Source organism: Echiichthys vipera, assembly GCF_963691815.1.
Source record: "Echiichthys vipera genome assembly, chromosome: 6".
Classification (NCBI taxonomy): Eukaryota; Metazoa; Chordata; class Actinopteri; order Perciformes; family Trachinidae; genus Echiichthys; species Echiichthys vipera.
In genome coordinates this window covers 6,696,141-6,984,498 of record NC_139831.1, presented here as the reverse complement: position 1 = coordinate 6,984,498, position 288,358 = coordinate 6,696,141, and the positions used below count along the sequence as shown (strand labels likewise).

Here is a 288,358-nt window from a genome sequence, read left to right as displayed (position 1 = left end):
CCACCGACTCAGCCTCCTCTTTGTGTGTTGAACCAATTTGTAGTTGTTGACTTTGCTGACATGTGATGTTTATAGGTCTACAGCTGTGTATCTCTAAATCTTGTAATATAATACACATTAAAACAAACATAATGGAAGGGTATTATACAAATCTGGAGACTCTATTGTCTGTGACTGAAACTGACATGACCAGGAACTGACGGTAAGCAGGTATTAAAATGTCACCTGAGAAGACATGATAATGTTAGAAATGTTGTATTTCCCCTTTAAGTTTCAGTCAGCCACTGTTTATCATTCATTACAGCAGCTTTTGAAACACAAACTAAGAATCTTCCTGTTGAACATTTTCTTGTGATGCCAGTGAGGCCGGAGACTAATGGGCATGACCACTCGACTGAACCCGACGCACCCCGAGGCTGATCTCAGTCATTTCCTTTCTGGTCTGATTTGTGTGCCTGCACAGCCTTGACCAGGCTGTTCCTGTTTGGATTCCTGCAGGAATGGGTAACATGCACCATGGAAGATTTTGTTTGGCGTGTTGCCTCAGCCGAGGTAGTGACAAATTCTTTCCTCCTCCTTACTCATGCAGGCTGAACGGACTCATTTGAAGTTGGAGACGGTATTTCGGATAAGAAGCAAAACATGATGATGAAAATGTATTCCATCATATTTTTTAAAAGCTTTCCTCTGATCTGTGAATCCCATACGATAACTGCATGCTTTTATTGTATGTTATATGATTGACCTGAAGGGCTATATAATAGAGTTTGAAAGGCTTAAAGAGTTGACTGAAATCTTTATAAAGGAAACATAAAGTAAGTGGACCTTTTTATATAAGAGGATTTGTATTTCAGGTCAAGAGTGACCCTTTAAACTCGTTCTGCATTAGTCCACTATAAAATAAGGTTATTTAATGAGTAATTTGAATGTAATAGAGGCATTTTCACAGAAACGGCTGCATTTGTTTTAGAATAAAGTTTTCCACCCACTAGATTAACATTAGAGCTATAGTTTCAGTCAAGTAATCAACTCTATCGTACAATACGTTTCACTGAAGAGTACCCGCTTTCATCCAGTTGGCAGGATCAAAGACACAGTGACATTAGGTATAGAAGTAATAATGTTTATTTTTTTCCTCTCAGACTAGTCTTAATTAACTTCTTTGAAAGCAGCCAAAACTGTGAAAAATACCTTCTGAACTCTGTCACTTTCCTTCTGTAATAACTTAACTACAAAGTGTTAAGAAGTTTTTCTTTGGAAGCAGTCGAGTTGAGTCGCACAAAACTCTAATAGAGTTTGGCAAGTTTAGATGAGAGAGAGAGCCGTGCTCTGACCAAAGCCAAGGTTTCCCAGTGCTTATTTAATGCACAGGGCTCCTCTCCTCTATGCAGCCAGAATAGCATCTTCAGAGAGACTGGCATGACAGGACTAACTTTATTGCTGAAGCTGTTGTCTTGGAGAAAAAAGTCACGGCTGGACAATAAATCAACCGCATTCGGAGCACTCGGTATATTAAAGAAATAAGTGGCAAAGTTTTTCCACATACATAAATGGGATTTTCTTACTCTATGATTTATTGGATACTTATCACATCTTAATAAAGGTTTATGGGAAACGTTTCCTGCACTGGAAGTAGTTTACGTTTGATAAACAATATAGTTGGGTTCATTTTGAAAAAAAAAAGATGATAGATGGAAGAAGACCTAGGAGCAGCAGTCTGCTTTTAACCTAGGGCTGCATTGCATTATTGACCAGCGACCACAATATATCAGGCACAATTATCAATGCAAAATAACACAACATATAAGATTCAGATTTTCACCATTATTGCAGCAGTTAGATGAACATCTAATATCATTTAGACCTGCTGTTTATAAATGCACAGATTTAAAGCAGGGTGGGCAGTCCTAACTGACAGACAACCAGAGTTTTTTTTAAAGAAAATCAGCCAAAGAGAAGAATGTAGTCCATGGTATACCCTGCTGTTTTTGAAAACCTACATAGATAGCCCTGTGCCTCTTAGGCATGCCTTGATTTCCTATCCCTGGTATAGAATATACAGTAAATGCCTCCTCCATGAGGATCTTTGTATAGCTCATGACTGAGGCCCAGCCAAGTTCTGAATACTGCTGCTGGGACAGTTTTGACCTCAGACAGATGAGTCAGGAATGGGGTAGGTGAGGAATGTTTGGTGCCTCGCTCTTCTTCAGGCAGTTCACATCTTCAGTCCATGACTGCACATGCATGTGTCAGTTTAATAGAGGACTCTCAGTCGGCAGAATAACAAAGCGGCTTGTGTTGGTTCTTTTTTGCCTCTGGGTCTTCGATATTTTCGACTAGCGGCGACTTATGGACGGTCAGTTACATCCGCAAAATGGGACTCTATTCTATATCAAACTATATACGCAACAGCACATGTCCAGAAGCTCTAAGGCATGTGTATTTAGTGTTATTATGAGCTTGTTCTAATTGTAAGTTTCTATTCCGACCAAAAACTATTTTCAGATCATTTCAAGAGGGATTACTAAGAAGCAAAATCATCTGCTGTCCTCTTTGGGTGGGCATAAATCATATATGCACATAACTGTAAATCTAAACATTTCTGTTTTAGAAACAACTGTTAAGATAAGTGGTAGTTGACTTTAATCTGGTGACCTGTTATTTTGGTTTGCAATGAAGGCTTTGTCTGCCAGTTGCAGATACTTTAGAAAAGTGGACATCACATGCTAATGAAAGGCTGCCAAGTAGAGCAGAGCTCTTCCCCCACCAGGGAAATGTGTTGCAGCATTCTAACAGCAATCATCATTCTGTACATGGACTCTGGAAATCATTCACTGTGCACCAGAAAATATGTTTCAATCATTAACAGCTATGGGATTATATATTAACATTGGCAGTTAATGTCTTAAATCATATCAGCGATCATCCTCAATGGTCTGTTTTAGAGTCTGCTGCATTCTCCACATGGCACACCTCTCTCATCACACGACCTCTAAATATAGAATGTGATATATTCAGCCCACAACTGTTTGATTGCCCCATATTTCCCCGGGAGCAGATGTTTGAGATGCCAGTCCATGGAGATGCCTCACCCCGGTGTCCTCATCTCTTTAATCTAGCACCATGACTTTAGATCTCTCAAAGGTTTTTCTATGACCACAATCTGTAAAACCTGCAATGATATGTTATGTATGTCATCTTGAATGCTTTTTATGTAATTGCTTAAGTTTTCTTCTGTTTTTGACAAAAGTAACAGTAAATGTGGTCATTCACCTTGTCAGAAAGAGTAGCGACCGAGAAGAATTTCATCACTATGAGTTTAAATGGAGAGACTTAGTCATCCAGTTGTCTAGATTGGTTCCCATAAGAGTGTCATTTAAGGGGGATATGAATTTGTCTAGTATTTTGGAATGAATAATGTTAAACTTAAGAGATACTAAAGGCAGAAAATAGGAAGATATTGATCACTTAAGCCAGGAAAGGTTTTATGGTTCCTTTAAAAATGATTTTCTGTCAAACATTAGTCTATGCAGTGTCCAATGCATGTCTCTTTAACAGAAATCAAATATATTGACAAAGTTTCCTTTCTGTACATCCAGCGATCCTCAACGAGCAGCGGGGCTGCTGCTGTAAGCCCCTTCCCAGTCCCAAAGCACTCACAGGCGTGCACTGTCTCGCTACTTACGACCAATTCAGCCACTTATTCGATCATCAGGGAAAATATATGGTCAGCCTAATTCATTCACATGCAGTCAGAGCACAGTTCCCTCTCATCTCGCAGCAGCACTGTTGTTGTTGTTATGTGACGCCGCGGGGGGTTAGAGGTCTGAGGTGGGGAGATGACGGCAAAGTATGCGGTTTCGCTGGGGGCGTTCTCAAATATTCACACTCTGGGACCTGGTTACAAAAAGTAACAGACAGTTTTCAGGCTTCGATAATGCCGGCTACGTGTGGATGGTCTGCCTAACCGATACTAAAAATGTGTGGTTACAGGAAAACGTGTCCCCGTGTGGATGGGCCCTAAACAGTCAGCTAATTGTGGGCGGGTCACCACTCAAACTCTCTAACCTATCAGGAATCTCCTCGTTGTCCTCAGCCAATCAGGCTGTAGCTGTAAAGGGTTTAAAAGTGCTGTCTGTGCTGTCAGCTGTTATTCCGGGCATCAGGCGATGGCAAACACCCACCTCCACTCCATTTACCTCCATTCAGCAGCATCTCCATCATCAGGACTCCTTCTCCGCTGCAGAGATCTCAGTCATCTCCTCTTCACCACCACCAGTGTCTAGACTCCATCTTGCTCTAACCTTGGCTTCACTACCCCTTTATAATGATGTCTCGATGGAGCCTTATCGCCAAAGACTCTCAATCAATCATTTGTCATGCATTGTTAAATTAAGTCCATAAAACGAATTACCAGTCATAATACATAACCATACCCAGAGAGTGAACTCACCTGTTGCAGTCAACATAACAATAAAGGGTTTCAGTGCAAAAGGTCAGAATAAAGGCATGCCAACTTATTATAGCAGAAGTAGCTTACAAATCACAGTCAATGGATGTATACTAGATCAGAGGTTTTCAAAGTCAGAGGTCAGTTTCCCCAGGGCGGCTCCAACCTACTTAGGGGAGAATCGGTGAATATATCAAAATAATTTTGATTTAGTTATTGCAGTAATTATAAAAAAGACCATAACAATAGCTTAAATGTGTGTGATTTAGTTAAGAGAACAGTGGGTTTTTTGGGGGGATTTTATCATGTTTCCAACTTCCCCAGATTACACACTAATAAATGTCTTATAGGGCAGACCCTTTTCAAGGAATTTGGCAGTCAGAAGTTAAGATGGCAATATTAGGCTATCTTGTCTTAATGATAAAATAGCATACTCATTACCCAATAGGCATAAGCAGGTAAACTAAGATTTGTCTGAGGAGGCCCACTGGGTCAGACTTTTGAAAACGTCTGATCTTGACCAATACTGAGTGCTTCATGTCGGAGGTGAAGGTCAAGACTTTTAGCTACGACTGAATGAAGTAAACTGACAGAACTGAGGTGCTGGTGCAGTAAAAACTTGTTTTCCTCTCAGGGTAAGCTGTTAACAGCTGTAGATGTTGACAAGGAAATGATTTCCGTCAACATTACCATTGCAGTTGATAAATGAAAGCAGGGGAGAGGAGCGGTTGGAGAGGCTGACACTTGAATTGATGCCCTATGACCGGCTCACGTGACTGTCCTTAAGCAATAAACCAAATTTGAACCAGCTGCAAGGGAAATGCTCTGCTACTGACCGCACTTCTGACCTGCAGACCTCCTCCAGAAGATGGAAAGTAAATATGAAGCACAGAGCTGAATGTGCTTGGATGTGATTAAAATGCAGCTTACTGCACGAAAGGAAGTTGCTCACCAGCCTCCTTCTTTGTCCATCACAAATGAGCCCGAAGCCATTAACCTCCATATCTTCACGTTATTTCACATACGGATTTTCATTTTGCTGTTTTAAAATCAAATTCCTCCAAATGAAAGCTGAGTGTTTTACTATTTCAGTGCATGGCTCCAGTTGTTTCTTGACCTACCGTTTTAATTAAATCAGCTTCAAAAGTTTTTTCACATAAAGTGTCCGTGCACTGCCTCTGGCAAAGATATTTCATGTGGTTGCATTCTTACCTGACAGAAAGCCTTCTACTTCAGTAGGCTGCCATCTGAGCTGCAGCTTTTGTTTCATTTGAGCTTTTGGTCAAATAATATACAGCAGCGTATTTACTCGTGACTTTCATTTTTAAAGAATCCGCTGACCAGGAACACAAGAACCGTGACAGAAGGATTACATTTGTCATCTATCAGAATTTCAAAAAATGTATGGAAACCATCAAAGCTGTATGGTTTAATAGCTGAAGCTCTGAATTCGACATGGGCTTTAAAAATGAATAAAAACCAGAGGGAAACAAAACTGTCTTCTCATTCTGTAAAAGGATATTTCAGGAAGGGAATAAAGAGCAAACTTATATTGAGGAGATGACAAGTGATGAAATATTGAAACACTTGAAGAGTGAGAGGCAAGATTTGAAGGCTGATATTTTGAGTCAGGACAGCTGAGTTAAATCTCCTCAGGCTTTCTTTCACAAAGATGGGATAAAGGATCCTGGTAGTGTGCCAGGCCTGCAAAAAAAACGTTTCTACATGCAGCTAAAGTCATCAATTATACATTGTGTGTCCTGGTTCCATAAATCTTCAATCAAAGAATTATGTGACTTTTTAATGAAACAAGCAAGCTTTGACATGACATGTTGACATTCCTTCCTTCAGTATCTCCTCTTAAGTCCTTATCAGCGTGAAGATGACTTCTTCCAAAGAGACAATGTGGCTATGTGGCAGGACATTCTGTTGTGTCTGGTAGGTTTTGTGTTAAAGAAAGACAAAAGCTAATCATTTTGGTGCTGTTTTTCTGTCTGTATCTTCCCATGTAATCTAGAGTGTTGTGACAATGACCACCCAGGTGCTGTGTTGTTGAAACTCTTTTCAGTGAAAGGCCGTGTAATGTTTCAGATTCTTCCAAGAATAAATGGTCCTAAAATTGGGAAGGCTTTTCAGAAAACAGTGAGACCTGATAGCTTCTAAGAAATAATAAAGCTGCTCTGGTCGGAAAGCCAAACATGTCAGAAATTTTCTTTTCTTTTTAAGAAATATAGTTCTTACGTTACGTATGGGTGTTACTCCACCCACAGGAGCAGACACATTTTAAAGGACTAGTTTGACATTTTGGGATATATGCACCTTCGTTTTCTTGCCGAAAATCAGATGCTGAGGTTGATATTTCTCTCATTCCTGTCCATTGAGAGCCAGAAGCCAGCTTAGCTTAGCATTTATGAAACAGCTAGCCAGACACATGGTCCTACATTTAACCAAAAATACTGTAGTAAGCTTTACAGCAGCTCAAAGGTGGATTTTGTTACCTTTGGAGAGGGCAGGTTGTGTCCAGTCTTAATGATAAGCTGAGCTAACTGGCTGCTGGTTGTCATTTAATTACTGTGTACAAATATGAGAGTGGTATCAATCATCTCATCTAACTCTTGGCATAAAAAGTGTATAACCAAATGTCAAATTTGACTGTAGCATAAAGTGTGTCCAAAGAGCAATGAGCAAACGCCCTGAACGTGTTATGGATCATCTGTACTGTGTATGTCTGTACTGACATTCTGTTACTGCATCCCCTGGAGTTGAAAACATTTCAAGATGTTGCTAATGACTGAAGTTCTTTGTGCGGCTACAAACAGAACACGTAATAGAGCAAACAAATCTAAAGCGTAAAGGAGTAAATGTCATAATAAATACATTTCTTTGACCGAAAATGCCAGCAGGCTCATGTTTTTTGGCGGAGTTCAATGAAGGTCAGTGGCAAATTCTAGAGGGCAGGGAATGGGAAAAGTGACATCATGGTAAACCAGAGTTATTATCAGCACTCAGCAAGTTACAGGAATAAAGAGCTGCTCTGTTTGGATGCTGTTTGGAGTCTCACATGGCAGCCAGCAGCTGGGCACAGCTGAGTGAAACTGCACCAAATAATTCTCATTCACTGCATGAAAGACCAAAATCTTCTCTATGTCTTTACTACCCTGGAAACAAGAAGCACAGCAAAATGTCAAACCTAACTTAGGGTCAGAAGAGGAGGTGAAGGAGAAAAAAACAGGCTGAGACACTGTACGAGCAAAATGCTTATTATCAGTGTAATCTGGACTGAACATGTCAGGACTGTCATAGAAAAAAAGACAAGTAATAAGAGTAATTCTATACATTTCACAAACCATTCCTGAGGCTAAACCATGTGAAGTTTCTTGAAAATGTTTGCAAAGATGATCAAATCCACCAGCTTATTTCCCAGTGTGCAAGCCAAAACCTGCAGTACAAATCCCACTCCCTCTTCAAGGTACTTAAATTTGAATGACTTCCCGGAGGACATACAATTTGCAAACACTGCATTTTCCTTTAAGGTACATAGACTATGATTAAATGTTCATATAGATTTAACTAATTAATGTGTTTGTTTAGGATCAAATACAGTTTATGTGTTTCGCTAAATGGGCTGATACCTTAATGGAATCAATAATGCACATCCAAAGTGTTGCGTAAATGTAGCTATGATAATGAGCATACACAGGGTTGTTCTATGTCACTGTATTGAGGCAAAGTCTTATATGTATGCTACAAAGGCAAGTAACTTCCTGGCATCTCCACTGGTTGCCTGGCAACTGGTCCACGACGAGAAAGAGTCTGACACAAAACCACATAGGTCATAATGTGGGCTAGACCTATCTATATGGAACATGCCCTGAGATAACGTTATGATTTGGTACTGTTCAAAAAAACCACTTCTGATATTTGTATTTTGTTACCATTGGACTTGAACAGAACCAGGCTAATTCTTTCCCCGTTTCCAGTCTTTATGCTAAGCTAAGCTAACAAGCTACTGGCTACAGCTACACCAGCGACATCAACCTTCTCATCTTTTAGCAGATTTCGTGCTCTTGATGCCCTGCCATCATAGTAGTTTCAACATCTCCCTAGAAAAATGTGGGAAGAGATTAAATGCATTTGATAGATTTGGTTTTGGATTTTAGATTGTATGCACCAATAATGTATCACCCTGAAAATGGGCTGCTCTTTGGGATGAGTTTTCTTCTTTTTTTTCTTCTAAAAACATCCAGTTCATTTTTCTGCTGTTATTTAATAAAACTGCACATTATTGCTTTTACCTTGTTCATATGTAATATGGTAGAAGAAGGAATTTTCATGCTGAGTGCACTTGTGAGTGACTCTGAGTGCAGCACTGGAAATTACTAAAATGTCAAAGTTAATACCGATGTCCAGGTAAATACTTGATACCATTTTTGGTACTACAGGGAGAAAATTACAAAAAAACTATGGCAGGATTTTTAAAATAAAGATGAGAGCAATACAACACACTTTTAGAATAGTTGTCTGACCTAGTGAAAAGAAAGAAGAAAACGCGTAACTGTAGGGTGTATATAGGACAAATATGTTCAAATTCCCTTATTTTATTCCATCTGTTGGTTTTATTCTGTTGTAAAGCTCAGGGATTTCTGTGGACATTAAATGATTCCATGAAGGAGGTCAAACCTTGGATTCAGTTGGTGAATAAGATGTTGTTAGTCAGGTTTCTCCACAGTGTAAACAGGGATCTGGTCCATGCTAATGTACTCATCTACAGTCCTGTTAATCTTCTGGTGACTTGGCACCATATTATCGCTGCTGATTAAATAGAGTTGGTATAGCAGCTGCCATTGTTTCTGTCTCGATGCTGGTTGACTTTTCAGACACATATTTGTGTTGTCCTGTTAAATGAACGTCTCTTAACGTTAGACGGGCAGGACTGATGATGGTAGTTGCTTAACTTTGCCCTTAATGTTACTGTTTATTATTAGTCACTAGCCACTTGTTTACATCCTTGGCCTTTCCCTGGTCGTTAGCCTCGTATGCTAAATACTCACAAAGGCACTTTTGCTTTATTCATTTTCTACTAAAACCAGTCTCACTGGTCCTCTAGCAGTAGCGCGAGCTGTGTTCAGTCAGCTCAGTGTTGTTAACATGATGAACCAGTGATCATGTGCTCAGAGACAGCTGTAGCTTCTGTCTGCAGTACTGCTGGCTGACATTATGCTTCACCTAGAGGGGTCAGAGACGGCACTGTTGACGGGGAAAGCATACTTTTGCAAGTTAGAATGTAATCCAACACTAATTCTTAGTAATGTTTATTGACTGTTGGACAACCCTACTACACACTGTTTTTACAGTGGTCTAATTTCAATGAATGGGACTGAATGTGGTGACATGATAGTGCAACTGTCAGGGAAGTTCCAGGTCCCAATGCTTGTCCATTTGTCTGTGCGTGTCTTTACATATATTGTTGCATAACAGTCAAAAGTCACCTTTTGTCTGCGTGTGTTATTGTGTGAGAGTATGTAAGTAAGTTCCGCTGCAGACCACTCTGGGAACTAGAGGGGTCTTTCTAACACAAACACACAGAGGCATGGACCCCACGGACGCACTAATGCGGGTGCAGAGGGGTTAAAACAACAGCCAAGTGAATGCCCGGCACGGACACGAGAAAATAACCCACAAAGCCCTGTTGACTCCAACTCTCAGAGCCCAAAGCACTCTGTTTACGACAGCATGAAAAATAGACACCGCGCTCTGGCTCAGATTTCAGAGCCACAGACTATTTCTGACCAAGCTTTGAGCCGTCATGAGAAAAATGTTATTGAGATTGTATATACAATAGACAATATAAGCGCCAAATGGTTAATGCAGTCACAGTAAAGTAAAAGCAAATGGAAATTTACCCGTCTGTGACTGACAAATTATCTAAAATCTGTTGTCATATTTCAAGCAAAAATTCAATAAAGCTAGGTTAAAACGAAAAATCCAAACTCGTAATCAATAACTGAAAATTGTGCTTATTACCCGCTTAAAGCTGTAATATTTGACAAATATATGATTTTATTGACCATCCGATGCTCAAACATCTTCATCAATTACAGAAGAAAGTACAAAAATAAATAAATAAGGTGAAAACATTTGCAGCTAAATGTGAAAATAAGAGTGCATATAAAAGGGAGAAACACCATCTGACTTCTCGTTTTAAAATGATCCAGTTTATAAAGAACATAACTGTAAAACTTTTTGAAAGCTTTGTGAAACTAAAATGACAAATAATATTTTAAGGCTGTTAACAAGCTTAAATAACTCATTAGAATGGAAATCTTTGAAGTGGATCTGGGTGGTTGCTTGTTAGCTATTCTAATAAGAGGCTTCATCAACATCTGAACTCAGAGAAGAAAAGGCTATTACCAAAGGCTATGATTGCTGCGAAGCCTCAGGAGGAGCAAAAGTAATCACTGCACCATATCCTGTACATAATGATGGCAGTGTATTCGCCCCTTGTGTGAAAAGATATGAAGACTCAAAAGAAGTAAAAGTTAGGCTAATTTCAAATTTTAAATTAAGTTAAATTAAAGCCTCTTTCAGTATTTTATGCAAATGACACATTCCTTCACCCCAAATGGGTTAAATGGCTTTCAATCACAGTTTTCAACCGTACAACTTGCTATATTCAAAGCATAGTGGGTTATTTATAACATGTCCTTCATTATCAAATGACGATAATTGCGTTGTTGTATAGAATATATAAAGAAAAAAATCTATAATTTCTAAAATGATATGGTCGTGACAGTTAGAGCCGGTTTTCCTTGCCATCGTTATGCTGTTGTGACCGAAGTTGATATTAAAGAACGATAAAGCTCCAGTGTCTTGTGAGGACATTCTGAAGGGGCACCGGGAATTCACAGAGAGCAAGAAGTTTATATACTTTATCTGTGTCTCAGTAATTTGGCCACTTGACTGGTGTGACTCTCATCAGGCATTCATTGTGATGACTTTGATCCCATGAGCATTGATGTAAGTAAGGAGGACCTTGGCCCGCCTCTCAATTACATCAATCAGCTTGTCAATGCCCTGACGACCGCCCTGGCTCTCCCAGTATGTCTGGTCCAGGAACAGAGACTGGAGGAGCTTCTCCCTCAGCCTCTTGCTCTTCAGCACTGACACAGCCTGCTCCGGAAGCCTGCAAAGACAGAAAGACAGACGTAAAATCCTGTTTAAGCTTCGGGTACCTGTCTCAGAGGCAGAGCGGCCCTTGGCTTGGAGTAAGAAATAATCAGATACATGTTCAATGGGTGAAGCTATAGGCCTGCCCTGTTTTTATGGAAAAAGGTGATATACCAACATGCTAAATGTAAAACAGATAAACATGGTATTCAATGTCTGTGAAACTCTATCTTGGTTGTTTCTTTAAATCATACCCATTGCAATATTATTGCGCAGAAAAAAATAAAAGCAGTAGGGCCGTAGCCTGCACATTAGAGAGGGTGTGGAGCCACACGATTTAATCACAGGTCAATTACAGCTGCTAATTGTAATGTTTCAACCTATTTTATAGCATCAAATAACTAAATGACATTATAACTAACCTTCAGTTTCTACGGAACTGTGCCTGCTCCGGGCAATAATTCAATGTAATAATTTATCATGTTTCGTTTTGATATTCAAGCAGCTCAGATTTTCCCAAAAACTGTATTATTGTATTTTGTACAGTTTGTAATGTGCCTGGAATAAAATGTCAAACTAGCTTTTTGAGAAGTCAAAGAGATACAGAATTCAAGATCAAAACAGAGTAGGTGTTGATACTGTCCTGTCATCGTGCAGCTTACATCGTGCAGCCTACATTGGACAAAAGTTGCCTTAATATCTCATTTAAATGCCAGAATAGAAGCTACAGTTTTAATGAGGATCGCTAGGATCAATGTTTGGGAGAAGAGTGACAAAGTGTCCTTGCCTAACCACAGTTTCTCTTCCGTCTCACCTATGACTCACTGATTTAATGACCAAAAGATAAATGCATTGAAAGCTCAAGTACAGATCTGCACAGATTGTGGAGGGAGGGGAGTAAACAGAAAGAAACACATTATTATAACCCTTCCTTTAAAACCTAAATACAAGTTTACAGAGCAGGATCTGAATATGTCTTGATTTTTTTTGTAACACTGTGAGGAAGAATAAAGACTTACAAGTCTAATTTTAATATTTATACAATGGTTTAAAATGATGAAAGCAGGATTTGTTATTATCACTTCTTGCCTGGGTTTTGCACATTACTGTGTTTAAAAATGTAATTTCAGAGTTGCTGAACAGGCCTGACAGAGTTTCAACACACTTTGCTTTTTTAGATTTAAATGCTAGAATTGTTCAACCATGTTATAAAGGGAGTGATTCTGATTCTGATTCTGATTCTGAAAATCACATACTCTGGCAAACAGGTACTGTATTTTTCGGATTATAAGTCGCAGTTTTTATCATAGTTTGGCCGGGGTGCGACTTATACTCTGTAGCGACTTATGTGTGAAATTATTAACACATTACCGTAAAATATCAAATAATAGCCCAGGCTATTATTTACGTCAGTCACGTAAGAGACTAGGCGTATATCAGCAATCGTCACACACGCGTCAACCAATCAAAATGCGGCGGGGGCGGGACATGGCAGAAGTGCATTGTGAAAAAAAAGATGATAGCTGCTACTTCCGTACCGTTGAGTTGGCAGAGTTGTTCAGAAGTGACACCGAGAAAGAAGAGTTCATTCGATTTAGTGATTAGTAGTGACAGAGTGTTTGGTAAACGTAGAGCATGTTCTATATGTTATAGTTCTGTGTGATTAGTGACAGAGTGTTTGGTAAACGTAGAGCATGTTCTATATGTTATAGTTCTGTGTGATCAGTGACAGAGTGTTTGGTAAACGTAGAGCATGTTCTATATGTTATAGTTCTGTGTGATTAGGAGACAGAGTGTTTGGTAAACGTAGAGCATGTTCTATATGTTATAGTTATGTGAATGACTCTTACCGTAATATGTTACATTAACATACCAGGCACGTTCTCAGTTCGTTGTTTATGCGTCATATAACGTACACTTATTCAGCCTGTTGTTCTCTGTTCTATTTTTATTTTAAATTGCCTTTCAAGATGAAATGTCGTTTCTTGGTGTTGGATTTTATCAAATAAATTTCCCAAAAAAATGCGACTTATACTCAACTTATATGTTTTTTTCCTTCTTTATTATGCATTTTCGGCTGGTGAGACTTTTACTCCGGAGCGACTTTTAATCCCAAAAATACGGTACTTAAAACAACAGAGACAGTGCATTAATCACTTGTGCTCCAACAAAATACAAATATTTTGGAAATAGGAAAACACTGATGATTCCGACAAATGTTCTTATTTTGATCAAATCTGGGTGTACAAACTCTCATTGATGAAACTACACGTTGCTGTTGTCTTTTTCACATCTCAGTACAACAAACAACATCTGAGTAAAATTGTATTCAATATATTAATTTTACCAAGCGATTAAAACCTAAAACACTAACATCGTCAGCATGTTTGGGATCCAAACTTACTCTTTGATTCCTTCCAGGAGCCTGAAGTCCAAATTGTCTTCATTGCGGTCGAAGTACCCCTTGTTGTTGCTGAAGACCAGGTGTCTGGGGTCGTGACCTCTGTGGATGATGTTTGTCAGTTGTATGTGGTTTTGATCCCCACATTCAGTGTGGTGGCCGAGCTCCACACACTCATCCTCCTGCCTGGGCCTGAATCCACAGCATGTCGGATCCAGACGGTTGTGAATCTGAAAGAAAGTTCATATACCTTTCTTAGTTGATGTATTGAGAATACAATCATAGTCATTATTGTTTTTCAGATCAGTGTTTATGGAGTTTTCACCCATGTATTTGATGATTTTCTTGCTCTGAACAAGGTTACTTTGCAAAAATATCATGCACACTTTTACATTATTCAGCATACGTTGACATTTATTATAGGATAAAATCATTAAAAAATGGTTTAGCAGAGAAAAAACTTAACACATCCATCCAGCAGGTTTTTGTAGAGCCTCTTTGGCATGAGCTCTGCTTGCTTATTCATTAGAGATCAACATAAATTAGACCAACATCCGAGTGGCATGACCGCACAGGGGACTTTCTTATCAGACAGTACACACTTCCTCTCATACTCATGCTTCCTCCACAAGGACTAACAACCAACAATCCCAACTTTGGCTTCAACCCTTCCATTACTCTCTGAATGCAGCATTATTTAATTGGTAGAGGTTTTAGATGATGCTACTAAAGACTAAGTAAAACCAAGGATACAGAAACTGAGATGTCAAACTCTAGCTTTCAGATGGGACTTTTGAAATTGGGAATAGGCGACTGACACACATCTTTTTCAGAACCCTGGGGGCCGACTTGGGTCAATGAGCATCCACCGAGGCATGAAGTGTGGTGAATACCTCCAGGACACCTGTCAATTACATGAACAAGCCCCTAAAAATACCTTTCTGTAAGCCACAATACTAAAACTTTGAACCCCACCAACCCCAGTGACCATTGCAATGGTCTTCATTTGACTTTAGCCTAGTACACAAGGGAACTCTAACTAACCAGTTAATGTCACATCAGTGGTGTTTCTAGACCATTTTGGGACGGGTGGGGGGGGGCGATGTTACCAAATACGGGGTACCAAATGGCTACTATGGGGACTAGCATCATAACACATAATTAAAATTGGGCTCCTTGAAACAGCAAGAGCTTCAACTTTCCAGTCATGCCCAATATGCAAATCCAAATCTGTTTAGCATGCAGAAATATTCAAATACATCATTTAAGAATATGCAGAAATAAGACATTTATGCTGCACGAGAAAAACTGCATGTTTTTTCCCAAAACTGCTCTTAATTGGCATAAACCGGGCATGTCTGCAAAGGGGTATTAATAGAAGTTATCGCAAATGTATTTTCATCAATTATCATTTAATTCATAAAACACACAAAACTCATAACAAGATGTAAAGTTATCCATAGAGACCCGAACTTAAAAAAAAATACTGATATTATATATTTTTTTGAAAGACGTTGTTGGTTTGTTCAGTATTCAGCCTGTAAGGGTCGGTTCAAGACAAGGAAGTATCTTCCTACGATATAACTGGATGTGATTTGTTATTTTCTTATTCAGTATCTAACAACTACTATTCACTATATTCAGTTCACTTGTGTCCTTCAAAAGATGTTTTATTAGCTCATCTATTTGGAATCTAGTTCACTTAACTGTTCAATAGGAGTTTCTCATTAGTTATTTACAACTTTACTTATAAGGAACTTGAAAAAGATAAATGGCCAAAGATGTGGCACTATGACCTCAACGGTGTATTTAGTAGTTCTAAAGGTATGCAGGTATATATTTTCAATTTCCTCATTCCGCTATGTTTGCTCCTTCATGGTCATGGGATGAATTTTAAACAATACTCAAGACACGACATGTATCCTCAGTGCCAAAATCTGATGAGAGATCCAGGGCTTCCACACAGGAAACAAAAAAAATCTATTTAGCCAAAAAGAACAGAAGCTCTGAGGATATTTAACCTCCTCCTGAGCAAGGACAGCTGTCAGAGCATTTTGCTGATGTCAAACAAAAAAGATCTTTGCAAAAGTGATTTGTGAAGCATTTTTGGAATTCCAGAAAGCCTGAACAGAATGTGTTTTCTTCACATTCAGAGAAATGTGGTATTTGTTCAATCTTATTTTCACAGTATGTGTTACCTGTAGCAAGAAGTCAAACAGGGCCAGTTTACTCCATTCATAGTGATGAACGGTGGAGCAGCTGGAGTCAGGCTTTGGGCTGATGTTTTTATGCCAACACCTCTCTTTCAGGGAGCTCTGGTACTTCCCCCATGTTAACCTCACAGTGGACCAGCCTACAGCAAGGCCTTCTGGGTAGAGAGATGCATCCCATGACACCACTGGGCAGGGCTGGCGATCTAAAGAGGGAGGATAAAATGATTATACGGTCAGGTTTCAGCCACCGTCTGGTCAGTCTCAGTGAGTTTTTGACCCTATTTTTATCCAGGAAAGACAGATCAAAGCTGGACGACGAGTTTATGGTGTTATATTATATATAATATATATAATATATATATTATCTCATCTTCTCATTTAATTTTGCAAAGAATTCTCTTTAAATCAGTGTTTCATGAAACCACTAACCAATCAGACTCAGAAACATGATATTGTGTCATCTGAGGCAAAATGGAAAAAACTATTTTTTCCTTGTCAAAGTCAAAACAAACAGATTGTGGGATAATGGAGACGTAGGGCTGAAAGGAAAGAGGACAGGCTTCCTGAATTTACAGGTCACCTGATCTGTAAATTCCCTCTGAAGAATTCATTACTGAGTGCCATGCCAGTCTTTTAACAGTAGTTTTCTGCTTTAAAAACATGTGGACATTGTTTATTTATGTGTCTCCTTGTTAGGTAGATTGGATTAGTTTAGGATTTGTTTCTGTATTTGTTGCTGTTAATATTTTATGTTTGTCATGGGGCTTGATGTGATTTGACGCCTGCTGCAAATCACATTTCCTTCAGGATAATAAAGTGGAAAATTGATGTTGAAGTTATTGCCAATTTTAGTCTCTAATATGCTGGACTCGCTCTGATCTCGGTTCTCTGCGGAACTCATGGTCTTGACAACAGTTCTGCTGACACTCAGAACAATGTGCAGGTAAAGTTTTAATGAGTGGCTTTTGGATGCAGCACCCATCCCTCCCACCAGTGGTGCACAGCTTCCTAGTGCCTGATTTAAGGAATTCTTTATTTAACTCCTGCATAATATTCAGTCACTCACGGGTTACAAAAACAAGTTAAAGCATGACTGATTAGTCTGTATTGTAATGGCTTTACCTCCAAAGCCCCTAAATCTACCACAAAGCTGCATATATTCACTTAATCAGGGTAGTAGTATGGATATGATGTTTCTCCATATACTGATTACAGTGTGATGTTGATGCAACCTACAATTTGGAGCCTGAGTTGTTAACATAGAAGGTAGTTCAGCTCTGAAGAAACCAACCAATGAAGTTTGAAAATAAACATAAATCCTTGTGTCTTGACATACCGTGTAAAAGGTTGAACTTTCTGCTTACAGCTGGTAATGTCCTATTGAGCCCGAGCACCCTGTCCAGATGGAAAGCAAAGACCTCAGTGGTGTCCACGGGGCTGCTGATTACGCCACACTGCCCTCCACATACAGGGCTCCGTTGTGTGTGTTTTTGGTTGGCCATTGAAACGCTCGTCTCGCCATCAAATATTAGAAGTGACGGAGAGTGTCCAAGGGAAAATTCTTTGATGCGTAAAACTTTGGCATCCGCAAGAAAGCGCATGGCTTTCACGTCCTGTGGGCTGAGCCATGGCGGTGCCCTCTGGCTGTAAATTCTGATAGAACTAATGTCAGAGTCTGCCTGCTCATCTGTGTGAGATGTGTGGCTTCTATCCAAAGATGTATAATAAACATCCCCGGTTTCTCCCAACGAAGATTTAGCTGCAAAGGCGCGCTTAATATGGCCCGCGTCCCATTCCGATGTGCCAAACTTGTTGTGCCTATAATCTGAGTTAGCCTCCGTGTTCCTTCTCACTTTTCTCCTCAGTTTTGGTCTGATAGTGCCCCGAATATGTGCTGGTTTCAGGCGCTTAGACTTAAGCGTGATGTACACTACGTTGGACCGTGTCGGGGCCACAAAGCTTGCACCGGTCGGCAAATCCACAGAGTCTGACACTTCATCACTAATATCCAAATAATACAATCCACGGGCGTGTCGATGTTTGTCTTTATCAATCCTCCGGTCCCGGTGCCGCTGCGAGTATACAACTTGTGAAACCACCACCAACAAATAGACAATTACGCTCGCAATTATCAGTCTCCTTTTTGAAAGAGGGCACCTCCGAAAGCTGCCGGTCAGTCTTAGGAAAGGGAAGCACAGCCAGTGAAAGCGAGACTTCCCCATTAGAACGTATGTTATTATCATAGTTGGGTGTCTTTTTTAACCAAAGTCAAAGGGAGGAGCGCACAACCTCTGAAACGCATTTTGAAAGGGAGGATTTGTGTTGTGGCCACATAGCGCACGGAGACAACTAGGGGATGGACACGCTGGGAAACCACCCTCCAACCCTAGTTCATGAGAATTGAACTTTGTTGTCCTTTCTTCTTACAGATATAATCACATTTGGCAAAGCACATAAGAAGCGCTAGGGACAACATCCAAGCCATTCTCACAACGTTGTAGGTGATATTATTTGATCAAAATAAAACAGAGAGGTTAAAGATGATGGGGATTAAAGTTGAAGTAATTGATCATTATACATCCAAGTGTTTTAGGCGACATCTGCTGGTCAATTTCCTTAATTCTGTATTGACTGAGTGCAGACTTTTAATTTATTGGAATAGAATAGAATAACATAGAGTAAAGTAGAATAGAAAATGTGAAATAGGGAAGCAGTCAGCAGGAAACAAAAAGGCTACATCCCCCTAAAAGCAGACTGAACGTAGCAGTGGTGAAGTACAGGATTTCCTGGTGTGAACAAAAACAGGTTTAAATATAGCACTATTGTGTTAGGACTACTGATTTCCACATAAGTGCTGGCTTCCTAAGCAACACAGGCGAATGACGTAAAAGAAATACCAGTGCAGATAAATGTCATGCATTCATCTTTTTTACATAAGCATCGCATTATCTTTGAAGTATCAAAAGTGGTCATTATCACCATAATCATTGGGTTATAATGATGGATGCATTAGTGTGTCCACTTTATTACTGAAGATGGTAAAAGGGGAGCTTGTTTTAATTTATTTATATACTTCATCTGTTGGGTAGCTTGTGAATTTCCACTCAGGGATCAATACAGTTGTATCTTAAGCTTTTAAATCATGGATTACATTTCGTTGTATTAATCTTTATCAAAGTGACTAAAGCTTTACATTATTGTATTGGAGTAAAACACACAATATTTGCCTTTGAAATATAGTGGAGGAGAAGTATAAAGTAGCAGAAAATTGAAATACAGTATGGCTACCTAAAACCTGTACTTGGTTACTTCTACCACTGTAAAACCAAGCAACCACATTGAGTTTTCTTGTTTGTTTATTCATTGATGTGTGATGTTTTGAATTTTATAGAAATGCAGCACATCAGACATTTTACCCATGGGTCCAAACATGAGAGTAGAACTGATTTTTTTTTTTTATCAATACCCTATTAAGAGATGAAAAATAGATCAACACAAAGAGAAAAATCTCTGCCTGTTCTATTTGTATCCTCATGGTCATGTATTCACTGCAGCCATTTTGTGTTAGATTGAGTGATTACATGATTGATTGCACCTGGCTGAATGTTGCCTCACCACTGCAGACACACACACACACACACACACACACACGCTCTCTGGCTGTTTTTAACTTCTTTGCACCAGCTACATCATTTACTTCAAATATTTAGTTTAACATGCTTGAAGCAAAATATCCACCGCTGCTTTTATTTGTTGCCACATTGTTGATGGTGAGCTCTCATAGCACTGAACATGCTGCTGAACAAGGTAGGAGAAGCAACATTTTCTCTGTGTTGACTCTGCATGTGAGGAAGCCTGAGGCTGGTGTGTTGTCAGATATCAACACTCTTGTTTGTTTGTTTGTTTCGCTGTTAAAAAAATATTCCAGTTGTGAAAGATGGAGAAAATGCTGGAGCTGGCTACTTGATAACATCAGAGTTCACCTATAACTCAACCAATATGACACATTTTGCGTATGGAATTGCTGCAAATGTGTTTGCTGTGCTATTGTATGGAACCAATTTCGTTCCTGTCAAAAAATTAGAGATGGGAGATGGTAAGCATACCGTACTTGCTTTTATTTATACATTTTCATGTCAAAGTTGTTTCATCCAAGTCTGTTCTTGTGGGAGTGAGTGTTGTAGGCTTTTGTGTTATGTGTTATGCCCTACCTGTGTTCTGTTTACAGGTATGTTTTTCCAGTGGGTATACTGTGCAGGGATTTGGGTTGTATCTATGGTTGGAGATGTGATGCTTGAGTCGCCCAAATTCCACCCTTTTGCGATGCTTGGAGGTGTCATCTGGGCTACAGGTATTTCCTAACGAAGCAAGACTTCAAACTGCACTCATTCTTCATGTTTTTCATGTGGTATAATACAGACTGGTCTCACTGGAACAAGTCTCCCCCAAGTGTGAATGGGGTGGGCGGCAGCAGATGGACTTAAAGAGACTCCATCTGCTGCAGTCCATTTTAAAATGATGATGATCCTGTGTGAAAAACTTGGAGTAAATCCAAACCAGTAGTTTTGTTTCAAAATCTAGGCAAGTAGCGTCCTGACCAAGCTAATGGGGACAGTTACCATGTGGATAGATAACAGTCTTCTGAAGCTAATGGTAGGTGTAGCAGGCCCCTTCTAACCCACATCTTCGACTGATAACTAGTGATCTCTGCTATTCAATGGAGTGGTATAATATTCACACTGGATAATCTTAAAGGTCCCATATTATGCTTATTTTCTAGTTCGCACTTGTATTTTGGGTTTCTACTAGGACATGTGGAAATGCTTTAAAGTTCTAAAAACACATTTTTTCAGCATATACCTGTATTCACCCTTTCTGAAATGCTCTCTTTAAGCCCCCCTCCTGATGGAGTCCAGTCTGCTCTGATCGGTCAGCCTTTCCATGTCTTTCCCATCTGTGCTCTCTGCATCACTGTCATTGCGGCCGGCGAATGACTGGAGCGGCACTTTCTACCTATATTGAGTTTCTTAATAATAATAATTCATTTTAATTTATAAAGCTTTCAGTCACCCGAAGATGCTAACAATGACATGAAAAGAAAACATGAAAGGGTTTGATCTCCACCCCCCCACCCCCACATGTCCAAATGTCCTTGGGCAAGACACTGAACCCTGAATTTCTCCCAGTGCTGCACATGGGTGTGTAATTGTGGTGTGAATGGTTACATTAGATTAGATGGTATGTACATGTCCACTGCCATCAGTGTGAATGTCTGTGTGAATGGGTGAATGTGACAAACGCTGTGAAAGCGCCTTGAGTAGTCAGAAGACTAGAAAGGCGCTGTACAAGTACAAGTCAATTTACCATGATACTTTCACAGTATTTATATAGCACCTTGACTTGCTTTATAGTAAAACAATCTTCTTTGTTTACAGTTTGGAATTTCCAAAAGACCTATTTGTCACCAGTATCACCCACAGGAAAAAAACACACCTATCTATAAGACATGCATGTTGCTAACTTTTTCTCCCATGTCACCTACAGGTAATGTAGCAGCAGTTCCAATTGTTAAAGCCATTGGCCTCGGTCTTGGGAGTGTAATTTGGGGCTCCTCTAGTTTGTTGATGGGCTGGGCTAGTTCAAGGTGAGTTGGATTAATGTATGCCCCTCCACCACCACCAGTGGGAAATTAATTTCCTTTTTTATTTTGATGACTTTGATAGTTACTGTAACTTTCTGGGCTAGTTAAATGTGGATGGAATTGTTGGGTCGTGCTATAGAGATGTCACACCATGGTTCTTTTGAATCTAAGTATTGACTGTCTTTCACAGGTTTGGCTGGTTTGGGATTACTGCTCAGGATATTTCCAGGCCCATAATGAATTATTGTGGAGCTGGGCTGTGTCTGCTCAGGTAAACGTTACATCTGGAAGTAAAGTCTTCCACTTTCTTGCTAGTGCAATAGTTTAAAAACTGAGACCAGAACAAAAAAAGTGGTCCTATCTCGTTTTGTTTTGGATGACAGAGATGACTTTTGTGTTTGTTCCAGTGGCGTGATCTTCTTCTTTGTGAAAACGGATGTGGGACTGCATCCCGACTCTGAATCGATTCCATTATTACTTGACAGGGTGAGTACATTGATTGGATGTGAGTTTACTTTTCTCCCCTCTCACTGAGCATTTCTGAAATCATGCTCAAACAAATATAGATTTACCAATAGTCTTTCAAGAATAATCTGAAGGACGATCGATTTCTGTCACTTGGTTTCTCAAACTGAGTTTTGATGATTGTGTGTGTATGTTCTGATTGAGAGTTCATATTAGGATGCTGTTCCTTTCTGCAGAGAAATAACTCAAGCAGCTATGCTCCAAGTTCCTCAGAGTTCTGGATAGATGTCATCCGACCAAAGACCAGGCGGTTCATGTGAGCTCAACTCAGTTAGTGAGCCGTTTCAGGCTGTGTGCAAAAATGTGCTAGGACGTGTGTTTTGTTTTTGAGGTGATGCAGGATGTGATTGCTCTACACAGTAAGCCTCTCTTTCCATCATGACAAGTTTACAGAGACACTTTAACACTTGGGAACACTGGGAAAATGGGTTGCAACACAAAAGGAATACTGTAATCAAGCAGAAATGTAAGCACTCGATACAATGGCGCATAAAACAGCAACACATATTAAATAATTTAATACTTTAATCACAGCGATGGACTTGGTACAGTTAAGTGTCATTGGTGTCAGTCATTTTTAAATTGTTTGCTAAAAATGTAATGTTTCGAATTCATCCATCATGCAGTTTCTGAGTCTTGCTTTTTCATTAGTGGCTGCCTACTTGCTTTTTTATCGGGGCTTCTGTATGGATCCTCCTTTACACCCGTCCTCTATATTAAGACCCATTCATCACGCCATGACAGCATGTTCCATGGAGCCAGTGTATATGGTATGGTTTCAGTGTTTCATTACTGCCTTCACTTTTACCTTTTTAAAAGCTACTATAAATGTATCTTACTTGAAGAAAACTGGAAAAAATATTAAAGCATCCTCTGTTGTAAGACTTCTGGGCATTAAATAACGCTGGATCCTCTAGGGTTTAATATCAAGTTTCCTGAGAAAGTCACTGTTACCGGGATATCTCAAGGACTAAAAGTCCTCCTTATTTGTGTCCTTTACTCTTAACTTTGATATTGTTTTATTGACTGAGCTCTAAGAATGAATGTATTTTAGCTCCATTGGTACAGACCTTCAGGAATAAACACAACTTATGTATCCTTGCTTCATCTTCTTTGCAGACATCGACTATGTTCATGCGCAGTGCTCTGGCATTTTTGTTGCAAGCACAGTGTACTTTGTCATATACTGCGCTGCGATGAAGAACAGGCCGAGGATCTATTCCCGAGTCATCCTGCCAGGTAACACACACTTCTATCATTATCTCAATTAAGTATTCCCAAGATCAGTCTGAGGGGTCACTAGATCACTGCAAAAACGTTATTTTTTCAAGGAGTACATTATCGAACTTGAATAATCACTCTTGTTGTCTTAGGAAAAGGAAGTGGAATATCCGCCAGTGCAGTGAGAATATTTCTTCTTTCTAGACCAGACTGAACGAATGAACGTCTCTTACTTCTTCTTTTTTTTCGTGTTTTCAAGAACCCAAAATCTTGAAATGCATACATTGATTTCTGTTGGAGAAAATATTCAAACTGTAATGAACTAAGGCAGTTAGGTTTGGGAATGTGTGTACAGACTTGAAAAAATAAGGTTGTTGCCAGTAATGATCAGAAAAAAATATGAAATAAAACACTAACTATGCAAATTTCTCCATTAATGAAACTATTTTTAAAAAAAAGAAAAAAACATAACAGCTCCATCCACAAACCTGGACTGTAACTTGTGATGAGGAGTTGCAAGGCGTGAGCTGAAAAAAGGTTAGGAACCATGTGACGCAGGGTGATGTAGCCACAGGTTTCCATGTGTCTACACAAACCATGAGCTGCTTTCTTGGAGTTGTCACTGGTTTCTCACCCGCGTAGCCACATTTTCCTCCTGCTGATTTATTTATGTGAGCCATTAAGCTGTCATGCACCGAGGCCCACCGGAGTGTCTCATTCCAGCTTGACTCCAACCAAGAAGGGAAGAATGTGATGCAGCAGCGACTTTGTCAAGCTGCATGTGCAAACACATCCGCTCAAGGGATGGTTGAACATGTTAACTCGAGGAAAACTACCTGGGGCAAACATGCCCGCTGTGCCCAAAGCTGGCATGCAGTATGCTTGTGAGTTAAGATGTGTCCTCGGGTTTGTAGCTTGATGGGTGAGCCACAGACTGGACTTTAATTTAATGGTACAATAGGACGTTGAGCACCATTGCCACATATTCACTGAAAATTTAACACAACAATTTGCCACCCAGCTACCAATACCTGAAGCTCTTAAATTGTGTGCCTATAAGAGTTAATTAATGCCAACAATTTTCCCTGGCTGCTCATCTTATCTTGATTCATTCTATTTGAAAACCTCCTGTTGTTTCAACCCTTTTGATAATCTGTGTATTTAAGCTATATTTGACTCAAGCAAGTACACTCTCTTGTCTGCTTTTGTTCTAAAGGTCTATTGTCTGGATTAATGTGGGCATTGGCCACATACGGCTGGTTCCTGGCCAATAACTACCTGAGTGCAGTCATTACCTATCCTATTGTTACCGCAGTAAGTATATCATGTCCTGCTGAGTGGGCCGAGTTATCAAAATGCTGTGTACAGACTTTGTTCTTTGGTTCAAAAGTGCCATCCTGAATCTCATATCCCCTCATACTGTTATGTTTACATGAATGCTTTTTCATGTATTGAAAGGCCTAGACAATATACAACTTGTCCACAGTTTGGTTTAGACCAGCACTTTTCATGTAAGTGTAATGAACATTGCTGCGTCTATAGGCTGCTAACAGAGCTTTAGATGTTTGTAATGTTATTCTAATCCCTCTAAAAACGGTGCAAGTAAAGATGTGTTAAAACTGGCAAAATTGTTATTCATCCATCCGATGTTGTTAAAAGAATAATAGAAAAAAGACAGTCCATAGCCAATGGTATGTTAATTATTAGTGGACGCACACTCGCAAAACTGTCAAAAATGTAAATAGATCAAAAGTAAATAATTGACTCTTTGGTTTGTGCTCAAACCGTTTGTTGTGTGATTTCTCTGTTGTAGGGATACGGTCTTGTTTCAGCACTTTGGGGATCCTTGGTGTTCAGAGAGATTAAGGTAAAGAACACAACACTGATCACAGTTGTCCCAATATGACTTCATCCATAAGGATGTTCTCTGGTGAAGCTACTGTCTAGCTGAATTTGAAATGATGATGCTTTGTTGATTACGCTCCACTGAAAAGAATACAGCATAAACCAACCTTTTGAGCAGAGCTGATGTTAAACACCTGTTTTCCTCTCAGGGGTTAGTCAACTGCTTGATCTTCTCCTTGGCCTCCTGTGTTGTGCTGACTGGCTCTTTGCTGACTGCCATCTCAAAGCTCTAACAAATGAACATATTTACTCCACTTCTCCAACTAACTCAGAAAATAATGCCCTTGGTTTTATGAAACTCTTTGAACCCCCATTAAAATGAACCAAAAATAAACGTGGTGGCATGGGTGACCCTCTTGCTTTTTGGTTGGTTCAAAGAGGATGTTTGCTGTTGAACTTTATATTTGTTGTTGAAAATAAGTTGACACCCTTTTATGCTTTATTGCAACTCACAGAATACCCATTTACTATGTATAACACTTCACTCACAAGCCAGTGGTTGTTTTAGAGAAACTGTTATACTAAGATACTGCACATTTCAATTTATTACTGACATGGTGGTTGTTTGTGTGTCACTGTTTTGCTTTCTGTACAGTGTGCCATAATGGGTCACATTGCTTCACACATCCTACCATTAAACCATATATTATACTGACACGGCTGTGGCTGTATACTTGTGCTGCTGCAATTAAAATGTAATATTAATTTGCTTCATGCAGATATCCGGCATGCAGAATTGACACTCCTGCCACCTCGTTTTTTTTTTTTTATCGCAACTCATTGCCTCATGCCTGTCTTCTCCATATATAGAGGTCAGTTTGTGTGCTGTAATGTAAAAATTAAAGCAGTGTGCTTTTGATTAATTTGGAAAATGCATATGAGAGGAGGCTGATGTTACATGCCACACGTACTTAGTTAAAAGTGACTGACGTGTTGTTGTTTGGGCTGCATGACAGCTAAAGGTGAGATGTATCTTTTATTTCCTTGAAAACCAGAGCTTTGGCCTCAGTTCTGACAAGGCAGACTGAATTATTAAGACATAGCACTGCAGTTGTTTGCATAACCCAGTTTCATAAAATGCACCTTTACTGATCACCAGAGGAGAAATAAGGTTGGTGGTGGTGCAGCAGCAGTACAACAAAAACAACACATAGAAACATGAGCATAAAAGCTAGCATAGATAAGATAGAGAATATAGAGACTTTAGACTATACAAGCGTATTTTGAGACAAAATGACATGGTAACGTTATAGAGATGTGATTAATAAGCAGAGTCAGCAGGTTTTACTGTGTACACCAGATTACTATGATATAATTAAGTTAAGGTATATTGTTTATAGAATAGAATTACTTTAATGATCCCAGACTGGGAAATTATTTTGTAACCGCAGTAGTGGGTCAGCAATTTATCACACATATATATATTGTCACATATTATCCATGTTAATATAATATATGTGTATGCAAGGGCTTGTTAAACCCCTGCCCGGCTGTTATTTTAGTGGGTGGGTTGGTAAATACTCCAGATACCCAAATGTATGTGCACAAGCACTGAAAAAGGGAGGTTTTTTTTATATGTTGGCTCTGACTGACATATCTAACTGTGTACTCTCTATACTCTAACACAATGAATGATCAATATATTTAGGAAAGGAAAGGTTACGTGGGACAGTTGATGGTTCACCTCTGCTTATAAGGTGCATTCAGCTTTAAACCCATTTTCTGCTCTTCCTCTGCAGAGTGCAGGCATGAAATCGAAACAGACTTTTGACACACTGACTTTATAGTGGAAGAGCTTTAGGTTGAAAAAAAAGTCCTAATTGTGCAAATCCTGTTCAAGAGGACAACACCAAAGAGAAGCCTATCTGTTTAGTGATGTAAATCTTGGATACACATTCGCAATTAAATGCTTTCTCAGCTTAAGGAACCTTAATTCCCACAAAACCATTAAAGTGTGCAGTGTGTGTACGCATGATGCAACAAGATCACCAGACGTTTCTAAATTGGGCACTGCACAGTAAAGGTTTGTTAACTCAGTACAAACAAGACAAGATATTTGATGTTTTAAAACAGTTTGGGACTACTTAAAACAAAATCATACCTACTAAACTGCACTGCCTGTGCAAAGTGCATGGTCTATTAAGACAACGTTGAGACACGTTTGTACATATTTTATGTTTGGATACATATTAAACATATTTAGAATAAACACATCCATGTGAAATAAGCTCTCTTTTCTTGCTGAAAGTTTGGTAAAACGATAGATACCACTCATATGCCTATCTAGTAAATATGAAACAGTCTGTTAGCTTAGCTTATCTTAGCTCAATGACTGGAAACAGGGTGAAACATCTGACTCCCAATGTAACAAGATCCACCTACCAGCAACTCCAAATCTTAATGAACACAATATCTTGTTTTTTTTAATTTGAACAAAAAAAACTGTTAAAAAAAAAGAAAAAAAAAAGTCTGGGGATTTAAAGGGAGTTAATATTATTATTGCTTTGTGCAGTAACTTCCTTCTGGTGACTGCTTTACACTTTGATTTATGTACAGATTAAACAAACAAGATATAATGTGTTCCTAAGCAAGATTTGTTGAACTATTCCACACAAACATTCTCTAAATGGAAGAAGTATGCCACAACTGCTAACCTACCAATACATGGCTGTCCACTTAAACTGACAGACCGAGTGAGGAGAGCACTGGTGAGAGAAGCTGCCAAGAGGCCCATGGTCACTCTGGAGGGGTTGCAGAAATCCACAGCTCAGGTGGGAAAATCTTTCCACAGGAAAACTATAAATTGTGTACTCCATGAATCTGGCCTTTATGGAGGAATAGCAGGAAGAAAGCCATTGTTGAAATAAAGACATAAGAAGTCCTGTTTGCAATTTGCCACAAGCCATGTTGGGGACACAGCTAACATGTGGAAGAAGGTGCTCTGGTAAGATGAGCCCAAAGTTGAACTTTGAACTGGCCTGAATGCAAAGCGCTATAAGTGGCTGAAAATTGTGTGCTCATCACCCTGAACACACCATCCCCACTGTGAAACATGGTGGTGGCAGCCTCATTCTGTGGGGATGCTTTTCTTCAGCAGGGACAGGGAAGCTGGTCAGAGTTGATGGGAGAATGGATGGCGCTAAATACAGGGAAATCCTGGAAGAAAACCTGTTGGAGGCTGCAAAAGACTTGAGACTGGGAAGGAGATTCACCTTCCATTAAGACAATGACCCTGAACATACAGCCAGAGCTACAATGAAATGGTTTAGATCAAAGAATATTTATTTGTTGGCCCAGTCAAAGTCCAGACCTAAATCCCATTGAGCATCCGTGGCAAGACTTGAAAGTTTCTGTTCACAGACTCTCCATCCAATCTGGCTGAGCTTGTGCAAAGCTGGTAGAGACATACCCCAAAAGACTTGCTGCTGTAATTGCAGTGAAAGGTGGCTCTACAAAGTATTGAAACAGAGGGGCTGAATACAAATGCACAGCACACTTTTCAGAATTATACTTGCTTAAAGTTTAGTAAACCATGTATCATTTTCTTTCCACTTCACAATTATGTGTTAGACAGCAATGTACGTTGCTACAATGCATCCAACAAAACTCAATTCAGGTGAAATTAGTTGTTAGAACTACAAAATATTTAATATTTTATGTAACCTTGAATCAAAGAAGAGACAAAATCCCTGCTGCACCGCTCATTACCTAAGGCTTTTTTAGCGTTTATGAAAACTAATATTTTTATAAACCACTTACTAAGGTGTCAATAGGTGTTTAAATATTAAATATTTGTTTTTACATCACTGGCTTGGGTTATGATCATATAGGCATCATTCATTAAAACAGCAATGCACTGAGTGCCGTGCAGAAGCAGTTTTACTTATGTAAAGACAATTTACAAACCGCTTCTATTTTCCACTGCCAACATGTTTATTGACATTCTTCCATCACACTTTCTTCTTCCACTCCTCTTGAGTCAACCTCAAAACTGTGATTTGTTAGACTTCTTACCCACAGCCTCTTGCTGGGTATAAGGTAGAAATGCTTCGCTGTGTGAACTTGTGAATTTATCCATCATGTAGGGCCAGTTCTGTGCCACGCTGTGTAAATAACACATCACAGTGAGCTTGCAAATAGTCTTCTGTGGGCAAGTTTCAAAAAGTTGTAGTTTACATAAGCAATCACGCTATGTCTTGTCTATGTGTATGTCTTTAGAAGAGCACTTTTCATGCCCCAGTATTACCTAATAGCTTTTAATATACCCTTATTAGTATGAATATTACTGTAATTTTACACGGATGGCACAACTTTACTCTCCATTTATTTCATGGGAAACCATAGTCATTCATAGTCCCCATGGGACTTAAAGCTGTTGCTAAATCTGCTACTGAGGGTGTCTCAGTGGAAACAGCTTCTGTACCTAGGATAAAAAGCATACAAATTGTTGTGGTTATATATTTCTCTCCTCTCATTTCATGCTCTTTTCCTTCAATTCTCAGATATCACTAGACACTTCCTGTGCTCCTGCAGAGGATGTAAATAAATTAGGCCCCTCGGGGTAGAAGGCTGAAGCTGTTGTTGTATATGATTGTGAATCAATGTAGACCCATATTTGTAAAGGCAATGGTCATATTTATCTGAAGTATACTATAAGGTGGATGTTTTTGCATAGAGTGACTTGTTAGGATCGGACACAAATGAGAATTAAGAACTTAAAATAACTGCATCCCTACATTGAAATTAGATGCTGATTCAAATGCAACACTTTTTGCATTGTGCTTTATGGCAGTGAAGCAAAATCTGATAGAAAATAGGCCTTGGTTGAGTTGGTGACAGATAGGGAGTGTGTTCCAGTCAGAGAATCATGGAAGTCAGATACAAAGTTCAGGCCCTTTAATCTCTATCCGCTGTTATCTTGCCTGCTTGGCTACTCACTTATTCAGTTTCTCAAAATGCAAAAAGAGGAAAAAGGTCAACACTTCTCTCCACTTTCTGTGTGATGCCATTCACTCACAGCAGCTACAGCAGGTGAAACATGACATTATGGCACTGAAGTTTGCATTACAGAGGGTTTTTTTCACATGCAGTGTATTACAGTGTGTTCTTTTGGCCAGGCAGTAAATATTGAAGTTGATGAAATGAAGCCAAGAAACCAGAGTAAGTACTATTGACTAGATGCCCGAGGTCAAAACCACCTTGAAAGCAAGCATTACATAGAGATTCTCTGTTTGAGAAAAGCAGCAGGAATGGTGGACCTGCAGAAAGACTGTGTAACATTGTTCTGTGCAGTAATTGGATAGTGAAGTGCAGTATACTGATTTAATAAAATAAAATAACCCACACACAATATCAAGAACAGACCTTATCTATCCCCAGGTTTAAGGGAAATGCTCTCGGCATGACTACATTAGACTAAAGAGAAAGAGCAGAGGAAGTTTGCTCTGTTTCCAGGGGATGGTAATCACTCAAGTTTTCATTCTTTTCTGAGGACTATAATGTTGTTTTGTCCATGTTGGATAAAAAGGTCCAAGGTTTGTTCTTGGGGCTAGAAAAGTCTCACCACAAGGTACGGTTAGCTGTTCAAGAGCTTATCACGTGATCTCCATTTGCAGCATAACATAGGTCAACACAATTTGCTCAGGAAAAAAAATGTTTTTATTTATTTAAGATTCAAGATTCAGTCTTTTCCAGGGTCTTGACCAGGTTCCTCTCAATGGCCAGCAGAGCTAGGCTGCTTAATTGGCCTTGGCCCAGCTTGAGCTGCGGCACAAGCTACTGTGAAGTGTGACTGCCTGTTAGGGTGAGGGATCGTGACGGGGGAAAGAAACCGTAGAGTGACAGAACAAAGTCGGCAAACACAACACTAGTTGTTTTTAACAAAGACAAAGACAAGACAAGACTTGGGATCAGTTAAGTCTCTGGATCAGTTCAGAACAACGGAATGAAAAACTTGGAAAATGCTCCACTGGATGTTTATTCTTCAAGATCGCTGATTCGCTCATTTAGCTGTCAATCAAAAAAGGATTCCGCATCAGACAGCTCAGTCAATCATCATGCAGAAGCAGAGCATCCGTGCCAGCCCACTGTCCCACAGACCCCCAGAGACGCTGAGTGTCCGATGGGCAGGACAAAGCCCAGCAATTATCCAATAAGCGTCTAGTTTCACTGCAGTGGAACAACCCGCTCTACGCTTCCCCATTGAAGTCAGTAGAAAATGAGCGTCTGACTGTATTAAGCAGCTGTGACGCTGTGGAGGAAGGAGAAGGAAGTTGCGCCGGTTACCTGTGATAAGTAGCTGATTCTGAACAAAAGATGAAGGCTTTCTAGCGCATATTTAGTCAATGAAATGTACACACAGCAGCACATATTTCACCACTCTTTTTTTTTTTTTGGTGTCATTTTAAGGGAAGCTGAGCTTAGAACAATCGCAACTGGCCAATCTAGCTAACGTATACTAAATTAGCAACATTAGCTAGACCACGAGGAGCTAGCACAGGCAGCCAGCATTTGTGATCTTTGATTTAAACTGATAGTCACCACAATACCATGCCCATTGACTGTAAAACAACAATCCTGGTTCTTTCTCCAATTTTCTCAAAAGAAACAGCGAGTAACACCACTACACGAAATGACCACAGTCGAGGTCAAGATGACGAAGTTAGCATGTTAATCGTGACAACTAGCCTACAAGAGGCCACGCCCCGGATTACTCATACATTTAATCTCCAATGAAATAAAATCTAGCCTGGTACAAAAAAATCCCACCTCCTCAGTGTTGTCATGGACATATGACCTAAACATACTGAGTAGAATGTTACATACCAGGCCTAAATATGCTGTGAAAACTGCCGATTTAACATGAGGGTCATTGAAAATCGAAAGCTGCATTTTTTAAAACTTTCACACTGAACTTTGATGAACCTAAAAATAGCTGTGTCGGGGTAACATGATCAAAACCTCCAGAACAGCTGCTAAATTGGCAGCAGTGGTCATTCTCAACTGATGTTTTCAATGTCAAGAATGTACTTTGGATGTAGGTGTAGAAGTTGTAGCCCTTTTTATACATAATAATCCAATGCTAAAAAATGCAACTGGATGGATTTTTGACCTGCATGTCGAAAATCGCTCCCAAAGGCTGTGCCATTAGTGTGTGAGTGTGCGTCTGATCCTGATGAGCAGATGGCACATTGCACGGCAGCCTCATCCATCAGTGTTTGAATGTGTGTGTGAATAAGAGAATATGTAAAAGTTTGTTTGAAAAGTAGTCAACAGTCCAATGTGACAGATCTGCAGTGGTTTAACTTTATTCCGACCATCAAACAAGGCAATATTTTGTACAGTATGTCCTTTTCTTGTGACTTCTCTACTCACAACATTGCAGTCAGATTTTCATTTGTGTATTTGCTCTTCTGAATTGACTGCACGAGTGCACGACTGTTTTCTATTGAGGGTGTAATAACCTGAGAGGAAATCAGTTCAACAATGGTTGCTCATCCCACCCTCAACCCTTCCTGTGGCATGTTCTGTGCACATACTTTTGAAATGAAATTGTTATGTTCAGAGTACAGTATGAGCTAATGGATTCTGTCTGTGTGTGTGTGTGTGTGTGTGTGTGTGTGTGTGTGTGTGTGTGTGTGTGTGTGTGTGTGTGTGTGTGTGTGTGTGTGTGTGTGTGTGTGTGTGTGTGTGTGTGTGTGTGTGTGTGTGTGTGTGTGTGTGTGTGTGTGTGTGTGTGTGTGTGTGTGTGTGCGCGTGTGTGTGTGAAATGTGATCATGTGATTGTAAATTAAATATCTTTAGACTCTTGGTTTTCCTAAAATTGAAATTTATGAAACTAATGATAATTTCTATTACTAATTATTTTGCCAATTCATTTCTTAATAAATTTATTCCACATTAATCGATTTATTGAGAAAGGAATTGGTAAAAAAATTAATGATGAAAATAATCATTAGTTGGATCCCTACTCTTATTATTGGAATGAGCAGTTATGTGGTTATCACTACATCAGAACAGCTTTTTAGCCTTCACCAGACTACAAAGTTATAATGATTTGTGCTGCTGGAACATTACCTCGTCTTAATGAACTCAGTATTTTACCACAAACTTATAATCTTCACAGTGTGCCATTTTCTTTTGAGAAAAATGTTTTTTTTCAGCAGCAGTGCCCTAATAACCAGACTTACCCTCTGTGACACCTTACGCTGGGGGACTGAGTCTTTAATAATAGACCAACGCAGTTAAGAATGGCTGAAATAGGTTTTTTAGCTGTTGCCTTTTTTGTATCTACTAAGAAGACTTTCTTTATTAAACTGAAATTGGATTTTTTTCACCCTATTATTATTCATGGTTCACACACACACCCGAAATACACACACACACATGCAAAAACAGAACCTATATACATGCAATCAATGGAGAGATGTCAGGGCGAGGGAGATGCCAGTGGATCAGCGCTCCGAGCAGTTTAGGGATTTGGGGCCTTGCTCAACAGCACCTTGGCAGTGCCCAGGAGATGAACTGGCACCTCTCCAGCCACCAGTCCACTCCATTCGCGGTCCACACAGGGCTTCCACCGGCAACCCTCCGGTTCCAAGCCAGGTCACCTATGGAATGAGCTACTGCCGCCCAAATTTTATCCAGAATTTCATATGGGATGATGGGTTGCCATTGTCATGATTATCAAACCTTTGGCAAGCTCCACCTGCTTGACAAAGAGCAGATCATTAGAATCAGGTGTTTTGGAGCAGAGAGAAACCTAAAACATGCAGGACAGTAGCTCTCCGGGGGAACAGGGTTGGCTACCCCTGCTGTGGACACTCCCCTTTCATATGGGTGGGTAACTTTGATGTCATTGAAATTTCTCATCTATTCATTTATTCATAGCTTGTTCCTCTCCATCTTGTCTGATGTTTTGACTCCCTTGAGAAAACACTATAGACACCATCTCTGGGCCTGCCTGCATACATACGTACTATAGAGCCACAATTTTCCACTTCAAGGCTAAACATTGGATCGTCATACTGTTTCAAAGGAGATAGAGTATTTGTCCAGAATTAATGACACAACTATCTATCCCAAGAAAAGGGAGGATTTGCTATTTCAACAAAGAACAAATCACCCGAGACAGCCTTAAGAATCATTTGATCGTGCATTCTGCATCGTTGCGGTGCGGCTGGATTGTATTTAAATATGTTTCCAATCATAAGATAAAAGAAACATCTGTGAGTATAAAATAATACAATTTAACAGCACTACAAAATGACAGCCTCCAAAACGGCCATGAAGCTGAAATAACACCAAGGCATATTCAACAAATCTTAACAGCACTTTCAATGAGGGTAGGATATTATTGCAGGAGTGTTGTATCATACTACATTACTTTTATCAGAGCGTACCTAATGAACTGACTACTGAGAATATATTTACGTAGTTAAGAAACTTTCAGTATCAGTGTAAAAATGCAGTAGAGCAGTACTGAGATTGTTTTTTAAATTTCACCTTGTTATCCCTGTCCTCCTGCACATAAGCTGTTCCATCTTGAGTCTGAACACTTGTTATTTATCTTGATGAGCTGTCTGCTTTAAAACACCATAAAACTTGAGGGTGAGACAAGCAGGAGCTGAAATGGCAGACGGTGCATGTAGGGGATTTGACATTGATGTTATGCAGCAGTGTTTGGAATAAGTCTCATCTGTTTCATGTCTTTTGCTGTCTTCCCACTATCGCTGTTGCCAAGGAGCCACTGTACAGATAAAGCTACCTGTGCATCTGTGCTGAGGCCGTGGCATGTGGTTATTTGAATATAAAACACCCAATGCATTTTAGCTTTACTGGGTAATTTCACAGGTTGGTGGCATCAGAAGACAGAAAGTAGGAAACTTTTGAATTTTCAGGACGGGATTTACTAGAAATGGATCTAAAATTGCCTGCTGTTGGGGATGGAGTTGGTGAGAAACACCTTACACGCTGCTGTGAGTTTTCTATTTCACTCTCAAGATGGTTTCCCATCAACCACCACACCCAAATAAAACATAGTGAAAGGCATTTGACATGAAGCAGGCTAATCACTTAAGATGGAATTCAGAGCACACTGTGTATGGCACATTTTTTCCTTTCATTTAACACCAAGATGCCGATTGATGTGACAGAGTGGCTTATTCCCATGCATATAGTGTAGATAGTGTGGGTATTATTTTGCACGGCCAGTTTTCGCTTTCATTGAAATTTCAGAAGTGATTCTAACCCTCTCCCCCAACTGGTCCAGGCAGATGGCCAGCTTAGAGCCTAGGGTCTGTCTGACTTTCTTGCCTGTTAAATGGAAGATTTTCAACTCTACAAATGCAGTTGTTGTTGCTTTTGCTCAGGGGGAATTGTTGTCTCTGTAAATCATAGTGTGTTCTAAACCATGCTGTGGCAAAACGTTCACGGCAAAGTTTGATTGACTTATTCAACTAACATTTCTACCATCAAAAATGTTTTGCTGCTTTTGTACAGTAGTCTCAGCTTTATCGGGTTGGCAGCTATTTGCTGCTTCTGTCCATCAGTACAGTATTGCAATAGGCACTTCTTCACTTTGACACGCGGCAAATTATTACCTGACACATGATTCAGTTCTATTGACAGTTAAAAGGCAATTTACTCTTCAATGTCAGGGACAGAAAATATTAGTACTATTCAGACCCACTCAATCAAGGTCTTTTGACTCCTCAGCTCTGGTGAAGGACTTACGATAGGATGAATTTTAGTCAATCTGAAAACTAAAAATACAGAAGAGACAAAAGGAAAAAGGAGAATGAATTGAAAGAAAGAAGGAACTGCTTTATTATTCCCACAAGGGGGAATTCAGCTTTTTCATTCTGTTATCGTATTACACAAATACACACACACACACAAACACACACACACACACACATACACGTACACACACACAGGCTCGAAATTAGCACGTACACAAACAGGCCCTATATACATGCAATACATGTAAAAATGTCAGAGCAAGGGGGCTGCCAAGTGCCCTGGAGGTTAACTGGCACCTCTCCAGCTACCAGTCCATGCTCCGTACTTGATCCGTACAGGGACTTGAATTTGGGACTGAGCAGCTGCTGCCCCCGAGTAACACAAACACTGTTGAGAATAATAAAAATAAAACACCATTAATATTTTCATAACATGCTCATATCTCATTTAAAATTCTAGAAATTAAAATTTTATAAAATACTGCAGTTACCCTGACTTGTACTTGAATTTTGTGAATGAATTAAACATCTGTTTAGTTTTTTCACCTCTCAATGTCACATTACATAACTCAATGTCACATTACAAAACTCAATGTCACATTACATAACTCAATGTCACATTACATAACTCAATGTCACATTACATAGCTCAATGTCACATTACATAACTCAATGTCACATTACATAACTCAATGTCACATTACATAACTCAATGTCACATTACATAACTCAATGTCACATTACATAGCTCAATGTCACATTACATAGCTCAATGTCACATTACATAACTCAATGTCACATGATATAACCATACTATAATTTCTTCTCTGGAAGACAGTTACACAAAGGTCCATCAAAGGCTACACAACTTAATACAATATCAGAAAATGTTTGCAGTGGATAACTGAATGTTATGTAAATCATATGTCTCCAGTACAAGGAGTTTAAATATTACCAGTTATGCATCACAAACGCATAACATTCAAATACTGACCTAGTTTAATGTTAATAAAAAGCTTGTTTACACATGACAACATGTTCACTTTGTCTAAAAACACAAGTACTCAAACCAGTAATAACATTCATTTTTTTGCCCCACCATCGAATTAAACTTCATATTCCCTGTATCAGGGGGGTTAAACGCGTATTAAGCCAGGGACCCCTTAGCTGAGAGAGAGAGACGAAGCAGGGACCCCCTACTACAAATATTGTTCTGAGTTGCGTATTAAACAGCTAGGGTAGTATAAAGCCTAACCACACAGCTTTTTACGGTGCATACAATACTGAGGTATTACAATGATCATTATTGACATATTCATAGATTTATACATCATTTGTTAATGTTAACATACATCTGGAAGACACATTGAGTCCTTTAGCTCAGTCGAATCTGTGTATGTCTACCTTAGTAAGCCAGTAAGCCTATCATCAAGGTTGTGTAAATGTATTTTTTTTCCCCAAATGTATGTTTTCTTAAAATACATTGCATTCATGTTAATGCGTAATTTCAGACATACGCTGAAACCTGCAAGAAAGCAAGAACATTTTATTGTATAGCTCTATTCAAAATAGAAGTAACAGTGTGCTTTATACAGGAAAAAGCAGGGAAGAGTGAGAAACTGCAGAAACGACCTTTCTAACCTTGACAGGAAGGTGAGGAGCTGAATCAGCTACATATGAGCCGAGGGAACGGGAAAAACAAAACAAAAGCAGTATAGGGTAAGAGTAAGAGTGGCTAAAGAAGGAGATAAATAAAAGTTTTAATCCATTTTTTTGAACATCTTTCCTCAAAATATGGCCGTTGTCAATACAGCTGGCTCTGTTCGACGTTCCTGTCTGATAAAGGGAAGGTTTTCGTCGCCACTGTGTGCACAGGATTGCTGTTTCTACTCATGGGGGAATTGTTGGGTCTATGTAAATCATAAATAAGTCATAGAGTGTGGTCTTTACCTACTCTATATGTAAAGTGGCTTGAGATAACTTTTGTTATGATTTGGCACTGTAACTAAAATTCAATTGAATTGAATAGAGTGATAAAGGGCATAGGACGATGCTATCAGGACCACATCATCTGCAGAAAGCAGTGATGCAATCCCTAGCCCACCGAACTGCAACCCCTCCCCACCATGACTCCTCGATATCCTGTCCATGAATATCAAAAACAGGATTAGTGACAAAGAGCAGCCCTGGCGATGCAAACCCCCATTGGGAATGAATCCGACTTACTGCCGAGCACCCAGGGACAGCTTTCACTTTGAGTGTACAGAGATTGGATGGCCCTGAGAAGTGACCCCCTCACCTATGCTGGAAACATGAAAAGGTTCCATGTCAGCGAGAAGAGTATAGTGATTAGGAATTCCACGAGTCATGTCACAAAGAAAAAAGGTTGATAGTACCGTATTTTCTGCACTATAAAGCGCACCTAAAAACCTTCAAATTTCTCAAAAGCCGACAGTGCGCCCTATAATCCGGTGCGCCTTATATATGGACCAATATTGAGCCACAACAGGTCTCACAACTACGGTAAGCAGCCGCCGACTCTATTTTCCCCCATAGAAGAAGTAACGCGCGGTGCATGTTGAGATATATGACTGCGCAAAGCGTGCCGTTAAATTTCCATTTGTGTGTGTGTGTAAAGAGCCCAAAATGGCTCCTATTAAGAGACACGCTTACAATGCAGAGTTTAAACTCAAGGCCATTAGTCACGCAGTAGAACACGGGAATAGAGCAGCAGCCAGAGAGTTTAACATGAACCAATCAATGGTGTGGAAGTGGAGGAAGCAACAACCATCTGACTGTTTTGGTGACATTCCCTTTAGCGCAGCTCTATCTGATGGATGCATAATGTAACCCTAGCCTCGACTGTAGCGTCTATTATATGCGCCTTATAATGCGGTGCACCTTATATATGAAAAAAGTTTCAAAATAAGCCATTCATTGAAGGTGCGCCTTATAATGTGGTGCGCTTATAGTGCGGAAAATACGGTATATGTTTTATTGAAAGAAGTTTAAAAAATAATTCCTTAAGTGTCTATGGGTATCAGTCTTTATCTGCATGGCCTACAAACACTACAGTAAAACAGAACCGCTGCTTGTATCATTTTGTGATTACACTTTTACTGTAAGGCCATCCCTGCTTTTGAAACAGCCACCCACTCACCATTCTAACATCACACTGTCCTCCACTAACCTCAGTGTCTCCAATGTTTATTTCACACATTTCTCCCCATTTTGAGTCCTTGAACCTTGATCCTCAACAAAGAGACAGCAAGTTCCGCTTTCTCTCAAAATTCAGCGCAGCTCCCATGAGTGAAACAAGGTTTCCTCATCTTGAACAGACAAAGTCAGCGAGGGAGCACATAAAGTGCTGTATGAGAGAGATGGACAACCTGTCCAAAATAGCTAATCACACAGCCGGCTGGAAAATCTTAAAAGGATGGGCTTTGATACAAGTTGGAGAAAGATCTTTCCCCTTCAGTCTTGATAAATTGAAACCAACTGCTGCCAGCCCGTTCAAGGCTCAAAGGAGTTAGATTTACATATTTGGTAATGATCATATAAAATGAGAGAAGGAGGAAAAATATAGACTGCTGATCAGATATGAATGTAGCACATGTTTGATACATCTCATTTATAATACAACAAACTGAATGATATGGCTAAGCACAGTGAGTTTACAGTCATCATGAATTATGCAACAATGTTTACATTATACCAGTGGTTAATGAATGAATCCACATCCACTAATGGACACATCTGCTTTGACAGACACAAAGTTCAACACCTTGATCCTTTGCCGGCTGATAGATGTGACAGTCACCACTCCGAGCAATTCTTTTGTTTAATTTACTCGAGAGTCTTTAACAGTGAACAGTGAACACCAGCATGACAGAGAGATGATAAGAGGAAGCATAACTAACTCAGATTTAAAAAACATGTTCTCTAAATGTGTCCCAGCAAGTCAATTGCAAGTTCTTATTTTAACTGATACCTGGCAACACAAGTTCAATGCACATGAAACCTGAAATGAGCCAAAAGCTAATGCTCAGAACACACGCACACACACACACACACACACACACACACACACACACACACACACACATTGCATTATCACATTCAAATATAATCAGTGCTTAAGATAGTTTTTAAATTGATTGAAGCGTGTTGGTTTTTATCAATGAAAACAGCAAAACCTATACAAGCAACCCGGCTAAATTAAGCTTCAAATTGAAATCAGATCAATAAAAATGACATCAAATGAAATCACATCTAGTTGCGACTGGGAGACGCAGGGCTCCCCGGTGCACTTACCTGGATTGTCAAACAGCAGTATGCGATGAGTTGGAATGAGAATGGGTTGTCTCAAAGCAAAGACCAGCTTGGCCAACATCAGAAAAAATGCATTTATTTTCATGAAATAAAGTCTCAGGAGACAGAATGTATGCAGTATGTCATTAAAAAGCTTGGCAAATTTCAAAGAGAGAGAGAAATGATGAGAGTATTAGAATATTTATAACAATTCAAGCAACCGCGGAATATTGATTCTTTTTTAAAGTCTGTGGACTAATTTGTACAAGAGTGTTCTTGTGTGAATTGTGTATTGATTTATATTAAAGTTTCACTCTCTCATGTCCACCTCTAACACCACAACCACAACAACCATTTTTAGTTTTCAAAATGTTGCTGTGCTGTAGGTTAAAACAGACTTAAGTGAAAACTATCTCTCCCTTTATATGCAATGCAATTAGAAATTGGCCATGCAGACACAGCGCTGCTCCACTGTCCCTTGTATTGTCAGCCATCTTTTGGGACGTCTTTCATCATCTCAGCACAGAATCTTATGTTAGCGTATGAGCTGCAATTTGAGATTTGTTGGGCTTTCTCTTCCTGTTTAAGTCCCCTGCCAGATGGAACCAAGCAGATGTTATAGTAGAAAAAAAGATTACAAACACCACTGTCTCATTTGGCACGACTAATTTACCTTGTCAGGTCCTCAGTTCCAAATGTGCACTCTCTGTGAATATTATAAGCTCAAGCAAATTGCAATCTGCTATGTTTTATTATCACTGCAACCCACACTGAAATCACTTTAAAAGGATGAGTCTTTTTGGATCCAACTCCTCCAACCTATTCATAGGTTGCTCGTTCCAAACCTTCAGGTGGCAGGAGATTATCATGACCACCTACAAACACAACAACATTGACTACGTGTTAGGTTCAAGCAACAAAACTACTTGGTTAGGTTTTGGAAAAGACAATGGTTTCGGTTAAAACCTCTATTTTTGATAGTTGGCACATAATCAAGCATAACATAGTTATGTACATAACCTACGAGTTATCTCACGAATGAACAATACTTTGACTTTTGGTTTTACACAGGATATAAACACAAGTTTCCTGGGTGAAAGTCACGCCTTTGTTTTACTTATCCTTCCTTTCATCCACCCCAATCTCCTCCATTAAAACGTTTAATGGCTGACCTCCAGTTTTTTAGGTGTTTAAAGTCGGTATCAGATGTGGATGTACAGTATTCTCCCTCAAATTAAAACTGAAGGCCATCACTTTATTCTTATAGTCAACTTTGTCTCAAATCTATATGGATACTTATTCTATTCGGTTTATATTACATGTCCATACTTACTGTCTGTTTTAGCTGTTTTGTATAAATTGGTGAAGTGTGTGCATACTAAAAGGAAGATATAAGATACCAGATACATTTAAGACTTGGTTCTTGGTTAATAACAGTGCATGCACTTCATAGAATACTGTATATTATATATCTGGGTGTTGCTCATGACATTTTTATCATAAGAAAGCAGTGTAATTGCATACAGTGTGAAGTTGTGCATTCTTTATTCCTCCTTTGCCATTGGTCAAAGCTTTTAAAGCCTGGCATCACCAGATATGACTTTAGCAGATTCGTCTGGTTTCCAGGCTAGAGCTTTTTTGTACTATACAAAAAATAGGTCAGACAATGTTTTATCACAAGGTCCCCATAAGAGTCTCCTGAATTAAATTTCAGTATTTCCTCTACAACTGCAGAAATTGCCGAGATACTGTCAACACATTCATCTTCTACTTGTGCTATGCTCCAGTGTAAAACATTGACTATAGTCATACATTAATGCGTGCAAAGGAGCATCGATTATGAAATTGTGGGCATAAACTGGCCAATGAAAAATATCACATACCGGAAGGTATAGGAGTACAACTACCCAGGTTACATATTTTAGTGGTGGTGGTTTAGCATATCTCTTCCTGTGCGCAGATCATTGACCTGTGATTGATGACCTGCTTTCATAAAGCTCTTTTAAAGACTGAGAAATTAAGATGTGTTTTGGTTGGCCCATAAAATCAGCCCAGCCTTCTGCTTCTTGACTGCGTCATCAGGCGGACAAGAGTTATTAATCCCTGCCTCCACAGGGCTTTGTGACCTCAATGTTGCTTTTGGGCATTTGGTGAAAGAATATACGCTGTTGTTTTTCCAAACGTAAACCCCTGGAGATTACTACATTTAGGAAACATAATGTATAGTTGACACCGATGTCAACAGGCAGACAAGCTGCAGAGGCATGGTAACGGACAATGTGGCAAACTACTTTCTATTTTTAAAAGACATGGAACAACAAGCCCCTTGCTGTGGCGGTTAAAATGGAAAGAGCTGTGGGAGAAAAATAATGAACATCTTTATAAACTGAATGCCTTATAACAATGGTGTGCAAGATGTTCAGAATTACCAGTGCTTTTTCTATATTTTTCTCTTTTTTCAGACATAGTACCATGTGCTTGGTGAGTTAACATCACACAGCACCTTAGAAAATAGTATTTGAGGTTGTTTTGCTTGTTTTTGGCAGGTAATGAACTGTAATTTGCGTTTAATCCAACATAGAGAGTTGTGTTGGGGTGGGAGATGGGTCCCAAAACACATGACTTTCAACCAGTAGGCCTAATAAAGCCAAACCAGGGCCTTCTTCTTATTCTCAAAGTAGTGTCGGTGCCATAACCTAACCTTTGCTGTCCACTTAAGGTCAACGTTTCATGGTATTAAATAGAACTGTATATTTGGTAACATGTCAAACAAGTGTTGACGATACTCTTTCATAAGCTATCATATGAACTTGTTGATGAGAAAGATCGACAGGGTGAGAGCTGGGCATGTGGCATGACGATCTGACAGAGGGTGAATGAGAATGGGTTGCAAATGAATGGGAGACTGGATGGAAGGCTGATGAGGACCAGGGGAAGGGAATGGGGTGATTGTAGGGTAGCGGAGGGTGGCAAAATCTGCATTGACAGGAGAGTTCACAGATGAACTGATATTATAGACAGAGGCAGAGATATTATATTCAGGATATGACGATTTATATGATGTGGGCAGCTGTCGGTCGAGTAGGTCGTCCTTGACTTTCTGAAGATTGGCAGCTTGATTGGATTGGCTCCTCCAGTCTGCATGTTAAAAAGTCCTCGGGCATGACACTGAACCCAAAATGGCTCCCTGTTCTGCACATGGGTGTGTGAATTTGTTTTGAATTAGATTAGATAACAGGCAGACAGCTTCTGCCATCAGTATATGAATGTATATGTGAATTTAACATTGAAATTGAAATAAAAGTAGTGTAAAAGTACCTTGAGTTGTCAGAAGACTAAAAAGGTGCTGTTTAGGTACAAGCCAATTTACAATTTGCTATTTAAATGATAAACGCTTTTACATACAGCTTTTTATATAACAGCAGCACAAAGTTTCACCCCAACACAGTAGACGTTTAAAGCTTAAAGCATGTAGGTTATGTTGAAGGTTGCATTGCCTTACAGTATACAGGTGTTTCTGCTTTAATGCCTTGAACTGCAAATGTTATCACTCTCAACCCCTTTGAGCACATTGATGATTGGTATGGACAGCTACGTGTGTAGTCACATACCAATACTGTCCTCTTCATGATTTAGAAATGGGATGGACAGGTCTTTTCTGCATGTTGTTCTGAGAGGGAATCGGAGCAGCGGGGGTGGTGTTGCAGTCGCTCTACCGCAACATTGTGACGAAAAGAGAGCTGAGCTGGAAGGCAAAGTTCTCGATCCTCCAGTCAATCTTCACTCCTACCCTCACCACTGGTCATGAAAGCTGGGTCATGACCGAAAGAACGAGGTCGCAGGTCCATTCACTTGAATGGAAAAGCATGTCCAAACCTTTGACTGGTACTGTATGTCCGTGCACAAAACAATTATGCACGCAGCTGGTAACTGGCTGTGAGCAGCTTACTTCACTACATTAATAGTTAAGGTTTAATTGCACTTACTGTAAAGGCTATATTTTAACATTAGAACCTATGTAGGAGATAATTAACTCCTACGTAGGAGTTAATTATCTCCTACATAGGAGATAGACTTAGGTTTTGGCCAACAATGCCTGAAACAAAAAGCACCTGGTCCTTACACTGCACATTCATATTTATGGTTTTCCTGCCTGGAAACCGGAGAAGGACAGGGTCAGAATTAAAAAAGCATGAGTCATGTTTATTTTTTTCCCCAGTTCATTTCCTTCTCTTTGCATCAGCGAATAACTCATCTTTATGAGAACCTGTGTTTCTTTATAAAGTTTCATCATCTCACCTGCAGTAGAATGCCACTGTGTTACTTTCCCATGTTGTCCTCATTCACTGCCCGTACATTTACCTATACGTAATACCTACATGTACCATCTCACAGCGTTAAATAGAATATCATGTTTCTTATGGTTTTGATACAAATTGTTGTGCATTCTCTTTTCTAAGACATCATAGCCAACTTATGAATGTTAGCCAAATATTCACTTTTGTGTTTGCTTTGTTTCGTGTGCCACAAACATCTCTTTAGCTCCTAAACATTCCACTTTGTGTGCCTGTCTTCTCTTGGGTGCTGGGCAGGTAACGTACATTTTTATTATTTTTTTTAGAGCTTTTGTGCTGAAAAACAGCTCCCTGTGTCCGAAAAGGATGCCAATGAGAGCTGTGAGACTGAACCAGGCTGTAAATCCAAAACAATGAGCAAAAAGAGGCTGAGAGTTAAGGATGAGGAAATGATTGGAATTAATAATTATTTTACTTTACATACTTGTTTGATCCATAGTTCATATAAAAAAAGAATTCATCGTAACTTGAACATTTTACAGATTTGAACAATATAATACTCTGCTGCTTGTCAAGGGCTCTAGTGTCAAAATGACAGCTTCTGTAGGGAACAGCATGTGATGACCTTATTCAGTCAAGATTGTTGCATTCAAGTTCCCTGCAGTTTCACAAAAGGTGACCTCGAGAGATGAATTGGCCTACATGCGGACAATTTAAAGTGCAATGTCAGCAGCGTTCATTCCAGTGATTTGTGTCTTTCTATTATCTAAATGATTTCCTTTTCATTATCCCTGTTCCATGTTAAGAACCAGTCAGAAATATATCTCATCATTTTTTTGCCAAAGTTTCTGATTCCCACAAATTACACCTGTCCCAGATACATCTATTATAGACAGCTCTCTACAGCTCCACGTATATTTTTCTTGGGGATGTGCTCCTTCCACGCTGTATCCATCCATCCCACTATTTTCAACAGCTTGTCCCTATCTGGGTCGCGGGGGGGCTGGAGCCGATCCCAGCTCACACCCTGGACAGGACGCCAGTCTATCACAGGGCACACAGAGACAAACAACCATTCACACTCACACGTCAGGTGTATGCTATTTTGATCTTGGCTAGAATTGGGAAGTAATTGCACATCACACTTTAATATGGTCGAACAGTGTCCATGGTCAGATTTTTGTTCAGGTTATAACCTGAGATGCAGGACTGTAATACAAAAATAAAATAAGAATCAGAGAAAAAGTTGACATGCACTGCAGCAACCTAATTACTGAAAGATTCATCTTAAAATGTATCTGGACTGTAATAAATTATGTGTTTCTTAAAGGGCATTTTGTTATTGTTCAACCTGATTCCTCAATGTATTTCTATGTAAGACTAATGGCAACAACTGTTGGTCCAGTAGTGAGCAACCCTAGCTTATCAATCAAACAGGCACCTGCACACCAGCATGTCAATAAAAGTATTTGTTTTTGCCACTGACTCAGCTCCTTATTGAGTGTCTGAGTAGACTGTCGAGAGATGAAGAAGTATCCTGCCATGCTTTGGTAACATCCTAAAGGTTTTCAGAACAGGAATTCAGAACATCTTTCCATAATACGGTCAGATACTTATAACAATCCAAGCCTTTATGTGGCAAAAACAAGCATGCAGTACTCTGCTTCACAGTGAACTCGGCATAATTGTGTTTTTGTTGTCACTCTCTCCCCAAGCATGTCGAAACACAATGAGTAAAGTGCAGCTCTTCATTGCAACAGGTTACTGTACAAATGTGTGATATCGGTTGCTCAGAATAAAAGCAGCTGTGTTTGTATCTAACTGGGATCTAAATACAGAATGGAAAGCCAGCAGAAATCTATGTTTTTCATTGGACCGAGCTCATTTTTTTACCCCTACCTTCAGAAAAGGACAAATTGGCCTTGGCACAAAACCTACACCAAGATTATGGACTCACTCATGACAACAAGGTTGGATTTTCTGTTTGGATGTTTTTCCAAATTGGAGAAACATCTGGATAACTATAATATTTTCAGCACAATTAATCAATGAAAGGCTAAAGACTTAACCCACCACACAACAAGCTGGCTGTATCTACATGACCTACAAAACAGTTGGTCTTACAGCTTCAGCTCGATGCAGTGAGACAGCCTGCTAGTCATGAATCCATGAGACATAAAGTAGCAAATTATCTGGATAATGCAATGGCTCCCAGAAACTGACTTGAAAAAGGTAAAAAGTATAGTAGAATTTTCCAAGTAGTAGAGTTTTCGAAAAAGGTGCCAACAAAAAAGGACTTTTGAAATGATTGCTTTGTGAGGATGAAGGAAATAAACAGGACAATAATGGATTTACACCAAGAAGGACATAAAATAAGACCTTATTGGAACTGTTATAATAATAATTATAATGGTATAGAAGGGTCACATATACAATTTGTAAAAAAATGTAATATACTGTAGACAATTGTGTGTGTGTGTTGGGGGGGGGGGGGGTTGACAGATAGATATGGTTTCAGCAATCATACCAAATCCACACATGTACAGCATGTTCAGGGGGTAAAACACCTTGCCTGGGAAATCACGGTGCAATGCTGGGGAAAACCAAAATAAAGCTCTGTACTTACTTCTGCAATATATGTTGTGACAGAGAAAATAGGAAGCGGAGAGGAAAGTGATAGAAAAACAGGGAAGAAAAGAGAGGTTTGCACATCAAAGACCCCATTAGATATTAGGTATAAATATCTTGACATGCGGACTACTCTGGGGGTATTAGTGGAATACGTATGACATGATATTTCGAGAGCTTAAATAAATAAATAAAGCCTCCATTCATTTCCAAGATGAGCAGGCCGCTTTTAAGATGTGAGATGTAAAGATGTAAACAACCTGCCTTCTGCGGAAAGTAGAAAAAGCCCATTTACAACTATGATGTGCTGTGATTTGTCCGCTAGACACTGTGAGAATGTTTAAAAGTATCTCATTAAAAATGACTCACTGACTGAAATAATTGAAATGTCGAGCCCACACCGATCTACGATATGATCCCATTTCTGATATACGAGGTCCAGTCGCGGTGTAGTAATATTCATAATAAAATATTTCTTCTTGAGCTCAACAGAGAAGAAAGAGAAGTAGTAGTAGAAGTATAGCATGACTTGTTACTGAGATTCAACAGGTTTGTATGATATCTTGTAAAAAGTTATATCGATTAGTTATATATAAGTTATATATGTTACAATATATGCCATTTTATTTAACACTACATGGCAGGTTTCAATGATATCTTCAGAAATATGACATTGTATTTAATGCTGTGAAGTGGTGACCAGAGGTTCATTCATTCATCATCTTCAACCGCTTGTCCCTGTCGGGGTCGCGGGAGGCTGGAGCTGATCCGACCAGGAGTGGAAAACCAAAATCCCTGTTATGTGAATTGTTAAGTTAAAGGGAACATAAAAGGACAGTTTGGGTTTTAGACATCAGTCAAATCGGCCCTGATATACTGTACGTAGTTGAATACTGTATGTAGTCGAAGATCAGAAGTGTATTTTTGCCCCAAACCTGTCAGTTCTTTATAAATCAACATTAGTATTGTGAAATCAACTCTTTGACAGACAGAAGGCCAGTGTAAAGTCTTTAGAACTGGGACTCATGTGATCCACTATCTTCGTCTGGTGAGGACTCAAACATAAGCGTTTTGAATCTGCTGCAGCTGTCCAATTGATGTTTTAGGGAGACTTGTAGAGACACAGTTGCAGCAGTCAAGTCTTCTGAAGATTCATTCATGGACAAGTTTTTTTTCAAATCCTGCTCAGACTTAAAGTAGGTCCTTTAGTCCTTGATATATTCTTAGACCAGAGCTGAAGGAAGCATTATATTCTCTATCTGCTTGGTGCATAACGAATAAACCAAACTACAGGTGTCCTTAAACTTTCTGGAGTGCCAGAAGAAGAAGAAGAAGAAGAAGAAGAAGAAGAAGAAGAAGAAGAAGAAGAAGAAGAAGAAGAAGAAGAAGAAGAAGAAGAAGAAGAAGAAGAAGAAGAAGAAGAAGAAGAAGAAGAAGAAGAAGAAGAAGAAGAAGAAGAAGAAGAAGAAGAAGAAGAAGAAGAAGAAGAAGAAGAAGAAGAAGAGGAGGAAGAAGAAGAAGAAGAAGAAGAAGAAGAAGAAGAAGAATTCCTTTTTATTTATCCCGTAAGGGAAATTCAATTTTTTCACTCTGTTATTATTATTATTCATGTTACACACAGGCCCGAAATACACACACACACATGCACAAACAGGAACTATGTACATGCAATTAAGGGAGAAATGTTAGAGCGAGGGGCTGACAATGGCTCAGCGCCCCGAGTAGTTGGGGGTAGTAGTAATTGTGGTTGGTTTCACAATCACACTCAGTCCATGAGGATAATCCTGCAAAACTATCAACAGGCTGCTGCTGTCGCTGCATAAAAGATACATAAATATTATGTAGCTGCTGGTTTCTATAATTATCCTCAGATAATCACATAATAACTATTTTACAGATAATCAATCCTTAGGTAAACTGGTTTATCAGATTCCTGATTTACAACAAAAGCCAATTGTTACATTATTGCATGCATGTAGACATTTATTATAGGAATTATATATATATTGTTATTATTATATTTATTGTAGGAATTATATATTTAGTATTTTGTGAGAGCTTTTTGTTTTGGCAATGCAGTTTGAGTGATGCATTATTATTATTATTATCCCTGAGGGTAAATTCCATCTCTGCCTGCTGCAGAAGAACAATCATAAACCAATATAAATATAATTAAAGTCAAGTCTGTTCCGAGTAGTTAGGATGTGCCTTCTGAAGCTGTTAAACGCTGAGCGCGGTTTCAGATGAAGTGCAAGTGTCGGTTTTGTAATTCATGAGATTGATCCAGTTAAATAATCTGCCTCTCCATTTCTTGCACACTAATATTTCCATTCCTCAATTTATATAAATTAGGCAAAGAGCGCTAAAGTGTTCTGCCAAGAATAATTTCAGACACACTTTTGCAGAGCTTGCATAGATTAGCAGATAAGCATCTAGAGCTTTATACCATGTGCCAGTCAGAAGGCAGACTATATATCCCCGAATTCACACATGTTCTCTTCTCTCTTTTGGGAGACCTTCATTGTAAGTATCTATATCTGTACATAGGTGGCCTCTGGAAATCAAAACCCAAAGTGTGGGTAGTGCTTGTGTCATTATTGATCCATGCTAGGCCAGTGATGTTTTGTACCAGCCTTGAGAGGGATTTTATTTATTCTGCACACACATGCACGCACGCACGCTCGCTCACCCACTCACTTACTCACTCACTCGCTCAATCAATGAATCAATTTTGTCAGCACTAAAATAATTTGTTGTGAATTTGGTCTATTGGCTAGCAGTATCAACACACTGTGTATTTCTTTTTCCTTTTTTTCACTGACGCTTTGTATTCTGCGCTCTGGTATTTTACCTTGCTACCTGTTCTGTTTGTTCTGTCATGCTTATGTTGTTGTTCTTTATCTTGTTTATTTGTTTTTACATTGATGCCAGGGGACTACAGAAAGAAAATAAGCCTTTTGGCTAATTCCGGCATTTTTTAACCCATGTATGATCATGTGTTTTATTAATTTGCACTGTCTCTTGCTCTCATCTCTTATCTTCAACCGCTTATCAGGGGTTGGGTCGCGGGGGCAGCAGCTCTAGCAGGGTACCCCAAACTTCCCTTTCCCGGGCCACATTAACCAGCTCTAACTGGGGGATCCTGAGGCGTTCCCAGGCTAGTGTGGAGATATAATCTCTCCACCTGGTCCTGGGTCTTCCCCGAGGCCTCCTCCTAGCTGGACATGCCTGGAACACCTCCCTAAGGAGGCGCCCAGGGGGCATTCTTCTTAAATAAACTGAATTGAATTGATCATTTTTCTAATTAGGGAGTTCTCAGGGTGCTTTAACACAAAATGTATAATTTATGAGCAAGACTGACAACTTGATCCAGTCATGCATGCTGGAGGGTTTTGAGAATGATTCCCTCTCAAATTCAATTTCAGGCCTGAAAGGAGAAAGTCCTGCAGTATATACAGTACATATGCAGCGAACTGGAAAAGCCACTTCACTAACTTAATTCACAGCAAGAATGACAACTTCAGCCTGCTAAATAACTGCTCAGCACAAAAACACCAATAGTTCCAATTCTGTAGTAGACATTTTAAAGTCATGATACTTGTGTAGGAGTATTCTAATGTTATCTTTAGAGTTGTACTCCGTAAGATTTAATTGTCTATTTAATTGTCTTTTATGTTACTATCTATTAAAGAGTCAGTAAGAACAAAGGTGATTTATCATATGACCCATGAATGAAAACACTTGTTGCCTTTTGCAGAGTATTCCAATCGGTGGGTCTCTGGTGTCATTCCTTCTCTAGATGCAATATGTTAGTGACGCTGCTGTCACAGTTTAGTCATCCAGCCCTCAGTAGTTTTCCATTGATCCTGCCTCTGCCCCACTCAGCCTGTCAGCCACACCCACCTCGGCAGTTCACTCTACTCACCTGTCCACACAGCTGCCTCTCATCACATGCAATCAGCGCAGCATATAATCACCTGCTCCACACTCACTCCTTTGCCAGATTGTTCTAGGCCATGCGAGACTTTCCAGCATTCTTCTGCCTGTCTTCCCGGGACTGACCTCGCCTGTCCCTGATTCCCTGCTTCGTCTGCATCCTGGTAAATTGACCAAGCCTTCTGTCCCTGACCAAGAGTTAAGCCTATCCTCACCTGATTCCTGTTTGCCGTTTTCTGAATAGTTTGCCTGTCTGCCTGAGTCTGAGTAAACCGTTGAACTTTTACCACTGTTTCTGAGTTCTTTGTCCTGCAATTGGGTCCATACACCACCAGTTACAGCTGCTGACAGTGGTTGGTCTGTCAGCCAAGATTGTCAGGGTTATCGATTTAATAGTGTATATAGGGGACGGACCGGAAGTACAGAGGTGAATGTGTGTCAATGTGTGTTTTTTGTCAACTTTACAAGGGCAAAAAAAAAAAGATACACATAGCGACTGAACGTGAGAAGATGGAGGGCTCTGAAAGGACAGGCTCACCTTCCTGCCAAAGAGGCCGCTATAAAAAAATGTATCCCAAATTTTAATTTTCATATTTATTTCTAATCAATACATTGGGAAAGTCAAGCAATACTTTTTTTCAAGCGAAACTCTTTATAGCTAATATGATGACATACCTTTCCATGGAAAATATATTATTACCAGGGCTGTAGGAATACTGAGCTCACAATGTCAGGAATACAATTCAGGTGAGAAAAGTGTCCTTTATGGAGCTGGGTATCTTACCGAAATACTTTTTAAAGTACTGACCAGAACATGTGTAGCAAAGCATCAAAGAGCATGAAGTTCTTCAACAAAATGCATACCTTTTGTAATCACTTTACAATGACACATATGGTGATTTCAGACCTGGTACCCCCAAAAAAGTCTGTTTATCCAATGTATTCTCATCAACAGGTTCTCGTGCCGTTCTCATTCCCAGGGCATCAAATTCTGCTGGGAGGCTTATGCTTCAGTGCCAATCACAATGGGCTTTAAACAGTAAAACATTAGCGTAAGAGCAAGTGCTCCAGGATCAGCACCAAACTGCTTGAGAGGGCAGGTTGGGATGGTGGATGGGTCAAACAAACATCAACATCGTTAGTGTCCCGTTCATGTCCTGTGTGTGTAGTTGCATTACTAACAAACTTATTTTAACCCCACCAACAATCTTGCCCTTACACTAACCAAAGGGTTTTGTTGTTAAAAAAAGAGGTTGTGGAAGTCGCGTGGAAGTTGCGTGGAAGTCATCCATCCCATTCTTTCTTTTTACTGCGTGAGGGTTAAAGGTCTGAGAATTGGGTTTGAGCGGTTCTGGTGAGTTTGGTTACATGTATGATGATCCTTGAGAGTTTTTTCTTGCTTTTTTACCAGGATGCAAGGTTGAATGTGAGGAATGACTCGACGGGCAACGCTACCCGCTCTCATCCCAACTCGTCATATACAACAACGACCCCTTGCTGTCACTTGTCAAAACAATGGGTACATACATGGGTGCATACTGTAACACTCCACTACCGCCGCACGTGGTTATTGTTGTGAATTCAAACAAAACTGTGATTGGGCTTTAGAAAAAGGAAACACCTTGCTCGGGTTAGGAAAAGATTTTGGACGGTGTTAAATAAGTGTCTTTGTAATGTAACAACAGCAACACATGAAACACAAACTGCAGTCTCCTGGTTGATAATATGGTGTTTGTTTGACCCATCCACCGCTCCAAACTATGCCCTTTTGCAGTGTTTAGAGTTCTTTATCCTGGAACACTTAATCTGAGCATCTAAATGGGCAGAGTCACCATGCAGTAAAAAAAAGCAGTTCTCACATTGGAAAAAGCATTGCTTGTGAACAAAATCACATCCAACCAGTATTGGGGTTGAAGCATAATCATATTTTAAAAAAATAGTAAGGATTTATTTATCGCTGGCACTGTCATAATTCCTAGAAGAATACAGAGGACCTGGCCCGGTGTTCTTAACTGGAGCCATAGCCCCCATTATAACACAGCGTCTGGTACACATTTAAGTAGGCAGGAGCTTCTTGAGGCTTAAGTTAAGCCAAATGAAGCTGAAATTAATTGGGAAAAAATTAATAATCACTCCACGTCAAATCTCAGAGAAACTATGTATGTCTCGCCCCACAATGCATGGTCCTTTCTCCTTATTTATCCCTCTCAATTTGAATCTGTAAAATCAGAACAACTGAGGGACACTACTAAAGCATCCAAGCCCCAAACATAAATATGTAATTCCCCTTTTACAAGAACAGAGAAAAGATTTAGAGATGTGTTGGATGGTGATTTTAGTGGCGTAATTATAGTTGCCAAGCACCCACAGGCCTTGTTTGTATCTAACGATTTGACAATCTGAGGCTTCTCAGCGACTTTGTCTGAATCAAAGAAAACAAACACATTAAATGTTTTGACAGCCGTGTTTTAGTATTTCCCACCTCAAAAAAGCTCTTCAAATGTTTCAACCTAAATTTCAGGTAATGCCCTAAGGTCCATCACTGTCCTTGTTGCTTTTTTTCAAATAATACAGTGATGTATATGTTACAACAATGTGGAACATATTATTCCATCCCTTGGCATTTTTTTTTGCTGAAAAATTTCACCAAAAAGATTTTGAAAAGGAAAGATAATGCCCAAATTGCCACTGCAGGAATTAGACGCAACTGTGTGGCTTTTCATTTTCTGCTTTTTTGTTATTTTGGTGCAGGAAATATTTTGGGACAACTTCAGCTCTTAGGGATGCTGAGAGCCTGTGAGTTGAAAAATGCAGTTCACTGCATAGATGCTACATAAAAGTATGTTAAGTATGCATGTACATTGCAGTGATTCTATACAAAGCATGCTAATTGTCAGACAGTCTGATTCCCCGAGCCTCATATACAGTCCCTTTGTGCATCTATACATTCACTGTGTACAAGACAAATCCCTCCTTAAACAAAGCCAATGCTCAAGCCATTAGATTGCTACGTTCAAACATAACACACCGTCACCATGGAAGCAGCAATAGTTTTCCCCCATTATTTCAGCCTCTTAAAGGAAATGTAACAAGATGTAAAGACATCATTGACAATAAACAGACCTTTATAATGTTGCTGTGTTTAACATGTTAGCAAGCTTTTTGCACATGGAGCAACATTAGCAATTACCTAGAGTCGTGTCTCTGGCTAACTGTCAAGTGTGAGTTCAGCTGCTAGATGGTTCATTAAGTTCACCAACACTGTCTGTGTACTGTTTGGTGCTGGGGGGGAAGCATGCTGCTTTTTTGTTAAAAAAAAAGCATCTGCCTGCTGAGTCTGGAAACAACATGAAAGTGAACCAAGGCAGTCGATATATGTAAAACCAAAACAACGATCTGAAAAGACAAAAATGTTCCAAAGAGTGATCATTTGATCTAACATATAAAGATATTGATTGATGCAGCTTTACGCCTTTACTGTAGATAAGAACATATAATGGACTGCACGTCATTCATAAGATCAAGCCGTTGAACAGGTTTAATAACAGCAATGCAGCCGCTCATTCCATTGCCTTCAGTTGGCAGTTTTATTCTCACTTTAACCAGAATGAACAAACACCTTCAAGTGTAACAAGAGGCCCAAGACTGTACCAAGATTATTAGATTATACACAAATTGTCCTCATGTTTGTTAACCAGATGTTAAAATAATTGCTCTGGATATTAATTTTGGTGGTGTCAAAAGAAAAGATTTAGCCCAATAAATTAGCAAATGTGAGAATATGATGATTTGCAGTAAACCCGAAGAAAGATGCAATCATATCCGCCACAGTAGACATGAGACGCGGCTTGAAAATCATCGGTAAGTATGTTTTGCGAATCAGACGTGAGAGGCTGAGCACAGCTGCTGTTAGTTTGACGGCTCCCACTGATGATGCTACCCGGGGCGGCTGCAAGAGTCTGGCCCTGGATGTCAACACTGAAATTTATACACTGAATTTTGCAGCCGAGTTTGGCCTGTTTAATTGTTTAATGTTGAATTTTTTAACTTTGAATTCATAACATTGAATTGTATACATTTTATTTTGCTTCTAAATTTGGTATATTGAACTTTTGTTTTTATAGAATTTTATTTTATTCATTTCTGTGGGCAATTTAGAGTCATGGTTGTCTCTCTGTTCGTCTCTATGTGCCCAGTGATAGACTTGTGTCCTGTTCAGGGTGTACCCCGCCTCACGCCCGATGCCCCCCCCCCCCCCCCCCCCCCCCGCGACCCCGACAGGGACAAGCAGTTGAAGATGAAGATGAATTTCTGTGGGTATCATAGATTGTTGTTTAATGCTTCCTTCAGTACTTATAATTGACCACACAGATCCACTCCCACCCCTCCCAATCTCAATGCTCGTCCACATTTGAGACTGGTTACACCCACACATACACACACACACACACACACACACGCACACGCACAGCCCTACACACACACACACACGCGCGCACACGTACATCCACACACACACCCACACATACACACACACACACACACACACACACACACACACACAAAGGGAGAAAAGGAAACAAAAAGGGGGTTCTAAGGACGTGCTCTAAAGGGCATTATAAATGTGGCTCTATTGGCTATGAAATTGTTTATTTTTATTTTTATCCTCCAACATTTCACAAGTAGTTCTTCATCAAGGCCTTCCAATTCTCCAATGAAGGTGCTTCCTTATCCTTCCTGCTTTTGGAAAAAGAGTGTCTGCCAACTAGTCGGATATCTCATCCCCTCTATATCTTGAAAAACACACTTTCTTGGAAAGAATATTATATTCATGTTAGTATATTTGCAGAGCCAACTCTCTATGCCTTCCCATATCTTTTAAAGCCCAATTCTTAATATAATTCAATTTCCTTGCAGGAGTCCTCCCAAAGGGATCAATAAACAGAAGTCTTAGTCTAAGTCTACCCTTGCAATACCAAAAGGCGTGCATGAGACAGTCACCATATAGGTAGCATTTTAAACATTTATCTGACACAGTTATCAAACTTGCTTATTTTATCTCCAGTAAAGTATACTCTTGACATAAATATATATATATATATATGGGTTATAGACATTTTTAACCTAGAGTTTTGTAGCCTGGAATTATTTAACCTTGAACTTATGGGTGTTGAAAAATAAAGTTAAATTCAGAGTCAAAACACATTTCATCTTCATCTTCTATTGATTTCTAAATGTGATGACACAGATTTAATTCCTTAGTTTAATTGTTTTACATATTAGATGAACACAGCAAATACAAATTAACAGATTGTGTTTGTTTCCAATTGAATGAATCGTTGACTGATACACATGTTGTGTCCTACACGTTTTCCCGCGCTGCTATTTGTTGCCACTCCGCACCAGTCTCTTGGGTAACTTGGGTAGCCTAACCAGTCACACATTATGGATGTGTGAGTGGGGAAAGATAACAGGAGCATCACACTGGCATCACAATGCCTGTCAGAGCGAAGCCCCTGGCTGTCAGCAAGTTGTATATGAACACATAGAGCCTTGCAACATCCTCTGGACTTACTCTGCTGCTGATTACTTCGAAGATGTTACACTGGTGGAGAATCTCTCTCGCGTAATTACGCCAGGATTGTTGTGTTTTCATGAAAAATAAAACCTAAAAGCTGTTTCGGGCTTTCGGCAATCTGTGGGATTGTTTGCGATGCTCTTAAAGGCATCAGTCCTCGGATTCTGAAACAAAAAAAGGACACAGTGGGGGGGTGATTATTTTAATCTGCAGGGTTGACACTGCACCTGGAGAGTTTTCCGCCGACAAGAGACAATTCATGAATGCAAATCAGCAGAGCTTTTGTTGAACTGCAGTTTTAACAAGTTTTCTTTAGTGCATGGATTTCGTTCTTCTGCAGTCTCTCTCTCTCTCTCTCTCTCTCTCTCTCTCTCTCTCTCTCTCTCTCTCTCCCTCTATCCCTCCCTCTCCCACAGCGCTGCACCTGTGCTGCTGCTCGTGCGTCAGACGATGGCAACTGATTCATTCATTAAGACCTTCCTCTCCGACGGACTGGGTGCAGACCGAGTCGACATTTCGAAGCAGCCAAAGGTTCTCCTGCAGCTGTTCCACCTGCGCGTCGTATCTGCACGCCGTAGCGCGCAAACAAACTTCTGCTGTGATTTTTACGCACAGGTCCAGATTTGGACAAGCAGACAATAAATATTGCTGCTCCCTCTCCAACACCGACTACGCGATTTTCACACAACAAAAAAACTTCCAAGAGGAGACCATGCAAGTTTATGTGGCTGTGATATTCGCTTATGGAGTCTCGGGTGAGTTCATCAACTTGTCTTTTTTCGTAGTCGTTGAAGCTTCAGTCTTTGGCTTTTAAAGATATCGCGCACATGTGCCCTCTTGTCAATCAAATCTGCTCTACACACAATGTATTTAACTTAACTATTGTTGTTTATTAAAGAAGTAGCGACTTTATCTGAAATCTGCACAGATGTCTAAAAGCCTACTTTCCGAATTATTTTAAGATTTTTTTGTTGTTGTTTGTTGAAGACCATATCACTGTATCAGCAGGAATGCTCTACGTGATATGTTTGGTTTTTGTTCCTTGTATTGGGTCTGAAACACTGAGGAGCTGTATTCATATTATCTAAGGCAGTGTGCCACCCAATATGCCTGGATATTAAATAAATAATATGAATTATCTGATGTGGAATAGATGGAAATTAGCAGAAGGCACTTCACAGGCAGTATGCTTAGTAATTCTGATATGATATATCATCAGTTACAATCTCTGTGGATTTCAACTAGCAGCAGCATTCCTGTTGCACACTAATGTGGAGCAATATCCTCTGTACATGGTGGTTTGTGTGCGCTTGCTAAGTCGTGCTTTGGATATCCACATGTCAGTAGTTTTTTGCCTTCTTGAAGGCTTTTGCGGAGCTATTGAATTGCATGAGTAGTGCATCTATCCCTAGTGTAATAGTAGTAAGCTGTTATCAGTCACTGTGGCATCCTGCACCACTGTGTGACGCCCTGGGGACTTATGGTATCCACACACTGAATTCAAACTGACAGCAATTCTTCGGGTCAGAATGCCTTGTCAAGAGCCCTGTGAGGTGAAAATATTAGTTTTATTGTGCTTTAATCCAGTGTGTGTATTTGTCCTCGTACTGTCAATCAAGCTTTGGCATTTTAGCTGCTAAACAACTCAGCAACAACAGAAGCTGTGAATTATTTAGTTTCAACTGGACAAAGAAGAGGAGTCACAATGAACTAGACATTTTTTGGGTCATTTGAGCCTGATTCGTACTTCAGACATCTACTTTAGTTTGGCTGTGGTTTAGCTTTTTGGCATTGAGGTTCCTGCTGTTTATGCACTCATGACACTGTAAGGCACTGGTCAAGTCAGGAATCTGTTGCATAACTGCTTGCATGCACAATGTATCTTGCAATGCGCCCTGTGGAGAAAAAAACAAACCATTCAAACTTGCTCCTCTGTGTACCTTGTGTAAAATGGATCTCCTGCGGGAAAAAGCAACCAACTGAGATAATATATATTTTATGTTGTCACAGTCAACAGATGATACAGAATGCTACTATCCAAAAGCTTAAAGAATCCTGCCCTACTTGGACCCTGATTCACAGCCAATCTGCCATCAAGTGCTGTTGAGTCGGGGGTTTTTGTGATGTACCTGTCGCTATACTGACTCTGTGGCAGAGGCTGTCAGTGAGGGCAAGCTGTCCAGTCTATCAAACCATTGTTTCCACCCGTTAGTGTGGAAAATGGAAGAAACCTCAGGAGGAGCAACTGAAGAGAGATCTCTGAACATCGCTGGATGTTCATACACAATAGATGTGTGAAGAGAATAACCAACATAATAAAATTATAGGATGACAAAATCATACACAAAATGTAACAAGAGACTATCTTGCAGTGGGATTACATCATCCCTTGATGCCAAGTCAAAGTCAAAGTGGTGGGGCGATGGCCCCTTCTGCTCTATTTCAGCCTTCATTCTGATCTTGACTAAAAAATCTGTAAAGTTTTGTGACTGCATCTTGCACAATTGTGACGCTTTCACCAAATTGGGCCAAGGGTGTAAAGTGAGGAGGCCAAGGCCCCCTACTCTGCCTTCATTTTGATCTTATCATTTCAAAACATTTTGGTTGATGCAGTCCGCGTCTTTTGAGGCTACACGGTGGTGTGGTGGTTAGCACTGTCGCCTCACAGCTAGAAGGTTCCTTCTGTGTGGAGTTCACATGGTCTCCCCGTGTTTGCGTGGGTTTTCTCTGGGTACTCCGGTTTCTTCTTACCATCCAAAAACATACACGTTAGGTTATTGATGACTCTAAAATTGCCCGTAGGTGTGAATGGTTGTCTGTCTCTGTTCGTCTCTATGTGCCCTGCGATAGACTGGCGTCCTGTCCAGGGTGGACCCCGCCTCGCGCCCGATGTCAGCTGGGATTGGCTCCAGCCCCCCGCGACCCCGACAGGGACAAGCGGTTGAAGATGAATGAATGAATGAATGAGTCTGCGTCTTTTGCTCTCCACGCATAATATTTACCTGTATGTAACCAAAACATGCTCAAATTAGTCAATAGTACTCAGACTTCAAACGTTATCCCAAATAGTGTCCTGTTGCCAACAGATTATTTTTTCCAATGCAAAATCTCTTAGAGAGATTAAACACAGAACACCTTATTAAAAGCATCAGTTTGAGTCATTTATCAGAAAGATTCTAATTTCCTTTTCCAAGCATGATAGGTAATTAGTGGAGTAAACATGTTGAGTATTTATCACTGATCTTCAGTCCAAGAAAGTTTCTCCACAATGACAGCGAAGTGCACTAAGTGCAATGGTTGTTTTCGTTTGTGGTTCATGATATTCTTTCAATTATAAATCCAGTTAATAAGTAGATATTTCCTCTTACACATGCACACAACTTGCATCCGTGTCAGCCGTTTTGCAGTGCAACTTTTAACTGAATATGCAAATCATTTAATAAGATGTCTTTTTCAAATTTGCACTTGACCTTATTATAATAATCCCAGGGAGATCTGCACACTGATGCAGAAGAAAAGAAATATAGACAAGATAAGCTGTGATGATGTGGTGTGTTTATTTTAATATTTCATCACTACTGCATCTTTAGTATTTGTTCAATTGGTCATATTCTTTCTTTAGCATAGTGTGAAGCAGGAATAGTTAAATGTCAACTTCTGCACATCCTGCTGACATCCTTTTTGAATTTCTAGTCTGATAGCTATATAGTGTCTTCTGCCTGCCCTAACTCTAAAAATGTGCATTTGCTGGTTGAGACTTTACATCTTCGTCTGAAAAGGTTACACTTTGACTGACAAGCTTTATGAGCACCAACCGACTTTCTGACCCACAGTTTTAGAGACAAGGCTTCATATTTTTGTCGTAGCTGTGGTTTTTTGCTACTTTTCTTCACTGAAAAATTTAGCTTGCTGATGTAGCGGTAGGCATCATGCATCCCACACTCCTTTTTAGAAATTCGTATTTGTCAGTATATTAAGTTAAACATACATTTATAAATGGAATGGCGATTCATTTGCCATTTGTTTTTGAAAACACACATATTAAAACATCGTTTCCATCTAGCTTAAAAACAAAGTTGGCGTGGTGTGATCCATCGATATGCTTCCTGTCTGGTGGTGGCACTTAACTGTAACTTCACCATTGTATAAATATGATTCAAGACTAAGCTAAGCTAAGCCAACAATGGATATCTCATCTCATCTTCAACCGCTAATCTCTCCACCTAGTCCTGGGTCTTCCCCGAGGCCTCCTCCCAGCTGGACGTGCCTGGAACACCTCCCTAGGGAGGCGCCCAGGGGGCATCCTTACTAGATGCCCGAAACACCTCAACTGGCTCCTTTCAACGCAAAGGAGCAGCGGCTCTACTCCAAGTTCCTCCTGAGAAAACCCATTTTGTCCGCTTGTACCCTCAACCTCGTTCTTTCTGTCATGACCCAGCTTTCATGACCATAGATGAGGGTAGGAACAAAGATTGACCGGTAGATCGAGAGCTTTGCCTTCCTCAGCTCTTTTGGTCACAACGGTGCGTTAGAGCGATTGCAACACCGCCCCCGGCCAAACTCATTCTCCTACTCGTGAACATGATCGCAAGGTACTTGAACTCCTTCACTTGGGGTAAGGACTCATTCCCTACCTGGAGTAAGCAATCGACCGGTTTCCACCGGTTTCCTCCATTCGACAATGGATATCTTGTGCTTCAATTTGTATATGGAGCAAAATAAAAGCATATCATCAGAACTGTCTTGGATGTATTAATTTACGGGTAAATGCTGAGTTTGTGACAAAGGTTTATCACCTTTTAACCCATCTTCACATTTTTCTAATGACTTTTTCTGCTTCAGTTAGTGATTTCCCATAATGTCTCTTAATAAATGTGGTTGTAAAATTATAACATTTAGTTAGTTGTTCTTCTTGCCTAAAGCTCTGATTCGCATGTAGTCTGACAGCGTTGCCAACACGTGCAAAAAATATATCAAAACGTGCATAATGATCAGGAATGGTGTGTTTTGTCTTTTGTTAAAGATTTGCATAGCTGTTTTCACAAAAATTTGCAAAAGCGGCACTAGATTTTCCCAGACACAACAATGGGAAACCAAGCTCAAATCACCCCTTTTTGTGGCCATACTGATTCACCACCCTTTATCTAAGAAAACCGAGATTTGCAACTCCTTGGAGTTGAATGGGCATTTTGATATCAAGCACAGTTTTCATGAAATCTCAATTTTGGTTTCATTACATTTTCAGGCCCTTTAAGATTTTATCATGGTTGTGTATGTGGTGGAATGTTACGACCTAGTGTGTCACATGACAGCTAGAGTGTGTCCCACAATTTTTACCTTTATTACATCAATTTAAGTTAAAACAAAGGAAAATGTGTGCTTGTCACAGAAGTGTTATTATGGGATTAAACAGGCATGCACATTTGACCCTATGAGCCTCCAAGCAACAGGAGTGCCAGCCAGTTGCCCATTGGCTGCAATACAAACTGAGACAAGAATAGTCAAAATTACTGCAGAGACAGACTGTTTTCAACCTGCTCTGTTTTTCACATATTTGACCCCATAAATATCAAAATGATATCAAAGCGTTCAGCAGAGTCTCTTCTCTCTAGTGATAATTTTAATAAAAAGATGTTGTTTGAGAGCTGTAAACTCCGTTAAATGAACTTTCTGACCTGTTTACAGTAAGTTGCTGTCTGCCTGCCACCATGGAATCCAGGGCTGTGAAAGTTGACTATGATTGATGGAGACAGTGACTAAATGACTTAGAAATTGCTGGGAAAACGGCAGACAGGACAGATATAATTCGACATTTCCGATAGATCTCTGATTGGCCCTTTGTATTTTTGCTTTGACTTTATATTGTATCAGGCTGATGTAAACATTAAATGTCAGCATCTTCAGTAAAGCCTCCTCTAATTGGCAGTAAAATAGGTTTTTCAATACAACTTTTGGATTTTGAGCCAAGAGAGTATTGCGGATGATGCTTAAGTGCCACAGATGCTATCATATCCTGTGTCTGGACAGATTTCTTAACCGTCTATTACAGGTGGTGTCCAATCCTGCTCCTACATCTGCTGTAAAACACCTGAGTCTAATGTTCTGCTTGTTATCAAGCAGCCGAAGCTTGTCAAAATTTTGATTATTGTTAGACTCAAGTGTTGGAGCAGGGAGAGACCTAACACTGGACACAGGACAGTAGCTCTCCAGGAGCAGGATTGGTCACCTCTGGTCTATCATACACTACTACAACCCTTTTTACTAGTACTACTAGTAAAAGTAGTACTAGCCAACTTCTGCTATTACTACGTTTGAGCTTTGCATTGGGATGTGCACCACATATCAGAATGGGTAGACGTCAGGCCCACAGTTCAAATGCCTTGTAGAAAACACATTTCCCCAAATATACAAAATTATGCTAGGGCCACTCCACTTTTTAAGCATAGTCGAAGACATAACAATAGTTTTCACTTGAGCTGCCGGTCAAAGAGGGCCAGCAGCCATCTCTTCATGAAAAATGTAACATATTCCCATAATGTAGCTGCAGTGGCAGTTTTTAAATATGTATGAGAGACTCAGATCTGTTGCTTGCACTTTTTTGCAAGCTTGTAATTTATTTTGGAATCATACACTGCCACTTACTTTAGACTGACAGTAAATGAAGGTCAGTATTGCCTGAACTTATCGACACAGCTTTCCTCTGTCTCCACTTTGTGATCTATTGGTCTTTGAGGCATGTATTATCACGCTGAGTCTCTGTTATGTGACATTGTATGTTATTACTCTGTGCTGATGATCTATGATGGTTTTCTCTTCATATGATCGTTTCTGTGATGCAGTGGGTTGAACAAATATTCCGTGGTTCTTGCTGCCTCCAAAATTCAAGGTTTCTGACACCAAAATATCTGTCGAGTGGTTTAAGTTGTTGACCATGAACTGCAACATCCCCAGTGTGAGTCCAGTCAGGGAGCTTTGTTGTATCACATTTCCTGTCATCTAGCTACATCTTTCTGATAAGTGCATGGAATTCTCCAGACAATTACTCTGTGATGCTGCTGAAAGTCTATCAACCTGGTGTTAACAGAGGTTTGACCTGTTATTATCAGTAACATGGACTGGCAGGCTTTTGAAATAGAGATGGTAGATGTGAATATCTTTCATGATGGAAGTGCCGAGTGGTTGCCTTGAAATCTGTGATTTTATTGGACGGAATCGAATCTATACCCCCAAGAGCAAGATGTGTTAGGACCTGTAACTGGAGAGGCAAGTAAACACCACAGTATTCCTATTTATGATTTAATGGGACCCTGAATTCTTCAGTCTGCAGCAGGATTTTACTTCAACTTCACTGGAAATAGCTGGAAGAGTTTAAATGTTTCAACTCAGAAGCACTTCATATAGTCTCTGAGGGCCCATCAGGATGATAAATGATTATCATCTTTAAATAAATGTTGTATAAAAAGCATTTACAGTATATTTATTATTACTATCCAACACTTCTTGTGTTTCAGTGTGGACAGAATATGAAACCATTCTAATTTAAAGACGGATACTCTGAGATTGTATATTCAATTTCCCATGCAATGTTATCAACTCAAAAATATGTCATTAAGCATCCCAAGCTGGTTTGAGCACTTCTTGATACATCTTCTTTATGTTTCAAAGACCAAACGTATGTGGAGTGAAATGATATTAGTTCAGTAGCTCACAAAATAATTGTGGAAATGTACTCATATTAAACACGCAGTATAAAACTATGGTTTAAAATATGAAAAATACATTTTAAAAACGAGGAATGACGACATAAGGCACCTTAGTTCCTAATTAAAGAAAAAAGGTCAAATACACAATGCAGCGTTAAACCAGGCTGCTTAGTGCCTTTAAGAAAATGAGGGGAATCATAAATTGTATTCTGTTCTTAATTCGGTTCAGTGTACGGATGACATAAGGGTCTAATGTGCAATATGCAGCTGGCTTTTCATTGGCCTATCTACTGTATTTTGAACCAGGGGAAAGACAACACAGACTCACTATGGCATAGGAATAAGAAGTGTTAACAATCAAGACAGGGTGAGGTGGGGTAATGAATAATTTCCTCCACAAGCTGTCATTGCATATTTATTTTACAATTGCAGAATTTGTCAGTCTGTACTGCTTGTGCTATGTCTCTGAATAATTTAGACTCTGAAGTAAGTACACTGGAGATCAAAATTAGAGAACACGTTATTTATACTTGATTTATTCTCTGTTGTTATGTTGTTGTCATAAAAGTTGTTGTTATAAAGGTTGTTCAGAATTTGATAGAATATCAGCTCTGGCTATCCAGCAGCTGTACTAGTATGTTTTTTTTCTAAATAACCCAGACACTTACAGTATTTCAAAATAAATAAAATATTTATAATTTGTAGTCTACAGACATATGTGACCATTGATTACAGAAACACATCAACTTATAATGGACTAAACATAGAAGAGCTCTGAGGAGCCCTGAGTCTCTGATGAAGCCCTTTCAGGAATGCATACAAAAGCTTTCTTAATAAGAGGCACAAACACAACATGTTAAATAAAACCTTTAACAAGTGCTCTCAATATGTCAGACATTTTCTATTCATAATCATTTTCTGCTTTGTTTATAGCACTAAATATCTCAGAGGAGAAGACGACGTGCCCCCTTGGATATTTCCCCTGTGGCAACTTGACTGTGTGCCTCCCTCAGCTCCTGCACTGTAATGGCATCGATGACTGTGGAAATCAAGCCGATGAGGAAAACTGCGGTAATTCATTGTTTCTACAAACAAATGTTAATATGACTGTGTGCTGTTTCACCTCTTGTCTTCATCAGCTATTGACCAGCTCTGTGGGGCACATAAATAATAGGTGATTCACTGAAAGTCAAATTTTCAGATGGACCCTTTTCGTTTTTAAATAGTAGCTTTTACTCTACTGTACACTGTGCTGGTGCTTGGTTTTGACTCAAGTTAGGCGCAAACTTTCTGGTTTTAAAGCTATACGGTACATTAAATATGTTTGTGAACACACTTAATGTGAGAAACAGTAATGAATATTGATTTGTATTTGATCATTGTTGCCTAGTTTTACAGTTTGATTGGTCTTACGATAACCGCAGGCTTGAAGGTGAGGTCAGGTGTCTGGGTTTTAATGCATATATTTATTAGTGAAGCATGCATGTTCAAACTAAAAGAGGGGTGAAGTTGCTCTTTACGTTTAGTTCAGTACCACAAAATGTATTCATTCCCATTAAGGCAATGTGTCCCAGCAGACATACAAACATCTGATACACTACTAATGTGGATATATAGTGTAACTCCAGTACTATTGCCTCTGAGTCTGGTTTTGCAACTTCTACCCATAATTTAATAGTCTCAGAGCTGGTTGATGACATAAGCACTATGGTGGCAACAATGGTGTCTGACTCTGTCTTAACAGGAGTTCCACAGGACATGTTTTTATCCACTTTTTATACAAATTCTATTCTGCTGACTATAGGCATAGTCAAATTGTCAAATCCAAATGTTTTCAAATAGGACTGCCCTAGTTGGTCTACTTAACCAATGACCTCACCTAAAGAGGTCAAATAATTTGTCAGCTTGTGATGCATTTTTTATTGAGTGCAGGGAAGGCAAAATAGTTAATTATTGATTTTGGAGGGAAGGAAGAAGGAGCAGGTCTTCCCAGTGATAATTAAGGGTCAGTGGATAGAAATTGGCTAGTCTTATAAATACATTGGTGTTTGCCTGGTAAATCAAACTGGACAAAGAGCACCAATGTTGTTTTCAAGAGAACTCTGTCAGGACTATATTTCTTGAAGGAGCTAAGATCCTTTGATATCCCACAACTTGTGGCTACCCCAGCTGGACCTGCGTGAAAATGGCAGCTGCCTCCAGAAAGAAAACCAAAGTGGTTGAGAAAGAAAAAAGAAAACAAGAGAAACAACATAGTCATAGAAACTCAGGAGGATCTTTAACAAACACTGCATCCATGTGTATTTCAAACCCAGTAACACACTCAGACAAAGACTAGTACATCCCAAAGGACAGAACCCACACACCCAAAAAAGCAATCTGGTTAATACTGTCCAATGCAACGCAGAATGCAAAGATCTCTACATTGGAGAAACAAAACAACCACTGCATAAATGCATGGCCCAACACAGGAGAGCTAACTCCTCAGGCCTGGACTCTGCTGTCCACTTAGGTCGCACTCACACTGTCCTTCCGTACCGTGCCCTCTAGTTCGTTTAACCAGTGTGAGTTAACGGCCCGTTTGGGAGAGGTGGGCTTTTTAAAGCAAATTTGCACATATACAATCACGAGCATGCGCACGTGTACGAGCTATGGCGGTTCTGACGTCATTTTATGTGCGCCTTTTCGGACATGGAAAAAAAGAAAGACGGATCTTGCGCGGACATTTAAAACAATGGCGGCGAAAGTTTCACGTTGGTTTGATGCAGAGTTGGAGTGTTTACTGCAGATTTGGTTGGACGAAAATATTCAAAAACAGTCGACAAGATGCGCAAAAACTCTGAGGTCTATGGAAAGATTTGTAAACAAAGCGACGCATCACGATGACTTCAATCAATGCGTGATACGTGTAACGCCGTGATGACGTATAGGCAGGCAAGAAGCATTCTGCTGAGGCCCAGGTAGTGTGAGTACAAACAGGCCTGGCTCGAGGGTGGAGAGGGAGGGGGGGACAAGTACCCTTAAGCACGGGGCACGATACGGATATACAGTGTGAGTGCGCCCTTACATCTCAAGGAGAAAGCCCACTCCTTTGATGACAACAATGTCCACATCCTGGACAAAGAGGACAGATGGTTGGACACAGGAGTAAAAGAAGCCATCTATGCAAAAGTAGAGAAACCATCGCTAAACAGAGGAGGAGGATTGATACACCACTTATCTCCAAATTACAATGCAGCCCTTTCATCCCTTGCCAGGAGATTCAACAATCTAACCTCAAATAACAACTGTTCACAACTGGCCTCCTGTGACTCCAACGACTGTCGTTAAGACTCAATAGAGTACTAATAAAGTCGAAACCTACTTACCACCAACGACTGTTACTCTAACGATGGCATTTGGTGCTCAAAGGGTTCCAGTTACATCATCGGCCTTGTGAGAGGTTAAATACCTGGATCTCCACACCAGGTAGTTGGACCAGTCCCAGCCTGGTCAGATGCGCACATGAACTGATTAAGCCTCTTGGATGAGAGGATAAACGTCTTCCTAGACAAATAACCAGTCCAGTTGCTTTTGACTGAAATTGCTTTGGGGATAACGATGACCTGGACAAATAAGAACATTCACAGGCTTTCCCATTGGGGTTTAATAAAGTTTTGTAATCTAACAGTGCATCAGGGTACTGTGAGGGTGAACAACAGCTTGGTCAAATAAGCACATAAGATCGTCGATACCTTCATCACTTATGCCCGGGCACCAAGAGGGAACAACAGCTGTACTTTTCTGTATCCTGATGAGTCATTATAAAAGCTTTTCAAGTACGTTGGTAAAGACAAGTATGAAATACTGCTATTCCTTTTAGTATTCCCCTCTAGTCTAGTGTACCCCTGGACCGAAATAACTTATTCAGTATGGATACACAAATATTGATGAAGTCTCCTCACCTCTGCTGAGCTCCAGTTTATGAAAACAGGCTCATGCACGACTCATTTCCTGAATTTATCTTGAGAATACGATAATCAATCATGACTTATGTGTTGAAACACTAGTGCGATATAGAGTATTACAGCTGTCAAATTTGAATAACAGTCATAAATTCCTCTGAAGTTCATTCCCTATTCTTAATTTTGTCATCCTGTAGAAAGGATTCTTATCTGATGTCAACTTTGTGTCCAGTATGTGCTGGTGATTTATGTAGCCTTATAAATGTTTGAACCTTTTTAGTGCCTTTTTATATTAACAAAAAATGCTAATAATACTAGTTTTGTTGGCTTTCAGCTGCCAGTTTAATGATTAAAACACAGTAATTTACTTGGTAGTCACCTCTTGATCTATTTAGGGGTGTAACTCCAGGAGACGCCAAAGCTGGAATGATGCTCTCATCCTGAGGGAACATAAGCTAACAATAAATGTAGTCCTTTAATCTCCCATTGATCTAACTATAACCTGCATCATGAATCTAAGCCCTTTTAACACTCTCCTAGACAAACTCCATACTGTCCTAAAAATAACCTTGCCAGTGACAGAATAAAGGCAGAATTATGCATATTTTTAATCCGTCATGCGATAAAGATTGTTACGCACAGAAACCATGCACACTGAGTATGCTGCCAAGTTCGATTTGTTTACAATAATGAGACTCAATGCTATCTCTCAGTTCTTCTCTTTTATTTCCTCCCTTACTTCCCTCTAATGGAGGTACCCAACTGTCACCAGTCTGCTTGTGTCTTGCATTTCAATCAGGAGTTGAGACTTATTTAGAGTGAAGAATAAATTAATTACATGGTGTACAGTAAAGTGTCTTTAGCGATTAGACACCATCATGATAGGGGGTAGTGATGATACTGTATAATTAGTTAAAGAAAATTCCCCCCTGGGGTCAGGACACTAGTGGCGGTGGTGCAGAGAGTTAGCTGAAGAGCTGGATGATGTGATGTGTAGCAGGACTGGTCACTGGATGTGATGACAGCAGATTTAGTTTGGCAGCAACAATATGGCTTAAAAAGACCATGCAAAAGCTGGTTGGTTTAGCATGAGTGAACATGAGAGCGATAGATTTTGAATGAATGAGAGGCACTGAAGGGGCTAAGCTTTCCTCCCTCTACATCTATGCTGTCACTCTCCCTCTCTTTCTGTGCGCCATCCTCATCCTCTATTTCATCCTCATCCTCGCCATCACCATCCACCTGAATATTACTGTCTGACTGATTAAAAGTATAGGCTGTCTGAGAAATTATACTTTTAATACTGCATCTCTGTATTATGTCAATCAGTCAGTTTATCAGATGGTTTGAATGATGGCATCATATTTGGGTCGGTGTGATAACATTGAAACAACATTGGGCTGTTTTTTTTTTTTTGACATGCAACAATTTTCGACAAAATACAGACTTGGTGTGCAAAGGTCTCCACACTGAATACCAGCAACTCCCTAGTATCAAATAATGAGGGGGAAAGAATGAATCAGTGAATGGTGGAAGCAAATCAGGATGCAGCAGCGGTAGCAGAACAGTCAGCTGACAGGAATTGTGAATGTGATAGACAACACCTTTATGAATAAGACATGGAAAGTAAAATAAAGTACAGCAGTTGTATAGCCACAGCGGATAGTTTATCACATTCTGAACAATAAAAATTAATTTATATACTTATATATTTCAGAATAAATCAAGTAATAATAATTTGTTCTCCAATTTTGAACTCCATTGTACACCAGGATTAAATGGCTCGAGTTTGTTTTTCTTCCATTGAGCAACCTCTAGTTCTTCTGAATAGGTAGCGCTTCATGGCTGGATATGCAGTCCTCTCCAGGAACCCACACTGACATATGCAGTAAGCATATGTCAGTGTGGGTTCCTGGTCTCTAGTTTCATTTCAGCTCTCAATTTTGAGATGTGGTTGGTGTCTGGAAGCAGGTTAACAATGAGAAAGTAAAGTTTGTTTCATGTGTCAAGACTTGGTCACACTGACAGAAATGTTCAGGGCTTTGTGAATCCTCCCACCACTGTATTCAGTGCCTTGAATTCATAAAGCCTTCGTTGTGCACTTTGACTCAAAGAGTAGGATTAGTAGTTTTGTGACTTAAAGATCTGTCCAACTATAGTGAAAATAGGCTTTTATGTGAGAGATTTATTTGACCCTAACCTCCATCTCGTTAAGAGGAAGTCAGAGTATTTCCAACATAATGCAACTCAGTGCAGTGACCCTGAAAAAACTCTTTGTGGAGCTTGTAAATGTTAAAGCTTTATAGCTTTATTTGCAAGGTATTGGTTGGATCTGACCTGTTTAGACCTGGTTAGAAGCCTCTCTGTTATTTTTTTATCTATTCATTTTGACAGATTTCTGTTTAGCTGTATATTAAGAAAGTCCCTGACCCGGCTGCCATGTTGAAAACAGTCAAGCCAAAGCTTTCTGAGTTGATGGATCTCCACCAGATCGAATCAGATTTCTGTCCAGATATCATCAATGTTATTATATTTAAATTCTCTGCATGGGTTGCAACATAGGCGTCAGTTAATATACATTGGAGATCAAATTAGAGAACAACTAATAAATACTGGATTTATCCTTTAATACTGTTATTTTTTATTCATCATAATTGTATAGAATATCCGCTGTGGCTATACCACTGCCGTCCGAGCATGTTTTTAAAAAAAAAAAACAGGCACTTTAACTAAAACATCCATGACGTTTATGGGTGAGAGAAGACACAGGTACGTTCACAGGAATCTGGTGCACACGCTCTGAGGAGAACTCAATTGTACAGCGTGGAGGTGCTTATGGTAGAGGGGGAGGGGCGTGAGAGTTGTAAACATTTAAAATTTGACTTAGTCAACTTGATCTGCCAGACTTGCTGACTGCAGCTTTAAGTAAATTGTCAACAGGTCCTAGATTAACACCAATAACTGGGAGATATCTGAAAGTGTTCTCTTATTTTGCTCACAGCTTTTTTCACAAATTGAATGTTTTAGTTGAAGTGCCTTGGTTATTTCAAAAACATGGTACTACAGCAGTGGTATAGCCTCAGCAGACATTCTATCAAATTATGAACAATAAAAATAAGAGTATTTTAGAATAAATCAAGTATGTATTAGCTGTTCTCTAATTTTGATCTCCACCGGTTAGCTAGAGTCTTCCCAACCCCCCGGAACCCTGGGATGAGTGGTTACAGGTAATGGATGGATGGATGAACTTTGACTTCATCATTACCAATCTCTGGTTCACCTCATCATATGCATTAAAAGAGAAGCAGATGTCATAGATCACAGCGGTGGCAGATCTAATGGACCCTAGGTGTAATTCTGTTGCCAGGGGTTTCAGCATGTATGCACAGCATGCTTCAATTGAAGCGTATATAGCTACATTATATACACCAACAGAGTTCTAGAGTTTAGATTCTTTGCCTGAGACCAAGCCCGAGCTCGACCCAACCCGACCAGTGGGCCTTGTCGAACCCATATTTCCCACCACTAACCCTTGGGCCTAGTTGCGCTGGGCTCTTAATCATGAAATTTTTTTTTGTTTGTTTTTTTAAGCAAATTATTTGATCGATCCAATCCAACCTCTGATTGGCTTACCATGAAATTTGACTCTACATCAGCCAATCAACATAATTTATGGGGCTGTCTCATCCCCCTCACCAAGGAAGAACAGTGTTTGCCGCCCGGCTTAGAGTCTAGTTGGTCTGATGATTATTGGGCTCAACCTCGTGTTTATATGCATTTTTTTTTTTAATAAGACTTAAAAATAAAGACTAAAATGCATGAATAAATGATTGGGGTAAATGGGGTAAAAGGTCTCTTTTACCCCCATGAATCACAAGCCTGACAGAGCCGGTGCAGACGCCTGTATAGATTTAAATGAAAGTGTACCTGTTGCGTGAGATAAGCAAGTGAAATAGCGCGTGAGATGTCTATAGTCTAGATACCAGATTAGTACAAATTGCTGTACAGTCTCACGGAGTCTTGTTTGGCTCTGGTTCTGCAGGTGTTCTTTCTCCTGAGTTCATCCTTTGTGTAGGAAAATCATAATAGCATGGAACACAAGTCAATATGTCATGCTGTCAACCACGAAAGTCCTTGTCAATATCTGCCACTAGAACATGTCTAGTCCTGTACATCCTCCCCATCAGGTGTGGAAGCACAATACAGGATGTGACTGCCTTTTGCTTTCCCCTTTTCCTCTCTGCCCTGTCTGACTGACCATCTGCCCACACAGTAACAACCCATTATTTGCCTTTCTGTCAGTATGGCTTGCACTGCACTGACAGCGATAAGAGACACTCACAGAAATACATTGGTGTTGAATGCTCATGCTCAGACGGTCTGAGTTTCCATCTCCTTTTTCTGTCTTTCTAACAAGTGGATGTTTTTCTCAAGATGCTTGTTAGTGAGTTGAGGTAAAGAGAGGTGAAATAGATGTCTCTGGTTCCATTTTTGCTTCTTCCTGTATAAGGCTTCATCAAACAGCAGCAATCTCATGTGTCTTGGTGGCAGTATATTAATGTGATCTGTCAACCAAAACTAATGATCAAGTTGAAGTTTGTGTTGTGCGTTCTGCTCCCCCTAAAGTGTCAAAAATCAATCACAAAGCAGGATTGGTTATTCTCCCAGTATTGTTCATTTGTTGTCCTCATGGACTTACCCCTTCACTGCTTAACTCCACCATCAGTTCCTCATTCCACTTGCATTGGCACAGTTGGTCTAAAAAGATAAGACGCCGTTACGGATATTACAGACTCCTCAACCCCTGAGGGTAGCAGAAATAGGACAGAGAGGATGAATTGTCAAAACGATATCAACTGAAATGGATCATCTTACAGAATACTGTGGGACTGCAGGGCGAGAGAGGAACCTTTACAGACTAACACATTAGACGTCTACCATTTTTTAAAATGGGTTAGCCTAGTTGTTGGCTTTGAGCAGGCCAGCTGATATAGAAAGTGTTTTCTTCTTTTTTGATATTTATTGAATTGCACAATTTCTTCAGATCAAATGCTTTAATACTATCTAAAAGACTCTCTCAAATGCTTTGAATTAGTCACAATACCTTGTCATTTTCTCTGACATTTAAGATCTATAAGGTATTGATCTTTGCCCACTTTAAAAAAAGATAATTATATATGCAATTATATATAAGATCACACATTTTCAAATACACACCTTTTAACCGTCCTTCATGTGGTCTATACACTGTCGAGCATAATCACTACACTGTATGTTCTCCTTAAAAGCCCTGTAGATAGCAGTTGCCATTGTTACTGGTTTAATTCCTCAGTAAGCTGTATGTACTCCGTGTGACAGCGGCGTAAGCTTGTTTGTGCCAGAGCTTTCTCCAAATAGCAAACATAAAGACAATGACTAGGTTTACATGCACACTCATATTCTACTATTATTCTGAATGACAATTTCTCAAGTGTGAGAAATTGGACAAACAACTAAAAGCTCAACATTCAGGGCTGTCACCAAGTTCTGAGATTTCCTTAAAAAAAAAACTAATTGTATGCACAGTCACTTAAATATACTAGGAATCGAACCTGGATCCACTCTATAGTGATCATTTTCCAAAATATTCTTCTGTATTCCATTAATGTTAGCTGTGAGTGTGTTTGGATTATTATGAGATATTTATTTCCAAGACATATTACAAAATCATCAATCATAATGAAATCAATAGCAATGTAGGCCCCAAACAAATTGCCTCAGGAAAAGTTATTAAGGTTTTAGAAAACATGAATCAATCTTACAAGCATTGAAAAACACTGAATGACAGTGACATTTACGAAGTGGTCATGTCCAGGCATGTGGGTTTACATGACATTTAGCTTCATTCCCTGCTCCAATGTGCTCAGAGTTTTCTCCTTGCTATGTAAAAATCATTTTGTTAATGTTACTGTCAGAAACCTAGATTCTTGTTCACATTTTATTTGCATGGCTTATTTTATGGCTGACTGCTCTCAATTTCCATTTTGGCTCAGGATTCAAGGGCTGTCTGTCAGATGGAAAAACATCACAGCCAAAAGATTCAGAAATCGGAAAGATGAAATGTTGTTTTTACCCAGGGAATGGTTGAGCAAAGAATACTTCACATGAGCTCAAAGTGAGGAGGATATAACAAGTGTATTGTTGATGCGTTTTCCCAGAGAGGGAGGCATTGTTGAAAGAGAGAGTTTGGAGGATGATGTCATAGTCAAAAGAAAACATCTCCTCCCCAAAAGGCTCCATGTTTGATCCCAGCTAACACGAGTGTCCCTGAGAAAGATGAAAAAAGATATTGAACTCCTACTTGTCTCCAATATCAGGAAAACACAATGGGGAAAATTCACAAACGAATGCATTTCCGCCAGTGATAGCACCATGAGTTGCGTATCACTTGATTCACAAAAAATAGTGCGTTTTAATATTTCAGTGCAAACACGCCCATAAAATTCTGCAGCTGAATGCAATTTGACATTGTTTGCATCTGATGTGTCAAAGTAGAAAGAGAGAGAGAGATGTGACAAAGAAAATTTGTATTTGGAATTGAACATCCCAGTCTGTCATGTCTGTGTTGATATTGCTGCTGTCAAAGAAGATGGTATGATTTGAAACAGATGACGCCCTATTTAAATCTACTCCATCACCACCAACTCTCTCAAGACGCACATAAGTTCACTAACTGCGTGCGACCATGAGCGCTGATCTTTGTGATTTGAACTCTTTTTGCAACAAGGTTAATCTGCATAGAAACAAGACAATTTTGCACCGCATTTACTTAATCTACTTTATACCGCATTTCATCTTTTGCAGGTGCTTTTTATGCAAATTTAACAACCCCAGTGTGTATATATAATAGAGCATGTGTCCTCGTAGCAGAGCACTTAATCCTAGTGTTTTTTTTAATGAAGCTATTAACTTTGTAATGGCATATCATACAGACATGACCAGAACAAGCTCCCTTTTTTATTTTGTCGGTTACCAGGGTAATGTATTCTGCTTGAGTGCCTGAAAAGGATCAACATTGACGACACCAGCTATACGCTCTCTCCTCATTGGGAATAATTGAAAAAAGACACTGGGGCTCGGAAATTGTGTGGAGATACGCTAAGTCTCAGTATCATTTACTTGTTTCATTTTAGAACCACAGTTGCACTCATTCGCAGTGTAAAACAGGCTTAAATAATATTGTGTTTTAGTGAAAGTCACTTCTGTTGTTGCTTTATTAAGTTTGCTTTCACTGTAATGTTGTAAAACGATGAAAAGCCAATGATGCAAACACTGCCTCTGAATTTGGTACATGGTCATTACCCCATGTTAATAGAGTGTGCAGTCTTGATGGACCCTTGCACAGTGAGTCTCTAAATAATGATTGGCTCAGTGTGATCTGTTGTGTGGATATGAGATGTTATTGTGCCAAATGAAAGAGTACTGATTGATAAATAATGAAATGTTTAATTATGAAATTCAACATCATGATGTTTAGTCTGTATAATATTTGTTGTTTGTATATCTGGAGTTTTGTAACAAAAATAATTTCCTCCCAGGGATTATTAAAGTATTTCTGATTCTGTAAAGGAAATAAAACCCCACATGTTATATTCTGCCATCACACACAGTGTAACCATGGGTTCCTGTGACTACTGTGAGGCTTTTCTTTTTCTTCTTTTTTCCTAAGTTATGTCAATATGAGAAAGGAAACCAACGTTGGATGCTATCACACTCCATTTAATAGCCGTCAGCCCCATAGATGTGGGTTAGAAGGTGTCTGCTACACCTACCATTCGGTTCAGAAGGCCGTAATGATCTGTTCACATGGTAACAGTCGTCGTTGGTGTCACTCTTCTTGTGAATTCCAACAGAAGGGACGTTACTTGGTTGGGTTTAGGCAACAAAACTACATGATTAGGTTTAGGCAATCAAACTTTGAATTTAAGTTGAGGAAAAGATTGTGGTTCGGGTTAAAATGCTAAAAAACGTAATGTAAGAAAGTTAACTATAAAAGTGGTTTTACGTGGGAACTTCACACCACGTTTCAGCAGTTTAGAGCAATGTTTTTGCATGATCCAGCTCACCATTACAATAGATAACAGGCCTACTAAGGCACCTAGCAGGTATAGTAGGTCCATACCACCATAAGCAATAGATAACGCCCATTAAATCCTCTGACAATGGTCAAATCAGCTGGAAAAGGCCTAAGGTGTAAAAACCTGATCTATTTAAGTACATGCATACATGCAAACACCTGGTATTTATTCCACAAAGCCCTCTTTCATGTGAATCCTTTATGCCTGTGGTTCTGTTTTCTGGTGTGACACTGGTCTGTTGTTAATCCTCTGAGAGAAGATCTGTTTCAGTGAAGAATGAGAATCAACCTTCTCAGGTCCTATTGAACACAGTTGCATCATTTCCAACCCATCAGTCATGGCAATCATTTTGAAATAAACATCAAAGGACTGAAAGTGGGTGAGGTGATTTCTGAGAACTGATTCATCCAAATGTTTCGGGCTACTTTGTTCCAATGTAAGATTCACAAATGCTTTCTCCTGCAAAAATTACCATTTACATGTAAAAGAATAGAGCATGGAGAAGCAAAAGCTGGTACTGGATAAGGTTGAAAGTGGTTAACAAAGATGTAGGTGCTCCAACCCGCCCCTGGCAGACAAAAGTTATTCAATTCCCCTACACTGCCCAATTAAACTTGAAATATTTCTTGCCCTGGTCCCCGGGATACACATTGTAGTACAGCTGCTCTTCTGTCTTGCCAGCTATCTAATTACATTGACTTGGCCTCCAAGGTAGATCCTGATTAGATGTCTACAATGAAAACAGGAAGGGACTACATGAGATCGAAGTCATGGAGAGTCACCACCTTACTATGTAATTGTAATTCACTGCCGATGTCTGTAAAGGATGCTGCCAGGAGCAATGTAGGTCATACAATTGTTTGAGATCATATTTCTGTAGTCGGTTCATTTTAAACACATTTACTACAGTGTCGCAGCAACAGAACAGCGTGAAGCCTAAGATGGTTGAAAGGGAGTTTTTATCAGAAATAAATAAATCATTTCTCAAAGTCTTGTCTGTGTGTCTGAAGATGTGCCATGTATCTCTTTCAGTTCAACTTCAAAAAGGCACAAAAAGCCCCCCCCCATCCCCTTTTTTGTATCACTAGGGCTGTTGATGTCTGAACTGCGATGATGATGCATCGGTTTTTCAATTATTGGTTTGATTGAGCATCAGTCTGTTTGTGCTGTTTAACTTATGTCTGTATCATCGCGGTGATTTAACGACAAATGAATCTGCCTTTGAAGCCAAACTTCAAAATGACTGTGAAACTGAGTTATCAAACCAATCTATGGTTTTCTTCCCCTCTGATTGATTGTTGACTGAAAATAATATAAACTGAATATAATTACAGTGCACGGGGTGTCTGAAAAAGTATAAAATGCTAGATTTTCTGTGTAGGGTCTTAACAATGCATGGTAATGTAAACCGAGATAGCGTTACTTTTACCAAACACATCAGTGCTCAACCAAAAAAACTTTTCTTTTGTAACATTAAAGAGAAAACATACCATTTGAAAAATACTAACTAGCCCTACACTTCAATACAACAGCAATGCTATTTGTGCCACTGTTATAGTTAGCATGTCAACGGTCCATTTTAAGCTTCCTGATTAAGTTATGTGCAGAATAATATGGTCTGTGTGCTTTTGCAGCATTTCTACTAGAGGCTTTTGCTGTGCACTTGTAGGACCATTGATCTTAAGAAACAGAGACACAAGACCCAAGCCAGCTCGAGCTCAGGGCAATAGTCTCATTGAATTAGAAACTATTTTTGTGGGGATTGTCCGTAGGTCTTCAGGGTGGGTGATTCTGTCTTAGTGAATTGCTGGGTTTCTAGAACACTGTTGCTCCAGTGTATTGTGTTACCCACTTTGACCTACTGTGAGCTTTTGACCTTTCCTTGAAATGTTGCTCTATTAATCTTTTGCCAAAGAGTTCATTGGCACAATCTTCTGATTGTCAAGAGTTCCAGTAGCCTTCAGCTTATTTACCAGTGACTGTGTGACTCATTTTACTGTAAATAACATAAGCTTCCATTCCAATTGTCAAGTGTCAATGCTTTGTCTTGTGTAGACTTGATGTTGTCTGCTGTTGAACTGGACTTTTCTCAGCTTGAGGAAGTTTTACAAATTGAAATACTCCATTGATTATAATGTCATAGAAAGAGTCATAATCAACCTTGTTTGCAGTTGGAGGTATCGTGTCAAGGTATCGTGTCAATACTCCATTGATTATAATGTCATAGAAAGAGTCATAATCAACCTCATTTGCGGTTGGAGGAATCCTGTCAACAGCTTACTACATGTCTTTAGAATCAGATTGAAGCGTATGGATGGTATGGAGAGTCACCACCTTACTTTGTAATTGTAATTCACTGCTCATGTCTGTAAAGGATGCTGCCAGGAGCAATGTAGGTCATACAATTGTTTGAGATCATATTTCTAAGCTCGAGGAAGTGTTACAAATATAAATACTTCATTTATCATAGCATTTTCTATCACAGCTTTCACTAATACAACTTAATATTCGAGATGCGAGATGCACTTATTAGTCAGTTCCAGGAGCACAGTCTCATAGCTGCTTTTATTACAGCTGATTTAGTACAGTATTCAGAACACCTTTGCTTTGTAAGTTTTGTATTTCACCCACCCACACACACTGCTGTGTTTTTGAATTACTGATATTCACCCAATTGTGAAATGCTGCAACGTAAATGGCTGTGTGCGTGTGCATGTGCGTGCACGTGCGTGTACGTGTCCTAGTCCAATTATGTGTACACGGCCTAAACACAAACATTTTATATAGTTTTGCATGTTAGCATGTCGTAACTTTGCAACCAGAGTCTGTGCAGCAGTGATTGGGCGTCGATTACGGCTGTCATGACATTCGTGACTTTGATGCAATATCATTGCAGATAAGACTATGGATGATGACACATTAGATTGTGCCAAAGGCTTTCTGATGAAACTGGAGGATTTTGAGTTTGTGTTCATATTTTTTATTGTTTATTTATTTTCATTTATTTCAGGCAGCATTAATTACAATAACATTTGCACAAAAAACGGCAACATTTGAATGCAATTTGTGCCTGAAAAGGAGTGGGAAGAAGAAAAAAGATGCTGTACATATATGAACAAATCTTCTCCGAGACTGATGTGGTGTTTGACAATGTCCAGCAGAGATCTATGGATGTTCTGTACTACAAGAAAAGAATTGGGTCTCTTCTTGCTTATGTCAAAGATAAGAGGTCAAACTGAGCCCCTGAGAAAGCACCGTCTGTCACAACTGCAGGATTCCAAGGAGCGCTACAGAAATCGGTACATGGCCATCCTAGACAATCTTTCAGCGCAGATACTGCGTTTTGCAAATTTGAAAAGCATGCGCTTCTTAGAATTAGTCAGTCCAGGGAAATGTGATGAGTTGAGACAAGTGTTTCCAGAGGAGGCGTTTCAGAGTGTCCTGAAAAGTAATGGCCTGTTCTTTGATAAGGGAGACTGAGGTCTGAACTTCAGGTCCTTTATTCAAACCAGGACTTGCAGGGCAACAGGGGAAAGCTATGTGATTTCTTGCTGTTTCTGAAAGACATGGAGTTGGGCAGTGCAATGCCTCAGCTGTACAAACTGTTGTCATTAGCAGCAACAGTTTGAGCTTGCAGGTGTAGACAGGAGCTTCTCCTGTTTAAAGTCTTACACCCGCAACACAATGGGCCAAGCTGCGTTTAAGCAGCCTAGCTCTGCTGGCCATTGTACAACAAGGTCACAGATCATATTGTTGAAAAGGAACAAAGGGTAGAATTTACATATAAATAAACAAACACATTTAAGATGTAGGCCGTAAAAATGAGCTTCCCCTCCTTGAAAGACCAGCAGCCGCCACTGACTTATATTATATGCAAAGTCAATCCCAATATATTTATAATTGTATATACATACTGTATAACCATCATAAAGCAACAGAATGACCTTCATGTTTCCCACAGCAACACATAGGCAAGCTCTGTCACAAAGGAGCGAGGAGAGGAACAGTGTACTGTCTGACAGAGTGAAACATCAGAACATCAAATTACACATAATGAAGGATTGGTTTTGAAAGGGCAAATGATTGGTTGTAATCAATGTCTTTATCTGTGTTATTTTCTTTTCCAGGGGATAATAATGGATGGCCCCATCTTTTCGACAAGTATTTTGGAATGCCCAGCTATGACGCTGGGACCAAGTCCAATATATGCTGTAAGTACTGGTTTCTAAACCAAATATTTACTATATGCAACAGCAACGCTGGTATTGTTGTGTGTGTGCGTGTGCGTGTGCGTGTGCGTGTGCGTGTGCGTGTATTAAACTTCTGCCCTTACTACAAGCTAGAGTCAAGTTGGAATCAGAATTATCGGTTATCGGATTTCCGATAACAAGTGAACATAGCATAACCGTTAGTGACGATCTGGGCCGGCAGACCAACTGTTGTCAGCAGCGTCACTAATATGGCGGCTTATTTACATCTAGGGAGGGAGTGTCACCACAGACACACAGATTGGAATACTCAGCAAAAGGCAACAAGTGCTTTCAATAGTGGGTCATATGATCAATCACCACTGTTTTAATTCCCTCTTTGATAGATAGAAACTTAACAGACGATTAAATAGATAAAGATCTTACAGAGTAAAACTTTAAATGATTTAATCAGTTGAATGGATCAAGTTCTGATATTAATACACAATTTCTTTGAGATGCTCAAAAAAAAATTATCCATGTATTTTAAGATGTCTCTTTAGCCATTTAAGTCATTTGGGGAAAGTATTTTTTGGCCCAGTGGCATTGTGTGATAGTTGCAGAAGTTGTAACTGGCTTCATAGCCTGGTGCACTTTCTGGCATTTTGAGAGCTGTGAATTGATTTGGCCAGGGATCTATGTAAAGATGAATTGCATTCAAGGCCTAATTGTTGACATAATTACAGTTTTAATTCCATCTGCGCTAAATCACAAAGTGAAAACCCCAAGCAAATCAGAGGAAATCAAATTGTCAGGTTTAGTTTTTAGCTGTGGCATCAAATTTAGGAATTTTATGCCTAAAGGGAACTGTTTAAAATGATCTTCTCAGTGAGCGCCTCTCTCTGCTCATGCTTCTCGACTCTCTTCTAATGTGACAGCAGTTTCAAAGCTATCACCCAAGCTGCATTCACTGGAAATCCATACCATCCTCCGAATGTGTACGATAAAACAATGTGCCTACCTTTGTTCTTGTTTTACATAGATTGTATAATACTATATAAATGAGCTTAGTTGGCATTTTTTTGTCTGCTCCATTTCCAGTTTTGTCTCTATATTTCTGGTTAAATAATATACATTTATGGAATGTGGAATGTGAAATTTCATTTCCCAATAGACTGATAACAGAGTGAAGAATCCATCTCTCAAGGCAATCCCTTCCCCTGGTACCCGACTTGCAATGCACCAGATTCCTACATCGATCCTTGTAGGTGGTGAGGCCACATGGTGGAAGCCCCATGTCAAGTTATTGGTGAAGGTGGAAGTTATTCAGTCTCAACACAACAGTCTGAAACTAGTTGTAAAACAGGCTTTGGGGAAAAGATCACATCAACCATAATCTGTAAGATATGGCTAATTAAATCCGCCATTGATGTTTCGCTATCGTTTGATATAATTCATAACACTTTTTGATTTCTTGCATTATAATCCTTTGATAGACTTCCGCATGCAGGCAGATCACTCAGTCGGTAGTGCTTCCCGATCGATCCATTGTCAGCACGACGCTCAGACTGTGATCAAAACATCCGGATTTAATGGAGATTTATGAAAGTAACATTGATTTCATGGAGGAGAGGCTTGTGGCTTTTACATTTTTTTTTTCTCAAGTCTCAGTTTGTTGTTGGAGAACTGAAAACAGCACGAGACAATGGACAAATTCTTCATAGAACCTCATGATATAGCAAGAATCCAGCAAGGTACGTCATTTATGTGGAAGTAATTTTTTATTCCTGTGTATAAGACTTTCGGTTTTCTTTATTCAACAACTTCCTGTTGAAGCTCAGACTTTTCCAACCTATGTGTATACTGTTTACAAAGTCTTTTCCCTTATATGAGATGTTGAATTGCCCCGTCTTTTTTAATCAGCTTTTTTGATGTGGGGGGTTTTGATATGCAGAAAGAATTTCCCCGTGGTACCCAGTGTTTTGCTCTTTTGTAATGGAAAGGAGGTTCAGTATGCACCTTAATCAAAGGCTGTACTTTATGTATTCAGAACACATTCGCAATGATCACCGTTTCCACAAAGGGTGAGAACAATGTTAAAGTCACCCTTTATGTATGTTGATAACCAGGTTGATGTGAGAATCATATAGGTATTAGGGGAGACAATCTAATGACTATTCTACATTTGTTTGTTTTCCTTTTCTCCCTGTTTATCAGCCTCTATCAGCACGTGTCACATACTGTACACACACATTTCTATGGCAATATGATTTAGTAAGGTCTGTACAAACACATGTTGTCCTTTTCTTACCTTCACATGCTTTCCCTAGGTTTTTATTATATGCAGAGCTGAAGTAGATATGCAACAACATGGCAGCACCATGTTTGTCAACTAGTGTTTAGGAAAGCCAAAGAACAAGATTAATTTGCAGCACTTCAAATAACATAAAACACTGACACTGCAACATCAATGACATGACATCCATTCAGCTGATGCTTTTATCCAAAGCGACTTACAATAAGTGCATTCAGCCATGAGAACATCACCCAAAAACTAGTACTTAAAACGATTAAAATAGAAAAAAACAAAACATTTAAAGCACTTAAGAAAAGTTTTACTAGTTATCTTCTTATTGATTCATGTACTAAGGTTCATTGCGAACAGGTGACTTTCCAGTCTCCTTCTCAGAAAGTCTGTTGTGAAATATTTTGAGGGACTATTGAGGGAAGTTGTCAAGTATTTAATTCGCACAATAGATTACAAAAATAGGCTTTACCATTTGGATAGATCTTATGGACTATTTATTTATTGACTTACAGAAAACCATGTGTATATATCGTTATGGAGATATGAAACGACAAAATCGGGACAGAAGATTTTCTCCATATTGCCCACTAGTCTTGATGTGGGATGAGAAGAGCCTATAGCTTCGCAATAGACGTACCCTCCTGATGTTGGGGGGGCATCATTAAGCTGGAGCAGGTCATTCGCAGCAATGTTGGCTTCGAAGGATAAGTGTTTATCAGGTTGTCCATTTTTCTATTGCTATATCCAGGAACTCTCATATTATTGTGTTGAATGATATTGTACTGTAAACTCATGGTGCTATGTGCTTATTTTTTATTTTGCAAAGCTGGGGTAGATGTGCATTGATATTATAGCACAATGCTTGACGACTGTACAAAACTCAAAGAATAAGATAAATTCCTCTTATTTCAAAAGACCTCAAACGGACACTGCAGCATTATCACAAGGACATCCACTTCTATTATTATTTTCCTCTCAAACTGAATGCTGATGTTGGAGCTATTGTATTGTACATTAAAACTGGCAGAAAGCATTCATGTCCACTGAAGTACTGCCAAAATGATTTTTTCTTTTCATACACTCTTTCACAATAAGTGAGTTTCCATTAGGGACAAATACCCGGAATAAAGAGGGTCTCCATTGGCAAAACTCCCCTGCTGTCCTTTGCTGAATGCTCTCTCTCTTTCTCTTTCTCTCTCTCTCTTCCTCTCTCCCATTTTCACACACCACACACACACACACACAGTACTGAGCTACTTCGGATTAGATATACGCTTTATGTCCTCTAGTCTGAACTGCTACAAGCCAGTCTGTCAGCACACACTTTTACAGCACCTGGAATTTCTAAGATGGAGTGTTTTCTTTCATGTTACTTGTACATAAGTTGAGAATCATCTGGGCTATCTAATATCAAACGTTTCTGTATTTCTCACTTGGAGAACCAACGGAGCGCTGACGACAATCAAAACCCACTCAGAGACATACGTCACCTCCGGTGTCTCATTAATCTTTCTGGGGCATTTTTTTGTAATGGAAACACAGCAAGTGAGAGGACTTTTAGAGGGCGTGCACTGCAACTTTCCCAGCAGCCAAAGCTTAGCCCAATGGACACGTTCCTTTTTAGTGCTTGACCTTTTCTTCTTGATGACATCTGACCCCCTTACGTAAATGCCATTTCTCTTAGAAGCATCATTTGCTAAATCGGTTGGTGAGATTTATTAAGATGTTATTTCATAATGAGCAACTCAAAGGACAGTCTGGTACTTTACAGCACTTTAGAGTTGTGGTGCCAAATTATGAAATCATGATTGTCTGAAACCGATGGATTATTTTTCTTTCCTCTGGTTCTGCAGTTTACCCATTTATAGTTTGTAATGTCTTGGGCTTTATACAAATACCTGAACCTTTCCTGTTGTGTAGACTGTCTCAGGACATTCTGACTTATAACATGCTATTCTTTAAGCTTGGCATAATATTAGTTTGGAACCTCTTAGTTAATTTTCGATTTCCAGGTGGTGTTAATAACTGGCGCACCCAAAACGCCTGTTGACACAACAACAATCTACATACCATAAACCATAGTGCTAACTAAAGCATGCAAGTTGGGTTGATGCTTGGTCTGTGATACAATGAGAAATACGACTGATAATGTTTTTTGGCTACAAATTTTATAATTTATAAAACTAGTGATAATATATATGAATAATAGTAATAATAGCAGCAGGAAATGTCCAGCAGGACCACGGCAGCAGGCACCACCACGATCAGCAGAGACCTGCGAGACGACAAAGCACAAATGACTCCAGGGAGAGAAGTTGCATTAATAACATGCATTAATGAGATATGAATGATACAGACAGAGAGGAGAGAAGCTCAAAGTATCAGGAACAGGATTATCCCCCCGCAGACGAGGTCTATAGCAGCATAATTAACTATCTAACTATGAGGAAAGAGGAAATGTTTTGAGTTTACTTTTGAATTTGGGGACGGCGTCTGCCTTCAGAACAACACTTGGGAGTTAATTCAGAAGAGGAGGTTAGCAGCTGAAGGCTCTGCATCCCATTCTACTTTTGGAGACTCTAAGAACGACAAGTAGCCCTGCATTCTCAGAGCGCAGCGATCTAGTCAGGTGATATGTTACTATGAGCTCTTTAAGATACGACAGAGCCTGACCAATAGGAGCTTTGTAGATAAGAAGAAGGATTTTAATTACTATAGATTTTACAGGTAGCCAATGCAGAGAGGCTAATACAGGAGACATATGTTCTCTTCGATTGGTTTTAGTCAATACTCGAGCTGCAGCATTTTGGACCAATTGGGGACTCTTAACAGACTTATTGGAGCAGCCTGATAATAAGGAGTTGCAGTCCAGCCTAGAAGTAACAAATGTATTGACTAGTTTTTCTGCACCTTTCTGAGACACAACGTGTTTAATTTTCGCAATATTACGCAGGTAAAAACATGCAGTCCTTTTCGTTAGTTTTACGTGGGAATCGAAGGACATATTCTGATCAAAACGCCCAGATTCTTTACTGTGGTGCTGGAGGACAACATAACATCATCCAGAGTAACAATATCTTTAGATATTGAGTTTCGGAGGCCTTCTGGGCAAAGTACAATAACTTGAGTTTTATCTGAGTTTAACATCAGAAAATTTCAGCTCATCCAGATTTGTATTTCCTTAATGCAATTCTGTGGGACTCTGTGACTAACTTTAGTGTACATGGAGGTCATGTACAAACTGAGATAGATCTGATTAATAAGACTTAAACCAGCTTAATGCAGTTCCTTTAATGGCAATTCTCTGTAACAGGATGCAATGGACAATAGCTTCGAAAGCAGCACTAAGATCTAGTAAAGCAAAAACAGAGACAAGTCCTTTGTCTGAAGCAGTGCTGTCTCAGTGCTATGATTCATTCTAAATACTGACTGGAAGTCCTCAAATAACTCATTATCTTAAGTGTCGCAGCTGATTGGCAACTTACTTCTGGAGGATTTTAGAGAGAAAAGGAAGGTTAGAGATAGGTCTATAGTTGGCTAGAACTTCTGGATCTATTCTGGGCATTTTCAGAAGAATCTTGAATCTTGATTCACGTTTGATCACTGCATAGCTTGACAGTTTAATCTGAGTTTCATGAGCCCGGTGCATTGCAATGAATGGACCTGAAGTCTGGATGGAATTGGATAGAATTACAACCAATCAGAGAAGCAAAACATGTGACGTGTGACTTTCCAAATAGGAACTGGTGATGCTTCGCTGACCGTTAAGGTTTTTCGGCGACTGACAATGTCTGAGTCTGAGGGGGTCCAGATGCATCTGACAGACCAAATAACACATGAGCTCGGCAGATTTGTCAGGTTTCAAGGCTAGATGTAACAGTGAGTTAACTGTGATATGAGTAAAACACTTCTCAAATACCTAATTACCTCCAACAATGGAAATAAGTTTGCAGATCAAAGGGGGAGCCTTTCATTAACTTCCCTTTTGGCAAATTCACATGTGTCCTCAAGCATAATTGCTTTCATCTGCGCCAGAAAAGCCTGGAGAACAATCTGCTCAATATATACCCATCTTGCATACAACTTTGGATTTAATAAAAGATAATCAAAGTTGGCTTAAGTGTCCAATAAGCAATCTTGAGAAAGTAGTTATTTTATTAAGTATTGCCAACCTGTGTTTATCCCAAAAGTCACTCATCAAATATTTTCTTTTCTGCTTTAATCACAGGACTTACATTCTCTTTCGGAAGTTGCCATTCTCCCAGACAGCTCAAGTCTTGGCACGATCGCACTGCATGACTAGCTGATTGACATATCCTCTGATGATCCTTCTCTCTCTTGTCAATCTCTCCAGTGCTGGGTGTCGTTCCGGAGCTCTGCCAGTGCCTAGACCTGGAGCTGGATTGTGACGGTGCACAACTTCGAGACATCCCAGAGGTGGCAATGAATGTCACCATGATGTGAGTATTAAATAACCCCTTTTATTTGTATTATCTTAAAGCTCAATCAATCCTCAGAAAGCTTCCACCCCTGGCTGTGGCAGTCACAGCTGTAACAAACCAGACTTACAGATGAATCTCTGGTGGTGGTTTAATAGTGACTAATGCAACCTCCTTACATTCAGCTCATGACAAGAAGCAAATTGAAAGTCTTAACATAAGGACTAGTTCGGAATCAGAATCAAGTTACAATAAAAATCTAATTTATTTTTGTACAAGAAGAGATCACATAGTACACTTCAACACCAGTTAATTAAACAGGCTCTGAGGGCACTTCTCCTGAATCAAGTCATTTAACATGAAATTGAACAGTAACGGTTATGGTGATATATCTGGAAAACAAAAGTAGTTATCTCTAGGGTTGACAAAAAAACCCGCAGTCTCACCAACTGTCCTGCCGACTCTCCTTCAACATGCACTGTGAGAAAAGTGCCTCTTTTCTCTCATTGGAACACAAAACAATGAATGCAGCCAGAGCTCACACATTATAATATTTGAGTGTTCTGAATTTTTCTATCAAGTAAAAAATTATTTGAATATGTACTACACAAGGACATATAACCTTGTAGTTAAGTTTAGTCAATGTTTGATGAAAGTACTTTACCCTTTTGCAGTCTTTGTGTCAATTTAGGATAATTCTATTCTGTTTTTATGTAGCCCGGAGTATTAAGGCGATCTCCAGGCAGATTGTCCTACCCTCATTATCTCTGTAAAAAAAGTGTCCGCTTTATCATTGGCACGGCATCTTGTACTTTATGGCATATTTGGGTTGTATAATATTTTGTAGTCAGCTCACTTTTTCTCCCCTCTGAACCCCTCACTGCCTAGACATTTCCATCATACTAGGTTTGAAATGCAACCGACCAAAGCAAGACCATTTTGTTATGCATCTAAATTTCAATTTAGACCAAAAGGGCACTCAGTTAATGGACTGCATGGTCTGCATTTATATAGCACATTTCTACCTTACTGGATGAAGCACTTTTCTCATTCACCAATTGACACAAATATGATATTGTCAGAGCTGCCATGCATGGCTCTGGCCTGCCCTTAGGGAGTATCTTGGGATTCAGTGTCTTGGTCAATGACACATCGACATATAGACAGGAGGAGCTGGGGATTGAACTGCCGAACTGCCAAAGGACGACTTGCTCTACCACCTGAGCCACTTTCGCTTAAAGTTACTTGTTACTTTCAAAGGCAAGATGGCTCTGGGTAGATGACAAAATAGCTGGATAAAAGTATCCAATTTGTGGCCTTATGGTGGTACAGAAGGAGTGGTCATGGGTCATTTTTCGACCGGCAAATGTCAGATCAAGTTATTGGCCAAGGGAGATGACATTTGAAAGTTTGCCCTGATCGTGGTCCAGTGTGAAAGATCACAGTCACCAATATTATATGGGTTTCTTCCTCTTGGAAATATGAATGTCCACACTTAATTTCATGCAAGTCCTCTTGGCTGCAGACTCTTAGTCTTATTTAGACATTTCAATCACTGACAGAGATCACATAACATACTGTACAAAGAAACAGAGATAACACACATAAAAAGCAGGTAGTATTGGACACATACAAACACATTTTTTACTTCATTAGTGAAATTAGATAGCGAAAGTTATGATATTGTAAGCCTATCCCCACACCAAATTGGAAGCATTCATATTTCCCAGCTGTTTCAATGTCTTCGAAGTTTGGATGCCGAACAACCAATAAAACTTTTCACACTCAATAGATTTCCTCGGACATCAATGTCATAATAAGGTTCATACCTCCACGCAACAATATGGATATTGATCAATTGCTCCATTTGGTCTCACAAAATAGTCCTCCCTGTCCCAATTTGAAATAAAAATTATAAAGACAACAAACAAAGAATACATTTGGGGAAATATATAATTCAACTTGATTGAGAAGGTGAGTAGTGTAGCCTACAAAAGATACTTTGTTGGCAAGTAAGATATAGACTAGAGAACCAATCATTTCCAAATGCATTAGGTGGCGTTGCTGTGGATTTTTTCATTTATTATTATTATTATTATATTTGGAGAACAAAAAAATCCAATTAAAATGTGTCTCGATTTGTATGATCCATTGTCGATTCATAAAATCCAGTCTTTCAGGTGCTGTAGCAGGCTCCATTTTGTCCATGGACTAATCAAATCATTTGCTGATAATTGCATTTCTAATGCTAATGATCAAATCAAACAAAGGTGCACCTCAGGTGACATTCATCAGGCGGAAACAAGCCATTTTCGACAACTTTATGCAGTCTAGAGAGTTCAGGGAATAACTTGTCTGAACAAACCTCAAAAAAAACAAAGACAGATTAGGATAAGTGAAAAAGGATAAATGCATTTTGGTAAGAAAACATGTTTGTTTACAAATACTCTTTGGAGCAGTAAGTGTTTCCACAGAAATTGACCAGTGTCAGACAAGACGTAGTGTTTGAGAACAGCGAGCCCAAGGAGACCGAATTAACAGTAAGAGTTAAGTACCAAACCTGACCTCATCCAGTGCTTCGGCATGACACTGTGTGGGTGGATGAGTCTTTAATCAGCCTTTAATCTGTTAAAAGCTTAGGACACAACAGTTGAATCAACAACGGAGTCACTTTGAAATAATAAGCTGGATAATACTTTGCCATTTCATTTTGATTTCCTGGTGATTGTTTGAATATGAATGCAAAATGTGAATAAACAACTGTGTCATAAAAAGGGGTTTCTTTTGGATCAATGAGGGATTTTCTTTTTGCAACTCGGTCTAAGGAAATGTTATTACAAGTGAAAAAGTACAGATTGTTGGTATTTTAAACATTTGAAAACAAAGGAAACAAGGAACCCCAGTCACAAATGTAACGTGAGAAAGTGAGATTGAATGAATGCAATATATCATCTGATTTTAGTTTTCTTGGAGACGCAGTGTACCCAAATACATAGTTTAAAGATTGCCTTCACTCAAAAATGTGTCCTCATATGAGACTGGGTGTGACTGTTGCCGGGTTCAGGACAGTGAAACCATCGTTACAGATCTTGAGCAGGTCGTTGAGTTACTGCCGCTTCCCAGTGCTTCACAGTGCCTCACAGCCTTCTGCCTCCTGTCTGAATCCAGTGTGAGGTTGAAAAACAGGTATGTTTCCAGTCTTCTTGAGGCGCACTGCTCTTTCACCAGTCAACCTAGCACAGGCAGCAGCAGTGGGTGAGCCACGAAGCTAAATAAAGAAAATAACATCAATCTGAGCAGAGTATTGCATACTTTAAAGCTTTTCTTGAGGGGGGTTTAAAATTAAGATAATATTCCATGTGTTTAAATAAGTACCTTGACAATCTGGATGCATGAGCTTGGCAGCTGTTCAAACACAGCAGTGTTGAATCATGATGCCTGTTATTTAACCACCGTCTATCCTTCAGGTCCCTACAAAGGAATGGTCTTCAGAAACTGAAAGCATACACATTCTTTAAGTACCGGAGCCTACGAAAACTGTGAGTTATGTATATATACTTTATTCTAATTTTATTTTACATGATGATATGTTGTTTTGCTCTTTTTTATTTATTTGTCCATTCCTTTTTTGTCCTTTCCTTCTTTCTTGTTCCGAAAAGCACCATCATAAATAAGTATTATTCATTTAAGGTGATTTTATATTTAGCAGGCAGCATTTGTTAAGGCCTCGCCAAGTTAACTAAGGCTCAAACAAAGAGACCAAACATATGAAGGCCACAAGAACGTGGACACATGAAGTAACCAAAGTTTTATTTTCAAAGTTCAAATAAACAAACAAAAGGGGTTGGAGATCTTCGCCGAAAAGAACAAAAGATGGGGAGGTCGCAGGGCCAACAACGCATTGGGCCGTCAGACACAGCTTATCCCCAAGCTAATCCTATATAAGAAAAAAGACTTTCAGCCCCATGTACAGAGACTGAAAGGCCTCGCCGCAGCAGTCCGACTCCGACATGCAGCAAAGGGCTGCAGGTCGGAGTCGGACTGCTGCGGCGAGGACTCCTGCCTGTTCCTTTCTATCTGTAGCTGTGCTATAAGGCAAAAAAAGAACAGAGACAAAGAACTCACCAAATTAAAACAATAGCAGTGATCTCCAACCCATACAGAAATAGCAAAACCCAGCCATCTAAACTCATGCTGGGGGAAAATGAGAAAGTGCTGTACTGTTGCTGCTGGGTCTCCTCCGGTCTCTGACCCCCTGTTTAATTTCAGGTCTGCTAAGAGAGAGGGAGAGGGAGAGGGAGAGAATTTACATCGGGCCACACATGTGATGCCAAAGAGCTAAGATAATGACCAGCCTATAGATTATCAAAAAAAATTATAAGAGTGCTCGTTAAAGTGCCTCCATGCTCAAAAATATGTGGAAACTAGGTATTGAGGGGATATGATGATATATAAACATGTTTTACAGAGGGTCGTATTCGGACGGGACTAGTTTTACCTGAAGGATTTTTTTCCAGGCCATTTTACAGAAGGCGAAAATCGGCGTAACATTTTTCCTGACTTTCTCCGGAATAATTACTGACATGGCACATTCAGACAGGACTAAAACCTCTGGTAAAAATGACCTTACCTCACATCCTCATATTAGATTAATCCCGTCCAAAAAGGGCTTTTAAGTGACAAATGCAAAAGAATTGCTTCGCAACTACAAAGCTGATATGTGTGTTAAGCTACAAAGACAGCGGGGAACGCTGACAGAAGCCTTCTCCATACAAATTAATTCGTTGCCAACTTAGCTTGTTTATCAACCTCATACAGTATCCCTGGCTGTGACAGCAGGAGAATATGTAGGTCTGATCCTCCACCTGGAACCACATGGTTATTTTGGATCTCAACTTCCCGGAGATATGCATAAATACACACCAAATAAATAAGACAAGAATAAGCTGTCGGTGGAGGTTTGCAGAGCTCACAATATGTGCGATAAATAATTATTCCAGGTGTTAAACAGATGTGTTTGTCGGATATCATTTACTTATTTCCACCAGCTGGGCCAAATCCCCAATTAAGAATAATTATTTATGAAAACAAAGTTCTATTTCTCACTCAAACAACCACATCAAAGCATTTTTTCTCTCTCCCTTCAACAGGCTCAGGTGTTATTAATTCGGAATTCTAATAATTCACAAACTGTTTTGTGCTTTTTTATATATAGATATCTCCAGCACAATAGAATTCAAGATGTGAGTCATGACGCATTCAGAGGGCTGTACAATCTAACAAGACTGTAAGTTTGTTCATTTTTGTTCATTTTCTGTGATAAAGCACTTGTATAGTCCGTATTTATCTGTATTTATCTGTATTTATTACAATATATAATATATGTACAAAATGGTGGTTCAGGCTACGGCATTTGTTGGCATCAGCTGTTTGATTCATGCTTCACAATCTACCTTTTTCCTGGAGGACTTTCTGACTTGTCACTTTAGGAAAAGCACACATGCAAATAACAAACTGAATGATGGTGTGAATTCCATTTAGCTCAGTCACACTTCACTGTGACGGCATGCTTCAAACAACCATCCGTCTTTGTTGTGTGCAGAATGATGAGCGGGTGTCTCGCCGTAAACCCATTTGTTATCTGTACAAGAACAGTTGGCTCACTAAAGGCGGATCACACACGGCACAATCAGGCGGCTCATAGCAGCAGATTACAAAAGAGCAGCATTTAGTACAGAAGCTAGCTAGCCACCTTAGGGAATGCATTATTATGCTGTTATTTGAACATTTTAGCAATTTAAAAGTACAGCAACCCACTTGTAACTCTTCTTATTAACATTTCCATAAAGCACAGTGCACATACGGTATGTACATACGATGGACATACAGACATTGATACACATTATGTACACAGTGCTGTGCTCAGCAACAAACCTCGGGCATGCCTCTCATCAGCTGGCACATTTCAAAACTGCCAGTGGAATTTATCTAGTACCTCCAGAAAGAGGGCACCATATACAGTATATCTCAAATAATGGCAACTATCAAGTGGAATTATATAGTACACAAACCATAGACTTCATTTAAAGATTGACGGCTTGATGTCTCCCCAAAAGTGAAGCCAAAACATCTTGATCGCCCCCTGTTGGCAACATTTTTTTAGAACATGTCTTTAATCCTGCCCTCTCCATCTTAGCGGTCGGACATGAGAAAAACTAGAAAGTCGAAGTACATGTCAAATAATGTTTTCCCAAAGCTGATTACTGTCATTTTAGGTAGTTTTGATCACACTTATGTTTGATGATTAAGTGTTTTCTGAAGTTTGGTTTGAATTTGTTATTTGATGCTGTAAAAACGTGATCGACTCCGGATTGGTTAGGCGGGTGTATGCCAGGCCTTAGATGACTTGGCTCTATCTAGCCATTACCCAGAGAGGCTGTGTGCGACAACACAAATGTCCGATTCAGTCAGACCGAGCATCAGAGTTTACTCAACCAGCTCCCTCATACAAAAGACCATTGTGGCCTTGGGACCTTTTGTTAATCGGATCCTCCCACGAAAATAATCATAGAAAAGATAAGATGAGAGACCACAACGGGAGTGTGAAGGCTGATGATTACTAGCTAAATCCAGGACATGATTAAACCTTACACCCCAGCCCACCCTCTCCGTTCTCTATCGGCAAATCGGCTTGCCACTCCCTCACTGAGAGGAGCACAGAGCCACTCAACTAAGTCACGACTGTTTGCCGTCGTGGCTCCAAAATGGCGGAACGCTCGACATTTAGAAGGCAGAAAATTTACACATCTTCCGCTACAGGCTTAAAACGCATCTCCTTTGACTGCTCCTTGGCTAAGAAGAGGATTTTTATTTTAAAAAGCACTTATATGTAGTACACATAGATCGGCGTATTTGAAGCTACCGCAATTACTTAATAACTTGCTCTTCTGGTTTGTACTCTAATTGTTGAATGCACTTATTGGAAGTCACTTTGGACAAAAGCGTCAGCTAAATGAAATGTAATGTGCATTTAAATGTAATTTCCAGTAGAGTTTCATAATGCAAGATTGCCAGTTATGACATCTGTTTTAGTACTAAGAAGAAGCCCGGTTATATGCACATACATTGTAAGAGTGTATATGGTGAAAAAACAAAAACTTGAAAATTACAATTAAAGACAAAGGTGTCACCGTTTCCTATTAGTCCTCTTCAGGTAATCTTCCACTCTTGTCTTTCCTTTCTTTAGATATCTGAGCTATAACAAGATATCTGTCCTGATGCCCGGTGTGTTCCAGGACTTGCACAAGCTGGAGTGGTTGTATGTTTATTCTCTTCTGCAAGAAAGTTCTGCAGCAAAAGAAATGCTACAGTATATAGAAAATGTTGCATGCATAACGAATTAGCATATTTTACTATCTGTGAGAATTAGTTTGCCCTTGGCAGAGAAGTCCGTTTTGTGATTGATATTTCCTACTAAGAAAGCAGATTTTGTTCTCTTATATATTTTAGTTTTTATTGTATACAGGTCATCAACATCAACCTGAGATATATCTATTCATGCTGTTTCTCAATTACCTGACTCTCGCCAGATGAATTTCGTTCCGCCTTGCTTCCGTCTTAATTCCGCCTAGCTCCACTCCACCATCTTGATTCACTCCATAGGAAAGTGATTTCAGGGTCAGCAAAAAAATGGTTAGGCTAATCGGGTCCGCCGGGCTGAGTTTTATAGATGTGACGTAGCAGAGAAACGACTGTTGTGATTCAAACAACGTTGGCGGCTCGCATCGAGGAAGCAGGCGTCAACATCGATGCTGCTATTTCATCCGTGTCCAATCTAGCAGATATTTATTTTTTAAAAGAACACAATAGAACAGCCCTGAAGGCTTTTGTTGGTGGAAACGATGTCGGCTGTTCTGTTAGGCTTTTCCCTGCGTCACTCATCAGTGTCACGGATTGGTTTCGATGTGAGTGGTTGAAGTTGAAGAGGCCCAGCCGTCTGAAATCACTCCCCAGTCGAGAGATCCCAGATGGATGAGGGAAGCGAGGCGGAACGAAATTCATCTGGCGAGAGTCCGGTTAGTTTCTCAATACATTGGCTGAAACTTTGTCCTTTCTGTTGTAGGATTCTAGAAAATAACAATATCCATCAAATATCTTCGATGACCTTCTCGGGACTGAACTCCCTTGTTTTACTGTGAGTTTTTCTTTAATAATTTTATCAATTCAATTCTATTTATAGTGCCAAATCATAACAAAAGTTATCTCAAGACACTTTACATATAGAGTAGGTTGAGGCCACACTCTATGACTTAATACTTTTTGTATATTCTGCTTTACTGTGATGTTTTCTCAAGTCTTTGTTGATCTGTTAAGATTGGATGAGTGGTCCACCTTGGAATGCTGCACTTCACCTTAGATTGTGTCTCACTGATTGACAGGGTTTTGTTGAACAACTCTTTGACAAAACTGGATGACATCTGTCGGGAAATGCCAATATTGAACTGGCTGTAAGTAGGATGTCAACCAATTAGAAGCTTTCTTCTCATAAAGGTGAACTATACTTTGATGATTGTCTATTTTTCTGTGTGGGTGTGTGGGGGGGCATTTCATAACACGTCTTGCAGGGATCTGGAGGGAAATCTTATTGAAACCATTGGAAATGCATCGTTCGGCTCATGCAGTATGCTTACAGTTCTGTAAGTATGCGTTTACATCACTGAATCCATGGCAAATGCAGAATTTTTGCTTCTAAATTTTGACTTTATTTGGAAATTCTATGAGAAGCCTCGGTTTCTCAAAATGTGTTCATGTTATTCATGAAATCAATGCTGGTTGTTTATTAGATGTGATTAAAAAGTAGTCATTTGTATTGTCTTTTTCTCCAGTGTTTTACAGCAGAACAGGATCAGCCATATACACAAACAGGCTTTCTCTGTCGTCCAAAAGCTGGGAGAGTTGTAAGTTCATTTTGTTTGATGATGCAAACAACCCAGGAAAAAATATCACGACTTTCAGGATTAATTTTTGTGTACGTAATTCATCATTTTGAAGATGTGCTACATGTGCTGTTTTTAGAAATACCCACACAAGAGAGGGGAAGAAAAAAAAGTACAGGGAAAATACAGAAAATGCACAGTTGAGAGATTAGATTCCTCCTAAAAATGATCCTGAACGCGTATTTGTAAGATTCATAGTCTATGCTTGAAAAAGTATGTGAGCTTTAAGATGCACTAACATCCCGTTTAAGCAGTCAAATGCATTGCGGTCAATTGCCCTCAGAGTTGCATGTGAATTTCAGTGGATATGTTTAAAAGAAAAACATTGCTCAAGACCTTATTTTTACATCACATTACAAGGCTTTCATTGAGAAATATTGTGCTATAGCATGCTACAACTGCATGTCAAAGAGAAACCCCTTTATTTTATATGTATATCAATATTTATATATATATTTATTATATATATAATCGGCTCATTCTTCATATTCAACCTTTAAATCAAGAATATTGTCAGCCTTATCCTTTAATACTACAAATTTACAAGCCAAAAATTATATTCATATATATATATATAAATAGTATGTTTCTGTAGTTCACGCATATTTTATTGTCAAGTTGTCTCTATTTAAACTTGTAAAACAGCTAAATATACCTTAGCTTTCAGTGTTTGTTGCTAGAACTGCTGGCTACCAGAAACTTTTAGGTAATTTCCCTTATTTCCGTTATTATGATTATTATTGGGATGTTTGACATGCATGGTTAGCTTCATGTTAAGCCGCAGCACCGCTACAGTAGTGTAAAACAGTTTAGTGTAAATTTGAGTCTCAATGTTTTATTCCACATCAGTTCCTCTGGGAGACACTACTTTTACATTTTCCTTTGACTCATGAACACAGACGAAGAGACGCCTGCAGATCTTTACTTTCTACCTTTGATGTTGTTGTCACACTCTTGAATATTGCACAATGTGTCTTGCTGTGATATTTGCAAAGTGCCTAGTCTGTATTTCTTCCATTTGATGTACTTTAATGTTGGCTGACAGACTTCTTTACAACCTCTTTTGCAGCTGTTGTAAACCATTATTTACCTCTATTCTGAAATCTTTATTGATAACTTTGTAGTATTAAAGGATGAGGCTGACAATATTCTTGATTTAAAGGTTGAATATGGAAAATGAGCAGAACACTGCCGCTAACCCTAACCCTCAACTCAGAATGATTCCTTGTTCCTGTAGCCTAGAATAAGACAACCCTGGCAACCCGCAATGCCGGCTGCTATCGGCTGGTACAATGTAAGCACAACATGACAGAGAGTCATTGTCAAACCCAAAATTTAAAAAAATTCAGACTACCGGTAAATATATTTTTAGTTTTTTTCTTGTCACTGTCTCATAGCGCGAAGGTTCCTGGTTCAAATCCCGGCTGGGGCCTTTCTGTGTGGAGTTTGCATGTTCTCCCCGTGTCTGCGTGGGTTTTCTCCTGGTTTTCCGGTTTCCTCCCACAATCCAAAAGACATGCACGTGTTAGGTTAATTGACGACTCTGAAATTGCCCGTAGGTGTGAATGGTTGTCTGTCTCTGTTCGTCTCTATGTGCCCTGCGACAGACTGGCGTCCTGTTGAATCCAAATAAACTAATGACATACGGCATGAGGCAAGTTGAATCTCCGACAAAACAACATTCCGGCTGCTGACATAAAGCTTTACGTAATGACGTATCATGTCGGAACATGAAACATAAGCGAGAGACAAGAGCACGGTCACAAGTTATTGAACTCCTCCATATCTTATTTTGAAATGACAGAGACAGTGTATATTGCTGGAGTGTTGTTTTAAGTGTGCAGGTTATGCAATCAGTCCCCTGTACGTTGCAAGAGTTTCAGAGTTTGGATAGTTGATTAGTTTGAGATTTGTATGGACCTTTCAGATACCCAGTCATCAATATGTGTTTGTTGTTTTGTGTTTTTGGGGAATTGATGTGGATTTGTCTTGGTGCGCAGGGATCTATCCAACAACAGACTGGTGGCGATCCCTCCCAATCTCTTTGTCTTACTGGGGGATTTGCTCCAACTGTGAGTACACAAATACTCCGGGATGTGCATTTCTGTATACAACCATAGCTACACCATGAATGTTAAGCAGGGTTTGTCCTTTGAAGCTGTAAGGGAATTATAATAGAGTCGTCAGTAAGGTTGTGGCAGATAGAATTTCAATGTTATTTGTAAATACACTTATCTAGATTAGTACCAACCGGAGTGACCAACACATTGCATTTTCTTGTGGCTGCTTCAAAATAATTGTGACCTTGTGTGTCCGCCAGTTGAATACTTTTTATGTGAAGCAGCAGTAGGGTGTTGTATTTTGTTGTAGACAGTAAACAGTCATCAGTTTACTCAGTGATTTGACAGATAGAATGGATTTTATACATCATTGTTTTGCTATGAATCCCTCGTTTTTTTGTGGGTGTATAAAGCAGGAAGGACATACTCCACCACTATACTGTATAGACATATAATAATAGCTTGTAAATACACGTACGGCTATTTTAGAGAAAATCAGTCCGTAAAAAGGGTTTGATTTCATGAAACTCTAAAGATTATAACCTTCAAAAATAAGAAGTCAATGCATTGCACAACATGGGGATAGATGGATAACAAGATGTCATAATATAAGGTAATAAATAATGCATGACACTTTTTCAAGAGCGGCAGAAGGCGGTACAAGACAGTTGTGGGAGTTTAAAGAAACCTCCCACATGCATAAAACATTTTGACGCTTAACATTAATAGTAATTTGGATTTATTTTGATGCTATCTAATTGAGAGTCTCTTATCTGTATTCGACAGGAATATATCCTATAATCCCATTGCGGAGCTCCAAGTTGACCACTTTGACAAGTTACATAAGCTGAAGTCACTGTAAGTATAAGTTGCTACACACTGAACGACACCATGTACAGAAGAGAAGCAAACATACAAACACAGTGTGTGATTACCATGAAAAGGTGGAAGTGGTCATTATTCCCTCAACCTTGACCGTTTTTCTGTGTTACTCAGATATTATGTCTTTCTTTTGCGACACAAGTATAGTCGGTAGTAATAGTAAATAATAGTAGTAAGCCAGGCAAATAGTATACAGCCCGTCAACTTTTTTCTTTCTTAAATTTTAAAGCTATGGTGAAGATGATGGTATCATCTGCAAATAGACAATCTCAGGGGTGTCAAAGTGATCCAGTAAAGACACACCTGACCTGAGTCATGCAATCACCTGAATTGTCTTCACACAGTGGATTTGTTGGATCAGGTGTGTTCTTGCTTGGTTGGAATGAAAACCTGCAGCCACAGCTGCCCTTACCTGGATCACTTTGACAGCCCTGAATGGCATGCTAGCTTGTCAGGAAGGGGGCTAAATAACACGACAAAGTTAAGATACATTTTGGCGAGGGGAAAACTGGCATGGCCATTTTCAAAGGGGTCCCTTGACCTCTAAGATATCTGAATGAAAAGGGTTCTATGGGTACCCACAATTCACCCCTTTACAGACATGCCCACTTTGAAAGTCTAAGAGTAAAAGTAAAGCAAAAGAGTACTTTAACATGGATGGATAATGGGGTCCCTAAACAATTGACATTGCATAAATTGTGTCTGATTTCAAAGCAGAGACTCTTGTGTTTGTCCCCATAGTAACCATTTCATTGTAGAGAGAGCATTTTTAGAAACTTAAACTCACTGTTTATAATTAGCTGTTGTGACCTCCGGGATAATCACAGCCTCAAACTGATGAAATAGGGGCCTTCACAGTACTGTATAATGAGTTTCTGAGCAGTTTCCAAAACAGAAGTGCTCACCATCCAATCTCTGAAAGTGCAGTTGTTGCAGAAATGTCCTAAAGTCAAAGGTTTCTGATCACAGATCACAGCATATATTTTTCTATGGGGTTCCTCAAGGTCTGGGTGTCTTAATGTGGTATTTTATTTTATTTTATTTTTTTATCAATTCTCAAGTGGTAAAATAGGGTTTATTTTAGCCCCCAATCTGTGCAACAAATGGTATCTACCCCAGAATTAACAACAACAACATAAGAAGCATAGCACAGCGTGAGAATGGGAAGCATAAACTCACAATATAATGTTCTTAGGTCAACAAATTATAGAAAATGTTTTTGGGCATGTTCTTCTCATTTAGTCCTTGAAAAGCTATTTGTAGTTGTTGTTGTGGATTTTGTTGTAAACATTTGTGAAAAGAGTTTTATTCTAGCACAGTTAGAAAACAATATAGTAATCTCTATGTGGGTGTAGCACCTGGCTAAAACTCATTCACTCTCTCTTTCTAATCTCTAGGAGCATAGAAGGAATAGAAATTGGAAACATACAACGGAGGATGTTTGAACCTCTCAAATATTTGACTCATATGTAAGTACTCCACTGGCATGCTCTATGTCTGTAATGTTAATCGTCGTCATTTGGTGTGGACTGTCATGTGGACCGTAGGCCATTCACACATATATCTCGAGGCTTATCGAGACTTCCAGGCTTCCCTTCCAACTGGGAGATGATTGAGTAGGGCCCAGTGTAATCTAACATCTCTGTGGGTGAAACAACTTGAGATACACCAATGCAGGACCTCGAAAGGATGCAACAGAGAGCTAAGTAATGACCTTTCAGTAGTGGCGTGCACAGACTTTTGAAGAGCAGGGGTGAAAAATGAAAAAGATAGGCACATATAGAGCATCCACGTGACTGAAGAGGTCACTTTAGACATGTTTTGGCTGTTTTTCTGCAGAGTTCCATTAAAGTTCCAGTAAGATAGTTTGGTTTTGTGTGTTTTTTTTGCTCATATAAACTAAATGAATCTTAATTAGATGAGAGAGAGATGCAGATTTTTGCTTTTATTTGTTCATATTTTCAGACATCTTTCTCTGCAAGCAACACAATGGAAGTGAATAGAAATGTATTTGTGGTGCTCACAGCACTAACTTGGATTGGATTAACCAAAGTCACCAGTACAATGTTTCTAGAAAAATATACTGCTGTTCAGGTTGTAGCCACACTAGTGACACAGATCTAGTGGTTCCAAAGTTGGGTGTACGATCATTCATGGTCCCCAGAGGATGAACCCTACTGAATTTGGTGATCACCGTGAGATTAGCATCTGTGTGGTTTAAAGTGAGCAACTATTGGATGGACGAAATGTACCAAATCCAAACTATCTGTGTGGCCAAATACCACTCAAGTTCTTGTTTTGTATTGTTTTTGTTTTGATAATAATTAAATCTTTGTCAAACTAATTCTTCAGAAACTCAAGATTTAAACCTGAAACTAGGCTTAAAAAAAGGTGCGTCCCCAGTCAAAAAAACTTTATTTAAATTTTTCCCAGTGTTTCTGCTTTCAGACTGTCTCGATTTATACAAAGAAACCGATTTAAAAAGTATGGATTTTACACTGCTGTAAAATACAGAAACAAACCTTGCAGCTGTAAATACACAGATTTCCTTACCATTTGCTTAACATGATAACCTTTTTATTATCCAACTGTTATCACAGCTACTTCAAGAAATTCCAGTACTGCGGCTACGCCCCTCATGTGCGCAGCTGCAAACCGAACACTGACGGCATCTCGTCCTTTGAGGACCTGTTGGCCAACATCGTGCTGAGGGTCTTCGTGTGGGTGGTCTCTGCCACCACCTGCTTAGGCAACGTCTTTGTGATCTGCATGCGCTCGTACATCCGATCGGAGAACAAACTCCACGCCATGTGCATCATTTCCCTCTGCTGTAAGTCACACTTCATATACAGGAGGGATGTTGTTCTGAAAGAGCATACTCCCACGAGTTCCTTTAAATAGATTTAATTTTGTACTTGTGAGGTAAACATATCTCCACGCTCATTTAAACTTTTGAAATAAGTCGTCAATGTGTGTTGCATGAACACTAATTTCATATTGCACACACTGTTAGACACCCTCATGAACAAGGCTAAAAGTAAAAATCAATAGATATTTTCATCAGAATAAAACAATTCACACACAACAAATGATTCATAGCGTGGGAGATTAAATAATATCTCTTTCCCTGACTCCTCCAAAAAGATATACAGTTATACATATTCAGTACTTTTTTGTCAGTTCGACCATATGTCCAAGTTTATGTAGTTTTAAAATGTGGCTCTTTCATTTCTTGCTTTTTTGTCGCATACACTCAAAACCAATTGCAAAACCATCTGCAGCTTAGATCTGTTTCTGGCATTCAGATAAAGAGTGAGAGTTTGTTGAGGGACTTGTTCTTCCAATTAAACAATTCTTTAGGACTTAAAGCAGAGTTGAATGGTTTATAAAGGACAATTGTATAGTAAAAGTCTGTCTAATGAGTGTAATGTGTGTGACAAGGGTTAGATGTGTATGCTCTCATTGAAATACAGGAAACAATTTGAAAATGAGAGCAGTGGTACTGCACAGATAGTGCTTTAATAATAAATGCAGTAACTTACGTTAAAGTCATGAAAGTTCATGATGATCATATCAAGCTAACAAATGAATCTTTAAAGGAGCTTGCTGGTGTAGGAAGATACTGAATGGATCAATTGCAGGGTGTGTTTCTTGTCTTTATGGTTATAATTCCCAAGAGATAGAATTTAATTTGACTAGTAACCGCACTGAGAGTGAACGCATAAAAGCACATAATATATAGGAAGTGAATATCCGTAACTACACATTACCTTATGCCTTTTCAGGCATTTCACATCTGTAAGTCAAATAAGAAGGATCTTATATGGACTATCAGTCTCAGCAGCTGATATCAAAGAGCTCAAAATATGCAAAACAGAAATTATCTCTTATAGAAATTATCTCTTTCCTGCTACATCCTTAATAAAAGCCAAGCGGAGGGTGACAGTTAATTATGTAAATTTGGGGCTCACTCACTTAATACGTCGACCTTTAAAAGGTTTATTAGTACGCCAGTGGGGATTGTTTTCCGTAGCACATTCATTTCTGGTTGCTGAGATCCAGACTACAACAAAGCTTGAAGTAATTAACACATGTGAAATATTAGGTATTATTCACTGCTTCTCTTTAACAACAATGGATTATATATCTTTGTACGAGCAGGACGTGTGTGAGTTTAATGATTACAGGAGTGGAACAGATTGATCTTTACAAAGTACAGACGGGCAAATTAAGTTTGAGTCACTGGTATTGTGGTTTAGAGTCGGAACAAGAATTATCTTAAAGAGGGTTATGGTAATTCGATATGTTTTATGTTACCTTGAGCTCCTAGTGTCATTTCACGCATTTATTACCCATTATTCTCTGCCTCTTTGTGTTTAGTTTTTCCTTTCTAGCGCCTTTTCCTTTCTAGCGCCTTTTCCATGTTTCCCTTGTAACATTCTCAAAAGAAGTATATATAGGCATAGAGGAACCAACACTGTGTGTCATCGAACCACCACTGCGTTTGGTGAAAGTGCTTTTAAATATTTAACACCCCTATCTTGGAATAAACTACAGGATCATTTCAAACTGGAATCCCTCATCAGCATGGATCATTTCAAAAGCAGGATTAGGGACTCGTTGAGTACAATTTGCACATGTTCTGTCTCTGAGCACTGATCTGCTTTTTTAATTTTAATGTTTTATTTTGTTGATTTATCATGTTTAGTTGTGTGTTGTTTTGGTTGTAAATGTGAAACTTGTCTGTTTACACTGCTGTCTTGGCCAGGACTCCCTTGGAAAAGACCTGGTTAAATAAAGGGTAATACATAAAAATAGAGGCCTTTGAGCCCATATTGTCAGCCAGAAGTCAATGTTGATCTTTTAAACTTTGATGTGCTCAAGGGAATTTCATTTAAAAGTCTACTGCATGTACAGTATACTGTATATCCCGTGACTAAATACCAGTTAAAAGGGCAGCTGCACAGGGAAAAAACTATCAGCAACAACAAAGCTTCTTCTCAGCTGTCCCATTCAATTTCCACATGAGAAATATTAAGAGTCTTTGATGATAAATATACTGTGTGTAAAATTAAAATTGCTCTTTGAAGAGCATTTGTATGTCGCCATATCAAAGGAATTACTTATCAGGAGAGTTTGAGTAATGAATCCACTATATTAACAAAGAACTAAACATCAAGTAGTGACTGAACAGGCGGTAGCCATTTCCTCAGAGCTGTGAGTTCAATTTGTGCTTTGACCAAGTGTCAGCAAAACATCGTGATGATTTTTGCTGAGAGCAGAGAAAGTAGATGCATTTTATTTACTCAGGTTATCTGTGTCTGATATTAAAATACGTTTGACAATCGGAATCATGTAGGTGTGACAAAAAAAGCAAGAACAGAAGGAATCCGTAAGGGGACAAATACTTTTTCTGTACAAAGATATTTATTCAGATATCATCTTTCTTGCCCTGTTAGCCAGCAGCCAGCATGAGTTTAATACTGTAAACAGCTTGATCTGTAAAGGTAAACAAAAATAGTCTCATCTCATCTCATTTGATCCGCTTATCCGGGGTCGGGTCGCGGGGGCAGCAGCTTTAGCAGGGGACCCCAAACTTCCCTTTCCTGGGCCACATTAACCAGCTCTAACTGGGGGATCCCGAGGCGTTCCCAGGCCAGTGTGGAGATATAATTTCTCCACCTAGTCCTGGGTCTTCCCCGAGGCCTCCTCCCAGCTGGACGTGCCTGGAACACCTCCCTAGGGAGGCGCCCAGGGTTCATACTTACTAGATGCCCGAACCACCTCAACTGGCTCCTTTCAACGCTAAGGAGCAGCGGCTCTACTCCGAGTTCCTCACAGATGACTGAACTTCTCACCCTATCTCTAAGGGAGACTCCAGCCACCCTCCTGAGAAAACCCACTTCACTCGCTTGTACCCCCAACCTGGTTCTTTCAGTCATGACAAAAAACATTTTTTTAAATAGCGTATATTCAATCTGCCATTGTAGAGTCAATCTAAGCAGCATACTCTAGATAATCATTTTGTGTGTTAATAATAATCTGTAAAAAATACCAAGCGACAACGAATCATTGTATTTTTTACACTGGCACACATTTTTCTTTTCTTTTCATTCTCTTCATCTCAAAACTGTTATATGCACTTATGTACCTATGTGCCGTAAATGTGTGTGAAGCTGCACATACAATCTTTCTGTGCATAGTACACATCATTTATTCATCTGCCCCTTGTCGCAAAGGCACGAATGACAGGCGGTTAATATTCGATGATTATATACATGTATACCATATGATACCATACAATCAAACACTGCAATAGGACAAGGAGGGGTACTGAATTTAATTTCTGCATTTACGCCGTATACCTAATGTGCAACTTTTGTTCTAGATTTGATGTGATGAGGTTGTTTTGCTCTGTTCTTTCTCAACCAAGTCACAGTTCTTTGCTGTCATTTCCCTCCTCCTTAATCACAACAGTTAGGAGAAAGCCTAGCTGAATGCTAGCATACAGTATAATTATTCACCCTTGGCTCTTTTCTTGTGCGTTGATTGCCAAGGTTGCTGAGTGGTATTTGTCATCATTCATCTCCATATAATGAAGCCTTTCCCACACGTCTCTTTCTATTTACATTTCTTTTCTAACTTCTCAGAAAAGCCATTGCTTTTCTCTTTGAAGAGAACTGCTTTATTCGACAGTCTTGGTTACTTTTTTATTTGGTGCTTAAAATAATTCAGGTGGCATTGTGTCGTAAAGAGGAACTATTTAAACCTTGAATCCTAGATCTGAAAGCATCTTGAAAGTTGTCTAGTCCTATTAACCAGACATTTGTAATCAATAGATCTTGTGTATATGTTGTAAATTACAGCTATCTTTCCTTGCAGGTGCAGACGGGCTGATGGGCATCTACCTCTTCATGATTGGTGCATATGATCTTAAGTTCCGTGGCGAGTACAACCGGCACGCTCAGGCTTGGATGGACAGCAGTCAGTGTCAGGTCATTGGCTCTTTGGCCATGCTGTCCACTGAGGTATCCGTCCTTCTCCTAACTTACCTCACTCTGGAGAAATACATCTGCATTGTCTACCCTTTCCAGTACTTGACACCTGGGTGGCGACGAACTGTCACCATCCTACTGGGGATATGGGTGTTTGGCTTTGTTGTCGCCCTTCTGCCACTGGCCTGCAAGGGGCTATTTCGCAACTTCTACGGGACCAATGGAGTTTGCTTCCCGCTGCACTCTGAGCAGCCAGAGACGCTTTGGGCTCATGTTTACTCCATCGTCATTTTCCTGGGTGGGCCTTTGTTTTTGCATAGCCGTTCAAGCTTAATATGACCTATTGCAATCACATTCACAATCCAGAAACTAAACCAAATATCTCTTTGCAGGTTTGAACCTGGTGGCATTCCTCATCATTGTCTTATCCTATGCAAGCATGTTCTATAACATCCAGAGAACAGGGACTCAGACCACTAAATACAGCAACCACATCAAGAAAGAGGTGACCATCGCCAAAAGGTTCTTCTCTATCGTCATCACTGACTCCCTTTGCTGGATCCCCATTTTCATCCTCAAGATCCTGTCACTGCTGCAGGTGGAGATTCCAGGTACAGTAGAACTGCTTTAATCATTTAAAGGAATACTCTACTCTACTGTGTCTGCATATTGAGTATCAAATACACCCCCTCAAAAGGTTACCAATGTGGCTCTGAAAAGTTTGGAGCCTGCTCTATTCTGCAGGAACGGCAGCTTTGTGTGCTTAAATTCACACTAAAGAAGATAAGCATCAAAGTGGCCACAGATCAGGAATGGCTCGAACAGCTACTGCAGTAAAATCCACTTATCAGCTGTTTATTCCTATGCTCAGTATGTTCCAAATAATTGCTGCTTTCCCGATAAATGACCAAATTTGCCACTTTGAACTTTGGAGCTATGACGCATGGGCATGACACATGATATATTTAAGTATATACTAACTTTCGAGAACAACCTGCTCACAGGGAGGCGAGTACTCAAGAGTGTGTCTTTTAAATATGTTCTGTGTGTTGCCTAGATGTTCCCACTAAGATTTAAATGTTTTAAAAGGTATTCATCAGTGTATAAATAGCAGCCATTGCAGTTTGCACTGTATACCCAAATGACCCATTAGTGTTGTGCCGAATCCATTATATACAAAACCCGGTGAGCTGTGGCTTTCTAATTAGGTCCCCTGTTGGGATGAAAGGGATTTTCATTTATTAAATAAATGGGTTTGACAAAGAGGATTTTATGCTGAAGTGTTCTACCAATGCATGATCTTAAATATCAAACTAAAGCATCAGCAGACTATATACAGTAACAGCTACAGTATGTTGTTTTACTTCTTTCTCTGTGTGTTCTCTTTCTCGGCAGGTACCATTAGCTCCTGGGTGGTCATATTCATTCTGCCCATTAACAGTGCCCTTAACCCCATTCTGTACACGCTGACCACACGGCCTTTCAAAGAGACCATTCTGCAGGTATGGGCTAACTACAGGCAGAGGAGGCCTCTGCTCAGCGGTCACCCAGCTCAACATCCGTCACTCACGTGGCAGGAAATGTGGCCCCTGCAGGAGAACAGCCCTGGCCCCGCCACAGGGCACCCGCTGGAGACGACAGGCACGATAGTTAAGCTCTCCCCTGTAGAAAATACCAATGAGGGATACAATGACATTACCCCATGCACACTGGAACTGCAGAAGCAACATGCAGTGCTTTCAGCATGTTCAAATAAATCCATTCACACATACACAAAAAACTGATCTGGGTTTCAAATAGAGCATCTACATGTACCGTTCGTAATTTCATCAGTCACCTCAACAGATTAAATGCAAATTAGGTTCCTTCATCTCAGCAATTAAGAGTGTTAATCAATATTCGTATCTCTGGAAATACCACTGTGTCCCATGCAGCAGCCGTCACAGTCAGAAGTCAGTGCAGAAATCCCTTATGGAGCAGTACAGCTCCTCTAATGAAGACTTCATGTCGCCTCCAAAAGGCTATCTATACAGAACAGGAGCCAAAGGCCCCACTTACTGTTTGGCTTTTTTGTCTACTAGCTTTCCACACATGTTGATATTTCTCACAGAGAGCGTCTTTCATTATTCTTTCTGAAAGCTGAATATTCTGTCCATGTTCTGAGCTAAATATAAATCTACTATTATAGTGGCAAGTACAGTTTAGAAGGCCTACTTATGACAGTGATGAGTGATGAATATCCACAGCTTCCATTCATCATTTGACAGCGCCTCTTTGGCTAAGGCATTAAATATGTTGTTGTTGAAAATAATTGCTTAGTTGTTAAGTTTAAATTCTTGACTTTGAAAGGAAAACTTTGAGCAAAAAAAGAAATCTTACCTCAAGATTCACCAGCTTCTCTACCAGAACTTTAGAGTACATCTTAAAGTCTTCCTCATTGAGTTTACTAAACTGTGCTTTAACTGTGTTTTTACTAGTCATACAGTAGTAGATTTATATTTTTTTAGGATATGGACAACAAAACGTATGGTATCATAATACCAGTAGCAGTGAATCAACCGATGCTGGTGTGGCAGCCAGTGACCCAGTGACATTCAAGTGCAACGCTGGTGTAGCCTGCTGATGAGGCAAAGGGACTGCATGAGAGACGCGTTGCACAGTACAACAGCAACGGCCACTTATGTTCCTAAATGTTTTCAATTATTGTATATTATCACTGTAAACATAAACAACAGGAAGCACTAAGATAGGCAGCACAATAGGATATAAAGAAAGTACTATTTGTAGCTCAGTATGCTGCCATGTATGGATTACTGAGTGGTCTATAGAGATTTATCTGAATGACATTAAACTGAACAGGTTTTAAACCTTTATTTATACAGGTAATCTCATTGAGACTCAGGGTCTCATTCTCAAAAGAGACCTTTCTCTAGCCCCTGAGCAAGGGTGTCTTATGGGAATATCATGTGACAAGAACACTGTATAATGTGCAAATAAAGGCTTTGAAGCATCAGTCACAGAAGAACTTTGGAGAATGGATTAACCTCATCATCATCATCATCAAAGTTTTATGTCCTTCTCTTTTCAAAAGTGAATATGCATCAGTATGAATGCCATGCTGCTCGTTTAATCTCATATTGATAACAACATTCAACGTACTTGCAGTAAATTACATTTTTACATCAAGGTAACCGGCGTTTGAGCATTTATGCAGTCTGATAAGGAGGGATAAAATGCTTACTTTTTGTATCTTGTGTTTGATCTTTAGTTAATCAAAAGTGTTTTCTGTGTTGCCACCAGAAAAAAAAAAAAAAATATATATATATATATATATATCTATATATATATATATATCATCTCATCTTCATCCGCTTATCCAGGGTCGGGTCGCGGGGGCAGCAGCTCTAGCAGGGGACCCCAAACTTCCCTTTCCCGGGCCACATTAACCAGCTCTAACTGGGGGATCCCGAGGCGTTCCCAGGCCAGTGTGGAGATCTAATCTCTCCACCTAGTCCTGGGTCTTCCCCGAGGCCTCCTCCCAGCTGGACGTGCCTGGAACACCTCCCTAGGGAGGCGCCCAGGGTTCATTCTTACTAGATGCCCGAACCACCTCAACTGGCTCCTTTCAACGCAAAGGAGCAGCGGCTCTACTCCGAGTTCCTCACGGATGGCTGAACTTCTCACCCTATCTCTAAGGGAGACTCCAGCCACCCTCCTGAGAAAACCCATTTCGGCCGCTTGTACCCGCAACCTCGTTCTTTCGGTCATGACCCAGCTTTCATGACCATAGGTCAGGGTAGGAACGAAGATTGATATATATATATATATAATGTAAATGTTGAATGTAATGTATGAGATATGTGCAGTATTTTTAATAAAGAATGTACTTTGTGTGGGCAGAAGAAAATTCCCCAGCTGGTCTGAGGGTCTCAACTTGGACTGAATAGACCACTACACCACGCCACACATTTTTTACACTTTGATCCATGCAGTGAAGACATTTGTACAATAACCATAAACTCTTGTGTGTGTATGTCGTTCAATGAATGAATGATTCCTGTGGAAATTACTATTTTTAAACATTGTAAACACATGAATGTATAGCAAACATGCAAGAGGATTAATTAGTTATGACAATATGTGAATAACATTGTGTGTCCCGCTTGTGTTTACATTGTATTCACAGGGTAAAAAGATGAAAAAGAAGCCAGCAGTTTACTTGAGATATATTGAAAATATTTCATTTACAATTTAAATTTACATTTAATATTAATAGGGGAACGTGTTTAAACATCTGTTGTATTGTTGTACATGTATTGACTTGTATGGCCTTCGTTTTGGTATTTTTGTTTTTCTTGAGATGTGGTCAATAAATTTTCCTGGTATCTGCTTGTCAACTTATTTATCATTCAGATTATTATGGTTTTGACCCATCAGAAATAGAGAAAAAGATTATCACCAGTGAAAGAATAAGTAGTAAGTGCAACACAGTTATTCATTTAGTAAATATACACAAACTTGGCCCACAAATAGTGTGTGTAGCCTAAAACAGCTCCTCAGATGGTTACTGCAGTTGACACCAACGGTTGGATGCACAATAAATGACTTGGTGCACGTTTTATTCATTGTTAGGTTTGTATTTAAACTCTTATTTTTCACAGTAACATGTTTATGTTGTCAGATACATGTGGAGTCAAAAGTAGAACAGATGTGGAAGTATTAAATAGCATGAGTCATATACAACCTCTAAAGTGCACTGCACAGCACTTGCATATGAAAATAAAAGGTGAGAAAACTGTTTAAAAGGGGGATTTGGGAATTCAATTAATTCAATTTTATTTATAGTGCCAAATCATAACAAAAGGTATCTCAGGACACTTTACAGAGTAGGTATAGACCACACTCTATGACTTATTTATGATTTACAGTGACCCAACAATTCCTTCATAGAGCCTAATGCCTCCTAGACACACGGTCCACACTTACAGTCCGTCTGTCCACTCTTTATGGTAGCTAAAGGTGGGCAGTGGCCTGGAAGGACTTTTTTTAATTTTTTCATTTAACAATTTCACATATACAAGCGGCCGAAATGGGTTTTCTCAGAAAGGTGGCTGGATTTTCCCTTAGAGATAGGGTGAGAAGTTCAGCCATCCGTGAGGAACTCGGAGTAGAGCCGCTGCTCCTTTGCGTTGAAAGGAGCCAGTTGAGGTGGTTCGGGCATCTAGTAGGGATGCACCCTGGGCGCCTCCCTAGGGAGGCCTCGGGGAAGACCCAGGACCAGGTGGAGAGATTATATCTCCACACTGGCCTGGGAACGCCTCGGGATCCCCCAGTTAGAGCTGGTTAATGTGGCCCGGGAAAGGGAAGTTTGGGGTCCCCTGCTAAAGCTGCTGCCCCCGCGACCCGACCCCGGATAAGCGGATGAAGATGAGACATATACAACAAATCAGACATGTTCTCAACGTAAAATTGACAATGGACAATACATTGAACAAAGAAAATAAATGAATATGGGTATAAATACACTTCTGTATAACAAACCATGCATGTAAAATATTGAATTCCTATGAATAAAATTAAAGACTTCGAGAGTTTTGATACTGTTTTTTAGTTGAGTCACACATTTGACAGGCTTTAGATAATTCAGGAATATGATTTGTTAAGCAATGAAGTAGTAGAGTAGAGTTTGTGTTACCACATTACCTTACATCTGTGCAAATGCAATTTGCCATTTAAAATCAACAAGTTAAGATCAAATTCAATAGTATATGTCTCATGTTCAAAACACAGAATTACATTACCACACTCAATTATGATGTTACAAAAGGGAAGTAGAATGTAAACAATTATAAAATACATGTGTCAACGATACTGGTTGTGGCCTGGGGTGACTCCATACAGAGGACTGATATCTACACGTCGCCGGCTCAGATTCACCACCACTCGGACACGGAGTGGAATGTAGACATCTACACTCGCGCAGTTACCACTCCTTCGCAGCAGCGCAGCTTTGGACGCTCTCTCACGTCCTGTGTTATGAGACGTTATTTTGTAACGCTGTCTCGGCTACAACATTTGTTTGCCAAGCGGGTGGGTTACACAAAGCTGTATACTGACTGACAGCGAAGTGACTGGACGGCACCACTTCACCTTCACCTTCGACTGATTTAAAGACAAGATAAGCTGGCGATATAATGTTTCCGGCTGGCAGATATTCAAGTAAAGGTACGTTAGCGAATGGCTAGTTAGCTCACATGTTCTTGGACCAAGCTAACGTTACTAACTTTTAACTGACTGTTGTTAGATGTTGCTACCTAATACATACTTTCTACAGCTTATTTTATTTCATATAAACAAAACTTTGTCTTTCTACAAATGCTAACGAGACGTTTCAGTACGCTAGTTTATGTTAGCATCAAGCTAGAATGTAGGTGAAAGTTCACCTAATGTATCTAGGTCAAGTGAACAGTGTCCTTGCCCTGTGTAATACATCCAATACACGCTTTTTAGAAAGTAAATGGTGTTATTAATGAATAAAGTAGTGTTGAAATTGTATTCAAAGGATGTGTATTGTAAGCATTGGACTTTGAATTCAGCCTCAGTGCCTCCATGGTGCTGCTACTGCTGCAACCTGTGTTCCAGCTGTTTGCCATTTCACCCATATTAGCTACCATTATAGCTTTATAGCTGTGTATTGTGTTCGTTGAGGTGTTATGTTTTCAGAACCCCCCTCACTATATTGTGTCCCCTGTCTAAACATGTAATTACTGTATTTATTTGTCATTATTTCAATTTAGATCATTAGTTTGTCATCCAGATCGAGCACACTATCTATAGTATACAGCCACATGACCTCCAGTTTCAGCTAGTTTTGACTGGGAGCTGTTCTTTCTCTTGCAGCCCACAGGTGTATCAGGGCGCTGAAGACGGTACAGAAGGAGTATGCCGTACCTCAGCTGTACACAACACTAAACAGAAGGGCGTGCTCCTCTGTGTCAACACCCCGCATAACAACACACTACACTATCCATTCCCGAGATAAAGATTCAAGATGGGAAGGTAAGTTACTGCGCTGCTTTAAATGTACCCTAATGTTAGGGAGGAAAGACATCCACTGACACCTGTGAGAGGATTGTTCTTTTCGTAGATTCATCAGCATTGTGTCATGTCTTAACAACATAGTCTATCATTGACCATGTTTACACTCTCTACTGTAGTGTCCGTCACAAGTCTAATTCTTGTTTTGTCCATACTTGTGACATGAAGCTGACACTCCATAAGAGTATCCAAGTCTTCACCTACCAAGTTTCAGGTTATACTGTATGTATAAGAGTATAACTTTTCCTACACAATAAAGCTTACAGGGCACTTTTGCTTTATCACATGCCTTCAATAAAGTTATGTAAGCCAGTTAGACATGCTTGACATTGATAGTATTTTGAAAATATACCTTGCATCACACCATTCCTTTGATAATTTCCTACATTTTAAATTGTGGCCCATAGTATTTTTATGATATCCAGAGTAAGAGAAATGGCAGGGTCAATATGCAGTGACAAAAAGGTTTGACAGGATTGATCCAAGCTTCTAAACCAATGAGACTTTTTGTCTTGTGAAATCTGTAACATGCCTGGTTCACATAGTAAAAAAGCATTCGGGCTGCATTGTGCATAAATGTTTTGCTATTTTTCTCATATATCTGTTCTTTGGCAGAGCAATAAGAGGTAAATAACAAAATCCTTTGTGGGATAAATGAAAAGTGCGCTGACCGCAATCTCTTCTTACCCTCCTGAGTATGTTGACGAATCGTATTTGATGTTTAAATTGAATGCACAAAACAAGAAATAAAAAAACATTTATCAAATAAATGCTGTCAAATTGTTTTCTGCCTTAAGAAGTAGACATCTGTGATTTCACAGTGTAACAAAAGTGATCCGCTTAGATGTTAAAAAAGGTAATTGACTCATTGTCGGGATTCAACCTCCTCATCTATAGTCATGTCCACGGGAAACCATCACCCATGTCTTCAGGTGGCTGTGGCTGGATGGTGCATACCATGATGTATATTGTGCACAACAGCAGATTACTTTACACCCTTTTTCAGGTGTATAAGAGCGCATGCCATCAGCCTTGCTTTAAGTGTATCGAGAGTGGGCTCCACTACTGAGTAAGCATGCAGGCATATTGGTCTAATTTCATTGTAATTTGCTTTATCATCATCGTTTTTAATATTTAAAGGCACAAAGCGCAAGGATTTTGTTCTTATCGGCTTAAGTGTGGTCCAGAGCACTCTTTATTTTTGATCTTACCTAAAAACAAGCCTTAGGAAGCAATTACCGATGAATACCAAAAATTGTTTCATCAAAACTGTGCATTAATGTTTCATGCAAGAGGCCCAATGTGAATAAGCCCAATGATTTCAACTTTGAAATTCACATATGTTGCTGTTAGTTCGGGTGGCTCCACTGCAAATAAAACCCTCACTAATCTTGCCAGTTTCGGTGCAAGACTTTGCCAGGTGTGCCACTCCTTCCCTGTTTGAATGTTGCAAACTGAATCAGAATGCAGTGCCTCTTCCATCCCTCAATATCTCTTTCTTATGGTCGTTTCCAAGGGATCGAAATGGAGAGGTTTGCGGATGAGGCAGATGTGGTGATAGTAGGTGGGGGCCCTGCTGGTCTCTCAGCAGCCATCCGTCTGAAGCAGCTGGCCAATGAACATGAGAAGGAACTGCGGGTGTGCCTTGTGGAGAAGGCCTCTCAGATTGGAGCACACACCCTGTCAGGGGCCTGTCTGGAGCCGACTGCCCTTAATGAACTCTTTCCTGATTGGAAGGAGCGAGGGGTGAGTGTCTTCTTAACAGTTCTTCCTTTGTAAATTTGGTGTATAGGTCGGAATTGGTAACACAAGTCAACATTTTAACCATATATGTTGTGCTCTCACCTTAGGCACCCATGAACACTCCAGTGACTGAAGATGTGTTCAGCATTTTAACAGAGAAACACAGAATCCCTGTACCCATTTTACCAGGTAAAAGCCTGTACTATATGAAGAAGAAATGGTGTAGTTCTCTCTCCCTTTGTAAGCCACACACTTAGTCTGGCAGGGCGTTCACAGCTTCTGCCCTACAGAGAGGGTGTGTTATAGATACCAAAGATCAGAAAGACATTTGTAATCATTTATGTTACTGCTGGGAGAAAAGAGGAAACGGATAAGAGTGTAGAAGATTTGGAGAAATAAGTTAAGTGGTGTTTGGAGTGAGAAGACATAATACCTAAATAAATAAACCAAAGAGATTGATGTAATATTCTTCAAAGGCACAGTCGGAATATAATCATAGGGGCTGCTACACTTGCTGTTAAGCAAACTGTATAGACAAAAATGTGAAAAGATTACCCCTCGGTATTGTATTAGTGTGTGGGTTTGAGTTTTTTTTATCATCACTGTCTGTAGGTTTGCCCATGAGGAACCATGGTAACTACATTGTGAGACTGGGGAACTTTGTGCGTTGGCTGGGGGAGCAGGCTGAGGAGCTTGGAGTGGAGCTATACCCCGGTTATGCTGCATCTGAGGTTAGACCTTCTTTTCGTTTCTTTGATGTACTGTGTGACAGTTTTCATGCAATACAAATACCTTATTTTTCTTCTGTCTTTCTTTTCTGTTTGTTTTTCTTAAAATGTGCTGTAGTTGGGTAGAATGAATAAGGCTGCGCGGATCATTTGTCCATGAAAAACAGTATCTTAGGTGCAACTGGTCTTTTTTGCAAGGCCTGGTGAGATTTTAGACAACAGTCGTTAATAGACACACCTAAACTTGCATTTGTCATTGTTTACTGCCTAATCATTTTATTGTCTCAATTATTATTGGCTGATTATAGGTTTGCCTATATCAGTGGACGTGGATTGCTAAACCAAAAATGCTATAATCAGCGCCCTTGTTTGTGCTTGTTCAGTCTTGTTTACAGCTTCAAGTGTTAACCGTTTATCTGTATTACTTCTCAAGGTTTTGTTTCATGAAGATGGAAGTGTGAAAGGAATTGCCACCAATGATGTAGGAATCGCCAAAGACGGCTCACCGAAGGTATTGTGCAGTAAAACACATCTAATGATACAGTCCAGCTCCGGTCCCTCTGTCCCCACTTCATGTTGTCATAATCATTATAATGTCGGTCCTTCTTTACAATATGAAGATGACTAGCTTGGAAACATTAGGCCCTTTTGAAAGGATACAAAGGCAAAACAAACAAGAATACAAGCTCTTGCTTTGACCCATTGAGTATTGAAAAATCCATTAATCTTTGAATCTGAGAAGGTAGGATTTTAGGTTTTTTTCCCAGTAATGTTTTTTCATTGTATCTTATTTTACCCAATGTTGTTTTCCTCAACATAAAAAACAATGGAAAATTGTGACCTTACTAATGCAACTATTCCTACCACTGTCCTTCTCTTGCCCCAGGATGTTTTTGAGAGAGGAATGGAGCTCCATGCTAAAGTCACGTTGTTTGGAGAGGGCTGTCATGGCCACCTGGCCAAGCAGCTTTACAAGCAATTCAACCTGCGGGAGAACTGTGAACCCCAGACCTACGCCATTGGCCTGAAGGAGGTAAATAACATGCACCGCCTGCAAGCTGGTCACTCTGTTTGCAAACCAAATTTGGTTTCCCCTTAATGCGATTTGACTGATGAACCATGGTTCAGGGTTCCCAAGCGTCCTGGAAATTGATTTTCCTCTATTTTTGGAAAATGTCTAAATAATCTGTAATAGTCCATGTTGTGCTGGAAATGGATAATTGTATTTTAGCCCCTCAGATTGCCTACATAAACGTGTAGTTGGGTATTTTGATTGGAACTCAACTTGTTGGTAGGATAAGCTGCGTGGTATATGACACTTCAGAGGGTTTACCAGATGCAGAGCGTAATGTTCCCTTTTCATTTCAGCCCCCATGTTAGTCAATCTGTGGAGTGGAACAGGGTTGCACAATATTTTCTATGTCAAGTCTATATTTTCCAGAACAGCAAGGGAGGTAAATGTTTCAATCCTTAGTTTACTGGTCAAATTATATGTCCATTTGTGACTCAGCACTGTCCTGTATTTTCAAGTGTATTTGAAAGAGTGGGAACCTTGATCATGCCTTATGAAATAAGTCTATCCTGTGGAGATCGATAAAAGGGGTTGGGGATTCACTGGGGATTCAATAGAGGTGGGCAAAAGAATCTATTCATGTAAAAAAAATCAGGATTCTAATCTAAGATTCAATTTATAAATTCCACAAATCGATTTTAACAACCTCTTTTTCCCGTCTCACCATGCGCACAAGCTACTGGTTAGTCAGTCACTGTCAGTCCAGCAGTAATTGAAGGCAAGTGTTTGGGCACACTTTAAGTTTTAAACCTCCAGGGAGGACATGACTCATTCAATATGTGAGGTTTGCAAAATGAAAGTCAAGTCCTTCGGCAACACTACAAACGCCCACTGCAGTCAAGTGAGCCTTTATCCGCTTCTCCGTAATCAATCCAGTCGTCCGTATATTTGTTGTGCGCCTGTATTGGGGGCAACTGTGGCTCTGTTGCTAGAGCGAGTCAGCCAATGTCTGAAGGGTCGGCGGTTCGAATCCCTGCCCTACTTGTATCATGGTCGTTGTGTCCTTGGGCAAGACACTTCACCCACCTTGCCTCGTGTGAATGTGTATGACTGCCGTATGGTTGAGGAGGTGCCCCAGGGCAGCTGTGACTACTACGCAGTTTACCACCACCATGTATATCTGTGTGAATGAATAGAATATGGACTCTGTAAAGCGCCTCGAGCACTGAGAAAAACACTATATAAATCTCAGCCATAATGATAATAAAAAGTATTATTATGTCATTTATGGTAAATGCATTGAAACTGCTCAGAGCGAGCTGACATGAAGGGTAGACACTTGACTGTCATTCATTTGCAGTATAAATCTCTTACCTGCAGAGAGGAGCTGGGTTATTCACTTTACACCAACACACCACGTGAAATAAAACATTAAATTGCTTCGGAAATATTTTTGGATTTCAGTTTTCAGAAGAAAGTGTTACACAACCAGGCCCAAATACTGAATCAATATGTAAATAAGATAAATTGCATAATATTTAGAGTACTTTTTACTGTGGAATTTCAGGATAAAAGGTATATTTCAAAGTATACTTTACACTAAATATTAAATTGTATTACAAACTTGCAAAATACAAAAATAAGGCAGCTACAAGCCTCTTTACACAAGAAAAAGCATTACAGCCGTACAGTGTGTCTGTTTTAAAGTGAAAAAGCACAGAGCTACCAGTATAATTGTATCTGTTAATAGCACTTTTATTTTTGAAGTCACTGAGAATTGAGATATACTTAAAAACTGAGCGAGTTAAGCATGAGAAAACTACTTTTGGTCATAGGTTTGCCTTTCTGTCTTTACATTAATGCAATCAGTTTTGCTTTCATGCCAACATTTTGCCACACCGCCCTAATTAGCTCACAGAGGACTGGAGTAGATCCTGGGGCATGTGCTAATGTAAAACTGTGTACGCAACCTGATGTGAATTCATGATTTATTTTCAGTCACACTAAAAAAAAAATAGGAGCAGAAAGGCATGCTCATCCCTTTGACAGTAAAGCCGAACATAGTTTGTGTCATTTGGAAAATATGAGCGGATAGATTTAAAGGAATTCTTTGCTTGTTGATAACTTCTGTCTTCTCTGTTTGTTTGTTTTTAGCTGTGGACGATTGATGAGAAAAAGTGGAGGCCAGGCAGAGTGGAGCATTCTGTGGGCTGGCCCCTGAACAGGAACACATATGGAGGATCCTTCCTGTATCACCTGAACGAAGGAGAGCCACTGGTGGCGTTGGGCTTTGTGGTAAGTGGTATTAGTGGTATTATTTTACCGTTTGTGTTCTGTGTTGTGTCTCCTGCATGTTCAGTTAGTCTGTAACTTTGTGTTTTGCTGCTGCCTACCTGAACACGTCTCTCCTGCAAATGAGACCCTGGGTCTCAATGAGATTTTACCTGTATAAATAAAGGTTCATAATTAAGTGGCTTTCTACACATTCTGAAAATAATAGACACGGATGTGAAGGCTGAATGCCATGCAGGCAGTAAACAACCACAGCTTCTGAATGAATACTGCAGTCGAGCCTTGGGCAGTTTTACATTATTACTGTATATCATTGATCCTGCAGATAAAAAAATGATAACAATTTATTCTTTATATTGGAATGTATAGTGGAAATAGATAATAATTTTTGTAGTATTACTGCAAAAAATGTGTGTGCTTTGAAGTTGCGGCCTTTTTTATTACATTCACTGAAAACAACACTATGCTCCGATTAGAACAACATAAAACCGAGCCTGTTGTTTATTTTACAAAAATCAACCGCGCCCGTATCATCCTGTCCTAGCACACAGTGCAGGGCTGTATGAGAGCTGACGGTCAGTCACAATGAAAGTGGAAACAATGAAATCTACCTGTTTCCACTTTCAACTAGCAATGTTTTTCCCACTCCAGATTGGTCTCGACTACTCCAACCCTTACCTGAGTCCCTTCAGGGAGTTCCAGCGCTGGAAACATCATCCCTCCGTAGCTCCCACCCTGGAGGGAGGCAGTAGGATTGCATATGGAGCCAGGGCACTGAACGAGGGAGGATTACAGGTATGTGTCTACACAACATATTTTCATTAAACATGCCTGTTGTTAACTTCCTTGAATGCTATAACTGAGTTAATCTAAATACCAGAAGATTGGATTTTGTGAGTGAAACTATGTCGCGGGAGGAACTATGAAATGTGTTTGCGGTTTATATTTATGTAATACAGGGGAAAACTGTTGGGCATGACTCCATTCAACCAGCCAATTTCTCTACAGGGATCATTTGAATGTATGCCTAATTAGAATCTTATCTTCTGTTCAGCTTGCTACTAATTAAATCAGTGTATGAAAAAGTTCTCACTGCCACTGATACATAACTGTGTGTTTGTTTTTTTCACTCTACACATCAAATGTTTCTGTGAGGCTTTGAAGCAGTTGGTTTAGTCTCACTAATCTCTGCTGATACTGATACTCAGTCAACATTTTGCAATTACTGTAATAGTGTAACTACTTTAATAGTGAAAGTTTTAAGGCAAGGACAGATGGCATCATTTGATCTATCGGATATGCAATACCACAGTTATTGAGCAAAGATTTTAGATTACAAATATGATTTAGATTATCATATTTTCTCCACTAATGACAAAAAACATTGCACATTTGTTGCAGACCTGGGTTAATGATGTACCATTATTTAAAAAGTGTTATTAGTTATGGATGAAGGCAAGTTTTTGCGGTATAATGTTATTATATTATATGACACCATGGCAAAAATAACAGTTGATTCGAGTAAAGGTCAGTTGAGGTAGTTGGTGCATCTGCTGGATCCCTCCCAGTGGAGGTTTTCCAGACAAGTCCAGACTTGAGATTTTATGTATCTCGCCTGATACTTTGAACACCTCGGACAGAAGAGGCTTGGAGGAAGAAACGTCTGGGCCTTGATCAACCCGCTTCTGCTGCGACCTGGAAATGCCGCAGGAAATGGATGACTAAATATAAATCCAGGCACATTTATTATCCTAAATCCATGAGCCATGGAGTTTTACTCGCTCACTCATCTTCAACCGCTTATCCAGGATTGGGTCACGGGGGCAGCAGCGGGCCACATTAACCAGCTCTAACTACGGGGTTCCCGAGGCGTTCACAGGCCAGTGTGGAGATATAACCTCTCCACCTAGTCCTGGCCATGGAGTTTTAATCTTAGAAAATACATGTTTGCTGATAAACATTTGCAGATGTTTGCGTTTATGATTTCACATGGGATAATTGCTCTATGGCTGATAATATCCTGTAGAACTTTGGACATACTAATGCTATGTTTGCTCACACATTGAACAGCGGCCAAATTCTCGAAATGCAGCTCAAAGTTTAATGCAAGAAAGAAAAAAATGGACATGAACTTTCTCTTCTTCCTCTCCAGTCCATCCCAAAGCTGACTTTCCCTGGGGGGCTGCTGATGGGCTGCAGCCCTGGCTTCATGAACGTCCCAAAGATCAAAGGCACTCACACTGCTATGAAGAGTGGCATGCTGGCAGCTGAGGTCATTTTCCCCAAAGTCACAGCAGAGAACCCGGATTCAGAAACGACAGGTACAACATTTAATAGTCCCAAAAGTAGCAACAGTTGCTGTTTATATTTCATACCAGGCACTCCACGGTGGGTCATTACTTTGAATAACTTCGTCAGGACATTAATTCCCAAAGTATGCTATACAGGGTGTCGACATGGGGGGAATTATATTAACTCTGAAGTAACAAACACTGCAACAAAGCGGGGTTATTGTAACAGATTGTCAGGTAACAACATTTATCTGCAATAAAGGGTCAAGCAATAAACTCTTTTTAAAATGGCTTTTCAAAGCTATCTGAGAAAACAATAGAGGTCCAAAGGGGACACATTCTTGCAGGTATATCAATAAAAAAAACTGCAGCGTCAATGAAAATGTCTCTAGGCACAGTTTTAAGAATCATAACACAATTATATGTGATTCATCCGTGCAGCACAGTGGTGACTTCAGGGTTCAAACAAGGTGCTTGAAGTGCCCAGATTTATTTATTTTTTTTGGAGGGGGGGTCTGGAAGGGACTAGAATACCTTGAAAATCCCCCTTTTTACTACTAGTACTAAACAATAGGCCAATTTGTGTGCACATTATTTCTGTATACTCAAGGACCTCTTGTGATTGTGGTGATTCACCATTTTTTGAAAAGCACATTTTAATAACTGCTCTGAATTAATAAAAAGTTTAGGCTATTTGAAAATCAATTATTAGCTCAGAGTGAAATCCTTGAACATGGAATAAACCGGGCTTGAAAAGTACTTCAAAGTCCTTGTATTTCATTTTGTAATTGTCTGTATGAACACCAACTTATCTGTGTAATGATTCAAATATTTCTTAATAATTTTGTCAATTCTCTGTAGCACAAGAACAAAATAAGAATAAACTTTTAACATACAAAATTCAGGGAAAAGAAAAACGACAATTATTCAATTGTTATAGGGTTAGTTCACACACATGACTTCCATTGCAGTAGTGGCATTGTCCTGTACAGATAGTTTTGGTCTTATGTGGCAGTTTTGAAGCGATCCACCTGAATAGTCTTCCACCACTGCAGCTTTATTGAGGTAGATGCATTATAATGATTCAAATGTACCAAATGACGTTGAAAGTGTAACAGCAGAGTGTTTTACCAGAGAAGGAAAACTACTATTTGAAGAAAAGTCTACTTTCTGACTGAAATGTTTTTATAGCAAATATTTTTGCCAATAGAGACTTTTAGCCTCCATATTCTCCAATGTAGAATTGGCAAGGTCGGAATTAATCGATTTTTTTGTGCTACAAATGTGCAGCAAAGCATAAATGAAATAGGAACCCTTCAGTTTCTGTTTGATTTACTTAAAACCTCCCAGGACTCCATATACCCGAGTACACTGAGGCCTTGAAGAGTTCGTGGGTGTGGAAAGAACTCTACGCAGTAAGAAACATCCGGCCGTCCTTCCACAATTACTTTGGCCTATACGGCGGCATGGTCTACACTGGAATTTTCTACTGGATGTTCAGAGGAAAAGAGCCGTGGACACTCAAACACTGTGGTGGGTATCATTGTCATTTGTTTTGATTGTCGCTACTGTAGCCTAACAGTAGGAACAAAGAACATCCAAATGCAAACCAAAGTTATTATCATGCTCCTAGAAAGCTGCTGTTTGATAGAGTTGTAATGAAGAATTCTGACGTGTGTTTTTTTATTTTCTAAAACATCAGTGCAAAGAACCTGAATTCACTTAAGGGCGCACTCACACTGTCCTTCCGCACCGGGCCAAAACAGGTTTTTCGGGTCAAGCCTAGTGCGCTTGACCAGTGTGAGTGTAACCGCTCCGCGCATAACTGCGGCCAGCTGGCCGTCAACGGCCCGTCTGAGAGAGGTGGGCTTTTGTAGAGCCCGTTTGCACATGTACGAGCACGAGTGTGTGCACGTGTACTAGCACGTGTTTTTCAGTGGGGTTCGCAGCACAGCACAAAGCCAACGGTTTGTCTTTATGTCATGTACAGTATGAGGTCAAGTTATCTCAGCAGAGAAAATCAACATTTCGTAACCTTCTGTATCTGTCTCAGGCCTCGATGCACACCAGCTAAAGCCGGCTAAAGAGTGTACGCCGATCGATTACCCCAAGCCAGATGGCAAGATAAGCTTTGACCTGCTCTCCTCTGTGGCCCTGAGTGGCACCAACCACGAGGGGGACCAGCCCCCCCATCTGACCTTAAAGAATGACAGCGTTCCAGTCGAAAGGAACTTGGCAATATACGACGGGCCTGAGCAACGCTTCTGCCCTGCAGGTAACACCATGGTGACCTCTGAACAACATCCCACACACAGTTTATCAGGGTGCAAATAATGGTTAATCTTTGCCACATACTAAACTTCAGGTCTCTGTTTTATTGGAAAGTCTGACACCAATATATCAAAGTTCCAAGTGAATCAGGACTTTGAAACACAGTAGGGCTGCATGGAAAAAAGTATAATGACTCTTCTTTATAATCATATTGAGATCGCTCTGACTCAAGGCCCTTTGCTGTGTGCTATCCACTCTCACAGCTTTTCTGTCTATCTACTATCCAATGAAGGCACGAAAAAGGAAAACAATCATGTTTATTGATTGATTTTAGGTACAAGATATTTGTTTTGCACTTCCACATTTAAATAAACAGAGCACTGCTCTCACTTCCTTGTGAGCTACATGCCTGCTGAGGCACAAATCTTTAATTCAAAATAAGACTTCACAGTTCTCCTCAGAGCTAAATATAAGTAAAATTCTACCCAAAATGGACTAGCGCTTCTGCTCCACACACTTGTTTTTGGTCTTGCTTCCCTGCTCTGGACAACAGTCGCAATTCAGTAAAGTTTTCCACAGGCTGTCGCGGCAGGGTGCGCTCCTCACAAAAGAGAACACATTTTAACCATTAATATTGCAGTTGATCATGTTTATTTAATCGTAGGAAGTCAAAATCGTGGTCGCGATTAATATTAGATTAATTGTGAAGCCCTTAAACACAGACCACATGGGTTTTGAATATTTCAGTTAGGTTGTGTGTTGAATGATTCGATTAGTAAGGAAGAGAAAACAGTGCAATACCTCTCTCTCTTCTGAAATGACTGAACCCAAACAGCTGTGTTCATAAAAGTCTGAAGTTGGTAACTTACTGTTTAAAGTATGTTTGTTTTGTTTTCTTTTCCATATTTGCTGTGACTGTCACAATATCCCGGCAGCATAATTAAACAGAATGTGTGAAATAGAAATGTATCTCTACCTCTCTCTGTCTGTGCCTAATGTCATTTGCTAGATCCACTGCGCCTGACTGACAACCAATCAGAGCAGAGGAGTCTCTAACATAGTGTCAATAACTGCTTATGACCTCCGATCAAACTGTGGAACTAGGCCTCGATATTCTGTTACTGTACTGCGTATCTCTCACATAGTGTTTTCAAAAACACATCTTTACTGGCAGTAAAATGAGAGTTTGTTCAACCGGTCGGCTGTTTGGCGTCGGTGCTTGGTTTTTGTTTCGACTTGGTCACAAACTCTTCCATCTCACAGCTTAACGGTCACGCTTGATCAGCACCGCCTAGTTTCACAGTTCACAAACAGTCACTGACACCTCTGCTCTGACTGGTTTTTTTCTTCAGGCGTGGTGAACAAAATTGCAGATACTATTAGGAGCACACAGAGAGGGCTCTGGGAGCAGACAGGAACAGCAGATGGAGGGAAAGATACATGACTTTTTCACAGATTGTCTGTCTCAGTGTGGTGTCAGAAAACATAGTTTCAGCAAACATGTTTTGTTTTTTACAGAAAATTAACGACTTCAGCTCTAACGTGTAAGAAGTTTGCTACAGAAATAGGTTGCATTAGTTGTTCCTTTAGAAACTCTAGGCGCTGCAGCTTTGGGTGAGGAAGGTTAATCATTTTTATAATTGCATATGGGCTCAGCATTGTTGGCTGGCATTAACTATTTTTCCAAAAATGTGTGTTCATGCATCCAACGGGCAATTGTGACAGCTAAAACCTGTTATAGCAAAAAAAAACGTTCCCTTCAGAGTCTTGAGGAGCAGTCTACTGTCTTTCAACCCTGACCTAATTAAGCCTATTTATAGTCACCAGCAGACTCACTAATCTACTTTGTAGGCAGATGTGATTAAGCCACATTAATACTGCAGTGCATGTGAAAGTGCTATGGTGTAGGTTTTAGTGGCATCTAGTGGTGAGGTTGCAGATCGCAAACATCTAAAACTTCTCCTGTGGGCCAAGCGTGTAGGGAAACTACGGTGGCTGATGCAAAAATGCAAATGGTCTTATAAAGAACCAGTGTTTGGTTTGTCCGTTCAGGGCCACTATAGAAACATAGTGCAGCACGGCGGACTCTGGAAGATACACATAACCTGTACGTTCTTAATTACTTTTGTGCATTCTGTCCATGAAATATGTCCAAAGGATCCTGTAGAACTTGTAACCTATGGAAATTGATGTCTTTTGTTGTGTTTTTGTAAATTTAACAAGATTTAAGACCTTTTTGGAGAGTACACAGGCAGGGAAGTGAGAGGAGAGAGGGGATGACATGCAGCAAAGAACCCTGGATGGATCTGAATCCAGGCTGGATCTGATCATATCTCCAACTTAATTCTGGCTTTCTGTAAAACTATTTAGCGACTGAAGGAGTATGATTTCTTCCAAAGTGTGAACTTATTATTCATGGCACTATGAAGTGTTCACAGAAATGTTTAAGCTAAGATCAGACTGTGTTTAATATCAAAGTTCAGTCTCCATCCTTTTTAACAAATGCCTACATCATTCAAGGAGCTGGCAAGTTGTTGTGACAAAAGTTTGGACTCATTTATGCTCCTGAGCTATTTGTGTCCCACCAGTTTATCAATAAGCTATCCTACAACAAGCAATGACTGTCAACGGCTGCATTGGTTAACCGTTCCATTCCTTATAATTAGCACTGATGTTCCTTGTTCATCTCTTTAGAAAAAACAATCCTAATCAGAAGTGAGCGTGAAGCATGAAATTAATGGAAATGTTTAACCTCTTTTGTTTCAGTGTGTCTGTTTTCTAACTAGTTTACTTTTTCTCTCCACCAACCCTCCCCCCTCAGGTGTGTACGAGTATGTTCCCCTGGAAACAGGAGAGGGGATGAGATTGCAGATAAACGCTCAGAACTGTGTCCACTGTAAGACCTGTGATATCAAGGACCCCAGCCAAAACATCAACTGGGTGGTGCCCGAAGGAGGCGGAGGACCAGCCTACAATGGAATGTAAACATCTTGGGTTTTTGTTTTTTTTTAAACTTTTTTTTTTCTCTACAGAAAAACTGTAAAATATCATTTATGTTTGCAGACGTTGCCAGCAACGGCAAATGTGCCTGAGTACGGAACATAAGATAACTACATAGGTGTTTTTGAAGGTATAAAAATGTAATTAGCAAAATGGATATTAGAAATAAAAACTGCATTTTGTTCTAGAAATGAATTCTTAATTTATACAGTGAATTCTTAACTTGAAGATGTTGCAGAGGCTGTGAAACCCATACAAAATACAGGACCTTATAAAAACTATTTAGCACAGTTTGCAGTTGCCATAAAATCCAAAATATGGGCATTATAGCATAAGGTAGGTATAAATAATAGTTTTAAAGTGGTTCTTATTTTTGTTTTGTTTTAAAAGTACATAATCAACTGCAAGACTGACCGTATTTAATTCACAATGTTCTGTAATCGAAGATGCAAAGCGGCTGTTCTCAAATTAAGGTTTATTTCAGGTATATTTGGACAGCATTTCATCTGCACAGTATTGTACATAAAATCATCGAATGAAAATAGAACAGCAATGAATAAAGAACTCTTGACTGTTACTCTTTTTGTTTTGACTTCTGTAAAAAAAAAAAAAAAGAAGTTAGATCGTATAAAGAGAACCATATAAATAAAACGGACGTACTGTATTTGACCGAGGGCACAGTATCAAAATCTCTACCATGAAACAATACGACGTACACAACTTTGCTTAACTACTTCAAAACTTCAGAACGAGGACCAGTGTTAAGTGTTCGCGCGGTTTTAGAGCAGTGGGGGGTCATGCATCAGACTAACACTCAAACTATTCATTACAGTGAAGACACTCGTCAGAATTAAGACAGGTCGAAGCTTACAACGGTTATTCCCTTAAAACAACACAGACGATGAGAAGAGGTGCCTGACAAGATATGAAATGACCCGGTCACAGACTCCTTATCCGAGTACAGCTTCCCACATTACTTCAAATATTGTTAAACGTACTGTAACAAACTCGTGTGATCATTACGGGGAAATGTTCACGCAAACATTTTGGCATAGATTTTCTTTTCTTTCTCCTTCTCCTGCTGGATTTTAAGCTGGACCCTCTTCATCTCGTTGCTGATGGCTGTGAAAGAAAAACACTTTGAATTAGCTCAACGAGTAAAATCAATGATTCCAGTGCAATTGTGTGTATGTTTCCCCTTGAGTGCTGAGATTTCAAACGTTTTTCTGATGCCTATGTGTCAACTTCGCTGCATTGTGGTTTTCTGCACTCTGTCAATATCACTTAAAAGATAACCTGCAGCCTGAAGCGCGATGATATATATTATAGCTCTTATCTCCCGGCTAGAAGCCGATCCACCGATGCAACACTATCAAAAAGCAGAGAAGAGCCCCGGATTTGCAGAAAGCCTGATCCTTCAGAGTACACTCAGCTTTTAGATATTGGGAGGATGGGCTTCATGTAAATGGTTCCTCTAACAAATGAACCAATAGCTATAAAAGTTTCTAGGTAACGGCAACCAATAAATAGCTGATATTATGGTCATTTTAACTGACATGGAGCTTCCCCACTCAACCTCCATCATCTGGCAGACTTTTGCCGGAGGGTGAGTAGGAAGCGCTGTGCATTGGCAGCATGGAGGGAGGGAGCGCCCCTTATCTGCATGACCTGCTCATGATGCATTGATATTGAAAATTCTGCAAATTTTCCCTTTACTATCTGAAGTTAGATGTTTAAAAAAATAATCTCTAATATCATTGCCCTACTGTACATTGAGAGATGTTTCTGGTGGATCAACATGCCACAATTAGCACAAGTGAGGAGTGAATTTGCTGTCTGCTTTCTGTGGATTCCACATTTGCATAACCAAAAGTTTTCTCTGTGATCCATAGAAGTCGTTAACATTATGGATATGACTTGGCTCGTGATATTACCGATAAGATAACGTTGAATGGAACATGATGCTGTAGTGTTGTTGCCCCAAGCACAGACTTTTAGAAAGAAAGCCGTTTGAGTGGAGGAGACGTTGCTTTTAACAATGTTAAAACATTCTGAATCAAATGTTCACACTTTTACAAATGTAAATTCAAAGATCTTTAACTGTAGGCTATTATTTGCAGAAAGCTTTATGGTTGGATTATTTCAAACACCGAGCCAACCTCCTGGTGATCAGATCACCTACTTGCGGTCTTGAATAGGCATAATCGGATGATATGAAAGTAGAAACGATTTCCCGACTCTACTAGATAAGCATGTGGCCATGAATATATTAATCATGTCAAGACAGAAACTGATACAGCAATATCCTTTAAGGTCAGTGAAGATCAGACTTCCCCCACTGGTAGCAGAGGGAGTTTTATCATCGCAGCAGTGCTGGCTTTTGTTGATTTATAAAATCAGCACAGTTTACAGAGTTAATGTGGCCATATTTGTCGTATATTCTTAAGAATATAATGCTTGATGAATAGGTCTGGATGAATGTGTTTGGGTTTGCTCATTTCCCTAAATGAGGTTCAATTAAAAGAGGAACAACAAACATAAAACAACGTGATGTTTTCCTGCCGCCCTGGACTATTTTTCTTCATGAGCTTGAATGCTAAGTTTGAATAATACATGCGAATATGCATAAAATGTTCAAATAAATGGACTAAAAAATGCAAATGGGGGAGAAGAAGAGAATCAATATTCTCGGCAGGGGTGAAGGCTGAACAAACAGAAAATGTTGCGGATCAAATTACCCACCTTTGTCTTCTGGAGCTATTCCCTGAGCTTTCTTCAGATCAATCTGAAAAGTGCAATAAACAATTTGGTGAGTCAAACGACCTCAAACTGCCCCAAATACTAAACGTCTCCAAAATCAATGTGTCTGGGACTGATCTTGTAGAAACTAGGACATGTAACAATGAAACAAACAAGTACGGTTATTATGGTCTGCTCGACAACAATACACGAGTGATTTCTCCTACGTCCACGTTATTATTATTAATAATAAGTATGTACATTTTGAAGTGTGCTGTACAGTATCTCATACAAAAGGCTTTGTGTTTTTCAATTGAAAGAGAGGCGCTTGTGTGGACGTTACCATGGCTTTGCTGTTTTCCTTTAACCCTTGCCAGGCCTGGGCCCTCCGGAAAAGTGCCTTCGTATTCCCTGCGTCCAGCTCTAGAGCCTGTAACACAAAAAATAACAGAAATTAAATTAGATCATCTCGTATATATTTCCTCTACTATTGATTCAGGTGGTGTTGCATTATTGCTCATTTCTTGGAAGCGAATGTGAGTACAAGATACATTTACTAGTAACTCAAAACAAAAAGTTTACCATTTTGGGAAATTGCCTTTAAGAAAAAGTCCCATGACACACAACCCCCACACACAAAATGTACCTCATTGCAGCTATCGAGAGCATCCTGCCACAGCTGCATCTTCAGATTACACGCTGCCGTGTTGAGGAAGCAGCTGAGGGCTGTGGGCTCCAGCTTCTGCTGCGCCTCCTCCTCCAGCAGCTCTCCGCTCACCTCCAAGTACCTGCAGAGGAAACATACACATACAAACGTGCATTGTTTGTGAATGGGCAACAAACTGCTCCAGTGTAATCACCAACATGGTTGCTTGACTGATCTGTCACAACCTGTTTTTTGCACACTTTTCCTCCAGATCCATTCTTTCTATATGAATGTATGTTTGTATACAAGTGTGACCGTACTGTACTGTATACTGCATTTAACAGAACTAGTGCTGAAAATTAGTGTGGTTACCCAAATCTGTTTAAAGAACAATGCATTAATCCTACTACCAACGAGTACTGCCTGTGTACCCAAAGCCTGAAACAGAATATCATGAACACGGGCACTGTAATTTATTTTTCATTATCTGAGATCATTTATAATTATGACTGAAAGTAAGCCCCGCGCACTGTAACGCAGTATATTACCTGAGGGCTTTGCCATATTTGGTGACTGCAGCTTTCCACTCTTGATTCTTAAAAAGGCTGTTTCCAATATTCTTCACGTCCTCAGCGACAGACAGAACTTTATCAACCTGAAAGTGAACAACAAGAAACCGCATCAGACAGGTTGTAAACAAAACGTTTAGTCGCATCTAAACCACTTTGTTTTGAGTTCAAATCGAAAGTGAGCACACTCAAATTGTCGGTTAAAATCCATCCCTCATTCTGTGAACAAGCCCTCCAATTTGTTTAGTAGACGTTTAACCATACTTTCAGTGTCTGCTATGCTCAACATGTCCTGGATCTTGATGTTCTCTGATTTTTGGATAAGACAAGAAACATTTCCCAAGAAGCCAGAGTGTCCCTTGGAGCGGTCTGATTCTATCTGCCGAAGTTTGTCCGTTTCCTTGAAGATCAAAGACCTCACCGATACTTACATCTTTAAAATCGATGTCAGAGTCCTCGGGGAAGTCTGGGTGCATGTCCCCTGACCCATCACTTGATGCAGCACCCCAGCTGTCCCCGTCCTTGTGCTCACCACAGTCTGCTATGGCACACGGCTGCAAAGGTAAACATCGGCAGAGGTTTTAGACAGAAACACAAATGAATGTTCTATGAGTGTCATGTCAAGTAACACACTTTCAAACAATTCATGCTTAGGAGGTGGGCTTTATGGATTTTAACTGTTATTGGGGGATTATTTCTCTTTAAGATGCTTTCTAAACTGTAAAACAGTATTACTTTTTAAATTAAAGTCTCCTCATTTTAACTGAAAATATTTACCTTTACAGGGGCGTCCTCCTCAGTGTCAATGGACTCCAGCAGTTTTACCACTCCCATCCCTTTTAACACCTGTCCGAAGACTACGTGCTTGCCATCTAAGTGCGGAGTTGGGACAGTAGTGATGAAGAACTGGGATCCATTGGTGTCTGGCCCGGCGTTGGCCATGCTTAGCAGGCCCGGTTTGTCATGCTACATGGAGAGGTAAATAGTTATTCACAATATTAATTATTACAGCGGACAAAACATGCCACTAGTAACACACAGATCAGCAACCAACTACGCAGATAGGGATGTTGGTTTATTTCTTATTCAGAAACAAGAGTTTGAATGTGTATGTCTTTTTGCCTATTTAGATGATCACAATGGAGGGATAGCAGAGAGAAATGGAGATATTGCCACAGAGATTCCAGTGTTCCTTAGAGAAATGAGTCACTGGGACATGACAGGCATGTGTTCATTGTATGATATGTGTAGAATAGTCTGACCTTTAATTTTAAAGTCATGATGCCCTGGTCTCCTTAATATAGCTAAACATAGTGTCACTGATGAATGGAGAAACTGAGCAATAGTTTAAACCCCTTTTAAAATATTCTAGCAGTAGACCTGGATGCTGTTAAATAGTTTACCTTGTAATGGAAGTTTTCATCCTCAAACTTCTCCCCGTAGATGCTCTCGCCCCCGGTGCCATTATGGTTGGAAAAGTCACCTCCTTGGATCATGAACTTCTTGATGACTGTCAAAAACAAATTCACAGCCAAATTACTTTTCAGATAAATCAGACCGAATGTGCTTCAGGCTCCATCATTTAAAAACAAAAAAAAACCGCTTAAGGCTCAATTATCCTGTTAAACTTTGGTTAGTTTGCATTTTAAACACTCTACTGTGTCGTGACTGTTAATAGAATAAGTACCTTTTAATTTTATAATACCCAGTCTATGGTGCAGGCATGCAGTTTTACTTAGGTCGTGGACTTTGGTGAACTGACACCTTCAGTAGTTCAGCATGTAACAACCTACAGATAACCCAAGTGGCTTACTGTATCAGATGTCTTTTAAGCTACTTCTACATGTATGTGCATCTGTGTGTACGATAAAAGTTCAAGGTGTTCTTCCCAACTGAAATATCACATCACATCCAGACGTGGAGGCTATTTACTTCTGTGGAATGGGCATCCTTTGAAGTGCAGCGGTTTCCCAGTGGATTTGCCGGTGCCTTTCTCTCCAGTGCACAGGGCCCGGAAGTTCTCCGCAGTTTTAGGGGTGATATCAGCAAACAGCTCCAGAACTATCCGGCCACCTGCGGACAGAAATAAACAAAAAAACAAGTTAAGTCACAGGTTGTGATCGATTTAACAACCTACACTGTAGCCTGGACCAAGTTACCGCATACATTCAACAGAGAATAATCGTTATTGTTGTTTACTAAAGTAAAACCTTAGTGGAGCAGGAGGGATCAGGAAGTATTACAAAATAGCTCCCGCAGGCTACAGAACATATAACGCATCTGGGGTGTTTTGATTTGTTATCGTGGGCTGTGGCTATTTATAACGTTATACTGAAACTACATTTGATTTGCTTTAAATCTTATTTCAAACAGAAAAGGTCAAACAGACATAATATTATTATAATATTACGAAACAGAGTGGGAAGAAGTATACACTTATGTAATCCCTTCTCCATAATTCAGTGTTAGTTAACAACTTCCTGTCATACAAACATTTACTTATTTATTTTCCAACTCAATCACACTTTTTAGATTTAAAATAGATCTTACAAAATATAATTTTTTCCCCTATGAAATATTCCAATAAAATATGTATATTATAATTTATTGCATATTTATTTAATCTATGTGGCTATTTATAACGTTATACTGAAACTACCTGGGCTAACATTTGATTTGCTATACATTTGATTTCAAACTCGTTAAAAAGAACAAAGAAGGTCATACAAACAATAATATTACACAATTAAAAAGCATTAATATAACGAAACCGAGTGGGAAGAAGTATACACTTATGTAATCCCTTCTCCATTGTTAGTTAACAACTTCCTGTCATGCACACATTTATTTATTAATTTTCCAACTCTTAAAATTTCTAAATAGCTTACAAAATACAATCATTATTTAATATTCCTATTATATACATATACATATATTATAATTTATTTCATATTTATTTAATCTAATCCGAAAAAAGTATAAATGTATTGTTGTATTTTGGTATTCAAAATTTAAATTCATTCAGAATTTAATACAAACAAACAAGAAATAATTTAAAACAGAAGTGGAAAACACACATTTGGTTGCCAACACAATGCTTATAAAGGACCAGCTGATACAATGAACGCTGTCTGGATAAATTACGAGTCATTGTAGACAACACAACCACACGTGGTTCACACAGGCTCTCTAAATCACCCTTTAGCCCGTCTGACTCTGAAGCTAGCTCACATTAAACAACAGCGAGTTGTGCATTTTAATGTTTTACAGACCGCCTTGCTTATAACGTGTAACTCTTCCAGAAGCTTCTAGTATAAATAGTCAGTTTCTACAAGTCACCAAAGCGAACCGGGGTTGTGCTAAGCTAAAGCGGCTAGCATTGACGGTTGAACTATCCCCTTTAAAAAGCTGTTAAGTGACGTTTAATTTCAGACTGTACCGACCGTTTTCACCGCCGATGTCCACGTCGAAGAAGACGCGGGGGTTCCCGGGGTTTGAAGGCTTGTCAGACGGAATTGGGTGAGACATTTTTAAGGACAGGGCGATTTCAGACACTTGTTCCTGCTAACTTGGCTAAACCCGGCCGGCGTTCTCTGGCAGATTACGCGAAGAAGAAGAAGAATAGACGCGGTCATTTCCGGTGAGCACATTTCAAAATAAACGTCCGCCGTTGGAAATGTTTTGAGGCCAAGTTTGTATCACAAATAACATTGCAGACAAACATTTCGAAATAACATCAGATACACACTGACAGAAGTTAAAATCTGATGTATTTCTTCTAGGTTATTGGTTCTTTTTTTTTTTCTTTTTTTTTGTATTTGTTTTTTGTTTTTCAGTGTTTCGGTTCGACGCAGTGAACCTATTCGGCTGTTAACACCCTTTCAAAATACTACTTCCGAGGCCAAATGCTCCGTCGAACATCAAAACAAAGTAAATTAGCCGTAAAATAGTTGTCATCTATGTTAACCAACCCTACAGGCAGAGGCGGATTAATGCACAGGCTGGTGTAGGCTGCAGCCTAGGGGCCCCTGGTGTGCAGGGCCCCTGGATTGGCCAGACTATTTAAAACAATTTTAATTCACTACACTGGGGAAAAAACGTATTAATTTTTATTTTATTTATTTTTAATTATTATTATTACATAACCTATTGGGGCCCTTAGAAACATTTAAAAAAATTAAGTCACTGATAGATAGATAGATATGTGACACATTTACCAAATCAGTGGTCGGGTTCATAAGGTCAGTTTTGTTGTCAAATGTTACGTCTGTCACTGTTACTAGACAGTATAGCGGCAAAATGTCAGAAAGTAAATATGATAAGAGAAAAGCACAATGACAGCGGGACCAACATCTACTAGAATTTCTAAATTGACAGGATTTTTTAAGGTTGCAGACGCTTCTTCTGATCTTGCAGGGTTTTTATGATAGAGCATGATTAATAATGTGGGGGGCCCAAACAATAGCCTAGGGGCCCATGACCACCTTATTCCGCCACTGCCTAAAGGACTGCTAAAACGTTGAACTTAAAGATAATGAAGATGAAACTGAAAATGTATCTTAGGTCATGTTTTGTGGTTTAAGTAAAGTAAGGAAAGTTGACATAAATCTGCCAGCCCCTAGTATTGTTAGGCTAACCTTAGTATCTTTGAGATGAGTTAGTGTGAGGAGCAAAGTTGTGTTCATTGGGTTTATGTTGAGGGACAGACAGTGAAGTACAGCAGCTGCCAGTGCCCAGTCGGTCGGGACAAGTGCCTCCATATGGCAGCAGTGCTCATTTGGGTTATGAAAACTGTGTCTTGCACCATTCTTGAGTGTGTCTGGAAGAGGGCGAAGACATCGAGCACCGACCAGATAGCAGCAAAGAGAGTGTCTGAGATGGTACCATCCACAACACAAGGTGAGTCATTCAGTTTGAATTATTTGCCTGACATTTTGTGGTATTATAATAATAATTACCTAAATGTGTGCGGCACTTTTCACACCAGAGAGCAGAAATAAACTGATAAAAGCAGTAAATAAAACAATGAGAAGGTAAATGTCAGTCAAACATGATAAATTATAAGTGCAGCCGAGAACATTGCAAAGATATTTAAATGCTAGGCTAAAGATGTAAGTTTGAAGTTTTCCTTTAAAATTATCTGTCGAGCTTGCATTTTTAACAAAATGAGATGTTATTTTGTATACACTGTGACCACCTTACTAAAACTTAATTGGCTCGAAAGGAACTGAAGTATTTGCATTTCTAAAACTCTTTACTTGACATTAAATCTAGACTCTCCCTGTCAAGACATTTGAGGGGCTAGCTAGCAAGCAACTTTGGTCTGGTCTTGTCAGCAGTGAAGCAGAAGTCCTACCCTCCTTCCTTTTTTAAAACACTGCTTGGCCAGTACAACCTCAAACAAGGTTTGAAAGTAAGTTTTGGGTATTGGGGGATTCTTTAAATTGACAGCATCTTTGTTCCTAAGAATACACTTAATAGAACATTGGTCAACATCAGCAGGTTTGGTGACTAATATAAGTTTTGTTTTCTTCTTCTTTTCCGATGCATGTGATTGGGGAATTCTCCCTGTGTCAAGGGCAAAGCACCAGTACACAGAGAGCTCTGGTGTCGTTATCCAGGAGAGGGGATTGTTCCTTTCCGACAGTGGCCTGCTCGGTGGGTCTCCAGATGGGGTAGTGTCGGTGAAGTGAAATGTCTGTGGTCAGCAAGAACAAAGACTATCTGACAGGCAGCAGTAGGGAATTTTTTTCTTGATTTGGACGAAGAGACTGATACCCTGACACTAAAAACGGCACACGACTATTGGCATCAAATCCAGGGCAACCTATATCTGACTTGAACTAACAGCTGTCACCTAATTGTATGGACTCCTGTGGACCTTGTCATTCTTCCCATGCTTAAAGACCCATCATGGGCTATTAACATCGACACTCGGGAGACATTTTAAAAAGAGTGTCTCCTTCCAAATGTTCTGTCACAGCGTTTAGTCAACCGTCACATATAGTTCAATGTCAGAGCAATGACAGGTTCTTTAATGATTTGTGGTTCTAAATGTTTGTACAGAGATGAATTAATAACTTATAAATAGTATGTACATTTTATCTACACTTGCACTATTGAAGCTGCATTTGATGATCTGTGCAAGTCACGTATAGGGATGGGAATTGTTTTATTGTTACAGTATGCTGTTATTGATTGTGATTGGTCAGATTCTCTATCAACTCACTTATTGATTCCTCAATGATTTTGTTGTGTGGAAAAAAAGCAGGCCTATGCAGGTTTTTCATCGTCTATGCAACTGTTTTATCATCTGGGTCTTAATATCGCGTAGATGAAATGACAAAGTATTTGTAGAGCTTTATTTTTAAATTTAGGTTTTCCAAAGAAAGAAATCTGTTCTTGCCTGTGTGGCGCCAATAAAACGCCACACATTGGGTTATTTCTTCCCCTACGCCATGACTCCTTCTTTTTGCAAGTTTCCAGTAGTGTGTCTACATCAGTTTGATGTCATTGTTTTGCAATGAACCATCAGGAAAAACACACCATTGATAAAAGAGAATTGATCACCTCAGGAGCATACAATTCAGTTCAGATTCCAATTTTTTTACTGGTTCTCGATTCCCATCCCCAGTCTTGTATCTTTACCTACCTCTGCTGTTCCTGTCTGCTCCCAGAGTCCTCTCTGTGTGCTCCTAATGACATCTGCTGCCTACCACCACACCAGACCTACAACACTCACTTTTACGCCGCCTAGTTTCACAGCTTGATCAGAGTTCATAAGCAATCGGACTCTGCTCGGTTGTCCGTCAGGAGCAGATCTCGCAGATGACATCAGGAGCGAGAGGTAGAGCAACATTACTTTTTCAAAGCTTGTGTCTAATGCTGTTAGGATAAATGACATTTCAGCAACTGTGGGAAAAACTTACTTTTTACAGAACAACAACATTATGTATTTTGACAATTCAAATGTTTATTAATATCAACAGTAAAAATGTATTCTGTATAGAATGTAGAAGGTTCCCGGTTCGCAACCCGGCTGGGGCCTTTCTGTGTGGAGTTTGCATGTTTTCTCCCCGTGTCTGAGTTGGTTTTCTCCGGTTTTCCTCCCACAATCCAAAAAGACATGTGCGTGTCAGGTTAATTGATGACTCTAAATTGCCCGTAGGTGTGAATGGTTGTCTCTCTCTGTTTGTCTCTATGTGCCCTGCGATAGACTGGAGTCCTGTCCAGGGTGGACCCCGCCTCACGCCCGATGTCAGCTGGGATCGGGTCCAGCCCCCCGCAACCCCGACAGGGACAAGCGGTTGAAGATGAATGAATGAATGAGTGGATGTTTGCCACGGAACACACTGGCGAAAATCAGTAACAGGATTTTTTTTCAGTAGACAGAAATTCCTTTAGATTTATCTCAACCGACTTGGATTCATGTCAGCGTACCATTTCCAGGTAGGTCCAAATGTACACATATAGTAGGTAAGTTTATTGGTGTCCAACTCTGCATGTTATATTTTCTCCCTTCTCTAACACTGATCAATCTGATTCCATTGATGTGCTCATTATCCAACCCTGTACAAGCTGTACCTGATTGATAATGAGCAGGTATTTAAGGGGGGCAGACAAATTGTTTTCTTCTTCTGCTCCTTTTCCTTCATGTAAATGTTTAAATGTATTGTAATTGTGAATTGAATTCATCAATGTGCGTACAATGTAATGAATAGGCATTTTCATGAAAGGAACAAGTAAATACAAAAAAAGAAAAGGGAGAAACCTAAAACGTGAAGCGCAGTAGCTCTCTAGGGACAGGGTTTGACACCCATACAGCATACAGTCATCCACATTTATTTTCAAAACGCATTGACAATCATTCAATTTAATGGAGAATGGGTGTTTGCAGGCTTGTAAGACACTCATACTTTCAGTATACTGTTGATGTTTTTCTGAACTGGTGTGGCATGTGTTGAAAAATGTTATACAGTTTAGGTCTCTGGATAGAACGCTCCACATGGATCCGTGCACAGGAGATTAGTCGGTTATTCTTTGCTTCCTCCTGAGTGAACTGTCCGTTGACGTCCACAATCAGCTGCTATTGCCTTGTCTGAGGCACTCCCACCTTACAGGTCACTGGTGAAGGTAATGACTCCACACCAATCAAGGCCTTCAGTGTGGTCCGCCCTTTGTACTGGCTGTACAGATGACCCTGCGTGTCAAGTCTCTGTGTTATTGACAGCAACCTCTGTGCAGCCAAGCACTATTCCGCAATTCGGGAAGGGTTTGAAGCAGCCAGGCAGCGAGGTTTGATTTATGGCTTTAGAGGGGATGTTGTTCTCGAGCATACCGGCATAGAAAATATCATAAAGTGCACCAACAATGGTGGTAAAGATGTTTGTTAATGTGGCTGTGCTATAATTGACTCTTGTTGCAAGGTCTTTGTGGCCAGAATTAAGTCTTAAATTTAATGCAGGTCAGGAACAACTGATCAATCAGGGGCATACATTGGACAGTCCAATCAGAATGATACTGAAGCTCAAATTAAGAAAGAAGTAATTCCAAAATCAGAACAGTGGCAGCATCAGCATCAGGCATCCGGTGAAATACTGGATGAAATCTGGTTGAATGAGAACGTTTGCTGCGTCGGTTGGGTTTTGTCCGTTGCTTGTTGTTACGGTAAACAGGAAGAGAGCGAGGTAAACAGGAATAGAGCGAGGTAAACAGGAAGAGAGCGAGGTAAACAGGAAGAGAGCGAGGTAAACGGGAAGAGAGCGAGTTGCTCTTCCTGATATCTGTCTCTAATTCATTTTCTAAATGGATGCACCACTTTAAATTGTTTTAATAGTAAACTTATTCATGGTAAATTGCGAGAGTTTTGCCTACAACACATATATCTCATCTCTTTTTCCCACCGACACCCACCTGTTAGGTCACCACACCAAATAGGTCTACCCAAGACATAATATATATATTTTTAATAATGGTGAGTAATAACACAAGATACATATTTTATTTATATTTATATATATTTCTTTGCAATTCTTTTTATCTGATTAATCAATGTAATAATCGGTAGAATACTCGATTACAAAAAAATTCAGCGTCTGCAGCCCGCTTTGCTTCTGTTTGTCCAACTGTTTTTTCAGTTCTTCATTCTCCTTTCTCAGCATTTCGTTCTCCATTTCAAGCACAGCTGCAGCTCCATCACTGGCAGGAACCATTTGTTTCCCGTTTTTGCGGGTGTGGCTGAGGTTGTCCGTTGGAAAAGTCTTCCTCTCATTCCAGGCAAATCGTGATGGCCCAGCAGCTTTGCCATGTGGGAAATGCCAACTGCAAACCCTGGAGTTGCAGTTTGGGGTGAAGTTCTTGCGCCTATTAAAAAAAAAACAACAGGAAAGAGAGAAATTGATCATCATTACCTAAGTCCTTCATAAGACTTGTGCACCGTTACAGCCTGCCTAACAGCCACTTCTTTCCATACGTTCAAATGAGACATTTTATCCAAAAGAATTTCCACAATCGAAACGCCCTCTGAAGCTGAGATTGGACCAAGTCCTGTCTCTCAACGTACAACACAAACCACTGATATTTGTCATTTAAGATTGCTCTTCTGAGCCCAGTCTCCACAGTATCACCTAAAAATGTATGGAAAAAGGATTTGGGGGCAAACATTACTGAGGTCCAGTGGAGGGACATTCTGAAACTGCTTCACTCATCCTCGATTTGTGCCGGGCACAGCCTTTTACAGTGGGAGGTGCTTCATTGAGCCCATTTCAAGATATACCCTAAGTCACAGTGACGCTTGTAAACGCTGTAAGCAGTTCCCAGCCGACCTCGCACACATGTTCTGGACGTGCCAGAAGCTTCCTTAATCTTGGTCCGATATATTTCAAACCTTCGAACAGGCTCTTAACACAAATTTGGATCCCCTGACTGCTCTTTTTCCGGCTCCCTCTGTCCAAAAATCTGCCCATTACTGCCGTGGCCTTTACCACGCTGCTCGCCAGATATAAAATTGTCCTTAAATGGAAACATGGTTCCTCATCGGCTAAGGTTTTCACAGAGGGGATCCTTGACAGCATGCTACAAAACTTTGGACCCATTGCTGGCTCATATTAGTAATAGTCTGACTGTCACTGCTGACGATGCTGAGGATACTTCCTAGGGCTTGGAAGGAGATAAACACAAGTTGACCCAAGCCTGTAAATATTCTCATTTGTCCAGGTCATCGTTATCCTCAAAGCAAATTCAGTCAAAAGCAACTTGACTTGGTTGTTTGTCTAGGTAAGTCCAGTTGCTTTGAACTGAAATTGCTTTGAGGACAAGTTGACCTATCAAAATGATTTATTCCAAATGTGAAGTCTGAAGATACATTTGTTTAATTTTGAATAATTTAAGGTATTTTTATTGGGGGTGGGGGGGGGGGGGGGGGTCTGCTGCCCCCCGGTATCTGCTGTAGTAGCAGGTGAGCAGTGATAACAAACCACAATGTAAACAGGTTGTGTCCACTTTATTTATGTCCGATGTTCCCTGCTGTTCACAGAAAGGGTCCTATGTTCCCCCGATTTGTCCAATTCACCGGCAAATAGGCCTATGTAGACCCTAACCCTACCCCTAACCCTGTCCGTCACCCTAACTCTAACCGTTACCTGTAGCCGACTTAAATACTCGCAGCAAGGGGCTTGTGCGACCGGGGAAACAGGACCCGGGGAACACAGGGATGACCCCGTAGAGAGTATTATCAACTAGGCTCTGGTGTGGTGAGGACAAAAACACGGTATGACCCCTAGATTTTTACCGGGGGAATCCGCAAGAATCGAGTTTGAAACTCCAGTTAACTTTAAGAGCTAACAGTTAGCCGTTAGCGTTAGCTATGGTTAGCACTAGCGCTAAAACGTTGTTGTTACTTCACCTTATCATCTGCAGCCATTTTCTCTTCTCCTTTTCATCGACTGGAAAGCGGTAAAATGACAATGCTGTCGTTTTCTTTGACTCGGATCTGTTCAAACAACAGGGAACGCAGCACTGCGGCATTGCGGAAATACAGTGTATGGTAGAAATACGAGGCTTGGACCCGGAAGTTTTATTTTGAAAGGGTGTTACGTCAGACTCTTAGAAGAGGGAGTTCCATGTGTGGTTATGGTTTTCATAGTTTGCAGATGGGGACAACAAATGTGAATCTTGTAAGATTGAAGATGAAACTATTATGCATTTATTCTGGGAGTGTCAGTAAACGTTGGAGTTCTGGAAAAAATCTGGAAAGCATTTTTAGCATTCAGTAGAAGAAGAAGAAGAATTACTTTATTTATCCCGCAATGGGAAAATTGAATTTTTTCACTCTTATTATTATACAGGTTACACACACGCCCGAAATACACACATGTACAGACAGGACCTATATACATGCAATTAAGGAGAGATGTTAGCGCGAGGGGGCTGCCAGTGACCGGCGCCCTGAGCAGTTGGGGGTTTGGTGCCTTGCTCAACAGCAATTTGAATTTTCATAACTATTTTGAGTCTATCCAGATTATCCATAATAAAAAATTTAATTATACCCCAGATAAGTCACATGACTTTTTTTAAAGATCTATAACAGTATAGCCTGCGTCTTAATTTAAGTTCTTAACATATCTATTTTCATTTTATGTATTCTCTTCTTTTTCTCTATAAATATCTGTTTGTATTATATTTGTTCAAATTGCAAATATTTTAAAAATATAAAAAATAAAATGTGTGGTTATGATTAATGTTTCATCAGAAAGGGTTGTTCTTATCCTAGTTAATGTGTTGTTGTTTTTAACCCTTCTTGTTATTTGCCTTGTAGGGAGCTTATTGTTACATCTGGCCAGGGACTGCAGACGAATTGGCTAAATCTGGTATATTTACAGAAATGTTTATTCATATGCACTGTCCCTGTCAAATCAAATATAAATAAAATCAAATGTAAATAAAATACTTGAGTTGACATTGTGAATCATGTAGGCCACGTACCTTAAATGTCAAAAATGACAACAAACCCATTGATTTCATCGCTTTTCTTGAACAACAAACATTTTAATAATGGCATTTTAATAATTGAAGTGCTCATAAAACTGTCTGAATGTCAACTAGATTATTCGAACCGCAACTGTTCTGTTTTTCTAGCTTGGTGACAGAAGTGCCAGAGTGCTGCTTCATTGAACCGCTGATTACCCGACAATGGAAACCCATTCAGAGTGATACCCACCTCCAGAGTCTTGTAGATCCCTCTGGGGCCTTTTTAGAGACAGCCAGAGTGATACCCCTTTTTGACCAACACTGACCTATACTAGTGCTGGGCTGGTGCTGGTTCACTGTTGGTTCAACTTGCGAACCGGTTAGGTTTCCGACAGGCTAGAGAGCCCCCAGAGAGTCACGTCATTACTTCACTGTATACGTCCACCGCTTCCCCAGAAATGCTAACGCCCACTTCCAACACAACCACAATGGTGGACTACAACAAACGTGTACTGCTTCTCTTGAAAACAATGGATGGAGATTTTGTTTGAGAAGAAAGATAATTATCTAGCCATGTTAGCCTTTGTTGGGAGCTAACCTTACCCAGCACAGACTTCATGGTATTGATCACATTGCAGTTCAATTGAATGATCCACTGATTTACGTTTTTACAGGCAGCGTCAGGATCAAATTCCAAAATCACAAAAAAAAATTTAAGCAAGCAAGACTTTGTGGAGCTGGTTCAATACCAGCAAAGAGTTGGTGCTCTTTCCTGGAACCAATTTTCCCGGTCGAGAGCCGGTTCTTTGGCTGTCAAAACGAGAAGAACTGGTTCAAGATAAGGCACCAGCTCTGAACCGGCCCTCAAAATGTCTTGGTCAAAAACGGGTATCATACCCCTCTTCGACCAAGAGAGGACTTTTGGGAGGAAGTTCCCTGTAACTTTACCACTGTAATTTTCCCATTTTACCCAAATGGAAACGTGCCTAATTACAGTTGGGCTATGTAATTATTATTATAATCTAGTGATAGCCTAGCACCAAAAAAGTACTTTACTAGACATTTTCTATTCTGTTGTATTAACTGTCTTGACATATACGTCATATTCACATTACTATAAATATTGTTATAGTTACTGCTCCTGCTTTGCTTGCTTGCATCTCTGGAAGTGTGTCTGTCTGTCTCTCTCTGTCCATCTGTCCGTCTTTTCTCTCTTTCTCTCTCCTTTTCTTCCTCCCCAACCGGTGCAGACAGATGTCCGTCCTCCACAGAGCTGGGTCTGTCTGACGTTCCTGCCTGTTCTAGGGAAGGTTTTCGTAGCCACCGTACTCTACGGAGAAATTGTTGGGTCTATGTAAATCATAACTAAGTCATAGAGTGTGGTCTTTACCTACTCTGTAAAGTGTCCTGAGAAAACTTTTGTTATGATTCGACACTCTAAATAAAATTGAATTGAATTGAATTGAATTGAATTTTCTGGAAAATCAAAAGAGAAACTGGGAAGCTACTTGACAAATTAAAGTAATTGAGAAATATTCAAAAAGCTTAGTAAAACCAGATTTTGCAGTCTTGGTTCATGCCACGTGGTAAGTAGCTTGGTAATGTTTTACTCTAAAAGCCATTCTAAGGGTTTATCATGCCATAGAAAGTCCATGTCAAATGGGGCCTTGTTTGCAAATACTGTCTCGAAATGGTTAACAGGGTAGAAAAGCAGACGCGATATTAATGTTAAACAAAAGACAGTTCTAACATAAATATATATTCAACAGGCCACACTGAACCACAAGTGGACATTATTAGCCACACGCCAAAAATGCTGTGAATCACTGACTTAGACATGTGGGGATAAACTGATTCTTAACTGGGGATTCAAAGATCCATGAACTAATGGCAACCACCATGGAGCCAAACTGCTGGTTTAAGGGTAAGATAAGATACAGATCCCCAGCGTTGTTGCAGCAGTTCAACAAAAACAACAGAAATAAGTAATAAACAGCACAGAAACATGAATAAGAATAGAATTTAAAAAGGGACTATAGAGCAGGATTTGGAGACCAGTGACTTGGCAAAGCGAGAATAAAGTGACAGCTGTGTGAATAATATTAATAGATGTTTTTCCTCTCTACTCTCGGACCGTCTTGTAAATGCATACAGTGTTCTGTTCCAGCGAAATTCCATTAAAACACACCTTCAGGGGGGCAAGACGGCTTTGCCCCTGGAAATGAACGTCTGTGTAGCTCTGCACATGATAATTGGTGGTTTCTCTTGTGGTAAACAATCTGTACAGTTATCTACACCAGACATACTGTAAAGTGTATATGATTGCTTCTGCCCTTGGGGTAGATTATCAGATGCTTCTCGTATAAGAATTGTAAGTCTGTGACACTGTGAGTGGGGAGAGGGACCGCTGAAAAACAACTTTGTTATCGCTGATATTTTGGGGAAAAAAGAGATGTTCAGTTTGGCAACTCAGTGCCATACCCGCCTTGTTATACTGCTCCAAGCAGATTGTGAAAACTTTGACAAAGACACAATTCCACCCCTTGTTTTCCCGGTTTACATTTTCGGACGTACTCCTCAGAATTCCCTTGCGAATTACAATCAGTGTTCGTGAACTCATCGTGACCTTTCACAGGTAATTGTGCAAGAAAACCATCTAAGTGTGTACTTGTGTAGTTAAAGAGAACACATGACATCTGAATCATTCAGGCCGGAAGATGTGTAAAAATGAAACTGTTGAGAAGTCAACGTGTCACAGAGATGAAAAGATGTTTAATCAAACTCGACAAAGCTCATTAACAGTCGGGTCCTCCATCCGCCGTGGGTGCTAGAATGCCATCTGCTGTTAGCTGTGAGTGCCTCTGTGAACCCAGGTGTTGACTCGGAGTGAGTCACCCGTTGTGTTCTTTCTGGGAGGAAACGAACAGAGACGGTGACATGAATCAATCAGGCGAGAGTCCGCTGACATCCCTTACTTTCATGTGTACTTACAGGGTGTGTCATCTAATGATCTCACTGATATTAAAGAGTCATTTTTCAATGAGATATGTAGTCGTTGCGTGTTTACTCTCACATATCCAACAGAGAAAAACAGCCTATTGATTTGGTTTTGAGAATTACTTGGAGCTGTCAATTTGTTCTATAGTTCTAGCCTGTAATCTCAAGGAAACTCATTATTTTTAGATTATTTATAGTTTTAAATGTCCATTATGTTGAGTTCTCATGACTGAAAACAGGAAAATCTCTTTACAAAATACCACAGTTACAAAAAGGATATTTAAATGTTAAGTTAAATGACAAACCATTTCAACAAAGTGCCCCTTTGAGAACCGTAATAACAAAAACAACTCGCCAGGATCAGCCAAGCTAAACAGAGCCACCTCCTCCCATTAACCTTCTCCTGCGTCAAGACTCTTAAAGTGATGTTTAACCACATATAAATTGCCATTGGAGGTAAATGGGGATCTTGTATTTACTGTTACATCTTGTGTCGGGAGACAATGTAATGTAGTAGATTGTAAATAATGTGTTACTTGAGAAAAATGTTAATAATGTCAAACATAAACCCTCCAGAGTGTTTGTTTAGGTCAGTGTTTATGCCAGCGGTGTAACCGTGTCCATGTCTATCGGCTGATTTCTTACCTACAGCTCGAGGCGGTGTGTGTTCCTGCAAAAGTGGAAGTGTTGCATTATGGATGTGGAAGCAGATAACCTACAATACAGTCACTCAACGCTGTGTAAACCCGAGATGTTCTCACTTATCCATTTGACACACCTGTAATATGATTCTGAAGGATTCAACATGTGCAATTTGAGGCTTATAAAGGCTGCCTTACTGGTTGCTCTGGAACCTGTGAGACACTCTGTCCTCCAACGCTGTCCGTAACTCTGTCTTCTGTCAGAAAAGGAGGGCTGAGTTCAGGATCTCCTCTCATTTATACAGCACGTTACATAACTCTAGAGAAAATGCACATTCCTGGCTAAGAATGTCGTCTTTTCTCTCCCCGTGCACCGTTATTTCCATCCCTTCCCCTGCCATTGGTATTTACTAACACTAATCCTGTTGTAAGACAATTTTTCAAAAATCTGGACTCAAAGAAGACAGCATTTTTGGATGGCATGGGAATTCTCTCCTTGCTCCTCTGTGTGCAAACCACAATTTCCACCCCTCTAATTAATATCCCCTTTCAATTATGGACTTGTAATGGCATTATAAAGGTGAAAGATCTCTATAAGAATGGCACTTTTCCCTCCTTTAAATTATTGCACGATAAATTAAATCCGCCTCAAACCTGCTTCTTTCAATCTCTATAAATTTGTAACGATATTAGGTCCAATGCATCTTTCCTAGTTAGCCTAACAACACCCGGAATCATTGTCTTTTTTCGGTTGATCCTCTGTCTCAGGAGGTATTTATTAATCAATCAAATATCTTTGGGAGGAGGACTAGGGTATTAGCTCAATGGAGGAGGGACGGACAGGGGCGCTAAAGGGTGTGCATTGTACCAAGAATGGTCTTTCACAGTTCAGCGTATTCCATCATCTCCATCTCCGGTGAAGCTTCAGAAAGTATATCCGAATATACTGTGGATCCTCTGTGTGACCAATGTGGGGTATTTCCTATACGTCGTTGGGGCGCGTGTTCTGAACTAAGTAATCAAAACGTTGATATGTGATGACATCGCAGAGCCTGACCCAGTGTTTGCTGTATCTGGGGTTCAGGAGGAGGACGGTCCTCTGTGAGAAATCATTCCACAAAGGCAACGTCCATAACCCCTCTAGCCTGCAGGTTCATTCTCTGTAACTGGAAATGAAACAAATCGTCCCACTATGTTGATCAAAGATGTGATGCAACACCTTTTAACTGGAAATACCTTTAACTGAGATGCTCTATGAGACTTGGCAACCCTCACTGACGTAGAGGCTGGGCAATAAGTATCTTGTAATTACTCTTTGCTACAAGCAGCTTTGTACCTTGGATAATATGTTTACTGTATGTTTATCGTGCATGTCACATGTCTATGTATGGGAATGATGTGCTGTTTTTGTTAGATTTTATATAATTTGTGTGTTTACTGTTTAAATATACAAAAAAAGAAATACACAAAATAAATAATGTGTGACATTTTTCTAATCGGCAGGATGTAAAATCAATATTCATGATGCCTTGAGTCTAACAAAACTAATTCCCACGATATATACCCATCACGTTTTCATACAAGATGTACACAAATTCAGCAAATATGACCCATACTGGATAAATTGTACATTAATGTGCTACTGTTTATCCCAGCATTGATGAAATCCCTATATTGCCGTTCCTCAAAGTCATGCACAGTGTAACCTTGTGGCACAATAACTGAAGGATAATGCTTCTACAGACTCATTTGCATAAGATGCACATGTTGGATTTAAGCCCTACCTTAATTTGCATGTTGCTGAGCAGCGCCCCACTGTTCAACAGCTGGTTATACTGCCAGCCCCATCCCACCTCCCCCACGAAACTCTTCTTCGGCATAGGAGGGGGGGCTTGTGGTGCGGCTCGGCACAAGTAAGTGAGGTCACCTGTGGCCTCAGGTGATGAGGCACCCTCACCGACGTACCGGGGGAAATAATTTGATCTGGGCCTGTAGTCTCCAATTCCATCTGGGCCTTGTTAGGATCAGTAAACGTTTGAGGAAAGAAGGCAAACACATATCCAAGTGAACCTGAATCCTTCACTCACGACGGAGATTCTACAGAGAGAAGTATCAAATATTAAATTCACCCATTCAGTATTCAGCTATTGTGTGATTTGTTACAACTAATTATCCCTCAAGAGGTAAAAAACAAGGATCATTGTCTTTCAGAACATGCATTCTCTCTGATGTTCCTTTCTCAATCCTATTGAAATTAAAGAAACACGTGTTATTAAATGTTAGAAATTAAATAAGATGACAATACGTTTGCACACCACACTCCACTTGTCTAATGCATGAATTATTGCAGTGTAAGTACACATCTACATGAACACCGACATGCCCTAGTGCATACAAAACAACATTATTCACAATTGCACACAGGCACTTACAGGCACACATACATATAAGATGTCGACTTTACTTATTTACTTGATTTTAAAATGTTCTTATTCTTCTTTACTGCTTTTACTTATCTTTGATATCTTTTTACTTTTGTTTTATGTATTTTAATTTATTGTTGTATATGTCATTATTGTGCGTCGTGTGAGTCTTGTATTTATGATGTCTTATTGATTCTTCTGTACAGCACTTTGATCAACATTAGTTGTTTTAAAGTGCTTAATTGGATTGACTATGTCAGCTGTATATATCCTGGTTATAGTGCCATCATGTGTCCAATTACAGTAATAGTTGCTCGTACACTGACCTTTATGCTAAGGCTTTGACGTCTTAAAATACATAATTTTGCTCTATATAGCTATGATCATAACGTACCATATTTTAGATACAACTCTTTTGAAAAATTACTTCCTAGAAATACACTCTGTTGAATGACAACAAAGGTACGTGTTCTCCATGCTTCTCCTACCTGTAAAAATCATCCTCCGTCCATGCTGTGGCCCTTCTGCGGCTGATTCCTTGTTTTGCATCTTTTCCGCCAGTGTTAAGTTTGGATTGGTTTCAGGCCGGATGCACCTTTATAATGGCCCCCCTTGGGTGTTAACTTGAGCCCAGCGGTCTGCTCTGTCCATGGGGCCATGCATGGTCAGTTGTTATGCAACCACCGGTTGTCATGGCGTCAGTGGTTGTGTCCTAGTTCCACATCACATTTTAGGTTAAAGTATTTCCAGATTACTTCATGACGTAGATCAATATGAAGGCAGAACAATGTCATCATAGTGTATTAGCGTTTATTATCTCTTATAAATATATAAAGCATGGTAAACATTCACATTTCATCACAATTTGTTTCAATTGCTTACATGCATTGATCAAAAGTCACATTGTCAAAACTCTTCACACGGTCAGCTTTTCTATAATATTCCATAATAGCAGAATATGCACAATAGAGTACAATGAAATAATAATGAATACATACACAAATGATTTGTTGTGTATGGAATTTCAGATGAAAGAGAAGACATACTGTAAGATATACTGGTGTCTAATGTTGCATAAATAAACGTGTGGCCAAACTGTACAGTGTGTGGGATTGTATGTATGTATCTATCCATTTTTTGTTTTTTACTTAAATAGTTCTTCACTTGTTTCCTTATTTCTTAGCCTCATCCTGAGCTAACACCCTATGCCTAAGCTGGTTGTATAAATCGGTTGCTGCAGGATGTTGTGGAGCCGTTGCCGTCCAAAACAACTGAATCTGGGGTAGCTTTAAAAAACAAATAAAGGCCTGAATTGTGCATATACAGATACCCCTCAATATGATGTCTGCTTGTGAAAGGGATTCTCCCTACCCAGGGAAGACGTTTCAGGTCTCTAAATGCTCTGACTAATAGACTATAACCGTGCTTAACACCGCAAATACCTTTACCTATGAAGGTACATGATGCTCAGGGTCTATAACAGTGCTTAACACCACAAACACCTTTACCTATGAAGGTACATGATGCTCAGGGTCTATAACAGTGCTTAACACCGCAAACACCTTTACCTATGAAGGTACATGATGCTCAGGGTCTATAACAGTGCTTAACACCACAAACACCTTTACCTATGAAGGTACATGATGCTCAGGGTCTATAACAGTGCTTAACACCGCAAACACCTTTACCTATGATGGTACATGATGCTCAGGGTATCTGCAATCTACTGTTTTTTGTTTTGTCTCCTTAAGCTTCTACGGTGTGCGTGTTTGTGTGTAAGTTTGTCTTTTTAAATGTGTCTTTTAAAGGTCTAGCCTATTCTTTTTGATCCTTTTAATGTTTTTTTCTGCAAGTTAAGGGATTGTACTGTAAATTTCGTTGTACTGGTACAATGACAATGAAGACAATTCTAATTCTAATTTAATGCCACTTGAAAGCTGACTCTCATAAACTCTGTATGTTTCTGTGACACATTTCTTTAATCCACTAATATTGCTTAGGGACATTCATTTGTTGTATGTTCTTTCATCTCATCCTGATAAAATGGGATAACAAGATTTGTGTGGTAATAATAAAAAAATCTCTTGATCACATCTCAAGATTTGTGTGGTAATAATAATAAACCCCTCCTGCATGTTTGTATCCATGTAATTGTGTATTACCTCATTAAGTCGCTAGATGGCACCAAAGCATTACTTTGTCACGTTGCACTCCCCATTCCCATTCCCACTTTTTTCTTTTTTTGTTAAATGGACTCGCCCATGAGCCGCCCCATGTAACTAAATCCTCGTCAAGTCAAACACACATAACAGCACCTAGACAGGAAATTGAATAACTTGGCCTTCAAAATACTTTAATAAATTAAAATGACAATATTCAACAAGCATAATTGTCAGCAAATAAAATAGAATTTAGACACTAGAGCCACTGGATCCAAAATATTCAGCTGATTAAATATTAGAATGAACTATAACATATCTTAAATGATTATATCACGCTGTGGTGCATGGTAGACTAATATAGTTGTGCATGTCATGTTGTCTGCTGTGTAAATAACATTCGTCCTTGGGTTTGATTGGACATCAAGGTAATGCACAGCTAAATCCATCTGGTGCCTAGTTAAAAAATCTTCAAAATATTTGAATTATTAAAAAAAAAGACCCACATATGCAATTACATTTTATATGGGCCTTTAGGTCAAATTATACGTGCAGAGAAAATTACATTTTGTGACGGGTAAAAACAAAACCTGTGTATTCATTTAGCCGCAGACCCCTCCCTAGACACCTTTCCTTTGTGTCTGTATCAACGTTAAACACGTTGGAGACTTATTTTGAAAATCTCTCCAGGAAGTGTAACCGTTAACTGTGGCCGACTTCACCCTGCTGTGTCAGTCACCATGGTGGCATACAACAGAGCGCAGCGGCGGCGGACCTATCTCCACTTTTAGACCTCTTAAAATGTTAAAATAAGGATTTCTCTCTGTGAGTGGACTCGGGTTTAACTCTCATAATGGACGCCGGGCTATTGTTGACGGGATAACGGTACTTTTTTTGGTCAGCTGGACCTTTGTAGCCTAGGTAATTTCTTTTCCGTCGCTAGCAGAATGCCGAAGAGACAAGGAATGGCTTTGATGAACGTTTGCTTGAATAAAGGGGCATTTTCTGCATTAAGAAAATAACTCTAAAGAGACAGTTTGAGCCTCGTTTTTAAAGAGAAGTTTTCGTCCTGGTGGGACTGGTGTCGGCAGCCGGTTTCGGCCCCCGGGCAACAGAAAGACAAGACACCCCCGAGGAGACTGCTCGGCTGTCTGGCTCCAGTCGTGGCCTGGCTCCGGGCACTCCCAGCTTATCCGCGTGCATTGGAGCACGGGCGAGAAGAATAAAGCACCAAGACACCAGGGGGACTTCTTTTGTGTTATATCCGTGGCGCTGGATATTCCTAAACATTTATTTTTTTAGGATAAGGAATTCAGTATCCTCCGAGACGGTGTCTTCCGAAAACAATGGCGTCTTATGTGGATAACAGCTTTCGGCAGGCTGTGATGATGAATCCGGCTGAAAGGACGCAACAGGTCAGAGGAAATCATTGTTTTATAACTCCTTCTGACGGAATGTGTATTCAAAAGTGTTGGTGTCCGCTCAGTTGCCACAGTGTAGCATTGCAACATTCGCTACATCGTAACATCCTACAACAGAGTAGCAGTGTTCCTGTGTGTGCAACTGTTGCCATTCAAGCCCGTTTCAAGTGTTACGTGTGGCTACATCCCGCTAAGCCCTCTATCAGCAGATAATCAGGGCTACTTAACTTCCCAGGAGCTGGAGCCTGGGTGGAAATCTAAAGCTACATTAACAGCAGTTTGTGCACTTTCCTGCTTTTACATTGGAGATTTGTGCATGTTGAAAACGTTTAAGGCAAAACTTGCATTTGAAGGGGGGGAACAATGTAAATATGGTAGAAAGATGAGTAACAGAGGGCTGTGGCTAATCCCAAATTAGTCATTAGCCTATGCTAGCCTACCAAAACACACATTACCCCTCATCCTTTTAAAGTTTTTACAGCACAATTGAAAGATAAGTCACTGAGTTAGGCCGAACATTGTTTTAGCTGTTTTGTCTGTGTTGGGATTCAGGGCCTCACTGGACAGTACACTGGTCTATTGTTTTATGGAGATAATTAAATAATGCTTTGTTTTTCAAAGCTAATTGATGTCAATACACAATACAACCTCAGTATCAACTGATCCATGTCGGTAGCTTCCTCCGGGAATTGAGGAACTGTATGTCTGAACATGCAAATCATGTGGACTGTGGTTATAATTTAAGCCATATCTTAAACCACATAATGCACGCACACACACGCAAGGTTTGCATGGCTTCAGATATTAGCAGTCATAACTTGCTGATACATGCAATAAATCCTGGTTTAGCTGTGAAAATAGTATATTTTCAATTGAACCCCGCTCCCAATGCAAATGTATGCAGCTACAGCAAAGGCTTTACACACAATGGGCAATCAATAACGGGCCACCACTTAAACCAGTGGGCTACAGTCACTGGCGCAGCCGCCTGCCCATCTATCTGACATTGAGGAAACAATTATGGTGTCATTGACAGCTTGTTAACTGCACAAGCCCATAGTCTTTACAGCTTTATGCAGGCTATGATTGTGCACAAGCGACAGATGCCATTATGGTTATGCAGCTGATGCCAGAACTTGGCTGGCATCAGATGCAGCAATGCTTATTTAGAACAGGACTGCGCATTAGTAATTTATATTAAGGCTGAAAATAAGGATTATTTTCATTATTAATGAATCTGACGATTAATCATGTAGTAATACTGAAGGCAAGGCAAGTGTACAGCACATTTCAGCTACAAGACAATACAAAGTGATTTACATTAGGAGCAATTAAACGTGATTTAAGACAGTCAAAGAGAATAGAAAATAAAAACAAGTTAGAAATGAATACAACGCAAATACAAGTTATAGTGCACTGAAAACCATGCTGCTATTCTTTCAGGCGAGTTAGCAGGATGAGGCAGGTTATATCACAGGTGTTACTTCCAGCTTTGAATCACATTCTTACTTCCGAGGCTGAAGACTTTTCTGTGTAACGCTGCCTTTTTAGAAATCAAATCATTATTCATTCCAAGTCTGAATACTGTCTCTGAGAGGGTCCAAACATGACAAGAATATGTGAGAGGAAATTAAGTACTTGGAGCTCCGATTAAATGATACTGAGACTTGGATATGTCCTACTCTGAGATTCAGAAAAGAATAGAAATGGTTTTGTCTGTGGTCCTTCAATACTCTGGAGTATGAACCCATGCTGTGTCAGTATGCAAACATTCCTTCGGGAAGTCTTTTAAATGATGAAAAATGAATGGAGAGGCATAGTAGGATAGTTTGAATAGTCTGATATCCTAACAGGATTTTGGAAGTCTTTAGAAACCGTGCATCCACGTCCTTTTTTCCTGTGATTATTCTGCTGAAAAGCAAGAAGACATGTTCATAATAACCACTAAGTCTTTTCGACATTAATCTCCATGGTATTGAATATCATGTGTGGTTCTTCTCCTCTGTGTTTTTCAATAGCAGCACCTTTCCCGGTGTTCTTTTCATGTGTCCAGTGTCTGTGGTGCCTCACACAGTTTATCCTAATGGTGTTGGCAGGGCCTCTCTGTCAGGTTACGTGGATCTGTGTCTTTATCGCTCAAGACTGACCAGCGGGATTTGACCCTGTGCCTCACCCTATTGTCACATGACAGGTTAAATAACAGACCACTTGACAGCCAGTGTTCACACTGGGTTTTTTTTTTTCAGTTTCCTTGGCACAATTTTGGACTGTAACTGGAAGAGCAGAGAGATTCTGCAAGTTGTCTCGTCTCGTTGTGAATCTTCACAGTCGCATAAAGAGATTGGGGAGAACACATTTTCTCCTTAAAGCATTGCTGCAAATTGTTGAAGTTGTGATATGAACGATAACATGACATGGTTATTTGATTGCTATTTTTTTCTAATTCCATGTCCAAATTCAATTATACATCCTAGATTATTAAATCCCTTTGAATAAAACTTAAAAAAAACAAAACATGCACTGTGGCTCTCATCAGCACCATTTTTTGGGTTGCTTGATGGACATGCTAGATGTTTTTCTGGGTTTGCCTTGGGACCCTGCAGCTATATGATGACTTTTTAACTATATCTTAAAATAGCCTCTCCTCGACTGTCTCCCTTTAGGGGCGTCTTTTGTTCTCTCTACAGATAACTGCAGAGGAGACCATACCAGTACAAGCACATGATAAGATATGCAGACGACACAGTGACAACGAGCCTGCCTCAGCGACAGGACTAGAATGGGTTCATAGATTCTTATCCAAAACTTACTACATTAATCAAGAACAACTTGTCGTTTTATAGCTTCATTTTCACTCTTCATATACAATGTTTCCCCTAGGATGGAGTTGGAGCAGTGTAGGTGATGCGCGTGTTCAGGGAAAAATGTGAGCCTGCAAAGCTTGGCCTGGACTTTCAATACATACAGTACTTTTAGACCTTTGTGCACAGTTACAAAACATGTGACTTGACAAAAAAGCAGTTGTGAGTAAGCCATATCACCCAGTGTTCATTTTGACAGCCATTTTAAATTTAGTCATAGTCTTAATCTTTTAAAAAAATGCAAATGACAGAAATAATTGGCAGAAGTCATTTAACACACTCTTATTTTAGTCTAGTTTTCTCAACATTAGTTCAAAAATATGCAGTGCAGTGAATATCTGGTTATCATATTAGGACACAATATAGGCAAACATGCCCATATATTTAAATGAAGTCCTTATTTTCTTAAACCAAAGCATATTATTGATCAAATAATGAAAAAAAAGACCCTTTATGTTAACCTCAGATCACTGTTCATTGCACATACTCATTTTACAGAGGAAATTAATGAAAAACCAGATGCATTAGACTTGTTACAGTGTCACTGTAACTTAGGTTTCTGTAATGAAGGTAATGTAGCCTAACTAACACATAATAACTGTCTCTGAGGGAATCTGTATATATCAGTCACCTGTTCCAACCAAGTGGAACACTTGCGATACTCAAATGAAATCGCTGGACAGTTTTCCCTTCAGCAAATGAAAATATCTGTTATCAGCAGAAGGAGCACCGTGTCCTAGAAGCACAGGGTCCGTGCGAGCGTCGACGTTGAAAATGAGTTTGGGTACATTGTTTTTGATTGTCCTGACTGGCTGCAAGTGACACGGCTGGACTTTTCTGTGACACACCATGCATATGTTTACATCATATGCCGCGATGGACGAAGGACAGCTGACTCATGAAGTTGAAATGATGAAATTATCTAAACAAGACCTAATTTTACTACGAAACCTAAATAAATGTGTTGTTGTAGGAAATGAGGGTCACTGCCTGTGTGTGCCTGATTGTGTGTGCGGGGAGGGGGGGCTTAGGGGAGATGACGGCCCTTTGAAGTGATGACAATGCTTATGACTCCGCGGGTACATGAGACATGTACCTGTTTTCCAGGTGCATATTCAACAGCTTGGAGAACAATCCCCTTAATAAAATCATATAAAAATTATAATTAAAATAATTAGCTCGATCAAAATCCTGGAGTGGCGCACCTCCGCTGCTGGATGCATGTAGGGGAACCACTGATATCTTTTAAATGAAGTACCTTGAATTTGGACCGTTAGGCAGACAAAATGTGCTGTTTTAAGGGATTTCTTTGGGCTCTGATCATTTGTGATGGGCATTGCTCATTGTTTTTGACGTTAATCAGCTTCTAAAATGAATGCTGCTTGCTTCCCTAGAATGTGCGTTCATTGTCAAACATGAAGCCCAAGCTTTGTGTGTGAAAGTGGTATCTATGACCTGTTTGTTTTTCAGGTCACTAGGTGGGGGTTGAGCAATCTGTCCAAAGTTACCGCATTGAACTTGGAATGATGGGCGCTGTGGGTGCATTGAAAATTGCTTGTTCATGTCATTCCTTATTTTATTAAGGGCTGCACATTTAATGTAATTACTGGGACCATGACTTCAGTGAACTGAACTGATATGAACAACGAAGGAGCAAGAGTATAAATAAGGGATATCACTTCCTGTAGTTTCTGTAGACCTACACACACTCGTGGTTGGACAGATGAATACTTCTGCTTTAGCTGGTCTGTTAATCTGAAGCAAGATGCACTCAGAAAGGCATCTCTCCTCTTGTTTAGCCAGGTGGCAAAGCTAAAGGCCACAAACAACAGTCCTCCTCTGCGGTCACCCAGCTCCACAGTCACATAGCTGAGGGGACGAGCTGCTGCCTACTTTACATTTTTTCCTCATATTGCACCAACACAGGAGATCAGTGCAGACCTGCAGTGGCTGCACAAGAACAGATGAGGAAGAAAACAAATGCATTTAGTGGACATTTGACCCCAGTGACTTGTAGTCAACAAGAGGAATCTGAATTTATGGGCTATTAGCTGGTCATAACATGAAGTTGGATACAAACACATGGAGTTTAATGGTCCAGTTGAACAAACATTCAATAAAGCAAATAATCATTTGTCGGTAGAACAACTGTGGCATCATAGTAAAGTAAAGAATACAGAATAAAAGGGTCAAGAACAACAAACTTAGTAAAGACTATAACTATCTATGGTAAAGACCCTTTTATTTTAAAAATCATTTCAAAGGAAAAGTATTTATTTTCAAGTGAAGGTCAAACTGAGTCTTTATTAGCACACACATGTGATTTACACAATAGCAAAGACATTGTAGCCTTTTAATGGTACAGAGCTGTTTGCTTTTAGCATTCAGAAGAAGTAAATGCTTGATTTATGCTTGAATGTGCAAACGTAATTGTACCATTGTTTTCAGTCCTATTGACAATATTTATTGATCACATTTTGTTGAAGTTGTCTGTAGATTAAAAAAAAAATTCACTTGCAAAGATGCTGTAATAAATACACATTTTTTTAGCCCTACAAGTTGTACACAATGTAGGTAAACAACTACAAACCTGTAGAGGAAGTAGTTGCCCCAGGTTGTAAAATGACTGATGCGCACAAGGCTGACCTGTGTCTCAGCATCCTGCCCCATATAAGCAGCAGGAAGAGGAACGGCGTCAGGATGCTTTTTGAACTTAAGCCGGAAGAATGGCCTGACAACAGAACGCCTTTCTCCCTTAAGCTGTTTTTAATTTTTCTGAATCAGGGTGTTGTTTTGTGACTGCCCTTCCTATTTTTGTCAGGGCGTCAGAAGCATGTGAACATCTATTTTAAAACCCTCCAGATTGCTGGCTCAAGGAGTAGGATGGACGTCTGTAGTACGTTTTTCTACTAGAGTCAGAGTGGTGTAATTTTCTCAGGGTTTTCTAATTCACCAAAAGACTCCCATCCATTATGTAAATTTAGGTGCCTCTTGCGTTTGCGTTTTACTTGCGCTCTGCAGCACTAACCCCGTAGAAGTAAAGTGATGTCACATGTTATTCTTGTGTTTAAAGTGGAGGCTGAGTGCAGGCTGATGTGGTTACACACATTGCGGCCGCAGTGACGTATTCCTCCCAGTTTTAAATACAGGGGAGGATTTCAGGACGGGAATAAAGAAACAAATGCACTAACGTATGACACCCACACAGAAGGCCAGCATGGCTTTTGATTGGCTCATTTAAATCATGCTTTTAATTCCACTTCAGCTTTTTCCCAGGATATTGTGATGGCAATATCTTCTGCTTACTGCTCAGTGGACCCATAAAAGCTATTGAATACTCTATTAAAAGTATTGATTCTTCAGTGTTATGACTGTACAGGGAGCCACTGATGAAAAGGTTGACTCTAATCATAACTCCTTTACTGCAGGAAGATGGCATTTACGGTTGTTTTACAGTTTAATTGCACGGATAAATGTCTGGTATCATGGTGGACAACAAGCCAGAAAACATTTGCATTCCTGAATCTGTTCCTTACTGGAATACACCAGGATGTTTGTGTAGCCTCGTGTGCCTGTTACTCCCTAAAATCTTACAATAAAAAGATCAATCCAGTGTAGTTTGTGTTTCAATGCATCACTGAGATTGAAGTAAGTTACACACTCTGTGACTTTCCCTCCATGAAGCGTGATTTAACACAGGTAGAGTACAAACCCGAGCTAAAGCTCTTTAATCCGGGCTAACCGTTGTGTATTTCTACTGGTTGCACTGATGTGTGTTTTGGCTGATGATCAAAGCAGGTGGGCATTTGAATTAATGTCTTGAATTGTAAATGTACTTTAAAATTTCATGATATATTTCATCCTCAGATACTTGTGCTTATGAATGCCTGAAATCAATCTAGCATAATGTCAAGTACATTCCTCTGTGTTCCCTTGTTTAGAGTTTTTTTTCAGTTGGGGAAAGAACTAAGTGATGTTATAGATAGATAGATAGATAGATAGATAGATAGATAGATAGATAGATAGATAGATAGATAGATAGATAACTTTATTTATCTCCGAGGGGAAATTAGGTCATCATAGCAGCGGTACAGAGCCATCAGAAGTACTAAAAATAAGATCAAATACAAAATATGAACAACAATAATGCGTGATTATGGAGATGGATGCAATCTGTGGCTGTGTTGCATGCTAGTCTATCGAGAGTACTGAGAAATTTGACAGCTCCGTCTGCTATCCAACAGATTTTCCCTGTGTGATCATTAAGTACTGATGGCTGATTAGTTTCCTTAATCATGAATATTCCAGGTATTTAATTGATGTCAGAAAATAGTGAAAAATGCCCACCACAGTTTCTCAAAACCCACATTGACTCTTTTATCCGAGCAACATTCCAACACCAAATGCAGGAGTTGAGTATCACACTAAAGAAGGACGGCATTTAAGAAGCAGAGAAACCAGAGAAGTGTTGGCATGAAAAAAAAAACAATAATTGATGAGCTGTCTCTTAACCTGCCATTAACAGCTGAAGATGGTTGTGAAATATGTTTCACTTAAACTGCCCGGGGTCAGAGTAAGTCACGCGATGTTCTGAAGAATATAAAAAAATGCCCCGGCGAATAATAAAAGATTTCGACAGTTTTTAAGGTGGATACTTCCTCAGGAGGTGCATGCGAACAAAAGCTTCATTTTGCCAAGTTTGCAAAAGTACATTTGATATTATCCAGCACACTCATATCAGTGTTCCTTTTGAAACAATAGAGGGTGAGAGGAAGTCAAAGAAACACAATTTTTTAATGTTTATCGAGAGACCCCGTGCAGGCTTCTGAGTTGCTTATTCTGCAGTCTTCTCTCTGCTGTTGCTGCTTTCATATTCTGATCTTTAATGCTGGCGTATTTAGGGCTCACTCCAGGTTATGTCATTCACGCTCTGGCTGCTTTGATCTAACGGTTTGTTTCTTTCTATTTCTATAACTTTGCAAAATGTAGAAAAAGAAAAACCATGCCTTTTTTTTGTTTTGACACAACAGACGCTTCTATGTGCGCTTCAGCTTTCATTTGATGGGAAAACTTAACTAACATGCGCAGTCTTGGGATCGCATCGCCCCCAGCCTTGTATCTTATCAGATGGACTTGGATGCAGCCTACAGGGTCACTCTGTACATTTCGTTGCAACTGAATCACACGAATCACAGTGTCGACGGCGTGTTTCAGTTCCTTATGTTCGCATTCCTTGAGATATTTATAAAGCAAAGAAAAACAGCTCTGGAGTCAAGGCTCCAGAAATTCCATTGGCCTTCACAGCAGAAGGCAATAGACCTCATGCCACTGAGCGACCACAATCTTTACATAACTTAGACCCGGACCCACTTGGCTGCTCGGAGAGCTTAGAGAATAAACCATTCGTGTCGTGCAATATTTACATGGCTGCTATAGAATTACGCTACTTGCTGTGGCTGTCATTAAGAGCTTCATTCCCTAATGAGAATGTGGAAATAGCAGCATTTGGAAAAAGTGACACATACATTACAAAACCAACTGATAACATAAGCAAAGCACATTTTTGTATTTTTTTTTAAGTTTAGTAGTTTTAGGAATCTTTTTTGCCTGTAATGGTTGTACTTTAAAGTCATAGTAAACAACTACCAGACGTCTTTGAGTGAATTTCCTCTTTTTAGCCTCGGTCCCACGCATACGTGCTCATTCTAGTGAATAATCTGCTGTATAATCCTCCCTCTTGGTGAACTACTCAGACATGAAGTGGATCAGATGGAGAGCTGATTAATTTGTGTGATTAGAGATCTCTAAATCCCAGTATATGGGTTCACCATGCAGCTAATACTTGTTTACAGTATTTGTAACAATGGCACTTTAAGATGTTTGCTGTTGCATGAACAGGGTAAGGGCCACGTGTAAACCAAATCATAATTCTATTGTTTTTGGAGATTTTAATTTGTAGATTTACATGCCTTACATTAATGTGCCAATTACGTTTTTTTTTCAATCCTTAATACTTTAAGGAAAGAGGGAGAAATTGATGCTGAGATTTTGCGTGGGCTGTCACTAAAGCATTTCTTTTTTGATTAAATATAATGTGCAGACGTGTTTACTGTCACAATTTTTCATCAGCAAAAAAGCATAGCACCTTATATTTCTATCAGACTACTCACTACTGCAGTGGAACCAGGGCTGGCTTCATTAGCATTATGCCTCTATGTATCCGTCCAATTGCAGCAACCAGAGCCAGCTTCATTAACACCATGCCTCTGGTGGATTTCTCACCTGCTTAAGTTAAAGCTTTCAAATATTCATCAGCATGGTTCTGGTAGCTATCCTCACTGCACTGATACTACTCTTAAATCTCAAAACACCCTCCCTTACGTTGTGGTCTTGACGGTAAAGCCGCATACTTTGTTAAACGTTCACGTCATCGCCTGACCTCTCGACCGGCCTTGAACCTCTAACCCCGCAGCCAGTCACATAATAACAACGACAACAGTGTCTGCACAGTGCTGCTGCGTAGAGGAGAGAGGGGGAGAGATGGACCTAAACGGCTGTAGTGTGAATTTGGCGCACCTCAGGCTCATATTTCTCCCTTTTCCCTGCTGATCTGGATACGTTGCTAAATTTGCAGCTAGTCACTTTTTATGAATAAAGTTGCTAAGAAGTTCTGAAAAGTGTGACAATAACTGCAGAGTGATACGTGTTTTCACATAAGTCTCAAATAACACCAGGAAAAGCCGCTAGATTTGTCTCTTGTCACCAAATTTAGAGATTTTGTTGGTGTTTGTACACAGTGTCTCTCTGTCTCTTCTTTTACGTTGTTGTATATTTCTGTGGCAGAGTTACAACACCCCATATAAGCCTGGCATATGTACTACAGCGTTTTAAGTCGGTTTCAGCGGCTTCTTGTAGACGCAGATATTTCTTGAGCCGAGGATTGTTTTCTATCGTGTGGACGTACCCTTAGATTTAAACAATACAGTTAATCTCCTTCCACCAGCCAATTGTGTGTCTGTATGCAAAGGAAATCCACCCCCTCCTGTGTAAACAAATATACGCTACAGAGCAGAGGAGGGCTGGTGTCTAAAGTAAAAGTGTTGGATGATAGCAGATTAGAGGAGTTTAGAGAAAGTAGTTTTTGTGATAACATTTTCAGTCAAGGACATCTTCCACCTAAGGGGTAATTTTACATTCTTTTGTGACGACCTTCCAGCCTGTGTCAAGCTGTTGAGTCATACCACTGTTTGCTCGATGTACCTTTGATCCTAATGCGGCCTGTCATGCCTCATGCAAACTGTGGTTTATTAACAGCTGTGGTGGTGGTAGACAGGTGATTACTTGCCCTGTGAGCTAAAAGGGGTGATTCATTACAACGTTAGCATGAGCAGAAACAGCTGTCTTTGCTAATGGATGCTGTTGTCAAAAGTGAAAACGGCTGCAGCAGCAGCAGTCCTTGACTTCTGCCAGTGGGAAAATGTGGCATATTGGACAGCCTGAAAAGGGGAAAATAGCCCTACATAACATTGTTTTCCCCATTCAGAAATCAGTGATTAGGAACAAGGTTGTTCCACTTCCTGCAAGCAGTGGAGCAGATTGTTGTACAATATCTGTCTTGTTGAAACCTTATCTTTGTAATTGGTCCCTGGGGGTTCGTCTAACCTGCGGCTGGTCACGTTTCCAACTCTGCAGCCCCCTGTCCCTCCGTTGCCCATCGGGGAAAATGTCCGTTCATTACCCAAGGCCTCAACGTAATCTGATTCTCACTGGAATGTTTGACAGTTTCTCCCTGCTTCCTGCTTTTGGGAAGAAGGGGATAATTATCTTAGCTTGCCTGAACTGAACCACAGATTACCATCCAGACCGCTTGGGTGCCAGTCCAAGATTATCAGGGTGCTCTCTTTTACTCTTAAACCAGAGAGCTTGCATGTGTGCCCAGATTTTTTTAGGATCTTACCTCTGGGAAAAGCTTCTGGAAACAGGTTTATTGCTGTGATGCAACGTTCCCCTTTCAGCCCAGTTGACATTTATTTCACTCTGATGACATTGTGGTATGCTTTCCTCGCACCGTTCGAGCAATAATTCTTCACTAAATGCTGTGATGTCAGTTACAACCAAGCATTATTTATTAAACGGCATGAGTTCATCGGCGCCTCAGACCTTGACCGGGCTAATTGACACTTGCCTCGGCTGACCTCAAACAGCCATTCACTGCCAGACGTTTTCCCATATGGCCCTATATTTCCTTCGCACTCAAACCATTCCTGCTGAAAACAAACCCTTTTCATTAATCATTCTTGCCAAGATTAGTATGCAGATCTCCTTATGTGTTATGTAGCCTTCCTGGAGAAAATTCCAAGTCTTAAGAATAGGCTTACATAATGCCACATGAGAGGCTAATGCATGTGCAATCTTCTTATAACAGTATTTGCTTATTTGTGATTGAGTAATGTGGTTAGCTCCTAACATTCACTGGACAGGAAAAAGCTGCACATTAGACTGTATTAGTGAGGACTAAATACCTCAGTCTGAACTGTACAACAAAACAAGAATCAATCACAGTAATAAAGGATCCTCACGTCATCAGTCAAAACGGGTCCTGATGGTCCTTCAAGTTTATTCACTGTGAAACCTCAGCCCCCTTGGGTGCATTTTCACAAATGCATCATGCATATTGTTAATGGGATTCTATGTCAAGAATGAGTAGTTGTATAACATCACACTGCTCATTAGTCAGACACTGCTGCAAATGTGCCACATGCTTCAACCCAAGGACACAGAGTAATGGATGATGCCGCAAAGATTTTTCTAACACTGGAAAATAAAATGTACAGATGTAGTGTAGTGTCAATGGAAATTAGTCCATTGATCCTTAATGCACACATTCCATATATTATATACCATGATTTGACAATGGTAATGCATAAATATAAGCTGTTTAACTTTCAGTGATGGGTAATATGTTTAGCTCTTCTACTGGAAGTTAAATGTAAGTTTGTAGCTCAATTGAAAAAGTCACATTTGTGATTATTAGATAATTACTCAAACTTAAGATAGAACTTCCATATCCAAAGAAGAAAGTTTTTGTTGCCACATTGTGAAACAAACTTGAGTGTCGCAGAGAGTGACTTGAAAAGAGTTCAGTAGGTTTTGTTGTTTCTGGTTTTTATTTATTTTGAAAGACTTGACAGAAAGACTTGACAGAAATGACAAATATGAAAGATCTGTGTGATTATTTAAACAAATGTCAACTGTTAAAATGTGGCCATATCCATTGTGCCATGTTCTTCTAGAGTATATTTAACTTAACTAACACTGTGAGTACCTGCTGTTATGTTGGTTTTATTAGTTGCATGAAATATGGGACTCACATTGGAACAGTTTTCTCATGTGATGCGTTTGTTGCACTGCCCACCTATGTTGGCCCAACTGCCCGCTGCTGCGTTATCACTGGGCTAAATGAAGACTGTATTTGATTATAATTGGAGGGAAAGATGCTGGCCATTCATGCATGCTTCCCTATAGGCTCGGGTGCTTTGAATCCACCAGCAAGTGTGATGTGGACTCAACACAATGACTCCCTGTTACAACCAGCTTCTGCTTGTCAAAAACAGTTAAAGTCATACCAATTATTTTGTCGCTGCACTGGGAATAGCTGTTTTAGCTCAATTTTACCAACTGCAGTTGTGTTCATGCCAAGCAGACTTAAACAAAGACTTTATTATAGGCCAATAACCCTTGAGTTACAGCCTAATCTACGGTTTAATTTTATAGAACAGCATATTGAAAAGGTTCATAATTGTAATAAAATAATTTATTGGATTCCGTACATTGGGGAACTTAAAGGTATTTTTAAATACTTTCTCTTGCATGTTATTTTATTGAAAAAAAACGTTTCATAGGCTATGCAAAATTGTCCTGTTTCCAGCTTAGTAATCATGTAGTTTTAGGAAAATAAAAGCAGTTTTAAATGTCAATCAAAAATCACCATAACAGCACACAACTCAAACAATAAATGGGAAATACACACTGAGCTGCATCTACCATTTACACTTAGGTAGTTTAAACTTAAAATATAGATTGAAAAAAATATATAGCATTACGAAATGAGGTGAAAGAAATCTGCAGCATTTTACCTGTGAGTTTGACTAGCTTAAGTGAGGCCAATGAAAGGGAACTTTAACTTGTGACAAGTTCCAAAAGATCACAATGGTTTGCCATGTTTCTTTTGTAAAACATCCTCAGGATATAGGCTGAAATCCCCGTCCGTCTGGAGCTTAGGCCTATTTTAGTCTGAGTGAAGTGAAAGGCCTTGGGTGGGATCATAAGGCAACTCTGTAAACAGGAAATTTCCATTCAAGACTAGGCGAGCTGGGCGCACCAATGTGGTGTACATTCAAAACACAAGGAAACCACGATCAGTTACTGAATAGTGCACCTCTCAGGTTCTGATCAGGCCTTTAAGATTTCAATACCGCATATTGATGATTGACATTGATGTTTGTTACAAGATTGTACTTAGGGTTACATGACTTTCACGCAGGAGGCACGGTTGGCTTTATATGCTTAAGTGGATCTCAGAGCACCGCTTTGTCTTTGTAGCTGTAGTGACTTTAACTGGCAGCTGACCAGATACATCATCAGCTCACATTAAGCAAAGTGGTTTTGTCACCTCCTTTTGAAAACAACAGTCAGTGTCTCCCTTTGGATGGAAAATTTACAGCGTGACAATCGCAACCTTTGAGATAAAAAGGTGAGGAGTCACACCTAACACAGGCAGGCGCTAGACCCCACTCCATTATGATGCCAAACCATGAAAGAGCATAGATGACAATGTTGTCTAAGATACTAACAAAGGCAGTGCTGCTGGCTCGCTCCCAGCTCGGGAACATGCTGTTGTTGTGCTGATAGTCGTGCAGCTCAGAGACCCTCTGGAAACACTCCAAACATGAGACCACTGGCACGGCCAAGGTTGCATTTAAATCTAAGTGTATTTAGGTGCACCAGATGCCAAATTGAAAACAGGGAGTCATTTTTACTTTAGTAATGTGTTTATATTCAGGATCGCATGCACATGTTTTCATGTAGCACATTATGTCTCATAGATTGAGGTTGATTTTAATTTGAGTCGCAGTCTCTTGTCTGTTAAATCTGCCAGTATTTCTTTTTTTGGTTCCATCTGGCACTTGCAGGTACTTGTGCATGCAAGTATGGCTATTTTATAAGGGACGTATTGGCAATGTTACCTAACATTACTAGCAATGTTGGGTAATTTTCCATTATTTGGTTGAAGTGTAGATAATGTCCACATTCTTTTCTTTGGGAAAAATGGGATGTCCAGGTGTATTGGTACAAAAATAGAGAACAAAACCCATCCCCTATAAGGAGAAAGACTCAAAAAAGCATCTAATGAAAAACATGTTAACTTAAATTGTACATTAACATTGTCTTTTCTCTTACATGGGTATTGTTTTACGTAATAAATAGTAAAACACATCCCTTTATGCTTCCATCAACAAGACTTACTCCTAAACAACAGTACAGGAGATTTTACATGAGATTTCTTACCAACAATCAAACTGCTTACCTCTCTGGTGACCAGGGAGTGTTTGTGTGGCCTTGAGGCCCTGAAAGAGAAATCTGGCTTGTGTGAAAGCAGTTCGCTTTTGAAAGAGTTTCTCTGGTTGTTCCCTAGCAACCAGCAGCCAGAGTAGCATTGTAATGCAGGAATTACTTTATGCAGAAGGCCATAGGAGAACGCAGCAGAGATTTAACATATTGATTATTGAATTCCATAACTATTTCAATGGGATTAATGGCTCTACAGTTAGGGAAACCGACCAAATGGATGCAGTTATCACAAAGTATTGAACCCATGAGTTAGGAATCAGTGTTATTTTTCTCCCATTGCGGAACTCTGGGGGATTTCATTAGTAGCTCTCCTCCAGCCTTTGGCTTCTATTTGTGTCAAGTTAATTGGACAGAAGAAAGGGGGGAAGCTTGAAACGGGCTTTTTTGGATCATTGGGGCCACCAAGCAAGCCATTTGCACCAGGAAGATGAAAGCACATCCCAATCCCATTTTATCCACCCTACCCTTTTTCTCCTTACTTTCATTTCGAGCTCTCCTGAATTGATCTTTATATGATGTTGCGTAACTTTGTAATGATTGCACTGCACCTCTTTGAGGCCTTTGTCCGAGCGAGATGGAGCGGGTTTCATTTAGCCAGACAGTTGGCTTTGTTCCCGGGTATGGACCTGCTACGATGAGGTTCAATGACAGAGCTGAGAGATCTCTTTGTGTCCAGTATCGGTCAAAGCTAACTATTAAATCCACATGAATCCATTGTTTTGGTTAACGCTGCGTGTAAATGGGGAATGTAAGTGTGGTAGTTTTACCCAAGATATCATGATATGTAGTCTTTATTAAAAAAAGGTCAAATGTTTTTTTTTTTCACATCTTATTTTAAAAATCAATTTCGAATAGAGTTTGTTATTAAGACAAACTGTCAGTATTGCCGATGCACCAGAATTCAACGGTAAGAAAGAAGACATACTTCCCATTAGGGCTGCAACTAACAATCATTCTCATTATCGATTAATTAACAATTATTCTTTTGATGAATCACTTTGTTTATAAAACAGAAAATAGTGAAATATTTCCTTTAAAATCCATGAAGTGTATTAACTATCATGTAATGACAAGGGAAAGCACCACATTTCTCACATAAGAACCCTTTTCTTGACCCCAATGATGAAACGATAAAATAAATATTTTCAGAATAATTTTCTATCAACAGAGTAATCCAAAGTTGTTGGAGCTCTGCATACCACAGGACTGCAAATATACATGTACAACTTTTACAGCATTTGCGGTCTTCCGTAACAGCATCATTGTGCTGAGAGTCCAACATGGGGTTTATTATTATTAATCATTCAGACCTACTATATCGTAGATCTGGTATGTGTGCTGAGGCTTTGTTTGTAGTTGGGTACAGTGGTTGACTCTGAATGAGTCTGTGGTCAGAGCAGGGGTTGTCATGGTGCAACGCCGTGGTCACAGACTGTGTCAAGAGGCTGTAGACTGGGGGTTCTTTTCTTACATTTAATCTGCATCAGTGACAGATAATAGCCCTGATTTTTGTGTAAAATTGTGATGCGTTCAGCCCAGATGGAAAGAAGATATCGCTGGCATCAAGACCAAGAACAGAATGTGCTAAAGCATTAGAGGTAACGTTGAGCATATAAGTTGTTAGACAGCAGCTTGAAAAAGCAGGTCCTTTACTGGTTCACACTAACACCTCTCATGATGTCAGAGCATATTAGTTGTTAGACAGCAGCTTGAAAAAGCAGGTTCTTTACTGGTTCACACTATCCACTCTCATGATGTCATCTTGTTGTTGCTGTTTCTGTTTTTCAGTGAAAAGCCTCTGAAAACCTACTCTACCCTACCCGCTCAGTAACAGTAGAAACAGTTAACAGCAAAGCTAAGGGTCCAAAGAGACAGATATTTCCCTCAGGAGCTGTAAGAGACCAAAAACAGTGCCAACAGGGAGTGAATATTGGACTTGCGTTCATCAGGCGGACAGCCACCAAATGAATGATAATGCTGCCCCATAACTAAAACGTGTAGGATTAATGGAAAATGCAGGATTAAAAAGTGGCACATGCCTGCTTTGAACATTGTCAGTTGTATAGCTGTCTAGCATTAGCGTAGATGCCCAAGCAGTTAAAAGAACAAGGTCATGTTCAAGGTGTTCCTGGGGTATCTGAGCAAGTCTTTAACTTAATTTTACTCTTATGATGCTGAAGATAGCTTCGGCTTCTTGCCCTGTGTGACAGCACTCTGACATTACGGGGTGTGACCGAGTCAGCAAATATCATTCAGTGCTAATTAGATGGCTGTGAGATCCTGTATCAGTGTGGCTTGACTAATGCTGCGGGTAACATTAAAATGGCACCAGATGGATGCAGGACGGTTCATTCTTACTCATAGGAAAACTTTGCTTGTTTTTACCCTCAGTGACAACAGTGCGGCTTTGCGTCCTTCAAGTGTTTACTGCATATTCTGAATTAGTAATCAGTACACATGCTCAAAGCAAGGACATTACCCTGTCTCACCTTGTGTAGTTCTTTGTATAAATCACACTGATATTATTAAGTGCATTCGGTACTTAGAAACAATGCTGCTCTTCCTTAATGTTGATCCCAAGCTCTTTCCTCATTCTCCTCATAAATTATTTCCTTTCTTACCCCATAACTTGGAGCAACTCTCTTCTACAGGTGCAAAATTCACCTCGGGACTGTGCAGTATTTTGTTATTCCCTGGAAACAGAGAGGCCTTTCAGTTTTTTTGTACATTAGCATTGATAAAAACAAATGTCTGTGACATGTCAGAGTCAAGGCAGGGAGCTGTTTATAGTTTGTGGTGGTTTGCTATCAGGCCGCCATCAGAGTGAGATAGTGAGCTGCAGCAATAAGTTATTCCCAACACATTCCTAACACTAGTACAAGATATATTTTGACATGCAAGCTCTTTATTTAACAGGATCTTTATCTTTAGAAGAGGTTGCTTGAGATTTGGTTACACCATTCTATTTTCAGAGATGCTGGGCTAAAGACACACATGCATACACTTCCACACCAACATCTGTGTCAGATGGCTGCAGCACTGATCAAAGCAGATGGGTTGGAGAGGTCAGACAACCCTTAGCATTCATTTTGATTTGCTCGCTGCGTAAACAAATGCGGTGTCTTTCAAAGAAACATGCAGGCTTTTTGTTAAAGACATCCTTCTTGAATTCCTGCACAATTCTCTCAAAATACTTAAAATAAAAGTCACTATCTGCTGCTACTTGTGCAGTCTAGCATGCATCTAATTTGCATGTCCCAGGAGACAGAGTGCATTGAAGTTCTTGAGGGTTCTATACTGGCGGGCAGTTCAAGTAGGTGCTGTTAAGCTCATTCACATGCCTCCCCAAGTCCTGTTCCAGCCAGTCACCGTGTCCACCAGCTGCCTGACCACGGTGGGAAATAAACAGCAGCTCCCAAGTGTTTTTAAATTTTGTCTGTGACTGCAAAGTTGGTCTGCTCCACCCGCCACTTCAGCCACCCACCATTATTCAGAGGCGTAATTCTACTCAATAAATTCCATCAAGATGGTGTCGAAGTGAAAGCTGAGGATGGCTGGATGTATTAGACGCCTTCCACACAAAGACGAGTGCCATCTTCTTCTTAAACACTTCTGAACAGGTGGCAGTGGAAGTGTGATTGTTGGTGCGGAACTTAATTCAGAATCCGAGGCAGAGGAAAAAGGAGAGGAGGCCATGTGCCCTGCTAGCTTAACCTGTTGAGTTAACACCAAGTGCTTAATGTTAATAAGACTTCTAATTAGCTTTGTGTAGTATGTGCCAAATGCCTTCAGGTGGCACATGGTTTTAACGTAGTCCTAGTTACAAAAGACATTGGAACAGTTGTGCTCTTTTTCATCAACAATTTTGACATTGCAACTTAATGCTCTCTTTTTTTTTGTCAGTTCAAAATATAAATAATAGTTAGAATTTCAGGTTTGATGACACTTGACTGAATGCTTTTATTTTTGACCTTTTATTCCCATGGATGGGTGTAGTGTTTTAGAAAGGAGCCAGTGAAGCCCTTTGCTATCATCACATGTTCTTGTCTTTTGTAAAACAGTCACTCAGACCTCGACGTTTGGCCAAAACAGCCACAGATAGCGCTGTAGCGGCTCTTGTCACTGTGTGACCTTGTCGGAGCCCACAAAGCCTCCACCTGCTCTCTCACACGGGCTAATGGATAAAAATACCTAGTAGATCCCACACTCTCTGTCAATAGAGATTCAAGGACAGCTGCTGGCCACCCTGTTGCAGGGAATGTACAAACAAAGACGAGGGAATGCACGCACTCGTATTAACACAAACAGAGACATACATGCACACAGTGGCACCCAGTGCAACATCATACTGCTGCCCCTGAGGTGTATGATGAATGTTGTGCACATTTGTAGTAAACTGCCGTCGCTGCTGTTTTGTCTGCTTCAGGGGGGGGGCACTCCTCCTCAATCCCACTTGGCACACTGATACAGACGGGCTGTGGTGTTTGTGCTGAACAGACAATATAATGCAATATATTGCCATTAGCAGATATTGCACCGTGGGCAACATGACCTTCCAACCTTCAACACTGGCTGTCTGACTCCCAGTGGTCTGTTTACCTCGTTACACGGCTACAGGCTGTTTACCTCCTCATACAGCAGCTCTGCCCCCTTCATTATTTTCCAACACTCACTTGAAATTGTTTTTCACTCACTGAAGCAGCCATATGCTCTTTATTAGACAGGCAGACATTGATGACACTGACATTTAATTTTATGCAAAGCCGCATTAAAGTCCAGTGTGGAGACTCTTGGAATGAACAGAAGGATTTTGCTGTCTTTATGGTTGTTTTTTTATAGTGTAAATGACATTTAGCAGTTGAACTAATGAACCCTGGTAAGACCAGAGCGACAGTGTGCTTTGATGGGCTGTCAGGTAAATTATGTTCCATATGGTTTCATCGTTTGACCTATGAAATGTCACCTTGGGATTCTTTTCTATCCCAAGGTGACATCTTCCGACGTCTAACCAACACCCCCATTTCAAACAATATTGAAATGTGCTGTTCATAAAAAAGCATTACATTCTCTCTCAAATTTTAGCATTTGGAATTGACTTTAACACATGAATTGCCTATTATTTTTCTGTTAGCCGACTTCTTGAATCATTTTTACATGATAATTCTTGATGATGAGTTCAAGGGGATATATTTAAAGGTCTTTCATAAAAGGTACCATCATGTTGCATGCGTTTGTCTTCATCTTTAAGCTGAAACGTTTGATTTTGTGGATTTTTCTGTGGGCAACTGCTGGAAAATCAGTGTATGCATTTCACCAAGTATATATGGGAATATTAAAGGAAATGTACTTAATTTGAATGTGTCAGTAGTTAGTTAAGGTGTCAGGTTGGCCTTTAGGAATTTTTTACAGTGAGAATTTGTGTTTTCTAATGTTTTTTAGACCAAACGATCATTTGATTAACTGGGATAATACTATGCAACAGTTCCTAGTTGCAGTCCTAGTATATTTTAAGTTTGCTAGTGGCACAGCCTCCCCCATTCACAGTCGTAATAGTTGACCCAGATGTCTCCTTCACTTGGTATGCCATATAGTACCTTCCATAGGTTAGAGAACAGTAGGGGGTAGGAGGCATGGTCGAGATGGCCTCTTTAGGCCTCGTGTGTATGTGTGTGTCTGCTGGCGAGGACACAGACATTATCTAGCCAGTGTCATCTGAGGAATGCAAGCCTCACCCGGCCCGACACACAAGACAGCCCCTCCGCCATCACGGTAACAGGATCCAGGAATACCGATGCATCACTGAATGAGGGGTCGTTGTCGTGGACAGGCAAACCTGGAAAAGGTCAAAACCTCAAAAGGGAATGTTCTGGACAATGTCTGAAAATGACAAAAATGAATGAATGACTGAGTTAATGAATAAATCTATTTCCTAATTACAAGGAGCTACATTTGTTTCAGTAGAAATATGTTGCAGTTTTGTAGTATCTCCTTTTGTTTTTAACTGAATGAGAACGTGGAATGTAATGTGTAGAAAATCCACACATCCACATATTTTGCAGTTCAAAACCAAAAGTATCATTGGATTTCTTTCAGTTATGGTAATGCCGGCCTAACGAGCTGTTTTTGCATACCACGTCCACATTGTTTGATTCCAACCTTGAAGCGGCCACAGTAAAGTTCAGAGGGTGAAGGTATGGAGTGAAAAGCTCCCTCCCGCAGTGACAAGTGAGCAATTGTTATAAAACTAGGTCGTCCTCGCTCCCAAGTCGCGGGGGATTAATTTGTGCTTTTCGCAGCTATTTTTTGAAACAGAACGACAACAAATCCTCTCCACACAAAGTGCCGTGATTAGAACGGCCAACTCTTCTCTGACTGCCAGGGATCAAGGTCGTAAGCATCTTAGACAGGGATGGTGTAATGAGCCTAGTGTTAGACAGATGCAGCTTGTTTCCTGACTGCAGCCTCTTGCAAACTAGAAACTGCAGCATTCAATACTGCAGTTTTAATGGGATGTTTATCTTGCATTATTTTCAGTCGCAAGTCGAGTTGTTTTTCAGAAGTTTTGTGCACTTTGTCAGCACTTTCTTGTTCCACTGTCCTGGTCTCAGTTCTCTGCACCAAGAAAAGTTGTCTTTAGCTCACAAGGATCCAAAAGGAAGCTGATGATGGAAACTGTGTCATGCTCGACTACAGTTTGTCATGTTTGAACTAACAATCTTCAGAGCCCATGCCCGCTCTGACCGCCACCAATGACAGAAGGGAGGATCACAATTTGCCAAATTTTTTACCAGTGTGAAAACTCATCACAAGTTGCCTGGCAGTGCTGACAGAAGTACATATGTCTCACAGTAGGCATCCACACTAGTTTCTCTCTCACTCTTTCTGTTCATTTCCCTGTTAAGGCTTAAGAATAGCAGCGCAGTTGGCGGACAGACTCTGAGAGTAACATACATGTAATTGGGATCACTTGATGGAAGGCTTTCCTCGAAAGTAGTCAGATAAGCGTGGGGTGTGCATGCACAAATGCAGACGCAGAGGATGTTGATGATGTCAACAAAGGAGACACGGTCATTGATTTACTCTGCTAGGTGAGTCAGTGAGGGCAGCACATCACCGAAGAAGCCATCATGTGTCTGGTTTTATGGGGTTATAACACTTAATTGGTCATTCCTCTGTGATATAAAAACATAACCTTATGCTACATCAGTCCCTCGATACGCATGAACAGATCAGTGTCTCTACTTAAGAGTTACGGCTCTATAAAATGGTGCTGATGCTCATTTCTATCCAGAGTTTTCCATAGTAGTTTACGACAGCATTGACCCACAGGATTTATGGTTTTAACAAGGGGTTGTTGATTCAAACCGTACTCATGGATGTGTTGAAGTATTGGTATCTGATCATCCATCAGACACAGAGGCTGCTTAGGTCATCAGAAATGTCCTTCACTTTCCTACCTGAGACTCTTTTGTTTGTCTCTCCCACAGTGTCCCATTGTTTTTGAAAGGTTTCAGCCCCTTTTCTTTGATGTTTGTCTCCAGTGGGTGATAGATTCACGCGGAGGCCTGCTATCTGCACTCACCCAGAGCTAAATGAATAAATGGATTGAACATTTGTGCCATAGTGAAAAGGCCCGACTAGAGGAAAGCTTCCTATCTGGCAAACAGATGCTGTGGTTTTAAGAGATAAGAAAAGCAGAGGCGTTTCTTAACAATAGTTTAGGGTGACCCAGGGTTGTTGAATTAATTGAAACAAATACGGAAATGACAGTCAAGGCGGCCTTTTTAGATCGCTGTGGCTGCAAATGCATATAACATGTCCAAAAATATTTATCAGATGCAATTCAGTCATACTTACATACTAGAGCTGCAACAATTAGTTGATTAATCGATTGACTGATTGACTTAATATTTATTGGTAACTGTTTTGAGTTATTTTTTTTAAGTAAAAGTGTAAAAACACGCTCTGGTTCACGCTTTTTAAAAGTCACTATTTGCTGTTTGTCTTTGTCATATATCGCAATAAATTGAATACCATAAGGACTAAATATCTTAAGGACTAACACGCAAATTGAAGATATTGGGGACGACTCTGAGAAATGGTGTCTGTAGTCAGTTTCATCACATTTTCCCCCATTTTATAGACTACTGATTAATGGGTTAATCAAGACAATAACCAGCGGATAAATCGATTATTAAACGCTTGTTTGCAGCCCTTTTCTGTTCATGCCAAGCTAATCCTGAGCATTAGCATCTCTAGTACCATGCACAGTTTTGAACATTTTAAAATCTTAAAGAAATTCTGTTTCCTTGTCTCCCTGTTTATGTCAAAAAGTTCTGCTTCAGGTCGCTGATCTGGCTTTTTGATCCAGTATCATTTCATGTGAAAATTCTGTCTCCCTGTAAGTATCGATTAACGCAATGCGGGAAAAACATCACAACTCTCTTGACCTCCCTTTGCCCACTGAATGCTTTGCCACTCAACAGGCTGGCACCCGGCCCAACACTGCACCCTCTCCCTCCGGGGCCGAACATAATCGGTGGAAAATGGAGGACGTCTTAGTCGGTGTGTGTGTGTGTTTTTGGGCCCCATCAGGGAAGACAAAGCCTGCTATTGTTTAATTCGTATCCAGGAGAGGAAATGCCTCCACTCGTTTGGCTGCATTGCATTGCTACCATCTGTCTCACAAAGGAAGGTGTAAAGCGATGTCGCATCAAGGAAATAACTGAGGAAATTCACAAAGATATTCGATTAACAGTATGTCACTGGTATGCGAGGAATGTTATTCATAGTTTTGCACAAACAGCTTTGAAGTGTCCACGAGGTTTTATCATGATCAACATCTTGGTATGTTTTTCCTTCAGTAGAGGCCACCTGTGTTCCTGGAAGGATTAGTGTGGAAAAGGAAGGAGGAGGGATTAGATGGTCTTACTGGTGTCGCCTGGGAGTTCGAGCTACCCTCCAAAAGGCAGTTTTTAAAAAAAATGAACAAGCTTTGTCTTTATTCAGCACACACAATGAGCACAATTTTGGCTGGATGTAGCAGCTTTCATCAGTATGTCCTAGTTTCAGCTACCCACCACATTTGGTCCTATCTCCTTCCTGTTCCTGTTCTAAGGGAGACTCTTGAAGTAGGCTAAACGATGTTGAAAGCACAGATCAAACACCCTCTGCTTTTGATCTCTCTACTATGCGACAAAAGCATAAAGATTATTATAAAGAATAATTGAACGTTGTTTGTTTCTTGAATGTTAAATTGTTTGAAATAAGCATAATAAATCGCACGGGGGGGAAAAAAAGCACTTCAACCGTCAGTGAAATTAAAAAAAGGTTTTGTTTTGATTTGATCCCTTCCATGTCCTAAAACCGTCATGTATCCTCTCCCTGTGCACTTTGTGGTGATTTGTTTTTTGGCTCGGTCTAAAAAGAGGCCAGAAAGAGAAAAAGAGAGAAAATCCGACCGGGAAAATGTAGGGCCCCGGGAGTGGAAAAGATGGGGTCCTTTACATTCTTTCCATACAGTCAATCTGAAATATTTGAGACTAAAGCCACAATTGATGGTTTTGCATATTTCTCCCTGTGAGGTTGCGTTTGAGTGGCACTGTTACATTCACAGTGATGTCACTGTGCAAGGGGGGAAAAAACCCTGCAACACTGCCACCTAGTGATGACCTGTCTGGATTATTGGATATTTGCTGCTTTTGAAGGGAATTTCCTCCTTCCATAGTCAAAGTTGATCCATGTGTTGTTTATAACCATCTTCTCCCCTTGATAGAGAGACTAGTAATAACATTTTCTGTATATATTTGACGTTTAAGTGAAACAAAAACAACAGTATAGAGTGTTTTTAAAGAATCTCAGTGACGTTTATTGAAGCCAGAAGTGAGTTAAAATAGCTTTATTTTATTCAAAGTTAGCACTGGAATTGTAATAGTTTAAGACTCATTAAAGGAAGCAATAATGTCATTGGTTTGACAAAGTTTGTACCCAATGTCTTCAGATCACGTGATTTATCTGATCAAACCAGCAAATATTCACATTTTGGCTTTGATTTAAAATACCACTTAACCAATTAATTAGTTATTCATAGTTGCCAGTTAAATTCCTGTCTATCCAGTTATTGATAAATTAATATCACTGGGCTCTACCCCTGCACAAAGTTAAATACATGTATTAACCTGAATGGTTAGCTTCATTTTCAGGTAATTTCTCACTGATTTATAGTTTTCCACCTTCTGTAAATACATTGACCATTTTAATTTGCATTAATTTGCTGTTTAGCATATTTTTCCCATGAGTTGTCATTGCGCTGTGGCTTGTATTCAAAATGTTCCCAGTGAATCCATGCTGCAGTTCCTTGTTTACCCAGTAGGTGACAGTGTGTGTCTGAATATTGCCTCTATTGAAGCACTGCTCCTGTGCTGTTTGACTGACCACAGACACTTTGGACATAAGGATTGAGTTAGTGAGGATATAACCGTGATGTAACAGGGCCAGGCAGCCCTGAGGAAAGTTTCTTTCTATGTCCGCTTTATAAAGGCCACACAAACAACAAAAAGAGTCGGTGTTGACGTCAGGCGACCAAGGCCCAGTTGTGTAGTTTCATAACATAGTCGTATTGTGTCCCATTTTTGTTGACTATTAGATTTGCTGATGGTCATTTGTAGGATTTTTCCCAACTATTGAGTGTGGTGTTTTTCTGCTTTATTGGTTCTGATGGGAAGCTCTTAATTTAACCTTCTTTTGAACACTGAGCAAATAGACAGAGCCTTTTAGGTGTGTCTTCTTTGCGTGTTACTTATTTGCTTACTGGTTGGTTAGGATGTGCAGCTGAGCTATATGCAATCTTTGTAGCACTACAGCTGGCATATTTTGGTTAGTGTTTCATGAGAAGTGGTGTGAATATCACACCGAAAGCAATTAAGTAAAAATAAAAGATAATAATTGTGTTACAGACACAATACAAAAACAGTTTTTGATGATTATTGTTCCTCCTCGACTGACATAGACATTGGGACACCAAACCACACAGATTCAGGGTTATTCACTGAACTTCTTTAGTGGTCAATGTTTTGTGGTCAAAATTCTCAATAAGATTATGATTGCTGCTGTCGGGGAAAAAAAAAACAGTGACAAGGTAGCCATTCTGTGTGGTTTCATGTGTGTGTCTGTGTGTGTTTGTGTGTGTCCGGTGGGGATCTTAACACAGAGTCTGTGTTGTCCCTCTGCTGTCGCCACATCTACCTCCAGTTGCCGCTGACAAAGGCATCCCAGTAGTTGCAACTAACACCACAACACACACACACACACACACGTACACACACACACACACACACACACACACACACACACACACACAGACAGTCAGTGCCCCAGTGTGTACCAATAGACAGTGGAGTAGCTGTACTGGCTGCCAGCTCTAGAGAGGGCCACTTTGTTTCACCGCTGACTTGGTTTCACTCCAAACAATCTGAGAGTCGCTCACTGGGTCACTTGATGAAGTAATTGAATGGGGAGTTTATAGTTGTGCAGTGTAGTTCCTTTATTTTTTCATACGTGAGGTGCTTTATTGCTTTCTAAACCAATGCTTCGTCGCACAAATCAATGTCACTGTCTTTGTATAAGGTTTTCTGTTGTATGAGTAGCCAGTTTGTCCACCGCAGAATGAATAACCAGTATTTTGAGCCTCAATGCGACTACATAATAAATACTCTGTTATGTTTGAGTGGGTTTTTAGTTGACATGTTTTGCTTAATTTAGTATGAAGCGGGTGGTTGATTGACTGAAAATTATTTGCAATTCTGCTAACATTAATCCTTGAATTGTTTGTCAAGTAAATGTTCATTACTTTCATCCTTACAAATTTGAATAGATGCTGCTTTTCTTCATGAAAAGTAATCTTTAGTGGCAACACTGTCAAGGATGACAGTTGGTGTAAATGCTCTTCGGCTGGTAGCGTTCAGTGGATTTATCAAATTTTGTTCACTGAAACCAGCTGTCTGCTGTGGCTGGAAAGAGGTTGATGAGAGGGGTTAGAGTGAATCAAAAAGGTTACACACGCATAGTCATAGTCGTTTGACATTGTTCATGCAACGCATATTGACTGTAGCAGTTTTAAAGCTCTATCTCTAAGCTCCCATGTCTAACAACGCTTTCCTTCTGTTCCCCAGGACCTGGAGATTGTCTACTCGTATCTCCATGGAATGGAGGCCCTGTCCAACCTGCGGGAGCACCAGCTAAGGTTAGTGCCTGCACACATTCCTGGTACTTCATTAACATAACTTAGAGCTTGATATACCAATCACATTCATTTCAAATGCAAGCTAAAACACTGACAACTCCTCAGTGTTTGCTCCATAACGGTTGTAGTAAGGGGCGGAAAATTAACAATAGAGCCAGCAACCAAGTGCCGGTGAAATTGGTCTGGTTTTCTAATCCAGCAGCCACTCTGCCCTACAGCCACTTGTCTCCGTGTCTGGAATAATTTTGTCTACTGTCTCCTGCTAAAAAGACAAAACGACTGAAATCCAGCTCTCACTGTGACTAGCACATAAACAACCCTTTATGTTGGTATAATGCACAATATTTCAAGCATGATTTATGTTATATAAAGTCTTTTTTTTAAATACTTGTTGGGCTTATCACCTTTCTGGGTAACATGTAAATAGGATCTGTGTTCTCGTGTAGGTGTGCACACATTGACATGATATATAATGTTACAATCTTTAACTCTTTAAGCCTAGATGAAATTCACGCCCATGTTACACAGCATTTGGCCAGGTGAGGTGAGGTGAGGTGTGAAAGTAGATGGGCTTGTTATCTATCTCAGCTGGTTTTCTTGATAGTATGAAGGCAACTTTATTATCTTTTGGTTTCAGAGTGCTGGTGCAGTAAAGCAATTTGAAGACGTTACGTTTGACTCTTGACAGCCTTTTCCCACTATTTTCGAACATTTTATTTTTCTGAAACGAAAGTAATAGTTTGCCGCAGCCCGAACAGCTCTAACATGTTTTCTTTTCACTTTCTGTTGGAATCAGAGTCTATTACTGACTCTAGACTTTCATTGGGATAATAAAAAGCAAATTTATGGGGTGCCTATGAAGCAATTTTCTCTATTGAAGCAGATTTTTTTGATTGTTACTGAAAAGACAAATGTGTCTTGACATAAAAATTGCAAATTTGACTAAAACTACCCAGATGTGAACATGCCGCTTTGTTCTCCAAACACGATTTTGCCTTTTCACTCCGCTGTCACCACGTTGGCCTTGTAGTGTTTTCTGTCTGCCGCAGACTTTCTAAACACTGCATGTCAGAAGTCTGTTCCCAGCATGCCTTGTGTGCATACATGTGGATTATACTGGCGACGGGACAATGTAGCAGTACATGACCCGCAAGCTGGAACATTCCACTGTGTGACCCCTCAGAGGCCTCCCACCCTACAGTAACCCCTCTCCCTCCACCCCTGTTCAGAGGAATGTCCCCGTGGTCCCACAGACCAATCCCACCACTGCGTCTAACTTTGCTTTCCTTACTTAAATAAAAAAAAGAACAATTGCCAGCCAGCTATTACATTCCACTAACTATGGGATTATGTTATATTTTTTTTTCTGCACATTTTATCTGTGAGGAATGTGTTGTTTTTCCTTTGTAGTTCTTTTTTTTTTTTACAGCAAGTTGTTTTTTAGACCCGGGGTTGTTGGGTTTTTTTTTCTGCCGTTGTGCAATGGGGGGCTGCAACACAACGGTCGCCCCCAGCTATTTTTGAAGCCTTTTGTGTTTTGATCATCAGCTTCTGTTTACTATAGTTGCCTGTCTGTAAAGTTGAGGCGCAGTTGTCTTCTTTCTCACCCTTTTCATGTTGGGGTGTTGGATGGATGGGCTGTTACTACTATAATTGTCATTTTGTGAATCCTCCTCGTAAAGAAAATGTAAAAAAAAACGTATTTACAAAAAATGATTAGAGATGTTCCGATACCATTTTTTCCTCCCTGATACTGATTATTTTTTATCACCATCATCATAAATAATGTGGTATTTGATTGGTACATAGACATGCATACTCTCCAATATCAATACCAGTATCTAAGGCAGTATCTGAGGCATTTCCGATACTGATATTGGTGTCAGAACATCTCTAATCAAGATATTGCTATGGTAGCTACAGTCACGGTTTAAAGTTGAAACATTACTTTAGCAGTATGATTGTCAGATTTTGTCAGCACTTTGCAATAAAAGATCAAAGGTTTAAGCAGGGCTTTAACCCACTTAAATAACCACCAGGAGAAATCCACTGTAGACGAGGCAGAACAACTGACTTTCTCTTTTAACAGTATCTTTAATCGACCACAACACAGTGCAGCCACAGGCGTCATGCTTTGCTGTTAACGTGAAGTTGCTATTCTACTCATCAGCCATCCATTACAACCTGCATTGGAATGATATCACACCAAACAATACTCAGATCTTTAGTTAAACATGACAGTGACCACCCACTTCAAGAACGGCTCTGGTTCCAGAAGTGATCTTCCTATTCATATACCCCATTGACATTTCAGAAAATCTTTATACAAAGAATGTTAAGCCTGGAACCAAGCCAACCAACTTGAATCATGACCACAGACTATAAAGATGGACAAAGCAGCTCAACTTCAACCCACTGTTAAAAAGTGAAGTCAAAATATCCCGGATACGGGCGCCAAAATCTTGGAGTCAGGGTCTTTGAAGTAGTGATCGGACGGTAGAATCACAGCCAATCGCGAGTTGATACCATTTTTATAGCATCGAATCAAATCAAGTAAAAAAACAGAAAAATGAACACTTTGCACTTTACAGTCTATGATCATCGTAACCATAAAGCATTTTATTCAGCGCAGAACCGGAATTTGGAAAATGGCATAATCGACGGAGGTTCTTGACTGTGTACATACATGATCATAGAGTTAAGTGGTAGCAGTACGCAGATGCAGTCAATATATTCGTGGAAACAGCGACCTCCACCAATCAGAGACAATGCTGTTAAGTACTACACTACCCACAATTCTAAGCTTCTCCATGACATTGTAAATAAACCGTGTTTTCTTAAAATAAGGTCGATATCATACCGACTTGTGGCTTCTACAGAAGTGTGCACTCTCATTTCACAATCTCATAGCTCATGGTCTATCAAAGTCTACCTTTGATGTTTAAGAGAGGGAAATCAATTTCCAAATCCTCTTTCTTTAATTTAGCTCTATTATGTGCAACACTTTCACTGTCTGTCACTGATGGTGGCTGAATGCCTTTCTGGGAAATATAGTAAATAACTAGATGTAGGTATAAAGGGTTGAAATTTTACTTCATTAACATTTATGATTTGACACTTCACCCTTATTAAAGCTATGTCTGGATTTATTCCTTTCATTTTTTTTCTGTTTTGTAACACTGCTAACCAAACAAAGTTAATATTTCCTCCTATTGTTTTCTGACTTCCACTGTTTCCTCCCTCCCCTCTCTCTCTCTCTGCAGGATTATGTGTGAGACGGTGCGTTACGAGAGACATGAGGCCAATGAAGTTCTATACTAGTAAGTACCACACAGCCTAGAACTGCATGGGCGTGGATGTCTTGTGTGTGTAAATGGATATTGATTATATCTGTTCATATACTTACGTCTCTACCAGCATATGAACACATTAAAAACAATGGTGGGCAGCCAATGTAACAATGTCTCAATTCACTGTGATCAAAGCACACTTTTGCCCAGGATACACAAAACAGCACACTGGGTGACTTTAATGAAAATAAATGTCCATAAAGCACAGAAGCAGCCAGTCGACGCATCTATGAAGGTGTGGATTCTTATCAGTGTCGCGGCAAACCACTCAACTGAACAGCTAAAGAAAAGGAACCTAGAATAGATTTCCAGTCTAATTTCAGCCTGATTCAATAAGTCAGTGTGTAATGAATCAAGAACCAAAGAAAATGTGGCCTTAATAGCTCCTAAAAGCTTTTCCTTCAATGCTAGAGTAGCTAGTCACTTGTGGTAATGCTTATACCTCCTTTCAGCTGGCTGCTGTGCAGGGTTAATATGATCGGAAAGCTGTATTGACAGCTCCTGAAGGTGTTTGGACCCGTCTTGAAAGACTGCCACAACTGTAGTAATCAGAGAACACACACAGTGTTTGACTGCTGTCACATCTTGACGTGTTCTGGACACCCATGGTGAGAATTAAGACAGTTAATTTATGTTATCAGCCTTTCGAGGGGCTACAGAGGGCGCATTGTCCCTTCCCTGCCTCCTGATCCCCTGTGTACGTTTGTGTGTGTGGGGACTTCTATACGTATGTGTGTGTGTCGGGGGGGATGAGTCAACACCTCATTAGAAGCCCTTTGGCGGCGTGGGAGCTGATTAAACAATAGGAATGCAGATTAAGCTGTGGTCGCATAATAGACTCCAGTTTCAGCAGGATTCCCTCAGGTCCCCCGCACCAGTCACTCCACACACACACATGAACGCATGCACATACAGCCCAGCCTATAGCTAAGAAGCCCACTTTGCATTTTTAGTGTGATTAAAGACTGTTCTTGGGTGTTGAAGTAGAAAAAAATGTCAACATGCAAACACTAGAGTGTACGCACATCATTTTTACCTGTAAACTGTGTTTTTGATGCTGGTTGATTAGGTTGGACTTATTCCAATACCTCATCCAGACCAACACGGTGACATGGACCAAAGCTGGCTCAGAACAACAATCAAACCACACAAGAACATTCACTCTGCTTATTGGTCTTGATGTGTCTGGGGTGTGAGCAGGAAGGTTAAAACAGGAAGAAGCTCCTGTGTTCTAGCATAGTGCATATTTCTGTGAGAGAAACTTTGTTATAAGATTCTCCAGCTACCTGCCACTACTACCACGCAAGCTGCTATAGTTTGCATGTTCTGCCGCATCCCAGAATGCAAAGCACACCTGGCTACGAAAGAGATTGGTTCAAACTTGCAAAGTACACCTGGTAGTTGGTTTGATCAGACTGCCGCCACAAACAAACTGCTCCAGAGTTTGTTTGGGACCGGACCGAGACCATCTCCTCTAAAGGGTCCAAGGTAATGTTGATAATGAACCAGATTAAAAAGCACTGGTGTAATAACGCCCTAAATCTACGTCTCTACATGAGATAGAGCAAGAGAGAATTGGAAAACAAATGGGAGACAATGAGCATGTGTAAATGAACAGGAGGAGATGATTGAAACTGAAACATTGATTTTTTTGGTGATTGGAGAACATATGTGATTCTGTGCAATTCTCTGGTTCATTAGTGGAGTGTATTCATCTTCGCTGCATAGTGGAGTCTCTTCTAACAGTGACAAATACATTTCAAACTTTGACAGTATGAACTGAAGGCAGCTCGAATGAGTTGAATGCATCGTGTGTGCTTCTTATATAAAAGAGGAATAAGAGAGTGAAACTGTCTGTACTTTCAAAGTTTACCTCCAGGCAAAAGCATCAACACAGAAGGTTATTGTGTTTCTGGCTTGGTTCATTTAATTCAATCATTTCATTTGCACTAGTTTCTAGTTGTGTCTTAACAACTGTTTTGTTTGTGCGCATGCATGTGCAAACCTATAAAACGTCTGCCAGGGCTCTTCCTGATAAGAGCTGGGTGTTAAACAGCAGCAGATCAGATTGGCTTTCCTCCCGTGCAAGATCTTAATCAACCTTCTCTTGTGAAAACGCAAGCTTTTAACAGCCTGTCTTCATTTCCCCATCTATTTATAATGACGGCAATAATCTGCCGGGAAAACGAGGGCTCTAAAAGTCAATTGGGAATTTAATTGTGATAGTATCTCTATTAAGTTGCAGAAATTGCAAGAGCTGTACATTGAGTCATATGTCAGACTATTAAGAGAGTTTATTACCTTAAAGGAAAACCCAGAATCTAAAGGAAAGATACTTTTCACAAAGCAACAGGTGGACAAATCAGCTATAAATGTCAGGTTTGGATTTGAGTAATAATATTAGTCAGAGGGATGGAGACCATTCAGAAAGTTTAATTTAACATTCCAATATGCATTTGTATTTGTAGGCAGTATTAATTACTATAGTACAACTGAGATGTCGGATCCGTGTGTTGGGGTGAATTGTGAGTCGTGTCTTAAAAAAACTCACATAAATTTGAGGAAGACTCGCTGTCCGATGACGTTATCCTTCCCATAACTATTTGACGATTCAATCATCTTGAGAGAGTTTCGCAAATCGTGGGTTACAATCTAAACATGACCGGAGGGAAAACCAAAAGAATGAGAGGGGATATAACCAAGGAGCTTACGTGATTGATATATCCCAAGCAACACATTGTATCATGGTTCATTATCTGGAAATTCAGTTGAGAAACCCTTTAAGTGATACTTATCAATAAATATCAACACACAGGATTTAAAGCACTGGGATGGTCTTACATTTGGGAAGCTAATCGGTTAATGAACGGTTTGTTTCAGCTATAGATTTTATCTGAGATTTGTTTAAACTCTTGAATAAGCTCAGAAGATCCTTCCTCTCATCCTTAACACAGCATTGAAGACATGGAGTAGTCCACTTCTTTTTGCTGAGCTTGAGATATTATTGCTTTTGCTTTATATATATATATTGGGACAAAATGTCACTGCTTGGCAGCTTTCGTTCCTCTGGAAACAGCATTCATGAGAACATTTTGCAGCGAACGAAACATACTTACATATTTGTGTTTTTTTTCTTCTACAAACACCAGTAATGTTGGATGAAAGCACTCGGATTCACACAAATGACCTGGTTAATGAGCCGTAAACCCACAATCTCACTCTGACTATCCCTGACAGTTGGCAGTCCTGGAGCAATGATAGGAGGATAAGGGTAATAGTTATAAAAGTACTCATTTTTCCTGCCTTTGGCTCTAGATTGCTAAAGTGCTAACATGCATGCGTATACACACACACACACACACACACACACACACACACACACACACACACACACACACACACACAATATCTCATGAAAACGACCCATGCTGTGAGAGCATTCAGAGATTATAGTGCTAAAGCCCTCCTGAGATGGAGGCTGACCTGGCACATTTAACAGTGGCTGGTGAAGAGGGTTAGTACCTTCTGGTCGGCCTTTAAACATGTCAGCCCTTTCAATGTAACCCTTGACCTTTGACCCTCGCTGGTCTGTGTGGTCCAACTGAAAAGCCCACGCTTATAGATGTGCAATGCTAGAGTGTTTTGCAGTTTTCCGTTGGAGTAGTATGACTATAGTAAGTTATTCTCTTATTTTATTGTGTCAAAGTGTCAAACTACACGCATTGGAGTCAAATAGTGTGAATTTCCAATTTAATTAGAGCAAAAAAGATTAGATCATTTATTAATTAGTCACCACAAAAACAACTGCCTACATATAATGTTTTGATAATTGCCAAAACAATTCACCAGTTCCACATTACCTTCTGCTTACAAATGTAAATATGTGCAGATCTTTTGCCATATCTGAATATATATATTTGAACATTGTTTTACAGTCAATTCATTGAGAAAATGATTGGCAGGTTAAACCATTGAAGCTGGAAAGCGCTTCATCAATGACTTCAAATTGACGCGGAAGCTTTCCAGGCTATAATGTGTTAATTGATAATAAAAGTTTTTGTTAGTTGAAGCCACCCATTTAATAAAGTCAGTTGTTTTTTGTTTATTTTATTCTTACATTAAAAACAAGCTGTTGGCAGGAAAGAGAAAAAAACCAAAACACAGACCTACAATTAGGTTTGGCGACCTGTCTTGTTTATATCAAGCAGCTCTTCTTAGGCTTTACTTCATGGCATTCCCTCGATTTAGATTGAAAAAACCCATTGGTGATAACGTTTCGAGAATTTACTAAATAAATCAATTAAAACACTGTGATATTTTAACCCCTGGCTCTGGTTCGCAGTGAGCAACCCTCCTGTGCAGCTGTTGGAAAGTCGTCCCCCTCATGCAGCTCCTGTTGCCTCTGATACTGTGAGGCTGCTGCTCCAATGACCAGTGTGCTTATATAATTATACTTACTAGTACAGTGCTGACACAGACATTGGTTAGCTTACAAAGATCTACAATGGTGGCACATTAAATTGGTAAAAATGGCAGAAATACAATGTACTGTATCTGGAGTGATGCAGTGCTGAGCACACCACAACAATAGCTGGAGCGTTTTAATAAGGTGCAACAGAAAGCAGAAAGATCGTACTATGACTTTGATCCAGACCTCATCACTTCTGCCTGTCAAAGCAGCAATTCCCAAGTTGAGGTGGTATTCGTGCAGTTGCCAGAGGGTAGATAGTCTGTAGAGTATCTGAGCTAAACTCAGTAAATAGAAATTATGATTTTGTAAACGTATATGTCATATTTTTGTTTGGTAGGAAAATAAAAACACAAATCATGCCTGTCACAATGCATGTCTGCACAGTTTCCTACCAATCTCAGGTGTAAAACCTGTACTCAACCTGTTGCAATTATGATTAGTCAGCAAGCGAGCAGGGAAGTCAAAATGTATACATATAAATGACGGAAGTGGTAATAGTTCTGATGCAAAATATGGACATTTCCAGGATCACTACATATTGCTTTAATGTTATTGTATCCACTTAAATATCATAAGTTGTGTTGGATAATGGAGAAGTCTGAGTCGGCTTCCCAAACACAGCATGTTTGTGTTGTGCAAAAAACCCATCTGCTGCTCAGAAACCAGAACAAACAAAACAAAATGGGTTTTGGACCATTGCTAAAGTGGTATAGATGTTTTGTTTCATAATGTCACACCACCCTTGTGGTGTTGAGCGTCTCTTGAGAGTTTCATGGTGAAAACATCACAACAATAACAACTTAAAATGGTCCTATTTTCAGCAGCTTGTTTACAGTATAAGGGTCCACTGAATGCGCCTGTCCGACAACTCGTCTTTTGTTTTGAAACTCCTGTAATCCAACCAACATCATCCGTCCAAACCTTGTGCAGGCTTGCGAAAGAATCACTATAGCATGAGCAAACAGGTTCCACGGGTAAAGCCTAGTTTGCTTGACCAGTGTGAGTGCAACCGCACTGCGCCTAGCTGGGTTTCCTAATTACAGAGAGGGCATTTCATTTTGAATTAAAGTCAATTTCGTAAAAAACTAACCCTTATTTCACAAACGTCTTGATGCTACAATCGACCATCCCACGTCATTTTACCCCTTCCACTGCCTCCATGGCAATTAATCGCCCCTGTTGAAGGCTTCCTGGGGGTGGGGGGTCGGGGGTTGGTGGATGATGTTTAGCGTTTGAAGATCGCTTCCAGTAGGCGTGACCCAGTTCAGTCAAGCTGTCACGGCGCATAAGAGTCTCCTATCTCCTACTTTTTTGGTGTTGTATCTTCTCTGCCTCACCCGTGTGAGGTGCTCCTCTCGCTCTGTGCATCTGCGTGCCAGCAATTAATAATTGAGCATTTCATTCGTGTCATCTCTGAATGCAAGGAAGAACCATAAGAAGCTGGAACGAATCAGAGGGAAAAGGATGCTGTTGGAGGATTTTTGCACTGTGTCAGTAGGGTGTGCTGTCGACAGCCTCATTAGTTTTGCAAGGGGAATGTGGAGAGGAGGAAGGAAGGGCGAGACTTTGTTCTCAGTGATTAAAAAAAAACAAAAAAAACTCAGTCAGCACAGCGATGCTGGGTGTGAATATGTGTGTCCGTGTGAAGGGGGCTGCACAATAAGTGCACCCATCCTTTAACTTTCTGTAAGCAAAAACCAGTCCCACCTTTGCTTACGTCTGACTCATTGATTTTGCTTTGCTTTCCCCTCTGGTTTCAATTAAGAAATCTCACTCAGACCAGGTGAGAATGTTCAGCAATTATCACACAAGCTGCTGCCTCCTTATTAACACCAGAACACCTTCAAGTACAGGGTCTTCAGCTTGATGAGCAGACTTTCTTTTTCTGCAATGAGGTGACGTTTTTAAGTGCCCACTGGCAAACAGACAGCTGGAGGCCTCACAAAGAGAAACATCGATTTGAATTCCCAGTTAATTTATGCTGATTAAGATAATCACAGGTTTTTGCACCCTTAGGTGAAGCTTAGCGGTAGTAGCTGAACCGATACAGAGTGCAGACTTGTAATAAAGCATGCTTCAAAATAATTTTATGACTGTTCCTCTACCATGTTAGTAATAGTGTACCAGTATAGGAAGTTCACTTTGTTTTGATAGCACTCTCGTACTGTATCTGTACAGTAAATATGAAGCTATAGCCAGCAGATAGCTTTATTTAGCATCGAGACTAGAAACAGGGCAAAGAGCTAGCTGGATCTGTCCAAAGAAAAGTCCACTCACTAGCACATGTGAAGATAAAAATGAACACTTGTATCATCTTCATTGAAGTTTAAGAATGCCATATTGGGGTTTTATCGGGAGGCTGCGTGCCAGACTATTTTCTGGAGTTTTGTTTTCACTTTGAGGTTTTGAGTCAACCAGTGGAGACTTGAAGAAGTGACTGTGCTTGTCAGAAAAAGTTTTATATGTAAACAGATGAAACAAAGAAGATATGACATGTTGAAAACAAGCATTAGAGGTGTTGCTAGATGGGTTTTGCTACCTTTGGAGCCAGGCTAATCGTCTCCCTCTCCATTTCCATTCTTTGTGCTAAGCTAAGCTACTACTTGCCGTAGCTCTATTTTCACCGTGTAGCGGTATTGATTCTCTCATCTTAAGCAAATAAGCTTATTTCCCAAAATGTGAAAATTTTCCCAAAAGGAATAATAAAAATAATTGTGAGCTTTTATCTATGGTTGAAAAGAGCGTCCTTGATTAGTCACGTGTAGTCCGATTTACAATTTTAGTGAAAAAAAAGTTTTAAAAAAGAAAAGTGTTGTCAGGATACGTCAGACATTCATTCATTCATTCATCTTCAACCACTTAACCCGGGGTCGGGGTCGCGGGGGGTGCTGGAGCCGATCCCAGCTGACATCGGGCGTAAGGCGGGGTACACCCTGGACAGGACGCCAGTCTATCACAGGGCACATAGAGACGGACAGAGACAGACAACCATTCACACCTACGGGCAATTTTTAGACTCATCAATTAACCTAACACGTGCATGTCTTTGGACTGTGGGAGGAAACCGGAGTACCCGGAGAAAACCCACGCAGACACGGGGAGAACATGCAAACTCCGCACAGAAAGGCCGAGGTCGGGATGCGAACCTGTGACCTTCTTGCTGTGAGGCGACAGTGCTAACCACTAACATGAAAAAAACAAAATATAGAAAAATCATTTGAATGTTTGCAGCTTTTGCTGTTAGGAATAATCAGAGCAAAATGAAAGCAGTTTTTATTGACTGACGTGCCTTTTGTCCAGCTCTGTCGAAACCTTAGTGCTCATGTCAAATTCCCCGCACTGGAGAAAGATGGTATCAGTCTTGCATGTCATGAGAACACTTCCCTCTTTGGGTTTTTACTTCCTCTTTACTGTCAGATGGCTGTAACGTGATATGTTTCGTGTAGGACTATAATTAATGTCAAATTAAATTAAATACATGCCCTACTGCTTTTTTCAACTCCCATATCTACTAAAATCCAGCTGGAAATGAGACTCAGCAGCTCTACTGAGAGAGTTATTGGTACAACAAAAGCGGTTTACCCACTGAGGGGTAAATAAAGTGCTTCTTATATTAAAACTGACCTGCACAAAGACCGCATATGGTATGTTTGTCCTTTGAGCCCTCTGGCCGGTTGCAAATGAATGTGAACGCAAGCATTAACTTCTTTATCCGTGTACATAGCGTTTGTTTACACATACACAGCCTCTCTGATAATCCTGCATGCACAGAGCATAGAAGATTCAGTGTTTCAGATTTCAGCCTTGGGAGATTATCTGTTCGCAATCCCTCCGGTAGCCATGAACTACTGAGATAAGCTAAATGAGCAAAGAAACAAAACTGATACACCCAAAAAAAAAAAATACCAGCATGCTTTACTAATGCAGATAGCAGATAGTGGTTTATTTAATTACTGAAATTCATATTTAGTGAGTTGTTTATCTGAAGGCAAACTCAGTAGAGTCTTTGATGTTCCTTGATAAGGCCTCTGGTTCACTGGTAATGCCACGTAATACCCGAACAAGTGTCTGTGATTTAAATTACATCGCCAAATGTGCTGCATAAGAGCGGTGGAGGCGTGTTCGTGTTCGTGTTTGTGTGCGTGCGCGCGCCAGCTACATCATCCGGAGGTCAGTCTGAGTTTACTTCGTCTGCGATGCCCAATTTCCTCGTCTGTGTGTTTCAGCGGGGCCATGGGTGTGGGAGGATGAGTGATGATTCCTCAGTTCATTCATAGTTCTCGCTCTCTTTTCGTAAACAGAGATCTATATATGGCACAGTGAGCAGTCTTAAATGGTTGATGCATTAAACTGTAGTACCTGCGCATCAAGTAGATCAAACAAATCACAAATCAAATGTATCAACATTAAAGAAAGTAGATTATTTCCATTATTGTTTAGCCCGTTAATGGTTTTCTAGATTTATAGAGCAATCTTAAAAAGTAAAATAGTGATTACACCCATCCAGACCTTTTTATTACTTATATTGTCTTGTATTGATCCACTGCCATTTATCGTTGTTTTGTTAATGTTATTTCACTAGCTATTGTTGTGCACTGTTGTGTAGTTTTATCATAGAGGACCAAAAATGCCAGCAGATATTCACATTTGAGAACCAGTGATCAAACGATTAAGTTATTTTCAAAATGGTTGGTGAACTTTCTGGCAATTGACTATTCAATTCATCAATTTATTAATTATTGCTCAGTTTGTTTACAATATAATAAAGTAAGTTCAAGTCAATATCCTGAACCTGCACAGGATTTATTTTGAAATTTAAAATACTCATGAAAGACAAAGAGGTCTATATATTTTGTCACTTTTCCACACTTCCTTACTCTTTTCACTTTTCTGACTCGTGCTATTCTCTATCTCCTAGGTGTTCTGTGATCATTTGTGCTTATTGTCTTTGTCTCTCTTTCTTCCAGCCCTGACGACATCGGAAGCTGCTGGTACATCCTGTTGTCCGGCTCGGTCTTCATCAAGGAGTCCATGTTCCTGCCCAGAAGCAGGTAGGATCATCGGCCAGTTTGGTCCAGGGCGCTGTTTTTATAGGCGTGCTTGATCTTTGCACTATCATGTGAGCAGCTTCCGCCCTTCAAAACCACATAGGGAGATTAAAAATTAATCCTAGACTGGCCTGAGAAAGTCAATTTGAATTTATACTATCTCAAAAAAGTGTGTTTCCCCTCTTATCAACTTGCTTCTATCCAGAAGAGTAAACAAGGTTGATGTGTTTTACCTAAATTGACATTTTAAACATTGTTGCAGAGTTAAGGCTACAAAGGGCACACGTGCCTTTTGGTCATTTCTTCAAAGGAAAAGTTTCAATCTGATAATAATTTCTTAGAAAAAAAAGATTCTATTTATGTTTTCAAAGAAGAAAGCACACAGGAGAAAGTCACTGCAGCTGCCACCTCAGTGATTTTGCAAGTTTTGTTTCCAAAAAGAAACAATTTTATCAATTTCTTCCAACCACTTAACAGAATGTTAATATGTTTCTATAGCAAATGGTACCCATGATTTCAGTTTGCGCTACTTCCTGGTATAATGAAACTACACAGTGTGTAGTTGCTTCTCTCAGCTCAGAGAAGGATGCTCTGCTCGTGTCTTACATTTTTATTGCAAGGCACCAGAAATGGCATCAGCATGACTTTTCCTGCAATTCCAAATCCTAGGGAAACAAAACACTCACAGCTTCTCCATGCATGAATTGTCTCTGTTTTGAATTGTCAAGGAAATTTCCTATATACCAGGAGATACAAGTAGACGGCACATAATGCACAGCCCTGTTACAAAAAGATGCATAAAACGACACAATGTAAAAAATGTCACAACCGTCACTTTCCAGCTGTTTAAAGCAACTGAACTTAGCTTCACATATATTGCTTGAACACAGAAAGTAAACAAAGCAAAGGAAAAGCGCTCCTCCCCAGTCCATAACAAAAAGGGATATTAAAGTAAGTGTAATTGTAGTATTTCCAGTTGGTAAAATAACAAACTTCTGTTAAACTACAGAATATTTAAGATTCTCCATCAGGACTTTTTACTACCATAGAAATATGCTACCAACACTTTAAGAAGTATTTGCAGATTGTGCTTATCTTCTACATCTGTTAAGGATTTTTCTGGGATTGGAATTATTTCACTCTAGGTCCCTCTATCTATTTTTATGAAGCGGTACATAAAGATTGAATATGTCGTTTATGACAAACTATAATTTAGTGTCCACCTGTGGAGACCACTATAAAAACAGACTATCATTGATATAGTATAATAACAGTTGTGCTAATCTCAAATATGGTCATATGAGAAGTTAGAAATGCTGACACATATTGTATGTTAATAAACACTTAACTGTGCCCTTTTGACAGCATACAACTAGATTATAGTGTTATAACCTATTTATTAAATGTTTATGCTTACAAATGTTAAACAAATGGACTTGAAGTAAAGTGTTATCCAGGGATAGCCGCCGAGTACTTTGATTGTGGTGTCATAACGTCTCATGATTTACATATAATCCCATCCCCTTCTGATTGTACCAAGGAACAAACATTTGAGGAAATAAGAGTGGTAGAAAGCGAGTTTGTCAGCAGAACCCACCCCCGTGATGGATAATAATTATCTGCGACACCCTCAGAGGACTTAAGAATCATGTTCCCCTCTCAAGCTCTCAGCCATCGGCTCACAGCAGCGAACACCTCCTCTGAAGCCAAGACCCAAATGTTAAAAAGCTGTGATTTCACAAGTGGATCTGTTACATGAACCATCTCTGTGGGCGTCTTGGAAACAATGATCTTGTCATCCATTAGGGTTGCATAACATACACCTACGGCCACGCAGAGCACTCGGGCCGTCACTTTAGCCTGCAGAGGAGAGCTGCCCCGGCACAAGGGGGGGGGGGGGGGGGGTCGGTTGCGGTCATTCTTCGGATTCACATGAACGTGGGAGGCATTTACAACAGAGGACTCGATCGGAAATGTGCCAAAAAACTGCTCCCCTCTTAAATATAACCTTTTCAGTTTTGCCAAGGTTAAGGGTGTGTGTGTGTGTGTGTGGGATGTCGGAGAGGGATTTGCAGGTATTGGCAGATTAAAGTTAATGCCCGACCGCAGCCACCAGGGAAGAGATGGCTCTGAAAATGTTTACTAAGCATATGTTGCAAGGAAGTGTGTGTGTGTGTAGGGGTCCACTCTGCTGCATGAGACTGTATAAGGTTGATAATTAGCTCACTTTTTTTGTAGAAGGATGCCAACTGCATTGCACAAGACTGTCTTGTTTCTGTCAATTGCACCGAAGTATACACACAATACACAAACTGCACATTTAGCATATGATCCTTAACTGACATTTTCTTGAGAAGTGACCTCTTGTGATGTCAGTATTGACTGACCTCTCTCAGAAGCAAAGATGGAAGTTGTCATAGCACCACAAAACCCGTTTAGAGGTTTGTGCATGAATGCTTCAAATCACCCTTTTTTATCTGTTGGACGCTCCCTATCACGGAGCTATGACAATCTTAACCTGATGTGAACCCCTCATACACTATTGTACTATTGTGTCTGGTCATAGTTATCCATGTGCAGAACAACACACTGGTATAACTTTATTTAATCCATTGTTTGTCTGCTGCCCACTCATTTATCCACTTACATGTCACATATAAAGGTGCTCCCAGGGCTTCACAGCTCTCTCTATCCCCTCAGTACAGAATTTGGTAAAAAGGCCATCTCCTACTCTGCCCCCTCAACCTGGAACAAAGTTACAGCAGGCGCTGAAGCTGTCCAGCATAATCCCCCGGGGGGATTTTAAATTACTTTTATGAAATCTGGAGACAGACTGTAGGGATCCGCTCTTCTTGTTGTTGACAGTTTTAAAGTACCACTTTGACACTTTATGACTTGTGTCATGTTTTGTCTTCGGCTGTATTAAGGCTGGGCATCACCATTGATATCTCCAATCAATCTGATTCTGATTAACAAGGTCCCAATTTGATTTTTGTGCTTAGATTCAATATTGATTTGATAAGGGATGTTTCAGTTACACTACCAATATTGCTGGGATATGAAAGCAATTCTCATAACTAATGCTGTAAATTGTGCCGTTAATCTTCTAACCTGGTGCACAATTAAAAATATGAATGTTTACATTAAGAATTGACCCCAAAGCAGTGACATTAATGTTTTAATTAACATGAACACACTATAGCAGTCAACACAATCAAGTGCAACTCTACAGACTCTGCAAAAAGTATTGAGTGATATTTGATTCAGATATCTCAAAGTCAGCGGTCAAGCTATTTAATCCCCTCTCATATGATACCAAAAATTCTGAAATCTATGAATCAATATCAGATTTTATGAATCAATATCAGATCATTGAAATGGAGATCGATTTGAATTAGAAAATTTTTGTTTTTTTACACTTGTGTTGTAACGTTATGTCTTGATCCGGTCTCACTCGGGATCGAGACCCTGTGTCTCAATGACATTACCTTGTATAGGATGTTGGGTGGGTGGTTGGGCGTACAAAGTTTGTATCCCATATTCCACCGACATTTAATGTAGGTTTCTATTGACCATGACTTTGAGCTTTCAATTAGTTTTAGAGGCCTAAACCTAACCAATACGAGTGTGTCAAAAAATCATACATCATGCAAATGTAAAATAGAAATGCGCTGACTTACATGCTTCTATGCTGAGTGCAAGCAGCATAAATATTTAGCAGGGTTGATGATATTACTCGGTAAGTCCATGGCACGATAAATTAACATATTAAAGAAGTAAAAAGATATATATGTATATAAAGATACGGATAGAGTATTTTATTATAGTCGTAGCTTCTACCACAGCCTTCGATGTGCATTGCTGCCCCATTAAAAACCTAATTTATGGGGGGGGTGGAGCAATACCTATTTCCCCTTTTGACAAGAAGACATTTTTGAAATGACACATTCTGATTCAAGTTTTAAAGGACTTTTGGGTCATAAAGCTCACTCTGCACTCGAATTACAATGTAAATGTTCCAATCAAGAAGGAATAGAATATTTGCTGTTTTTCCAGTAAAACTACCAGATAATTTCGTTTTGTGAGCATAGCACAATACTGTCGAGGTATTTCATCATGAGTAGCCTCTTAAAGGCTAAACCACTGTACCATTCCAAAATCTTTAGACACACTTCAGTCTACATTACGTCCTTCAAACTTGTTTTTTTTCTTTCATTCATTTAATGGTTATAGCAAACAAAGAAAAAACAAGTAGAAATTGTCAGGGAAAAATTGCTGGGAGGGGAAATTGGTTTAGACACAAGGAACTGAATGAAATCCAGCGGGACTTCCTGAAGCTTTTAAAGATGTGATGGCATTGGGTTTCAGACAGGCCCTACCCAGAAGTGGCTGCTCATATCTACTCTGGCAGCAAGGTTGAAAACCTGATATGCTCCCATCGTTCACTCAGTGCTTCTCTCGCTCCGCTCCCCTCCCCTCCCCTCGCTGGTCACTGTAGTGAGATGTGATCCAGGGGAAGAGGAATGACTCAGTCATTAATGAAGAAGCCTGAGCTCTGTGCTTTATTTAACCCAGAGACCAGCGTGAAATCAAATACAACCCAAATAAATACATCTTAGTGAGCGGGTGACACACATTTAAAGCGTGTAGAAACATGCGCTGTGTTAAACATGTCATTAAAGGAAATCAGTAAATCACGCCGGCCTAAGGCTACACGATAATGATTTTTGTCAGATTAGGCGATAACAGCCAAGTCACAGCCAAAATGAATCACTCTAAGAGACACAGCAGACGACGTGTTGGACTTAAACCAATTATCTTTTATGACATCCACCAGTAAGTCATTGGGGACCAACTTGATTTTTTCGACTAGCAGCACCAACAACAAATATGACTGTGTGTAATAATCGTTTTGTGAATGAAGCTGAATATGGGATCATTCATCGTCATTTATTGGTGAAGGTAGGCTCTGCCTTCCCATTTGGTAGCGAAAGGTTGAGTGTCTAATACTGCAAGTATGATTGATTTGGTATGCGTCTGACCTTAAATGAAACGCAATAAAACATCATTGCTCTTTTGCTTCGGCATGTTTTACAGTTAAGAGCGCTCTGTGCTCGTATCTATATTAGAGAAAGGTTGTCAAACTAGGCGAGACGGGGCAAAAACAACTAGCCATGCTAGTCTATAGTCGTTTGTTGCATCAGTTGTGTCCCATTATAACACACTACACAAGATATAAACAAGCAATTGTTGCTCCCAGTGGAAAATTTCTCTCCAGATGCCCCAAATGTGTCAGTCGGGTCATTATCAAGCTGATATTGTGTAGTTTGATCTTGATATTATTTGTTAGGCTCATGTAAAATAAGTGTGATTTGCTTTTCATTTAAAATCCACTAGCATTTTACGCACAGTTGTTGGTGGTATGAGGTTGAAACTGTTCAGAAACCTTCAGTGAAACTGGAAATGTATGAGTGATTTAGGAGTTATTAATACAATTAATTATTTCTAAAATAAGATTTTCTGTAACTCTGCAACCATTTTTGAACCAATATATCAGAACCAGCATGAGAGTAAGTAATAACTGTCTGTTACAGTTTCAAACCCTGTACTGGTTTTACTTTCCCTTCTTATTGCTGCCGCCTTCATTTATTATCGCTATCAGATGACTGCTGTCAGGACTTTACCTCGGGTCATTCACAGTTTCCTGATCATCTGCCTTATGTTGCCTAACCTAAACCACAACTCTTAACTGAATCAGCGCATATCAGCCTCTGAGGTTAAAGTTAGTGGAGAAATGTCAGCCTCATCTGTTTTGTTTGTGTGAACTACTGGAAGAAAAGGTCAGTCCAGCATCAAATCATTTCTTGACATCCAGCACCAGGCTAGGCAAACTAATCTGTGACTGTAGATGACAAACTGATCCAGTGATGATTTATTATGTAATCGTGCAAACACACATCTCACTCATCTCTTTCCAGTATTGCTCTGATACTGTATGTTCTGTGGAAGATGACAGAGAGTAATAAACATGAAATGTGATGGGGTTTTTTTGTTGTTTTTTTAAACTCCACATACAAACAATACTTACCATAATTGCAAATGTCATGTTTTTGCTACTCTGATCGAAAGCTAATGTGGTCTTATACAATGACCCTAAAGATGTTGAAATATGTCTACGATAACATATTTCCAAACTGGTTGTGCAAGCCATGAGAATCGTTAACCTCTTTTTTTAGGAAAACATTTAAAAATAACTTTTCTGGTTGTGGCCAACAGTGACTCACATGCGCACTGGTACCAGAGTAATAAGGCCAACAACCAATATAACTTCACTCTAAAACAAAACATTTGACGGTTTAGGCATGAGTGACTAAGCCCTTTCAGATGTGGAACTGAACTGAACTTGTGCTGGACTTGTTATGAGCTGTTGTGATGTTTTCACAAAACATACAATGGTAACTAGATTTAAAGGGACACGCTACAGATTGAGAAAACTCCTGTTTAATGTCTTCTGAAGCGGTTTTGTCTGATAGTCATCTTTAGTTTGGATGCTTAAAGTTTGTAATATAATGCCTGTGATTTAAACCAGGAACACAGAGTTGAACATATGCAGGTATTTAGACTATTTGGCAGGAAGGTTTAATGAAGATACATTATCGAGTTGCATTATGGGAATTGTAGGATCAAGCGTTTTTTGGCGCTTGACTAAAATGAAAAGGTCAGGACATCGCAGTCTCTACTGTCTTTTGCAAGTCCCTAAACTTGATAGATGCTCTTATGGACAACCATAACAATTGAAACAGAAGACACAGACTTTATTAATCCCCTCTGGGAAATTCAGCTTTATTCATTTAACAGACTTACAATAAGTATTTTTACACACTGTTGGAACAAGCTAGATCTAGATTTTATAGTATATCCTTTAAACAACTAAAAGTGTATTTAAAGAGGTAAGACCTATAGTGTTTAGGTCTTTTATCTTCATCATGGTGTGATGGCATGTATAAAAAACACCCATGACAAGCTTCTATTGTCCATCTTTCATCAAAGTAGGGAAAATAAATGCTAATACAAATACTGTGCATGCTGGGAAGTATGCTATTAGACCAACAATATTGTTGAAAACCTTATTTTAATGAATTTAACAATCAACTAGACGTTTATTCTCCCGATAAGTATACATTACAACAATTAACTCATTATTATAAAAGACTGACAGACTTTAAAGAATTCATGATGGAAGATGTTCATGACTAACTTAAACAGAAAGGGGAGGACAGATGCCGTCCACACCCACCCACCCCTCCATAACACACACACCCCACCCGCTCCCTCAGTTAAACCTCGTAGCAGGAAGTGAGTCGTACGGTGGAATGCTGGTCGTAGTCAACGCACCACATTGCACAGAGAGAGAGAGGGAGAGAGAAAGGGGGCAGAGCCATTGGGCAGAGGCTGATCCACACGCACTTTCAGAGCCACACACTCCCATTCTCAGTCAGCAATACCCGGGTGTGCACACGCCGATATGCCGCAGTCACACCAAAGTCTCCGGACTGAGAATATGCTTGTTGGACTGACTGTGGACTAACGGTGGGGGATATTTTAGAAGGAGGGATTATCTTATCTTATCAGGTGGTGGTGGTGTCACTCCAGGAGCAGTTTGGACAGTCGGGGGTGAGTGTCCACACTACAGCAGTCCTTTGCTCCGTTGTACGGCTCAATAAAGCTCTGCCGATAACCTCCTGTGTTTTTGGTTGTACTTCGAGTACACCGCGCCGGGATCTGGTTGCAGTAAATCCTTTAAATCTGGAATGTGAATCATGACTTTGATGTTATTTTGGATCTGTCAGCGCACAGTATGTGCTGCCAGTAAAAGGGGTGTGTGTTCTTCATGTTTGGGGTGGGTGTGTGGGGTTACACAAGACCTATGGCAACTTTGAAACCAAAACAAAGCAGGAGCTCCTGCTGTGGGGAGAATATAAGAAATGTTGTTTTTAGATTCAGCGATGATCTATTGATACGTCTTGGAAGAGTTTTGAGCGGCTAGCTTTGTGGCTCTCTCTCTCTAAAACTCTCTACTTCAATGCTCTTTTCTCTTTGCGTTTACGATGTCGGCGAAGTTGTATTTTTGGAAACTAAAGTCACAAGTCACGAGTCATTGGCACATTCCTGGCATCGGTGTCTGCTTCTATTTCAGAAGTGGTGGGGCAAAGGTTCGGTGCATGCGTGCGGTGCGAACACAGCGTCACTCCAAGGAATTCTGTTTATGTTTGCAAGGTGAGAGGTGGTTGGATGGTCAGCTGCAGCTCAGAGGGGATGCTGGCAAACCCTTGAAGCCTGGATGCTGTTTTCATTGACAATCGCTTCTAAGATGTCTTGCTCCTCCTCCGACCTCCCCTTCCCTCCTTCTCTGTGCTGGGTCTAAAGTCTTGCATAACCAGCAAGTTTAATCTTTGTCCTGCTTACGGGTCTGTTGGGTTAAAAAAGCTGGTGTGCCCTCTTACCACTTACTCGGTTAAACGGATTAACAGAGTGAGGACACCCCCCACCTCACCCCTCCACCTTCCTCCTCCAGCTCAGACCAGCAGTGCAGATTAGTGATTGCACTGGTTCAGTCAGACGGCAGAATGGATCTGAGGCCATGGCGGTAGGCTGCCGGGCTCGCAAAATGAAAGGCTGGTGATGCATGTGGAATGACATTCCAGACGCCCAAGCTTGTTGTATAACGGGAGGGGAATGCGAGGCCGCTGAGGCAGGCGAGATGTCAGTCAGTCAACTGAGGGAGAGCTTCAGGGTTTAATTTGAAAATAAGATACTGGCTGCCTGTCTGAATCCAGCTCATACACAGTGTCTGATGGCCGGACATTTTTAGTAGTAATGGAGTAGAGGACCAACAGATGTTTTACTGTTTATGTTTATACTATCTTGTGCCCAACTTGTCGGTTGGCTGTAAAACACTTGCTATTGTAATTTAATTTCATAACCTGGTTGAAAGGTACTATGAAAATAAAGTTTGGTTGGTTGAAAGTAAGCAAAGACAGAGACATTCCTGCAAAAAATACGTTGTCTAATGCAAACAGGTGTGCTATGTTGATGTTGTATTGTCATGTTTTCGAAGACTTTCTGTGCTCTCATGGAGTTTATAAAACAGACGGAGTTTGTGAAACACTATGTAACAGGCAAGTACGTTAGGGACCCAACAATGTCCTTGACTTGTCATCATCAAGTAACAGGTGCTGCACCAACCGTTCAACTTTAACCGTTGAGATGAAGGCTTGCACTGTGTTTTTGTCTACGGGATGGGAAAGATTTCTGTGTTTTGACTTTCCATAGCATAAAGATTATTTTAGGTTTTCAGAAAAATCTGAGTTTCCCGCTCCTAATTACGACTCGGATGTTAAGCTGCTGTTCAGAAATGATTTTGTATGTCACATTGTTGCCTTTCTTAAATTGAACTTTTGAATATTTCTCATGTCTCTTATATAGGAAGGGCACGAATAGGTCAAAAGTTGCAAACAGGCTCCTGTACACTGTCTAACTTGCAAAGATACATTTATTAGGGACGTTTCGGTACTAGAATTTCAGTAGGCAAACAGTCTTTGCAAGTTAGGCAGTGTGCGGGAGTTTGTCTGCTAAAGTTGTTAATTAAAAACGTTAGATTGTTTCTTTTTTTGATGTGGTTTTGGGAGTTTTCTGTCTATATATGTGCTGAGTCTTTACTTATTTATGTACCGCATGTTGTCTGTTGTTTTTGCAATGGCTTCTGCGGGATAAATTCCCCTTGAAGGGACAATAAAGTGAACTGGAGTGAAGATAATGATTTTTCAACATTGGTATATAAAATTGCGGCACATGTAACAGCATTCTGGTTTGGAGAGTATGACACTTACAGTCTTTGCTCAGTGCTGTTCTGTTATAAATGAGTTACATACCTGTTCAACCATCTGGCGCACTTATCTTTTTCTTATCTGTTTTTTTAAGTTTCTCAGCCAGCACACACTGTAGTTCTCAGGAAAGAAAGCACAAACCCTACATCAACATGTGGACCTGAAGGCCCTACCGCTGAATTATTGATAGCAAGTATATTGTTCATACGCAAGACATCATTAATAGAGCTAATAGAAATTAAATAGCTGCATGCGTTGGTCAAACTTTGCACTGTAATGGTGGTGATTGCTTCAAAGATACTCGCACCCCAATCCAACCAAGCATCCCCTAGTAGAATCAAATGTTTGTTTTAGCCATATTACATTTGATGTCTAATACACATTCACCCACACAGCAGATCTCATACTTTCTATTTGCTCAGGAGTAGTCATAGAGCAGTGGAGGCTTTAATCTCCAAACAAGACACGTTTGTGTAAGAAAAAAAACCCTCCACCCCCTCACTATCCACTTCCATAATCCCTTCTTTAATATCTCACATTGCCAGTGGCATTTGCCTCCTGCAAAATGGAGGATTGGATTACTAATGTCAGGAATGTAATGGAGGAACATGATTGAACATGTCACTTTGGTGTTTGCATTTGGTGGCCTAACGTGTTTTGTGATGCGTAATGGGTGGGATCACCGCTCGCTTTTCCAAAGTAGAGCCAGCCAACGGAGGCTCAACAGGATCAGAGCTAGTACCGACTCCAAATGTCTGTACAACCAGATCAAAAAGCCCTCGCTCACTTCTCTGAAGTTGCTGCCCAGCTGACAAATCATCTTTGCTGGAAATAAGTTGCAAAGAATTACGTTTGTCTTCTTGTGAGAGAAAATACTGAGTAAGCTCTCCATACTTTAGCGCTGTTTGGCCCTGTGGTGTAATTCAGACTTGTGTACGTCGGGGATACAAGCAGATTTAAAACGCATTAAACTGAAGCCCAGACAAAGCAAACGGCAACCATCAGCATTTACCCCCTCACTGCCTTCATGCACTGAGCTCACAGTTGTTCAGTCCAGTAAGCCGTATAGTCTTTGATTTCAGTTTACGCTTCTCAGCAGAAGTGAACTGTAATCATGGGGACTTCTTTGACATAGTGTTGTTCAATAGGCATCAGAAAGTTGACAAATTAGTCAAGTAGAATTGCAGTCCTGGCAGAGAAACAACAGAACGGCTGACAAAAGAGGAAATAACACAAAACCCAACAAAAGGCTCTTGTGTGAAAGGAAGCCGAAAGAGAAAAGCAAAGCAAGCTAAATCGACTTTTAGAAAATAAAAGGCACCGCACAAATCATTATTTGCTCTTTGCCAAAGTGGCAGGTCGAGTATCGCCAGCTCTTTCCACTTGGCTGGTATTTATTTCTAAACCTGACCAAGATGTACCCACAACATGTAGCCACAAGCCCAGGGCTCCAAAACATTTAGACCATGCTGTGCCTAAGGTCTGCACCTGTCCATGCGGTTGATGAAAGCTGCCACCTCCGCAGCTTTGACGGAGGTAGCCTCACTGCTCACTTTACTGTGAGAACTGAGAACTTTCTACACCTGCAGTGTCTCACTTTGTGTCCGGTACATAGTGAGAAAAAAAATGTCTCAGCAGACCCAGTTTATGAATTGAGTAAGAACAATAAGTCATTGCAAGATACAGGGGGGAAAAAAACGTGAAGGCTGCAATTCAAGATGTTTTGATTTCTCAAATTAATCTTGCTCTTATTTTCTGGATTCATCGTTTAGTCTTAACTGGTGTTAAACGCCTGTCACGACTTCAACTTCAAACATTAATTGTTCTAATTGTTTGTTCTGTTGTAAGTGTGTTATAATCCTTTACGCTCTAAAACAACATGAATGAATACAAATGTTTAGCTTCCAGGCCACCTTGACTCAAATTCAGAGAAAAATGTATCACCCCCTGGTGTAACATCCCGGCTAGTTACTCTAAATAATGCAAAACAATTCCGCACAACACGAGGCAGGCACACAAACTCGGCAGCCGTCTTTTCTTTTGGAGTCATTTAAGTTTATCTTACAAAACAATCAGCAAACCAGCGAGATGTCGGTCACATTCTGAATCAAAAGATGTTAAAAATAACAAACAAGGACGTTCTTGTGCCTCTGCATTGAGGTCGGGTGCACGACAGACAAAGGCTGCATTCTCCACCAAACCCACCAGTTGAATCTCCACATGCTCAGAATTTCCATGGCTGCTTCCCTTCTTCGAGACATTTTGGTCTCTACTGCTTTTAATATTCCCCAATCCCCCGCTCTTACTAGGAGCGAGGCACACTGTACAAACTGTGACGTCATGAGAGTGGACTTTTCCAGAGGCGGTGTTTCCCTTCAGGTGGGAGTGGTCACAGCTGAAAGGAGGACCTGTCCTCCAGTGCTGCTCTGTTCCACATTTTATACATAAATTTCATACGGCATATTTAAAATGTTGGACAGAGACCTATAGACATTTAAAGGGTCCGTCTGTGCCTCTTGGCTGTCGGCGTGTGTATCAAAACTCAAAGAAATTACCATTTACAGATTGCAAGTACATATTGAACTGCTCTGCTTTAAATAAGAAAGCTTTGACTTCTAAAATCTTGTTTTTGACATCATCTTATTCATTTCTCTTTTTCTGTCCAGTTTTGGGAAGCGATCAGCAGGCAGCCTGCGGCGTGGATGTGAGTGCATCGTCCTGGAACCCTCCGAGATGATTGTGGTGAGTCCCATTTTTCAGAGTTTTAGCACACAGGTGTCAAACACACAGAGTAGAATTACCTTTCTTTTTTTTTTGGACAAAGCTTTTCTCGCCCAAATGTTAACTCTCTGTCGCCGAAATCCAAACACCTAGCTTGCATTTTCGCAGTACCCTTCACTACCGTCAAACGCTGGTTCTTTTCAATCGTATCCAATCCTCCTAAATTGCATTCATCTGTTATTCCTGATCTAAAAGAATCCCTCATTCTACCTTCAGTGTAAACCAGCAGTGCTTGGGTACCCGAAGACTGAAGCCTCAGTCGTCTCTGATGTTAGCATAGGGGATAATTATTGATTTGGCAACTCCTTCATGCATTAAGAGTGAACTGCATCGTGTGTGGATCACAAACCTACATTACTGACATCAAAGTATAGCTGTAATTTGGGAATACCATCCTTAAGAGTCCCTGCTGTAATGTTTTGTACTAATCTTTTATAAATGTCTCCTATTGACATTCCATCACAGCCTTAAAGCACAGCTGTATTTAACTGTCCAGCATGTGTGGGTTTGCTCGTCTCTACGGCTGAAAGAAGCACTGGATTTGTTTTTTTGGCAAATCTAGTTTTGGCTCACAAGAGCTGTTGAGAACAAATCATTCCCGTCTCAATCATCTGTCTTCCAGAAGCCGTCGGAGGACTGCAGATCAGAACAGATGCAGTTCCGCTGATGATGGTTTTGCACTAAAGGGCAGTAGTATGCCAGACAAAATCGCCATTATGCAAATTCAGAAACAGCTGTTACAGTGCTGCAAGAGAACGTATCTTCAGTACAGTATACTAAATAACTAAATGAGTCTATTCATTTGATGCCAAACTACATCAGATAAGGGAACCCTGAACATTGCAGGTTAAAACGTGACAGGAGAGGAGGACTGGATGTCTCCCTGCTCAACAGTTTAGTTTACTTCTTTATTTATCCCTTCTGAGGTGATCGTGTCCAACAGTGGAGAGATCTATCAAATCTGTTCATCTCTATAGAATATCAGAAAATAGTGAAAATTATCCATCACAATTTCCTGAAGCCTGTTTTGTTCGACTGGATATATAAGGATTTGCTGATTTTCTCTGCTTTATGTGATTTTTAAACTGCATATTTGTAGGTTTTGGATTACAAATATGCAGTTTAAAATCACATAAAGCAGAGAAAATCAGCAAATCCTTATAATTGAGAAGCTGGAACTAGAGTCTGTTTTGTATTTTGATTCATCACCTATCACTATTACTGTAGGGATAAATACTTTCCACGTCCTATACATCGTATTTTACCTTAAAGAGATACTTTACCCATTTTAAAGAAATGGAAATCTCTGATGCTCCGTTCCTCGGGGACCTCTGCTACGGAAACGGGCCAAACACTGTTTATCTGAACACAATGCCCACATTTACATGACACAGATCTGGATTAAAATGTGACACCATTATAATATTGAGTGACCATTTGTCCACTGCTAAGATGTTCACTTTGACAGGTTTTTAGCATATTATAATGCAACCTTTAAATCACACACATCATGCATGCACCCACACACTCCCTCGCCAACATTTCTAGCACATACAAATCCGCCCCCTTTGCCATCTTGTGTTGTTTTTTTTAAGACAGACATGAGAAATAACCACGTCTTGACAGTAGGCTCTATACTAAGGACTGGTTGGCACTGCTGCAACCACAGCACATAACATCCTGTAATTGCTCTGTCTCCATGTGTGTGTGCGTTGTAGATGGGGAGGGGGGGTTCTGTTAACTGAGCCTCTATCACAAACCCCCTCTGTTCTGCTTGCTGCAGATGCTTTTTGCCCTGACGCTTTTTGCTATATAAGGTGCCAGCCCACCCTGTAATTATTGAAGGATCTGCTGAAATATACTAGATACATAAACATAACCCCCCTAAACACACGGAACGATGCACACAGTCACAAACGGCAAAGAGACCAACACGTCAAAAGAAAGGAAAAAATAAGCCACTCACGTGTCCCTACTGTACACACATACACGTATACACACATTGCGAGATTTGCAATTAGACACACAATCACACTTATGCTCGCACTCACACAGCTCCCCTGCCGTTGTCATGGCAGCAGTTGGTACGGCAGAGAGAGATTTTAGTGGTGTAATCCCAAAGGCTGAGCGCTGTGAAATGTGAAGCCGCAGTGAAAGTAGCAAGAAAGAGCGAGAGGAGGAATGGGTCCAAGAAGAAGAAAAAAAGAAACTTAAATATGTCATTCCAGCATGACCCAAAGCCGCCAAGCAACAAAGTGGTCCCATTTAACCAAAAATACTTTAGAAAACTGTAGAATATGACCTCACTGCCTGCTATGTCGAAGTGGTATCCTGTGCCAGTTTCCACTTGGAAAATGTTGTTTTTTCCCCCTTTGAGTTCATTAAAGATGGAACCATGTATTTTATCTTGTTTTATCATGTAATTTCATTGTGGATAATACGTTTAACAGAGACAGAGAGAGCCTCTGTTGTTTTTTTTTTTACTCCATCAGACTCTGTTCATCACAGTATGTCAATCTACTCCCCATCGCTCTCCATATCCCTCCCTGACCACAGATTACTCACTCTCTTTCTCCCTCCATCTCTCTTTTTGTGTTGTGAGCACCCTTTGACGTAGGTGTGCATGGTGCAGCCTACACACACTTCTATTTTTACGCAATGAGAAGGGTGGGAGGCAGGGAGGAGGAGGTGGCAGGAGGAATTGGAGATGGAGTATAGGAGGGTGGGGTTTTTAAGATTGAGCCTACGTGTTTTCGAGGGGCTAGTGGAGAAGTGCGTGAATGAAGATGAAGACAGTCACTCCCCCCTCACTCTGTCTCCCTCCCTCACTATCATTTCCAGGTGGACTATATGGATGAAAATGAGGAGTACTTTCAGCGACAAGCCTCGCACAGACAGTCCCGCCGGCGCTTTCGGAAGATCAACCAGAAAGGGGAGAGGCAGACGATCATCGACACAGTGGATCCGTACCCCACGGGAAAGCCGCCCATAGCCCGGGGATACCACACGGTGAGTTGCACCCCGTGCTACAGTTTTTTGTGTTTACCCTCGCTGCGGTGGATCACTGCTCTCATTGTGGCTCTTGTTTGAGTGTCGTGCTCCTTCTTCAGACTCTGCTGTGCAGTCTTGCTTCAGATCATAGCTGAACATGTGTTCCCAGTTACACCAACTTTGCGTTGCTCTCTGTTTGCTGGCCTTAGCTGACCCTCGGTTGTAGGTTTTTGCATTTTGATATCTTGTGTCCTGAGGGAGGGCATCCTCGTCCCCCTACGGTGTTCTTTCAAGCCTGTTTTCCTAATCTTTTCACTGAGTTCTTCTCCCTGTAGCGTTTAATTGTTGTTTAACCCATCCTTGATAGATGGAAGTTGCTACACGTGTGTGTGTGTGTACTTGTGTGTAAGGTTGGTAGCTTCTGCTGGTTTAAGTGTGTTGATCTACCCTCTGTGTCATTTATGTTTTAGTGTTTTTAGTTTGTGGAGTATCCTTCTTCACTGTGTTATACCTGCATTTGGAAATCTGTTTGTTTGTGCTTTTATGGATGTGAGAAAAGCCTGCTGATGTGCGTTTTGTTTACAGGTTTTAACTACATTTATATCCTGCATTTTCACACTCCTCACTGATGCATTACATCATGGCAATGTGGGCATTGTGTTGCCCACACTGCCATGATAGATATATAGTTCCTGGATGATCAGGAACACTGTTGAAGCCTACTTTCATGAGTCTTACAGCTGTTCTATTCTTATAATTCCCATGTACATAGTCAACAGTAGGGCTGCTGTTGAAAGACATTTGTTTTTCAAATCAAACACCAGTGTTTTATATTTGAAACAGCTTTGGGACACTTCTCCTAATTAAATCCTGTTTCAGAATGTTAGAGGCTGGAACAACCGTCAAACTTTATATTTCTCAACTCCAGAAGAGGAAGAGTTTGTTGCCTTTTGTTTATCACCATGCCTCCTCCCCTCTGTGCTTTCTGTCCCTGGGAATAGGGAGCAAAGCATGTTCACATTAATGATGCAAATACCCAGCATGCAGTTGTTACACACAGCATTTCCTGTTCTGCACAATTTCACTGCATTCCCTTCATTCCTGAAGTTCCCGCGGGGACTCTGTCAGTTCACCAAGTTCTCCTTGGAACACTGTGAAACAATTGCGCTTAAAAAAGGGAAAATGCGGCAAACGTCATCTTCCACATGCCTCCCTTCCAGTCCCGCCCTGTTTCCTAAATTTAGACTCGCTGTGTCTTTGTTTTTAAAAGACTGCACTGAACTTTCGCATGGCCCGACATCTCGCATCGCACACACAACTCTCCTCGCTCTAGTACCATTCCTGTGGGAAGGATGGAGCGGATGCCATGGCAACCAGCAGTCCCAAATGGGCTCTGCTTGAGTGCACTTAGAAGTACAGTAGGGAAGGGAGCTAACTTAACAAGAGTGCAGTACGCTGCTGCTGCTGCTGCTGCTGCCGCTGCTGAAGGAAGGGTGGAGGGGAGCAGAGCGACAGAGAAGCTGAATCTGTGCGGATGCTAAGCTGACATAGCAAGCTAATCTCAAGCATTTAGAATGCCAGGCACCGCTCAGATTTTCCTTCCTCCTACCCCGAGGCGAATTTAGGAGGTGAGAAAGGCACCGAGGAGAAACTTGGGATTGAAGAAAGGAAATCTCTCTGGCAGGCAAGGTTTTTATTCAGCTTAGTCACTTCTATGAAGGCAAATGTGAGGTGAGGTATGAAAACAACAGAGGAGCCACGGGATCTGAGGGTTTCAAAGCTCATCAAATGTGAAACTCTGTTTATTTTAGTGCTGAGATCATTATTTTCATAGCTGATTGTTGATTTTTGATTGTTAGTCCAAGTTGATGTCTTAAATGTCTTGTTATGTCCAAGTCTCAGACATTTTTCATATACACTACTATAAAACAGAGGAAAGTCTCACATGCTCACAAAAGCTAGTATAAATTCGTAATCAGTTATCAAGATTGTTGTTTAATCCGCCAATTGTTTCAGCTCTTGTTTTATTTAATCCCATGTTGGATTTGTTACATGTTATAGAAAGAGCGATGCTGGCAGGCCATGATACCTTTCCCCGTATAAAAAGAATAAACTGTGGTGAAAGTCGTTTTAATGAAGTAAAACTATGAATACTACACTCTAAAAATACTCTGTTACGAGTAAAATGATTGTAATTATTTTTTACTTAACCATATCTGTAAAATACAGTATGTAAAAGTAAAACTCAGTTATTGTGGCCCCTGCCCGACTTGTATAATTATATAATTTAATATTTGATTATTACTGATCCATTTATTTAGTATTGTAGCTGTGTTGTGTAGTTTATTATTTATATATATATATATATATATATATATATATATATATATATATATAACATATTTTAGTAGGTATATTAGGTATATAAGTTCCTCTAAATCATACTTAAGTGCAGTACTATAACAAATGTAGTAACAACAACGCTGCATTGGAAGATAAAATATGTGATAGAAACATTAGATAGTTTGCCATTTGAAGACCTTCGTTATTGTAAAGTGTGAAACTTTCTATTTAAAACTTAACGACTAAGATCTGCTTTTGTGAGCATGATGAGATATGACGTGCCAATGCCAGCCACCAGCCTCGGTATGGCATTAAATCCTGAAATAGCTGATACCGTGAGTGGCCTTCATTGTAAACGAGAGATTGATCCGTAACTCCAAGGCGACAGGTTCGATCCCTGCGGTGGGCAGAGTGCCTGCGAACAGCTGTGTGTCCCTGAGCAACCCACCGAACATGCTCAGTCATTGCAAGTTGCTCTGAAGAGTGCCAGCTTAATACATAAAATGTAAATGTAATTGTAACCCAGTAGTGGAACTCCCACTGGGAGTGCTGACACACTCACACGTGCACGCAGGCACGCACACACACACACACACACACACACACACACACACACACACACACACACACACACAGTGACACCCTGGTTTAATAGATGGTTTCATTGGCTGGCTAAGTTTACAATCTGTCCGTGTATTGGTCTTGATCTTTTCATAAAATTCTATACTATGTGCATCACAATTCCATTGCCATTGATCCCTTGTAAGGCTCATTTACAGCCAGAAGCGCCTCAACAAAAGCTTTTGTTTTAGTTTTCAAGATATTGACAGCAAATCACCTGAAGATATGAAGTCTCTCTTAAGTGCATCCGCGAAGTAGCCTAAGAATGAGTTGTTACTTCATCTTTGTTCAAAAGGAAAGGATGTGATTTTATCCTCAACAATCATTAGTTACTGGCATATCCATCTTGACATCATTTACAGGTGACACAGGAGTGGTTAAAGGGTAGACTAAGAAAAATGTGGATTAAAGTGTTAACATCTCTGTAAATTGGCATAAAACAACCTTTATAGCAGCGTTAATATCATCTCTGACACAGGAAGATGAAGTCCCCAATCTTAATCCCACCTACAAAGCTGTGTGAGGTAACGGGGGAAAAAAGCCGTCAGCGAGCGCAGCATTCAACGTGTGTGAATCACGGTTGTCATGTCGATGTCGATTAAAGCTGAGTTTATGCACAGTTCACGGGAGAAGCTGTACCTGAGCTTCTGTGTTTTTGTGGCTCAGATTCCAGTTCATTACAATAATGCAGGCTCCTTGTGTTTGAGCTTGCATTAGTGTTCCTCCAAAGAAAGGAATAGACTGACCGTTGCAGTATTTCTAAGGTAAAAGACGACAGTTTGGGCTTCACTTTTAAATGCACCTGTCAGAGTTATTGTCAGAGACCACACCTACCACTAACCGTTAAAAGGTTTCAAGTTGAGGTATGATGTAAGATCGTTTTTTCCATGTATCTGAAGGATGTCGGGTTCTTCTGTTTGTTAAAATGATCTTTTCTATGTAAAATATTCTGCCACAGCTTTCTGTCTGAGCTTAAGTTGTCTTTGTAGTTTGCAACCATTAGAGGCTACAATGCAGGAACTTAAAAAAGGATTAGGGAAGAAGATGGATTTTTCTAAAAATAAAATAAAAAGACATGTCCTGTTTTAATCAGGGCAGTGAAAGAGGACAGTGTGTATGATTCAACATGTGTGCTCAGAGCTGTCGGTTAACACTCCGGTGCCTTGTTCAGAACGGACACCAGTTATTGCTAGCATCACTCTTTCTTTCTTCACTCTGTCAGTCTTATACACACACACACACACACACACACGCACACACACACACATCTTGATCTTTCTATTTTCTCCCGAACAGAGGCTCATAATCTCCAATCTCCATTTTGCACTTTATCTCAAACACGCAATCTCTTCCTCTAATATCAACAGCCATTAGTTCTGTCAACCTGCTAAAAATACACAGATTCTCTCCCTGATCTCTCACTCAGCCGTTCACTTGATGTCTTTGTGCTGTCACTCAATTTGAAATGAAATGTTGACGTGGCTGCCCTCAGGGTCTCATGTTTACCAAACGCTCACTTGATTTTATCCACGACAAATTTTCATCATTTCCAATTTCACCTTTACCCTTTGTCCTCCATTTCTCTTCGCCTCTGCTGCCTTTTAAACTCCTCTTTAGCCCCAGACACCCCGAACTCTCTGAGCGGATGAGTTATATTCCTCCTCTGTGTTTACTCAGTGGCCAGTAGGGCTTCCAAGCCTCCAAACAGCTGTTCTGTAATTATACAAGCAGCAGGAGTTAGACAATCAATACTCCTTTTACTCTTTCCCTCCACCCGGGCGGCCTGGTGGTTAGCAGGGCTGCCCTGTAATCAGAAGGTCACAGGTTTAATCCCCGAAACAGCCAATGTGTCCATCAGCAACCGTGTGCCCTGTTGGAGTGCCTTTGACAGTGACATTGCTCACTCATCTTCTGGCTACTTTTTAATTCCTATAAGATGTACAGTATATGGGAGGGAAAGGTATAACATAAGGTTGATTCTCTAGTATTTAAGTTTAAGAGCAGTTAAATATCAAACATTAGCTGTATCAGATGACTCTGAGACAACAATGTAACTGTAATAAATGAATACAGGGTTGTACTGTATGTGGTTGCTTTATAGCACAGCTTCCCTTCACATGAGCTTCACTTACTTCACTTACATTGACAATGTGGGATGCGTGTATTTTCTTTCTTGCAGAGAGTTAGATGAAGTTATAATAAAGTTGATTTGCATTGCAGTTTTCAAAATTAGAATTACAAAGTTCTTAAATAAAACAAAACAATAAAAGACCCAACAATGTTTGAATAACCAGGCAATATGATGATGGAAGGTTACACTGTACCTTACTCTCAATGTGAAGAATAAAGTGCAGTGTAACCTACTAATGAAGAATAAAATTAAACCTAAAGGATAAATGATATGAATGCCTTTTTATAAAGAGTAGTCTTCAAAGGTGATTTAAAATACAATATCACTTTCATATCTGTCTGATCAAAATAAAGCTAAAGCCAGCAGCTGGTTAGCTTAGCATAAAGACTTGAAATGGGGAGGCTAGCTAGCTGTTTCCTCCCGTTTCTAGTCTTTATGCAGCACTGAGCTAACCAGCTGCTGACTCCGGTCTAATATGGTATGGATCTTCACAGCTAAAGGGCAGAGTACTGCTTGCTATGTTTCTTGAATTCAAGTACTTTCTTTAATTTTGAAGTTTCTCTTTTCTTTGGCTGATTGATTTGAAAACTAGAATCTCTCCAAGGATAGCTAAACCTCGTGAAGCAACATTTCATGTGATTCTTCTCATGTAGAAAAAGGCAAAGTTAGAAAGGAATGAGATTGAGGCTGAGAGCTTTCTCTACATGGTCTTGTGTGTTTGGGTTAAATGTGACAAAGGTTTCAAAGTTAATGGGGAGAAGATAACATGGTTTTTAAATCCACCACACATAGCACCTTATAATTGGAGTCTTATTGTCTGTTTAGAGGTCGAAAATGTCGTGCAGCGGTAATGAGGAGATCCAGAAGTTAAAGTGATCCGTTCAGTAATCTGCAGGCATGCTGAATGGGAAGGGTGTGTGTGCAATGCAGAATAATAATGTGTGTGTCAGTGTGTTTCCCTGCCTGTCCTTGGCTATAAGAGCAGTGAGAAAGTTGAATTTCACCTTGAAAATGCATTAATCTTCTGGGTCCCAGAACAATGAAAAAAGGTTTGCCAGTAGGTTGATATCTTTGTTGTCATTATAAAAAAAAAACTTCTGTCAGGATGTTGGTTGGAGTTGAATTGTCTCTCTGAGCATATGAAGTAATTTGTCTTCATAGAAATGAATGCTACAGGAAGAGCAACAAAAACAACTATTTTAAAATGCAGTCACTTGCGGCTACATTCAGTCTCTGTCTAACATGGACATTTGTTTTTGGTGTGGTACAGAACTGCTGCATTTTAACACATTTTAACATGTCCGCGGAGCTTTCACCTGCTGTTTCTCACATCCTCGACTGGCAAGTGGCATGTTTGATAACTTTCATCTCCTCTGCTTCTTTCCATGGCTCTCTCCTTTAACCTGGCTCCCAGGAATGCAATAAGGTACGGTATCTATTAACAATGTTGTTTGTTGTGTTTGCTAAATGCAAGTGTGACTGAGTGTGAATGTTCTGCCTTTTCTGCCTTTTCCAGCTGTCTGTGTCTGTGTTTCTGCTGGTGATTTTATCTACGTCTGTTCCCCATTTATCGTATCTGTAGCTTCTGGTAGACTCCCTTAATAAATTCCCTCCATTTACTGGCATGGAGGCTGATAAAGATGAAAAGGAGAAGCCTGCACCACAGTCCGACTGTATTACCACAACATCCACAGCAACACAAATCGAATTCTTCAAAAAACAGCCCCGATAAGAAATACACCATCTTCTTCTGCTTTCACACATGTTGTCCTGTATTTGATGTGAGAAATGAACATGCTTATTTGAGAATGGACTTCATCACGTCGCCGGCTCATGACAGAGAAATGATGTGAACACATCACATCACTCTAGTACAACTTTACGGACCTGTAAACCAAATAATGGCAACGATTTAGCTGATTGAGGTCCATCCAATCTGAAACACTGTGCTTCTCTGCTGATCTGCTTGATAAAGGTATTGACTGTCTTTCAGCTCTATGGATTATTATTATCGCTGCTGTGTGCTTGTGGTTCTGTTGGGCCTTGGTTAAGATAATCTACTGATGGTGCTGTTAATGTGTTCGTTTATTATGGCTTCGAAAGACATCAAGTACAACACAGCTATTTAGGAATTAATCTACCATTTGTGCTGCATGTAAACATAGTATCACCGTTAACCCGATAGATCTGGAGCCAGTACACATATAACACTTCACATATAGTATTTCACCATAGAGCCCTGCCGTTTCTTGGCAGAAATGGATGATGAGAACGAGGTTGAAAAAGATCAGAGCTCAAGGTGTCGAGCAGTCAGACCTGCTGAGAAATGGGAGAGCAGAGAGAACAAACCTGCCACTCTCGGCCGCAGAAAAGCCGAGCTCCTATTTTTAGAGCTGTCCTTTGTGACAACCTGCTCCGCTTCAGCTGTGCAGAAATACAAAAGCCTCAGTTTTGAATAGACATTGTGTAGGAACCGCAGAGGTGAAAGGGGGGAGAAACGGTTCATTGTACACTCTTTTTTTTTTCCTTGCCTCCTGCATTCCTTTACCTTTGGGTGTTTATTAAAAAAAATAGGTGCTTTGAAGGGCTGCAGCTAACAACTATTTCATTTTTGGATTAATGTGTCAAAATAATTGATCGACCATTTGAAATCCAAATTTCCCCAAACCCAAGCTGACACGTTCAAATTGGTTGTTTTATTTAACAAACAGTCCAAAACCCCAACATCATTTGGACAACGCTTTATACTCTGATCCTTGCCCATTATGTCCTTAATAGATAATTCTAAATAAATAATTCTTCTTGATAAATTGAGAGAATACTTGGTGCCTTTCATTTGTCAAGTATTTCATTCAGAAGGTTCCTGGTTCGCATCCCGGCTGGGGCCTTTCTGTGTGGAGTTTGCATGTTCTCCCCTTGTCTGCGTGGGTTTTAGTCCGAATACATACACCCGATTGGGTGGAGGTTAATTGATGACTCTAAATTGCCCGTAGGTGTGAATGGTTTTCTGTCTCTGTGCGTCTCTATGTGCCCTGTGATAGACGGGCGTCCTGTCCAGGGTGTACCCCGCCTCACGCCCGATGTCAGCTGGGATCTGCTCCAGCCCCCCGCGACCCCGACAGGGATAAGCGGTTGAAGATGAATGAATGAATATACAAAATAAGCTTTACCATGTGGTTATTTCATATAGAATACTTATTTACTGGATTATCAGAAAACCTGCCATATTGTGATATATATCGTTATGGACATATTGAAATGATCTATATTGGTAGGAAAATATTTGCTGATTATTGTGTCTATTGACTAATTGTTACATTATTTTTAAATCAGTAACAACCGTTCAAAAACACGTATTTTCAGTTGTTATGTGACTTTCTTTGTTTTGTTGAATTGAGCACCCAAGTGTCTCTTTCTCGTCGCAGACACCAAAAGCTGGATCTGTGTTTATAGTTATTAATAGCCAAATATCATACTTTGGCAGAAATAGAACAGATATTTTTGGGAGTGTTCATGCAGATAAAATTGTGCCTTGTGCAAATGAGCTACTCATTTACAACCGGCCGTGGTTCATCTCTCAACCGGTGTTACAGAACACACTTTTTGACATTTGATTTGCTTTTCATGTCAGTTTTGACATTCAAAGGACCTTTTGTAAAGCTGAGTATTTTCAAAAGGGCTGACAGATGACATTTATTTTCATGGTAATGAGCCTGTATGGCGAGGATAACAAAGCACGTTGTTTTTGTTTGCTTTTGTCACTTAAATGTGATCGAATTCTCTCATAGCACAACTGTCTGATGTGTTCAAGGTTGAGCTGGTGTAAGACAATCCTGGCTGTTGCAGGAGATCCTTGAGGCCTTCAGAACAATTTCATATTCTGCTTGTCTGGTTAAGTAAGGGTTACAATACGCTTTGTATGAGTCGGGAAATACAGTTTGCAGAACTTTCTTGCTTTATGTTGGGTGTACAGTCTGCTGGATGCAGCTTAATGTTGAGAAAGTCAAGAATGCGATGAAAGTCTGATCATAGTTGTTTGGCGTTTTTTGTTCAGTTTGACAGTCATCAAACATACAGACGTAAAAAAAGGAGATTTATTAAACCGTCACATAATATTGTAGTATTACTATTTAAACATGTGTAACGCTGGGTTAATATTAGCAATGATGTTCCATCTTCTTACATAAAGTCACACAATGTGATGAGCTGTTAAGCCGTAAAATAAACCAATTAACACATCGAATTACACTTGAGCCATTATTGCTCAGCCAGAGATCCATTTCTATCTGACTTCAAATTACACCTTACATCAAATTACACTATAAAATCAGTTTTAAATCCTGACATAATCAGGGAAATGCTCTTCCCTTTTACAAATCCACCATTTGTGATTACCAGTGGTAGGTTCACACCACTGATTATGGGTTTAAAGTTCACTAGACAAGTAGTTAGTGGATATTTGAGAGACTCTTAACAGTTTAAGCCCTAAAAGTGTTGCCACTGTATTTCATTCTGGTTCACTGAGCCTACTGTTTGTGGGAAACAGCCTCTTGCGTGATGGATTTCATCCTGTGTGGGTTTTTGAAAGGCAGTCTAAATCATGTAATAACATCTTATTGTCTCCAGTTATCTTCAGAAATACGAGCAACGCTGTGCTCTGCTAAGAGCAGTAGTGCCTTTAGAAGATAAAGCCGGAGCTGTTTTTAGCATGCAATGTCAGTCTGACCTTCATTTCCACCACATTGGCCCAGAGCGAAAGGGCTCAACAACTGTTGGGTTGATGGATGTGAAAACGTGTTTACATATTCATAGACTTTTGTGATCCCTTAACTTTCCTCTAGTTGGCACCATGAGGTCGACATTTGTGCTTTTAGGCGAACTACCTTAACAGCTCTTCCAACAATTTTAAATTAACCAAATACCCTCAAACACAATAACCTTCAGCCTCAGGTGCACTTTGTGTTGACTGCTAATTGTTGTTGCTTACTGTTAATATACTACCACGCTAAACTAAAAATGGAGAACATGGTGAGAAAATACAAACCCTGTTAAACATCAGCATTGTCAGTGTGAGAGGCATGCTGATGTTAACATTTAGCCCAGGTTTCCTATCTCTCCATTTCGTTCTGATATGTAAAGGACAGAAACAGGAACACCAGGGTGGATACATAACGGTAAAACTCGCTCCCTGTAGCTGACTGACCTACTAAGACTCCTCCACGCCCCCCCACCATCATTGCACAGTTAAAGACTTCCAGATCATGACCTTCCACAGTCTATAACCTGATCCGGAAACCTCTAGTCACTGATCAACTTCTGACTCACTTGCCAACAATCTTACTTTGGCACTTATTCTCCAAGAGCTTCTCTTTTCATTTACTTTTTTTTGTTTTTTGATTGATGCACCAGCAGCAGGGGCATTACAGATGTTTCGCCCCTTTGAACCAACAAGTGTAATCTTTCAAACGTGCCTGGCTGCCTGTGTTTCTGCCAAATTATGTCCAGAGCAGCATGCCGGTGACAACAGCTTGATAAATGAATTGAATCCCTCGGGCCGCAGCAGCTATGAAAATGTAGTCTCTTTATTAGATCGTCTTTCTCGCTCTAACAATGCTATTTAGAGCCGTCGTAATGGGACCGACTTCAAGGATTAATGCACCGGGCTGGTAGTCTGGAGCGCTGTGTTTCCTCTACATAAGGCCTTCTATTGGCTTACAAGTGCATTCAGTGAGTGAACAAGGATGGACACAGATCAATAAATCACCGTATGTTTAGTTTGATCCTTTAATAGCCGGTTTGTTTCTATGAGGAGTCTTCTTGAGCTAAAACACTACGGCTTACTCAAGACACTGGAAGTCAAAGATGTAGGAAATCTGGTGGCATCTGCTTTAGTTATGTTTGTTTAGATTCGGGCTGGTAGGTCTTACAGGCTGTCGAATGTTAAAAGCACCGTTTTTTTCTGTTTTTCCTGTAAAAGACCAAAACCAAAAATACATGAACCTAGTAACGATAGTTCTAACTGCCTTCTGAACCATGTAGGGTCTTATTTAAGAGAAATATACAAAGCATATCAACAGTGTGTGTATGTAGACTGCATTATTTAACCCTACTTCTAGTCTCTTTCTCTCCAGCTTGAATGGATAAGAGGCACATTAAAGTCCCACAGAATTTGGGGGTAAGGAGAACTGAAATTCTGAATGAGGAACTGAGCCTCAGACATGTGGTCTATGTTACAAAGTGTGTTTAGGTTTTTGTCTGAATGTGAATGTAATTAATTGAATGATTAAAAAAAACAATGTTCTCATGCTTTACCATGCCGAATGACTTTTTATCGACTCTTATTTTAATCTCATCTTGCCCTGCTAGTTGTGTCCTCTGTAAATCAGATTGACTCAAACCCTCAGCAACATGCTTCAATGTGAACTGTATTTTAAAGATTTGAATTAAGGATTTAAAGCAGGTGGATGGCAGATACGGTTTTCTGTTATCACCCGTGAAACCCTTGCCTGTGTGTGTGTCTGTGTGTGCGTGCGCCTGCCTGCATGGGTTTTCTCATCCAGTCGCGTAATGAGCTTTTTATTGCTCTAATGCTACGCATCAGCAAGCAAAACACCATCACATGGCCAACCCTACATGCATTGAACAATTGCAGCCACGCTGGGTTCACAGACTGTTTAGAAAGGGCAGATGAGGCGCTGCCTCCCCTCCATCTCATGCATTTAGCAAACACTGCTATTGAGTGCATTTATGTTATTCTCAAGTGGCGTTTTTCACGCCACTGTCACAATCCTCTAAGATCAATGCTCCCTGCCTCTCTCCCTTTACATTTAGCTTGTGATTAGTCAGTAAAAAAAATGATTCATTGGCTTGTTAGTTCCTCGATGGCTTCAAATGAAGGGGGTTGGGCAGGAAGGTCTGATATTCCCCAGACACGACCCTGGTTGCCGGGTGATGTAATGATGCCCCCCCGGCGATTGATGCAAACGTTAATGACTGGGCTGTACAGCAAAGCACCTGAGCTTTTTTGTTGTTGTGATACATTACATCATGGCTTGGGGCAGGAGAGGTGATGTCATACCGGGTCTCCAGCTTCCCTCCCCCTCCTCACCTCCTCCCACTCAGCTCCCCATTACTTTGACTGGAGCAACTCCAAAACCAGCAAGCACTACGCTGCTTTGCTTTCTAGGCATTGTCTGAGGCAGAGCAGCCAGGCTCCTTACAGCATAACAAAAAGCTCCAGCCTCAGTGGTCGGCCTACAACACAACATTTGACACAAATCCTTTGTTGGTTTTATTGGACGAATAGTAGTTGTTGTTGTTTGCATATGTTTGTTTTCATTTGCTTGTACGCTGGTGTTTGTACAATTACGACCTGATTTAGCTCAGATTCAGCTTCATGATTCTTGTATATGAATGTTAATAATGTAGAGCTGTAACTTGGGCCATATATATATATATATATATATATATATATATATATATATATATATGTGTGTGTGTATATATATATGTATATGTATAATACGTTACAGATGAAAAATGTATAGTATTTCCTTATTTTTATTGAGAACCTTAGAGCAAAAATATAAACTCAAAATATTTCACATCAGATTTATTGATAGGTTTGAGTTGTTATTATTAATTTAGATGAATTCATATCTGAATATGATTTCATGACATTATCGCCCAGCCCTTGTTGCAACTAATTATTAAGTTTGCATGTTCACCCCATGTCTGTGCGGGTTTTCTCTGGGTTCTCTGGCCAAAGACATGCACGTCTTAAGTTAATTGATGACTCGAAATTGAATGTGAATTGAATGTGAGTGTGCATGGTTGTCTGTCTCTGTTTGTCTCTATGTGCCCTGATAGACAGGCGTCCTGTCCAGGGTGTACCCCGCCTCACGCTCGATGCCCCATGACCCCGATAGGGACAAGCGGTTGAAGATGGATGTATGGATGCATGGATGTTTAATCTGTAAAATGGCAACAAAACAGAACCCAAAACCTTGTTTTGCCTAAACCACAATCCAAACCTTAAAAATATACAATATAATAAAATAGAGGAAAAACAGCTGAGATCAGAGATAATTGGGCATTTTTTGATGCTCGATGTGTTCAAGGTTGAGCTGGTGTAAGCTTTCACAATTCATCAATTATCAAAACAGTTGCAGTAGTAGTTTCAGTGCTAACATTAGGGTTTGGTTGCTCATATCTCTTAATATGCAGCTTTTATATGATATTGTACTAAAATGAATTGACTTGTTCTATCTCTTACTTTTCAAGAGAGAAGAATGACAAGAAAAAAACAGCAATGGGATGAGGGCAGATAATGACTGACACATCAAATGTTCAGAAAAATGGTCCAACTACCAAATGACAACTAGATTTTGAGGTGTGACGCTTCTTGATAAAGTGTGCTATAAAGTGTAAATCTTGACAGATCTATTGGTTGTATCAAGTCCTTTGTGTCTTGCTTGCTTGTGAGCTGAATTATTATTTTGTGATGTGAACTGCTGCAGCTCTGTTGTTTATTGTCTTGGTTGGCCTTTAAACCCCTCCATTGTTCCCGTGACGTCTTTCTGTCATTTCAAATGCCCTGCTCAATATCTCTCTCCATCAGGAGACCGCCGTATACGGCACCAGCTGTATATCTAACAGTCTCTAGAGGCATGGTCTGCCACCTGAGCACACACATATACATATAGAGTACATACATATGTTTCCTACTTCCTCTTACAAAGCAGAGAGATGTATGCGTGTTGTTTGTTTGTTGGTGACGCTGCTGCTCATTGTACTACAGCTGATTGAAGGTGAAGTGGAAGTCTATTGCCACATCGAGTGTCTCTTCTCTTTTGCACACACATACATCCACCCATGCACGCCTCCCCTCCCCTCCCTCCCTCATTTCGCCATGTCTCCCTGCTTCCGTCGCCACAGCAACTGAAAGCCCCGGAGGGTGTGTAGGGGCTGGGTGGGTGCGGGGGGCTCGTGCTCACCCAGTTGCCATGGCTATTCCAGCTGAGCGACAGTGACAGAGTGACATCATCGCTGCCTTTGAATACTTATTCATCCTCTATCTTCCAGCTCCCTCTCCCTCTTTCACTCCCTCTCATCAGTAATGATGCTACACTTTCCCCCTCTTTCTTCATGTGTCTACCTCTTTTACTCACCCTCTCAAGAGGAAGTACTGCTGTCTCCGTTTCTGTCTCCCCGCCCAGGAAATGGCTTTCCTTTTATACAGTTACTATGCCAACCAGCGCCAGCCGCCTTCCTGTGTTGAAGTGAGCGTGATAATGGCATTACCTGCACTGTGCTCCTCTCCTCCCTCCATCCCTTCATCCTTCTATCATCCATCCTATCCACCTTTTATGAATTTATTTCCTTCCTCCCACCTCTCCACTGTGTATCAGCACTTTCCTGACGCTTTGCTCTTTGTGTCATCTCTCCCTCTCATCTCTCCTCCTCACTTTCATTTTTTCTCATCCGCCCTTCTCCTCTTTCCATCTCTCTCGCTGTGCTGGGGGTGTTGTAAGCCCTCCAGAGGGGCACACAGCCATAGTGGCTGCTCTTACAGCATCACTGTCTGGCAGGGAGGAGGTTCTTACCCCCCCCCCCCTCCCCCCCGACTCCCCTCCTCCACCCCTGACACACATACACACATCCCCCGCTCCCGTTACAAACAAACCACTGGGTTTAACGCACAGTACCTCGCTGGAGGCTGCAGGCGTCTCGGTCTTCAAATAATGTAATGGTGCATAAAGGCGTTTGTGTGTGCGCGCGTGTTTTCGTGTGTGGGTCTTTACTTTCGGGAGAGGGAGGGTAGAGAGACGGAGAAAGAGAGCGAAGGCGGAGGGAGCAAACGTGAGTGAAAGTGTTGTCAGCCATTTTTTCTCATCTTTTTTTTTTCTCTCTCTCCTGTTTTCTGCTTTATTATCGGCGCGCCGCTGTTCTCCGGCTGGAGATGTGATTGTCAAGTGCGCGGTGAGAAAAAAAAGCTGGCTCTTCTTTGCTCGAATAAAAGGATCTTTTTCCCTCCTCTCTTCCTCCTCCTCCTCCTCCTCCTCCTGTTTGGTTTTAAGATATTTTTTGTGGGAAGCAGCGGGGAGGCTGGAATAATCGCAGGAGCGTGTTGGTTTGGAGAGTCTAATCAGGCCAAGGAACAGCGGATACTCCCAAGACTGACAAGCCGCCGCCTCCTTCCAGAGAGACTGTGCAGCAGCCGAGGGAGGAGAGAGGCCGGGCGGCTTGGATGAAGATGGGGGTCTGTTCTGTAGCATAGAGCGGGTCCGGGATGTTAGATTTTAGCCCGGTGAACATTTATTCATTATGAAACCATTAGCGGCATCAGACAGCAATGGAGCCCCGAGCCAGCAAGATAAAACCCCGGTAAGTAGCCTATCGACGCGCACCGTCTTCTCTTCATCTCTCTCTTTTTTTTCTCTCTCTCTCTCTCTCCCTCATTTATGACCCACTAGATATGATTACCGGCCCTATAATGGATACGCATCGGATTTCTATCGAGCCCTCCACAAGATGAATGAACGCAGGGCAGACCAAGGACGCGGCAGAAGCCCGGACAGAGGCTGATCATTGCCCTGTCGAGCCTCCGATGTGTGTCAGTGTGTTGTACTAGAAACGGCCGCCATGTGCTTGCTGTCACTCGCGCGCGCAGACACACGCACACTCGCGTCGTATAAGGCCTACTTCTCGATGAATGATTGCACTTGTATTTATATTAGAAATGAAGACACATACTACCAGGTCAATGTGGCTGATAATCATTCGCTTTGGTATCGATGCCTGTGCAGATATATGGCTGAATAATGATTTCCCATTTGCTTACAGACGCACACACACACATCCAGCGGTGCACATGCATGTGTGTGTTTAACGAGCGACGTCTGTGCCCTCATCATGTTTTACGGCGCACTGAAATGACAATATTTGATTGCAGGTCCTTAAGATGTGCCTATAAAATTAATCACGCCAGGTGTCTTCTGCATTGGAGAGAGGGGGGGGGGGGGGGGGGAAATACGTACAAGCAATACATCAGGGTGGTTTGATGGCCGGTGATGTCATGTGTGCAGAGATGAAGCCGCTCTACATTCAGTTACCCCACCTCTTAACCTCCAGGAGCGGTTCCAGCTGCAGCACCGTGTGTTGGTCTAAAGCAGATCACGACTGTACGAACGCAGTTGATAGTTAGGGGCGTGTTAAATGTAATTTTGCTTCACCGGCTGAAGCACTAGTTCGACCCTCCGGTTTATTTGGCCCTGCTGCTGCTGCGGGTGGCGCTGTCCGTGGTGCTGGGAGCAGCCGGCAGCTCCAGCAGACACTCCGAGGCCCGAGCTGATCTGCACTTGAACGGTAAAGGGATTGATCGGCTGTCAGCGCCGCTGGCATCACTCACATGTCGGGACCACACACACCTACACACACATACAGACACATAGACACACACAGAGGCACGGCTGTAAATCACTGTGATGGGAAGTTCCTGGATGGCAGAGCACAGATGCTGAAAAAAATCATCTTAATATTCCTATAATAGTCATAGATGTGTCAGTGTTGATGACATATCTCCTCCTCCTCCAGTTTGTGAAGCACGGTGGCCTCACTGGGTACCAAGGGCCTTAAGAATCTCTTTCTCTATGCATTTTTTTGTATCAGATGCATTCATAAAACATCTAAAACTATTTTATTGGATTTTCTTTTTAAAGCAATGCATTTTATAACATCTATTATGGATTTTATGTGCCATTTGTAGCCAAAGGCACCTCTCCAGTGTGGATAAAAAAGCTTTCCTCTCTCAACTCTGGGATTTTACAGGGTTGTAGTTACGACATGCACTGTGGTGCTCGGTTGTTTGTTGATGCTGCATACACCTTGATATCAGCACGATAAGCATTTCTTACTATTATAGTATGGCTGTAATAACATATAGGCTTCATAAGCGGCTGTGCCATTTGAGAAATACCTTCATTGAAATAGATCTTTCAACATTGATTTCACTGGTTTTCCAGGAAAGAACAAAAGAGTAGTAGCCACTATTGAAACTATCCATAAATATTTATCATTACTACTCGTTACTACTTGGACAAACAAGGAAAGGCAAAACACATCAAGTACTTCTTCATTTTACTCAACAGTTGTTATTGGTAAGATGATATTTACACCTTGTTTGGACAAAGCAAGCAGACAAGCCAATCAGTTAACACAAATGGCTGTTTAATAAAACTAAGAGAAAATTATTGTGGTCCTCTAAGTTTGGCTTGTTTTACAATTGTCTTTCAGCATGTGTAAGTTAGCTACATATTCTTTAGTCGTGGTAGAAATTAGTAAAAATGTGTCGTGAAGATCTCTAAATTTGTATGTTCACAGCTTCTGACTCTCTTTTCCCTCTATCTTCTTTCCCGGGCTTGATTTTTCTTTTCTTAGGTTTTTAGCATACAAATGTAGGCTTGTGTAAACATTCACTTAGCCCAGCAGGAATCCCACCATGGGTAGAGTCAATAACAGCCGCCAGATCTTATTACAGTAATGACATCACCGTAGTAGACTCATGACCATTGGCTGCTATAAGTGTAATGTCCCTGATCGCTTATCTTTCCTTTGGAGACCTATGATTTCCATTCTTGTAGCTGCATTTTATCTTTACTGCAACACGGCACACATTGACTAACACTACCGTAGTGCAAATCATGCTGATTTATTAGGGTTTGTATGGACATTGATGACTTTATCTTTTGGTGATTGCTAAGCCATGAAGGCTGTCTCCTTATCTTTGAACGTTTTATTGAAATGTCTATGTTCTGAAGACGTATGACCAGAGGTTTTAGCCTTGCTGTGGCATGGATAGTTAATCAGATGAAAGTTATAGATGAGACTGAGGACTAGAGACTGAGATCCTTCTCTGTGCTGCTAAAATAACACGTTTTTCTTTATTTAATTGCAATTTTGTCAATTTTGTAATCCCTTATAATCTTTTTAACAGCTGGCAGTGATATGCAAACTGTATACAAGCATACTTTTTCGAGAGTTGTTGCGCATCCGCCAACTTTCGTTAGGCAAGAGAAGCTTACTTGACCAATAAATGACATCTGGAACACCCATGATTGTAATGGCAAAAAAGTGGAATGTATATCTCATTGTAGGTAATCATCACCCCTTGTCTATCTGATGGCATGGGTGGTACTGGCTGGTGGTGCTGTAACTAGGGAGGGGGAAGCCCACAGAGCATATCAGGTCCATTTAATCGGACACCCCGCCGAAAGGGTTTTAATCTCTTGATCCGCGAGGCTCAGGAAAGAGAGAAGCGGCCACCGTGGTCAGGGGAAACTCTGGGATGTGCCTCTTCCCTTTTAGCCTTCCAACATTGGCAGCCCTCTATTTTTAATAATTAGACAAAGTTAAAACTACATGTGAAATATTGAAAGGAGCAACAACGCTTCAGGTATTTTTTGATGCTTTAATTCAGAATGAAAAATAATTTTGTTGTTGTGTTTTGCTCCATAATTCAAACCAAAAATTGACATTTTACTCCTGTCAGAGGAAATTGAGGGTGTTTTTAAGACCCCTTAAGGCTTTGCACAACTTCATGAAGGTTTCATTTCTGAGCTTGGCCACCCACTATAATTGACATCTAGTGCAGTAGCACAGATTCACCCCCAGCATATAAGGCGGTAAAGAGATTGAGACCCAGCCAGCGCTTCCACCCAGCAATCTAGGTCATTAGGTCTACAGTGTAATTTAAGGAGCGCCACATCTGCTCACATGTAGGCAGAGCTGAGTGTTGTGGCTCCAGCATTAGAGCGATGCTTAATCCTCCTGTGACAGCTGATTGTACGTATTCTTGGCTGGCGATTCTGCAGAGCTCACCTCATTTGTTTGCGAGAGAGCACTGCATACGGAGCAAAAGAGTGCAGAGAGACCAATACAAGGTAGGATGAGAATCACTATTTTTATGCTGTGGTTGATGGTTATCTTATCACTAATAGATTCAAACAATAGCCTGTACAGACTCTGCAGATCAATTGGGGTTAAGCATGCACTAAACATGTATTTCCGTGTCGTCGTGCCACTGATTGGAAAAGCACAATGAGTGCGTGTTGTGCTGGCATCCATCTTGGCCCAGTCTCTTGCATGCCATCGGGCCGAAGAGGTCAATGGACCACATGCTTATAGACTGAATGGACCCTGGCTTATTGACCGACAGACAGCTGACCTAAATGAGTGGAGAGAAAGGATTAAGTGTTTATTATCCTCTCCCTTTATCCCTCTTTCCTGCCCTCCCTTTATCTCTCCCCTCATTCCAGGGGGTGGGGCTTTTATTTTATGGGTGTTTGTTGTTAGGAGGTAGGACCTTTTCTAGCTGGTTGTGGAAACCAGCAGGCATATTATTATTGACCCATAGACCACTCCAGTGGCCGGGTAGGAAGGCCATATCGACAAACTCCAAATGGCAGGTCTTGTACTCTCAATAATGAGAATATTCAATTAATTTACCCTCAGTCAAGTTCCATTCATTTAATGTGCAACCAAACTGTTAGGGATATGTTATTAATTTAGTTTTTTAATTGACATTGAGGTGCTCTTTGATTCCGATATGGCAGGAATGTCTTTAGAGTTTATTCATCTATATAGTGAAAGGATAAGGCAGGTGATATCCTATATTGCGTCAACAAACTCTTACGACCAAAACCAAAAATGTTTTAGTCCTACTCCCCATTAGGCCAGGGCGATATAATGATATGTGCAAAGCGCCTTGAGTACTGAGAAAGGCGCTATATAAATCCATTATATGTGGCCAAACTGCATTATGGCACTGTAATAAATATAAATGATCATGGTCTTAGCTCCAACATAACTCCACTTCTGAAGTTTGTATTACATGAGAGTGAACTGCACCATAATCTGTTTTGCTCCCAAAAGCCATCAAAAGGAAATGTGATGAGGCTTCATCGCTGTGCAGTCATAAACAGACAAAGAGATTCGTCACACACAATATTGCCCAGCCGGTAATAATAACAACGTGGAAGTCAGCTGGAGGCGTTCAAAGTGAAGTCGACCAGATGAGGGGATGGGAAATAGCAGCCCGAGGGGGGGGATAGGGACTGACTGGGCCCTCCGGTCGACCATTTTGGTTAGTGCAGCCAGCCAGATAATTAAACATGATGGCAATCTTTGACACAGTATAGTCACATCACACCTCAGTGCCACGGGAGCTGCACTGTCTGGCTCTCAGTCTCTTGTCACCGACACATAAAGGCACTTTGTGAGGAGAAAATTTAAATATATCTACGCTCAAACAGCTCAGAAAGGTCTCCAAATATCTTGTCACACCTTCTGCCAATTCAATTCAGTGCCACAACACCTCCGAGCTCTTCAATTTTATTGCTGTTCTGTCTCAAAGGGCAGATCATGAATACTGAGAAGCCCTTTAGTCAAAACTAGTTTCCAACAGTCATAATCCATCCATAATAATAATTCATAATTCCGACAGGGATAATTCTGCCAGCAGAAAACGCAGCTTTCCTTCCCATTTCCAAAACTCTGCAGACAAGTGCTTCAGAAGCTGTGACGTGTTTTTTTCCCAAATATGTTGAAGAACAGATGACGGATCAAATCCATTTACTTGCAAATTAACTTCCCAGGTTGTATTTCTATGTAATAAATTCCATTTGTCATCCAAATGAGACTTCATAGTGTTGCCGCTGTGGAGGTTGATTTTCACAACTATCTGAGGCAGTGTGTAGTTACTTACAGCCCAAAGTGCATATTAAGGCAGATGAGACTGACACACGGACTACTGTTCTTCAGAGACCACTTTAGGTTTCACATAAGACAGCCTGGCTAGTGACTGCTTAATCTGTCCACTGTCACACTTACGTCAGGATCCTTTTGAGCTAAGTTTTGTCTTTATGAGATTGTCTGGCCCCTTTCTCCTGGCGCGTATCAAAGTTAGATAAATTAAAATGTTTTAAAAGAAACATTTAAAATACATAAATAAAACTCAAAAATCTTGTTTACTATTCGCATCTGAAATCATACAGCATGGCCCCGATATCAGCCTCGTTGAAACAGCCACACTTTTGACTTTTAGGTGTAAAAATGTAATATTGATGATCTGCCGCAGCCAGAAGTGGAGCTTAAAGCGACTCAGAGCGGCCTCCCTGCTGAGTATCAAATATATATTGGTAAATAAAACATTTAGCCATCAAATATTTATGTCTATAGACTCCATAAACTAGTTCACGCAGTTTGATTAAATTCAAAATTCACCCCTGTGGCTTTCTAGTGACCATATATAGTGCAGATTTCAAAACAATATGTTTAAGGTGAGCTGAAATAAAATGTAGAGTATAATATTTACAGATAAATATGTAGTGTAAATGAAACACTTCTTAATATGTTCAAAATAAAGGACTTTAGATAGCTAGTGAGATTTTTTGTCATCCTAGGTAAAATTGTATTTACCAATGGAATTTCCCCAATGGCGAATGAATAAATAATCACATCTACTATCACATGTTTTTAACTGTTGATACCCGTTTGAAACCAAAGTGTCGATACATGATACAGTTAATATACAGTTAATAAATGTCAGAAAATAGTGCAAAATGATCATGGTGTCATCTGCATAGACGTGTTTTTAACCCCAAATACTACATTTTAAATGATAGAAAACAGAGAAAAGTTTCCACCAGCAGATGTTTTGTCATGTTTCTTGAAAAGTCTTGTTTCAGCTCTAATATTATACATATAAATAGAGGACAGCATGTTCCTCAGATAAACCGCAAACACTGCTAGTATACTAACCGCTAGACTTGTTTTTGTTTTAATCATCTGCATCTTGAACCTTCAGCGGGGGGTTTCTGATGTATTTTACATTTCAGGGTCATCTCCATAGAGAAGTGGGTTGGCTCATTTTGAACTTGGCTAATTACAGCGTGACTTTCTGTTACTTTATACAGTATTAATTACTCAGAGGGGTTTCCCCCCGTTACTGCCAAGTGTTCATTTAGGTTATGGGAGTTGCATGCTTTAATGAGGGTATTTCCTTCCTTGATGTATGCAGCGCCTCTTGTTGGTTTACTCAGTTAATGAAAAAAGAGGTTCCAGTGCAGCAAACAACTGATATCAGGAGCTCCATCAGTGTTGTCGAACAGTTAGTGTGTCACAGAGACAATGAGACTGCTGTTCACGAGACCTGTTAGGCACCCATTTAGACTTTTTAATAAATGAAGACCAGGTTTAGTGTGTTCTTTAACTGACATAGAGGGAGTGTGAAGAAAAAGAAACTTATTTTATTCACTCCTATGTTGTGTTCAAGGGTTTTTGATCTATGGAAGTCGGATAATTTAAGTAATTGTTTTCTTTGTTTATGCCTTTTTCTTCGCTTTGATAGTAATTTATGTTTAAAGGCACTGTACTCAATTTTACGAAGATTAATATAGCTGCAAATTACTGTTAAATAATGCCTACATTTTAAATATTATTTTGGTGAATTTAATGGCACTTTTTTTATTTTGGTATGTTTAGTCCTCCATAGTTAATTGAAGCTCTCGCTCTCTCTCTCTCTCTCTCTCTCTGTCTGTGTGTATTGAAATTGTTGTTTGTGTGATAGTTGGTCCACCCGCGTGTACATGTTAGTGCTAATGGTCATGAAAGAAATTAGGTTGGGAGCTGTGTGGAGGCAGTCCCACCCCTAAACCCCCAGCTCTTGCAGTGGGACTAATTAATATGTTTTGTTCTGTTAACATTGTATTATCACAGCTGTGGAGTAAAGTCAAATATAATCCATAGTATTAATGAATAGAAGAGGCTCTGTGTAAGAATCACATGCAAAAGCAGCCACTGTTCAGTTCCTCAGAATGTGTCCACTGTAAAACAGGAAAAGAAAAGAAATATAGTGATATCCAAGCAGGGAAGCCATTTTCTTTAAACTATATCTTCAATCAAACTGAAGGATCACTTGCCCCTAAGTGTGTTATCACTCGGCTGGCAGCAAGCATGAGTGTTAGCGTAAGCGACCAGCGGTGGCGGCTGAGCTGGCTGATACTGACCATCTGTGTGTATGTTGTGTGTGTGTACGTGCAGCTCCCCGCAGACTTCAGCAGACTTCACCTGGCCGACGGCTTGCACCCACAGGTGACCCACGTCTCCTCCAGCCACTCAGGATGTAGTATCACCAGCGACTCTGGAAGCAGCAGCCTGTCAGACATTTATCAGGTAAGGTGCTGGATCCCCAGTTTGGACTCCCCTGGCTAGTTCAGCGGGGTGTGATAGTTTAACTGGACGGTCATGAAGTCGATTCCCCAGTCTAGCTAAGTGCATCGTTCTTTAGCCAATTTTATTTCTTTTAATTAGTTGTAAAAATTGATACCACTCCCATGTCCGTACAGTAATTATGGAGCTACTATCTGCAGCTCGTTAGCTTAGCATAGGTTAGCGGAAATACTCACTCACAACTTGTCATATTTATGCTTGGGCTTTTGTACAAAACCAAAAAGCATAAAGCATCTTTATCAGTCAGCTTTAGTGGTGCTGGTAGATTTTGTTATCTTTGTGCTAATGTTAAGCTAAGCTAGCCAGCTGGTAGCCCACACTTTATATTTACTGTATACAGACATGAGTGGTGTCAATCTGTTCATCTAACACTCAGCAGAAAAAGAACAAAAGAACAAATGGCAGTATTGATTGATTTGGGGTTAGCTTTCTTTAACAATGGGATGTTTGTTTTTCTAGATTAGACTAACACGGCATGTAAATGAGTGCTTTCAGCTAATCTTTCTAACCCAACTAAGAGGGTTGAACTGAAGCCCAGCTCGTATTATTCCAAGTTGGTGAGACTTGTACTTCAGGGACCAAAGGGTAGTCTCATTAAGTAGGACAAGAAGATTTGGGAAAGAATGCAAACGCTTGGCAGACAGAGACACTTATAGGACACTGTCACTGCTCAACGGGAGACGAGCAGACAGGCGGAGGGCTGCGAGTAGGTGGTCCAGCCTACGTCCTGAGTCCAGCTCTGCCTCTCATCAACTCAAAGCAGACGTAGAGAACTCCCAGGGACCTGTGATGTTATCTCATTTTATTAGGAGCTTTATGTGCCATTGTTATGCCACAATATCACAAAGAGCAACAGTGGCATTGAATATGTTTATGTGGTAAGAGTGACTAATGTACACTGGCAACCTTACCCCCCAGAGGTTAATAAAACATGATTCAGCTCAAAAGAGCACACAACATCTTGTGACTGTGGACGTGCCCCAAACCCTGCAACTAATCCTCTTAACACAGAGCACCCACCCTCTTGGCTCCTAATGCTGCCACCTGCTGTGTGCCTATTTGTGTGTTTGTAAGTGTGCATGTGACTGTGCTCAGGGGCATCAGTCAGAATCACGTTTGTTCTGTTTGGACTTCTTCTTGGCTTGTGTGTGTGTGTGCGTGCAGGGGCATTAGATCAAATTGTTTGACTACAGCTTTATAATTGTGTGCGAAGCTTGTACGAGCGTGTGCTAATGTAAAGACGTGCGTGTGTCTGTGTGTGTGTATGTTTGGCCATGCTGTGGCTGGCTGGGGCAGGTTGAACAGGCTCTCCTGTCCCCAGTCTGTGATCCCGGTCTTACAGCCATCTGCTAGCTCTGTCTCTCGATTCCTCTCTCGCTCTGAAACACACTGTCCTGTTCCTTCTTTCTTCAGGCTCTCGCTCCTCCTTTGCTACTGTGACAGCTTTTAGTCTACCTGCAGAAACAGCTGCTCTGTCTCTGAGTGCTATATATACTCACACACCTTGCCTTAACATGTGATGTCTGGATCTCAATGTCTTTCTCTCTTGTCACATGCGATCAAACTTCTCTGCTCAGCTCACTGGTGATCTACTTTATACGTGTGCTTGTGCTACATGTGTTTTACCTATTTGATGATTAATATGCAAGCTCTTTTGTCCGTACCTTTTCTTCACAGTCCAATAATCAGATTGCGTTAGAGCGCAAACAATAAGTCAAGTTCTAGAAAATGATAGTGGTATGAACTATTTTGACATTGAGTTAATCATTTGAGCTCTTATGTTAGAAAACTAAATAAATATGTTTGGGTTTTTGGTTGTTATTTGAATCAAACAAGTAATTTAAAGTTGCCAAGTTCAGCTCAATTCAACCACAATTACCGTGCCGAGAAAAAGCTTCTGATCAATTAAAACCATGCAGTTTTGTTGTACTTCTTGTCGCTGGTTGGATATATTTGTGTTTGGGTTGTGATTAGTTTAAATGAAATGTTTGGGGTTACTGCTTCACCACCTCTGTAATGAGGGTGAAGTAGCAGTTGTTAAAGATAGTTTGTCTTTTACTTTAATCAGCCAGTCTTCAGGGTTGAACTGCTTCATTTCACAAGCCCCCCCTACCTCTATTTGAGACCACTCCACTTAGCACACAAAACACATACAAGCATTAAAAATGGAGAATAGGATTAGAACTGTCCTGGGGTACCCGGCATGACTCCCCAAACTGTTTGTTTTAAGCAACATTATTTTTTTATCAGTAGCTAAAGTTGCACCCTGCTGGTTTATTCATTAATAATGTGACGTAGTAGATCTCAAGTGATTTGTGGTATTCACTGAATAAAGGGATCAGGGGAAGCCGAGTTCTTTACACTTCCCTAGGTCGCAAGGAGTTAATTGGTAGATATGAGATAAAGAAATACGGATTATTGAGCATTGAATAGTTAAACCTCTGGTCCACCCTGCTGCTCTAGTATCCGCAGCCTCTTCTGACCTCGACAATTGAATCACCTTGTGAAGAGTCCCACATCACTCTCACGTCACCGGCAACATGGCGGACTGTTTTGTGTCTGAATAAATCATGAAATTGACTCTTCAGAAGGATTTTGAAAGCATTGATCCAAGAATAGCCCTGATAAAATATTAACAACACCTGACTCGCCCACTGACTTGTAATGCTTACTGCACATTAATGGATTTTCGTTGCATAGATGACACGGAAACAAGCTTGTGCACGAAAACAAAGGCAACTTGCGTTTAAATACAGCGTTTAGCTCTCCGAGTCTAGCGGGTCGTGTGTTAAGTTCTCCTCAGTCACTGTGACATCTATGCAGGAATATGCATCCCCACGTCTGTCGTTGATTTATGTTTGCTCCTTAATATAGTTACTGCAGATATAACAGTGGTGAACCTGTCATGTGTGTCCTCTGTAGAAAACAGGCAATGAATATGCAACTGTCTAAAGTTTTATTTCAAAGAGTGCTAAGGGAATACTATTCAAGTATAAGTCTTTCTATTTTGAAATTTCCTTTAATGCATCCACTTTGGTTGTTGATTTATTTTATTTTGAGATGAGATATACCTCTGTCACTCTTCAATATCGCCTCACTCATACTACCAGATCATCAGCCCCGCCCACCAGGGTGTGTGTGTGCCGGTGACGCCCAAATGGCCACTCAGACACTGGCCTGAATCTTTAATGAGCCTTTTGCACATGGCATTTGAGGAGAAATGACAGAGGTTTTCTACGAGAGACTGGGCTAGCACAGGGACTCTGAGCTTTGAAAAATTAAAAGCAGACCGACAGTCTGGGAAGCGAAGATGCGTCTGGCTCTGGGATTTTGTGGACAGTTTGCAAAGGCAACCTTTTCCTCTCTTACTATTAAGAAGCTTGAGGTTGGGCACCATATTGAGGTAAGAAGGGGATTTTTTTCCCACTGTGGCGAGGTAGCAAGGCTGATGCTTTGTAGTCCTCTTTTTACCGACTGCTTTGGCTTTTTCTGTGAGAAGGTTTCATGTTGTGTGAGCATGGACCAGGCAATATGGCCCTTCTGTCATTTATAGAACTATTTCCTTTGATGATAGCAGAGGAACTCTGTTAGTATCACTCCTGCACAAGTAATTGAATTACGTTCACTCCTCATCCCGGTTGATTTTCCTCATCTCTGCACATATTTCATCTTGTGCTTTCAAAGAACAGGATCTGGCTTCGAGGCAGGCGGTGGAGTTTGCTGAGGGGGAGAGGAGCGAAAAGTTTGGAGTTAATTAGCTTGTTACTATGCATAGCAGCCTGTTTTGTATGCAGTGTTGACGCCTGTCTTTCTTTCATACTGTACTGCATACCTCTAATCCATTTCATTAAATGGGTCAAACCTGCACTATAGCTTGACAGAGGCTGTTGTTTTATTTTACTTTTGGTTAGACACACACTGGTGTTTGTACTGTAAAATGATTTCAGCAGTGTGTATGTGCATGTGCAACCTGTCTCCATATCCTTATTATGCAGATTTTTTTATACTGGCTGTCAGTTGAATAATACTATGGTCACTGGATTTGTCTGCAACAACCATCATTATATGTACTTTTTTAGGCGTTGAGCTGACTAATCTAATAATAATCTAAAGCATTGTTTGTAATGAGCATGCAGGAAGGTGTCTTGCTCGAAGACGTGGCTATAAATGGACACACTGGTCCATCTGAGCGTTGATGTTTTGATCATGGACAGCCAGCTCCAATCGCTGATGTTGGATGGAGACACCAAATCCCTTCTACTTGTATCGCTTTGATAACAGAATCAATTCTCATCTGTTTGCTTTTTGTAGGCCACAGAAAACGAACCAGGCGACATGGACCTGAGTGGCCTGCCAGAGACCGCCGTCGACTCTGAGGAGGACGATGACGAGGAGGACATCGAGCGAGCCTCTGACCCCCTCATGAGCCGTGACATCGTGCGGGACTGCCTGGAGAAGGACCCGATGGACAGAACCGATGACGACATAGGTGGGCGCCTAAAACGAAACGTGATAAACAGTGTTGCTTAATTGCAGCTAAGGAAAAGTTATTTTTCCCTGGGTTTACTTTAGAAAATACATACAACTTCTTTGAAGAAGAGTGTGTTTTAAAAGCTATCTATTGTTTTCAGCTGGAACACTACTCCTTGTCCCAATTTCAGATTAATTCAGTGCTGTATAAAATCCACACCCTCCTTTCTTATTTAAATTGGTCACAATAAATGTACATGTGTATGAAGCCTGTTATGCTTTCCTGCTTTCATTTACAATGTCGGCTTTTGAGTAATTCTCAGAGCCACATCAGGCTTGCAGTATCATATCCCTTAATTCTATGACTCAACTCCAACGATAATGATAGGCATGTTTTTTGAAAAATAAACCTTTTACACACTCTCAAAGCTTAGCTACAGATGTGGACTGGGGATGGATGTTGCAATGGATGTAGAGAGTGCCAACCATTCCCCCCCTCCCCCCCACTTTCGCTGATCTCCCCCCGCAGCACACCCCTCCCACTGCCGGCAGGCTTTTCTAGGTCACTCCAGCACATCCTCTCGCCTCACCTCTCCCAGCACATTAAACTTTCAGTGCTTCCGCAGCTTCACACACGAGGCTGTTGCCATGCCAAGCACAGGTCAGCCAGAACACCAGACTGCTGCCAGGAGGAAAGGACTGGTTGATAGATGGGGAGAGAGGGGTATTTTCCTACTTTGGACCTCAGTGTAGGGGGCCGCAGAATATCTTGGACAGTATTTTCCTTGACGTCTCACACTCCGATAAATACAACCGATATTTCATCCATCCATCCAAATAACATATTTTCCTACTTATTAGCCATGCACACAGCAGTTTTGTTGTGCCTAGGGTTGAACATATCCTTACTGTTGAGCTGTAAAATAGAAAGTTTGTGAGCTCACTGTGACAGAATGACTTTGACTGAAGAAGTTGCCTCTATAAAAAGTGCTCACAGTTATGTCTGAGGATTGTTTTTAGTTATGGGTATTTTAATAATTGATAAATTATGTTAGTCAGCAGAAATACCAAATGTTTAAAAGTTCCAGCTTTTCACAGATTCTCTTATTTATATATGATAAGTAATTTGGAAATGTTTACTTTTTTCTGATTTAGGCAGATTAATCGATAATGAAATCAATTGTTAGTAGACGTAAGATAATCGTTAGTTGCAGCCTTTTTTTCCAGTGCTTCAAACTATACAAAGGAACATCCATGAAACTGTCTGCATGGTTCGATGCCTTTTAGATTGAGCCAGAAAATATGTTTCTTGGTCATTTTAATGAACTGATCCTTTAAACCTGATTGTAGCACTATTTCAGTTTCACTGTCTGCAATGGTCTTCTTAAACTTAAGCAGAGGTCATTGAGTGAGGTGTCAGCAATATTCTTGGCTCGCCTTGAAAGTTTTTTTATCAATGAAATTGATATTTGGCTTCATGTTCTCCAGATAATGATTCCTCTGTTGGCTATTCACTGTGTTGATGATCCGTTTTAATACTCGTGACTTCTTGGCTGGAAGTGAGGCCAGTGCAGGCTTGCCAAGAGCGCTGCCTATCTGTCCTCTTTCTCTCCTCTGGGTGTCAAGACTCTTTTATGCTCCTTTTCTCAACCTCCTCTTCTTCTTCCACTGTCTCTCCTCTGGCCCTCTCACAGAGCAATTACTGGAGTTCATGCATCAACTGCCAGCGTTTGCCAACATGACCATGTCAGTGAGGAGGGAACTCTGCGCAGTCATGGTGTTCGCTGTGGTCGAACGCGCCGGCACCATCGTTCTCAACGATGGAGAGGAGGTGTGTGTTGGTGTATATTCATGCTCACATAAGCCCTGTCTTGTGACTTTGTCTTCTGTTCAATTATATTTATATATGTGTGTGTCTCGTAGAACTGAACCTTTGTCTCACCCCATCACACCAATGAATCTTTTTTCTTTCATTTAATGTTTTTTTCTGCTCTATTAAATCTGAATGGCAGACAACCCCTAGGCCTTATCTACGATCCCTTGGCAACTAAAGCAGGCATCACCTACTGTATCTCCCTCTCCCTCTCCCTCCCTATGATGCACTCAAAGAATAGAGAGCAAACCTAGTCTTGAAGGCCTTGTCACTTTAGTAAGTGTCAGGTCACAGAGCATTCACGGTTCAAAGAGCATATTGTTGCTGTCAGGGTAAAAGATGTGAAGCTCTGAAATATCGGCTTTTCAGGAATTCTTGAAAACATCCTTATCTTCACTAAATCCCTCAAAATGAGAGAAAAAGATCTTTATAAGATCGTTTATTTCTTATAACAATGCTTTTGAGTGTATTGTAGCTTCATATTCTAGTTGTGTTTTGCCGGGCAGCTCTAATAATCCCGTGCTATTGCTGTTTCCCTCTGAGGGAAGTAAAAACCATCTGTTAGCGCAGCAGTCCCCTTGTAGTTCCTGCATATGGTTCTTCTTGATAAATAACTTTGAGTCATTAAGCGACAACAGCTGTTGGGAATATTATTTGACTGAGCTGAATCTGATCTAAAAAGCTATTGTTGTTATGTTTCCTTTCTTCAACCAACGTTTTGTTTCTCTTCTTTTTGTTCTTTTTTTCTTCCAACATTGAACTAATATAATCACTTGTTCTGGTTCCAGCTGGACTCGTGGTCAGTGATCCTGAACGGTTCGGTGGAGGTGACGTACCCCGAGGGCAGGACAGAGATCCTATGTATGGGGAACAGTTTTGGGGTGTCACCAACCATGGAGAAGGAATACATGAAGGGTGTGATGAAGACCAAGGTGGACGACTGCCAGGTAAGATCTTGCTAGCAGGTCCATTTCATCTTCATCTTAGTGTGAAAAGTCTGGGGCGAATGCTGATATCATGATATCATAGATCATACATCTTATGATATTAAATCACATTATGACCCACTGCCTGCAGACAGTGTTGCACTCATGACTTTGTGAGTTGCTTTAGGCAATAGCGTCCACTTTAATGTGTGAAACAACCATTTGAAAGAGATTACTGCAGGCTAGTGCATGTAAAGAGCAGGATCACAAGTGCTGAAATGTTTTTAGTCCTTTTAATCATCAGGACCTGCGCTCAGTGGCTGAGATAAGAAAATCTTTTCTCCTTTTTTAACAGTTTATCAGAAGGGGTAATAGTTTAGTTGCTATGCAGCATTTATTTGTAATCAGCTGTTATCAGCTGTATTAATTGAACTGTAAAATCTTCATTTGTGTTCTTATCAGTGGTTCTGTTATAGGTTAAGAACCAAGGGGAAGTAGTAATAGAAATATTATGTTTTGAAATACACCTCACTGCATGCATATATTTTCAAACTGTATCAAATATGTCTCTAACTTGTTTTATCCTGTCTTGTCCAGTTTGTGTGCATAGCCCAGCAGGACTACTGCTGCATCCTCAACCAGGTGGAGAAGAACATGCAGAAGGTCGAGGAGGAAGGAGAGATTGTTATGGTGAAAGAACACCGTGAACTGGACCGCACCGGCACCAGGAAAGGGCACATCGTCATCAAGGTGACAAATGGACATTTCAGTTTACATGTTCCTTAAACCCCCAAAACACAATTAGGAGAGTCACTCAACAGCCAACTGAACAATTATCGCTAGATATTTGAACAGATCTTTACAAGCCAATCATTCTACGCGAAAGGTAATTTTTAACAACAATACCATCATTTTAAACCTCAGGGCACATCGGAGCGTCTCACCATGCACCTGGTGGAGGAACACTCTGTGGTGGACCCGACCTACATCGAGGACTTCCTGTTGACCTACAGGACCTTCCTCTCCAGCCCCATGGTCGTGGGCAAGAAGCTCCTGGAGTGGTTCCATGACCCCAGTCTCAGGGACAAGGTAGGGGAGCTGTACCACTGTACTGTATATCTGCATGAACTGATGAAATAATTCAAATATTAATCAGAAACAGAATGTTTTAAGCTGAATAATGTAAAATGTAGGCACTCAAACACACCTAAACAGACATTTTTCATGAACTCAGACGTGTTTAGGTCATAAGCAATACAATACTTTCAGTACTGGCCAACCAGTAAACTGTATATTGACCTGTGCTGATCATGTGCTTGCTCCAGGTTACACGGGTAGTCTTGCTATGGGTAAACAATCACTTCAATGATTTTGAAGGTGACCCTGCCATGACTCACTTTCTGGAAGAGTTTGAAAATAATCTGGAGAAAGAAGTAAGTATAATTACACACACAGGGATTATTCACATGAAAAAATAAATGTTTTGTGCCATTTATTGCACTTTCCTCACATCTTATTTTTTTTCCCAGAAAATGTGTGGGCACCTCAGACTGTTAAATATAGCGTGTGCTGCTAAAGCCAAGCCGCGGCTGGTGACGCTGACCAAGCCGTCCAGAGACTCTCCACTGGCCTTCAGCCTTCTCGGAGGTCAGGAGAAAGGTTTCCGCATCTTCATCGATGCCGTGGAGGCTGGGAGCAAGGCAGCAGAAGTTGGCCTTAAGCGTGGAGATCAGGTAAAATAAGGGGAGGGGAAAGAAAAACAATTCACTCTGGTAATGCAAGTTTCCTAAAACTACTTGAATTGCTTGATTTTAGTCCATCTAGATGTAGAAGGGAGATATGCTTTTATTGTTACAGTCTGTAGTCTGAGTTAACGAAGGGTATACATGAATCAGAATCAGAATTATTTGAATAATCCCAGGGGGAAATTGTTTTCGTGGCAAACTCCAGCTATACAAGCAACAAATATTATACATATTATGCGTAAATAGAAACACGTTACGTCCCCTAAATTACAAAAATAAAGTACCACAAATTTGTGAGAAAGGTTTCTTCATTCTTTGATTCATCGTTTGCTGGAAAAATGTACTAAATAATTCCTGTTAATGACACCGATACTTCATACAGACATGGAAGCATTTTTACTGCATCAAATTACATATATTTCAAAGTAAAACTCCCATATTTGTACCTTGAAATAGCTGCATTTCTGAAGACATGCGGTGCTAAAAAAAGCTCCATGATTACTGACAACGACTGATATATTTGACTTCAGGACAACTCTTACTAAAAACATGCTGGAAACATTTTTACTCTATCAATTCACAGAAGTAAAAGTCTCTGGAAGTGTATGATTATACTTTTTTCCATGGTCTAGAGTTAAAAAAGTAAACAAAAATTGCAATGAATTGTCAGATTGAAGCTCGGTACAAATATATATATATATATATATATATTGAATCCACAGTCAGATATCGTGATAGTATCCAATCAGAAGAAAAGCATATCATCCCAGCCCTTGTAAGATATCTTCCATTTTATTTGTAGCATACATTGCTTCTGCTGTAAGAAAGTGTCTGTCCGTCAAAATCTTGGGATTTCCTCTTCAACTGTAGGGAGGGAAACTGTAAATGCAGCTGCACATAGCAGTTATATTTTTTTCTTCTTTAGGCTACAACTGTGAAACTGTAAATATCAGTTCTGTCACACAGACCAGCACTTGAATTGATCTTTTTTGCTGGTGTTGAAAGTTCATTGTTGTTGTGAAATTGGGTTTACATTTTGCTCTAACTAGCATTATAAGGTTGTCTTAAATTCAACTTGCCAGTAGCTGCGGGCACCCTCTGTTGGCTTTCTTCTTGCAACTTGACTTCTCAACCATTTTCACACTCTGCAGTCTTCGGGGCTTTAAGCAAAGTCCCTTAATCCTTGAAACCATCTTGAGAGTGTCTGGATGCGAGTTAAGCCCTCTTGACTCCAAACATCCCTTGCAGCTGTTTCCCCAAAAGGAAACGGAGAAGCTGGCATCAGTGGAAGCATTCCCTCTCTCAAAGCCTGCTCACACCTTCAGTTTTTTTAACAGTTTCAGCTGCAATCATCATTCACTCAGGACTTACCATTTCAGAGCTTTAGTATTCCTCACATTTGTTATGGTATAGGCCAACTAGCAGTAGATCTTTAGTAATAAACTCCATGCAACGTTTCACTAATTGCTGCTGATCCCAGAACAGACATTTGGGGGGTTCCAGGTCAGTGTTTACCAGCCTCACAGCAACTGAGGATGGCCTGTACTTATGTCAGAGTCAAAGGGGACTTCCTCTTCCACTAAAGAGGAAGCGGCAAAGGCTGGTTAGCATACTGTGTTAAAATGCAAATATCCGGCACGCATACAGAGGTCAAGCTGTTAAGGCAATTTGAAGGTGACATGAACCACATTAATGTCAAAACCACGTGTTGGACTAAATGCCAGAATATTACATCTTTGTTCACTGGATAGAAAATGTAGTTCAGAGACCTGTAACATTTACATTAGTTCAAGGCTCAACACTGATCCAATGTGGCATGCAGTTTGACATGACACGGTGACAACTGAAGCAAAAAAAGATGATGAGTGTTTTATTAGCAGGGTATTCTTGCTCATTAATGCAACAAATAGACTGTTAATCCACATGCATAGCTTTGGATCAGGTAGCCGTAGCTTTATATTTGGTTTATGTTTATAAGAGAGTAATGAGGTCTATATTATGGGCTGTGTGGTAAAAATACACCTGCTGTATTTCTTCCTCCTTCTTTCTGCAGATCTTGGAGGTCAATGGGCAGAACTTTGAGAATGTCCAGCTCATCAAAGCCAATGAGATTCTGAAGAACAACACCCACTTGTCCATAACTGTGAAAACAAACCTTTTAGGTAAAGTTTCATCATATTACGAGACACGCCTTGTTCGAATTTTGTAAGATACTGAGTCGTTGGTGAGGGGATGGAGGATGATTAAACCTATTTCTTCAATACAAAGTCATATTGATTCTCCCGACTTTTCTCAAACCTTTGCTTTTGCGGATATGGATGATTCTATCTTTACAAGGCAAATATTTGTTTATGCTAATGTACTGTTAAGTACAGCTCCTTTAGATAAATAAATATAGCAGCAACAAGGCAAATTCAGTTGCTCCACTCTGTGATGTCTTGAATCTAAGACATGACAAACTAGAAGTGTTGGGAACTTGTGAATTCAATTAATGACAGCTAAACACAATAATTTAAACCAATAGAGATGCAAAAAAAGATTCAGAAATACTTAAAAACTTACACAACAGAGAGAGAGAGAGACATTAATACAAAGACTATGCCTCCCCCTTCCTTTTGTCCAGTGTTTAAAGAGCTGCTAACCAGGCCGGAACATGACCATGATATGGACGGCGAGGAGGAACATGACAGAAAGAACGGCGCGCCACACCTTCCGAAGATCGGGGACATCAAAAAGGCCAGCCGCTACTCCATCCCTGACCTGGCAGTGGACGTGGAGCAGGTGATGGGCCTGGAGAAAGTCAGCAAGAAAGCCAAGACCAACTCGGTGGGAGGACGCAACAAGCTGAAGAAGATCTTTGACAAGACACTCACCAGCATCCTGCCTCCTAAACCATACAAGTAATGAGACTTAATAACATGTGGATAGGAACTTTTATTAAGAACATAACTGAACTTTTTTTGTATACATTGCATGTTGACAGTTCTAAATTTAACACCATATTTATGACCTGCTTATTTGCATCACTTATCAGGTGCGAGAGAAAAATGTAATGAGTGAGACAAGCACAGTTTGTATTTTCCTTGTAAGTTTTGATTTATTCTACGCTGTGAAGAGAGCAAACAGTGATCCACACATCCCCATCGGATCACTGATTGGGCTTTCTCTCTACTTTTCTACGAAGCTGTCTTTTCTTCTGACTTTGCAAAGTGCTGCTCTGATTGATTTATGTGAACCAAACGTACAATGTGATCGATCAGCCAATCACCTGCTGAGCTGAATCAGACAGATCCTGATGCATCTCACCTCATAATCAGTGTAGTAAGCAGATGAAGGTTAAGAGGCAGAACAAGTAAGATTTCACAGTTCCAATTTGTAAACACAAAATTCAAAGTTGGTCCCTCCTCCCTGGCTCAACGAGGCGTATGTGCTTGCCAGCAGTTGAAAGCCAACTGCAGATTCACTCTCATTTTGGAGCGAGCCTGTCCGCATGACGTTTTGCCTCAATTATATTTGTGTATTTTCTGCACCGTGTGCGCCACTTCACAGTTTTGTCTTTGATACATATACAATCTGGCTCCTGGTCACAGTGTTTTAGGAAAATCCTACTCATTGTGCCTTAAAACAGTCACCTTACTGATAAAAAGATGCGACTGTTGCTGTGGTATGTAGTGCCCCTGCTCTTTTTCCCCGAAGCCTAATAAGCCCTAATATTATGTTTTCTTTAATAATATCTGACATTAGTGGAGTTGTTCTTAATTTCTATGAAATACTGTGGGGAAACCTGGAGAAAAAAGTAGATGATGAAATTGCGTATTTTAAACATTGTTACAGCTGAGATTGAAGGTCCTGATGCCCTGCAGCCCACAGCTTATACTGACAGGCACAGCAAAACCCTTAATGATCACTGATTGTAAAGAGTGCAGTAAAACTATGAATAAAAGTTTAGTTTTCAAAGTTTTTGTAACTAGCTCCTGAGCACAGCGGGAGTCACATTCAGTGTATTTTAATGGTCCAGCACCAGGTTCAACCAAAATGTGGTTTCATTTCTTGCAGAATATTCTTTATGGACTGCACAGCCACGGCTTCCAACTCCTGCCAACACTTATATCGCCCCCTGCTTTTAGTTGACCGAACTGCTGTTTCACCACTCCCATGCTCTCCCTCTTGTTTCCATAGTGATGTTTGCGTGGGCCAATCACAGGACGACATCATTGTAGGGATGAAGCAGTCCAAACAGATCGCACCAGCTCTGCCTGTTAGTGGGAACCTCTCGTCGTCAAACCCAGACCTTCTGCAGTCTCACCACCGCATCCTCGACTTCAACAACCAGCCTGGTGTGTATTTAACTGCTGTGCATATAATGTGACACAAACATCTCTTTTTATATATTTCCCTTTCTTTAAATATTTGACTTCATCATTGGCAAATACATTTTTGTGGCTAATTAGCATTAACTGCAGTGGAAACCTAATGGGTTTTGATACAATTCTATTCCTTTAAGGGGTTAATATTGATAAAATCTTAAATCATGGTACATGCTGCATTATATCATGATGTTGGTATACTGTATATCTTATTATGGTACATTTTCTTGGTCATTAAACACCACATGGATCAAGGTATCTTATCATATTAATGCAACAATTCTGTAAATCCTTATTGCTATTAGGGCTGCACAATATTAGGATTATTGTGATATGATTCACAATATTGGAAGGAATCATCCTTTTTTTCATCATTATTGTTATTTTCATAGACCAGAACATCTCTGCAGCACCACATAACTTCATTCAGAATAGTATTTTGAAAAATATTTAGCCTTTAACAAACATTGCTCCCCCTTGAGATTGACCTAGTCAATACTGGGCTTATGATCAAATTGCGATTTATTGTGCAGCCCCAATCACTAAAAAGTAGTCACGCTCACTGGTGAGGGGATAGTTACCTAGACAGTGTGATAAAACCTGTTACTCTACCAACCAAGAGGAAGTATGGTCTCTTCATTAACTCCTGTCCATCACATGTTGTTTGTGTTCTTCCAGTCCCAGTCATACCGAGTGAGTACCTTCTCTTCCTGTGATCCTGCTTCTCTCGGCACAGTCAAGCCTTTGTCAGTGTTGTCAGCAGCTATGTTAGACTTACAGACATTAATCAGCTGCTGTACTTGAGTTTTTACATGTAACATAAACTCAGTTAATCTGCATTCATGCTTTTGAAAGCTAATCGAGTAAAGCTAACAGCATTGCATTGACTGCTGACCTTTACCTTTTCTGAGGGCACATGGGTATTGATTTTTTTTTTTTTCATGGAGATTTTGGTCATATAATCAGTGGGGTCACGTTTCTGATCAAACTAATGTTATGATGGGAAATAAGGCTTTCAGGTGACATCCTAATTATGGTGGTGTGTTTCTGCTATAAGGAATGCTGGGAAGATGGACATACAAACGAATCAGTGACTTGCATAATGGGATTGGAACAGCTCATGCCTAACATTAAAAACAACACTGATAAGTAAACATTTATCCTCATGGTGTGTTCTGTTCACCCCCAGATATGTCAGACCAGGTATTACGAGTCTTCAAGGCCGACCAGCAGTCTCGATACATCATGATCGGGAAGGACACCACAGCTAAGGAGGTGGTGGCCCAGGCTATCAGGGAGTTTGCCCTGACTGCAACGCCAGAGGCTTATTCGCTGTGTGAAGTGTCCGTCACACCAGAGGGCGTCATCAAACAGAGGCGGTTACCAGACCAGCTTTCTAAACTAGCCGACAGGATTCAGCTGAGCGGCAGGTAATTACATCTTAAATCGGATGTGCCACCTTTTCTTTGTCAGGTGTATTGTTTTCCCTTCTTTCCTTTCCTCTTCTACCTGAGATAAATGTTAATGTTGCAATATGATTGAGCCGCTATTTTGGCTAACAGATTCAAGCGTCCACCCTGGTGTAATAAGGGTCAAATAAGAATAATTTAGGGTTGCAATTAACAATTATTTTCTTTATCAATTAACCTCAATTGATCACATAGTCTACAAACTGTCCCCACCTTGTGTTTCTGTTTTATCCAGCTAGTACTAAGAAATTAAATAAATATATTAAGTTTAGAATATCAATTAAGTATATCCTCTCATTAGCAAAGCTGACACTAGCAAGAGTTTGCCATTGCTACTGAATGTAAGTGAAACAAACCATACATTCTCCTCTATCGCCAGATACTACCTAAAGAGCAACATGGAGACGGAGACGTTGTGTTCAGATGACGACGCTCAGGACCTCCTGCGTGAGGGCCAGATCTCTTTGTTACAGCTCAGCACAGTGGAGGTTGCCACTCAGCTCTCCATGCGGGCCTTTGAACTTTTCTGTGCCATCGAGCCCACCGAATACATCGACGACCTGTTCAAGCTGCGCTCCAAGACGGGCTCAGCCAGCCTGAAGCGCTTCGAGGAGGCCATCAACCATGAGACCTTCTGGGTGGCCACGGAGGTGACGCGGGAGCCCAACCAGCTCAAACGCATGAAGACCGTCAAGCACTTCATCAAGATCGCCCTGCACTGCCGCGAGTGCAAGAACTTCAACTCCATGTTCGCCATCATCAGGTGAGACGGGGGATAATGAATATATTTGTAGTGTATTGTGCCATTGTGTTGGGAATGTTTCCACAAGCCGGTTCCTAAATCTGTCCTCCGCCCCCCTCACAGTGGTCTGAACCTGGCTCCGGTCTCCAGACTGAGGGGAACATGGGAGAAGCTACCCAGCAAGTACGAGAAGCTGTTCGGGGACCTGCAGGACCTCTTTGACCCCTCAAGAAATATGGCCAAGTACAGGAATGTCCTCAACAATCAGAACCTCCAGCCACCAATCATCCCCCTGTTCCCCGTCATCAAGAAGGACCTCACCTTCCTACATGAAGGTAGATGACATGAAATTTACGAATATATAAAACCATCCCGCCTCTAATATGGTAGAAATAGTTTGTACAGCTTACAGTAAGTTAACCAGTGACGGAAAATCTATTTTAAAAGTTATAGTTTTCATAGCTGTATGAGAAATTACATTCGAAAGGCCACATTTTAGGATGAAACGATTGTTGATTGATTGGTGGTCGTACACATTTCCTTTCATTCTTTAGTAGTTATAGCTACATAGCTAGCTCGCCAAACTGTGTAAGAGCAAGACAAGTTAATATACCGTTATTTTGTGGCCTTTTATGTCTAAATTTAGATACGAACTGCACTGTTTGGTCTTACGAGAATGTAGTGTGACAAAATCTAAATACTAAAGAAGTTCTCCCAGCTTTCTTGTCCATTTTCACTAATTAACTAATATAGGTATTATATCTGTGATTTAATATACTTGAGGTAGCCAAACCTTACCAATTAATGTGAATTACACTGTGTAAAGGCTCTAATGGCAGTAACTGCAACTCCAGTAAGATGGGCTGGTTAGCTTTTAGTAAGACTAGTACTAGCCAAGAAAATGCCCTACCTTCAGTTTCAGTGCATGAAAAAAGATTTTACAATTATAGAAAATGAATAGGAAAAAGTAGGTAAATCTCTGTTTAGCTAATGCTAGCTGTGGCTAACTCACCAGTAAGCTTTAGCATAAACAGCTCTCTTTGTTGATGTTAGCTGGCTTTTGTAGTTATTACTTTATGTGCTGTTTCCTTGTAATTTACACAATATATATAATCATTTCTAAATGGTATAGCAGACTCAATGTCAGATAATGGTCCTTGCATTATGTGGCAGTATTATGTGTTTATTCCTGCAGCCCTCCTGATAGGTGTATAACGTGTGAGAAATTGGTGCTCACTCTTTTTTCTCTCCTCATTTCTCAGGCAACGACTCTAAAGTGGACGGCCTGGTGAACTTTGAGAAGCTGAGGATGATCGCCAAAGAAATTCGCCATGTTGGTCGCATGGCCTCTGTCAACATGGACCCGGCCCTGATGTTCCGAACCAGGTAAGAGGCCTCTCAATAAGGAAGCAAGATTTCAGATAAATGATCCTTCACTGTCTCTGTAGGACCAGTCAGCACTCCTCTGACTAATCAAACTCTGTGGGGTTAGCCGGTTCACATAGATTCAGTAAAGATTTCCGCATCACGCTTTTCTTTCAAGCAGCTGTTCCCTCTGGCAACTGTTTCCTCTGGCAAATGTTCTCCTATACACATTGTTGGCCTAAAATGTGCACAGTGCTCCTGTGAAAGTGTGTCTTTGTCTGATGATGTCACTCCTTAGTGTTGTTACCATTTGATTTCCTCTCCTCTGACTGTCATGTGGGTCTTTGGTGAAATTTTTGCTTCTCTTTTGGGGATCTTGGTGGTCTTTCCTGTCCTAAGCTTTGTCTGTTTCTCTCTCTATTCATCCACCCTTTGCCCTCCATGCTTCTCTGTTCATGGCACCCACCCTCTAGGAAGAAGAAATGGAGAAGTTTAGGGTAAGTCTGGTGACCCTACAACCTTTTGCCCTCACTGCACCGCGGTCCCTTTTTCTGCTAATTTGCGTGCTTCTTTTCTTCTTTTCTGGAGTTTGCATTAATCTGTTTGAGTTGAATCCTCCCACTAACACTGCCTGACTCTAACCAAAGGACAATGAATGAAACAAAGGTCACGTATGCTAACATTTGGTCACACTGGACTGTGTTACGTTCCGTAAACTTTACATGAAAACACAACTGTTGTGCTTGAAATATAAACTAAACAAAAACTAATACATATATCCTAAACATAAAACAAATTGAATCTTGTTGCTGAAGGATTCCAGCCTTACATTAGCAAATGTGACCTTTATTTGACGTGTTTTTACCTAACAATGTGCATGCGGCTTCAGTTTCAGAGTTTTATCTGTATATCAAAGCTGGACAGCCAGAGATGCTGGATATCTTTTTTTTATTATCATGCTTTACATTCTTGTGGTCAAATGGGACATCACTGTGCATCAATCACTTACTGGGAAATGTATGGAAGCACATTGCGTTCCCTAAAGAAAAACCCTATTCTGGTGATTAAGACTTCTGTATCGCGTAATTATGACATGGCATCTTTTAATTATGAGAGCGCCATCTTGAAATTATAAGATCAGTATCTCGTAATTGTGAGAGTTTTCTTGTAATTATGAGATCCTAATCTTGGGGAATAGGAGGTGCTAAATTATAATTACAAGAAACGAAAGTAGTACTTAGAAGAAAAATATTTTACTTACTTACGTCCATGCAGACATAACAGAAGTTGTATATCTTGTTAGAAACAGAGTCAAAATTTTAAACTATTCATACCAGAAACACCTTTTGAAACGAACACTGATTCATTGACTATCACCGTTTTGTATACCATTTGACTGAAACCATGTGCAAGTAAAGCTTCTACTACCACTACTATCGCTACGAGCTGTGACTCAAGCCACAGAAATGTAAACTATGAACTATACACAAGTAGAACTCCCCCTTTCTACTCTCCTGCTGTTTGACTACAGCCATCATCCCTCACCCCCCTCTGCTGTCCTGGAATGACTGGAATGTTTTGGAGTTGAGAGAAATACCTAAAGCTGCTCTCTGCATGTCCAAGTTTAAATACCAGGCTTCCCGTTCAGCCCAGTAGTATTACCTGTACAATTAAATATGACCTCATTGACACACTAAAGCTATATGTTAATATGTCTTTCTCTATTCTTTCTATTTGTTTTTGTGCGTCTTTGTCTGCGGTCATGCCTGCACATCTGTGTTCCTCTCTGTCTTCATGCGTCTGTGTGGGTGCCTCTCCGTGCGACCAGGTCCCTAAGCCAGGGTAGTGCTAACGCAGCAGTGCTAGACGTCACCCAGACAGGCGGGCACAAGAAGAGGGTGCGGCGCAGCTCCTTCCTGAACGCCAAAAAGCTTTACGAGGACGCCCAGATGGCCAGGAAGGTCAAACAGTACCTGTCCAACCTCAGCCTGGAAACAAACGAGGAGAGTCTGCAGACGCTCTCGATGCAGTGTGAACCTTCCATCAGTACATGTGAGTTTGTGACACAACTTTATGCACACAAATGCAATAAAGGCGTAGAAATATGTATATAGTGTATAAAATAAGCCCATAATGTCTTATCTCCCTGCAGAGAAATCCTTTCAAGAATATAATTAGAGTCATACGTTGAGTTCTGGATTTTGTTTAACTGCATTTTTCTCTTGAGACACATTCATGTTCCCAGGATTCATACTAGACACAGACACGATGGGAGCCCCAGAGTAACATGATACTTAGTCTTGCTTTAAAGACTCATTGGCAGTGAATGAAAATGACTGAGGCCAAATCACTAGGCCAGTTTCCCATTGATAATGCCAGCTTCACTTTCTGATGATAATGTATTGATAGATAGTAAAAGGGGTCAACGAGACTGTCACACACAGTTTTGAACAGTTTTGACCATCAATCATCAGTAGTTTTCTTAAACTCCTCAGCAAAGTCCTGACTTCTCGAAAATTCTTTTACATACATGTTTCAGTTTAAAGCCTAAAGTCTAAATCTAATCTGTAATGGATATTTGCTCAATCTTTCCCACCCTACTTAGTGCCCAAGAATGCCAGTGGGAAACGACCAGACACCTCCCCAGTCGTGTCCAGAGCTGCCAGTCAACAGAGGGGCCAGCTGGCAAAAGGAAACCAGGCCCTGCAGGTCCCTGCCGTGGCCCTTTACCCATCCCGAAAGAAAGTGCCAGTCAAGGATCTGCCACCTTTTGGTAAGATTAAGATTTGGAATAATGAGATTTCTAATTTACAATCACAACCAGTCGTTTGAGTGAAAATTAAAAGTATTAAAGCCTTTACACACCAGGGAGTGATGAATAAATGGAACTGCAAATATTCACAACGGTGCTCATTACAGTTAGGCAGCATATGGCTTTTATTGTGAAAGGTTCAAACGGAAGCAGAGGATCTGATATGCTATGCCTCTGTCAATGTTAAAAAGGACTAAAGTTTGCCATCTTGAATGGCACTACAGAGCTTCTGTGTTGCTGTTTTGTCATCCTCATGCCTGTATTTCTTGTAGTGGAATATTTGTGCCAATCAGCAACTGACCTGTACAGCCCACTTGAGTTACTGGTCTACATATATTTTATCATGAGGGACATAGACCTAAAATGTCATTACTTTTAGTCTTACTGGTTGTAATTGTCCCACTAAGATCTACAATATTACCAGTTATTGTATGACAGTTTTGTTTTGGATCGATTTAAAATAAGCTTCTATAAATCTCCTGTTTTCTTGTCCTTCTTTGTGCCACCATGGCCCTGTTTTCTCTTCCTCATCCTGTTATTTGCAGACAATAGCAGAGCCAGCGTCTTTATGACAGTGCTGCCACCTAGAGGCTGTCTGACAACAAGCAAATAAAAAATAAAAATTCCCAGACAATGCAGTTTAGCATCCCAGCCCCCTCGGGGGGGATGGCAGTGTTCCTCATGCTAATTCCGCTCATCTTCTTGTAAATGTCCACAGGCACCAGTTCCCCTCAGTCTCTGAAGAAGATCCTGTCTCTGTCGGAGGAGGGGAACGAAAGGCACCGGAGGCAGCCAGAGGACACAGTGTCCAACGCCTCCTCCCAGCTCTCCTCCCCTCCCACCTCCCCCCAAAGCTCACCCAAGAAGGGTAAGCCAATAATCCTCCCTCCCTCCCACACCATCTCCAGGCTCCTTCTTTCCGTTGAGATGTGCCACAAAGGCCACCTGGTGGTTGCCAACATGCATTGCAATATGTGTCAGATATTGTGTTGGGTACTAGTATTCATCCTGTGGTCAATCATCAGACACGACAATCAGATAAACACGGCATTTCTTAGAAACCACTGGTGTTCTCACATATTTGTCTGGTCAATGTAGTGATCAGTGTTTCAGTTGTTCAGCTGCGGTGGCGATCACTGGCTATACTTAAACAGCTCTTCTTCCATGTGTTCCTTACACACTGCTAATGCAACAACTAGAAACGTAAAATGCATCACTAATGTAAGTGATAATGATCTCCAGAAAACATTCCCAAACAACTTGAATTAGAGTTAACTTTAAAGCCAAGACAACAAAGGTTAGAAACTTGTCTTAGTGAGCTTCTGCTACAGCACAGACAGAGCATGTAAACAATAAATCCATTTTGTAAATAACAACATATTCAAATACACAAAGTGCCATTATTAATACAATCAATCTTAAAAGTTAAATGGGCTTAATTTGATCCAAAGAGGTTAATGTGGCAAGCATGCAACCTTTTCTTTTTATCTTTGGGGGTTTTGGCTGTAGACATATGCTTCATAGAAGGACCTCTGATGTCGCTGCAGTTCTGCATCTGGTGCTTAAATCAACTTAGAAACTGTTTTTTATTGCTACTGGAATCTCAAGGGTCCATTTGTCTCCCTTCAGCCTGAGTTATTTCTTGGTAAATTGACTTGGATTTATATAGTGCCTTTCTAGTCTTCCAACCATTCAAAGTGCTTTACACCACAAGCCACGTTGGGCTGTTCATTCACACATTCAGGATCTAATCTAATCATTTATACACGGATGCCACAAACCTTCAGGAGCAATCGGGAGTTTAGTATCTTGTAATTCAGCCATTCCTCCCTTTCTTCAGACTAAACTCTATAGCTGAGCTACAGCAAATGCCACAGTGACATTCACCTCCAACTAGAAAATATGCACGTGCATGTGTCCGCAATCATAACCAGTGATTTCTCTTTCTTTTCTTAGACTGTGTTATGCAATTCCCAGTCCCTTCAGGCGTATTATCTAATTTTTTCCACACTCTTTAGCGCTGTGTCGAAGCCTTGAATGTCGTAGCAAACTGCTGCTTCAGTAAGAATCTAATGCACTTATCCCTAAAGAGCTGGTTGGCTTACTTGGACATGGCACTCTACAATTATCCATGCACTCTACATGAGGCCTCGTTTAAAAAGACTGGCTGAGATAAGATATGGGAATTACAGGGGATTTATGATGAGAGTTGGTAAAAAAGTTGACCCACCATAAGTTATTTTGATGTTCGGAGCTTTTCGTTGGAGCGTGGCTGAGGCCAGTCAGTATGTAGGGGGCCATGATTTTGCTTTAGTAAAGAGCTTTTATATTAAAACGAAAGAAATTGGAATTTGATCTGTCATCTTCAAATCAGTGGCAGTGAATTCCTGCTAAGTTAAACAAAACAAGAGTTCCTTTTTTCTCTATAGGTGAACATTTCTTCTTCTTTCCTCCAGGTTACAACAGGATGGGAGACGCCTACTCAGACTCCGGTCACAGTGAGATCTCCTCTCGCTCCAGCCTTGTCAGTAACTCCTCTTTTGACATGGCCCAGGAGGAGAGGAGACTCCGTCACTCTGGAGGAGTCGGGGAATCGCACATCGGGGGACAGCGGCTGGAACGGAGAGCCACCACTGACCCCGACCAGTACAGCCTCGGGTAGGAGCTCGAGTAGTTTATTATGGGGTATAACTCCGTTTTATTTGTCTGACTTTCAAATTTGAGTAATTTGTCTTTACTTTTTATCATTTCACAGGTCATATTCATCGATGCAGGACTGTCGAGGCATTTACAGCGGCTGCCCTACAGTGCTCTCCTCGCCCAGTTCAGAGGAGCTGACTCAGGATCAGGGCGACCGTGTTTCCCTCGATGCTGCAGACAGCGGCCGCGGCTCCTGGACTTCCTGCTCCTCCGGTTCCCACGACAACATCCAGACCATGCAGCAGGGGCGGAGCTGGGAGACTCTGGCCTTTGGTGGAGGTGGAGGCAGCATCGGAGGGCTCCCTCCTGGCGGACCAGAGGCCTTATTAGGGGGGCCCGCTGCACTGTGGGCAGCCCAGGCCCGAGGGAGCTGGGCATCCGCCAGCTCCTCCTCATCGTCAGCTGCGTACTGGGGAGAGGACTCTGAGGGAGACACTGGCACCATTAAGAGGAGAGGAGGGAAGGACGTCAACGCCGACCCAGAAACAAGTAGCATCACATCCACCGGGTCAGAGGAGGCCAAGCAGATCGGCCGGCCCTCCCCATCACCCATCACTGCTGGGGGTAAAGGACTCCTTTGTGAGTGACTGCACCTCAAAGTCCTGTTTATGATTGGTGGAGTCTTTTATAAGAAACCTGATTAGTTATGTTTGTTTGTTGCATTTAATCCCTCCTCTCTCGCTCATCACTTCCTGTTATTTCTCTATTATCACATTAAAAAAAGGGGGGGGGGGGCTGCCCCTGTGCAAGAAAAGTCCTCATCTTCATTTTCTTTTTTTCCCCCTTCAGCGCGGAAAGAAAGTCGTTATCGCGAGCCTCCCCCGACTCCCCCCGGCTACACTGCCCTGACCATCTCCGACCTCGCTGAAGGGCAGCACCCGACCCCATCTGTTCCCACGTCCACGGCAACCCACTCAGGCCGCCGGCCACCAGACTACACCACAGCTCTGCAGCGCTCGCGCATGGTCACCCAGTCACCCGACTCCCACCAGGCCCACCAGGGGGCCAAACAGCGAGCGGGCGGCCTCCACCGTACACGCTCACCGGCCGAGGAGCAAGAGGCTGAGGAGGAAGAGGAGGGTGAGTCCTTGTCTTCCAAACTAGTCGCTCTGAGGAAGCCAAAGCCAGTGGCACAGCATACACCTGAGACTCCCAGACCATGAGAGTGTGTGTACGGGGGTTAACAGGCAGGGCCCCTCTCCCCAAGGCAGGTAAAAACTAATTTATCAGGTTGCCCCCCTCTCCACTCCAATGAACCTGCATGTGAACAGGGACACACACTTCGACTGAGACTGACCATTCTTCCCACAGCACCAGTAGGATCGGTCCCACTCCAAATTACAATTGTCCGTCAGTGTCCCTAATCAAAAACTGAAATTCAGACATTTATGATGTGGGAATTGTTCATTTGGAGTGGGACCCTCACGTTTGACCCACAATATGTCATCATGCATGAGTCATCCTGGTCGGACCAGAAACTCACCACTTCTCTGCCACCACACATTCTGCTCTTCTCTCACCCTCTCACACACTGTGCTGAACAGCATCCATCAGCCAGCGCAGTGCTATTAGGATCCTCTCACCCATGCAATCAAACTCAATGCCTGAAAACATGCACCTCCATTCTCCTGCACCCGCACGCACCTGACTCGCCTACAGTGACTCTGGATGAATTCTGTCTTATTGAAGCAGCACTTTTTTATACTCGCAACCAAGTCTGATGTTTTAAAGTTAGTTTTTAGAGCAGACATTAGTTTCCACACCAATAAGAAACACTGTAAATGTACCAGAGTTAGCCAAAAGTCTATTTTCCATCTGCTGTACATTGACAGATGTTAGATTTTAATAATGGTACATAAAAATGATACCGTGTAATTAGAGCAAATAGAGTTTTTATAAGGTTGTTTTTTTTACCAAACCTACCATTGTTTTTTATGAAAATCATATCTGACTTGAAATTAGCTTGGGAACATTTTGTCACATTGTAAAAAGTTACAAGATAAATACTTAGGGAACATGTTTCTTGCGTTTAAAAATGTCGCTGTCCACTGGATGCAGCTGTGTCAAGCTCCAGCTCCATCACCTCTGCTGGAATAGATACAAAGTCGCTGCAGTGTGCAAACACCGGTCGTGTGAGTGTAGCGTCTCGCGTATCTGAATGCGCTGGGGGATTTTTTTGCACGAAAAACTTGCATCTCTGAAGGACAAATTAAACGAATGCTTATAGGAAGCATCATGGGGTAGTACAGTAGGTAAACTGAGTAAAGTACAGCTACGAAACATCTATCATCCAATTTCAAGTCCCACCCCAGACTCACTCACACTCCATTTAAAAAACTACTCTTCTATGGTTAATATTTTGTGTGACATGGGTTTCCCACATAGAAAGTTAAACAATATTTCAGACAAGGGACTGCAAGCACGTCTACTCTTTCTCCCTCGTTGAGAAATTCTGGACTCGCCCACAGCTACTCGTGCCGACGCTCACACTAGGTTGAGACTCTGGAGGTTTCAGGTTTCTTTTCTGTTGATGTGTCAAAATCGTCCCCCCATCAAAAAGTGTTTTACATATTAGACAACAAATGTGGCTGCGAAAGAAAAGAGACTCCAGTGCACTAGAACTGCAACAGTGCAGCTGTGCACCTGAAACGTGTCACGCCAGCATCCAGTGGATGTCCAGGGTCATAGATCTGATGATGGTGCATCTTTTGCTAGGGTTGCAAAGGTGCAGAAAATCTCTCGTAAATTTAAGGAAACTTTCAATGGGAAGTTAAGATGGAGAATTTTGGAAATATTCAGAAATTGTATGTAGTGCCTGGGCTCAAATGTGTGGCTTCAGTAGGCTTGTGCTCTGGGTTTAAAAATGTGGCTTCAATAGTCCAGGGTTCCAGAAATCATCCGTGCACGTGATGGAGGAATGCACAGAGCATGTAGTGGGCGTGGCTTCAATACCCCTGCAGTAAGATGTGCATGTGATTTAGGAATAGCGTGCACTATCGTGTACTTGCATGAAATCTTTTTGTTTTAGTCAAGATTATGCTCAAATATATATTCCTTAACTTTATTTAAAATCCCTGATATGGGACAACTTTCAATTTTACAAATTCCAGGTTTATTCCTGTTTATGCGCTTAAATTACCTTTAATTCCCATGGAAAGTTTCCCACTTTGAAGTTCTCAGAATCTCGCAACCCTAATCTTTGCACGATACATCGGGGAATTCAAAACAGCTTCTGCTCACAGAACTGCAGTACCATGAGTCCATAGCATACCGTAAACTTTAAACTTATTCAAGAATAAAACTGACAAAATGTTCTTTTCAAGGTAAAGTTTCAAGTCACTGCAGGTCGATTTTCATTTCATACTGACTGAATCAATCAGAAAAGTGACAGCATGCTCTGGGAAAATGTAACGTATACGTAAGAAAGCAGGTTTTCATTCTCACTGAACGCTGCTGCAGCTGCTCTGCTAAGTTGCAAACACTTGTCACCATCTTTTCCGCTTTGTCCACATTCAATGTAACCTTTCACTGTTGTTTGTCTTCACAGAGGATGAACAGGTGTCAGCGGTCTGAGGGACAACAGCGGACGTCCTTTTGCAGTAACTTGAAGTCCCCCTGGTTTTGGGTGGGCAGGATTAAAGAGACTGACAGATAGACAGACCTATGGACTCATCATCAGTTACGTACGTGCCTGCCTCCTCCACTTGGCTCTCCTGATTGGTGGATTCCTCTGCTCGTCTCCCTCCCCTGCCTTAAAAGCATCATAAGGGGTTGAATGACCCTGCATGCAAAAAAAAAAATACTGTGAAGAAGAGATGGAGAGAAGGTCAAAGACGATGACGCAATGCCTGGCACTTTGGAAAAAAGACTACAGAAACCTAACTAGTGCCGGAGGGGTCGACCTGGCCACATACACACACACACACACACACACACAACCACGTAGATGTTGCTGTTAGAAACGGAAGTGGTTTCATTTTAGACCGGCCCCCACCCAGTGACAAGACCCCCAAAACCCACCTGTTGACACAACGGCATCATGACGTGTTGAGCTTCATCTGCACTTTCCCATTTTCTACTTTGTGAAAAATAGAACAAATGAAAACGAAACAGACGATCGCTCGAAGACAGAGAGAAACAACGGTTGACTTGACTCTTACATTTTCAACTTCCCACTAGATTTCATCTCCTGTTTCTTTTTTTTTTGGTTCTTTTCTCTGACTGATTGCACTCTGGGGGGCCGAGAGGAGACCAAGTCGGCCGATTTCTCTGCCCGGACTGAAACAACCCATCTGTCGTTGAGTGTTTGAACTCTAAATCCAGTATTATCTCATGTCTCACATGTGAAAGCTCATCAAGTGTTCAAATCAAAGCTAGGAGGAGAGCCCAGTAAGGAGAACCATCATGCACAGTGTACTGACATACCTACATGCACACACATACACACACACACACACACACACACACACACACACACACACACACACACACACACTCACACACAAAGTACATTTTATGTACCAGTACATACACAAAAACACAATCCATTTCCTAAAAAAATAGCACTTTCAGCACAATCCTAGATGTTACCAGACATTTGGCCTGGATACCAGGGTATGAGTGAACCATATCTGACCGTCATCCCACCTCGGAGAGCGCCTGGTCATATCAAAGTCTCTTCTTCGTCCTGTTGCTTGCTGTTACATCCAGAATATCATGTTTTGTTACTGGCCTGTAGGTGAAAAAGCACAGAGGTGAACGACCACCCGCCGAAAACTGAGCAACATGCTGGACTCCATCGCGTTGGTCGCTACAGTGCATCAGAGGTACACGAGCTAATCTGCAGTACAGAAGATTTCTTCCCGGAGCGTCACCTTTTCTTTTTTTTTCCAAAATAAAAGCTGATGTCGGTTTGGACGCTGGCAGCGGCATTTATGTACAAAAGTACAAACAGTGAGCAGGAAGTGAGAACTCAACTAGGACATTTATGAAGTAATATTTCAGAAGCTGCCATTGTGTAAATTTTGAGTGTACCTCTTAGCCATCTACCTTTACAAATGATCTTGTACAGAGTCTTAAAACACTTAAAAGTATCAACAAATTCCAATTTGGCTTCTTCTTTTTTCAACCTGAACATCAGCCACATTTTCTGGAATGTCCAAAGCGCCTTACGATGCCATGACTGCATACGTTTCTCTGCATGGTTCACAAATCACCTTGGTTCAAGAGCAGACTTGGATCAAGCGACAGTGGAGTGAAATGCCTTATTCAAGATACCTCCCCAGACCTTTTTGTTTTCTTTGTTTTGAATACGTTAAGACTCCGTACAAGATGAAGCAGTTTGTGTCCGTGTTGTTTCCGCCGTGGCTTCAGACGGCATCTTCAGACTTGCTGCGATCATTAACAGCATAGGTCCCCATGTCTACACCGTGCGACCCTGCACCCCTCCCTCTGCTGCTGTGCTCTTACGTTCACCCTCAGAAACTCTTCTCACCTGTTACAGACGTCAGAGCGGTAAATGCTGTACGTAAATCGCTGACGCCTGCGTTCAGTTTTCCACCATATCTCGCCATCAACGGAACGGACTGAAAGTTTTGGGGTTTTTGTTTTTTTTCTTTGACTCCGGTGGGGAAGTCGGCATATGAAGAAAAACGTTTTGTTCGAGGCCGCCAATCAGAACGATCATAAATCCAGTTGTGAAAAGTAACTTCTTCTATCACTGAGTCGCACTGATCACATTGATCAGTCTCGGGAACTACGGACTGAGAAAGAGACGAGTGAGTACAGTGATTTCCACTGTGGTCTGTGACTATACACTAATGATTTCCTTTTTTTTTTTGTTATTGTAATTTTTTTGTAATGGCTGCAGATAGATTGTTGATAATTTGTTTGTAATACAGTGGTGACATGCATCATTCACTTTGATTCAACTCTGAAGACAATGTGCATATTAGAGGGCCGCGTCCTACTTGGAAAAACAAAAAGTTGCACAAAAATGTACAAGCGTAAAGATAAGTGTAGTAGGTAGAACTGCTACTCCATTTGATGTGTGATGTCAGTGAGAAATGTACATTTAGCTGGTGATGACCTTCGTTTTCTTCATTCTTTCTCGTACTGCTTCGACCTGTACGTCTTTTAAAAAGACAATCGGCGGAGCACGTATCAGTTGTTTTTGTATTTTTAATACAATAATTGTAAATATTGGTTCTATTTTTGTTCAAATGTACTACGTTTATGCCTCAACATCCAGTTTATACGAAGCTGGGAATCAATAAATACCGCATAAAAGAATCAACACATAGGTTTAAATGCACTTATTCATTTCCTCCGCATTTCGATGTCTTTCTTTTCCAATCTGTTGTTTTTCCCTTCAGAAGATCCCCCCCCCCCCCCCAGATACCGTCTAGTGTTTGCACAAGTCATGGAAGCAACTTGAAAAGTGTAACTCTCATACTTTTCTATCCGACCGCAGTGTGTCAGAATTAATAAAAAAGCGATATTGAAGTCTGCCCTTGCTTTTATTTACTTGTTTGGTATTTTGTCGTGTTGTCACAGAGCAGCGAGAACAGTGCCAGTCCCAACTCTCATTTCTTACTGTTCTAACAAGTTTGGTTTCTCACATGAGCCGATCCATGTTATAATAAAATTCAATATCTTCAACTGACTCAAGAAAATGAAAAAGAGCTGACCATGGGCCTTATATTTTGAATTATTATTATGCTGTTATTGTTATTTCTCCTGCGAGTTAAACATTTAAAATTTCAATATCTTCAACTGATTTAAGAAAATGAAAAAAAACTGACCTTGGGCCTTATGTTTTGCACTTTTTATTCATGCTGTTTTTGTTATTTCTCCTGCGAGTTAAACACTTAAATTTGAGCTAATTTGTTTCCATTATTGCTGAGATTTAATTCTCTTTTTAATAACTTAAAGGATGATTTATATACTGTGAATAAAATGTAACAGAATTCTATTTCTGCCATTAGATTCAATATTAAAAACCAAAAAACTACTCACCCCTGGCAACAAAAGTACAGTGCAGACGGTTATATTAAATTAATAAGCCGTGTTTTGCTTTTGTCAAAACATTATTGCACTTTTGTATCTTATATCTCTACACCACATAATAAATATTACAGAGCACTATGGTGCTTTGAATGTAATGCTGCTTTCACACCACAAGAGTGTGCTGTCTTCCTGCAAATAACCAAAATCTGAACTACTTCAGTGACTTATACTGTTTATTCAATTTCATACTAAACCCTAGGTTCTGGAAATATGATAATTATGATGTTTACAGATTGTACAGTGTGTAAAGCAGTAAAAATGATCAGTAGTTGTGTTCTTTTCATTGAAAAAAGGTGAGTAAGCTCAACGTGAACACTTAGTCCAAAGAAAATCCACTTTTTAATCACAACGGTTCACATTTGCACAAGTTGGTGCCATTTGCGTGCGTTTGCGTGTGTGTGTGTGTGTGTGCGTTCGTGTGTGTGTGCGTGTGGGGAAATGTATTCGCTCTTACAGTTTGACATTCTGACTGCAGCTTTGTTGTGGTGGCAGACGCCGTATCTCAGCTCCCACTCCTCATGAATAATGCAAGCTATCGGTGGCGACGGTCCTGGTAGCCTCTATCACACAGCCGAGGGCCCCAATTTTCCACACTCCGAAAAATGACACACACTCTGACCATGAGAAATGGGGAGCTGCCCTCACACATACACACACACACACACACACACACACACACACACAAACTTTCAGCCTGATTTACAAGGTAAAAATCTTTGTTTCCCTGTCTCTTGCTTCATTTCTGTATCTAGTCTCAATCTCACACACACACACACACACAAGCAGAGGGAGAGAGAGAAAGAAACACTGGAGGGTCCGTAATACAATTATTTTTGGATTGAATGCCAATTTTTATCGTTTTTGTAAATTTGTCCATGTCAGATTTGCAAAATACAGCTACAGGGATGTTGTTGTTGTTGATATTTTAAGAGGGCAAGAGACCAAACTCTGCAGCAGCGTTGGTGTGGTTACCTGTTTGTGTCATCATCCATCTCTTGGAATATACATCAACTAGAAGAAAGTTAACAAATGAAGCATGTGTTTTGTCTCTTTTTAGAAAGGGAAATGAGACAATGTTCTGACTTAACTCAGCTATTATAATCATTGGACAGTTTAAATGGTAACTACAGTATTCGTCAAACACACCTTCATCCACAGGAAACAGGAAACCACTTGTGATGAGTTTCCTCTACTCACTCAGGAACTTGGGACTTTGATTACAATGGGCAGCGTAGCGTTGAGTTCTCATTATTCAACACAGATTGAAAAAAAGTGACGATAAAATAGCTTTAATACCAATATGCTTTTTCCAATTTCCCCTCAAAGCAAATGGAGGTACAGCCCTCACACTGACGCATCATGTTTTCATTGAGATAAAGCATCTGAATAAAACATATACTCGCTGCAGTCGCCTGCATTATACAGATAACTGTGACTGACACGAGGATGGATGTGGAACCAAAACAACAGCAAAGACGCCCAAGCAGTGCCGCTGCATGAAATTGGAGCGGAAACACACTGCTGTAATCTGTGTCCGACAGTAAAACCACCCCCTGATTACAGTTAGAGGCCATGTGTTCACCACTCGCTTGGCTCTGTGACTGTGCTGTGCCCTGAGAAGCACCAGGGGGCACTCTTCGCAATGAAATGCAGCCAGATTGGGCCTGTCCACTCTTTCCCTGGGCAATGGGTCTTATCAAGGGGTAGCAGGCAGCCAGTGGTCCTCTGTAGATAGCCGGCCGGTTATGTGTGTGAAGCCCGGACTCTAGAGTTGTCGACCGTGCACAATCGAGGCAGCTGTGGGTCATACTATGGGACTGTCTGGATTCCTTTTCATGGTAAATTGGATGAAGGCAGCAGCACTAGAGCTGAGGGGAGGGGAGTGGAGATGTCACAGTGTTCACCGGCCTGTGTCTGGACTCCGCGGGACTACACAGGCCCGAGCAGACAATTCAGTTAAATGCTGTCAGAGTCCAAGAATTGAGGGAAAGAAAGATTAATAAAAAGCCGTACGCTCCTGTGTCCGGTTGCTCTCCTGGTGAATTTCAGAGATGGTTACGCGGTGAGAGCAGTTTAGAGCTGATTTTTTGATTTGATTGAGAAAAATGTTCCACATTCAACACGGTTCGTGAAGGGATCGATGCTGTTTTACTGCTAAACAATCTTTCAGAGAGTCTGCAGTGTGATACTGTGATACAGCTTATTATTCTCACAGAAACATCTCTATTATACAGCTATCTCTGAAATGTGTCTGCTGTCAATACGAGGTACCACCATGTAACTTTTTCCTAAACTGGATAAAAGCCCATTTCCCCCGTACAATATAGATTAATTCCTCTGTGCTTTTAGCTTTTCAAACCTCTAACAACCAATTTCCAGGAGGCAACTGTCGTTTTATCACAATACATTTGGATATCCCATGACACCTTGAAAAAGTGTTTTCTTTAAGGTCTCCAAAGTATTCGGATCCGTTATTATTAGTGAGGGAGGAACCGTTTCCTTCTCCTCTGCTCTCGATGCTGCAGCTCCCACCAGTCTGCTGCTGCTGCTGCTCCGGCTCTCGACTTCCAAGCTGTGGTAGATTAGCAGATAGTGGGGTCTGCCTCTGACAGAGCACCTGCAAATGTGCCAAGATAAGAAGAGGGAGCCTCCCTTTAACCAGCCGTGCAGCTACATCACTCTCAGGACTCTCTTTTTCTCTTTGAATGCCTCTATGATGTCAGTGTTTATCTATCTGCCTGTCTTTCTATCTATATATCGATCTATCTATCGATCTATTTATCTATCCTTCCAGCGTGTCTCACACATTCGTGCCGTATAAAAATAACCCTGTCCCTTCCTGCTCCCTGTTGCTGCAAAAAGTGACTTGCTTGACTTGCTACCAGCGGTAATGACTCTCTTGTTATTCCTGGCGTTTGTAGAAGAAACCACTGAGCGGGAAAACTTCCTCTCAGCATCTGTTGTGGTTTAAAAAAAAATCACATATACATATGCCACCAGAGTTTGAGGCCAAGAATGTAGGTGCAGAATTAGAAACTAATTTAAACTATCAGTTGGACATTTTTTAGAAATAAATGAGAAAATTAAATTGTTTTTAGCGGCCTCTTTGGCAGTAAGGTGTAAGTGCAGTCGAGCCTGTTCTCTCCAGGTCCCCAGGACAGGCGCGCTCTCATCGAATGCTCTTATGTGGACAAGCACAGTACTGCAGCACATTTGCCCATTCACTCCCATAAGAGGAGATCACCTCCGAAGACCAATAAAAAGGCTCACAATTATCTTCAGACCCCTTACTAAAAAAATGTAGGTGGACATCATTTTAGACCCTATCAAAATGGAGTTATGGGCAGGAGGAGGAGGCGGGCCGACTTAAAAGAGCCGTAGTAAAAGACATTCAGCAGCTTAGGTCCTGTCTCGGCAAAGGTCCAGTGCAAGGCTCCAGCAGCGACACCACTCTGGTTGTGCATTGCGTCTGCTGTTTTTTCTGTTGTGTTTCATTGTTTTTTCGTGTTGTTTCGTGCTTGGCGATGAGCATGGACTTGGGAACGCAAACGTTTCTACATCCGCTAAGTCCAACCGCGTTCACGAGAACCCGGAATGGCAGCGTTCTAAAGCAACCCTGCACCACTGAGCAGCTCTCATAGGAACTAATGGGCGCGATTTTCAGTCTGCCGTCCTTTCTTTTATGTCCGTGGTTCTTTCAGAGCCCTCCATCTTGTCAAGTTCAGGGTCAAAATGTGTGTTGACTTGGCTCTTTTGTAAACTTTATTGAAACACATTCACCTCTCTGCTTTCAGTCCGTCCCCTATATGTTACCTTCTTAAATCCATACACACACATGTTCCTATTACACTTCTGTCCTTACTACAAGCCTGACTCAGTAGTTGGAAGATCCTGATTACAAGTGAAGGGAGCATAACCGTGACGATCAATGCAAACCAACCGCTGTCAGCAGCGTCACTAAAATTACCGCCTATCTGCATGAATGTAGCAACAAACACATAGATTTAAATACTCAGCAAAAAGTCAAACTTGTACTTGTACACTTTCTTTCATGAGTGGCTCATATGATCTATCACCGTTGTTTTAACTCACTCTGACGGATAGGAACTTACGATTAACACAGATAACTAGATGTAAATCTTAAGGAGTACAACTTTAAGAACACTCTCACGTCTGTAGGGTACAAATTTAAGCTAACACCAAGAGATGGTTAGCTTGGGTTAGCATACAGCAGCCTTGTCGGCAGAAATAAATTTGCATTGCACATTTCTGCAAACCACGAAAATGTAGATATTAAATGTGTTCTGTATAGCACCCTTTTGCATCTGTATGTGACATAGCAGTCTTTCAAATGACTCAGAAAAGCTGAATGTGTATATTCAAGATTTAAGAAGCTTTATTTATCCTGAGGGAAATTATTGTGCAACAGTTTCAATACAAAGATGGGAAAGGATCAGAGTAACAATAAGCTAACATAAATCAAATCAAAATAAAGCTAACGTAAAATAAATCAAACAATTAACTAAGTGTGACAGAGTGCAACAGTCATTGTGGTTAAGCGTAGGTTTATACAATATACAACAATACGCAGCGTGCAGTTTAGCAGCAGATTGAAATAAAATAAGTACAAACTAAATAAGTGAGAAGGAGCGATAAGTTATAAGTGTTAAAAATGTAGCAGCATTTCCTACAGAACTAAGTGACAGTAAAGCACAGTGAAGTGTAGCAGCCTTTCTTACTGAAGTAAGTTACAGTAAGTTACAGTAAAGCACAGTGTAGCAGCATTTTACTGAGATACGTTACAGTAACCACAGTGAAATGTAGCAGCATTGCCTACAGAACTAGGTTACAGTAAATTACAGTACAGTATATATTTGAGAATATTATTTTTCACATTACATGAACTAGAGGGGAGGGACCAAGTGTGCACACTTCCAGGCAAACTGTGCAAGACAAAAAACAGTGAGGTTAGTCTCCAATATGAATAATTCATCAGTTTAAAAGGCAACGTTTTGATCTACAAGATCTTCCCCGGAAGAACTTTGCCTTTTTAAAATTGATAAATTATTTACGGAGCCTAACAGGGTGCAGACCTAAGAGTGGAGCCACAGTCACATCCCATTACAGCATGCAGTTGTATGGGTTCAGTGTAGCATACAGTCACTAACACATCAAATCAACACCTCTACATTGGGTCAAAAATTTAAATGCTGGAAACATACATTTTGTGTAATGGAAAATGCGTAGGAAGCATGAAACTCAATAAGTCACTCTTTCCCTTGTGTGTTTTCACATGCTGTGTTTGTTCCTTTTCATCGACCCTGAAGGATCCCATTTGATCGCTATCCAAGCTGTAAATATAGCTGAGAGCCATGCTTTGAGATGCTTTGAATCCAAATGGTTCTTTTAAAGGAACAACCACCCATGGATTCACTTACAGGCCAGACTTACAATAGGCTTGTTGGCATGCAGAGGGAAGAGGCTGGCCCTCCATCCTTCTATGGCTGCACTGGCTGAATAGCATGTAAGTATAAGGTCTCAATTTAATTTTAACATGCATGTTTCAGGAAGCTAATATAAAGTACTATGCCGTGCTTTGGGCGGCACCATGGTGTGGTGGTTAGCACTGTCGACTCACAGCAAGAGGGTTGCCGGTTTGAATCCCGGCCTTCTGTCTCCCCGTCTCTGCGTCCAAAGACGTGCACGTGTTAGGTTAATTGGTGACTCTAGATTGCCTGTAGGTGTGAGTGTGAATGGTTGTCTGTCTCTGTTTGTCTCTATGTGCCCTGTGATAGACTGGCGTCCCGTTTAGGATGCACCCCGCCTCACGCCCTATGTCAGCTGGGATCGGCTCCAGCCCGCCCCCGACCTCGACAGGGACAAGAGGTTGAAGATGGATGGATGAATGCCATGATTTGCTACTGGGCACAACCTACTAAGTTATGAGAATGCTCTATGTTTTAGCGTTGTTTAAAATATACGAATACCACAATGGCACCCAGGGATCATCGTAGTAAATGTCAATATATGTAAATGCCATAATATCCAATTTCTCCACGGGGATCATTAAATTTCCATTAATATTCTCCTAGAATGTGTCTGCAATGTAAGCAACAGCGTTTAATTCATTACTAACTTCAGTGATAATCCACAGTGACATTTTAAAGGAGCATTTTTAATGTAATGAAATAGCCATTTACCATACTTTCATCTTGGCGTAATGTCAGAATGGGAACAAATAATGACAATGATATTCAGAGTCCATGTCCTTTCCTTTTGTTTTAAATCAAATTCATATATAGCTAAATAGGGTCCTGTCTTCGGCTAAGCAGCCATCGTCAAGGAAACCAGCAACCAGTCTGAGTAGAGGGTCATACATAATGGTATCATTATTAAGTTAATGAGCCGTGCACTGCCTGAGCCAGTGCAGGTGGAACACTACAAACTATACTAGCCTATTTGCTGATATCAATGAATGGTTGCTTCCTCCTAAATGTTTTCACAGAAATTGCTCACATGAGATTTAGTTGTATTAATTTCCCTCTATTTACATTAATATTCCTGTATAACCTCCTGCTATCTAATCATGCAATGTCTAAAGCAGAACCGGGAGCAGGTATTCTATGGAGCTAGGTGCACAGCTATGTGAACTAGGTTAAACATACTTCCAATCTGGCCTTTGAAGTTGTTACTAATGAACGCACGGATTCGTTGTTAGCCGTTGTCATTTGATGTTTTCTATACAGATTAAATCAGATCAATGAGCTTTAGGTGCTAGCAGGCGGGTTTCCCCCTGTTTACAGTCTTCATGCTCAGCTTAGCTAACTGACTGCTGACCATACAGACAAGAGAGAAGGATCGATCCTCTTGTAAGTGTTTCCTAAAGCGTTCAACTGTTCCTTTAAGTCCCCATAGGAAGCAGGAACACAGTAATTAAGAGCCCAGTCACCAGAAAAAAAGATGTTGTCATTGTACATTTCTGCAAAACCACAGAGATATTGAAACGTTTTTTTCCACCCTTTAGTCCAGGGGTGGGCAATTCCGGTCCTGGAGAGTCCCTGTCCTGCATGTTTTCGGTTTCTCCCTACCCCAACACACCTGAGTCTAACAATAATCAAACTGTGACGAGCATCAGCTGCTTGATAACGAGCAAATCATTAGAATCAGGTGTGTTAGAGCAGAGAGAAACCTAAAACATGCAGGACAGTGGCTCTCCAGGACCGGAATAGCCCACCCCTGCTTTAGTCTGTGTACACCTGTGGGCTTTCAACTGACTCCGATTTGTAACAATCTACGTCAATCTTACACGTTCAGCCAAGTCAGGTGACGTAGGCTGTATTTGGAACTACCTACAGCTGAATGCAGTATGCAGTAGGCCTATACAGTACGCACTGTACTACATGCTACACTGTGGCCAAATCAGCATGTACTGCTAGTATAGTAGGTGGATTTGAATTCAGCTGTAGTGTGATAAACTCCTCTGCGGGTTTGTACTGTGGTGCGTTGTCTTCTTGTACTTGTAAATTATCTTGATTCATCTTGCTTTATCAACTCTGCATGTCATGCATGTTCTGCGTATGACTGTACTCTAACTGCCCCGTACAGCAGTGGGATGTGACTCCACTTGAACTCCTGGTTCATGTGCAGAGGACACCGCAGCAGATGCTGTTGCTGGTAAATTGAATAAATGTTAACAATTGGTACATGAATATGTCTTTGTTCACAACAAATTAACCTTGCCCCCGGCCCCCAGATGTACAGAGCTGGCCCTGCGGTTGCTATAGCGACATAATCTTCAGCTGAAACCAACTGCAGCCCGGCATTTTATGTTCCATTACACCCTTTTGTAATGGTTTCTCCTCCTTTGCAATATATACGGCTACAGTCAGTTTTATCTTTTGGTCAGCACAACTGTCTTGAGTCAGTGCGGGGCTTTAATTGATAATCCCTTTTTTTTTTTACATGCAAATTTCAAAATCAAGTAATCATTGATTGCACCATCCATAACAAACGACATAACATAAAATCCAGTATTCAGTGTTCCTCCCCCAGGCTGAGACACTGTATAAGCCAGTTGCTGTGACAGTCCTCAAAACAAGGAGCTGACACTCACCTCCCTTCTGAACCACTAATTGGCTTCTAGGCCTAACTGGGTTTGATGGGCCACAGACACCGCTGACATCCCGTCCGACCTCTGATAGGTCGGCTCACCTCCACACCGTCTCGCAGCTCTGGCAAGTGGCACCCACTCATGCTGGTCAATATTCGGAACACAAGTCATTTTCATGCTCCATGGCCATACATGTTTGATTGATTATTCGCTCGACATAAAATCTAACAATAGTTATTTTGATAATAGATTAATTATTTCAAGAGACTGTATTTGATATTCAGAACATTAATATAGCAGCAAACGATCATTTGCCATGTAATGTATAGTGGAGTAATGGTGTCCAGAGCAGAGAATGAAGTCACTCTCCCTGTGTGTGTGTGTGTGTGTGTGTGTGTGTGTGTGTGTGTGTGTGTGTGTGCTGTAATCACATTTCTCTGTGGTTTGTTTTGATAGATGGTCCAGCCGTGCATGCGTGTGGCTGTGAAAAAACACAATTATTTCACATATTGGGACGAGAGCCCAGTGGAATCCCAGCCCACTTCTTTTCAGCATTTCGAGTGGCAAACAACGACAATCATTTCCTGGCTGCAGTGTTTCAAATGTGAGCTTTTGCTGCTTTGCTCTGATTTAGATCATTGTAAATGGAATTCTTTGGGGTGGTTTGACAACAGGCTTTGGATAACGATGGCCATTTTTTCCCCCACAAGATTCTGAAGGACTGAACAAATTAGTGATTCTTCTTAAATGTAAGATTAATCAATATGAAAATGATCTTAAGTTCCTGTCCTACAAGTATAACATATCACTTTATTGCATTAACATATTGTCTGGTGGCTATAATTGCTTTTACTACATGACTGTCATGAATCATGGGGGGGAAAAAAACTATTAACAAACTGAATTATGACTTTAAGCAGCATAAATGCATATCCAGTGAGTATATCTAGTAAGTGTGGCTACAAATTGCTTTAATTTGTAATAATTCAATTACCCGGCCCCCCATCACAATAACTAATTCACTGTGGAAGGTTGTCACATCTTTGTTAAATTATTATTATTGCATTCAAAGTCAAATATGTAATGCTGTAGACATTTTATGATTATTAAATGATGCTTGGTTGCTGCCAAATCACATTTATTTGACTTCAAACCAACAGGTTTTCACTCAGTGGTTTAAACAAAGAGTTACAAATATACATAATCAGCACAAGATGGATGACAATAGAGGTATTCACCTAGAGAGCCCAGATATAAATTCAGGACGCGGTGCACACAGGCACAGGATGAACAAAAGGTAAACTCACAGGTCAGAACATCACAAGGCTCTTTCATGTCATGGAGGAGAGTTTGGTCCACATAGAGGGACATTACTGGGGCCCGGCTCTCTGCTTCTTAGCACAGCCGACCATATTAATCCGAGGCTCTTCCTGCACAACACAAAGCTAGCGTTAGTTCTGCTACTATTTCTGTTCTCTCTCGGTGGACACCAAAAACCATCGCAGCCGGGTTTAATTACAGGCTGATTATCCGAGTGGTCCTTTGAGGTCAAAATCAGTGGGCTGGGGACAAATAGATGTACCGGCTAATGAGCAAAATTATAAATTACATCACATCAAATATATTTAACCCATAGATGGTTTTATAATTGAAGCACACATGACCTGCTTTTAAAGATATTTCTACCTCATGCTTTGGTGATGCTGTAGTTTGTTGTTTTTTTTTTACTAGAAATTTACTTACAGCAGAAATGTATTAATTAAAAGTAGTGTTGGGGTGGCTTTTGGAACAGTGGTTAGAGCAGTCGCCCCATGTAAAGAGGCTGTAGGTCCTCAGGCTGCGGCCGTGGGTTTGATTCCGACCTGTGGCCCTTTGCTGCATGTCCCCCTCACCCCATTTCCTGTCTGTCCTATCTAACAAAAGGCTTAAAAACTGCCAGATTATATATATACCTCTCTTATACCTCAATTTCATTCATATGATAACATATGCTATAAAACACGTGCAGCTTTATTTGTGTCAATGACTGCGACAGAGCACATCCAGGTTAAGCTTGATTTCCACAAAGCTGATTTAATCTCTAATATAATTTAAAAGTCTTTGTATAATCAATATTCAACACGTAATCACACACGAATGAGGTGGAGCTGAAAGTGCCTCCAAACCAAACCCTCATTATGCACCAATTTTATACTTCAAAAGCTGCGCGTACAGATGGTCAATAATTCATCATTAACGGCGAGCGGTGACGGAGCACATCTGAATTTCATACACTTATCAAATTTATATAACGCGCATAAATTGTAAAGTGCCGACTCATTGCACAGTAGACAGAGTGAAAATTTGCTTAAAAGGACAGAAGGCTGCAGCTGGTCTGTTTGTTATTAATAGAAAGTGTGAAATAGGCACTTTGGGTTGAATGTAAGAGGTTTTTTTTTGGGAGCAATATACCTGTAGAGCAGCATGCACTGTACAGTCCACTGGATATCTCATACTGCCCCAGGCAATTTCAGCAGTCAATACAACCTGTGCATCATCGTGTGCATTAATGTTCTTCTACCGTAATCGCATCTTTCCTGCGTTTCTGTTGAGACGCATTTCTACAAAATCCTGTTTCACTTGACAGACTTGGAAGCTTATGGACATGTTGACTGATAATTAAGAACACGATTCAACGTCTCTTTTCATAATTTGACTGGCATTCTCAATCCTCTCCTTGCAGTAGGCTGTGTACCAGCAGCCTCTGTTGTGTGTAGTGGTGTGCTTGGGAGGCAGCTCCGCAGCGGGGGAGGCAGGCAGGATAAACAAACTGGTGTAAAAAAGCTCTGGACAGCCTGGAGGCAGCAGCAGAGGGGAGGATGAGGACTCACTAAACTCAACTCCATCTTAAGCAACATCTCCCACCCCCTCTGTGGTGGGCTGAGACCTACAGACCATCTCCAGCCTCTGCTTCAGCATCACAAGGTGCAGGACTGAGTGCTGTAACTGCTCTTGTGTAATAGAGGCAAACTTTCACTGTATAGTTGTTCCAAAGGCCCCGTGCAGCCGAAAATACAAGCAAGGATCAATTATTTAGTTGATCAATAGAAAATGAGCATCAGTGAGCCAACCCACAGGTGACTCGGCAGGGAACCGGAGGGTCGCCGGTTCGATTCCCTGTGTGGACCATGAATGGAGCGTGGACTGGTGGCTGGAAAGGTGCAAGGTTCATCTCCTGGGCACTGCCGAGGTGCTGTTGAGCAAGGCACCGGACCCCCAACCGATTGGGGCGCCGATCCATTGGCAGGCCCCCTCGCTCTGACATCTCTCCATTAATTGCATGTATATAGGTCCTGTTAATGCATGTGTGTGTGTATTTCGGGCCTGTGTGTGTGTAACATGTATAATAACAGAGTGAAAAAATTTAATTTCCCCTTGCGGGATTAATAAAGGAATTCTTCTTCTTCTTTTACTTTCTTGTCGAGAGTTAAATAAGAAGATTTCTCCAACTTTATTCCAAGCTGCAGCTGTCGCACCGCGGTGAGGGGTGTCCTGTCTTGGGTTTTTTGTCTTGTGAAATTCATGTTTTATTTTGAAAAGTGATCCTCCTCTCGTTTCAGGTCACTTGCTCTTCCTCCTGTGTCACCGGTCTGCTGTGGTCCCTGATTACCTGATTGTGTCCCCCTGTGTCATCCTCCCTCATCTTGTCCTGCCAGCCATTACCGCAGCCTTGTCAAGTAGCTAAGCGTTGCCTTGCTTGTATTTCTGTTTCCTCGAACACTGCTGTAGAGGAGTGATTTTTTTGTTTCTTTGGTCAGCTTGAGGAGCTGGTTTAATTTCATGGTGCCTTTGTTTTGCCTCCTCTTGGAGTGTTTTTGAGTTGTGGTTTCATTAGCTCTGTGCAGCGTGGTTGTGTTTGTAGCCTTTCCTTCTTCTCCTTGTGAGTGATATTCTTTTGTGTAACTTTTCGTAGATAGTTATTCAGATCAGTGTAGTTATTGCCTGTTGTCTTTTCCCTTTCAGTTTGTTTTTTGTTTCTTGCCACGTCTGTCTTCTTTGTCAATTCCCTCGTCTGAACTGACGAGTTTGGAGTTTTGTAGCATGTTTATTTATCGCTCTGTCTTAAAAAAGGCTACCCAGAGTGTCAGAAATAAAGCCTGCATTTATCGTTCCCTGACTGCATTTGAGTCATTTTGCCGAGTCATAACAACAGCAGACTGGAAACAGATGTGTAAAAGTATATAAGTAATATATCCTACTCAAGGTACCAAAAGCATCAAAGTAGCCTTCTCCATATGCATAATGACCAATATCAGAAAGTTTTTTTTTATATTACTGGATTACTGATGCTTTAATGTGTTCATCTAATAAAGGTGGAGCTAGCTTTAACAATTTTATACTGAATTTCCCCCAGAGAATCAAAACATCTATTTGTTTAATGTAGTTTTATAACTAAAGATCACGCCTTGAACACAGTTTGTCGCATTTTTTGCCCCCCCAACCCCCCTTTTTCTTTTATATCTCTCTCTCTTTGAATATAGAAACCAATAGGGGCACTTTGACATAAGTGCACGATGAGATGGCTCCTCCACTCTGATTCTTAACACCCTTAGTTTCATCCTATCTTTCCTCCTTCAGCGACTCCGGTCCACCTTCATACATCCACCCAACCCGGATTCATCCCCCGACCCCCATGCCTCCTACATCATCATGGCTCAATGTGCATTAAACCGTCTTAACCCATAACTTTGTTGAGGTGATCTTTGTTAGGGAATTATATTTTTGAATGAATTAACTGTATTGATCCCCACAGGGGAAATTCACGTCACGGCAGCTCAAGTTACATAAATGGTTAAGTTATGTCTAAGAAGCCCACTACAGTTACCGAAGTGTTGAAGAGAGTGAAGAAGAATGGATCAAGATCAAACCAGAGCAGTGTGAGAAACCAGTGATGTCCTGTGGGTTCAGATGTGCTGAAGTCATTCAAAGCAAGGGCCTCTACACTTCCTGTTCATTTTTGAATCCTATAGCCCAAAGAAAACATTATTTAAATCTTCTCTTCTGACACAAGGGTAACTGTTCTCTAATTTTGCTCAGTTATTATTATTTTTTTTAAAAATAAAGGTTTTTGTTGAAGTGACTTGGTGATTTAAAACATGAATACACACACACTTACATATATACACTATGCAGACAGATATCTGAACTGTACAACGCTTTACAACACTGTACAACGCTGCACAGCAACGCTCAGGGAATAAACTCACACTACTCAAAGTGACCTATCACTGAAATGCACCTTTCTCTCTCTTGCACATTAAAATCCACATAGCATATTGTAATATAGTGTTTATCTGCGATACTGTACTTTTATTTAATTTATTTTATTGTTCATATTTTGTATTTTATATTTGATCTTATTTTTAGTACTTCTGATTGCTCTGTACCGCTGCTACGATGACCTAAATAAAGTTGTCTATCCATCTATCTATCTATCTATCTATCTATCATATATAGAATTATTGTCAATACACACATTGGTGCAGGAATATGAATGTTGCTATGATCAATCTGAATCTGAATATGTAAAGTAACTAATCGTACTGGAGAACTTTGCCTCTGAACTGTAGTGCAGTAGAAGCCTAAATTAGAAGTAAAAATGGATAAATAGGCCTACAAGTCAAAGAAATTGCGCTTAATTGAATAAATGTACACAGTTGGGTCTTACTCCTTCTACTGTGTCGTTGTTTCTATTTACCTACTCTAAATTTGGCCCTGTTGGCTTGCCATACTCATCATTAGAGCCTAATTAGCTGCACCTGGCGTCAGGACTCCACCCTGTTATCAACGGAACCGGTCTCCCGTGAAAGAAACAAGTGTACACGACTTTTTATTCATTTACCGGGCTGTATTTTAAATTCTTAAAACTTTAAAAGCAAAACCTCTCCCACCTAACGCTAACGTTACCACGGCAACAGAGCGACCACTCCGGCTTCCGGAAGTTCGACCGCCGAAGTTTCTTCAAAGACCCACTTTGAACGTGGGAGTTCCCGCTGCTCTCTACTCGTTTCGACCGTGTCCTCTTCTCCTCCTCCCCACACACACGTCAGAAATCCCTGCCCCACTCCCAACAAGCTAAGTCAATGCTGCTATGATACCTCTGCTCTTTTCGGCTGAGTTTGTGTGCTGTTACCATGACTCTTCTGGCTCTCAGGCCTGCTTTTGGCGTCTTCCAGCTGTTCACTTCTGTTTGGATGCTGCTCTTTCTTGTGCCTGTTTGCTTTGGTATTAATTATGAATCCGCCTGTTTTGTCGGGGCTAAGCTTGTTTGTGTTGCTTTCGTTTGGCAGGTGCATTGTGATGCTTTGGTTTGGCAGGTGCATTGTGATGCTCCCATGCTGTCTGTGTACACTGTGGATATAAATGCACATTTGATTGACTTTTTGACACATTTTCTAGGTCATCACCATTGTTTTGAGGGATTGGTTGCAAGCCTGGGTGTCTTGTATGTAGGGGAGAATATTGGAATTTTTGTGTATTTTTGGATGCAAACATGACCACTGTCTTGCACACAGCACATTCATACAATTATTTCCATCTATTATTGGCTTCCTGGATATCTGTCACTGTGCAGTCATGTTCACCACACAGTTTATATGCGGCTTATTAACACAGGGAACTCGATAGACTGTGACACCTCGCTTCACTGTTCTGCATATCATAATTACATCTAAAATACTGTGCTGCTGTTGGTTTCCTGCTGCTGCTGCTTTGAAACCACACTGATTGCCATGCTCCGATGGCCATCTGCTCATCATGTTATATAACGTTTCAGGCCATTAATATTAGTGATTTTTTAAAATGCATAAGTCGCTAATCATGTGCTGCATAGCTGATATAGCTCTGCTGGACATGAGGTTGATTGCCGGGTTAAAATTGCTCCATCTTGATTGACTAGATTGTATTCCTTGTGATGTGCTGGTGTTTCATCGGGGAAGGGTCACAGAATTGCTGTGCAGCATATAGCAGACTCCACATAATGGCTGTCATTTGGCTCGGCTCTGTATGTGATATGATATTAAGTGGAAGGCCACAGAACCTGGATCAATTCTGGATATATTCTGTATTCATGTAAATAAATGTTCCTGCAAGGTGGCTGAAGGACACGTGTTGGTCGGAGCGAGAATCGTGATTTTAAGCACAAGAAACAAGACTTTTCAGTGCAACTGCTGGGTAGAACTTGTGGTATGTCTGTCACGATAACGAATTTTGCTGGGCCATAAATTGTCCCAGAAATTATTGCAAGCAGCAATAAGATTGACGTTTTGAGACCATTTTCAAGTGATAGAATGACGATGGCATAATCATGCAAGTACACCCTTTCAAAGATCAATAAATGTTTATTTCTAAAGGACATTTAACACTAGAACTGCATGGAACAAATTTAATATTTTCTTTTTCTGATTGATAGCCAGCCCTCATTAACTGATCATTAACCAACAATGGGGCAGCTGAGGCCCGGTTTAGCTGTTCTTATGGCGCACTCACACTGTCCTTCCGCACCGGAAGGACAGTGTGAGAGAGGTGGGCTTTTGTAGAGCGCGTTTGCACATGTACGAGCACGAGCACGAGGCCTAGGGTGGTTCTGAGGTCATTTATGTGCGCCTGTTCGGACATAGAAAATAGAAGGACGGACCATGCACGGACATTTAACAACAACGGCGGCGAAAGGTTCACGTTGGTGTGATGCGGAGGTGGAGTGTTTACTGCAGATTTGGTCGGATGAAAATATTCAAAAACAGTCGACAAGACGCACAAAAACTCCGAGGTCTATGGAAAGATTTGTAAACAAAGCGACGCATCGCGATGATGTCAATCAATGTGTGTGACGTGTTACGGCGTGATGACGTATGGACAGCAAGAAGTATTTGCGCGAGGCCCAGGCAGTGTGAGTACAAACGGGCCTGGGGCGCGGGGGAGAGGGAGGGGGGACAAGTACCCTAAAGCCCGGGGCACGGTACGGAAGGACAGTGTGAGTGCGCCCTTAATCTCCTCAAGGTCACAACAGGTCATTAAAATGCAGTGGCTGCTATGGGGACTAACATCACACAACTGGGCTTTTTTTAAACCCAGTCCTAGTGAAGGAGACATTGATGCGGATGACTATAGTTTTCTTTAACTCATTTGTTATATTTGCTATTTTAAGAGCAATTTTCTGTTGTTTTAGACTGACCACTATATTTGAATCATTTTTTCAGTAAGTACAGCTGCTTTGACATGACCTTTGAAGTGTTTTTTCATGCTCATGAATCCAGAAATTCTAGTATATGTCAATACCTGTCCGCTCTGTACTTCTTCATTCTATGCTTTCTTGCTGCTTCCTTTCATTTCCTTTGCTCCAGTGTCCCTGGAGGAATAAGCAAAGTCTTATATCCAATTAACAGACCATTTAAAATCAGCTTTCGACACATTTGGTATGTAAGAGGTCTAGCACATATATTCTCAAGTACAGACTTTTATTAGACTGGAAACATGGCTGTGATTGTATGGTTGGAGTGGAAATTAGCATGGTTACTGTAGAGGTTGAAAACACCATGTCATGTTTACAGCCTGTAATTGCAGTCCATTTAAAGCAGCGTTTCAACAGATTTCACCTGTTTGTTTTAAGAAATGTTAATGCAAAAACAAATCTGTTAAATGATGCTCCGTTGATCATTTTTAAACAATTTATTTCTGAAATATAGCACTTAACTGCTAATGAGCTGTAACTGTATCATGCAGTATTTTTGGCACTTGGGGAAGAGCAATTTTACCAGAACTGAACATGTGAAGCTGGATCCGATCTTCTCTCGATCCATCTACATCTTACTATTTTTTTGGTGAGTAGTAATTTTAATTAACTGATAAATTGCTGTGAAGTCTATCAGGGATGTTTCCACTTTGTTTGCCTTCCTGAACATGTGCACGCCACGCTAGAAGGGTTCAGCAGCCAGCTAGAATTTCATAGATGATTGCCTAGGGCTGCTCAAGTATTGGATTTTTATTTTCAATTATGATTTTCGCTTCCAGCAGTTAATACAAGTGATCAAGATAAAACGATTATTGTGTCACATTCCATGACACAATGACGCTCTTGTTTTGTTCCTTTACAGCACCGAGCTAACCACTGAGTTACTGACAGAGACGTTTTGCAGAACTTTTCTCCATCCACATGATGTTTGCTACTCTTTTAAATGAGGCTGTACACATTCAGGAGACCGGACGTGGATATCATTTCATTCAGCCATTGGTGCCGCTTGACATGCACCCTCTTAAGTGTAGAGCATCTTTGTTGCTGACTGGAATACGTTGAACGAGTTTATCTAAATGAAAGCAAAATATGCAGCCAGAATTGTGTATTTCACTCACTCAAATGTTCATGCTGTGTTTTTCATTAATAGTACGAAACCGCAACTTTTAGTGAGAAAATGTTAGATTTACAGTGACATAATGGCAACCCTGCTGCCAGTTGTTTACTAATGTTTTTTTTTTTCTTTTACAGGAAAATACAGTGGCTGCAGTTACAGCTGCCATGTGACCTCTCATACAGCAGGGGGGAGTGGAAGGCTGATGACAGCATCCAGCCCACAACCCACTCATTTCCCCTCTGCTCTCTCTGGAGAACAACCAATCAGCTCCCTGATATTAGTATTCCTGTATCCTGCCTCGTGTTATTCTCACCAGCTGCCCACCGAAAATCTGAGTCGACGTGTACATTTAAATGGTGTCCACTTGAGTTATCTTGAGCCATTAGCATCTAGACAGCTGCTTTCACACAACATTAAGCCAAACTCAGAAAGAAATCACATTTGCAGCATGATCATCAGAATTAGTTATGTCCGATTCTCTGATGTGAGGTTGTGAAATGTTAAAGATGAGTTTAACTTGGCCTGTAATATTTATACTACTACTGCTAACTACTCTACTGGATTATATATCATTAGATAAAGTAGAATGACAGGAAGAGAGGACATACATTTATATACTCTATGTCCCATGGCAAAAATTAATTAAGTACCTACTGTTCCCATTTATCTTTACATCAGAAAGGCCTGAGGTAGCTCGGAAATGGATCAGAACAAAAGTATTTTACATGAACGGCTTTGTCACTCAACTCTGTCAAATGAATGGGCCTGGAGCAACTTTTTGACGCCTGCTGGAATTAATTTAGTGATGCTTAATATTCAGTTAAAGCAAATTTAAAACACCCTGTTGTATCTTTTGGTCCAGTCAGTGGGATAAAGTTGTTGTTTCTTTCCGAAAGCACCCCCACAGAGATATACAGGCTTTTTAAGCACCCAGCAATGTTGTGCCGTGATCATAACCAATAACAGCTGAAACTCCAGTGACTCTTTCAGCAGTCCTCCTATTGAGCACTCTCAAAATTAGAAAAACAGGAATAAACATTTGAAAGTTAAAATTACATTATGTAAGCTGCTGCAGGAGTGAACACCCTGCAGCCCTTTGCATAATGACAAAAACATTATTAAACATGGCTGCAACTGTTTACAGAGATGCAGTGTTTTTCAGTCTGCGACTCCATTTTAATACATGAGACAATCAGTATTCACGCAAAATAACACAGGGCGATTAAATAATCTTCTGCTTGTCTACAATTTACATCCAGAATGTGCTGTAGAGAGGCGACAATTCTAAATTAAGCATTGGATGATATGAAAATTTCATGTCATGATTATCTTGGCCAAAATAGTTGCGATTGGATATTATCCTGATAATCATCAACTTATCCTCTACATCACATTTTAATGAACATTTTTGTAAAAGACGACCAAATAATAAGTCTTAAATATGGTAATCCTAAATCATAAGATCCCCTTATTAAAAATGTCCTTAAAGTTTTCATGTAGTATGTATAAAAAATAAATAAAAAGCATCAGAATGGACTTGCAGTGATCAGAGAGAGCTGAATTAAAAGAAGCCCAGTGAAAGTGCTGTAGAAGCTCATTAGCAGATATTTGGCATGCTGTTGCTGTCATAGAAAAGCCTTAAAAGTTATTTTTCTGACGTTCATGTTTCTCCAAACGAACACATGTATGTATACACCCCCAGTGTACTCAACTTAAACTTTTAACCATCTGAAACCAACCATCCCAAACTAAGAATGCATGAAGGTCGAGCTAATTACAAAGTTGATATTTTGGAGATGCAGCCCGTTGACGCTCCAAAAAGCTTGTTCACTTACAGCGGTAAAGGCTTAGAAATAAAGTATTTACTGTAAATATGAGAGGGAAAAAGCAAATGGTAATCCTCCTCAAAATGTTCTCCTATGTCTCTTTACTGCATCAATAAATCTATTGACGCGAGGAGCATGGTTTTACTCCAGCCTCACTCATTAACAGTCGGTATGATGCAGCTGTTTAAACAGGCTGTATTGATAAAAGTGATGTGACTCAAGTTATTTATACACTAATTGAGTGGATAATAAATACAATGCAGTTATGACTGTCTTGTCTGAAGCCCTTCAGTCGGCCCGTATGGATGATTGTCTTGGCTGTAACCTGAGAAAAGCAGTGCAACGAACGCATCACATCAAGTGCACAGTTTCCAGAAGACCTTGGATGATCCCGGTTTCCCTTTTTTCAAACTGATTTTTTAAATTGAAAAACATTTGGCATCTGTTGGTATTTGCAACTCAAGGTCAGTTTGTGAACACTTAACGAAGGGATTTTGTAACTCCTAATGGGAGGGGGCCTCTGAAAGAGCATAGGTCCTTGACTCTGGTCTAATATTTGGCTTCAAGGCTCAGTGTGAAATTTTACGTGGGCCTCTAATCAAAGTCTAAATCCCCAGCACCACCGTCTGCCACTTCTATAACCCCCCACTTCAACTACACTAGCCAGACATGTAACACACCGTGGTATTGTGTGTTAATGTCAGAAGTTCTCAAATCTAAACCTCACCACGTCCATTCACAGGGTGTTTATAAATTATATTTTTTAAAGAGTAAAAAACTGTCACTGTTATTACAGCCACTAAAAGAAGTGATTATTGTTTTAGGTTCTGGTGTTATGACCTCAATTATTTCAGTGTATAATTCATCAAGTAATGTCCTTCTAATGGCTATACTTCTAAGTAAGTAGCTTGATTTTCAGTTACCTTCAGCTTACTGTTTTTAGTTCATGTGCAAAGGAGTCACTGAGTCTGCCGCCTGGCAGGCATATCGCAGGTCAGCTCCTTGGCACCAGTGGCTGTGAAAAACAGACCAAGTTTCTAAATCCATGACTTTAATGTCTGGAAAGAAGTACATTTATTAGTGTGGGTGTTTCACTGAAGATTATTCTGACCATTTTCTTTGCTAATCATCACTGTCTCCTTGCATAACCATTACAAAGTGCGTATACAAAGTGCACATGTGAACATAGGGAGCAGAAGCTACTGTCCACAGTGACAACAATAGTTTTGACATTTGCCTCTAAAGTAACCGGTTGATAAGCTCGCCAAAGTACTGACTCCTCCAAACAGAGTCGGGAGAGACTTGGACCAGTTTGATGATTTTATGTTTCTCTATTTTTATTGTCATAAAATGTAGGCCTACCTTAATTCATCCGTATGTAGGATATTACTACAGACCTTCCTGTTCTTGCGTCACGTCTGCTGTTTCTATTTAGTAGTGTTGCGAAGGCAGCTGCGAATCATGGATAAACACATTTCATTCTCTATCAATTCTTCACAAAAATAGTCATGCCAATATGTTGTTGTTGTTAAAGTTTTTATTGTGGTCCAGCAAAATCAGGAATTGTTGTTTTTTTATCGGCAGTAACTGAACACAACTGATAGGGCTGATCACACACATAAAAGTAAAATGAGTAGCCCCTTAAATGGCTTTTATAAAACTAAGAGATTAGAACAGTGAGGGGAAAAAGAAGCTTAAAACATTATGCAGCAAGATCAAATTATTACATTTAAAAATATGAGTAGTGGTGTGTTACTGAATGGACAAGGATTGTGTAGCTCTCTTTTAAAAGTGGTGAAGTTTACAGCAAATTAATCAGGTCACAAGTTCGTGACTTTGTTCCTTAATAGAGCAAAATACGTTTTGCAGGATTGGACCTTACAATCATCATTTGAAGCTCCTCTGGTGGATCCGTCAAAGCTCTGAAATCTCTTGATGTATTTGCAGAAAGGCTGAGTACCAAGTCCAATACAGCAATGTACTTATCTACCTGGCAGAAGAAATGAAACCATTGAACCTCAGTGGAATACTAAAATGATTTATTTTTTGCCATAAGTTAAAACTACTAAAATATATTGGTTTGAAGTGGGAGATGATCAAAGACGCCCATCTCTACAGTCCATGTGACTCTTTCAGACCCAATTTTTAAAACATAGTCACACTCCATACAGCTGCCAACAGCCATGGGCTCCCACAACGTAATAGACTATTTAGAGACACATTATTATTATCATGATAGGAAATAAAATACAGTCGGCATCTGCCAAGCCAAATTTATTGCCATGTTTCAAAATGGGTAATAATGTATTTTAACCTCTTGGGCGCCTGCAATAATAGCAGGGGTTTGTGTGCTGTTTGTTGAAGCGCATATCATGCAGAAGCCAGCATGTCATCCTGCCATCACCCTTGGAGAGACGGACAATCCAAAATATGAATTTGGGCCTTTCCAGCATGGTTATTATTACGGCATACCCCTACTGAGTCTAACAATGTAGAAAACATAACAAAAAAAGCTCACCGCACTGTCAGTGTGGGCGCAGTCATGTGGAAAACACCATATCTGATCTTCACTGCTGCTGTCAGCCGTGACCATTAGAAGGGAGGTAAATAACACAAAAAACACTGTGTGTATAAGAGCCCATTAGTTCTTCATTAAGTGTTTTCTTTGCGTTTACCTCAGTCTGACCAGTTGACAGCTCCCTGTGGCTATAGCTTGCATTTGCATTTCTTTCTTTTTCTACCCCTATTTGTTCGTTTTGTTTGGATAAAGACATTCATGCTTCATTAGTAGAATAGCAATAGCAATAACAACTCTTTTGGCAGATTCCTGTCCTAACTGGGTTTCATACTCCAATCAAAAAACTATCATTGGAGGTAAGAGCTCGATAAAAATCAATAGAAACCATCAGATTATCTTAAATTTAGGAGCTTATGGAGTTTATGTACTGTAAACACATTGCAGCAGATTTCTTAAGACAGTGGACCATCTCCATTTTTAATTTGTACCTTTAAACCTCAAGTTTCATGCAACGAGAAATGTAATGAATTGATGTCTGAGTCTTGGTGAAAACTAATATATAATGTATAAAAATAATTAAATTCATTTTAAGATTATCTTGTTAAATTCTGAGGTTACAGTAGCCTCTGCAATATGAATGTGACTGGGGTCAGCACCCCAACCCAATACCTGAAATTGGTAGCTCCTATCTCTGGTTGTATAAGACAATTGTGGAAAGCATTGCAAATCAATAAGCATAGATGCTGTATTGCATTTTTCCTAAATAGGCTTTTAAATTGGATAGGATTGTGTTGCATTTCTAGTATTTTATTTACTGCGTTTGAGCCACATTGCACAGACCTACTTTGCAGACGTCATAACAGAGAGAAATCATATGATTGTACAATCAATAAGTCACATACACTTTAGTAAGAGGTAACCAGGAGAATACACTGAATTTAAATGTACCTCAAGTGTAGCAGGGGACCCAGGAACAACTACAGTATAAATGCACAAGCACCAGGGATGCTGCAGTACTCAAAAATGAGCCCTGGGTGTTGTGATCTCTTTCTAAACTGTAGCACATGGAACAGTGTTTGTTTACTTGATAACATGAACCTGCATGTTTCTTACACTCTCTGGGTAGTGTCTTTATTATTGAATGCACTTCTTGTACGTCACATCAGATACAAGCATCTGCTGAATGAATGAAAATGTAAAATATACATCTAATGTAGAAGGAACCTGATACTGGTTCATTTAATCTATAGAATACCCACATAGAATAAGATGGCACTTTCCAAGTAGGCAAGCAAGTATAAAGTTCAGCAGTGCCTCTGGTTTGTGAAGGTCCCTTCAACAGAAAACTATTTCTAATTACAGTTAAAAATAACTGCATGTTTGCTGCTTTCAAAACTAACTGTACAGCTACATCCGCTCTCGAGCGAACTTTATGTTGCTGCTCACCATATTGATTACGATGCAATTGATCTGGGCTCTTTCATGCATTTAACAAAGCAACCGCCTGAAAATATCACAATGGTCTCTATGGAGAGCTCAGATGTACATCCTTTGATTGACGTCTATGTGTATCAGTTGTCGATTAATGGAATTCAAGCTGCAAATATATCTGAATGGATGACGACAAACTGAATTGTGGAATCAGATACTTGTCTGGCCCGTCTGATGTGGCTTCTAAATGAGCAATGGGATCAATGTCACGCATTGTTCCTAGAAATTAGCCTTCGGAGAATTACAGTTATATGGCCTTATTAAGTTTTATGTGCGTGTGTTAGTGTATTCTATTTAATTTCAGTTTGATTAGTTTTTTCAAAGGGACATTTAGTGATCTACAATTGGAATCAACTTCCACTGCTAACCAGGCATCACAACATTGACAATGCATCCCTACCAATCGTCTGTGCAAGAATTATTATGGCCTGTAACTGCCACTCCCTATAAAGCATCCATTTAATATTCCAGTGAGCAGAGAGCTTTTGTTTTGAAGAAAGCAGCCTGGGTCAGAAATTGAAATCACACCTGGTGAAGGGAGAGTTATTGGTATTGATCAGCAACCCCCTTACAGTCAGCTTGTGCTCTGGTGCAGTAAATATCAAACGTATTGCCCCTGGAATCTGTGACTGTATTAATTTAAGTTATCAAATGCACAAACTTAAAGTAAAATATTTATTGAATTCCAATGGGTTTTTGTTAGAACGTCAATAAGACTGTGTATACACTGTTCTTTCTGTTCATGCATGCAGTTCTATATTTCATTCTGTAAAATCAGTTTGAAACCAAATAATACATAATCTGACCAAGTGATATTGATTTCACATGTTTCTGTTTCTGCTAATTTGTTTTATATATGCATATCATACTTTCTTAATTCTTAATTCTAAAACTAGTACTGCTATTAAGGAAAAAGTTTTTAATATTAAGTTTTAGTAAGGGATTTGTAGTTTGTTTCAAAGCTAATGATTATTTTAAGATGAAATCTTAAAATATTTTGTCACACAAGTTGGCTAACACCCAAAGACCCATAAGTTGAATAATTGAAGACACAGGAATATTCACATTTTCACATTTAATTCATATTTTTGCTCACAAAATACCTACGGGTATAGATAGTTTATCAAAATCAATTAACTAATAAATAAATCATCTAATTGTTTCATCAACATTCCAGTATTTCAGCTATTCAGTGTCGTTTTCCAGTTCTTTGTAGCTAAAATTGGTATTAATATACAGCCAAGACAAACCAGCCAATATTATCTTATTGCCAAAGTATTTGCATATTTGTCTGATGATGAATAGGAAGCAGTTGTAGTACAGAAATGCAGGAGATATAATCACAATCCTGCTCAAACATTCCTACTTATTTACAGACATTGCAACAAAATACTTTGACTTAATGTATGTAATTGTTAATCAAAGTAGTTAAAGATCAGTAGTGTTATTATTGAATGGATGAATTTAACCAAACTAAAGAAAACATGTGGTGCAAGGGTCTGAGAGGAGGAATGTGGATAGCTGATGTGTTCTATAAGGACAAGCCAATACAATCTCTCCCTACCAGAACCTGGAGGGAGACACAAAACACAAGCAACAGCCCAGAGCACGACAAACCGGCCATGGCAGAGCCAGAGGGCTGTCCTGATGTTTCCAGTGTCGCTGTTACATACTGCACAGTACTGTACACAGATTTATTTGTCAACTGTAAAATGTCCTATGCAGCACATTGGTTGAAAAAAGTCAAGTATAAGCCAATGTATTTTTTTTTTTTTTCAGTGCAGATAGCAATACCTGGCCTTTGGGTATCAGCTAATGCGGAGAGTGATCTGATTTTAATGTTAAATTAATAAGCTGTATGCCTTACTGTGTGAAGGGACTGGGATTATTCTTTTATGTGGCAACTTCAGGCTTGACTTAACTAGTGCTAACACTTTTTACACAAAAACATTATAATTTATTGAATTATTTATTATTAGGGCGACATGTGATGTAGTTCTCCGGTTTCCTCCCACAATCCAAAAGATATGCTTGTGTTAGGTTAATTGATGACTCTAAAATTGCCCGTAGGTGTGAATGGTTGTCCATCTCTGTTTGTCTCTATGTGCCCTGTGATAGACTGGTGTCCTGTCCAGGGTGGACCCCGCCTCACGCCCAATTTCAGCTGGGATCGGCTCCAGCCCCCCGCGACCCCAACAGGGACAAGCGGTTGAAGATGATTGAATGAATATTTATTGTTAAAAAAATGAGTTGTCACCGATTCCCTGATCCAGCTATTTGAATCAATACCGTCCCTTTATCTGATATTCGTATCGCTGCATCGATAGCCAATATATTGTCATCCATTTTCAAGTTCTCCGTTATCAATATCAGTATTGGTCTTAAAAATCCAGCATACACGTGAAACTTGTTCAAGTTTATCGTATCAGAAAACTCAAGAAAACCTTGATTCAGCACATTAATGTTTCTTGGGAATAACAAACACTAAATGGGGGCATCTTTCGTGAACCATTACTAATGAGATCCTCTGCACTAGTAATGTCCAACAGAAAGTGTCACAGAAAAGTCAAAACAGATGTTGGCACCAACGTGTAAAATGGTCGCCTATAGCTTGGTGGTTTGTTTTGCAAAGTGGCGAGCGGGGGTCCACCCGATGAGAAGTGTGGGTAATTAGCCACTGGGGCAGCAGTCTCCCTCAAAGCTGTCGTCTGTTGCATGCTGATAACATTGACATGTCCTCCTCTCGCGCCACATTCTGCTGCCTACCAGACAATGGGAGGGCAACAGGAGGGAATATAAACTTGCAGGAAAGAGAGGATGGCAAGGAAGACAGTGATGGATGAAGAGGGGGGCCGACCTTTACTCATTAGTGAAGCGACCTTCTCTAATCGATGAATGGTGCAATTGATGGCCCGGAGACCCAGCTGACCACACTCTGACCTCTGGTGGGGACAGTTTGAAGAGGACGGCTTGGTGGGACTTGATACACCATTTTGGGTGTATTTTTTTCCCCCATCACGATTGAGACATTTTTTTAGTGTCTCTGTTTTGGTACAATCTGCAGCTATTGTATAGTCTGACATATGGAATAAGAAGGATGTGAGTATAACTGGATAAAGTACAAATAAAATAAATTGGACATCAAATGTCTCAGCAGCATTTTTCTTTATTTCCCTAATATCAGTCACAATTCCTATGATGCTATGAAGGTGAAACATTAGATTGAGCCACGCACTTATTTCATTGTGGACCTGCTTGCCCCCTGTCCAATTCATGATGCTGATTGCCGGGGTTGAAGACAGTGACTGATTTTATAGCCATCAGTTGATATAATTAAAGCTTGAATATGGTCTGATGTGAAGTACCAATCTAGTATTTCATTTCATTTTATCATTACTCATTAGCTGTACCCCCTGTTTGCTGTAGAGGTCTATAGGGTTCCATTTTGTTCCTAGTATAGGAGATCCAAGACTCACACTATTTGGTAAGATATGGTGCCATTGTATCGCAGTCCATCAATATCTCTAATAGTGTTTTTTTTAATATTACTTGTCTCTATTTACATGTTTTGTCATAAGAGCAAATTACATTCACACGATGTGGCTGAGTTGATTTAAAGGTCTGGCTGATGTTAGACAGGTTGAGAGTGCAGATTCAAAAACTGTGCATGCGTGTGCGTTTGTGTGTGTGGATGAGAAAGTAAGTAGAATTTGAACAGTTTTGGAGTGAAACTGATTGCAGCACTATGAATGCTTTCCAGGCAAGGATTGTCCGAAGAAAAGTTTTATTTTGAGTGGAGACAAGGTTTAAATTCCAAACTGCAGGGGAAAATTATGTATATCCATTTCTTTACCTGCTGCAACAGGTAATGCAGGTTTACTGTATAATAGCAACAGTTCCAGGTGTGTTTGTGCAAGGGAACTGGAATTAGGGGTCTAGGAAGGCAGTCCTGCTTTACACCCTGGCCTGATTTGACGTTGCTGCTGATGTGATCTTATCAAACGATTTTTTCTAGTTTTATATTCTGGCTGCTTGTTAATTAGTAGCATCATGCTGTTGCCAGTGTTCCCTGAACATTTGAACCAGTTCGGGTCAACATTTTAAATTTGGCCCTTTGAGACAAGCCTGTGATGAAGAGCTGAATAAATAAGTTACCTTGTTTTTTGAATGGCAATTACGAAGTGTGATTGCGTTTGACCTTTGGC

The 288,358-nt window shown here is 40.4% G+C and overlaps 6 protein-coding genes and 1 long non-coding RNA gene across 12 annotated transcripts; 4 read left to right on the top strand and 3 right to left on the bottom strand.

Annotated features, from left to right (window-relative positions):
- Nucleotides 1–10,617: 10,617 nt before the first annotated feature.
- gask1b (golgi associated kinase 1B) lies at nt 10,618–18,453 on the bottom strand (the record flags this gene model as incomplete). Its single annotated transcript, XM_083915260.1, has 4 exons — nt 10,618–11,633; nt 14,022–14,248; nt 16,217–16,434; nt 17,568–18,453. The coding sequence occupies 4 exons, from the start codon at nt 18,451–18,453 to the stop codon at nt 11,426–11,428; spliced, it is 1,539 nt and encodes a 512-aa protein (XP_083771386.1). The 3' UTR covers nt 10,618–11,425.
- A 1,494-nt stretch (nt 18,454–19,947) lies between these two features.
- Nucleotides 19,948–25,756, top strand: tmem144b (transmembrane protein 144b; the record flags this gene model as incomplete). The annotated part of the gene is made up of 12 exons (XM_083914925.1): nt 19,948–20,038; nt 20,160–20,327; nt 20,460–20,582; nt 21,776–21,875; nt 22,063–22,143; nt 22,280–22,358; nt 22,574–22,653; nt 23,049–23,167; nt 23,517–23,636; nt 24,835–24,932; nt 25,432–25,485; nt 25,673–25,756. 12 exons carry the CDS (start codon nt 19,948–19,950, stop codon nt 25,754–25,756), a joined length of 1,197 nt encoding a protein of 398 aa, XP_083771051.1.
- A 31,969-nt stretch (nt 25,757–57,725) lies between these two features.
- Nucleotides 57,726–108,428, top strand: rxfp1 (relaxin family peptide receptor 1; the record flags this gene model as incomplete). The annotated part of the gene is made up of 18 exons (XM_083914924.1): nt 57,726–57,768; nt 65,650–65,787; nt 80,905–80,988; nt 87,627–87,732; nt 91,179–91,250; nt 92,927–92,998; nt 94,958–95,029; nt 95,834–95,905; nt 96,150–96,218; nt 96,336–96,407; nt 96,597–96,668; nt 98,708–98,779; nt 99,554–99,625; nt 101,047–101,118; nt 102,250–102,479; nt 106,532–106,942; nt 107,037–107,255; nt 108,040–108,428. 18 exons carry the CDS (start codon nt 57,726–57,728, stop codon nt 108,426–108,428), a joined length of 2,337 nt encoding a protein of 778 aa, XP_083771050.1.
- A 4,263-nt stretch (nt 108,429–112,691) lies between these two features.
- On the top strand, nt 112,692–127,656 carry etfdh (electron transfer flavoprotein dehydrogenase). The gene is made up of 13 exons (XM_083915362.1): nt 112,692–112,869; nt 113,545–113,703; nt 115,259–115,488; nt 115,593–115,674; nt 116,098–116,216; nt 116,647–116,724; nt 117,100–117,246; nt 119,380–119,520; nt 120,169–120,312; nt 121,670–121,838; nt 123,159–123,341; nt 123,862–124,083; nt 126,901–127,656. The coding sequence occupies exons 1-13, from the start codon at nt 112,839–112,841 to the stop codon at nt 127,062–127,064; spliced, it is 1,869 nt and encodes a 622-aa protein (XP_083771488.1). The 5' UTR covers nt 112,692–112,838; the 3' UTR covers nt 127,065–127,656.
- Nucleotides 127,573–134,617, bottom strand: ppid (peptidylprolyl isomerase D). Of its 2 annotated transcripts, XM_083915364.1 has the most exons (11): nt 134,477–134,617; nt 132,966–133,106; nt 132,437–132,543; nt 131,811–131,999; nt 131,465–131,587; nt 131,013–131,119; nt 130,465–130,606; nt 130,162–130,248; nt 129,822–129,864; nt 128,078–128,201; nt 127,573–127,674 (listed from the first exon to the last, which is right to left on the bottom strand). In XM_083915364.1, the coding sequence occupies exons 1-10, from the start codon at nt 134,559–134,561 to the stop codon at nt 128,113–128,115; spliced, it is 1,113 nt and encodes a 370-aa protein (XP_083771490.1). In that variant the 5' UTR covers nt 134,562–134,617; the 3' UTR covers nt 127,573–127,674; nt 128,078–128,112. The 2 variants fall into 2 exon arrangements, with proteins under 2 accessions (XP_083771490.1, XP_083771489.1); XM_083915363.1 differs by lacking the exon at nt 127,573–127,674 and having other exon boundaries at nt 127,766–128,201.
- A 5,423-nt stretch (nt 134,618–140,040) lies between these two features.
- LOC310948077 lies at nt 140,041–142,072 on the bottom strand. The gene is made up of 2 exons (XR_014593232.1): nt 141,937–142,072; nt 140,041–140,396 (listed from the first exon to the last, which is right to left on the bottom strand). It is a non-coding gene; the product is annotated as an uncharacterized lncRNA (long non-coding RNA).
- Nucleotides 142,073–152,185: 10,113 nt separating this feature from the next.
- Nucleotides 152,186–260,226, top strand: rapgef2b (Rap guanine nucleotide exchange factor 2b). Of its 5 annotated transcripts, none has more exons than XM_083914905.1 (30): nt 152,186–152,635; nt 179,304–179,374; nt 182,638–182,694; nt 192,163–192,246; nt 204,797–204,872; nt 207,753–207,920; nt 231,097–231,228; nt 235,597–235,774; nt 237,450–237,586; nt 238,417–238,575; nt 239,152–239,304; nt 239,479–239,643; nt 239,880–239,987; nt 240,084–240,287; nt 242,353–242,461; nt 242,923–243,199; nt 244,479–244,636; nt 245,345–245,359; nt 245,856–246,096; nt 246,515–246,898; nt 247,001–247,212; nt 248,140–248,263; nt 248,716–248,739; nt 250,071–250,294; nt 250,848–251,015; nt 251,773–251,922; nt 253,511–253,712; nt 253,810–254,333; nt 254,544–254,834; nt 257,302–260,226. In XM_083914905.1, exons 1-30 carry the CDS (start codon nt 152,567–152,569, stop codon nt 257,325–257,327), a joined length of 4,890 nt encoding a protein of 1,629 aa, XP_083771031.1. In that variant the 5' UTR covers nt 152,186–152,566; the 3' UTR covers nt 257,328–260,226. The 5 variants fall into 5 exon arrangements, with proteins under 5 accessions (XP_083771031.1, XP_083771028.1, XP_083771032.1 ...); XM_083914902.1 differs by having other exon boundaries at nt 254,544–254,965; nt 257,302–257,432; XM_083914906.1 differs by lacking the exon at nt 231,097–231,228 and having other exon boundaries at nt 254,544–254,965; nt 257,302–257,432.
- Nucleotides 260,227–288,358: the final 28,132 nt, after the last annotated feature.

What these genes read in the sequence shown, in the direction of transcription:
- etfdh (XM_083915362.1), top strand. Translation starts at nt 112,839, where the DNA reads ATGTTTCCGGCTGGCAGATATTCAAGTAAAG. An exon ending in CCCTGTACCCATTTTACCAG is followed by an intron (nt 115,675 to 116,097) that starts GTAAAAGCCTGT and finishes CACTGTCTGTAG; the next exon opens with GTTTGCCCATGAGGAACCAT. An exon ending in GTGGACACTCAAACACTGTG is followed by an intron (nt 123,342 to 123,861) that starts GTGGGTATCATT and finishes TATCTGTCTCAG; the next exon opens with GCCTCGATGCACACCAGCTA.
- ppid (XM_083915364.1), bottom strand. Translation starts at nt 134,561, where the DNA reads ATGTCTCACCCAATTCCGTCTGACAAGCCTTCAAACCCCGGGAACCCC. An exon ending in ATGAAAACTTCCATTACAAG is followed by an intron (nt 132,000 to 132,436) that starts GTAAACTATTTA and finishes CTCTCCATGTAG; the next exon opens with CATGACAAACCGGGCCTGCT. An exon ending in AGGAAAACAGCAAAGCCATG is followed by an intron (nt 129,865 to 130,161) that starts GTAACGTCCACA and finishes TGCACTTTTCAG; the next exon opens with ATTGATCTGAAGAAAGCTCA.
- rapgef2b (XM_083914902.1), top strand. Translation starts at nt 152,567, where the DNA reads ATGGCGTCTTATGTGGATAACAGCTTTCGGCAGGCTGTGATGATGAAT. An exon ending in GCCTGTCAGACATTTATCAG is followed by an intron (nt 231,229 to 235,596) that starts GTAAGGTGCTGG and finishes TGCTTTTTGTAG; the next exon opens with GCCACAGAAAACGAACCAGG. An exon ending in TGAACCTTCCATCAGTACAT is followed by an intron (nt 250,295 to 250,847) that starts GTGAGTTTGTGA and finishes CACCCTACTTAG; the next exon opens with TGCCCAAGAATGCCAGTGGG.